Raw genomic sequence first — 288358 nt, 5'->3', positions numbered from 1 at the left:
AACTCGTTCAAGCCATTCAAGCGGAAGTTGTCCACAACACCTTGCAATTTCAAAGACTCGGTATCGATGTTGACCTCTTTGTGTGGGATCTTGAGTGGAGCGAGTGGTGGAATACCCTTACTAGGGAAACCGCATGGCATCTGATCACGAATGTCCACAAGAATTTGTTCGGCTGTGGTGGAGAGGGAGCGATCAGCTGAAATGTGAAACAGATTGTGGATAAGTTAAATGGGAAAGCGTAATAAGAAATTTCAAAGCGAATATTATAAAGGAATATTTTGAGGAAATCTGAATGCCACAGCGTAGGTGTGAGTTCTTGTTGCCGAAAAGTTCTTTCGATTCCCAGTCATCCTTGAAAAATCTTCCGATGAAAAATGCTTAATAAATGCCGTCGGGCTAAATGTATAAGTGTTGTTTTACCTGTATGTTCATATATGCAATTTCTAATTTCCCAAAACGAACGCATTCAACCCTCAACTTACCAAGTAAATTAGTGTCTTGTCCGGCTGTCGCGAAGGCCACAATGGCCAAGAAAATGATTGCGGTTTTCATTGTAAATACGAACTGCTCGTGCTGCTAACAGTTGCCTAACTACTCTCTCTCTTGGCGTGGTAATGGCTTTTTATAGAACCAACCAAATATTAAAAGTTACCAATATCAAATAATCAGTCATAAAACTCAAACCAATACAAACGAAGCCAATAAAATCAGAATAAAATCATAACATACATTCACATTGCAAAGCTTTTTTTTATGATTTTGTGAAAAAGTTAGTGCGGCTCTTGTCCCACAGTTTATTATCCCAAACGATTGAAACAATTTCCTTTATTCTTGTTGAGTAAGAAATTTAGATTGATATATGGATGTACTTCAAGTGAAGTGGATAAGGGCTTTGTTTTTTGTGTTTTTTTATGTGTGACATTTGGTTTATTTTTTTTTAATTTTTATTTATTTATTTTTTTTTAATTTTTATTTATTTATTTTTTTTAATTTTTATTTATTTATTTTTTTTAATTTTTATTTATTTATTTTTTTTATATTCTAACTTGACTCCTGAACTTCAGGGGCCGTTCAAGTATTACGTAAGCAGATTTATTACAATTATTTACCCCCCCATCCCCCTTGTCAGCAAAAGTAAGCAAAGCTTTTACCCTCTCCCCCCATGCTTACGTAAACATTTTTCTATTAAAAATGTATTTTTTTATATTATAATTATAATGTTATAATTATAATTTTAAAAATAAGAAAATAGATTTAGAATAGAGATTAGATTTTACCGATGCAGTATTCAACATAGAGTAAGGGACAAAAATATTATAATCTTACGAACATAACAAGCTTATTTAAAATTTTTGGTACACATATTAAATTCAAATTGACAGTCTTCAGTCCATGAAACCCGAATCCATGATTCTAAGTTTTCGATGACATTGGATTGCTTCGATTGCTGCTCCGTGTTGTGAGTCTGCTCACTTTCATCCGATTTTGGAATGTCTACGTCGTTCTCATCGAGCCATTCAACATCATGGTGCTCTAAATTTTAAATAATGCACATCAGTTCATTAGCACGACGAGCAGCGACTCTTACAGGTCTAACATTCCTATCAGTGTGCGTGTTTACTTTTTTATGGATCTTCTCGATGTGACGATTTAGTGACTTGATGGAAGCATGATAAAGACCACACGTTTTGCATGTTCGACTTCATAGCCTCAATTTTACCATGACAAAAATAATCGTAGGACATTTGCAGGAAATCTTTGAGTGAAGCACTTAAGCGTAGAGCTAAATTGACTGGAAGATCAAGAAATTGCTCTCCTTCATCCAAAACCAAGTCATCAACTGTTTGTTTTACTTTTATAGGTGGTGGAAGAAACCTATTACCTAGTAATCTGAATAGGCCACTTCTTGGACGACAGCATTCTGTATTTCTACATTTCACAATTTGAAGCAAGTATTGGCTTTCACGCAGATGTTCTGAATACCATTTAATGTCTGGAAAATCAGGAACATCTTGTTGACCTGCCCCAACATATTTTGCAGTAATTCCCATTGAACTCCATACTTCAGCAAATACATTTCCTGCAAATTCGAAATAAGATCTTTCTAAATTTTCATCAATTGTAACCCCACGTTCATCCAAATGAGACCCAAAATGGTCATGAGGCAATATTAAACCAGCCAGTTCCCGACTAAGAGGAGCCATTCTGCGCTCTACTCTGTTGTATGCACTTCTTCCAGGAGCATTGGTAGCTAAAAACAATGCATCGAGATCATATCGCTTAAAGTGTTGTATAGCAAACCCTATGACTTTTTCATAACGCGGATTTTCATCTGGCCCTCCATCAACCGTCATGATTACCACTGGTTTTACTAGTCCATGGTCAGTTTTAGCTAATGGTCGAAACTCTTCAAGTTCGAGAAGCGTCTCGAAATCCTGAGCATGAGTATTAGCAGTAGATGAACTATGCTTTTCACTTAGAATAGCGATGTATGTTGGTCCAGAATATCCAACGGCTTCCGGTTGTCCTAGCATACTGGAAGTGATTTTGATAACAGCATAAACAGATGGTATTAATTTATGACGCTCAGCGATTACCTAATCGTGGTCAGATAATTTGATTCTATATTCCATGTGCATTAGAAGAGGTGCTTGCTTATTTGCCGCAGTTACGCCAATAGGGACTCGAGCTTTATCATCTTGGGTGTCTAGGGTGTCTGTCTGTTCCGGATAAAGAAATCATTTCATCGCCTAGGGCCTGCAATCCCGGATTCGATAGTCTCGCTCGGTCGCCAGCTTGATTTCTTGATTTAACGTATTACCGGTTTCTCGGAGACTCTATTATTATCGGACCCCGTCAAAATTTTTGGCTATATCACCCGATTATAAAAAACGAAAAGTCCAAATAAAAAAAAAATTGTTGTCACAACAGCCAGATTCACCTGACTCATTATGTACGGCTACCAGTACGTGTACTGCAGTATACTGCAGTGTCGACAACCTGGCTCACTATAAACGTACCCTAAAGCGAGTGCCTAAACGTATGCGTGTATATTTGCGGGAATCCCCGAAAATGCGTTTCGTTTTCAAGCATAGACAATGTGAGGGTTGCCATTCGTGTAAAAAAGTAAATAACTACCGATGACGTAATCATCATCTAGACTCCCCTACCCCCCATGTCATCCAAAATAAGCAAAACAAAGACACCCCTACCCCCGCATAGTGCTTGCGTAATACTTGAAGGCCCCTCACTGCACAAAAGTCGATTTAAATGGAATCGCAAAAACTCTTGCCCTGTTCGTGAAATATGCTCATTTCGTATTTCTTTCCACCAATCATTCAAATTTTATGACACAAAGAACCGATTTTCAGTGCAGATATATGTATCTGAGTATACGAGTGAGTCAACCAGTCTCTGAGTATTGAAACAGGGAGCATCACTGCTCAAAATAATATTTTATTTTCTAACATAATCTTCAGCTCGATACAGTCTTCCTTCAGCTGCATAATCTTCCTTCTGCTCCTACGTTTATCCAATATTTCGATGACCTCAAAACTATACGCTTTCTGAACCTAGATCTCACGGTGCCAAGCCATTTTCTCATGCATAGGAACCTAATTCATATAATTGCCGTAGCGACAGCGAAGTTGTATACCAGCGCGCTGTCATGGTGGAAGATAACTTATTTTTCTGGGCATTTTACTTCAAAACAGAGTGGAGTCGATCCAACCGCTCAACATAATATGCGTCGGTGATCGTTTTGCCTTGAAGTTGTTGTTGGAAATGTCTCCCTTGGCCTTCGTCGGCTGCCAATCCCCATGAAAAGTCGAAAGTCTCAGCTATTTCTTGGTCTCTATTGGGCTGTAATCGCACCTTCACTAGCCGATCATCTAATATCATTCAGTGTATTGGACTATTATTGGGTATGGTGACCCCACTTACTGAGCTGATACGATCGCACCAAAATGGAATAAACCAGTCATAGGCGACTAAATTGAATGGTAAAAAGTTCCCATAACACTTTTTAAGCTTTTGTTTGATTTGTGTGAGGGTTTTTAGTATTCCAGAGGCATACGTAACCATTTTCTCCATTTTCGCAACAAGAATATAAGTGGACCAGACATAAAATTTACAAACTAAATGGATCCGGCCGCCGTAGCGACATGGGTTGATGCGTGACTACCATTCGGAATCTCAGTGCATCAAACACCAAAATTATGGAACAAGTGTTTCTTCTAATAGCGGCCGCAAAATGGGCAGGTTAAGTTCCATAAGCAGATAGCAGTATAAGATTTATTTTTCTCGACTTCCTGAATAGTTGGTTCCTTTTAATTTCACCTTAGCTCAAAGGACTCTGCCTACCTAAAATTCTACTAATGGTAAAATGCAGCAAGAAAAATTACACAGGTCTACAAAATTTATTTTTTTATTTAACTTCTGGTTTATTTGCTACGCGTCTGAAGCAATTATACTCGTACAATTTAAAAATAATATATTATTAAAAAAATTTTAATAAAAATTTTAAACCATATTTGAAAATAGAATTACCTGGAAGCAGCTACCAAGAGGTGACACACGTTGTATACCGGTTCACTGCCCGATGCTCCTCAACCAAGAAAACTGCTTACGCCCGATACCTCTTCTTCCTTCGATCTTGCCCTGCGATATGAGCTGTAGCAGTTCATATTTCGGATTTTGCAGAATATGATCCAGATGCGATGTTCTTCTACATTTCTATTAGCTATCTAGTACCATTCCAGTCACCGTGAACACTTCGCAGCACTTCTTCATTAGATGATAATATAAATTCTGAATGGCTTGGATTTTCATCGACGTTCAAATGCTCTTCCGTAGTCTATGAAACATAAAAAGACATACTTTTGCATATTTCTTCAATTTTCAACAAGCACCTGGATACAAAATAAGACGTCTCTAGTGCCCATTTTCCCACGGAAACCAAATTGCGTTTGTCCCATTGTTTCTCCGCATTTGTTGTGTAGAACTTTAAGAAATATTTTTAGGGCGCGACTCATTAGACTTGTCAATCTATATTCATGGCAGTGCTGCAGTACTAAATTTTTTTGGAAGGGAGATGAGCGTTAATTTCAGTCAGTCTGTAGTTGTAAATTCTCATCATCTATAAGTTTCAAGTTATTTAGAAGGCATAAAAATGTCGTCTACTCGTTACATGGAGAAAATGTGCAACAAATCAGGCGAAGAATTATCAAAAATCAACGCGAACTTGCACTTACACTAAAATTTAATAGGCTATAAAACTGCGTGCCCAATTTGTTTTTTTTTTTTTTCTGATTGAAAAGATTGAACCTTTGAATTATTTGATATTTGTTGTAGAATGAACTACGCTTTTATAAAAAAATAACTGCAGTAAATAAACAAACAGGTGACATTGACAAGGTGCTTTTATAATTTTGTTGATAAATTCACTCGTATTTAGATCAAAGGCTTTTTGTCATTTCTGAAAGGTGCAGTAATAAATTTTTCTAGTCTAATTTACAAAAAAATAATAAAACTCTTTAAGATGGTTAACGTGATTTACCTGATTTGTTATAGGCATTTCTAACACGAGTTTCAAAAACAAAGCCATAAATTTTCGGCAAGAAATAGTGTGAACAGCACGTGCATGACGACTGCTTTTCATAACATCCACCAAGAATAATTTACTATTTCTAAGCGTTGGATGAAGAGGAAGCATTATTATTTCCACTAATCTAAAAATAAAAATATTGTAAATATTAAAATACAAAGTTAAAATAAGCAATGCTTCTGTGCTCGGGAACTCAGACGACTGATTCAACTGACAAGATTAGCATTAATTTATAATTGCTGGGTTTGTCACGTGTGACGCTAAGAGAAGTCGCTTGGTTACAAGAAAATAAATAGAATATACGATTTTTGCACGCATGCAGATCTGCCTTAAAGATTGAAGTGGTTCAAATGTAGATGTATGCATAGAAAAGAGGAGAAGGATTTTAGAACCTTATAATTTTCATTTATTCTATGATTTCTTTAGATTTTGCATATGCACATACATGCAAATATATTTTACAAGGAGCATGCAAGGCAAACTGCTTACAGTATATTTTACCCAAATACAGCCCGCGCAGCAATATATTTACTGCGGTATTTATCCCTCGTCTCGGACCAGTGGATGGGCCACGAAGGTTGTGTGCTTTCACACCTTTGTACAATTTGAATTTTCGTTGTTTTATTTCAATTTAAAATCCGATACCTCTAAATTGATCACCCTTTTTATATATAATTATTTACTTTACAGCCGTGCGATATGAGGTATTACAAATCATAACCAATTCATTATTTTTATTTTATTCCATAAACGGCTTTTATTCACCATATTTTGCGACAGTTATTGCTCAAGTGAAACAGCTGCATCCTTATCGGGCGATTTCATAATTGCCAAACGAATTAAATACCAAATCTTCTTGCCGAACAACAGACGATAAACCTGTGTCTCTAATGTGTGCGCTGTCAGCCAGCTTATAATACTTTTATACTTATTAAATTGTATTAACACCTGCTGTTCGAGCAGATTATTAAGCCGATTTGTTATGGGCTTAGAATTTATGACACCTTGCAATTGGAAACTTACGCTCTCTAAGCTCAAAGTCATTTGTAGGTCATGAATGCGCAATGAGCCAAAGATTATAGCCAAATCATAACGGAACAAGCCATTTAAGCGCAAATTTTCGAAGCCAATATTGAAGTCACCCTGTGCCTTGAAGTCTGAACGTAAACCCAAGATATTGCGCAGATCAAGCAAGTCGCTAAGCTTAGGTTTTCTTACAGCGGTAATGTTGGAGAAATTGAAGAATCGATTCTACGTCTTAGCTATAAATTATCGAGGTTGTCGATTTTCATTTTATTCAGATTAAAGATTTGTGGGTCCTCAAAGTAGTTGCAGAATCTGAAAGTTGAAGGAGGCGAGCTTTTACATATACATTTACATATAGTTGTTAAGAGCTTACGTAAAGAAGACATTTTTGTAGACAATTGTGAGGTTTTCTTTTTTAAGGGGCGCTAAAGGTGGTACACCATATTGCGGCCAACTCAAAGTCATTTGTTGTAGTATTTCTTCCATTGCTTTTCGTAACTTCGTGCCGGTCGCAAAGGCAGGAAATGAAATGAACATGAAATGCTTTACTTGCTTTGTAAAATAAAAAATGTAAATAAAATATTGCAAATATGTCCCATTGTAAAATTATGAGAGCGCCACATAATGAGAAGTTTTGCCTACTTATTTATTAATTTTTTTAATTTCAATCTTTTTTTAATTAAAAATATACTTGATTCTATACCAAACACCTGGGCTGAAATCACTCTGATATGGGTTCCCGGTCACAGGAACATACGGGGTAATGAGATAGCGGATGAGCTAGCAAGAAAAGGCTCGATACTAGAAATAGCAAAGGCGGTGGCAGTCTCCACCCCACTCAACACATTAAAAGCATCCATTGCTTCACATTATCATGCTTTAGCCGAAATAAGATGGAAGCAACTAACTACATGTATTACAACAAAAAACACATGACCGTCACACAAAATGACGAATGATCTGTTTGGATGCTCTCGGCCAAACATCTCATGCATCACTGCAACCCTTACAGGTCATTGGAAAGTAGGAGATCATGCAGCTAGACGCAATCTATCCTTCAATCCTATCTGCAGGAGCTGTCAAGCGGAAGAAGCAAGTCTTTTCCACTAATGTCCAGGGCTAGCTAGGGCACGACTCCGCACCTTTGGTAAGCCTTTCCTGCAGCAAATTAATGAGATCTCAGACATCGAGGTAAAGAATTTGCTGCTATAGTTGGACCTCACTAAATGGATTTGACTTAGAACAACAAAAAAACACATTATTATACGAGGACGGTGGTAGTAAAACAGTGCTGGTCACTAATTAGGATTATTTCAGTGGAAATACTCAACCACTTCAACAACAACCAAACACCATTTTAAATCAAGTTTCAAACTTTTGCAAAATTTAAAGAAATCTGCATTAAAATTTCAATCATAATTTCTAAAAAATATTTCATATGCGATTTTTTAGCTCATTGAATTATGATATAAAATTGTGTCAGTTTAAAGTGGCTCAAAAATCGCTTTGATTTTTAACAATTTTATTTTATTTATTTTATTTTTAAAATTTTTTATTTTATTCATTTTTAAATTGTTTAAAATTTTGATGAAAATTTGTCGAATTTTTATAAATCTTGTATAAAGTTTGAAAGTTTTAATTATATGATTTTTGTTTATAAAAAATACTTAAAATAAAATAAAAAAAATCAAAACTTGTCAGTATGAAAATTACGAAAATTTCGATTTGTTGTTCTTAAAGATCGATCAGTTTCACGTCTTTTCAGGTAGTGAATCAGCTGCATATTCTTAAAATCTTTAACATTTTTATTTTTTTTAGTTTTACTTAATATAAGCCTACTTTTTAAAATCATTATGCGCTCTATGTTCATCATCAATTCCTAGAGTTCCAAGTTGGTACATAGGTCCTCCGCTCTATATTAGTTAGAGAATATTTTCAAGTTTAAAATACCTTTTCTATAAAAGTCACTGTCCAATTTGTATTTCATGTCATCTCGAAAATCCTTGGAACCAATTCCGGTAAGCCATAAAAGAGAGATGAGTAGCACAACCTGAAAGGCCATTTTTGTTTTGTTATTTTTTCAGATTTATTTTTGAATTTTTTTTTATAGCGCTCAGCATTTGCAAATAAGGCTTTACAACTTACTACTACTTGCATTTCAGAAAAAATTATGTTTTATATAGGCATAGAATATCTTCAATGTGCTTACATAGGTAGCTGGAGGACACTAAGTATTTGTAAAAAAAATTTAATTAAATAAATTATTTTTGTAAAATTTAAGTCTTTCTATTCACAATATTCCACAAATAGTCTCCATACTATCATCAAAATCAGTTTACCTTTAATGGCGAGTGTGTAATCATTTTATTTATAATATTTGAGCTTATCAGCCATTGAAAAATACAGGTAATGAATCTATATTTTTATGTGAGTGGCATTCCAGAGGCCTTGATTTAAATTATCATGACATTGACTCTTGTAAATATGACAGTTTCAAGAACCTTAATTGCATACAAATGCTTGGAAATATACCATCCATTATATGTAATCGAATTGTAAAAGAAAAATATTTTTTACTAAAACTTTGTTTTTCCCTATAACTACTTCGCTAATTTTTTGCGTCTTCGGGGCAGCGACTTCATCACTGCATTTGAATTCAGTGCCAGTTTATATGTAAGCCCATGTTTCGTTCCAAATTTGCTGTTTGCTGAAGATAGTGTCGCTAGAGGTGCCATTTATTTGTAGGATGAGGGTTAGAGAACTTTTGGCGTATCCAATTTTTTGTATGTACAGGGTTGCCCATATTCGACGGACCCGACGGATTTCGACGACTCTTTGGGCCCATTCCAATCGACGAGGCTTGTCCGCAGGCAAAAACCTTCAAAATCTTCAATCTTCAAAATCCTCAATTGAATCTTATACGGGAATAAATACAAATCAATGAGGCTAATTCGTTGCAAAGTGTTCCGAGCAATGCCCAACTGCTGAGAACGGCGATTTTGGGATGTCTTTGGCAACGCCTTGGTCGGTTTTGATCTGGCCTCTTTGGATTAGAAAGAGCATCACCAGTCGAAAACCTTTCGTACAAACTTTTAATGGTGTTCTTAGAAGGCGCACTTTTCACATTATTTAATTTTTTATACGCACGTTGAGTTTTCACAATTGACTTCTTTTGTTGAATGTAAATTTCAACAATTTGGGAGCGTTCGCGTGGCGTGTACTGTTCCATGGTAAAAATCTGCTTGGACTGACGCTTCCAACGCGGTATGTCATTAAGCGATCTGACGTCTCTGTCAAAAGATATAGGGTTGCCAGATGGGTCCGTCGAATATTGGCAACCCTATATGTATAAGTAAATAGCTGCGTATAAGTAAATATCTTTTTTTTTTTTTGCTAGAGAAGATACAAATAACAATAAGAAACGTGATTTATATGCACAATACTCCAGTGCAATCGCCAATATGATACCCATATTTTATAAAATATAATCTCAATAAAATAAAAGCCTTTGACCACAGTTGCATCGCTTTATGACGTTGTTTTTAAAATTCCAAGTGCACGTATTGCCGATATTTTTATGCCGTTCATTGAAATGAAGGGTCTACGTTAGAAATTTGTCAAAATAACGGTAACGTTTGAAAAAAATTTTCTAATGGAATAATTAGCTGGGTAGAGTAGTGGGTAGGCTCAACAAAAGCTGAAATGAACTCTCTTGGTCTTACGTGGAACGAACTGGGATTTAAGTATAGCTCAAATCCGTGTCCGTTGGCAAAAAGACGTGGTTGAGACGCCCTTTGTTAAAGGAAAGGAAAAAAAATGGAAATAATAATTAGAGTATTAAAATCTGAACATAGCAATAAGCTACCGTAGAAGATGTTGATGATTAGCCGAGGAGAAGATGGTGTTTTGAACCCGCTTCCAAAAAAAATTCAACAATATTTTCTAAGAACCTGCATGAGCAGGTTGGTTGCTCTTGAATACTTCCCGCTTGATTTCGCTCGAATTTCATTCGAACTCCGTTTCAATTTCCAAGTATGTGCTTGAAAGTCTAACACGCTTCCTGCCCGGGGAAATCGTTCCATATTTTATGCCAATCTAGCGTTAATCTGTTACTATTGGGTAATCGAAAAAGTCTTTTCGTATTTCTAATCAAACTTCAACTCATTTTTTTTTATATTTATAATGAACTTTAGTAAACCAAATATGTACCATTTTGGTCCACCACCTTTTGCCATTTTTCTTCTAGAGACATTATTCCATCAGTGTAAAACTTTTGTGGTTTTTCGGCGAAAAACTGCGACAAGTAATTTTCACAGGCTTCTCTTGAAGCCAACTTTATTCCATTAAGGGAGTTCTGCATTGACTGAAACAAATGGTAGTCCGATGGTGCAAGGTCAGGGCTATATGGTGGATGCATCAAAACTTCCCAGCCAAGCTCTCCCAGTTTTTCCCGAGTCATCAAAGATGTTTGTGGCCTAGCGTTATCCTGATGGAAGATGACGCCCTTTCCGCTGATCAGTTCTGCCCCTTTTTTTCGATTGCTTGCTTCAATCTCATCAGTTGTTGACAGTAAAGTGTAGAATCAATCGTTCGAGCAGGCTGGAGCAGCTCATAGTGGATGATTCCTTTCCAATCCCTTTCGAGGCGTCAATCCTGGCTTTGCGACCATTTGTTGAGCTTGACCACTCTTGCACCATGATCTTTTTCGCACATTATTGTCGTATTTGATCCACTTTTCGTCTCCTGTTACCATTCGCTTCAGAAATGGTTCGATTTCATTTCGTTTCAGCAAAGAATCACAGATGTTAATTCGGTCCATTAAATTTTTCACAGATAATTCATGTGGTACCCAAACATCGAGCTTCTTTTAAATGGTTCAAAACCTTTTGATGATGAATGTTTAGTGCCTTGGCTATAACTTTTTTTCAACTTCTCCGAATTTAATTTTTTTTTGGTTAAATGAAGCTTACAATGTCACCTTTTTAACACCATATGATATGACACAATGTGATTGGTAGCACTGGAGATAGATGACTCCAACGACATCTATTGACAAAATACGAAAAGACTTTTTCGACTACCCAATATTAATCCTAATGACTGCATTCCCAGTTAGCCGCCCGAATACCACAACACCCTTAACTTCTTTTATGTTTTTATTCTTATTTGAAACGTGTTTTTATATATTTTAATAATAAATCAAATGTTTATGATTCTATTGACATAGTTAAGAGAAGTCATTTTAAATAAACACACAAAAGGAGAAAATAATCGAGTCGCTGCAATATTGGCTCTTGGTTCGTATTCGTTATTCGAATGTTGATTGATGATTGATTGATAGCTTAATCTAACGCAGGAGTTTGTAGTTCAACTGAGGATAATCTCGATGCACTTGAAAATAATTTATGAAGTCCAGCGAGGAATAGCCGTTATTATTACGTTTCTATTTTATGGTACGTTCACCTTTGCCCACCCCTTGTAACCAAGGAAACAGGTATATATGGAATATCGATATTTTTTCGCTATATAAGGCGGTGTTTCAGTCATTTAACAGTTACACATCAAAAAATAGTTTGGTGTAGAACAGTTATTTTTCGAGAAATATAAAATGCGCGCAACTGTCTTCATTTTGTTCGGCCTTTTAGCTTTTGCTGCCGCCAACCAGGCAACAGACTTGGACGAAGATGAGTGGGATATATCGTTGGAAGAAGGTGGGTGCACAGTACATTGTAAAAGTATTTTTTTGTTACCCTTTATAATGTGATATTTTTCTTCACTAACTCAAGCTCAAGGTCGTGGTTTGATACTCAACTCACAAGCCAAAAAGGCTTTAAAGAACTTTATGGCGCAGCTTCCCTGCGGTTGGCCCGATCTTGGCATTCCCCCACTAGCACCCTACACAAATGCTGATCTAACCTTGCATTTGACCAAATCTGTGGTCGAGTAAGTGGCTGCCGTTTGTCTGTAAACCTTAATACTAATAGCACATTTTTTGTTCTTCCACTTAAAGGACTATAACTCAACTCCTTCGTTTTCGTTTTGATGGTCTTGACCAAATGGATATAAAAAAATTGAAAGTTAGCTATACATTCAGCAAAAAAGTAAAATTCCACTTCATCTTCAAGGAGCTGAAGGCCACAGCTCAAGCTTACAACACGGACACATTAATCGATCTATTGAATGAATTGGGTTTGTCAGTGCGATATGAGGGTTCTGGATCATTGGAATTCGCCTTGAAGAATCTGGCCATTGAGGGACAGTTCAAATATAAGATGCCATTCTTTTTGGGCTCGATCAAAATTTACAAGTTCCAAGCGACTGTCTCTCTGGGCAGCGTAACCTCCAATATTGGCGGCCTTTTGGGTAATGGAAACCTAAATAGCTACCTCAATGAACAGATCGAAACCATCATCCCCAACTACATCAATAACAATCAGAAAGAGATAAGCGAGAAAATTGAGTCGAACTTTGTGCCACGCGTTAACGCCTACTTGAAGGGACACAAAATCTGGTGGTTGTTTGGTCAAATGACAGGATCGAACAATAAATGCGACCCAACCCCAGCGCCATGGTTGGCAGTGCAGCAAAATAAGACCGATGTGGAAAACTAAGAAAATCGTAATATATAAAATAAAAATCATTGTTTGAAAAATACTCAAAAGTGTTGTAAATTAATTGGTTTTGGGTTGTATGCTTCAAGTTATTATTATTAAAAACGGTGAAGTACTGACCATGAGTTGAATGATCTTTTATCGGCTGTCTTTTCTTGAGTGCTAAAATTTCAAGTGTGAGGTTATGAAGTATGGGTTGAGTGATCTTTTATCGCCTGTCTTTTCTTGAGTGCTAAATTTTCAATTCTTGTTTTTCAAATTTCAATATTTCAAAGCTTTGAAGGTTCACAAATTAGTATCACCCTTTGAGTCATAGAATCCGTCTCGTTCCGTCCGAATCTGTTGCGTCTTTATTCCGAAATTTATTCATAAACTACATGTATATAGAGCCAGCCTTCACGCGTGCAGCTGCATGTCGCGATGTGTCACGCAAAAATTACGTTTGTGTTCACTCAAGTTGTCACAGTGACCACTTGCAAACTAAACTAATTCGAAAAAAATCATACTAGCAAAGTAAATAAATTAGAAACTAATATCATCGGAAATCATTCACCTATTTTAACAAATAACCATAAATCACATTTTACCACTTAATCAGCCAAATCTGATAACAAATCAAACTCGTACGAAAAATCCGACGCTTGCGCCGGGTTATGTTCGTGTCACTAATCGGAACGTATAAAAGTTAAGGTTACAACTGTGCAGGAATCAGTTGCTCGGTTGTTAACTTGCAGATCTAAAGGTTAGCTAACCACTCTTCAGAAAAGTTTCAAAATGAAGTGCTTATTGTTATTGGCATTCGTAGCCGTCGCCTTTGCCGGCTCCATACAACTGCCACAGTACGGGATTTCGCCAATCGATAATGATAGTGAAATTGAAGTCATCTACGAGAACGAAGATGGAAACGTAGAAAGTAAGTTGGCTATTCTAAATTATTTTGTCTCAAAAGTTCCTAATGCAATACTTGCTTCTTGCCGGCACAGTTGCTCCTCGTTTTATTGTATCGTGGCAAGCACGCCGCGCCATTCGTAAACTGCAGAAGCAAATGCCTTGCGGTTTCCCAAGTTACGGAATTCCACCGCTAGCGCCTTTGAAAAAGAGAGAAGCTTCCGTTCATTTGAAATATGACATGTTGGAGTAAGTAGAGGAAAATAATAAAGTGGAATTTTATTTATTTTTGTAACTTTCACTACCATCTAGAACCACTGATCTGTTTACCCGTTTGCGCGTAGATGGCTTGGATGATTTCAAAATCAATAAATTCAAGCTGAACATGATTATCTCGAAAATTACTTTCGATTTCACCTTCCCAAGCATAACTGTATCCGCTGCTGCATTTGAAACCGACACTATTATTGATGCATTGCAGAAACTTGGAATCTCCGTGCAATACGAAGGTGATGGTTCATTGGGTTTCGGTTTGAAAAATTTGCGTGTTGCTGGTACACTAAGATACAAAATACCCATCTTGTGGGGATCCATCAAAATCCTCTCATTGAAAACCACTGTTTCATTGGATAGTTGCGAGTCTGACATCACCGGTATCTTAGGCGATGGCAAACTAAATGATCTGATTAATCGTAAACTGGAAAGTGTGGTCGTATCGAGCATAAACGATAATCAGGCATCGATTTCCGAGACTATTGAGAGCAACGTAGTAACACGTGTGAACAAGTTGCTTAAGGGCAAAGACTTCTGGACTATATTGGATTTGATTATAAATAAAGATGAGAGTGAAGATGACCCAATTACCACAACATGTGAACCGCCAGAGGATCCTTGGGCTTAAAGGAAACTACATATTTGTGTATAATTTGAAGGATATTAATTTTGTATAAATATTGTCTTAATAAAAGTTAATACAATGATAAGGAGATGAACTGAATGAGTGGATTCCGTGCTATTTTTTAAGAGTGTTGAAACTCATGTTGTTCATGAAAATAGCTCACTTTTTTATCAGAATTTTTAGAAAAATTTCGAGTATGCAGTTTTATGTCCATCGAATTTTCACAATTGTTTTTTTGTTGAAATTTTGACAATTGTTCTTAACTTCTCTAACGCTTCTGATTGAAGTTGGAGGGTCTCTCAAAAAAATTTCATTAACTTAACACAAAAGCAAGTAAAAACAAAAATAAAAGCAAACGAAATGCTTCTCTCAGCTGTCGATAAAGTGTTTTTAAATATCTATTTTCGGCATCTTACTGAGTTGTTACACACGCGTTTTTCATCAGTCAGTCATAAAGGGATCGTAAGAGTGATTTGTTGAGCAAATATTCAAATCGTACATAAATTATAAAGAACGCAAAAAGGTCTGGAAAACGGACATCGTTTGAAGTGACTCAGTTCGCCTATTATAATTATAGAAGAGGAAGATGAGTGCAATGAAATGTTTTATTAACCCGACAAACTGTTTAAAACATAATAAATCGTGCAAATAATTAAAATAGGCTGGAGCCAAAATCTGCAAGTTGAAGACTAGGGAGAATATCTGAGCGCGCCGAACTTGTTTTGTTATGAAATGTAGCCACAAATCCATAGATTCCAAAAAGAAACCTTGCTGCTGAGCTTAGAAATGATGATGGGGTCGATTTTCTCATAAAACCGCCAAGTTTTGCAAAAGCGCAAATATATTTCACGAGTTTCTCGAAATAAGCCTTTCCTCTCAGCACAGCATATTAAGAAGCGATTATCTTTCGCTATGATGTGCGTACCTCATCCGGATAGCTACTGGAATGATATTATATTCCGCGATGAGACTGTATTAAAGCGATGGATCCTGTAGAGTGTGAAGGCAGTCATTAAAAGTATTGGAAAGGCAAAATATAATACCGTCAGTGAGATTTAGCAAACTTTCAGTCATGGTGTGGGGTTGTACATCCAATAAGGGAATGGATGATTTGGTGTTTATAGAAGATAAAATGGTTACGCGATAATATTTGAATATTCTGCAAAGCCATTTGCAAATCGTGCAATAAAATTTTGTTTCATTTCAGCAAACCTCAGTTCAAATTCTACCAACATAAAGCTCTTATGCTCAGAATGTGGTTACTTTTTATTGCAGTAAAGTATTGGAGCCCAAAGCCCGAATATTAATCCAGTTATTTTAAAAGAATGGCACATGATACCCCAGGTCCATGATGTTGAAAAATTTATTAATTTTATGAGAAGTAGACTACAAAGTGTGGAGGCTGGTTCCATGTGTAGAAGTCCACGCAAGTGTGGAAAGTTACTCATCGCCATTCACTTGGGAGTGGCCAGGACGATGCGGTACCAGCTGGTGGTAGCAGAGGAAGAGGAAGGCCTGCTTTGAGTTGCAAAGATCAGGTGGAGAAGAACTTGACTTGGTGCTTCCAACTGGCGCCGGTTAGCACGAGAAAGAAACGACTGGCGCGCTTTGTTAAACTCGAAGAAGTTTTATTTTCTACTATTGGCTATAAATTATTGATATTAGCCAAACCAAAGATTGAAAGAAAACCTTGAAAAAAAATATATTTTTTTTAAGTATTATATCTATTAATTACGCTAGATTAGCAGATGCCAAAACACTTCCTTGATAAGCTGTTTATGTGAAACGTTTTCACAAAAAAAATTATTGAAATCAGCTCAAAGTTGTGTAGTTCCCACTCATCGAGCTTATTTTGTGAACTTCCTTATGTAAATAATGCCAAAAGGCCTTCTGACTCAATTTCAGTTTCTAAGCAATCAAATAAGTGCTCGCGTGCCAGTCTGATTTCTTGATTTCCATAATTTTATCGATACTTTCTAGAGTAGTGTGAATATCGATTCTGCAAGAACGTTATTTATGGCAGATCCCCCTCTTCCCAGTTCGTCTGCTTTTTCGTTTCCATCAATGTTCCGAAGTCTTCGATTTACACTCAACGTCGTAAGGCTATTTCTGCTTTTTTCCACCAGTTTAGAGGTTGTTGTAGCCAAATCCAGCGCCTGGATTGCTGCTTGTCTATCCGAAAGAATAGAAAGATATTGCTCTTAACAGAGAAGTCTGCGAGTAGTAGTCTATAAGCTGACAATACTTCCGCCTGAAAGACACTGCAAGTATTAGGAAGTGGCACTAATTTTTCAATTCGAAGTCTATGAGAATATATACCAGCCCCAACACCACAGTTCATTTTTGAACCATCTGTGCAGACCATGGTGTCGAAGTTGTTAAGTTAAAGCCCCTTACTTCATTCCTTCGGAGATGGAAAGACAGCGGCAAAATTCCTGTTGAAAGTCACCGTAGGCACGATGTTATCAGTCCTCTCCGAGGTGAACTGAGTTTGTCGCAATAGTAGACTGGCATGGCCGTAAGTTTTTCTTTCCAGCAACCTGGTTCATTTAACCTAAATGCACTCATGGTAGCCATCTTCTCGACATGGAGATCTACCGGAATAACGTGTGTCAGTTGCATTATGAGCTTCCTTAGGACATGTTATAATTGGACAATCCGTTACTGCACAGACTGACCTCTATATTCTGCCACGTAATTTGATATTGTAATCTCTTCCAAAGGCTTCCCACCAAACTACTACCGATCCGTATGATGAAATTGGTCGTATAACCGTATATTCTGGTACAATTTTTTACTCTGGTATAAGTAAATTTTGCCCGTTAAAATGTTCTACAAAAATATGTTTCGCAATATTTTACATAGAACTGCTGAGCACATCACACATCTAAAATGTAAAGATCACGTAGTTTCCTATGCCGATTTACCATAAAAATGCCCAAAAGGTGAAAAGTTTGATCCCCTCAAAAAAACCTTTAGTAAACTTTCAAATCGCCGAAGACCTATATTTTTTTACCCCCTTTACCGTTGCGCGAGCCTGGTTAGTTTGGGAAAAGTTTGATTTTGTCGTACAGTGTAAGCTTTTCGCATACCCCCAAGAGCGCTTTCTCAAAGCTTTTAGGTACTTTTTCATACATTTTTCGCTCTATATTTCAACAGTCCTCTTGTTCAGCCGTAATCATTTGGTTTTTACCATATTTATCAGCTACTGTTCCTTTCAGAGCCGATTTAAAATTGATAAAAATCTGATAGTCCAAATTTTATTGGCTCGATTACCTCTTATAGCCGCATTATCGCAAATTTTTTGTGTACTTTCAACAAAAGATTAGGCTTCAAACAGGCAGGTGTTCCAGTTGTGGTATGCAGTTAAGAGTAAAATTGCGCGTTTGCTTTATAAAGGGAAAGTGAAACTGTAGCTCAGTTGTTTAATAGTTTTTGTTAACAATGTACAGCTTTTGGTTCCTTCTCTGCGCTTTGTTGCTTTTACAGACCGCACATGGTCAGCTGGCTAGTGAATCGGAGGAGTTGGAAATCGAAGGACGCACCAACTTCGATGATTATCTGCGTGAAGTAATGGAGTTTCTGCGCTTGCAAATGCCTTGTGGCTATGCGCCAGCAGGAATTCCCCCACTAGTGCCTTTGTATGCCCCCTATAGAGAGGTAGAATGGATTACCAGCAAATCGGAGTAAGTTGATGAATAGAAGTTCAATTTCATCTTTTTTTCACTTTTCCTTAAATTTCATCCCCTCCAGGATTCGCGGCAACGTTACCGAGCTCACTGTCACCGGCCTCGATGAATTTGATATACGTGAACTCCATTACAACAACTTACTTCGCAGAGTGCGTTACGATTTGAATTTCCCAGAGATTCTCTTCACTGGTGACTATAAAACTGATATTATCACCAAGCTTTTCGGTCCCAAAGTGCACGTTTATGGTGATGGCGAACTGCATTTGACTTTGAAGAATTTGCGTATCTATGGTAGCTTCATAGTGCGCCCTAAGGCCTCGGGCACAATGAAATTGACGAAATTCAAAGCAACAACGGAACTTGGGGGTGTGGAATCCGAATTGACTGGAATTATGAATAGCCCGACGATGGCGAAATTCTTCAATGCTTGGATTGAAGAGTTCATAAATCAGACATTTAACGACAGTGAGAAGGAAGTTGACGCGGCTCTGCAACGTTGGTTCGTGCCACTGGCAACTAAAGCGCTGGATGAAGTGTCAGTGATTGGTTTAGTTGCCTTAATGTTGGGCGTTATTGAGGGTACACTACCGCAGGAGACTTTGTGTTAAAGAAGAATTGGAAATACTTGTTTTGAGAGTGAAAATAAAGTATTATTAAATATCTTTGTTATCATGATTGTTGTTTGTAATAGACTAATAGAATCGAGATAGGAATGGGTAACAAATGTATTATGCCAAAATGGTTATGATATTTATAAAAACACAATTCTATATAATATTTTACTAAAGAGTTTTTAATATTGGTCGGAACGTTGGTTTGGAAATGTTCCTGTGTAACTCAAAAGAAGTTTTGACAAATTCAGACGATCAAGTGGCTTCACTCCTTCTGCAAAACTTAATTGTGTAATAGTGTGGGATATTTGTATGCAGAATTTGCCACGATGTACATTCAGAGATTCCCACTTCTTCGGAACGGCCTATGATTGTTATTAGTGCTTTAAGCGCCATTTAAATACCCATAAAACAATTTTTGCGCAAACGATCATATCTCAGAAATGGTAAGTCATATTCATTAAGTCTTCTCTGCCATAGAAGAAAGGTGAAGTAAGGTTCTTTAGAGTAAAGACGAAACTCCGATTATATAAAAACTGTATTTTTTGGATACGACGTCGAATTTGACATCATCGTTGACCTCATCAACATCGTGTGGCGGCGATGTAACATAGTAACATTTATTTTTCCACATACTGTCCAATATTCCTCTCATCGTCATAATTATCCACTTCTCCTTTCAGTACCTCACCGTCAAATATTTACTTTGATTTTTTTTTAGCATTTTCTGAACTAGTAAGAAATTGTCTATAAAATATCAGCAATCAATTTATTATGTAATTTGAACTGTTTTCATGTCGTACCCGTAAAACGGTTGATCTCGTTCGACTGCCTATTACGGCGAATAAAATAGAATTTTTAATATAATAGTCTCGATCTTGATTTCGCTCTTCCTAGATATCTTTTTTTATCTAAGCTGGAATCCAATCGTAAACTTAATAAATGAAAAAACAAAAATTCATTTTCATTAAGGACCCGGATCAGCCTATTGGATATTTAAATTCTCAGAACAGATGATTTTTAATAATTTCCAAATATTGCTCGTTCGAGAACTTAAATGAAGTTTGGCATTACTAGGCTATGAAAAGACTTAGGGCTGCGTTTATTTTAAATACATAATTGTTATATTTCTGTTGAATATTGTATACTATCTACATATCATATGAGTAGGGATGCCAAGATTAATAAAATGAAGATTATTAATCGAGTAAGTTTTTTCAAAAAGTGGTTTAATCGAATCGAATTTATTGTTCCAAATAACCGAATCACTAATCGATTAATAATGAGATGCAGATGAGTGGCGGACTTTTTCTGACTCTGAACCAAATCAGTTCTTTGCGGGCGTGAGCTGTTATAAAAAATTATTTGCAAATGTTCAGTAGCACTTAAATTAAAAAGAAGCTTTGCTAAATCAGTTTGAGTGGCGCCTAGGAATAATTGAATACTTATTTTTATTAGTGGTGTCAATTATGCTCTACACACGGTTTACAAAAATACATTTGTAGAGCCTACTGATGTTGCTTCAATAAAGCAATCGAATGTGAAAATGGTAGAGAAGAGACACTCATCTGCACGCACAAATCTTTTCATGATCTTAATAAATAGTTGCTTTATTCGATTAACTCTTGGTTTTTTTCGATGCGGCCAGTGCTGTAGCTTTAAGAAAAAAGAAAGGGTTCTCTTATCCCTTAATGATGATACCTTTCCTAAAGAAGAGCTAAAGAGGCAGAGTTCCCACGACAGCCGATTCTACGTTACCGGCCGGCCGACCCGGATTTATACCCGGCCAAGAACTGTCACTTCAATGGGGAATGTTTATGCTGCTATAACAAGGATTGCTACAATCAGGATTTAGACTGAAGCGAAACACTCTTGAAGCATATGATAGAGTATGAATGTTTTTTATCGAAAACTTTAGCTGCTTTCACAGAAATACTCGCACTTGATTGGTACATCAGAAAGTCTTTTTTTTCTGAAACTGAAACAGATGAATTTATTACTTTCTGGTTTGTTTTCTTTAGTTTGCTGAATGGATATTTTTTACGTCAGAATCCCGAATATAATTTAAGAACTAAAAGAAAAAATCAGGTTCCCTATTGGTAAAATTGCTCCAACACTATGCTAAAATTACATAGAGATTTGGTCTAAAGAACCACCGAGGCTGATATTATGGCGAAATGCCATCTAGAACAACGTCACCATATAGCCAATTATAAGAAATCTCTGTCTGCACTCCTTTTTACATACAATTTTTTATTCCTCTTCACATTAAGCGAGTTGCCTAAATGGGTTACTATACACTAAGTAATATACTAATATTCATGTTACAAAAAAAAATTCTAATACTCATTTTTTATGTACATATAAATATAATGAACTCTATTAATTGCTGCATTTCTAATTTCAGGTGAGTGTTTAAACCGACCCATTTATAATCGAGCATAAGGCGGTATGTATTTGCTAACCATATATTTTTCCGTATGAAACTGCATTGCACAATCTTCGTACATTGGATCACCCACAAAGTGTAGCTTCGTCGGAAATTTACGCGAATTATGAGTTTATCTAATACTCGTAACTGTCAAGAATTGAGTCATTATGTTTCAAAAACATATGGCACATATTTTATCACTTAATAGAAGGAAGTTATAACCGAAAGGCTTTGAAGAAGAAATTTCTCTTTTAAAACTGCAGCAGCTTGCACAGATTCGTTTTGGCTCATTTCGTATGAAATTTATGGACCAATATGGGCAACAACTGCGCCGACAACAATGTAGGTACATCCACAGATGGCTCTATTTGGAGGGTTAATATGCCGCTAAAATAAAAGTAGTATACTGTTTGTTATGTGTGAATGTGCGTATGCAACAAAAAAAAAATATGAAGAAAATTTAATACATAAAAGACAGCTCGAAAAAAGGTTTGCCCAGTTGAGTGTGTTAGCCTCGCTTTGAAATGATGAAAATGTTCTGTGGTTTATGACTGTTGTGAAACTACTTGGAAGTCATACTCGTATAGTGTATTTGATCTTATTTATGATTGACTAAAAGGGAAGAGCACGAAGGTGATTATTAATCTAAATGGAGGAATGGCTAGTTTCCATAGTTGGCTAGATTCCATATCCAGCGATCTGAGTATTTTGGACATGGTCTTAAATTTTACTGAGAATTGTTTATTAGTATTATTGATTAAGTATTTATAGGCTTCAACTGAGTTTGCAGCCCTGAAAATTTTATTATGGAGTCTTTTCAATACAAATATATTCGATTCTTTTTAATATTTTTTAAGATAAAATATACTTAAAATTATTTGAAAAACAAAAACAAAATATTATAACGTAAAAAAAATATTAAAAAATAAAAAAAAACAGTTTTTTATGATTTATGAAAAACAGCACCCTCAGATTTTTTTTTAGTTTTTCATTAATAGCTCTATACTTAGTAAGCCCTGAACGTTTCATAAAGGAATTCCCATAACTTTTCAAATTACATGAATTGAATACTAAAGTCATTTTACGCTTCGACCTCACGGTATTTTATGTTCACTTTTCCCTAGTATCTCATCCAAACCCAGCTCTCTCATCCAAGATGGAGCTGGATTGTGCTGAACGTTTGTGATTTTCTTCCACCTTATCTAATACTTCTTTTCGCTTTGGCATCACATTCGAGAAGAAGGTGTATTAGAATTTCTGAGCCTTGGTTGCAGAAACGACAAGTGTCAGTGCCAAGCCTATACAGATGGCTGCCCAATGCCCGTGACCATTCTTGGTTGGTGCTCAGGGAGGGTTATGAGCTGCCTGAACCTTTTTTGATTACACAACACAAATTTCAAATTAAGGATTTCAAAATACTAAATTTAAGTTATTATTTAAGATACCATCTCTCTTTTCGAAAGAAAATTTCAATCAACGCTAGCTTATGAATTCGTTGCACACTTACCCGCATCCATCCGCATTGCTGTCAGTTACTATCGCAAATGCAACCGCCGCGATAACTTCGCTCGACTGCCATTGTCATTGTACCAGTCGCTAAGCAGCTTCCGTTGTCGGCATTAATGTCATCACCAAACGAACCTTATACAGACCACAAATCAGCAAACTGGCAGAAGCCAAGAGTCTGCAGCACAGCAACAAAGCAGTTACATCGAACTGGCTAGGCGGCACTGAAAATCTACGAGTGCATGATTGAACTGACTGACCACATGCTGAGCGCACGGTGCAGCACTTTCGCTTATACTCTTTATTTGGTTTTCTTTGTTCCTTCGAGCACGCTGCCAACCCGGTGCGTTTGGGCTCGAATTGCAGGCTGTTGCAGTAAGTGCAAATACTGCAGCAACAACAAATATTGTGATTGTTGTGTGTGTCAAATCCTTGGACATCCCGCTGGCAGCTTAGATGATTGCTTCTACTTCTTCGTTTGGATATATTTGGTGGTCGGTCGGTTCGTATGGCTTGCGCTTTGACGTCTGTTTTGTTAGACATTTGTTTCGTATATAAATCGGATTAGATCGCTGTTTTAATTATGATTTATTGTGAAAAGGCATGTGCGTATGAACAATGTTTGGAAAAAGTCGGTTAATATTTTTGCATACATTTAGTGTCATTAGAAGTAGATTTATACATGATCCACTCTGACTGATCTTTGTGACTTTAATGTCAGAGTGTTTAATTATCCCTTTTTCTGATTGATGTGTCTTTAGTTTGATTTCATTTATTGAATAAACCAGCTAAATATCTATTAAAGTAGATTCGTATTACAATCCCATTTGAATATCGAATAAAAAATATTCGAAAATTGTTTTTATGGAGAAAAGGCATAAGACTGCCAGCAAAAAGCAAAAATTCGCGTTGATATTTGAGCCACTTAAAACTTCCACTTTATTATACAAAAATTCAATGATCGATAAAACTCCATACTCTAGAAACTCTGATTAAAAATAGTGAAATTTTGATGGGAGTCTGTTTAAGGTTGGATTTAAATCACTAAAAATACGCGTATTGATTAGAATATGAAACATTTATCTGGAGGCCTTGCCACTAATTTGCAATTGAGAGAATTTGACGAGCACAGAAAGCTTCCTTAAATATGCGCTCAAGTCGGAATTAAAGGAGCAATTGATTATTCATTTCTATGTTCATACACTTTCACATCGCCATTTCATCTTAAATTCAGTGAGATCCCGAGAATAGGACTCAGTTCGACTCGTTTGACTTTTCGGTGCCAAAGAAGAAATTTTTTGAATTTCTAAACTCTTTCTTTTTTAATTTATTTTTTTAAATATCATTAGTATTTTAAGCTCATATTAGCTTTAAGTGGTTTGTAGAAACTATTATTATGTTTTAGACTTGAAATAAATGAAAGGGACATATTTGCTTTCACATCATTCCATTCCATTTATTATATAGCTTTGTCCACAGCGTCTGGCTCTAGGCATCAAACCTACTCAGTTAATTTCTTTCATTTTCAGCTCCTTCTGCAATTTTTTACTTGTTCTACGGCTCTTGCGTAAAACTTCAAAGTGAATCTCAATGGCATACGTGTGACCTACTTGCAATTCATCCACCTGTCAACACGAGACAGATAAGTCGCCATTATGCCCATGATGTGTCTACTACGAGCTTAAGTTGTTTATGCCAAGCTTGTTTGTATGTATGTGTGTAAGGATGTTCCATTAGAGGCTTATTTGTCACAAATTCCCGCATATGCTGCATTATGAGCAAAGTGCCTTAAAAGCAGCATAACATAACGGGAATGTGAATACGAAGGATGTTTGAAGAAAAGCCCTAGTTGAGCGCCGTCCACTTTGTGACTAGCTGCGAAGTAACTGGTACGGAATTTATGAGAAGTGTGCTAACTGTCTTAATACCGATTTTCTTCCATATAACTAAATTAAGAGCATGAGTGCCTTTCAACTAGTCTTACAAGACGGTTGCCACTATTTATTAGTAATTGAATGTGGACTAGTACTGTACCAAAATGGGTTAATTCTTTGTTTATACAACCGACTTTACTACAAGTTTACTATACTGCAGGTAGAGTGGGCTGTCAACTAGAGATGTAGGCGTATAAATCAGCCATTTAGGCTGATAGCGTCTGTCACCGCTATTCATTAACGACCTCGTTAATAGCTTGGCAATTTAAGCAAAAGAGCTTCTGTGGCGTTGAATGGAAATGAAGTTTAGTGATTTCGTAGTAAATATTTGCTGACCATGTTTTTTGCTGCTGAAGGCATTAGCATGTGAATATGCTATAGAGGAGAAAAGAGAAATGAAAGTAAAAGTGAAAGTGAATTCACCACTGCGAGTGAGATTGAAAAAGCACGCAAAGAACTGCAAGTAGAAGGTAATAGCAGTTGGTGGTACTCGTAGATGTCTTTAGCCACAGATAGAAAGTTTAAAAAGTGTCGGGTGTTTCTTTTAGCTGCATGAAAAATATCGATATCGTTCATAGAACGAAGTGTTGAAATAGGCGCCGAGATGCCGATTCGTAGTCATTCTCAACTTGTTCACCTTATCCTTCGGCTACGTGGAAAATTTTACGTATGGATCTTCGCGAAATGGCATGGAATTATCCACTAGATTATAATAAAGAAAAAGTTCATTCCAACAATATTTCTGTTTTGTATTATATTTTAAAGTTCTCAAACTCATATCTAACCCGATACTATTTGCAACACATTTTATCCCTCGCATCCTTTTCCATAGTTATATCTTGTTTGTTAGACCCAAACATTCCTTCTTCTTTCTCTACCGTTGCCACTCTTCTCCGCACAATTTTCGTGGTTTCTGAGATGCACGGCTTCTCAAATTTTGACTGTTTATAGGTTTATAGGCTTATCCAATGCAGTTCCCTTATATGCGCTTTTACTTTTTGGCATCTGTCTGCAATTTTCCACTTGAATAGATACATATTTACTCACAGTTTCGTAATTTTCATTATCGTTTCTACTACTTAAGTGCAGTAATTTCCTTTCTGCTGTTTTTCTTCCCCGATTTGTGCTTTTGCAGTCATCACATAAGCCTTTACCAGGTTGCTGCTGCGTTTCTAATTTTTCTCCCCATCAATGTTTTCAAATCAATTACCCAGGATTGTACGTTCGCGCTCTACTTTGCGTGTGCTGCTAGGCATCAGTCGTCTTTTTCAAAAGTAACTTATCCTTCCTTTGGGTTAGCAAAGGAATTTTCCAGTTGGCTTGGCAAGCACAATCACATTAGGACTGGCTGTACCATTTCTATTTACTTGTGAAAGGTCGCGCAAATTAAAAAATCGTTTAGCTTTACTGGCAGTTGGAAGTTATCAGAATGGCGAATTGCGCACTTTAAGTGATCTTTGCATGATAACCTTGACTTGCATTTTCCCTCATCTGCTGGATTCTCATACGAAATGTGCGTTTGCGATTTTGCTGCGGCTCACAAATATTTATTCCTCACGGCTTTGCTTACGTATACTATTTACGTGCAATTATATGGATTTGTATCTTTTACCTTTCATTTTGAAGTTTTAAAATATTTTTGATTTATATCCAAACCAGCGCTAATTCTATTCATGTGCAAAATTTTCTTTTTCAATCTTCTTTTCATTTTCAGTGTCTTGCCCCTACTTAAGCACGTAATTCTCATGTTTATCCCTTGTTTTACTTCTAGCTCAGTTATTGAAATCATATTTTTTTGAATTATTACTTCGCGCTTGTTAAATTATTGCGAAATGTCCTTTTCTCAGCGAAAGGTCCTTGCGGTTTGTAGCAGCATTGACTTTGTGTCTGGATGTCCTTATACCTCACCAGACACCCCAATTGTTGTTGCATTGTGTCACAATGTCAAATTGCATAAATCAAGTGCGTCATAAATGAGTTTTGGAATTTACTGCGGTATGATTTTTTTCTAAGACTTTGTTTTTATATTTCCCAAGAAAATTTTTTAAATTTCAATTATGGTTGATTTTCAATGCGTCTTTGTGAAATTCCTATTTTAAATTTATTTTAAATTTGGGTTTTTCTTGTTTGGAAATCATATGCGAATTTTTATTGAAATCTATATGTATGGGTGTTTTTACTGCATGGGAATTATCGATATCGTTAACTATGGAGTGACAGGTGAGAATCCCAAACTGTGTTGTAAGATTTGGAAAGTCGTCATGAATCGTTTAACGCCAGAGCAACGCTTCCAAATTGTGGAAATTTGCTTTGAAAGAAAAATAAATAAATCTGTTCCCGAAGTTCATAGAGCGAAGTGTTAAAGAAGACGCCGAAATGTCGATTCGTTGTCGTTCTGAACTTGTTGGCCTTTGTCCTACGACTACGTGGAAAACTTTACTTAACGATATTGATTTGCATGCCTATAAGATACAGCTGGTACAATAATTGAAGCCAAATGACCCTCGTTTGCGTCGCAGTTTTGCTGATTGCGCTCATTTAGAATTATTATTCAGATTTATTGGAAAAAGTATTCAAAAATTGGACTGATCGAATTATCATACCAGATAATAATAAAAAAAAATCATTCCAGCAATATTTCTGTCTTGTATTATCGTTTTAAGTTCTCATTTTCACCACAAGACAAGCATTGGCAATTTGTGCATTACCTCATCTTTTATAATTCCGATTTGGAATTTCAATTTATATGAGGGGTGCTATACGCCTTTCCAATACCTGCTACCACTTTACGCCATAAGTACGGTATATAGTAGATAGATAGATTCTTTATGAGGTTTGCATTTCGATATCATGGTCTTTTGTGCCCAAGTACGGTAATATACAATCTATGCATTCGGGCCAAGTTTTAGTTCCCGAGCTTAATTGGCATTCCAGCTTGGTTTTTGGTTTTCGAATTTCGGTCTATACGTCAAATGCCACGCCCCTTTATATTGCCGTTAGCATTTGGTAAAGGAAGTTATTTTCTCCAAATCAGTGCATACGAGCCTTCAATGAAATCGGGCAAACGATGGTACACTCAAAAAAGGTATTTAAATATTTTAGTGTAACACATTTATGACAAGGCATCATAACGAATCAGAAAGAATTAAAGTAAAACTTATTAGGTTTTATAAAAATAAAAATAGGATCTCAAAGATGAAATTATACTGAAAGAAAAATAAATTTAAAAAATTTTAAAATGAAATTCTACGAAAAAAATTAAGAGAAAAATGGAAAATAGAATAATAATAATAAAAAACAGGAATTAAAAACATGTATGCACTAAAAAAAAATCTTTAAAAAGCATTTAAAATAAAAAAGCAAAAAACTCTTGTCAGAAGTGGGATTCGAACCCACGCCCTCAGAGAGGACCAGAACGCTCCATACACAACCCGTATCGCTACAGGTAAGTTATTACACTTGAGTCTGGCGCCTTAGACCGCTCGGCCATCCTGACATGTGAATAAATTGTTACAAATGTGTAAGCAGATATATTGCTCTGTCGTACCCAAATTGAGATTTAGACAAAAACTAAATGAAATTAGTTAAAAAAACAAAAACGTGCTGACTACGTTTGCGTGTAAATACATTATGAAAATAGTAATAGTACGTATGTAAATTTATAAAAAATCAATGTAAAAATATTGTAAATTAATCGCAAATAACTGTTACTTTTACTTCAAGGATTATGAAAAAGCGCTGTCAAAACTTTTAAGTTAAAAAAAGGCTTGTCTTTCAATTTATCTAACTAAGGCGCCAGTTTACGTACATTTGATAAAGAGTTTTCTTCTCATATTTGCGGTGTATCAAAACATATCGAAACCATGTTGAACAGGTATTAGTCAACTAGAGCAAAAACAACAATTTCGGGTATTTTATAGTTTCTTTTGGTCTTTATGTCAGGTTTGTAATGATAAAACATTTTTGAAGTTTGGCAAACTAAGTTACAAAAAAATTAATTGTTATAGTAAAACTACATTTTTGATTTAATAAATTAATACAAAATAAAAAGTAAAAAAATAAAAGAGTTGGTGCCTAACCTGAGATGCGAACCCGCAACTTCCGCACTGAAAACGTGTAGTATTTACACACTGAGCTACGAGCAAGAGTAAAAATAATTCTTTTTAGTACACATGCAGCTATTTTTCATACTGGGCACGTATTTCTTTTTTTTACTTGGGTATTAAGTTTTTTAACTGCGCTAATAAAATTGAAATGAGTAAGATTTTATTTCTCATTTATTTAGAAAAGGTGAAAATTTAAGCCTTTTATTAAAAATAGATGAGTAACTGCAGAATTATTTATTTTTTGGTTTTTAAATGTTGCAAAATTAATTGAAAATATTTTGGTTTTGTGGATTTTCTGTGTTCTTCGAGAATTTTTGTTTGTGAATAAAAGACTAAAATCATTTCATGAAAATAGAGAAAAATTTAGAAATTTGTGCCAATCAAGGAGCTAAGCATTAAGCACATTGATGTAAATCAAATCAAAACTCTGACAACCAACACTTCAAACACCACTTCTCTCATTCGTAGTAAAACATTTTTTATTCAAACGCATTCAACCAGAGATGATTGCTGCCATTTAAATCCATTTTCCTCTACTCAAACACACTCAAAGCAATGACCTGCGGAACACAGGGATACAAGAGATAATTTTCAGAAAACAAAATTGAACAAAAATGCCATAAATGTTGCAAAAAAAGAAGAAAAGTGTGAATTAAAGTAATTTAGTAGCACAAAAATGCATCCAATCAGTTGGACGTTTTGAAGGCACCCGAATAATGACGATCTAATGACTGTGATATGTATGTGCAGCGAGGGTTCATTTTTTTGTTTTTTTTTTGCTTCGCTATAAGCTTTGGCGATTGCGGTGGTGGTGGAATTTATGTTTCTGCATAGAATCGTGTAATTCATGCGTTTGATGCAATCGGTGTATTGATTGATTGAACCAAGCGCGATGTGGGGTGGATAAGTGGATATACCATATATATATATTTGTATGTATGGGCGGTTGGTGGTGACTTCGCTAACCTAAAAGGTTAGAATTTAACTAATACTCGTAAATAGGCACCACTAATGGAACTTGCAAATGTAAAAATGTCGCGTGCCATTCAACAAATGTGACCGACGCTGAACGAACAAAAAGCCGTACGACGAGTGTAACACACATACTTATGTATGTTTGCGTGATTTGAATTGGGCGCTAATGATTTTACGCAATTTCTGCAAAATGATTTAACTTTTTTCGCTTGAGTTGTTTTGCTCATTTGCTTTTGTTGGGTTTTAGCTTCTGCTTAACGAACTGATTTATGTGTTCATTTTCATTTAAACTTTTTGTGTTATTAGCGGCGAGCATGAAAATCAATTCGTTTTTTGTTTATCACAAAAATCGCAATCATTAATCATTTATTGGCAATTATTTCACAGATTAAATAAGCATTTGAAATACTTAAACTAAGCAGCTACGGCAAATACTTATTTTAAATAATTTAAACACATTTCGTATATAGTAGGATATTAAAAATATTTGTTTAAAATATCTGCACTTATGCTTATGACAAATGGATTTAATGAAACCATATTAAAAGTGTCGCTTTGTAATAATATTAAGATGATTTGTTACAATTGAGTTTTTGCATTTAAAAGCGCGACCAGCATTGTGTAAAGCGGAAAAGTGAGCAATGAACGAAAAAACTTATTGTTCAATATTTAATTCGATTGGCCTGGGCTCGAAAACTGGTGTCGGCAAGAAACCTAAAATAATAGAAACAGTTTTTTGTATAGCGGTTGCTCTTCTGCAGATTATGACAAACTTACGAGTGGGTTCCTCTAGGAAAAACTTCTTCAGTTATTTGCTTCAACAATCTTGGCGCAAAATTAATCATCCGGTTAAGAAGGGTTGCCCACAAGGCGGTGTACTCTCTCCCCTACTTTGGTGCTTCGTGGTGGACTCTCTTCTTCACTTGTAGTTATATGCAATAAAATGCAGGTAACTCTAAATAAGATTGAGTATTGGTGCGAATTGCATGGTCTTTCGGGGAATCCTACAAAAAGTACCTTAGTGCTTTTCATTAGGAAACGCAATATGGAAGGCCTGTTACTACCCACATTGAAAGGGGTAACACTACCACTGTCTTCTGAGGTTAAATATTTAGGAGTAATCTTAGATAGTAAGCACGTCGAGCAGAAGGTCTCTCGAACACTAAAAGTCTTCTGGCAGTGTAAGAGAACCTTTGACAAGACATGGGGTCTAAGACCGGCGATAGTACACTGGCTGTACATCACCCTGATTAGACCCATTATTATATACGCTTCTGTAGTATGGTGGAAAGCCACAATGGTTAATTCCAGAGTAAAACCCCTAAAGAGGCTACAGAGAAGTGTGTGCTTGGGTGTCAAAGGTGCCATGAGTACGACATCTGGTGATTCCCTTTATGCCTATGGATTGACAACTTCATGAGGTCTACCCACAGAGGTCGTTGGTCTGAGTTGAATTCGCGCAGAGTAGCTAATTGCTTTGTGAAAGAACAAACAGGAAAACAGCGACCTTTCTCCTAAAACGCAGCAGAAAAGACCTGAGAGTACTGGTGGATGTAATCACAGGGCACAACGCCTGTGGTCAGCATATGGCTACCATGGGAGTCGTAGACAGCCCGATATGCCTATCGTGTATTGAGAATGACGACACTGCAGAGCATTTTCTCTGTAGCTGTCCTGCATTTTGCAGAATCAGACTTAGGATACTGGGTTGCGATACACTGAGTATGGACAAAGTTCATACTCTTCCTCTTCCGGATGTCTTAAAATTCATCAATGAATCCCAGAGATTTGTGGAAGAGTGACCTCAAACTAATTTATCCGTCTTACCATCCGCTTTTTATCTTTCCTACCTTAATTCTTTTTACTGATATCTATCCGGGTGCAGTACAATGGTCTACTGACTGAGTGCTTGGAATTGTCCAACCCCCCACAAATCCAATCTAATCTAATCATCCGAATTTGTTTGTGAATAAATTTTTTTCTACAGAAAAAAAAAAATATAGAATCTATAAAAAAAAATTATTTTGAGTGATGGAAAACTTTATTTTGACCTTTACGCACTCCATTGCTCGTCTATTTGTATACTGCCACTATCTAGTTCACAAGTGTCAAATATGATTTATTTATTTATTTTTATTTATAATTTTGCGCCACCTTGTATATAAAATCAATCAAATATATCTGAAATAAATTTTAACCCGATAACCCAATTATTCCGTCGCTTATTTACTTATAAATACAAAATTGTTAAGACCCTATTGAAAACCTCTTTAACTAAATACAAATGTACTTAATTGGTAAAAAATTCAATCAAATTTTCTTTCGAATTGTTCCTCTTCAATCCAATTCAGGGAGTTGCTGCCTCTATTTGCTCTTCAGTTACTCAACTTAAATGTATTTAGGGAATTCCGCTTCAATCTATACTCGACTAATCAATTGGAAAGTCTTTTACTTCTCAATTGGCACTATGAGGTATTGATTTCATCCTTTTATTATTTCATGAAATGCGATTTCCGCATTTGTTTCTTTAAAAAGGGTTTAAATGTGCGCGCGTCCATTTGCAATATTGACTGATTAGAAATTTGACAGCTGTCAATCAGTGTGAACGTAAAATTTCTCATGCCGTCATATGAGCGATAACTTAAAATAAATAATTGGCTTTAATTTGCTTCTCAAGAATGTTTTGGTTATGCATATCTGGTTACTTATGTGACTGAAAAGAAATTATGATTTGTACATAAATATGCGGTTGCAGTTTCGGTAAGGCAAATTTTGTTTGACTAAGGAAAGGGAGGCACACAATTTTTTTTACAATTTATAGGTATTTTCGTTTTCGAAAGGTGATTGATTAATTGGAAAGAAATATTTTTTAACACACCACGTATTTGCAAATGAATGAAGATTCATTAATTAATTCGAATTTAATCTTTTTTAAGTCAAAGCAACGTAACAGGCGTCCCTCAGGCTTTTTTTCTTGGTTCTCTATGTCTGTCAAAGATGTGTTTTTCGTGTGCGAATATGTTAATGTTCATGAATACCCAGAATTTTTTGTTTATTCTGAATAAAAAGTTGGAATTATGATGTATATTTTTCAATTTCTAAAATTTTTGTGATTTTTTACAAAGTTTGAAGCTTTGATTTATATGGTTTTTCTTGAAGAATGCACTAACTTTTATAAAGGCATAAAAAAAAAATCGTTAAAAATCAAGCAAAGTGCTTCGTTTGTTTTTGTATTAAAAAAACATATTCACAATGTTTTTCATGCTAAAAATTTTATCACTATTTTGTATAAAAATATAGTTTTTGGTATGAAAATTCGTATATATCGAAGTTGCAAATTTTGCCAAAAATGTATGAATTTCTCAAAAATCATGAAATTCCCATCATAATTCCAGATTCCACTCAAAATTTGGAAATTTTTTTCAGCTATTTCTATTTTAAAGTACATTTAATTCTAGGGCAACAAAATGCGATTTTGAAATTACTGCGTCTTCTTCGCTTCAAGCGTTGTATGGAAGAATATGTGCAAGACCGTCAGCAAAAGAACAAAAAATATTGAACATCAGCGGGAGTTTTAAGCAACTTCAAGCTCGCTTTTTGTTGCACTAGAATTAAGTGAGCTATAAAATTACGTCTCAGAAAAAAATTTAAAAATTTTGGTTAAAAGATTCGAAATTTTGTTTGCAATTTGTTGCATTTTTTTAAGTTGCATAAGGTTAGAAACTTTGAAATGTGCCGCTTTTGCTGTTGTTGAACTTAATTTTTGTGCAAAATAAAATAAAAAGAGATGGAATATTTTTGTTTAAACATTGAATGCGTTTTTTATTTATTTTATATGGGGAGACACTTACATATGTATGTATGTAGTTATGTACGTATGTCTATTTTTAAGTTTTTCTCACTTTTTAGAAATAAAGTATTGTAATAAAACCTATAAATATTCAGTTATTTTACATATTCATATTTATGAGGAATTTTATTTTTTTTTTTTTGCGGCCACATCCGAGTACAATTTAGTCATGCATTTGCAGCCCGTTTTCTAAGAACTCCATTTCCCCATTTCACTCAAAACAATTTGCAATAACTAATATTTACACTCTAAGGTCCCAAGGCGGGAAAGATGGCGAAATATGTATGTCTGTATGTACCAGTAAATCTTTTGGTGAATTATTTCATAAACTATTCTTTTATATGTACAGTAAATGCGTATGTATATAAAAATATTCTACATGCTGTTGCACAACCTTTTCTGTCCCACAACTACATATGCATGTACAACCACATATGTATGTATGTTTGTGGCATGTATCGGTACCCCTTCCATGTCCTATCTATCAACTCTAGCCGTTATCCCTTTGACATTTTTGTCAAATGTTTTCACCTTTGTTGCTGTGCTGTTTGCCGATCGTGACATTTATGTTGCTTTCAAGTTTTAGCGAAGGGACCCCTTTCTTTTGTATCTACTTGCTCTACATGCTCTCGTTTCTCCTTTCATTGTTCTATTAAAAATTGCCGCTTTGAAAACTGGCTTTACAAAATCTGGCCTTCTTCTTCGTTTTTCTTTAAGATTTTTTTTTGTTGTATTATCCGGTTTAAATGTTTATTGCGCTGTTTAATTAGCTGTGTTTGTTTATTTTGCTTTATTTATCTACTTTTGCTTTGTCATTGGCAATATTTATTGTAGTAATTTCGAATCGTACGAATTCAAGATTTTCCAACGCTTTTACATTCATTGTTGGTATATTTTATTTGGCTTTCCCATTTATACTAAAGGGTTATTATGTCTGATGTATGTAGTTGGCATAAGGGCGTATGTAAGTGTGTTTGTAAGTGGCGCTTATCCTTTGCCACATCTGCGTAAAATATGCTAATGCTACCTACTCAAATTTTATTATCCTTTAATGATGTGACCTTTGCTCTGGAGACTTAAGTGCTTCAAGTGGCCTAGATTTTATCACTTCGTATACGAACTTAATTTTCTTTTGATTATATATTTCTTATTGCTACTTTAGACACAACGAAACACCTCACTGCTCACTGATAGTATCAATTCGTTTTGCTTCCGCCTATAACGCATTGATTTATTCTGTCAACAATGGTTGTGGTGAGATAGCGTGCGTGAAGAGAACACCATGGGGGAGTTGCAGAAATGTTGTTGTTGTTGTCTGTGTATGTTTATGAATTGAATGCATGTAGATGACTGTGATGAGATATCAACGTACATACATACATATATCCAGTATGACAAAGAGATTAGATTGAAATTTCTTTAGAGATAATAGGCGCCTTTGATTCGCCACTCTATGCTCCTTATCTCTGTGCTCTGCTCACTTGCTGAAAAATTTGCATGTGAAAGCAACAACAAAGTTATCGAGTAAGACGCATCGCTAGCGAGTATGGTTATACCTCATAAAACTAATATAATAATAGGTTCACTTATAATACGTTCACATATGCATTAATTACCAATAAATCCACGAAATTAATCTACCCGTTCACATATGGCAGACTACCTGCAAAATTGACAATCAGCTGTCAATACTGCCTTGAAATGTTTTTCTTCATAGAAAATATTTTCGTTTTTGGTTTGTTTAATTATTTTTAACAATATGAATAAAAAACAAAGAGGAGGAATAGCTAATTTATTAATTAACTGCGCAATTTGCTGCTAATAATAAACAGTTGGAGGAAATCCATATGCGACGTTTACTGAGGTTGCAAAAAATTATGGCAGCAATGCGCATTCGAAATTCGATATTGCATTTTCTAATGAGTAATAAGAGGAAAAAACGTTTATGGACACACGCTTTTTTCTGTAAAATTAATGCCTAATTATAATATTTAACAAACATTTTATTAGAATTATGTTTACATACCTGTTTTCTTTGCCGGCATCCATTTTATTTAGTTTTTACTTTGACTTTTTTTTACATTTGTAATTATTATTACATTTAATTACAATTAATTTATTATTAAAAAACACAGGGTTGTACGTCAAAAAGTATCGGTATTATCTAGGATTATTTTATAATCTCAGATTTTGGGATAGAAATTTTGTATGGGAAAACAAATCTTATATGTGAACGCATTATTAAACGATTATCTACTTTTTCGAGCTTAACTCAAAATCCTTAATTAAAAAGTGAGATTTCCCATACAAAATTTCTAACCCAAAATCTGAGATTATAAAATAATTTCAGATAATAAATATAATGTTTCCTGTGCAGCCCTGTGTTTTCTGCGTTATCGATAATTAATGTAATTTTTAATTAATAATGTGTTTTTATTAATACCAGTTGTTTAATATATTCGCCACTTGCTAACGCTTGGCGAATCGAAGAGGCCTAATAGTAATATATATTCCGCCACCCACGGCATTTTTTTCTTTTTATTCTTCTGATCATGCAAATACCATATTAAAAATTTAAAATTAAAAAAAAAAATTTAATTTAATTTTAAATAAAAAAAATTAATTTCTCAAAAAACACAACATTATTCATTCCCGCTTGTTGCCTTAACAAAAGAGTGTCTAATCCTTATACGCTTCAGTTAATTATTAAAAAAAATATTTTTAAATAATAATTTTTTAGAAAAAAAAACCAAATCCTGTACAACGTATTAATCTCCGCTTTTCTTTTGCTTCCCATGCATACAAATATCATACAAGCAAACGCAGTCATAAATGTGTACATGTGTATGTATGCCAACACAGCTGCCCCATTTCTTTCCCTCTTGAGAAAGAACGAATACCAAAAACATCGTGCCATTTATGAAAATGTATTATCCTGTGACATGTAGCTGTCATGTTTGAGCAAACAATCGCCAAGAAATAAGTATGGGAGCGAATGCGACGCACACAAGCCGGAATTAGTTTGCTTCCAAACACTGATTTGCATTCTTAATCGCATAAGAATGCATGCCAGAGCGATGGCGGCCTGTTTGCCTGCCACAGCATCACAACTACAATTTTCGTGTTATTTCTTTATATAATATTTCAAAGCGTATGCTCCTTATTGGTTTTGCGGTTTTTCATATATTTTCCCTACCTTTTTCCTGCAATTGCGTGCTCTTTCTTTGTTCTTTTATGTTTTTTGGATATTTGGGTATACGAATGTGTCTAATCCCGAAATGTGCTTGGCGGCAATGATCTGATTATCCCTCATGTCATCTGCTGTCTTCTGTAATCAGCGTCAGTTATGCTCGAGTAAATATTTTCAATCATTGCACAGCTTTTCTTTCTTTGGGACTTTCGGAATGCTGCGCGTTTTGAAGTTCATGCGGCACAAAAAAATATTATTACTTTTTATTTTTTTCTTACGAAAAAACATCTTTTTTATGCGTATGTTGGGCGTTATGTAATTGTTGCTCTATGACGTTGAAATGGATATTCACAAGATGCTCCAAAAGTTATTCTTTTTTTCTGGTGCTTCCCAATTTGGGTCTTTTCCCATTGCAAGTAATTGATCTCTTTTTTTATCTCAAAAGAAACAAAATACCTAAATCGTTGAATGTTTGAATTGGCGCTATTGTTTTTTCCCAAAGACTAGATTCCAATTGTTTCTTTCTTGTCTAGCGTAGCTGTAAAGATTTTGTGTTATTTGACGGGCAACCTCTTAAAGAATCTCTTAGATCATATCGCATCCTCTTTTAATGTGACTGTTATCTAGTTTATAGCCATGAATGAAATTGTCATCAAATAGCGATCAATCAAAAACGATCTTATAATTTTCAATGGCAACGTAACAAAATTCAAGATGCCTCAAGTTCTTGCTGTTGCCTGCACTCATTTTCCACAGCAGCGTTAAGATAATATTTTTTTTCACCTACGAGTAATACTCTCGCTTGAAGTGTTTAACGTTCCCAAGTGTTTTGCACTGTCATTTGCGGTCATTAATCATACTGGTGTCCTGCGCTCTGTTATAATTATGCCACTGGCTACAATGCACTATTTCATTATTCCTTTTTTTTGGCATTTATTCTTTATGATTAGCAAAAATTTTGTGCATAAAACCACAAAAGCCTCAAATTCCGGTTCTTGCCGTGTCATGATATCCTGCGGGATCACACGCCACATTCGGCAATTCTGTCGGTCACTGAGTCAAATGGCTGGTGTGTTGTAATTTTTATTAATGATCATAATTTTTATTAATTGCTTGACGAGACAAACGCCGCTCTCTTTTCGCTTCCGAATTTCGCATTGTATCTTGGATATTTTTTTATGACTAAATACTGCACACATTTTTTAATTGAGGGTAATGCGACTTCGTTTGTATGTCTTATGGGAAAAGAGAAATTGAAAATTAATATGCAGTTCAATTTTTAATAAAATGTTTTTTTTTTCGGAATTTGTTGCAAGATCACATTTATTAAATAAAAAATGAAAAAATAAAGGATAACCACATAAATTGTTTTAGTCTCAATGTGAGAAACTCAGAAAGCAGAATTCTTGGGGCAAACTGCTGCGCAATGGTACGCCTGAGCAATTATAATATGTAGCTGGCGCCGTCTTTTCTAGCATCAGGTTAAAGATGTCACACGACAGGAAGTCACTCTGTCTGAAATCTCGTTTGGTATCAGTTTTGTAAGGATACCCAATTCAGACATTGCGTACTATCGAATGCGGCTTTAAAATCGATGGTTTGTATCGATTCCCTTTCATGCGACTTCCACTTTTCGAAGACTTGGCGTTTTGTGAATATCTCACCAATTCGTTCATCCGACCATATTTTGGATAAGAGTCGAAGCGTGCTGCTCCGTCGGCTCCGACACTCATTTTAACAGACCGTCGACTCCCGCGCCAATTGGGGTTAGAGATCTTCGCATTCTCTGTAATATGCGCTGTAGTCAATATTCCGCAAGTTTGAGAAGTGTTCTTTCCATTACTTAAGTATGTTCTGGACGTCAGCCACCAAATCGCTGTTGTTCCAGGACACATATTTAATTCTAAATTCTCAAGAACATAGTTAACAGGCTACTTCCTGGATAGCGGAGAAGTTGCTAATCCTTCCGTCACTTGGTCTGATCAAGCAATGCCCATGGCTGCCCATTTTCTTCGTGTGTTGACAGTGACTAATATGACTAAATATGACTTATTTTAGATAAGCCTTCATCATTAAATATCCGCTAAAAAATTTACGCATTTCTTTACTTTGATTCATTTCTGAAAGAAATGGCTTCATAGATTTACAGTTAGTATTGCAAAATAAGTAGCTAAATGAATGCTATATTGATGTCATAGTCTCCGAATTCCTGTGTTAAAATCAACGTACTCTTCTTGAGGGGGACAAATCCAGCTGCAATTTTTACTACAGGAAGCCTAGGGTGGTCCTCCATTTCCTTAATTTCCAATCAACGCATGAGGACATCAGGAATAAGTTTCTGTTGATATTCAATTGTTATTTCTTTTAACTCTTTATGAACGTGGAGTATTGGAACGAATTGCCATGTTAATTACTACCCCTCCTGAAAATTTGAAATTAATTTTAAAAGGTCGAGCCAAGAAGCACCAGGAGATTTGGTGGCTCCTAAAACACTCAGGCTAAAAAGCCCATTGTGTTTAAAGCTCTGGAAAGAGGGTAGATAGTCAAGGAGGGAAGGAGAAAAGTATCAGAGAAAGAGATAGAAAAAATAGAGACAGAGATAGAATTGATAGATTGTTTAGCAAATCTGTAAATATCCTCCAGTTTTAGAGAACGAATATTACTCATTCTCACGACATCGGAACCCAAAACTCGTAGCCGTGCTCTAGCAAAGGCAGGACACTCACAGAGAAAGTGCTCAGTGCTGTCCGCCTCCTCCAAGCACGACAGGCACATTGGACTACCCCTCCTACTATTGAATTAAATATAAAGTTGCGTAAGCAGACATGAAGTATCACTCAGGAAGAAAAATAAATAGGTTAATATAAAGGGGTAGGTGCGAAGGAATTATCGGGATCTCCATCGCTCACTCAGTGAGCGTTTCGACGGATGAGAGGAAGTAAGCTCTTAGTCGACCTCAATCAGATAGTCGCTCAGTCAGCATTTTCGAAACACAGTACTTAAAAAAAAAGCAACCAATTTTACCTATGAAAAACTTGTTCGTTTAAAATCCCCAATTATTTTTATGCCATTTTATTTGAACACAACACCATTTTATTTTTAGACTATCAGAAAGGAAAACAAAGTTACTTTTATTACCCATTTACTCTTTTACATATGTACATCTGTACATAGATGCCCTGCTTTACAAAACTCATCACTTTCAATTTTTCCATTTTGTTCTCAATTAGGGCAGTGTTATTTAGCAACTCATTGTATCTTCTATTATGTTTGTGTGTAGCTCTGTTGCTACTTATGAAGGAAGAAAAACCCACTTTTCGGACAATAGCCCAACTTTCGATTTCACAGCAGCCAAACCAAACACTTTTCTTGCCTTTTCCATGCTGCTATGCCATACTTTTCAAAGGACGCATTCAACCACCTAGCAAAATGTACGGCAGGCAAATTAATCGCACTTTCCTTGCAATGAGTGCAACAAAAAATTACAAAATATGCCTTCATTTAAAAGAATAAATTTCACTTTCTTAGGGCGCACAGCAATAAATTGCAATTTATTGAAAGCACAGTTTACCCTTACCTATATATGTATGTATGGGTGTGTTGATTTTGCGAAATACGTGTATAAGTATCCAGATCTAGCCTTTTACGGCTTCGAAGCCACAAGCAATGAGAAGACTGAAGAAATGAAAAACAAACATTGTTGAGCGATTTTCATTTAAAATGCAATACTTCGCATGAGCTGCTCTTATGATTATATATGTGTGTGTAAAAAGTGCATATGTATGTGTATGTATATTTTACTTAAATTTGGGTCAACCGAAGTATTCTGTATGCCAGTGGCTAGATAAAGTGTTTACGGCTGAAGGACTTTCACAAGGCCATTCAACGTAAATTGAAAGAATTGCATAAAGGTGTTTTGAAATTTGTGCTTTGATATATTTTGTTTCGTTTTTATAAAAGCATGCTTTGGCGATGTAATTAATCTATTGATGAAAAGTAAAACGAAATTGAGAAGATGTTGCTTTGAAAGTTGAACCACAAAAACGAACAGTATCGTAAGGGAGTTATCTGATTTTATATTTTATAAGCGAAAAAATACGAAGAAAGAAAGAGAACTGTGTCCAGCAAAGTTGAGGAAGCGGGCAATTAAAATGTTTGAAAATGTTGGAGGCAAATCAAATGCTGCTAGTCTTAAAAAAATTGTGTGTGATCACTAAATTTTAACAAAAATTTTCTGTGTATTACCAGCTGGCTGAGAGCCGGTATTTTCTTTGCAAGGATATTTTTACGCACATCCTCTGGTCCTTTGGGTCAGAGCTTAGCTTGTTACCAAATTTCAGAGTCACTATAAATTGAGTCTGGCTACAGCAAAGTGCAACTGGTTTCTAGGTGCAAGATGCTGACCCTCCGAAGCGCATACCTAAGAATAGTAACTCGTAGTTTCTATCTTCGTTGCAGTGATCAGTAGTTTGCTCTCTGCCACTGTGTTTGGGTGTACGGCTGTTGGCAACTTGCTGGCGTATAGTGGGTTATCCCTTTACCTTTAACTGTTAACTTTGCAGAGTTGTCAAAGTTTCTCTTCTGCTGCGGCTAGACCCTAAATTTACATACTTAATAGGCTGATGTTCTCTAGGGTGGCGTGGGAAGGGAAAGATCGCTTATTCACCACCTTTGTGGGACGAAATGTTTTAAGCCAGTTTTGGTCTAAAAAACAAGTCATAGGCGACATTGCAAAAAAGTAAGTAAATATCTCGCGATCCGTTAGTGTTTTAACGATGGAAATACAGACAAGAATTTAGCTCGACAAAAGGCGAAATGCTGATAAGGATTAGAGCAATCTAATCTGTTTTTCACAAATTATCTGATATTAACAGTATAACTAATTCTTTCTGGTCGCCCGGGATCAGAATCGGCCCGATTCCACCTAAGCAATTTTGCACTAATTGTACACTAATTTCTTTCTCGAGTTAAGTTGTCCAATTAGAAATTCAAAGTGAATCTAACAGCTTCATCACTTGGTCTTTTCAGTACTAGCAGATACTCTCAGAGCTGGACATGAGCTAGCCAGCGAAGCTGCTTGAAATTTATTCGCTTCATGGCTATGTCATTACCACTTATTCACTTGCGGTATAGGCTGTCGTTAAGGGTACGTGAAAAATTCCATGCCATATATCTTCAGCAGAATCTTTCATGTGTGCTTTGTCCTTCAATGACACTTCTCCAGATATTGGCATAGCCCAAGTTTCTGCGTTGCGTACCTTATAAAGTCTGGTTTCTGTTCGTTGGGAGAGCACTTCACTGCCTAATTGCCTATGCAGTTCGAGGGAGCTCGTGCTCAGTGGTTTGTTAATGTCGATATTATTAATGGCGTTTTTCCTGGTTTCCAAATAAGCAAAGTTATTTATTAGCACTTTAAAGCTATAGCTGTGAGCAGCGAATAAAGAGGTGAAAAGTGATAATTTCATTGGATCCTCTCACCTTCAAATGTTGAAAATCACTGTTCGTATACTTAATACTGGCCTCGGGCCACGAGTGCTCGTAATGGTCGTCGCTACGGTGGTAAATTGAAGAATTGGCCAACTATGGCCGACTTATTCTAAACAAAAATTCACAAATCGGATTTGATTCGAGTACTTTACCCAATATTGATGGACCTAAAGAAGTATATCTATTCCCGTATAACAAATATTCGGCAAGTGCTGAACAAAAATTACGACAGACTGCATGCTTCTTAAGACAGATTCGAAATTTGCTGTCTTTTTATGCAGTATTGCAATCTTCTTAATTTTTTATGTCAAAAAATAAATCACTTTAAATTTTGTAAACGACAAACACAAGCGAAAATTATTCTTCCCAATTGCACAAATAATCTCCAGGTAGAATCAGCTGACAGGCTACCGGAAGGGCTGCACAAAAATTACCAACATTCGATTTACGCTCACAATCAACTAAGCAGGATTAGGGAAACACATGACTGGCCGCGCAAAATACAAAATACAAAATAAATAAATTTCTGCCGATTTGTAAACTGTCGCAAGCTGAAAAGCAGACTAATCCTTTACTTGATTGCGAAATTAAAAATAACAAAAAAGAGTTAAGAAAAAGCAACAGAGCAACACATTTGTGAATTTGTCAAAATGTCGGCTCGCGAAGGATGCTTCCGGCAGCAGATCTGTTTCAATCAAAACAAATTCGCATAGCATTTGACAACAGTTTAGTAAACATACAATAAAATTCTGCAAAGCGCAAGGAAAATCCAATTTTGTAGAGAGAAACACTGCAGCAGCAGCGTCTTGAGGCCCAGCGGCAGCCTGTGTGCCAACGAAAGGCTGACAGGCGTGTAACAGCGCTGTTGTAGGCAGGCAGCCAAGCAACCAGGACGAGTTTACCCTGCGTAAATGTAAGTGAATTAAAATAAAAACAAAATGCGTCAGCACATCAGCCGCCACAGACATACCCTAAATACAATATTCACTTTATTTTCAATCTTTGTGTTTCATGCAAACGCTTAAATGAATTTTGGCTGATTACCAGCGCAGCAAGCAGACGCCGTCGAAGAAAAGCAATAACAGCAAACAGTAAAAATCGCACACAAAACAAAATGCGCACAATTACAAGATGAAGCAAAACGCACTTAAAGTGTTTAACTCCTTTAAGTGCGCCTGCTAGGATATGTTGACGCTGTGTGCAATATGGGGCAATCAGCCTAAAGGCAAACATTGCCGCCCCGCTACCCACTGCTACATGTCACAAGAGCGTCGCATGCAAGTAATTCAACCCTTGCACCGCATTGTGCCGATATCCTTCCGGTTTTTGCGGTACCAAATGCCATCAACACTTGTGTACCAATTTTCGTTCCAGCGTACAGATCGGATTTAGTGCATGTAGATATGTGTATATGTGTGTATGTCGGGCATGTATGTAGGCATTTGTGTCCAAGTGTCAATACTGCAACAGCACCGACACCGACGGCGACAGTATCAGAGCCTCTTAAGTGCTAATCGCCATTTGGTGCACAGTTGGCGGTCGATTTGTGTGCCAAAGTGAAAGGATTAAATATCCTTTTTTCGTTCAATTGTGTTGCTGTGCAAATTATTTGTTTGCTTTTTTCTTCTATAGAGCGAAATATGCGCGCAGACTGTTTCCTGTCGATTCTTCCTTGCGGGCATATGCAGACAGGTACATACATACGCGTGTGCTGGTACATTTGTAAATATGTATTTGTATGGTTTTTACCCATAGCTCATGTGCAATTCTTATTTGCCCGACTTTCTGCATGCTTGCATCCTTTTTATTCTCACTTTGTTCATATATCCTTCTTGATCCTTATTCATTATGCATTTTTTGCTCTTGGCTGCATTTCGTTTGCACTTTGGTACCTTGATTTTTCGGGCGTTTGTGTTCACATGTCCTGCCTACCTTTCAACATGAAAGCGATTTTTTTTGCTGTTAATTTTTGCATAATTCAGTGTGACAAGCTTGAGAAATAACAGCGTGATTTTTCGAGCAAATTTTACGTCGTCAGCTTTTTCTTTCCTTTACATTTACCTTTTCCTTTTACTTTGCATAAATCATTATGTGAATAAATTTTCACAATAACGGTTCATGTTTTAAAATAAAATAAAATAAATATGCAGATATACATCAATACAAAGTAAACAATTAGTAACTTTAATAGTAAAGCTGGTTGGTACCTTCTTTCAAAAGACATATCGACTTGGTAATGTCTTTCCCCGCCCTCATCTGACTCAGAGCTCAATTGCTGAGTAAAATAGTACCGATTTTGATGTAAAAAATACCTGAGTATTCAGTTAGATAAATATCACTTGCTGCAACATGCACCCGTCCTTCTGGAATCTTTTGCATTCCATATGAAAAAAGCTCATGTAATCTTAATTTTGATCTCCTCTTAAGAACGACAGAACTGATAAATTAAGATGGCGGGCCTTTAATTGAAAATGGTGTAAGCGATGTTTAAAAAATACGACGGTTGAAATAAAATGGTAAATTCTTCCATTTTAGTACTGCCGGACAAGTTTTACTGCCATGTGTAGTTTCTTCGAATTTCGTAATTCTTCCCTCAATACTCTGTTCAAAAGCATTAGTTGTGTTCAGCAACAAGCTCTTGTGGTAGTTCCACCTCTTTTTAACAGCTAACAATATATGCGCACTTGTATTCTTATAATGAATTCACTTTTTCCTTTTCTTTTCACTTTTTCTTTTTCCAATATGCGCATATTTTTCGTGCTAATTTCTTGGTTAGGTTGAAGCGGTTGTCCTGTGGTACACACTCAGGCTCATAGCCCATGGTGATGCCACGTGGGGAACTTGTCCTATCACCCTAAAACCAGTGTGTGCTTTTAAACCTTTTTAGAAAAACCCTTATTTCTGCAGAACTTAGCTTCTAATTCAATAAAAAATTGTCTAACTAGGATGGAAGCAAAGAAGTTGCAATCTCTTCCTCCTCCTCATCTAGAAAACTTCTACAAAAGTAATGTGTTTACATACATAGTCCTTTGGGCGTGCCTGCCTATTAGGCAGTGCCACGTTATGACTGAAATCAGTGTGCTAAGATTGTGTTAATTTTGGCTTAGCAGAGATTCTGTGCGTTTAGCATTGAGAGTCGGCCACAATTGTTGGGCGATTCTACAGGTGGTTTCATTAAGTCTTGTTTCGCTCGCTGTTCTTGCGATTTCCTCAGAGATACGTAGCTTACATATTTGTCAGGGTATGCCTATGTCATTGTTTATGTACTCATTGGTCAATTTGGTGCCGTGTCGCTCTAGTTAATTGGGCAGTAACCCATGTTACCTTTAGGTGAAATGACTGAGCCATCTGGTCAAGAGATGTGCGGTATTTATTGGTTGCCTTGGCCGGTTGTCGTCTATTTTGTGAGAGATTTTATGGCCACCCATTGTCGCGTCTTTCATTATTGCCATCAGTTCAGCCTGAAAGACACCAGAGTAGTCGGGCGTCGAAAACTGAAGGAGATTCCCAGATGTTCGGAATATACACCTCCGCTCACCTTGCCCTCAAGCTTTAAGCCATCTGTGTATACATGGATGGACTCGTCCCATCTTACATCGTTCCCTTGATGGTAGGAGGGTCGTGAACGTTGTAGTGCTAAATTCTACTTTTTTATAAAAATTAGTTCGTTGCATAACAAAACCCTTATAAACCACATTTTATAAAAGATTCACAAGAAGTTAACAAATCTCAAAAAACTGCTATCAAAATGTCAAATTTTTTAAGCAAAATCTTTAGAAAACTACTGGACACCCACTTTAGTATAATAGTATGTAAGTTTGAAGTCCCTCGCGATGATTTTTTAATTTTTTGCATACGTTGTTGAACATATTCTTCCATATAAAATATTTCGGGACATGTACTTTATATGGAAGAAAATTCTTAATTCTCAATTTGGAGTTTCTTTTCCCTGCCTATTATTGAAAAAATATTGCTAACTTCTACAGAAACTGGAAACTTTGGATGGGGGAAAATACGGGAAATAATATTATTATTATTAAATAATTTTGCAATAGAACGATTTCAAGCCTACAAAAGAATGTTTAGATCTCCGGGGCTTCCCTTGATGAATAACAAAATCAATCAGCTCTCGTGATGACTGGTTTATTGTATGGCGCAGAATCTTTGGCGACAGCAATAAAACAGCTACTGAAGTGCTCAAGGAGAAGCCAATATCGAATAACGTCGCTTACTTTTTCCTGGTGGTGGCAGAAACTCCAACAGGAGAAAGTAATGACTGGCGCGATTTTTGTAATTAAGTTAGGCTGTTGTAGCGAAAATCAAAAAATAAAAGAACAAGAATTTTGCCACCCACCTCACCCCATCCCACCCCATCCTCACCCCATCCCACCCTCAAGTACTGATAGTCTGATATTGGACTTATTGGACTAAAGGCACACTGTCTAAGGATGGAAAATCAAACCAGTTTTGAAAGATAATGACGACGATGGAAAAAACATTTGTTTTAGCAATCAAATAGAAAAATGTTCCTTCCTCAAATCAATATTTCCCAGCTGTTGCAGACTTCACTTCTAACACAACAACGACACTTAAAATTTGTTTGTCATAATTGAAGTAGAAAACATGTTTTTTTGTGTTTTTGTAATTTTCTTAAATAAATACTTTGTATGTTTGAAGTAGATTGCAACTGCAATAACATGTGTCAACGGCAACAATGAAAATGATATCCAGTGGCGATCATAATGCACAGAGCGCACAACAATGCGCCACAGGAGCAGCATGCACGGACAACTGGACAAACACAAGGGCATGCCATCGCACATACATACATACATTTCGCACATTCGTACAACTGGTCATTGCCACTGCCAGTGCGGCGCCTTCACTTTTGCACAATGACAAGCAAATTTTTGAGGTGACCAACATAACACGTTGGCCACTGACTGTCCGTCTGTCCGCTCGTGCAACTGGTCGATATGTTGCATAAATGCAGGATAAGTACGGATTGGTTTACGTTGGTGCAGACAGCAGGCGAAGAGGGATTTGGAATGTAAGGGGTAAGGCACAGCATGTGGAAAGGCGCAAAATTATTGTAGCATGCAGCGTGCGACGTGCAAATGAAGTCAATTTCCAGTGGCATGTGCCACACCAGCAACCAACGACAGCAGCCACCACAAAAAGTTGACACTTCATACTTAATGGTGCAACATTCAGCAACCGAAATGGCCATGTGCAGCTGGGCGGCTACCAACCGATGCCGGCTGTCATAAGTGAAAAATGATGCATGTCCTGTGCACTGTACACGAGCAATAAAGGCAACAACAACAGCAACTAGAGAAGGTGCGCTGACACTGCATGTGTGACACGTTTCAAGGGGCAAGATGCAGCATGCAAGTGTTGCCATTTGTTTTTTTGTTTTTGTGCGTTTTAATGCGTTTTCTAAACTATTGCAATTTTCACCTAATAGCACCAACATTAGTTAGAATGCCTTCGTCCTTAGTGTAGAAACTTGAAAGTCATTAAAATTAAATGCAGGTAATAAGTGACAGTTGTAGAGCTTTAAGTGAATGGAATTCATTTAAATTTCACTCACACAAAATATGCCTGTGTGAGTATTACGTTTCAAGGGGATGGTATTCGATGTCTGTGTTTTTTTGTTTTGTTCATTCACTTCTTGCTGGAATTCTAATGTAAATGCCATGATGACTCCCGTACTGGCAGCCCGATATTAGATCTATGAACTCTGTCTATAAATGGAGCGGAAACTTAGTGGGGTGGGACTGCGATGGTCAAGTAACACTTGAGCGATTCCGATTGTGAAAATCAAAAATATACCACTGTGGGCAAAAAGTAGGGTGAATTTGGTTGTAAAATGAAAAATCTTTATTTATTCTTGTAAATCAATTTCATCCCCTTCAAAATAATCCCCTCTCGCTGAATTACACTTATGCCAACGGTTTTTCCAATCCCCGAAACATGCCAAATAGTCCATTTCCGGTATAGCCATCAGCACCTTCTTCGATTCAGCTTTTATCTCCTCAATCGACTCGAAACGCGTTCCCCGGAGTGGTCTCTTGAGTTTTGGGAATAGCCAGAAGTCACACGGAGCCAAATCAGGCGAATACGGTGGTTGCGGAACGATATGCGTGGCATTTTTGGAATGTTGGAATTGTCACGAAGAACGAGTGCAGTGTGAGATGGTGCATTATCGCGATGCAAAAACCAAGAGTTGTTGGCCCATAATTCTGGTCTTTTTAGACGAATTGATTCACGTAAACGAAGCATAATGCTCAAATAATATTCCTTATTAACAGTTTGGCCAGGCGGAAGGAATTCATAGTGCACCACACCACGAAAATCGAAAAAAACTGTCATCATGACCTTTATTTTTGAACGACTTTGACGTGCTCTTTTCGGTCTGGCCTCGCCATTAGCACCATATTCGCTTGATTGGTCGGTTGTTTCAGGGCCGTAAGCATAAATCCAAGTCTCATCTCCCGTAATGATGCATTTGAGCTTGTCCTGATAGTCTGAAAGCATTGTTTCACAGAGAGTTTTGAGAGTTTTCGGTACCAAACGAGATTTGAATTTTCGTAGGCCCAAATGGTCTTTCAAAATGGTTTTCGCAGATCCTTCTGATATTCCGATCATATCAGTAAGGTCTTTAACAACGACGATTTTTGAGCACTAACTCCTTCACTTTATTGACGTGTTGGTCATCTGTTGACGTCGATGGTCGTTCGGAGCGCTCCAAGTCATCAACACGTTCTCGACTCTCTTTGAAGTCTTTGTACCACTTATAAACATTTTTCTGCGACATGGTCGAATCACCAAATGCCTTCTGCAACATGCTAAATGTTTCCGCAGCCGAAACTTCATTCCGCAAACAAAATTTGATGGCACTTCTCTGCTCAATCAAATCAGACATTGTAAAAATCGAAAAATGCACTCTTGGTCGTTTGGTAAACACAAGCGTAAATATATTACTGATAATGACATTCACATGAAAGTTGGCCCAGATGTTATTAACAGTGCTGCCACCTCATGAAGAAAATAACTAGAGCGAAATTTGAATCCCGCGAAGTTTGACAAATAAATTCACCTTACTTTTTGCCCACAGTAGTACATACAAACGTATATATTTCATTTGAAAAAACATTTTCAACATTTAATAAATTTCAAAATTACAATTTTTTTTAACCATTCAGTGTACTTATTACCATACTCAAACCTACTAATAAAAGAATTTTCAGAAAAATAGAAGACCATGTCCAATTGGATCGCTTAGAATTAAGCCGTTTTTTTTGAATTTGGGTATTATTTAGACCCACATCATTAGAATTTTTATTAGTTAAATAAAAAATGTTAGGCAAGAGTTGAAATTAGTAGTAGAGCTAAAAAACTTGGCGTTGCAGTTCTCAAATATTGGCTAGACACCTGTGGTCACTGCCGCTACTATTTTTAAGAGAAACTCATCTGACCTTATTAAAGGTCTCGTCTTTAATTATGAAAACAAGTTTTCCTGTGAGGATCTAGTAGGAAAATGTACTCTGATCTGGATATAAATTCCACTGCCATTTTACCGAGTCATCTAAACTAAAACTAAGCGATAGGATGGATAATGGGGGCTAAATTCAAAGGTACTGATTAAACGTAGGCCTACCTCTACTTTGCCTTAAAGATACTTACACAGCAAAGCTTTCTTTTAAATTTATTCTGTCAATTAGCTGCCATGGAATCCCTACAATTCAATAGCACCTCTCCGAAGTGAGCAATCGAATGTACGAGTGCCTTGAATTAACTAGCGACGTGGCCTCTACGAACATTTTTGGGCTCCTGCTAATAAGCGCCGGAACCTGCTTCGGGGATGAGCTAGCAAAGATAGGCGCGGAACTGCTCTTGCACAACTCTGATTCAATTGCAGTCATCTCACTTTTTTTATCAGCGTGAGCTTAAGCTTAATTTAGTAAAAAGACCAAATGTCAAATTGGTCAAGAGACTTACCAGAAAAATCTGCCTAAAAATCAATAAAAATGGGGTCAAGCCACCAATTTATCTCGATCGTATCGGCTTATGGTCACTGGTTGGCGTAATTAAGTGGGGCACTGATTAATTGAGATATGTGGATCTACGTCTGTCCGAGTCTAAGTTCAGGAAGTGTAAGAAGAAGAATGTCCGCGTAGCGCATAAGTAAAAAAATTCTTGATTAGTCTGGTGATAAAAGGAAACAGAGTAAGAAAATACCAACAAATCAATCAATTAAGAAAAAAACTTTGTTCGAAGGGATTGAAGAAAATTTTATATTATATAATTAAAATGGAAGTGAGGTGAATTATTTACTATAGGTGCATCATTTTAGCTTTGCGGCCATATAGTTTAAAGTTATATTAGTTTAAAATTTCTGTAAAAAGTACAGAAATATAAAAAGGAGACTAAAAAAGAGACTACACATTTTTGTGCATATTTGTTTATTCTAAATATATTATTATATATTATATATTCTAGATATATTTTTTGGTGTATGTTTTTTTTTTTCTTTTACATGAAGAATAACCAATGGGCAGCATTGGCCACGCGTCCCGAAACATCTCCCTGCTGATCCGAAATTCAAAATTTCTTTTTCCAAGGAAACATTTTTTTCATATCTATCTCTAGCTTTGCCGGAAAAAGATTACATAGATTAAAAAAAATTAATTCGTTAGATAAAAATAATTTCCTGAGAAAAATAAAATTTGCCGTGGGGAGAACTCTCAGGAGGATTTCACGTTAGGCTGACAGTTTTGAGGTCTGTGCCTCAAAGGGTCATGTTTGCAAAGTGATCCAACCAACAACTAGCTATACTACCAAAGGTCTAATAGAAACGGCTGGCGCTGCTAAGATTTGATTGTTTGAAATAAAGCTTATTGTAGATCCTTACTTTTACCCCGCTTAAAGAAAGTTAAGGTAAACCTCCTTGCTACCCTACGCTGTATGTATCTTATTATATACTCTTATTATTATTTATTAAAATTCATGTTTGTTTACATTTTACTTTTTAAAGTTAGAAAATATTCCCTTGAAATTAAAAGCAAATATTTGACAGATGTTGATGTTGTGCTTCATTTTTTTACCTACATATGTATGTTGATCTATTAATTGAAAGTATCTGAGGACACGCATAAGCTCCGTCTAATCCTGACACAGGCCAATGGGGTGCAGCTCTGATCAGTCCATTCTGCTGCTATCTAATGAAAATATCAAAACAAAACACCAAATAAACAAAAGAAAAAATGGAAAACTAACCAAAACACGCTGCTGTCGAATGTCAAATGACGACGTGCAGAGTAAGAGCGCATTCAGCTTTGAATGACGCTCCGCTTACTTACTACTTGCGCCCAAAATGAGTTGAAACGTGTTGAGCATCGATAATTTTTCATGCGCTGTACCGGCCACTCGCAAATCAGCTCTCATTTGAAGCGTTCGGGAAGTGGAGTTGATTGTAAGCTGACAGGCTGCTCTGTGGCCAAGCAGCGTACAGACAGACTATTAAGTAAACAAACTGCTGACAGACCACTGCAGCGGGACATCCAGAAGACAAAAAGCAAAAACACACACCCATACACAAACACTCATAGGCTACTGGCCTGTCGATAAAGCTTCCGCGCCGCTAATGAGGCTGCATTCACTTTGTGCGATTGCTTTAAACAATACTCTGGTTGTAGTTATACTTTGCATGCACACAAACACCCGCCTGCCAACACGTATATGTGACGCTGCATCCTGCAGCCGGACAAATGTGCTTGTCCAGCTGAATAATTTATAAAAATTGTGCTGCCGTATAAAAAACGAATCGCGCATTGCAATGAAACCAAAATAAACAACCGGCCTTTATTTTGCTCTACTGGAGTTTTTGGTAAATTTGCTGGTGGTGGTGGTGTTGTTGTATCGTTTGTGAGTAATGATGGTGCTATTGCTGACGACTATTTGACTGAGTGAGTAACTGTCAGTCGTCGTTTGTTTTCGCGTCACCGAACTCTACCGCCACCTGGCATGGGGGGTTGTTTCACGCAGGACATTCAAGGCAGCCCCTGAAGCAGTTTACAAGACAGGATATGTACGTGAATTGGGATGGATAGTCGCTGCGTCGCTGCACATTTGCGCTCATTAATTACGAAATCACATGTTGTTGTTGGTAATAGTATAGGTTATGCCTTCAAAGATTTTTGTTTTAATTGAAATGCAAAGCCAAAAAAACATCAATTAAACAGGAAATTAAATAATTGAAGTGAAAGCGCATGTGTGCAAGGATTGCAAGGATTGTAAAGTGCAAACGAAAGGGTAAAGATTTACGTTTAGCTTTTTTTTTTTTATATGTTTTTTTGTATACTGCAAGAGGACAATGATGTGTATTTTTTATGATTTCATTTACGTTTGGATTTGCATGAACTGAATGGTGTTGTTATTTGGTATCAAACTGGGTTGGTCACATTTAAATTAGTCTGCTTGTTTATTTAAAAATTTCAGTGAATGTTTAAATAAAGGCTTTGTTAACTCTTTAGTCAAAAGTAAAAGAAAACAAACAAAAAACCGATTGAGAAATAAATGATTGAATTAGGCTTTTCGTTTAAAGAAAAAAATTCCGAATGAGTTTCTAATATACACTTATGAACAAAACAATAGTTCGTCCCCTGTTTTCGTTTTTCTAATTTTCATTAATTTAAATTTCAAGAAAAAAATTTGGTACGGACTTTAATTATTAATATTATAAATTCATAATTATTTTTATTATTTATTCATCGGACGAGCTTCGCCTCCAAAATAGAAATCCTTTGGTTTTCGCATAGTATAACCAATCAATCTCCATTTACGCTTGCGAGTCTCAATTTCAACTGGCCTTTGCCTAATTCGGGTGAGGTTATCGGGCCACCTTATGGGCAGGATGGTTCTATAGCAGCGGTTTATGAAGGATTTGTTTGGGTTTCAGAACAATTGTATTTCAGAAGCTATAGGTTGTTGGCCTGGGGTCTCAATCCACACCATCTGTAATTTAGCTGGATGGAGCAGCATTTCCAATACAGCCGCTTACTACCAGTCAGACGCTATTTGCAGCCGCCCAGTAAGGAACATTTAAAGGCGGCATTTCCTCGCCTTGTCTGTGTTGTTTTTTTGTTTTTGTAGCATTTAATTGGAAGAGTGCAGAGTCCACTGCTCATCACGCAGTTTTATAGCTCATTACGTAAACGAAAGTTCAAGCTTGAAGTGGTTCGAAATTCTCGTTTATGTTTGATAATTTTTTACCTGGCAATGTTGCGCATTTTTACCATAAATAAATTTCTGCTTTTGTTACATTTAATTTCTGAAAAGTTTGACATTTTGGTGAAAATCTGTTCCCAATTTTTGTTTTTGTTTTTTGGAACTCGCTTTTATTTATTTTCTCTTTGTCGTGTTCATGACATTTCGTTCTAGCAATCTGACGCAATTTACATAAAAAAAATATGTTTCACCGATATAAAAAAAAGCATAAATGTAACTATTTTTGTAAAACAAGCAAGGAAGGCTTACTTTTTTCATTAACAGGATAATTACAGAAAACTATAATTTAGAGTAGTGTTCGAATAAAAAAAATAATTATTTATTTATTTACAAAAACATTATCTTATAAGGAAAAAATATTGCAATTAGCAGTGTAACTCTCACTTTTTTTATTTTGAAAAATTAAAAAAATAAAAAAACGCGCTTTCTTCCGTGACAATGTTTGCGATGAAACATTGCCGTGACCAGGATTCGAACCTGGGTTACTACGGCCACAACGTAGGGTCCTAACCACTAGACGATCACGGCTACTGAAAGCGTGCCAAATTATTCGGTTACAACGTAATATTGACCAAACCACCACTGCATGACCAAAATTACTTAAAATATGAATCAATTCACTTCAAATAACAAGCAAGGCTGAATAAACGAAAGTGAATGCAAAGAAAATGTGCGATGGAAGCAACAAAAAAATATTTCATTCAAAAATTTGGCTGTTATCTGTAAATATGTATGTACATATACATACGTACATATATGTAATAGAAAGCAAATTCAAAAAATATTTTATGAAATGTGGGAAATAAAAAAAAACAAGTCTTTTTACTAAACAAAGGAGAATCAATAAGGCCATGGAAATATCTGTATGAGCTTTCTAATATTAAATGTTTGCTTACCTATAAATAGCGATCGGTATGTACATATGTATGTACGTGTGTGTCAAAATATCTATTTTAAATTTTCGGTCAATGTGTTACATTTTTACAGACGCGGTCACAAGAATAGCAAACTTACATTTTTACATCTTTTTTTTTTCTTTTATAAAAAATAAGCTGTACTTTAAAAAAAGGATATAACTTAAAGCTTACCACGTTTTAAAACTTAAACACCAATTCAAAAAATATTCATAAAAATTTCTAAGTGTTAAATCGGATTTTTTGAAAAATTCTAAGTACGCAAATTTATAACCCATTTAGTTTTAGTATAATTTTTTACAAATTTTAAATGGGTCAATTAAAGAAAATGCGCAGCACCGTCAACAAAAGAAAAATTATCAAAAATCAATGCCGCTTTAAACTTGAAATCGGCCAGGCTATAAAACTGCGTACCCAGAATTTTTCTGAAAATTGTTTGAAATTTTGAAGAATAGTTGTTAGTTTTTTGTTTTAATGTTGTATAAAAAGGTGAAACTTTCAGTTATATGTTTTTGTTGTGACATAACCTATACTTTTACAACAAAATACTAAAAATAAATAAATGGTCAACCACTTGTCAAAATATCGCTGTACTATTATTGTGACCACGCCTGTATGTGCATACATATTTCAAAGATTTCTCAAAAGCGCAACAATTTTTTTAGTCTCCATTGCACCGCATAAACATAATTTATTTTGTCTTAATATTAATATTAATAGAAAGATAAGTTATACATATTACATTTTATAAGAAAACTGAAATTCTAATTACTTCTGTTTTTTTAATAAAAAACGCGCTTTCTTCCGTGACAATGTTTGCGGTGAAACATTGCCGTGACCAGGATTCGAACCTGGGTTACTACGGCCACAACGTAGGGTCCTAACCACTAGACGATCACGGCTACCGAAAGCTTGGCGACGTTGCCATTTTTGCGCCATCAAATAACAGGAAATAGCATCAGATGTGTAATGCATAAATGCAATAAAGTGAAAGTAAAGAAAATGAAAAATATTTTGTTTTTAGATATATTTGAAGTAAAATGAAAAATGTATAATTTTTTTTATTAACAATAGAATTTATAGTTAACTATAAAATGCAATAAGCTTATAACTATGGCTACTGTGGCCTTAAGCTAAATTTACTCTGAGTTGTTGAGCATTCCACAACAATGCCTTGATAAAAATGAAACAAATGTTATATTGTACCCACTACAAGTGTGTGGAAATACAGGGTACCTGCATTGGACCAATGTTCTAAAAGCACTGTTTTTTGTTTGTGTTATATTATATGGATTTTGGTGTACATATCAGTGAGTAGAACATCGAAGTTTTTAGGCTCTTGCCATTTTAGTTATTCTTGAGGAGTTTTAATGAAACGTGCTGCAAATCGGTATAATTCAATGCTGAGGAGATTCTCAAGCGTAAGCCATTATTTTCTTTTGAAAGCATTCGCTACTTGGTTACATACAAATATTGCTGAAAGAGCTTCATAGGATATTTCGGCAGTACGAAATAGAGCGCTTTACGCTTTTAAAGCGCTTCAAGATATTGAAAAGTTACCTCCAAAGTGAATGTTATGTATTTTAAAACAAATTTCGGCTACTGCCGGGCTTTTTATGCGTAATTTTGCGAAGAAAGAATCCCAAGAAACTGCAATATTGACATCTCAGCAGCTTAAAAATAGTTGCACTACATAGAGACTTTCGCATATCCGATGGCAAAGTTCAATGAACTTAACAACTGAAAATAAATTTCCTACGCTTTGTTATGGCTCCTTTATATGGTCCTTGGTCCAGTTGGAAACTATAGGCGATTTCGCTAATTCAGCTATCTGATATCCGTACATGCAAATCGAATCAGAAAATGTTGGTAAGGTAAGAGGCATTCTCTTGTTAAGGACTTTTTTGATTTCTGCCACCTTCATAACTTCTGTAAAGAAAATTAAAATTTTTTTAACTGCAACCTTCATAACTTCTGTGAAAAAACTTAAAATTTGTTTAACTCCATTGTTGCAGAAGCTCGTAGCGCTTAATCTGAAAAGCATATAATTCAAAGTTTCAGACTTTATAAAATTATTGATGGAAATTTTAATCTATTTAGTCAGAGTTGTTAGAAAAATTCTGGGTATGCAGAACATTCGTTGTATGGAAAAAATTAATAATACTGTAAATAAACCGAATTGTCTAAAATAAATGTCAATTTTCAGCCACTTTAAACTTGAAATTGGATGAGCTATAAAAATTCGTACTCGAAATTTTTCTAATAATTGTTACTAAAAAGTTTGTAATTTGATAAATGGTTGTTGATACTTTTTTTAATTTTGTATGAAGTGTGACATTTTGAGTTATATGGTCTTTCTTGTAACATAACCTATATTTTTACAAAAAATATTAAAAATAAATAAATAATCAAAAACTTAACAAAATGTCATTGCACTATTATGGTGATCACGTCTGTAATTTATTTTATTTTAATATTTAAATGAATATTTATATAAAGAAAGCTAAGTTATATGTATACCCGTACATATATTTTATATTTTATAAGAATATTGAAATTCCCAATTAATTTCTTGTTTTAATAAAAAAACACGCTTTCTTCCGTGACAATGTTTGCGGTGAAACATTGCCGTGACCAGGATTCGAACCTGGGTTACTACGGCCACAACGTAGGGTCCTAACCACTAGACGATCACGGCTATTGAAAGCTTGACACTGTTGCCGATTTTACGCCTTCAAATAACAGGAAATAGCATCAGAGGTGTAATAGGTAAACACAATAAAGTGAAAGTAAAGAAAATAAAAAATAGTTTTTTATGAAAATTTTAAGTAAAATGAAATATTTTAAAATTTGAGCCTAAGCATTACTCTTAGATATGGAGACTTCGGCTTGCCCGCTGACAAGATTCAATGAACGCCGAAACTGAAAATTAATTATCATATTTTCCGTTATAGTGTCCCGTAGCTGGAAACTGTCGGCACTACAGAGACTTGCGAACTAATTTTTCTCATTAGGCATCACGTTGATTAAACGGATATGTGCGAATTCTTGTTTCAATCAGAACTTTTTAGTACAGTATCTATGCAGAAAACAAACATGAATTTTTCCCATGCTATTCCTACATAATTTTACCCAAAAACTGCCATATTTACTTTATTCATGAGTTCTAAAATTATTTCTACAATTTCTATTGTACCTCGAATAGTGTGCGCATTTTCACCATAACCTCAAATAGCCTCATAAACATCAGGAATTTATTTGACATTTATGATGCAAAATTGTCAAACGCGTATTAAGCACTGCTCAAAGCATTTCAGAGAATAATTAGAAAGGACTTAGCAGAGAGTGAAAGCAAAAGGGGGAGTTTTGCCCAAAGTAACTGATCCTTTCATAATACGCTTGCTCGCCGCACCGCATCTGTTTTGTTGCTCTTCTTTGTTATTAACATTCACCGTTGAAATATAAATTAAAAAGGATTTTTTATTTACGAATTTTCAACGGTCGTTCTTAGGCCGGACAATTTCATACTAGCCGAAGCGCTCAGCCGAGTTGTGCAGGGAGCTGAGAGTTTGTTAGAGATGTGTGTATGTGTGAGGATGAAAGTTACATGGAATTATGATTTTCAGCTTTGAGATTCGTTGAAACGCGTATTTACCTATAATTGCAAAAGGTATGAATGGGAGACGCGTGTTATCCTCGTTGTGCACTGTTAGAGCACGTTTGCTTTGTTTTTTTTCTAATGTGGGACGTGGTTTTTTTTTGTTTTTTTTTCAGCGCACAAGTTTGTTGTTCGAAAGGTTATCAACGCACATGTAAATTCTTCTTAGAGAAATTAATTTCATTTTGTTCTGGAGGGTTTTCGCAAATTTTAACAAATTAGTAAGTGATTTTGTAATCGGAGTTTAATTTTTTAACCAAACAGTAATCAAATTGATATTACCTAAAAAAAAATTTGGTACTAAAGTAATGATAAAAAGATCTGTTATAAAAATATATGAATTATTTGCTGTAAGGGTGTCATATTTCGAAAAAAATTGTAAGTACCCTCATGAGCTTAAAATTGGTGTGCGATATTTTGACCAGCTTTAGCTATTTCACGTTTGTTCTTTAGTGCCTATTAATTTTTTGTATAAAATTTTAACTCATTATACAACAAAAACCAGATAAGTATTTTTTTCAAACTTTGTACAAAAATTCTTCAAAATTATCACTGAAATTTCAAACTACGAAATACAGCTAATTTTTGATAATTTTTTTCGCTATTGGGTCTAACCACTTTCCTTCATATAGCAAAATTGTGGAACGTACTTTCAAGGAAAATGCCGTACACCTTTTGTAATGTCCATGAGTGGAAGTGTGCAGAAGTCACGGTGACACCGATCGTGGTACCGCTACTTTGCACTCAACGAGTTTGACAATATCGGCTGATTTACATGACGCCACACTGGTGAAATTGGTAGTCAGTGTGACCAGATTACCATTTTCGTAACTTGATTTAGCATTCCCTTTGTTCTCTAGCGTGGGAGCTTGAGTTCTTGCTTCGTGACATTTTTCTAGCCTCTTTTAATTAAAATGTTTTGTTTGTAATTATGTACGATGTAAATGTTTCATCAAATTATAAAATAATTCACTCCGTTCTAATTGGCTTTACTTTTTTTATTATCTGGTCACATTGTCGACGATAGCGATTATTGCTGGTGTTGGTATTATTTTTGTGTGACATTTCTTCTATTTATTTACATTTTCTTCAAAAAAAACGGACAAAAACTACTTTTTTAATATATTTGAGGCTACCTAACAAGATAAAGTACTCGTTTTTCGAAAAAGTCGTTATGGTTTCTTCAGTTTTATCCGGTATTGTTTGTTTTTTGTTTTTACGATGAATACAACTCTATGGTTAGTTATGGTTGTTGTAAGCATAAATATTTGCCATATATGCACGAGGAGTGCTGCTGAAGTGACAGTTGAGAACAGTTGACAGAAAAAGATGCAATATTTTTGCGTAACTTCAAAATACCAAAAAAATGAGATTTGCTTTTTCAAAACAAGAGCCAACAAATGTTCAATAACACTAAAATCTTCTCATCATAATCTTTATGCATGAGGGGTATTTTTTAGCCAATTACAAATTTTTTTTAACTTACAGTTTTGGTAGTTTTAAGCTAAAAAAAAATACAAAAAATTCGCATTTTCGGCATAAAAAGCACTAAATTTATTGCGAAGAGCAAACGGTTGGTCACACTGCGCAACTGCACCAATGTGACGTCACGTACTCTCTGATGGGCGCAACCTTGTTTCTATCATTCTCGTGCGGAACTGACTACAAGCTCTTCTTTTATTAATATAGATGAGAAAATGTTTTACTTTTGCTCATAGGAGACATTGGAAATTTAAAACTTTTGAGTTGTTTTTCTCGACATTTAGGTTTATTCGTTTAGGACACTTTTGCAACACGTAGCTGTAAATCCCCGTTCGTTACTCACTTTCTACAACTGCAGATTTTTTACATACACTGCCACTACAGACACTGCCAAGCGTATCCTTTTTTCATCTGGCTTCTTCGATTTGTCACTTAAATAGTTGCAGAGTGTCGCGCACAAAAAGTCAAGGTGCAAATTGTTCTGCACCCAATCGCACGTGCGCCCCTTGTGGCACATGCGGCATAGCTGTCGTTTGCATGGCTCTTGTACTGCTGAACGTTGCATTGTACCACTTGTGCAGGATAATTGCTTTGCATGTCCTGCATAATTGAAATGTTGCAAGTTGCGTGCAATTCCACAACTGTACAATTTCCACGTCATTTTTCATTTCTTCTCCGTTTTTTTGTTTTTTTTTTCGTTTCGTTGCATTTATAACGAATTTTTTTCTTTTCAAATTTTGCATTTTAATTGAATGCTTGTGCCAGCCGGCCATCAAATAACATCATTTGCGTTTGAGTCACTGACTGGTCAGTGCAGCGCATGCGCAACCACTTAACGCTTTATTAACGCGCTTCGCCGCACATGCCAGAAAAACAAGTAGCCAGCCCACCGCGGTGGGACAAGAGGGGAGGGTTTATGCACGCGAAAAGTGACGTAATGATTTTTGTGACAGACATATTTACATACATACATGTGTCCTGTGGTGTATCCTATGTTCATCAATGTGTGTGTATACAAATGTTCGTGAACAGCGCCAGTTTATTAAGCCCTTCAAGTGCATAGCGCAGCTTTATAGCGTCAACGGTGCTGTTCGGCGGCTCAAAATTGCTGGTCATTTTGGTCGCTTAAGTGGTTTGCGCTTTTGAGTGTTGCAACGGTCAAATGTGCAATAATTTCGTGCGCTGCTCTAATTGCAATATAGTCAACCAGTTTTGCATAACTACATATGTATGTATGTATGTACGTGAAGTCTAAAATGTTTCCAGTACAGTTGAACTAAAAAGTAGAGAAATTTTAAAACTTGCGAACAAGTCACAGTCAAACTTGAATACTCCAGACTCAAAATATAAGAAGTATTATATATAAAATTGCTTTCTGTACTCCGTCATGGGGTAGATACTGAGGATGCTGCTTCTAACTTTACACATTAAAATTATGAGTAATTTAGTAAAATATACCTCAATATCGATTTCCTCCGGTTAAAACTTTATCTGACGTAATATAATTTTTTGTGTCAATGAACGTAAATAATACCGACAGGGTGAACATAATTTCCAGTGGCGCACATTTAGGCTCTTCATTCTCCATTTTTCATAACAATCCATTCTAAAAACTTTTGATCCAAAGATGTGTCACTTGAGTCTAGTAAAAACCAGACATTAAAAAAAATATTCTGTATTTCCTTTCCCTAAAATTCAGTGGCAAGTTTCCCTATTCTCTTGGGGCTTTAACTAAATTTCACCTTATGGATGGTCTGAAAATTCGTCAGTTCGCAGGTTCTTAACTTTGAATACAAAATATGATCTCAAGTATGTTCAGCCACAACACTCTCTTTTTGAGAAATTTTGGAATTTAGTATTTTCCTTTTAATACTAGATATTATCAGTTCCATTTTCTGGGTTGAAGCTATCGGTAAAGAAATGTTTCAGTAAATCACCCAATGGAGTATTTGCATCTCTTCAGTGTTCACTTGTCACTGACGTAGAGAGACATCAGTCAAGATTTGGAGAGAGAATACATCATTTTTTATATGAATCAGAACACCCAAGACTATCATCAAGAAAACAAAAATTTGAGCCACTGGAAACTTCCTTCTTATTATACCATAATTCAATGTGCAGTAAAAATGCTCTTGAAGTTCTGATGGTAATTTGGTGATTTTTTTTAATTTTTACACGGTTTGAAACTTGGATTTTTACGGTTTTAAAATAATAAAACGAACTATATTATCATAGAAAAAATATTTAAATTAGCCGAGAAACAAATAAATTGTCAAAACTTGTCAATATGAACTTGTGCTATAGTTTTTTAACGCTGATTAACGATGATTCTGTTATTAAATGCGCTTTTGAATGTTAAAAATATTGCCTTTTGATTAACAAAGAAAACTTTCATTTATTGCACTCTCAACCTCTTAAACATAGTCAACTTACCGTATGAAATCGGCAACGATTGGTATCAAATAAGTTCATTTGAAAAATTTTGTTTTATATAATTTTTTTTTTTTTTGAAAATTTGCAAATCATTTTCTCTCGCTCCCTCGCCTCTTCCATTTAACGTAAGGTCGTAACTTAAGAATCTAAAATCTACAGGTTCTAATATTTCTTAAAAAAATTCAATATTGACTAATCGGCTACAAAGCTTGCATATATCGAGTTGGCGAAAAATTTTAATTATAGAAATCAGGTCTAGACTAGATTATACTAGACTCCTTATAAGGTTTGCACTTCGACCTCATGGCATTTTGTGCCCTCTACTCATCACAGTTCCTCTTCCACTCCCACAGTTCTAGGCTCATTCAGCCTTATAAATTCTAGGATCTAATTATAATCACAAAGAATTTAGTTCATCAACAGTAAGCAAATAAAATATTAAATATTTTGCTTAAACAATTTACGTTTTCCTAGAAACAAATTCCAAAGTGGCACAACAGCAAGAAAAGCAAAGCCTGTTCTCTTTGCTGCTCTTCCTTTGCACACAAATTTTAATGTTTTATAATTATTTACCATAGCAACTATTAACATAAACTATGCCACAAACGAATACTTTTACTTTTACAAGTTTTGTGAATTGAGTTGAATCGAGTTTGTGTTGTGTTTGTTGGAGTAAAAATATTTGGCGGTCAAGGTTCTACCGAGATTTGAACTCGGATCGCTGGATTCAAAGTCCAGAGTGCTAACCATTACACCATAGAACCGATTGTCATTCCTTCTGCTAAAATCGGAACATATTGACACTCAGCGCTGGTTATCAGTGGTGTCTTAGATGTTTAAACTGAATTGATAAGTTTGTGTCAAATTATTGAAAATATTTATTTATATATCTTTGGTTGACCAGAAATATCGATAAGTATTTATAACAAAAAACGCAATAACAGAAACAATTTTTTTAATAGAGTTTTTAAATTTTTATTTGTTAAATTATAAAATAAGCCTATTTAGGCTTACCCCCATTTACAAAATATATTTTTATTATACAATATTTATTTTTTCGTCATAATTAGCTTTAAAAATTCAAGTCTTATAACTAAACGGAGAAGCAATAGCTACGAAGCACAACGAACTTTTATCTGACAATAAAATCAAAAGGAGAAATAAGTTAATTATTTTTGTGTTTGCATATATATACAGCTGTCCACAAAAAAATAGGAGTGCCGATATGAAAAATATAAGTGAGTGCACAATTTTTTTTATCGCTAACGCAAGTGACGCCGATTCATAACGGTACACCTAACGGGTCACTAGTATTGAAATGTGAATCGAAATTTATTATTGCTTTCCCTATTTTAAAACTGTAATACATTTTGTTGTAGAAGGTTGTTATTGCGCTACACAAAATATTGTAATAGGAGTGCGAACTTTGTTTCTTAAAATATCGATAAACTAGCAAACATATTTACAAAAATCGAAAAGAAAGAAGGTTACTAGTAATTTCGAAGAATTATTGTTAATATTTGGGTTGATTTATTTTGTCTTAGTGGATAGAGGAAAGCATTGTACGGAAGAGAAGCGAGCTTTAATCGAAAGTCTCAAGAACAGCGGAAAAACAAAATATATTAGAAGAAGTTATGCTACCACTAAAATGGATATTTCAACAGGATAATGATCCTAAGCACACGAGTAAGTCAGCGAAAGAATGGTTCAGAGTCAATGGGATTGAGCTTATGCGCTGGCCTGCTCAGTCTCCCGACCTCAACCCAATAGAAAATCTATGGACCGATATTAACAAATGTGTTGATGAACAAAAACCCACCAATTCGAAAGATTCATGGAAGGTGGTAAAAGAGGCATGGGAAGGAATCCCAATTAAGCGTTGTCAGGATATCATCGACTCAATGCCACGAAGGTGCGAAGCAGTGTTAAGAAATCGAGGATATACCACGAAGTATTAATGTCTTTAAATAGTTTCGAAGAGCTTTAAGACCATTTAGTGTTAAAAGTTTAGAGAAACTAAGTATTATACAAATCACTCCTATTTTTATGTGGAAGCAATTTTTTATATATCTTTACCTGAATTAAATTTTAAGTTTATGTATACGTTTAATTGAAATGTTTTAACTACGAATAGATGTACATATATAGCTCATGTGATTAATGTCACGGTAAAAGTTTTGAAATAAAACCATTTTATTCTAAAAAAATGAACTTTGAATATTTTTCATGTCGGCGCTCCTATTATTTTGTGGACAGCTGTATATGTATGTATGAATACATTTTACTATCTAATTACACATACTTCAAATACAAAGTTGTTTATTTTAATTTATCGCTACCAGTCGTGTTTAAATTTTGTGTAATAAAAGGGTAATTGAGAAAATGATTGGCAATATATTGAAATAATATTTGTTGAAATGCCATCAACACGAGGTAGTTGATAGTAAATTTATATTTAGTGTACTCATATTAGGGATGTAAACGTTCGAGATTTTAATGACCGTGTTATGTAATCGCGTAATCCCAAAATACCGATTATAATTTTGGTGAAGTTTAGTGTTATAAGGCCTAATCACTATTAATTCATACCCCTAAGATTTCTTCTCATAGACACCCCGTTGCAAGATTATAAACACATCACTATTTTTATTTAAAAGCGTGCTTCATATGACAACAAAAACCGTATAATGCAGTGTTTGAAATATTGTAAAGGATTTTCAAGTTATAAAAAAAAATTTCTAAATTTCATCAAAACCTTCAACTTTTTAACTAGAATTTTTAGAATTCTGGATAGGCCAATTGAATTTCATTTTAATTGTGAGGTTGTGTCTCGCCTTTTCTTCCATACAAAGTACGTGCTTGGATTTTTTTTATGAAACAGAAATCCCAGGGTGAGGTAATAGTAGCGAGGGCTTATGTAATATTTTAAATTGTAATACAATAAAATAATCTTCAGCCTAACTTAGTTGAGTATCCGTAGTTTTCGGCTGCTACTTTTTCACACTTTAAAAGCACAATTCTCCGCCACAAACTCAGCTGTTTAATAAAGAAAAGCGTTGCAAACGCTTAAAGCTCAACCCTCACTGCAAATAAAGATTTTTTTTCTTACATGGGGGGATTTTTGTAATGAAAATTTTACTAATTGTATCTAATGCAAAAAAAGTATTCTCAATCGCGGGTTTTAATCAACAAGCCTCAGGACTTTCGAAATTCAAAAAAGGCCGCAATCCCGGAATCTCGGGGTTCTTGGATTGGCATTCTGGCTCGTATATATATTTTAATATTACTTTTTAGAGAAAACACTACTGTAGCAACAAAAAATGCTGAATTAAAAAAAAAATATTTTTATTTCACAAGTTTTTTAAGTATAAGAGACAAACTCTCTAGTGGAGTTATTCGCTTATGGCATGCAGAAACTGCTTGCAAAGTATCTAAAATGTGATTTTCGGAAATTCGGGAAATTTAACTAATTTTATGTAGATAATCAAATTAAATAGCACTTGAAAGCTTTACGAACTTATTGTCAGGAACAGAGTAGGGACAGGACTTTTGTGTGCCAGTTTAGACACAGAAACAATATTGTACTGTCTTGTCTACGTCAAACCAGGCAGGACAAATAGGATTGATATATTTTTCGATCACATTGAAGTGTTCAAGCCTTGAAAAATTACCTGTCAGCAGCTATAGCTCTATGCGTTGTTCATTGCCAGCAAATAGCAACATATCTTTATTTTCTAAAACTGAGCAGTTCAATCCATTTACAACCTCAGCTAGCGAGTCATACTCCCAATTTATAACATTGATCAATTTATAGCCAAATAAATTATAGAAGTTTAATATAGGTTTTCTTCTTTTTAAGCCCTTTTTGGGAGAATATAAATAAGTTTTAAAAAATTATGCCACAGACATGCAAAATACCTATGAAATGAGACTTTCAGCTATTAGTCCATAGAGGTCGCTAGCTGTCAGCTGTCAACAATGTTCAGTTCATTGTTTGTTTCGTTTCATACAACAATGCATTTTTGTCGCTCTTAAAAATGTCGAATTTCGTGCCTTCAAACTTCTGTTATCAATTGAAGAAAAATGCTCTAAGTAGAGCACAGTGCTTCAGGTGGTTTGAAAAATTCCGAAGTGGTGATTTTAGCGTGGAGAACGAAGATGATGGCCAAACGCAAGAAATGATGGCAAAGCAGTTGGGAGGACCCAAGAGACCATTTTCAATCGTTTGAATGCATGGGCATGATTTTAAAGGTCGGAAGATGGGTGCCACATGAACTGACAATGTGACAATACACCGCCACATGGAACAAGAGCGACCCGGGAATTGGTGGAGACGTACGATTGGGAACCGCTGGTGCATACGGCTTACTCAACATACCTGGCCCCTTCCGATTATCATTTGTTTGCATCGATGGGCCACGCACTTTCCGGGCAGCGCTTCAATTCTCACGAAGAAGCCAAAAAATGGCTCGATGATTCGTTTGCGGCCAAAGACAGCCAATTTTTTTGGCGCGTCATCCACAAATTGCCTGAGAGATAGGAAAATGTGTCGCTAGCGATGGCTATTATTTTGAAGATTCAATTTGTAACCATTTTTTGTTAATAAACGTTTGAAATTGAAAAAAAGTCATAGGTATATAAAAATAAGTTTTAAACTCCTAAATAAATACAAATGTATGTTAGGATAACGCATCTATCAATCTAATTTTATCATTATTTTGTAAACTCCTATGTTAAAATGATTTTGGTTAACTGGTTACGATCTAAGGAACAAGAGTTCACTACTGCTACACGTTTAGTTTTTTAATCTACGCGACTCTTATCTGTTTTAGCATAAGCACACAAACTTTCAAAGAGAGGGAAGTTATGTAGTCCGACTTACCGAGGTCCTTTTTTATACGTGCACTCGAAAGTTGGCAGTTTATAGCGATCATCTTGTTAAAGCTTTAGTATTTAGTCTTGACATTTAACTATGCCACGCTTTATATGTTAATTCCACAGAGTGTTGAAAACGCCAAAATCTGTAATCAAAATCCACGCTCTGTTCGCCAAACGTTCGAGAAGAAAGTGATCCCGAAGTTATGAGGTTCATTTCTGGTTAATTGGCTTCATACTGAAGGAAAATCGCCAGATTTTGAACTACAAAAATCTACAGCAGATCCATCTGCACTCTAAAAAAAATTAACTATTGGATGTTTCACAAACACGTAGTTTCAAAAGGTAGGTGTCTCGTGAAACATTAAATTTATTGGGTGGCAATTCGGAGGGCCTTGTCGTCTTGCGTGACGGCGATATTACCTTTGAATTGAGTTACATTTTTACGAATATGTCGTCCATGGAGGTGGTTGGGGCCTACCCAATACTTTTCGGCAGACACACACACAGATAATAGAAATGGATAAAAGAATTGTCATGACTCGAAAGTAATGCTGGGTATTTGGTGAGGTCAAATGGATAGTATGGGAATAATTAAGATAAGGAAAATCTGCTTATTGGCATGAGGCTAGATGCTGGTTGAGAAATTAGAAGAAAAAGAAATAAAAGAGAAGTTAAAATGCAAAGCCCTAAAAATTTTAAATTTATAGTGTCTCGACATCCTTTTAAAGTTATAAAGAAAATTTACCTAGCTTTTTTCAAGGCGCATTCATTAAAGGTGGTGGCACTAGACCAACAACAACGTTTTGTACATTAGAAATGTTACAACAAAAAAAAAAATAGAAACGAAAAAGAAAAGTACGAACTTTGTTGCACAGCTGACATGAACTTGGAGTTAGAGGCATACGACGATGGTGCGAATGGAACGGCTTCACGTCTTTTCATTTTATGCTGACCTCCAAATCTACACGGCGAAAGAAAAAAATCTGCTGGTTCACCAACATCACCTTTAATAGGTTCGCCTTGGCTAGTTTTATTGCTTTGGAAGAGTGCTGTCTCTGATCTAAATAGTGCGTGCTTTGAAATCTGCTCGCAAGGAAAGCATAATAAATGAAAGCAAGGTTCAAAAAAAAAAAAAAATTCCAGCGCATTAACTTTTACTGTATATGTATGTGTGAGTGAATAGTATGTGCTATGTATGGCGTGTGCACAACTCATTTCCCCCCAATGTTCAGGTGCACTTCAAAGGATATGGCATACACACAGCACCAACATCTATTGAGGCAATACAAGCGGCATAACAACAAACAAATAGCTTAGCCGTCAGGATAATTATACACTTAACCAAAGAACTGGCAGCAAACTAACCGACGGACGGACTTAGTCGCAAGTTGCCACTCGCGAGCTGCCGCACGTCCACGCAGCAAGTGAATACAGTTAATGTGATGTTGTTGCTGTCGTACGCCTTGTACGGCATTTTTCCGACTACGCGTGCCACCTTTGCAGCCACTTACACGCACGCGTACCTCCTCTATGCTCGCGCCACTGCGCCAACACAGTAGCATTTGTGTGCACATACTTACGGTAGGCACTGTGCGGTCAAAAACAAGCGAAAATAAAATATATTGAATCTAAAGGTAGCACAGAAAGCCAGCACTGCAGGTAGATTTGCTGGCAGTGGCTGTTGCGGAGGCTTGTTGCCGCGCCGCATTAAAATTAATGAAATAATTGTGTCTGCGTTGGTGCATTAAGGGGGGACCCTCATTTAGACGGTCGAAAAATGCATCATTTTTGGGAATTTTTTTCTCAGGTAAAATAACTTCAAACGTTTTGTAATTCATAAAGTACTTTAATAAATGTCTTGACTGTCTACAAAAATTTTCGGAGAAGAAAAAAAACATTTTAAGTATGGAAATATACACCTCGTCCATGGCACCTCATTCTATCTGTGTACATTCTAGCGCTCTGAATTTTTTTCTGAAATAAAAAAACCAAATTTTTTTTAAAACTTTAGGATAATACCTTCGATGTGACATTTTGATTTAAAAAAAAATGTCGAAATTGATATTTTTTACCCAGTTTTATGTTAAAAGTGATTTTTCATGCATAAAAATTGACTTTAAAATTACAAAAAAATATGAAAATCTTTTTTTTTAAAAAAACACTTAATGTCACATTGAAAACAATTTAATTATCTTTAAAATGAGCTATTGTAAAGCCTGATTGGTTCAATACAGCGTTCTCAATTGTGTACACAAAATCGAAAAATGATGTTTCGAGAAAAACGCGTTTAAAGTTTTGGATACAGGCGATCAGGCCATCCGTCGCGTCCTGTTAAAAATTTTGTCACTCCTTCAAAAATACAGATATCGACTTGAAATTTTGAAAGTATATTCTTAAATAGTTGTAGAATAGATTAAAATTATTTCCAAAAAATCGATTTTTTTGACCCGATAAATGAGGGTCCCCCCTTAACTACGAAATTCAAAAGTGTGTGTGCATATATTCGTATGCGTTTCTGTTTTCTGCGCCTTAATGCTATTGTAATTTCGTTGCTCTGCTGCCGTGTTGCTCTTTAATTTTATTTTGTTGCTATTTTTTAGTGAAATTACAGATTACCGTTCAGTCAGTGGGAACAGATAGCTTCGGTCAGTTTTGTAGCCGAAAGATAATTGTGGTGCGCGACATGTCCTTTCCACTTAGCTTGTCTGGTAATTTTCGTAGAATATTTAAAATAAACTCTGTTTCCTTTTGCGTTGTCAAATGACTCGAAAAAAGGACGCGACGTCAGGAAATGGGATATTTGTAGCATTTAAGCGCTTTCAGTGATAAATGAGTGCAATTATTCATTTATTTCGATGCTCAAATGAGCGCAACCAAACATGTGTCTCCCTCTTGCAGCACATTTATTTCTAGCTAATCATTCTTGAATTTAAAATGCGAAGAAATTTATTCCCTCAACAGCCAAAAAGTAACATCCTTTCTCTTTATTGATTACCTTTCTGTTCTCTTCTTTTCAGGTAAGTTCTCTCATCCGCTGGATTTTTCATTGATTAATGGCTGTCAAATGTGTTAATAGGTGAGCCAGATATATCCCCATAAACATAGCTACATACATACACAAATGTGAATCTTTGGTCCTAAGTGAAAATGCAATAATTTTTCAGGTATCGCTAGGCGCGAAATGCTGAAAAATGTTCTGCAGCTATTCAGCTCTACTTACACTCGTATATAAGCAGCTAATAGCTCTGAACATCCCGCAATATCACACCTATGAATTAGACTTATGAAATATGTTCTTAGATTTATAAGCAATGGAAGCTATAAAAGGGAAAGTGTTCGATCTATGGTAATATATTTTAAATAAGTCCGAAAAAAATTACATTTTGGAGTGAAAATAATGCGCACTTGCTAATATAAATAAAGACTACAGCTGGTGATTTGCCCTTCTCAGAAAACTCTTATTTGCAATTTGTTGTAATCCTTTAAAAAAGAGTATGAAAACATCTCCAGTTGTTAAAATTAAGACCAACATTAACTCCATGCAACATTTCACCTCTCAATACAAAGTTACAATTTTTAATCTTATTCCACCAATCAAAGTCTGAAGCAAAAGCGCAACAAATTCCCAAAAAATTATGGCAGCATTTCACTCATTCACTTATGAGAAGACAATTTGAGCAAATTTTCCAGACCAACACAATGCCATACAAAGAAAAGTACTTTCGCACCACATCTTAAATGGAAAACATAAAAATATGTCGCATTCAAGAGCGTGAAAGGGTTTAACTACCTTTTGTTTATATGATTGCACAGCACCGCTAATAATTATGTCATGCAATTTCGCGCCACACTCATATTCCTTTCACGCATGATTGGCGCAAATTGCACAGGATGCTGTCATTGCATATATTTTTTCACAACTCACTGCTTAGCAATTCGGAATTTTTAGGCAAACTTTCTCAGCCTTTCTACTAATTCGATTTGCGAAATAAATTTTCATTTCACTCGGCGCTTTTGTGCGCAAATATGAATTATGAATTAGTGTGCGCGCACGGAAGGAAGGCTTTGGAAGGAGATTTGGGTGTAATCAAATGAGAAGCAGCAAGAATGTCTGTGCGCACGGGAATCTACGAATTTCATGCTGCTGAGAAATATTGTGCGGCTTTAAGGAAAATAATTTCAATAAAATGCGATGGCAAACTTCGAAATATTCCCGAACGCTGCGATACGTCTGCATGAGCAATTACCTGAGCGAACGTTGCGAACTCTTACAAAATGAAATTGAAATTTTAATTAGAGGCAAGAAGCATTTTTCGTGCAAATATTGCATTCAAATTTAATAATTTCGAAATGAGTTTGCTTTTCTTAAGCAAGATGGTTTTTGTTTGTGTGCGGTTATTTTTATTGTTCAAATCTGTTGCAACCCCTACTCCTTGTAGGGACTTCGCTTTGGGAGGAATCTTCCGTGTTTACATAAATTTTACCGACCATAAAGCAAATAGGTATGTAGACGCATTTGTAAATAAGATTCCTTATTTGCTTGTGGTTTAAGCGAAATTTCAACAAAAACTGTGCAAAAGGAAATTCATAAATGTTTAATCAGATATCCCGCAAAGTTTGTATTTATTGCGGTCGAAAATTGGAATGGAAGGTAAAACGCTTAGAGATGGTAAAAGTGTAATAAAGCAAAAAAATTATTCTTATTTTTATTTTTATTTTATAAAAGCCTACATTACCATAAAATTATTCTATAAACTAAAACTAATGCAGCGCTTGCTTCAGAAGCTTTCGGCTGAGATAAAATTGAAGTAGTGATTTAACGGTGAAGTGAAGTAAATTATTGTAAATTAAATTAAATTAAAGTGAAGTTAAGCTAAGATAAGTTAATTTAAGTCAAGTTAAGTTAAATCAAGTTAAGTTAAGTTAAGTTAAGTCAAGTTGAGTTATGCAAAGTAAAGTTAAGTTAGTTGAGATACGATTAAGTTAAGTCAAGTTGAGTTATGCCAAGTAAAGTAAAGTTAGGTTAGTTGAGATACGATTAAGTTAAGTCAAGTCAAATTAAGCTAAGTTATGTAAGTCAAGTCAAGTTGAGTTCATTAGTTGATTAAATTAGGTGAGGTTAAGCCAAATTAAGTGAGGTTAAGTCAAGTTAAGCGAGGTTAAGTCAAGTTGAGTGAGGTTAAATTAAATTAAGCTGAGTTAGTTCAATTTCAGTTAGGCCAAGTATGGTTAAGTTAAGTTAAATGAGATAATTTATGTCATTTTAAGCTTTGCTAAGTTAAGTTAAGCTATAACAAACTGATTCAAGAAAAGTAAATACATAATAAAGTGTATTGCAAGAGTAACGCCTAGTTGTCAGTAGTGAATAATTCCTAGACGGTACCTTTCTGAGGTACGAAAGCAAACTCGGAGCTGTGTTTACCGGCTATTGGATGATCGGAGCCCATACGCGGAAAAGCTAGGTTTACAATTTAATCGCTATGGCGGAAGCGGTTCCCACACAAGGAGACTGTTGAACACTTTCTCTGTAAATATCTGGGCTTGGCAGCTGGGCGATCAAGGTCACTAGGTGATCCTACCTTGTTTTTATGTCATCTTTGATATTTGCTACGTAGACCAAGGATACTTACAATGTGAAGTCCAAAATAAACAAGGCTGAGCTAAAATAGCAACGACAGGAGTTTTGTTCTGATAACTTCGAGCTTATTTATCCAAAATGGTCCCCTCTGGCCTCGATGCATTGTATGGCGTGATGGAAAAACTTTTCGAAAGAGTGTTTCAGGTCATTGCCCCGAATGTCCTTCAGGATGTCAGTACAAGCCTTTTGGATGGACTCTACGGATGCAAAACGTTTTCCATTTATGGCCAAATGCAATTTTCCGAATAGGTAGAGGGAGTCATATCATGCGAATATGATTAGTGATTGATGGTTAAAATGCGGTTTCTAGTCAAAAAATCAGTCACAAGAGTGGATCGATGAGATGGTGCATTATCATGCAATAAGCACCAGCTTCCTCCTTCGCGATATTCAGGGTGAATCGGACGAATGCGATGCAACAAACGCTTCAAAACGCCAAGATAGAAAATTCCATTGAAGGTTTCGCCCATTGGCACGGATTCCTTGTGAACAATTCCCTTGGAATCGTAAAAAACAAATAAGCATCGACTTGATTTTTCACTTCTCCAAACGCGATTTTTTTTGAGCTGGCTCGTCCGGGGCCTTCCAATCGGCACTTTGACGCTTAGTTCCAGGTTCATGTTTCAACACCACGTCTCTTCACCAGTTACAGTGTTGTAAAGGAAGTTCTCGTCTTTTCTCGCCTCTTTAATGAAGCCTTTCGAATGTTGAATTCTGAGCAATTTTTGGTCCTCAGTTAACTTGTGCGGAATGAAACGTGCGCAGACCTTTCGTGAGCCCAAATGATCAGTTAAAATGGGATAAATCGATGTTTTGGAGATTTAAACTCCAATTCCATGATTTTTAACGATGATTTCGGTCGGATAAATTTACGAACGATTTCTCTGAAACGTACAGTCGCTTTAGACGCAATAACATCGCTTCCACTTAACCGAATGTCACCAAGTTTTGACTGGAAGTCAGCTACGAATGTAACTTTCAACGCACTAACTCATTAAAAAGATGGCGCCACCGAAAATATTTTTATGACGCCAGTCTTGTTTCTTTTGGACTTCACCTTGCACACGACAAAAAACTGCGTTCAAATTATTAAAACTCACTATGGAAATGGTCGATCTTTAAGAACAGTGAGTGGTAAAATTTGTGATATTTCAACGTTCTCTACAATTAGGTATTCGTGAATCGAATTTTACATAAGAATTTGCATTTGCATCCTTAGAAAATTCAATTAGCACAAGAATTGAAGCCAGCAGATCATTTTCAATGCGGAAATTTCGTGAAATGGTTCTTTGCTGAACTCAATGCGATAATCTCTAAGCGAGTCCTTAGAAATTTCAATTCCCGTATGACAGCCGGTAGACGTGTTAATGGTAGACATTTATGCCGTTTTTCGCATACAATTATTAAAAGCCGTATTTGGAATAAAAGTAGTGAAACTTGAGTGAATCTAAATTTGTATAGTATATGTTTTATTGAAAAACATATCTAAGCGCATTTTTTGAAAGACCCTTTAGTTAAAAATGAAGCAAATTCAAAGTTCGAAACCTAAGGTTAGCAGGCATGAAATTCATTTAGGCGCATCTGTGAAAGGTGTTTAGCAAAAACTACCCCAAATCATCAACTTTCATTACTTTTACCTCATTTTCAATCTTCGAACCACCTTTTCTTCGGCCTTCTAACAATGTTTCGCTTTCTTTGCCTTAAAAATTAATTGTGACACTTTGACATGTGTTTTTTGGCAACTTTATTACACGTATGCCTTACAATAACAACAACAAGCGACAAATATTAATTGCATACTATTCTAAGACGCACAGCCATACTTTTATATGTATTGGTCTAACTACGTGCATACATACCTACTCGTACCTCCGGGAAATGAAAATGTGTTGAATTCGCAACGCCTGCCAATTGATCGCAATTGCGAAGGAAATTTATGCGGTCATGTTTTAATTTTCGCAAAGAATTCATAAATGAAAAAACATATGTACATATGTATCTTGTTGTCAGCAGAAAAACGAGAAGGTTATTGGGAGCAAAAATTATGAATTAACAAAGAACGGAGAACGGAGAAAGAATGCAATATTTTTCGAATTTGTGAAATACTCATAAAGTGGGCATGATTTGTGAGCTGTTGTTGTTGTAGTTTATGGGCTGTATTTCTGGCAAATCTGTACACAACGACTGAGCCACTGGAGATTTGTTTAGCTGAAAATATGTGATTTTTGAATTCAGAAATATTTCATAAATTTTGTTTTGCCAGAGGAATCTAATTTTCATAGTAGATTGAATTTCTGGGTCGATAAATTTGTACAAATAAATACAATTGAAATGATTTGTGTGAAGCTGCTAAAGAACTAGAAATGTTTGTAGATAATATCCTAAGAAGCTGCAATCAACTAATGTTAAATCATAAATTCGTATTCTGAATTTTTTATTTCATAAAACCTCATAATATATTCTGTAATCCTCTTGAGGATGCCAGCTCAACGTTTCCATAATAAATAAAATAATAAGCAACAAAATCAGTTTTTCGTTATACACTGTTATTTATGATATATGTACACATAACATTTCTGGCATCTCACCAAATGCGAAAAAACAATGATGTCGCCGCTGTTGTATACAATTTGTCATATGTCCTGCGGCACACCGCACAAACCAGCGACGGAGGTAGGTAAGTTCAATACAAGTGAGCGAGTCACATAAACTGCCTATCTGTCTGTGTGGCGATTCAAATTCCGAAAACTTCCAACGAAACAGCAAATCGGCAATCAGCCAAATTGGCATTCGCTGCAAATCGGCAGAGATAACCGCAGGAAAAAGTAATCAATTTACTTCATGTCTGCTGAGTTCATGTCCGCCAGCAACATCCGAAATTGACTTTATTGATTTAAAATTACGGCAGCGAAAGTTTGCAGTAGTCAAATGTGTATGTACGAGTAATATGTAGATGTAGTGCAGAAATCACAGCAGATAACAAAATTGTGGTGATTTTCAACAGCTGCCAATTAAAGATGAAATCTCAAGTCAGATATCTGCTGCACTTTGGATGTGTGTGTGTGTGTTTTAAAAATACGAGTTTACGTGTACAGAAATTAAGAGATTCAAGGCTTTTAAACAGATCGGCGTTAACGCAAACAGAAGTAATTAATTTGAATTATTTAATTTTGAAAATTTAATTTGAAATTTGAGGGTCTTTATTTGACTGCACGCATATAAATACATTCATTGAAACGATTTCCGTGCAATACATAAACAAATACTATTACTTACATATGTATTAGGGCTGTCAATCCCGAAATTTCGACATGGTTTAGGTGCCGAAAATCCAGATGTTGTAGGCAATAGTTGTAATTTCTTACGTAGCACATGAAATAGAGGCAGAAAAATACCTTTTATAGCAAAAAAAGCAACATTAACTTAGACTTTTGTCCGATCCTCAAATAATCATCCGTACTCATAAAAAAGTAGATATATTCAAAAATATGTAAAAAATTTTCACATGAAATCTTGAAAATTGACGAAGTTATACCTAATACAATAAGTGCAGGTAGTGAATTACAACGGCCAATAAAAACTTTAAACGCATTTTTCTCTAAACGTCTTTTCTGAACACGGTGGCCTCGATTTCTAGAATACTTATGAACCGATTTAAATTTTTTTTTTTTAATTTATGTACATGTATTGGCTACACTCGCACATAGCCGTTTTTAAAAATTCCAAAAATTAATATATTTTCAACCCATTCGAAAACCAAAAAAAAGGGTAAACACACAAACTAATTTTTCAAACCAGCACCATTTTCTCAAAAAAAAAAATAAATAAATAAACAAAAAAAACCGCCTCGTACGACGATAGCCATGTTTGGTTTTTTGTTTTCAGATGATTTTTCACCGCTGTATCGTGGCCACCAGGGTGCATCAGTTTTTTATGACGTCATTGCATTCATATTAATAACAATTTTAATTTTTAATATTTTTTAATAAAAATTTATGTCAGTATAGTTGAAATTGTCCGATCCTCAAATAATATTCCCTACTTATGAAAAAAAATTCATGAAAATCACTTAATTTTCACGCGTTCACAGTGGTGTTCCCCCCTAATTACATTTTGTTCTCCGACCTTAATTTACATCCTTAATACAATATTTTGTTTTAGTAAAGAAAACCCTATAGTTGAGGCTTAAGTGATTAGGTCACTGTAAAAATTTCAAAAAATCTATGGATTATTAATGAAAAGCGTTCTAGAACCTGAAAAATTACATATTCACAGGACTGAAGCAGGAGAAATGTGTAAATACTTTTATTTTGAATTGTGACGAAGACGCTTTACGTACTTTACGTACCGTACTGAAAACTTTTAACTGATTTTTCACGAAACAACATTTTTGAGGTCGGCAGGACTCATAACTTGAATAAATAATGGCCGATTGACTTGAAAATACCTAAAAGTATGGATGAATTTTTTATATATAATATATTACATATAATTTTTTATGAATAATTATCGAATCTTTTTTTTTCAAAATTTTTAACTTTTTTTAGAAATATGCAAAAATCGATATATCAGAAATTTCTTATGTACTTCTATAGCTAGTCACATATATAAATGATAAAAGAAGAGTTTTTCACTCTGAAATAAAACTTGCACTTGCAGTAGGTCCAGCTGACCGCCGTTCAAAAAACAATGAAGAAGAAAAAAATAGTATATCTTCTCCACTGCTGTGGCTAACCCTTTAAGCAACTCAGCGCAACTATTAAACTGTAACAAATTTGAATCACAGCACCGAACGCTGGGTATGGCTAGGCTATAGTAAAATATCTAAATATTATCTAAATTCATGGAATAATTATTTTTCATAACTTTTTCAAAATAGTATTCAAAATCTCGAATAATATTTACTCATTCACTCAATCGCTTAGTCATAGTGAAACCTACGTATTTACGCACATCAAAATCTGTGAAATTGACAGCAACAAGCGACTAATTAATATTAATGTAAACTTATGAATTGTTTCTTGCGAATCCAAAAAAGGCGTCTGGTTGAGCGACTAAAGATGAGCTAATGAAGATGACGTCAATTGTGATTGATATGTACACCAGGGGCGCAATCATTCCAAAAAAAATTGCACCGGCGAAATAAGCAATAATGACAATCGACCTCTGACTCGGACTCTGACTATGCAATTAAACAGATTCTCTCCACGGGTCCATAGGTGTATATAAATAAATTAAATCGAATGTTTTCACAAAGCTTTTTATTTACCCAGCGCTGTAGGCATTGTTTTTGTTTATTTGATTCATTCATTTTGTAGCGGCATAAATTTTATAAACAATTCTTGAGGACAAGTGCATGTTTTTCTTGTAAATATTTAATTTAGAGAAGTGTATCCTTGAATAGTGAGTTCACGTCAAAAAATATAAAAAATAGACTAAAAAAATTTAGTATGAAAACGAAATTTGCCATTGTATTTCAACGATGGCGTCTACGAATTTTATTTTGGTTCCAAAGAGCAACGCCTCGCACAGTTGATGGTGTTTGCTTACACTAAATGTTGTTTATTTTCCTTATACACCAATGAAATTGGTAAATAATATAAATTTCCGTTTTACTAAAAGCAGCCAAAGTTGCCGAAAACTTTCAATAAGGTGAATATGAATAATCGCTGTAATTGTACTGAAAATTTTGATCGTTTTTATTGTTCATTTTTTTAGGATATTAAATAGTTTTTTCCTTTTTCTTAAAAAGTTATTTATTTCCATTGTCAAAAAATAAATTATTATACAATATTAATATATAATAAAATTATTATAGTTTTGATATTTCTTCAGATATTTTTTATTATTTCGAGGTTAAAATATTCTTAAAAAAATCTTTTTGGAAAATTGTTGGGAAAAATTTGTTTTTTTAAGCACCACGCTTCAGAGTTTAATTGTTAAAACAATGCTCAGTAATCCCAGAAAATGTTATGGTGGCGTTCCCATAAGTTTTCGAGTTATATTCAAATACAAATAGCGAGCCCTAGCGCTTCGCTGAAGCACTGCTTTGTATTGATTTTTCACTGGTTTCAAAAAAGCCAAAAAAAAAAACAAATTATTACCAAAAATTTAAACCTAAAAAAGTAAATTTCATCCTGAAGGTCCTATGTTTCTTAAAGAATGGACAATTTTTTTTTTTTAATTATATTTTATCCTGGAGGCCCTATGTTCCATTCGAAACAGAAGGAATTGATGATGATATTTTATCCTACAAAATTAAAGAAAAAAATATAGAAATGTTAAAAAGAACCAAAGATATAATGGGTTATTCAATAGGTGCGCTTCAACTTTTTTCCGATAGGGAGGGCGAACGACGCAATATTTTTTATTTTTCGCTTGTCATTTGTAAACTTCATTAGTATACATTTCATCATGGAACCCTACACACTTGAACAACGATTGCAAATCGTGCAAATTTTTTATGAAAATAATCGTTCTGTTGCTGCTACTTTAAGAGCATTACGGCCATTTTACGATGTAAGTTCAGATTGTGAGCTCAGAGCCAATATTGACCGCGAAATTGCTGGAATTTCGGCCGATTTATGCAAAAGAGTGGTCGAAAATTGGGTTCAACGATTGGACTTCGTAAAACGTGCACGCGGTGGTCATGCAATTTTTTTTAAAGCATATTTTATCCCACAAAAGTAAAAAATTGAAAAAAAAAAATTATAAAAATATTAAAATTTTTAAAAAGAACCGAAAATGTGCGAGTACGTACGCTAGCTAGCGCTTCATTAAAGCAATATTTTGAAATACTTTTTCACTGGTTTCAAAAAGAAAGAAAATATATTAAACAAAATTTTTACAAAAAAATTGAATTAGGAAAGATCTAAATTTTAATATATTTCACTTTAAAAAGCTCTATTCAGAAATTTTCAACATTGAATAAATCTCAAAAATTTTTAATTTTTTTTTTTAATAATTTCAACTTACTTCTTATTGTACTGAAGCCTACAAATACACCAATAAGACTGCCCCAAATAGTTTTAGCACTTGACATAGAATCGTTCCTACTTGTAGAAGTATCTGTACTCGTTCTTTAAAGTTTCACGTACATGCCTTACCGATTAAATGCCGATAGCTTTCTTTCATTCAAAGTTACAAAAATTTGTTGGGAACTTTCACCAACACTTTTCTGTTGATAAAAAACAATCAATCAACAATAAAATAAAAATCTGAAATTTAATTCAAAAATTCAATTACCCAATACAGCCAATATTCTGCAATACATTCTCCATTTTCAACTGATTCAGCTGCAAAATAGTTAAAGTAACACGCGCCTAAAAACCGGCTACAATTTACTGTCAAAATGTCACCGCAAACATTACAACGAAATGCACTTGGGAAGAAGCACAAACTATGAAAATATGTCAAAAATTTACAACAAAAAATGTGTCAGGCATTTGCAAGCAGATTTTAATAGCACCACGCACGAATATACATTTTCACAAACATTTACACATCCGATAAGAGCTCTCTTCTAAATGCATTGATACGATTTTTTGTGAGTTACGAATTTTACGTTCGACAAAAATGCATTAAATTGAAAAGGCTTAGTGGAAATGTCAGTGGTTTCCCGGTAGATAAAATACATATATATTTACATATACATGCACACTCACTTATATATGTGTGTACGTATGGCGCTGACTCTTTCGCTGCCAATCTATTTCACAATGTTTTGCCACTAAAAGCCACAAGCGTATAAAAATATATACTCAGGTGGCATTTCCACATTCAACTTCAAGGCTCAACTTGCCAGTGGTTTGCTTGGTGGGCATACATGCAGAGATTTCGACCGAAATTAAATTGATGGCTTGAAATTTTAGTAGGAGTTTATATGTGCATATGTCAGGTGGAGATTAAAAAGGTTTTTTTTCAGTTAGTAATTATGAATTAATACCTTAAAAAATGAGCTAATTTATAGAGGCCAATTTTTAAAAGAAATTATTTCCAAAGTTTCTGAGTCTTTTCGTATCACTTAAATTCTCCGTTTTCTTTCTTTTCTGTTCATTTATCTCAAATGAAGTTCAAATCTATAATCCGGCTCATTATACGAGTGACTCATTTACCATTGAAACCAATCTTCATCATCATCATCGTTTTCTGTATCTCCCATTGGAGCATAGGGCTTGAAATCAATACTAAGTCCAAAGCATCCATTTAGAAAACGAGGCTTTCTTTTGGATCTCAAGACTAAAATTAGTGTTCCCCAGATAAAACAGCATACAGAACCGCAAGTTCTTTATATCTGAGGCATAAAATATTATTTTTATTCTTTATTGAGAAAAGGAAATTTGGTTTTTATTTTATTCAATTCTGAAGCACATTTGTTATATGAATTACAATATTTCGTAATTGAGTTTACGATATTTTACAGAAAGTTTTACTATTTAATTCCTTGTGATGCCAGTAGTTATTTAAACAAAAACAGGAATCTCGAAGAGAACGTATTACATATGTATGTAGTCAATGCTGTACATTCAGTTTGGACAGATTCAATGTTTTCGTGTATGAAATTACTACCCACATCATGGCGTTCTCACCACCAAACTGCGATGAAAAATATATGAGCTTTTGCTCTCGAATGTCTACACACTCGAATGGGTACACACATCCATTTAAGAGATCTGGACCATTAAAACTAAATTTTTCTTGTTTTTAAAAATTTCCTGAGAGATAATTTTTATTTTTATTTACTTTTCATGCATTATAGGAATCGTTTACCGAAACCCAGTTAGTTGTGAGATTTCACTGGGCAATCGTGTTAGGATTACCTCCCTGGCGCACAGTGCGGCCGATTCCCAAAAAGCTGGCCAAAAGTCGAAAAAAAAAGTTTCTAGATAGAGTTTTTTTGTCTTTGGGTTGGCTTCAGTAATGAAAACCGTTCATAGCAACGTCCTGTACCCTAAGTATCCTCTGTATTTTCAGTCGCAACGTGGCCTTCGTTTGAGCATCGTATTACTGTCGATGAATAGTGAAAGTTGTACACATTTGAAAGATTTTGTAATGGAGCAAATTGAACAAAACCAAATGGAATCATCTTCGGAAGGTTAGTAAAATACGAGAAATCTTTAGTACATATCAATACCTCGACACAAAATTTTTAGCTGCAGCAATACGTAGATACATTTTTTGCAATTTTTTTTATAAAATTTGAGTTTTCAAACTGTATAGTAATACAACGCCGTCATATGCTGCTTTGAAACCTATTAAAGGTTACTCAAAAAAGTAATGGTTACTGAATAAAACAAGATTCAGCTGCTACCACTTGCTACCTTGCGACCCCGAAAACATATAAATTTACATGCATCTTGATTATGTTCTTGAATATACGCTATTTCACGTGAGGGGGTGGCCAATAGGGGTGGAAGGGGGTGGATTTTCAAAATTTTAAGATCAAATTCGTAATCAGCGACCCCGACAACCCCCGAGTAAGAAATTTTGAATCAATTACTTAATTTTTTGAGTTTTGGCCAGCTTTTCGGGAATCGGCCGCACTGTGTGGCGTGTCGAAAAACGATTAAAAGTAGTGAAACTGTTTGAAGTTGGATAATCAAATTTCAATATAAAAAACACAATGATCCAAGTATATTTGGCATTGTCGTACATTTTTACGAAAATTGGTTAATTTGTAGGCAAACAATTTTTTTCTTTTTAATTTCGAAAAATTGAATGAGGCTCAAAATTAAAATATTTTGTATTTCAAACACAAACAAAATTTCTTTGCAAGTTTTTGGTTCAGAAATATATTTTTATTGAATTTTTGTTTTTTTGGTTTTTTTGTTCAGTGAAAGACCAAATTATATTATTGAGTGGGAATTATTTTCGTTCTTGTTATAATATTTTGGGCTAATAAAATTAGTCTGCAATTTATTATGAACAAAATTAATAAAGTGTATACTAATACATCAAATTTCTCATGATACAAATTTTCTTTTTTTTTGTATGCATTTTTTCCACTTTACTTTCTGCTAATTAAACAGTTCTCAAAGCTATTTCAACAAGTGTTAAAAGTTGCATATTTTTTATGGTGATTAGTGCTTCATTAGCATAAAACGTTTCATACATACATACACACTTTAAAAGTATGTACATATGTAGGCATTTATTTATCTGGTCAATGCTCGAAAAGCAGATCAAAGAAATATTAAATAAAATAAAATTAAACTTAAAAAGGAAACCTGGCAGTGATGTTTATTGACGGCAAGCGAAGTAGAAGTAAAATGGCAGCAGCTGAGAATTTTACAAATATAAAGAAAGAAAACTACGATGGGGTCCCCCTCTGGCGAAAGAAACAACAACAACGGATACAAAAGTTCGACTATACTGTGTCGCACTAAAAATAAATAATAAAGTATTGGCAACGGCTTTTCGTAAATGGGCAAATTTTATAAGAAATAATACACAATTTGTAAAGAATTTTACCCTCTCTTAGGAGGAAACGGCATACAAAAACACAAGATTTTTACAACTAAGTTGGGAAATATATATTCAGCGATTATATTCCCGTAGGACATCTAGAGGGTTATTACCTCTCGCTCATGTGGAACTTTTTGCCTTAAAAAAAGAAAAAAAAAAAACATGAAACGTTGCGGTAAAAAATTTTTATAAAATTTTGATGCATACAGGGACGAACATAATTAAGTGTATGATGACTATTTTTTAATAATTAGCATATAATGTTTTTCGTAAATTTTCTTTTTTATTTTGTGTTTTTTTTTTAATTTTATTTATTCCTTAGCCAAAACCATATAAATCGAACTTTACATATATTCGTAATATTTTACATGTGAATTTTGAACTGTTTAATCCGAATTTCAAGAAAATACTTAGGTATGCGGTAATAAAGCTAATGAAATTTTAGAAAAATAAGTGCAATTTTTAAGCGCTTATAGAATAGCGTAGATTTTAGAATTTTTTTTTTGGTTGATGTCTCTGGGGTTTTTTTATATAACAGGTGCCATTTATAAAAACTGGAGTTAATTTTTTTTTTTTTTGCAATAGTCTTGCGCATTTTCTCTCACAAAAATTCATTTTCAATAAAGAGCAAGAAGGTGTCAGAATTTGTTTCCTTAAGTCCAGCGATTTTTAAATTTTTCATTTTTGTTTGAATTTTTCTAAGTTTTCCATAAACTTTCAAGGTTTGATTTATATGGTTTTGGTTCATAATTTGCTCAGTAAGCAGCTTTCTAGTGCCCTCCTGAAAAATTGGCTCCCTTAGCAAGACACTGCTAACTCTAGAAATTTTGAGTGAAAATGGAGGAAAAGTAAAATTTGTAGAAAAACTTTTCGTTTTGAAAAGAGTGCTCTTGTTCGGAATGCCCAGGACCAGTACGACTTCAAAAACCCCCTGGCATACCGCTTTAATCAGGATATCACAAAGCATATTTTTGTGGCAATGCACGGATTTGACAGTATTCAGAAAGAAAAAAAATCGTACTGGGAAAATATTGTAAGTGCTAGTTATATAAATATATTAAATAATCATAAAATCCAGCTCAAATTTAGGCTTCGGACTACTGTAGTGTTTTCCAAGGGGAGTTAGCCACATTTAAGGAAGCGGTTGATTGGTTGTAATTACTGTAAAGGGCGTGAATATCTACTCCTACAACTCAGCGGCAATTAGGGCCTTCGGCTCGTTGTGTGTGCATTCAAAATTAGTCGGAGAACGTCTGACTTCTTTCTTGATTGCATACGAATACTTCGATGTTAGGCTCATTTGGGTTCACGGTCGCAGCAACCGCATAGAGGAAAACTGCTGGGCTGATGAGCTGGCTGGATAGAGGACTCTGAAGGCGGTTTCATCACAAAACGAGAGGGTTGGGGCTCCCTTGAGAACTTGTGGTCCTAGCAGCTCAGCGAGCGCTACGGCTAGTACGCAAACGTGCGAAGTTGCGAGATCCTTCTGACCACGGGCACCAGATGGGGGGCGCTCAAGAGAACTTCTAAGGCTAACAAAGGCTACCGCAGCTCTCGACTCGGACATCGGAAATGACTTGGATTTAAATACCATACACCCGGTGAAATTCATTAGTAGCTTAAAGTGGTTAATACAAATGTAATTAGCCACTGTTGGTCGTCATCCTCTAATCCAAAAGCCCTTCTTCCTTTTTTTACCTGTTTGGTTCTTTTCCTTCTGTTTCTGATTTTATGATTTCGGACGCCGTTTCGTCCTCAGATGGTCTACACTATAACGCATTTCAAGTCGAAACCCTGCATAGGAGATACTATTACGTGGTCCCTTTGCCATATCCCTTTGACGAAATTTTGCTATTTTGAAAAATATGAGTTTTATTGTACAGTGAATTTTATTATACCGAAAAGTAAAAAAGAAAAATTTTATACCAAAAACTTACACACTCAATTTCCATTCAAATCAATGCAATGAACATCGAGCGTTGCTTGTTCATGAATGAAATGTTTGGAGGTGCAGCACCAACTTTCAGGTAAAACTCAGCGAGTGAAAAAAGCGAAAAGATTTTCCTCTTACAATGATGCCGTCTTCCGTTCGACAAGATCAGCAGTGCAGCCATGATAATGGATTTCATGTAATTGCAGTCATTAAAAGTGTATACGAATCAAATAATGTCGGTGCTGTTGGCTGTTTTCGCTGGTTCAAAAGCTTTTAATGCATTCCGGCTGTTCACTTAGTATTAGCGGTCTTTGGCGTAAGGTGAACATTTTCCGGCCTCGGCGTACATAGCAAAAACAAAAACAAAAACAAATACAACATTTATTTTGACTACAACATCAATGCGCGTATAACAAACAAAAATGAGTATAACAACAAATACGAAAATGTTTAATGCAAGTGTAATATATATTTATGTATGTATGGGTGTACGTGTACTTGTATATATTAATATTCATCTGAGTACATGAACTTTCGAGTAGCTAATATGTTTTCAATGCTTGTTGAATGTTTTTGCTTTGTTCAGGTTTTCGACTTTTTTCACTTGCAATACAAATTGAAAATTATTCAAGTTTATTCACTTTGCACACCTTAGCCTGTTGCATTGGCGGAAGCAGAGTTTACGATGCAGTTTATTTATGCCCGTATCTACGGCTGAAACATAAAAAGCAAAAGTAAACGGCGAACTGATAAATAAGCAAACTACCTTTGAGCTAACCAATTCGTAGGAAGTAATTGCTTATGCTACATGCATACATATATATCTCCTTACATACATACATATGCACACATACAAATTACGTAACTTTCTTCTGTTACTTCATGTGAAGGGTAGGCACTTGCTAAGCCTGATGAGCGGAAATAAATGTTTTTTTAGTTGACTCAAAGAAATCACAAGCAAACTAAACTCTCGAATCGAATCGAACTCGAATCGAGCGAGCTGGGCATGCGAAATGGGAACACCGGTGCGACTAAGGAAAGTGTTTGCATACAGGTGGTTGAGAACGAAACATAATATTTTTCAGGCAAAATACACTTAAGGCAAACTTTTTCCTGTTCTTCGCAACAGTTCCGCAGCAGACTTTAGTTCACGCAGTCTATTACTATAAACTTCTTCTATGACCACGAAAGAGTGGTGTCTTGTTGTTGTTGTTTTAACAGTAATAGAAGCCCTGTTAGTGTAGGGTATATCACCGGCCGTCTTCGTCTAGCTCATCTAACGGTAGGCCCAGAAAACTAGCTGTTTCGACAGGTGGGATTCAGAGGGAGAGGGGTGTTAGATAAGGGAGTTTGATGAGGCATGTGAAAAGGTGGTTAGTGTCGTGCGGGGTATCTTCACACGCCGGACATATGTTTGGTATGTCGGGGTCAATTCTGGATAAGTAGAAGTTTAACCTGCTACAGTATCCAGAACGTAGTTGTGCCAGTGTTACACGTGTCTCACGGGTTAGCTGGAGCTCTTCATCTACTATAGGTGGTGGTTGGACTCCGATTACGGCATTCACAGGACGGGAGCTTAAGAAGGTGGTGACGGTCTCTCGGTGACTGCCGTTTATTGACTGTCTAAACACTGTCTGGTCCAGTAGATTTCTGTCAGTTTTGCCCTGGATCTCGTCGGCGTAGTTTAAAAGGTGTCTCCTGACGTGCCTAGGAGGGGGCTCTGGCTCAAGCAGGTGTCTGCAAGGGTGAAACCTGCGGTAGCACCCTAGCAGGAACTGCTTGCTGAGCAGTTTGTTGTGCTCCATTACAGGGAGCATTTGTGCATCATTGTGAAGGTGTTGAATAGGGAATAACAGGAGGCAACCGGTCGCTGTCCGAATGGCAGTATTTTGGCATGTTTGTAGCTTTAGCCACAGCGTGTCACTAGTTCCAGGCGACTAGACAAGCGCAGCATAGTTTAGAACTGGCCGAGCAATTGCCTTAAATGTCGATAGCAACAATTCTTTGTCTTTGCCCCAAGTGCTGCCGGCAAGCGATTTCAGGACCTTATTGCGATTTTGGATTTTAGTGGTAATTGCGGTTGTGTGCGCTGAGAAAGAGATCAAAGAGTGGTGTCTTCGAAGTGGCCGCTTTAGTTTATTGAATAGCTATGATTCTCATGAAGCTACGTCATATGTGGATAGTGCTTGCGGAACCCAATTTCCTTATAGCGATAGATTTTTTAACCAACTGGCCACGACCAACGAATGCAGTACGAGAAGTGCCTCAGCGCCTCGAGTTGCTTCCTCACTAATGGTACCTTTTTTCGTGAACAGTTCTCTGATGTTGGGTTGTGGGTTATGGATACATTTTTTATGCATGAAATTTTGCCAAAAATGCTTCGTGAAGTGACGTCATACGAGTATGCATCCAAGAGTGCGTCCAGCAGAGAGGGGTGACGTCACACTGGTGCAATTGAGTGAGAGGAAATCTGAAACTGGGAACGAGAATGTAAGAAGTAGAAGAAAACAAAAACACACCAATAAACCGCGATAGACTGACGTCGCACATAGAGCGATTCTGTCAAATTCACTGAGTGCGGAACTGCAGTACGAGGTGGGCGCCATCTTTGTACTCTATGCATCGTAGTATGAATCGGAGCTTACGCAACAGCTGCAATTCGCGTCGGTATTCTCTATCCGTAGCAAGGTTTTTGTGTGGCTAGATATGTTTATTTCTCGATAAATAAATCAAATAAAAATAAAATATTTATTAGTAGATACAGAATAAATTTTACAAACGGTCAATGACCTAAAAAAACTTTTCGAAGTAAATTAGAGAAAACTATTAACCTTCGCTCAACAGAATAAACTGGGCAATCGATAGCTTTTCCCCCTTTCAAATCTCCAGGTATCGATGGCATCATGACAGTAATACTTCAGAAGACTAAAACCTTGGTGGTTCCCGTTCTCCATAAGCTCTTTTTGGCGTGTATCTCGCTAAACCACGTCCCTGCAAGCTGGAAGAAAACCAAAGTGGTCTTTATTCCTAAAGTAGGAAGGAGGGGCCACGTCTTGGCCAAGGATTTCAGACCCATAAGTCTTACCTACTTTATTCTCAAGGTGTTCGAAAGAGTGATCGACTATCACATTCGAGAGCACTTGGATACCAGACTTTCTCCAACCCAACACTCTTACCTGAAAGGAAAATCTACGGAGACAGCCTTACATGAGGTACTAGGGACTGTTGAGAAATCTCTGGAGGGAAAACAATTTACTTAAGCGGCCTTTGTAGACATAGAGGGCTCCTTTAATAATATTACGGCTGAATCAATTGTCACTGGTCTAAATAGGCTGGAGGAGGCTGGAGGAGGCTGGAGGTAGAAAGACCTATCTACCTCTGGATCTCGTCCCTGCTTGGCTGTAGGGATATAAATGCTGTGTTAGGAGGGGCTAGAATCACTAGGGTTGAGGGTTGTGCTAGGTCTATCTTTCCGAGCAGGCAAGACTGGAAGGAGAGGAGAGTCGGCACGGATATAGGTACCTTTGTTTTACCTGAAGGATCCAAAATGGAATCTGGAGTGGGAGCGGGGGCTTTCTCTAAATCAGCCAGCATTTCGGTCTCCTTTAAACTGCTGGAAACGAGCAGCGTTTTTCAAGCAGAGGTCTTCGCGATCCTGCAGGCATGCAAAATGCTTCAAGATCGCTGTTGGGAGGGAGACATTAATATTTTTTCCGATAGCCAAGCTGTGATCAAGGCACTGTCGTCGCCGTATTGCAGCTCTCTTCTGGTGAACTTCTGTAAGGAGGAACTCAAACACCGCGATCGAAACATCTCCCTTATATGGGTTCCTGGGCACAGGAATATAGAGAGAAATAAAATGGCTGACGAGCTTGCCAGGAAGGGGTCGACAGAACCGGTCTCAGCTGTCCCCCTCTCAGATATCGGTGTCCCTTTGTCCGTTGTTAAAGGGAAACTACACAATTTCTTTTTAGGAAAAGCACAAGACAGATGTAGGTCTGTCATCAATCGCTATTTCAAAAGCACTATGGCCTCAATACGATAAAAACAGAACGCTTAAGGTGATGGAATTCCGTACAACCCCTGTGGGGATCTTACAGAAAAGGAGACAGTTGCACATTTTCTCTGCAAATGTCCGGCTCTGGCGGCTAGGCGCTTGAGATTCATTAGCATGCCCTTTGGGGATGGCTTGAAGAAATTCTCCAGCCTAGATCCCTTTTCTCTCCTCCACTACATCAACAGCACTGGATGGCTGTAGAAGGTTTTCTCTTCCCAATAATTTTCCTTTGCACAGGTAATGGTCCACATTATGGTATCAAAACGGCACGTAAGTGCTACTTGAAGTGTGCCTGGGGCACTCTTGTCATTTTACCTACCTACCTACCATTAACCTTCGTAGATTTTATTAAAGTACAAGTAGTACAGCTAGCTTTTTCAAAAAAGTGTTAAATATATTTTATTCGAATTGCGGTATGTTTGGAATGACTGGCAGCCTCGAACGTTCATGACCCTTAGAATGCATATCCCATAAGTAGGCTTCAGTGCAAATCGCTATGCGGCGCTAATGGCTTGACAACCTAGTTTTCGAATTCTAAAATATATGAACATTTAGTTTTCCCAATCCTTTTTACTTTTTAGGACGCTTGCTTCTTAGTGTAACCATTGATTAACAGTTATCTGGAGCAATCGGCCAACCAACTCAGCCCATCCATTTGGCTCTTCTTCTTATACTCCGTGCTATCGCTCGTTTAATTTTAAAGCGCGGGGCAGAGGTCAAATGCGTTTATTTATAAATTGTGTTTATTCAGTTATATTTGATTTCTGTGTGATAATTGTATTGACTTTTAATTTTATTTTTTCGCACTTGTTTATTGTGCTGCGTCCATAGTTTTTTCCGCTTACCATATTTTATTGCGCTAATAAATGCCGAAGCAATCAGTATTTTTATTTTTATATTTTTTTTTGCTCCACAGTTTTTCACATTTACGCATTCATTAACTCCCTTAGCCACGCATTTATTGTCATTTGCATTCGATGATTGAAAGATTGCAGAATTTTTTGCATTGAATCGTGTTTTTGAATTGTGCTTTTCTTGCAACTCTTTATTGATTCAATAAAAATGTCAATTTAATTAAAACCACTGCAAAGGTTATCGGTCCCAGCAAAAAAAAAAAAGAAATAAAAAAATTAAAAAATAATAAATGCATAAGTGGTGGAAGCATAAGAAATTGCACTTAATCGAGTGAGTTAAAGTGCAAATATTTGTGAGTTTAAGCAATTGACTGCTGCGGTGAGATTTGGGTTGTGCGCGTATGCTGATTGCAGCTAACCGCATTTTGAATTTTTTAATTTTATCTGAAGCCATGACTTTTAAATAAATCTCTCAGAATTCTTAGCCCATTTATGTGCTGTCTCTGTTCTTGTGTGACTGACCAAACGTACGAGTATTCCATAAAAAGCAACTCAACGCCGCCAAAGTTTGTGATAGTAAATTTTTCGTTTTATCTTCTGGCCCACTTTCTATTTTTCTACCACGCATTATAATATTTCTAAGCGCTTACAATATGTCAACAAAAATAAAAAAGATGCATTTAATTGCGTTTTTAATTGTTTATTGCGCACCTGACTGACTACCTTAGAAAATTTGCATAATTTAATTACTAATATACTTTTTTCTCTCCCCTTACTCTTACTCATTTCAGGTAAGTTCGTGCTTCATTATGGTACTGACATCACTTATGGCTTAACGGCGACATACATACATACACACATACATATGTACATGGAGTGCATGACTTCAGCGGGCGTGCCAGCGAGTTTGTTGTAACTAAAAATGGGTTAACTACAAAGTTGATTGCTTATTCTTAGCTTAGTCATAATTCATAGTTTACCTGTTATGGTACTCAACACCTCGTAGAAAGCGTCATTGATTGTGCTGAGCTTTGGTTTGACTATTTTTTGTCACACTTATCATATATTTGTATATTTTTATTTATAGCGGTGCCGCAAACAGAAGATGAATGTTCCTTTCCGTGCGCAGATAATTGCAAATTTATTCACGATTTTTGTGGAAGTTATTTGCAAAAAAGCTTGAAGCAGTAAATTTTAGTCATAGGTTGACCGCAAATGGATAATTAATTTTATTTTAGCTGTAATTGCTCATAATGACTGGGTGTGTGGAGAAAATGATATCTATTATGCATACAAATAGAGAAATAAGTTTTTGAAGAAAAAATCGTTATTTTTGCTTTTGGAGTAGATTTCAAATTGAACCCTATTTTTCTCTTTAGTTTAGTTATAGTGAATGTCGTTCTGCAGAAAGAAGGAAAAACTTAAACAAAAAGGCTCTCCGTAAAAATTATTCCGCATACATCTATTTTTCTTGAATCAAACCACTTCGTTTGCCTAGAAAAGCTTAGTATGTGAACATTTACTCTTTCATAGACCCCCACCACACATCAAAAGAAGGACTGAGAGATAAGAGGAGATGCATTCACGTCAGGGTTTCTATTTCGCCTCACTAGCGAAAGCCACTATTAAAGGATGTCTGTTGATAATCCTTATAACATGTAGCTTTCCTCAAGTGCCACCTTGATCAAAAAGTTCCCGGAATATAATCACAAAATGCAAAATTCAAGTTTATTCCACAAAAATGATATTATCGCCTTCAAAGTACTACCCAACAATGCAACGAACTTATGCCAGCGTTTGATCTCGAAACATTGCCGGAACATTATTTTCGGTATAGCCATCGGAGCCGTCCTCGATTTTCGGGTAAAATTCAGTCTTGCAAATCATGTCTTTGGTGATATCAACGCGGTCCCTTTTTTGCAAGTTGTCCTTTGCAAATTCAAGTCGTTTGTGACCAACTTGGCAGTGTCCTGAACGAATCCTTAAGCAATGTTCAAGTCTTCCTCCAGCTCTCTGATGGTTAATTTGCGGTTATGGATCAACTTTTCTTTCACTTTATTGCTGTTATCATCAGTTTTCGAGGTCGACGGCCAGTTCTACTACTCTTCTGAAGCGTTCATGCCACTCTTCTTTAAGGTACTATTAGCGTAGCAGTTTTCCAAAGGTTTTCGCACCATTGAGTCCATTTTTAATGCAAAATTTAATATAAACTCGTTGTTGCAAATTCCAATCCATTTTTAAAAATGTAAAAACATTGAAAACACGTGCAGAGGTAGATTTAAGCAAGACGGTGTGATTTTTACAAATACCTCCCTCTGACTTCCTCCTCAGTCTGTGAAAGCGATGAGATTGAGAGTAATTTCTGTGATTAAATGGTTTGTGTGTGATTGAAATCTTTTATTTCAGCTCTAAAATGTAATCTTTCGTTAACTTGCCAACAATTCGTAAACATCCTTTAAATTCCTTTCCATTCACACAAGAGAAAAGTTTCAAATATCACTTGCTTCAATGACATCACACACATTTTTAATATACCCAGCCTTGAGTTCTCTAAAAAGCAAGAGAAGTGTATACTAATAAACTTGCAGAACATGGCATCTGAATGCATTTCGCACAATACATACATACGTACTTATGTCTTAATCATTTTCGTATATGTACAAGGTGGCGCAAAATTGATGATCCAATTTCGTTTTTGAAAAAAAAAAAACTTTTTGAATGATAAAAGCTTAATTTAACCTTTACGTGCGTGCTCCATTGCTTTGCATACTTCAGCTGTCTAATTCTCAAGTGAACAATCTGATTGTCAAAATTATAAATCTTCCAATGGGTTGATTAATTTCGGCCACCTTGTATGTGCGAATGCACTCGGTAAGTATTTTCGGTTGCACGGTGACCTAGTTAGTATTAAGTTTTGCCAAGTTGTGTGGGAACTTTCTGCAACTTATTTCATATCAGTTGACTTTTTTGATGCCCGTCCATTTGAGTCTACAGGAATATGTGCAGTTGGCGCTCTTAATGCCGGTTACATTTTACAATAAGCAAGCGCTCGTCTGCAAGTTCTCTTTTGTGTATGCTAATGGGATTTCGTACTTAAGTAAGTTGTTTCTTAATATTATAAATAACACCCACCTGAAGTATGAGCATCTGGACAAAATGACAAAGATAGTTGCTTTTGCCAAACAATTATTTGAATACTCGGGCAAAGATGAGAAAAAAGTACTTTTAGCATTTTATTCTATACACGGGAAAGCAATCAAAGAAATATGCTTTATTAACTTTAAATTAAGTGTGTAAACTATCAACACTTAGTTAGATCCCATTGAGATTAAAATATTAAGAAGAGAGATAAAATGCTTCCGTATGTGCTAAGAGTGCGTTTAGCGCAAGGATAGATACAAATATCAAGGCAATATCCAAAATGTAGTCATTTGTAATACTTGTAAAATATAAAAATAGGTAGCGATGGGCGAATTTTTCAACCAAAATCGGTACTTCAGTTGCAACTACCCAATCCACGCCTTGTGATGTTGACCACTAACATATGACCAATAAATAAATGGCGTCTTAATTTGGTGTCTTGCGAGTACGCAGTAGATGCAGGTTATAATGGGTACAACAAGATCTTCTCCAACAGAGGTACTCAACTTTATCCTGTACCGGATTCCTATTGATCTCCATCTGAATGGAGCGCCACGGTGCCACGCTTGTTTCGGCTTGGTCCCCTTGGGTATAGGTCGAATAAAAATAACACACTGATAGACAACGCTTCTCATTCTGGAGGGATTGAGAAGCGATCAGTTTGCTGGCATGGTAATAATCTAACTTTAAACGGGCGTATTTATTCCGAAAAATTTGGCGTCACAGTCAATACGCTTCGTAAATCTGGCGATCTTCTTCTAAGTGGAAATAAAATGAGTGTACGAAGCAAACAGGGTCTTCAGACATAAGGAAGTGAATAAAAAAAGCAGTTATACTATATTTTCTGATAACTAGGCAATACTATTAATAATATCTACAGTAACCAAATCCAAATACACTCTGTGTCTAAATCGTTAATCGCTCATATTAAAGGGTGGTTAAGTTTCAAGGGCCGGTGTTGATTTTGAATAATATACAATATTTTTAGGAAATTATTGTCATTTCTTGTTATTATGATAATATTGGTATGGCTCAATTATGTATGGAGCAAAATATCGGCCAAGTGGCCGCCGCGGCCTCGGCGGCACACCTCCATCCGATGGTCCAAGTTTTCGATGACGTTGAGACATAATTGAGGTTCTATGCCGTTAATGTGCCGAATTATCTCATGCTTTAGCTCTTGAATTGTTGCTGGCTTATCGACGTACACCTTTTCTTTCAAATAAATCCAAAGAAAGAAGTCCAACGGTGTTAAATAAGTTAGATTCGGGCCATAAAAAGTTCGTTATCATCTCACGATAGTGAACACTATTCACAGTAACTGCCTGACCGGCCTCATTTTGGAAAAAATACGGCCCAATGATGGCGTCGGCCCATAAACCGCACCAAACAGTCATTCTTTGTGGGTGCGTTGATTTTTCGGCAATCACTCTTGGATTATCATTCGCCAAAATGCGGTAATTCTGCTTATTGACGAATCCACTGAGGTGATTCGAAAATTGGTCATTCACTGTTGGCCGTTTTCATAATAAGCCTGAATAACTTTAACGCGTTGCTCGATTGTGCATCTTTCCATGGTTCAAATTGAGTTAATCTGAAATTGAAAAATGTCAAATGAAATGAATAAAAAACTTGACGGTTAGATGTGGTTCACATTCAACATCGGCCCTTGAAACTTAACCACCCTTTATTATTTGTGTACCCGGACATGGATCAAATCGTACCAGTTATACTGTCGTACTTTCGAATAATCCAAAGAGAAGCTGGACTGAAACTCTTTCTACGAGCGAAGATTAGACGTTCAGATATCCAATCGTGTATATAGTTTTGGACTTACTGGCCCCAAGGAAACCTGCGGCATGAATATTGTTTCATCCGAACAGAACTCTCCTGCAAAGTAAGGAGAAAACATTCTGTAACTATGTAGTTTTCAGACAAAGAACGCTCGGAGGGTGTGTGGTACAACAATAGACTCAGATTTGAGTGAATTGATTAATGCGACAAACTATGCATTCACGTGATTATTGACTCGGAAAATAATGTAACTAATCGAACTGCTGAATTAGAAATAATATTTCTGGAATATATGGAGCAGCTTAAGACGAATCTAGAGAAGGTGATATCAGTAGAGTAGCTGATTTGGATATCAGGATATCAGCACAAAATGAAGTGGTGAAAAATAGTCGTATTTTAATAATTAATGAATGAATTCCAATTATGCATATTGAGCGAAGAAAAATATGCCTTGAGTCATAAGAATTTCACTGCATCTTGGAAGTTTCTCTGATGTTTGGACAATTTTATACAGAATCAAAAACGAAAAATATTACACTTTGATATAATTAATCGTAAAGAATTCAATATATCTTTTCTAAGAAAAAAATTGGGTATTTTTAAAAGGTTAGTGAAAGAATTTTGACGCACATAAAATTTCCCATTATAAAGTCGCCATGAAAACCACTGATACAAAAAAGCAAGAAATAGCATAATACGAAGGCAGACCGCAAGCGAATTCCAAAGCAAATCTAAGCTTGCTTTACCGTCTTTTATACGTTGGAGGCAATCCACATTGTTATGAAATGACCACACACCACTCACAAATAAAAATGATACGCTGGGATAGTTACAAATGCCTGAGCATTTAAATTGATTTCTTCAGCATTTATGACGTCACAGTGCGCACACACACATATGTACTTACGCATAAAAAGACAAATCACTTGCGGGTAAAAACGAGACGTGCAACCCGAGGAAAAATAGGTAAAATCGTATTAGTAAAATTAAAAAAGAAAATGTAATTTCATAATAGAAATTTGAGACGTCATACAGTTGCTGGAAAACGGTAAAAAAATGAAAATAATAAAAGAAAAAGGTTTGACCAGTTTGAGTTGAGCCTGCGGGTGTTATTTGACACCCCAAAAATGCACTTGTAATAAGAAAAGAATAGGCAAGGCACCCTAGCATACTTTTACTTGCCACTTACACATCTATGCATGCATGTATGTACCTATGTTTGTATGTATGCGCGACATGAACTTTCATTTTCCAAACTTATCGCCGTCTTTTGTTCGGCTTTGCATGTTAATGCATTCCGGGCACACCTCCGTAGAAGAAATTAAAAGTAAATAAAAGCAAAAGCTGAAAAATTCCTTTTCAAACCACGCCGGTTTTTTCCATATCCCATGCAATTTCACAATCACCAAGGGTAGTCAGAGAAAGCTCCATAAAATATGCACCCTAATCTGTATGATGAATGTAGCTACTTTTCGCCGCTGTTATTATCAAAATGAATTGCAACTTAAGTCGCAACAAAAGCAACACTAACACTATTCCATTGCATTGCAATTTGAGTCGTCCAAAAATGCGACCCATTTATTTATGTGCATCGCTGCAAAAAAGTGGTGGAAAGTTCTTCAAAGCACAGCAGCGAAGTTACACCCCCACCGCCCATCAACTATAAAGGGGTTGTTTGCTGTTTACTAGCACTACACTCCCCTTCCCTGCCTCCCTTCTTCCCTTCCATTCCCACTCAACCCGCGTAGTTTTGATATGCTATGATGGCCTTAAAAGCCGCGATAAGATTTTAATTGACACCTCACCTCACCTCACGTCGCTTACCCTGTCAGAGTTCATTTATTTTGCACCCAAAATTGTCAAGCAGGCTAAGCAAAAAGTCAATAAGCACTTGCATGAGCATTCTCTGGGGGATTTAGCGTTAAGGGTGTGCTGCCTGAGCTTTTACCGAGCAATTCAACGCCCTTTTGCGCCCACTATCCACCTTCCCTCGCTCCTTACTTCCATCCTGTGCCAATAATCGTAATTTGTTGCATGAAATGCAATTAATTTAGTCACCAAATGCCGGACATGCGACGTAATTACGAGCAGTGGCAGTGTTTAAGCATTTTGTGAGGGGCCGCGCTTGACCATCACTTGTTTTTGTTTTGGTAATTTCACACCCTTCCGTTGGTTCGTTGCTGTTTATGGCAATTTGATGCCACATTTTGTTTTTATTTGTACGCTTGCGGTTCCGTTAGAGTTGCAATAATTTCCAATTTGTAAATCAATGACTTGGTCATAAATAAAAGTGCTGGTGGTAGTGAAAAAACGGCACATGTTACGGCAATTGAGCTGCCAAATGAGTGGCACAGGGGAAATCGTGCAGTTTATTAGGTTGCTGTGTTCTCAAAGAGGCTGCAATTAGGACGAATTGAAAGGATTTGTATTTATAAATTCTCTATGTGGGAAATGTTAAGCTTTAATTGAAAATATGGAAAGTGAAATGCGATAAAAAATCAAAAGAAAAAATAAATAAAGTAAAGTAAAATAAAATAAAATAAAATAAAATAAAATAAAATAAGATAAATATAAAATCAAATGCAAAAAATAAAAATAAAACCAAAACAAGTAAGAAATTCAATAGAACTAAACAAAAATGAAAAAAATAATAAAATAATATGAAATAAAAGTAAATTCTTTTAAATAAAAAAAGAAAAACAAATGATAAAATAAACAATTGAAAGAAACTAAATAAATTGAAATAAAAGAAAATAAATAATTAAATTAAATTTAATTAAATTAAATAAAAATAAATAATAAAAATAAATAAAATAAGATAAAAGCAAAATCAAATAAACAAAAAATTAAATAACAACAAATACAAAAATTAAATTAAATTGAGCTAAAATTTAAAAAATAATATAAAATAAAGTAACTTGAAGTGCTTTTAAGTAAAAATTAAGTAAACAAAAAAAATTATAATAACAAAATAAAAACACCAAATAAAGTGATATAAAAAAGTAAAGGAAACTAAATAAATTGAAATAAATTAAATCAAATAAACAAAAAATAACATAAGATATAGAAAGAAGTTAAAAGAGACCAAATAAAGGAAAAAAATAAAGCAAATAAAATAAAACAAATAAAATAAAACAAATAAAATAAAATAAAATAACTAAATAAAATAAAATAAAATAATAAAGAGCAAAAATGTGTTAGAATAAAAAAATGAAATAAAAAAGAAAAGTTTATAATTGGTATTAAACAAACAATCATACAATTTTTTTAATTTTCAAACAATTTATTTTAAAAATTTATGTTAACAGCAAGGCAATAGCCTACAAACCAAAATTAATTAAATCAATAAACCAAATTGTTTATATGGGCATATGTAGGTACATTAATTCTGTCTTTCACCAAATGTATGTACATACTTTTTTATGATAAATAACCCATTAAAAATAATTAAATATTCCGACTGAAAAGTTGTGCAAAATTTTAATTACACTTTGTAGCTTCAAGTTAATGAATATGGCATAACAGCATTTATGTTCACCGAACTGGATTAACCCGTGAATGCCTGCGGATACCGCCATGAACCAATCAGTACTTTAGAGAGCAGTTGAATTATTGCTTGATTTTATTACGCGATTACTTCTTTTTACGACTCCTAGAGTTTCATCGGTCATGTATCGTATATAGGTTCTGTTGAATTCTAAATGCAACTCTGCAAACCAATCCTGCTCTCTTTTACGAACAATTGTACTTCACTTACATGGAACTTTGTACTTGTACAATTATACATTAGATAGTAGGCGATGCCAAAAGAACTTTGTACTTATAATACGCTAGATAGTAGGCGATGACAAAAAATGTAAAAACGGCAGTTAGAATAAAAACGTGAATTACATTGACACGATTTTTTCTTTCTCTGCGCGGAAATACTGCTTCAGGTTCATATCTCAATTAGAATAGAAAAACAACTCGGTCATTCAAGGGTTAAACATTTAAATACTATACAAAGTCGACTAAAAAATTAGGAACATAGGATTTAGATCGAAATGTTTCTGTGGTTTCAATTTGCTTTGCTTTTGGTTCAATTTTTTTTGTATTACTGTAAGTTGTGGATTTAAAACTGTATTTCTTAAATATCGTGTTGGTTTAATCGAAAATTTCATAAAAATTTTATTCGAAGTGTTATTTTGTCAGTATTGTAAAACAAATAAAAAACTTAATTTAAAATACAATTTTTAGATAAAAATTAAATTGTAAGTACACCGCATTTTTATTTATTCAAATTTTTTAATTTATTTTTTCACACTTCTACATTTCCTCCATATTTTTGTGACCTCATCTCATTTATATGATCCATGGCTGTAATTTAAAATTCATCTATAAATGCTTCTCCCCAAACATCGAACCAAAATGCAATAATTTCGTATTCGCGAAAAGTAAAGCAAATCAAAAATCAAATAAAATTATCGTTCCTTCCCTGTGGTGAAATTAATTTTGCATATTAAAAAGTACGTTTTATTGCACACTCAAAATTTTTCGAATCGGCCAGTACTACTCGTACTTTAAAGTCAGCCGCAAATGTTTTTATTTATTATTCAGTACCGCACGCATTTTTTCGATGTGTAAAAATGTATCTGATAAATGCCCAAAAGGGCTACTTCACATTTGCGTCATACGAAAATTGTATTTGCCAATATAAAATTCAATTTTTTTTTTTACATTTTGCCTACGCGGCACAAGCGGTCATCATTAATAGCAGGAATTTATTCGTAGGGATTTGTATGCATTGAAATCTCCGGCCGTGGAAAGCCAGCCGGTGATGATTGGTTGGGCTGCGCGGCGAATGGCTGAGTCACCCGAGGCACCTGTGTGAGCCAACATGAATGTTTTGTTTTCTTTTCGAATTTATTTGCAACATTTGCTCACTTCCAAATTTCCATTGACTTGCACTCTAATTTTAGTCGCTTACGCTTGCGGCAATTTGCATTTGACACCATTCGTAAAAATCACAGATACGCACAATTCAGCCATTTACGGTCGATTTGGTTAATTTCGCTCGGTCGAGGCGACTCATTAGCACTGTACGGTGGCCAAAGTTGCTGACTGCGGAGTTCGTGTTGGTGGCAACACATTGGCTGTCAACAGCCAACAGCAAACAGCCATTGGTGTATTTTTGCCGCACTTCAACAAAGTGTGTTGCACAATTTTTAATGGACAACAAAAATTCATTTTTCCGGGTCTAGTTGGCCATAGGGGCTATAAAAATGTTTGCGACACACTACAAATGCAAATGCAATTGAAGATACAGTGAATGTGTATGTATGTATGTACATGTGTGCAACCACATACCTCATGCCACTTGTCTACACCTTGTCTGCCGCATCTGAATGCATGTGGGTTGATATCCGAAGATTGATGACGTTTTGTCACATGGGAGTCGGACGCTCGAAGTCGCCAAAAAGAAAAGTGGCGAAGAATGCAAGTATGAGTTTTTGAAAGAGAGGATTGCACAAATTTATAATTATTACAAATACATTTGTATATGTGGATATGTATATATGTGTGCATGTACACTGGCGAGAATAAGTGGACGCGTGGTGACTTTGTTTTAAATATTTGCAATGTTTTTCGGCTTAAATAATTTTTTTTTTTTTTTTGTTTGTTTTTTTAATTTTTTTTTTAATTTTGTTCAAGCTTCAACCAAAATCATATGAATCATTCTTTATACAGATTTTTTTTATTAAGCTTGATTTGATATTCTGCCTATACTTATAACTCATAGAAGGCCTTTTACTAATAGAAAACCTTATCTAAATTTCAACTTTTAAATTTTAATTTTTAAAAAATTTATGGATATGCAAAATATGGCCAATGAAATTTAAGTAAAGTAAGTGCAAGATTTAAGCGGCTGAAAACTCGCGTTGATTTTTAATAATTGTTTTTCAGTTTTATGAATTTCTTGTAGAAGAAAATGCGCAAGACCGCTTGGAAAAAAAAAAAAAATAGTTACAGTTTTTATAAACCACACTACTTTTATACGAAAAACCAACCACATCAGCAAATTCTCGATTTTTTAGCCACTTACAACTTGCACTTATTTCTGCGTACACACAAATTTTCTAAAAAGTAGAATTAAACATTTTTAAATTTAGATGATGATTTTTTAATTTTTCCAAATTTTGTATAAGGTTTGAAAGTGTGATTCATATGATTTTGGTTAAGGCATGTGCAAAATTAAAAAAAGAAGCGTGAAACATTTCAAGTCAAAAGACATTGTAAAGAAATACAGGGTGGGCCAAATAAGACCTACTAATGATTAAAGACTACTGCCTAGCAGTATGCGCAGTTGCTCCATCCTGTTGAAACCACAAATTAGGATGCTGCTCTGTCATTGGCCGCAAAAAGTTTTCAATCAATTTTCTGTAAGAAGCTCCTGAAATCGATTCCGGCGTTAAATCCTCATTTTCGAAGAAATATGGGCCAATAACTCTAGAGGCCATAACACCGCACCAAACAGTACATTTAGATGGGTGCAACTGATGTTGGTGTTGGTTGCCCTTGGATTTTCAAAGCCTCACAATCTACAGTTTTGTTTGTTGACATAACCATTTAAAGGGAAATGCGCTTCATCCGACATCAAAACATTATTTAAAAAATCAATTTGTGTGGCTAATTGTGTAAGAATAGAAAAACTCGATAATTTTAACGCGTTGTGTTGTACTGTAGGGTTCCATAATAAATTTCCAACAATTCATTTACATATAACCTATGATACAAAAAGAGAAAAATAAATATGTCAAAAAATAAAAAAGTTATTTGTGCTTAACATTAGTAGATCTTATTTGGCTCACCCTGTATAAAAAAAAATCACCACGCATCCAATTATGCTCGCCAGTGTAGATGTGTAGCACAAATTATTACTTTTAAAGAAGAATTCTTGTATCAACGCAATGTTGCCGTGCATTTTTCACAATCGTTGCTCAATGTTTTTTCGCTGCTAAAAATATGCATTGCTTTAACGATTGCAGATTTTTTCTAAAAATTGCTTCCCTCCAAAAGAAAAGTTCGCAAGCTATTTTTGACGCAAAATGCTGCACACACATGTTGCACATGCACACATGATAAAATATGTTTTTCAAAAAAGAAAAGTAAATTTCAATTTTTGAAGCTTGTACTCCCTATACACAGATGCACATATTTTTTAGCATTCGAAAAAAAAAATCTTAAAACAAACATGTTTCCAAAATAACAGTGTAACACATTTACATACCTATTTATGTAACTATGTACATATGGCCATATGCCCATATAAGTGTATGCGCCTAACCAGACATCCTGTAGTCAAACCCACTAGTTCAGAGTTACTTACTACCAAATTCACTTTACAGCTGAAAAAAGAACTTCGCCGAATAAAAATGTCTTTTTAAAAAAAATAAAAAAGTTTTTAAACCAGTTGCTTGCATTTCCGAAACTTTGTCATTTTCTTGATAGTATTATATGGCAATTAAAATAAAATTATAAAAAAAAGAAATTATTATTATTTTCCCAATTGTGAGCACACGCAGCAGCTTTGTGCCAGTTAACGAATTAATTCATAATGAACAAAAAAACAGCTGATTTTGCTTCTATCAACATTTAAATTCGTCTAGTCTTTATTTCGTTTATCCTTAACGCTTAAATCATTCTTATTTAACAGCAAAATATTTCTTTGCATTAGTCGGTCTCTCATTAGTCGGTCAACTGGTTCCATTCTAACCACTCTAGAACTAGTATGACTTCTTCCCACATGTACCTGCTCTGGAACCAAAGTATTTGCTCAGTAGTTTTGCTTTTCATGGCAAGGTATTTACATACTTTGGCATATATGCGTTCATACATTTTGCATATGCATACATTCAAACAGCTTGTCTGAATGCATATTTGGTTTCTGCATTTTGCTATGCGTGTTGATTTTACATTTACTCTTAATTCTATTTATTTTTTTTTGTAACTTTTTCATAAGAAGGTATTTATTCACTATTTATGAATTGCAATATTCTGTACAAATATAAATATTTTACATGTTTGCGTAACAGACGGAAGATAAATATGGACGTGCATACTTTTGTGTAATTTTAACGTAGTACGTATAGAAAATATTTGATTTTTCAATGAGAAAATATTTTTGAAATATTGATTTTTTTTTGCTGATAAAAGAAAAAAGCAACGCAACCACTGCTCACCTGAAAAACGACTGATTGCAAGAACGCACGTGTAACATAAGCCAGCACAATTCTGCTGACAAAATCCGTGCGGCGGAACAACCAATCTCGAAATTTTTCTTAAGACGGCCGAACCTTGTGTTCCATCATTCTTAGGGATATCTGCTGTGAAATGCGAAGCGCTCGTATACTTTTGTTACATAGAGTCTGACTTCCAACTGACTACATTGGTCTTTAATAATTCAATAGTACTGATCTTTTCCGCGAATGAGAATCCAGATCAAAAGTCGAGTTAGGCGCTGCTAAATGTTGAATTTATTTTGAACTACAAGAAGTACTTGGAAGGCCACTTTGTCGTATTTAGTTTAACATCTATTTCTAAATGCGAAAGTTAACCAAACTGCCTTGCTTTTAGAATGTAACAGGTAATTTTTTAGCTATTATCTATTTAAACAGTTGGTTTAAACAGCTGACGCACGTATCGTGTTTTGTTTCACTGTCAATCATCTTCAGTTTGGTCTATAATGTAACCATGAATCGTCGTACAAACGAACAACGCTTGCAAATCATTGAATTTTATTATAAAAATGCGTGTTCTGTTAAGAAAGTTTATCGCGCGCTTCTTACATTTTCTGGTCAGTTTAATCGACCCACTGAAGCGGCTATTCGAGCTATTGTGACTAAATTTAGAACCAAATTTACATTATTGGACATCAAACCACCGCCACCAACACGCTTACGTACAGTGCGAACTGAAGAAAATATCGCAGCTGTATCGGCCAGTGTTAATGATGGCCATCAATTATCGATTCGTCGCCGTTCGAAGCAATTGGGCCTCTGTTACTCAACAACGTGGAAAATGCGGTGCAGAATTGAAGCCGAACGACCTACCGCAACGCAGAATTTTTGGTGAATGGGCTCTTGAAAGTTGGCCGAAGATCCACTTTTTTATCGAAAAATTGTGTTCAGCGACGAAGCTCATTTTTGGATCAATGGGTACGTAAATAAGCAGAATTGTCGATTTTGAAGTGAAAATCAGCCAGAAGAATTGAAAGAGCTAAAAAAGTATCCAGAAAAGGTCACATTGGACTTGTTGAGAGGCGAGTTCGGTGAACATTTTATTTCACGTTCGGGACCTGTCAATTGTCGTGCGATATAACGCCTTTAGATTACTTTTTGTGGGGCTATGTTAAAGCTCATGTCTATTCAGCCAAGCCTGCTTCAATTAACGCATTGGAAGACATTTCGCATTTATATGTGAGATACCGGCCGAAACATTGGAAAGAGTATGCCAAAATAGGACTAAGCGGATGGACCTTTTGAAGCGCAGTCGCGGTCAACATTTGCATGAAATAATCTTCAAACATTAAATTATAAAAATTTCATGCATTTTTCTGAATTTTACGTGTGTTTTTTTTTTTGAGAAACTTTCCTATAGCTTTTAAAAAATTACCATAAAAATACATAAAGATTCTTTTGAAACCGTCTTCTTTGAGGTAAATAATTTAGCTTCAAATCTTTTGAGAAATCTATCTCCTAACCTGGATCATTGGGACCGAAATAGAATCAGGAAGGTTTTGCATTGCTGTCCGAATGAATGCAAACGCTTCAGCTCTGAAAGTATTCGATGCGGTACCAGCTGGTGGTAGGGAAAGGAAGGCACCAACTGCGTTGGAAAGATCAGGTGGAGAATACCTTGGCTTCACTTGGTGTGTCCAACTGCCCCCGGTTAGCGCGAGAAAGAAATTACTGGTGTGCTTTGTTAAACTCGGCCAAAATCGCATAAGGGGTTGTCGCGTCAATTAAGAGGAAGAAAAAGAAGGTGTGGCATACTCTTACATTTCGTGTCGTAGAAACAACAGAATATATTTCGCTAGTTCAATATTCAGTGATAGGTAATAAGAAAAATTTGCATTTGCAATTTGGATTAAATTCGTGGTATTCAAACATATAGAATTGACTGTCGTCAAGCAACTTTTGCTGGAGTGCTAATGGTACATAGTATCTATTGAGCCTGGCAGACAACTGCTGGAAGCTCTTCTGCCTTCTAGACACACTAATATTCACCTTAGTTTAAAACGGAGGTTCAGCGAACCTCCACCTCTTGGTACCACAGTCTATCAACTGGCATTGAACGGCATATGCTGAGGGTTAATTAAAAACTTGCTAAGATGTTGTCCAATCTAAACAGCACGTTTTCTGCTGATGCGAACACTTTATGAACTCATCGATTTAAGCTATACTAAGTTTTCTTGACCGGTTATCATCCACTCTACACATAACCGAAAAATCAATTAACATCTCCGAAGATATCCGTTCATTTAGCTTGATTTCTTGAATACTATCCCCAATAAACGATTCCATTAAATTAAAATTTTAAAATGTAAGTTATGGATCTATAAAATTCACATGCCTCTTGGTCTCTAGTGCTTTTTAACTACCTGATAAAAAATGCGGTATAAGTTTTGAGATGTCTGAAATACCGAGCCAATTGTTTTAAAGGAGTCTCCCACACGAGTCACCCAAGGTTTTATTAAATTCCTAACCAAACCAATCGCAATGAGTTTTTAATTAAATTTTTCATTATTAAATGAGCAATGAAGAATAACACTGGGATGGGTGAACGATTACGCAGCACAACCAGATTGGTGACAGCATCAAGGCTATGATGCGTAAATGTCAAAAATATCTGAAATTGCGGCTTATTTCTTCTCTAGGCATAGTCTGTACAAAAGAACGAGCTCCGTTGAAAGTGAAAGGCGGCGCAGCTGCGATTTCACACTCAGCCGCACCCACTTGCCATTGTTGGCGTACAGAGGGTATTCCACACAAGCATAGACAAAGGAGAGAGTCATTGAGTCCTTTCGTTTTAATTACATACCGAATTGCGTCTGAAGTGTCAAAAATGACACTGAAAGTGTGCGCGTCTGTCGTGATAAAAATCAAGCAGGCTGTGGAATATCCTTTCATTAATGCAACAAATATTGTAAATGTATTATGCGATTGTCCTTACTACAAATACGTTGAAGCTGTAGGTTGAAATGCTATGCTTTTGGAGCGGAAACGTCATTTGGTGCATCAAACTTATTAACTCGCAAGCACTTGCGTGTGTTTGTCTCTGCACAAGTGAAAAAATTATTAGGCTTTCAGCTGTTGCATTGTTGCGAAGTGGAAATTCGCGTTTGAATGATTTCGCTGCAAGAAAGAGGAAATGTGGTGTGGGGAGTATCGTTGAATAGCGACTTTTATTTGTAGATGTTTCACTGAAATTAACCTTGTTGGGCGTACAGATGTAGTAAAAAGTATTCGCACATGCATTATTAAATTTCTGTAAATTGTATTTTATTAAATAAATAACTTAAGTTTCTCATTGAAAAAAAGTGTTAATGCCATTTCAAATATTATTAAAAAAAATATTTTGTTTGCAATTGAAATCCAAAATGTCCATATACTTTTTTAACCTCGCTCCCTGTGTGGCATTGAGCACAAAAGCTTCATGCTCTTGAGGAAAATTTGTGCAATTTTAGTGTATGATTCTTTCAAAGCCTTCAATATTTGGATTTACCCTTCGCTATGCGAATTTTTATGTAAGTAAAAGACCTGTATTTGCTTTTTAGTTTTTCATCATCACCAATTCCGTTTGTCCGGAACGATATATAGGGCATCAGGTTCCAGTTGTAGAACTATTTCCATATAACACAAATTCTGCACCTCCAAATCCGACGTGCATGCTGCCGTAGCAAGTGGATTTCCCACATTTTTGTGGGTACTGCTAAGCGCCTCTATTTCGCGTGTGTTTACATTCATGTTTTTAAATCTGTAGCTCGAAAAATGGGGAGTACATCCATAAGTTACAAGCCTAAGAAAGATCTGATGTGCTCCACGGGTAAGATGACCAGATACTCAGTAGCAGTAAGCCTCTTCTAACCTGAAGAACAGACACCTTTTGCAGTCAGTCGCTCCAATACCGGCGCTCCGAACTTAGGGAGGCTTTTAAATTGTATGTGTAGAAGTATCCCCTCCTAAAGCTTCCCTTCTCGTTACCTCTGACCACGCCTCCTATGCGAGTTGGATACGTCGTCTTCGGCTGTAGTTGCTCAGGCTGCCAGGGTGTACCACCTGGATGTGAGAGTAGGAATTGAGGTTATAGAATACTGATAGAATGCTTCCCCCTTACTTCCCCCTTACTCCCCAAGTTTTTAAACATTTTTTTTAAATTTAGCTTGTGTGTGTTGATGCTCTATACTGTTCCATGGAGAAGTGTTGCTTACTATATGGCTTCATGCAGGTGTGGCAGATTGCACTTGTAAGAGAGCTGTTCCCAATTAGTTTTTATTTTTATTTTTTACAAAATTAAAAATTTTCTAGTTTTCTGCGCAACGACAACCTTGCCTAGGGTATGAAAATGGATGGAACCCCACCTTCCAACAGACTAGACGAAATGTAGGCAGACCACCAACCATGAGTTGGAAATGAGCACTTAGAATAACACTTGGAATGAATTTAGAGCTCTCGCACAAAACCATGTTCGTTGTCGAAGAGGAGTTGTCGACGCCCTATGCTCCACCTAGAAGTTAGAGGGTCCCATATTTATACATATTCTAGAGTTATGCATATATAAATATATAATTTTGCCCTTTTTTAATTTTGAAGCCCAGTGCAAGGTAAAATATTCGTTTCTCAATTTAACGCCCTCAGTTTCATATAAATTCTTTACTTTCCTTTTTTTAAATTCCTCTACGTCTTTTCTCTCCACAAAATGAGTCGACCTTTTATACCATCTTTATCCGATTTGCTGCCATCTATTTGATTTGGTTATTTAAAAATCCCTTTCACATTTCAAAGCTCACTCACGACATCAGTCAGCTAATCAATTCTGACGTTTGGTTGGCTCCAATAATATTTGCCAACCAGCAACCTGACACAATTTCCCTACACACATTTATACATACCACAAACTCACACACATACCTACCTTCATTTATCTTACATAAGTTTAGTAGTGCAAGTGCAATGGCCAATTTTTCCTTTTTACAGGATACCAACGCGCTTCTAATAGAGTCATTACTGCAATGCGCCGCTCCGTCGCTGGCACCGCGATGACATAATCTCTACAATAATGCTTACCACAGACATACGTTCATACCTATAAAGAATATTGACTACTTAGTTTCCATGGCAAAAGTTAGATTAGCTCAAAAAACAAATAGGTTATGGGGGAATGTATTGCATGTAAACTTATACATAGGCAAAAGCAGGTAATGCACAGTGAGAGTTATTGGCTATTACTTTTCAACTTGTTATAGAAGCATTTTTTACGACTTCTGCACCTTATGTATGTATGCATGCGCATAAAATACTTGCCAAACCATATGCAAAAACAATCGCAATATTGAGTGTCGCATGTCGCATGTTGCATGTTGCAAGAACTCTACCAATCACCTACTTTTCCAGCAAGGTAATCAAAACATCGAGGGAATTTTCCTGTAAGTTGTGGTTGGGGGGAATTTTTTTGCAACCCGATCGAACAACGAACATGTTGGTTATGTTAAGGCTTAATAACAGTTGGGCAGAGTGTTAATGTACATGCTATTAACATTTTATAAACGTTGCATCAGAGAATGTTAATGGAATGAGAAGGCGCAAATGTTACTGTCAAGAATTTTTAGTACAATTGAGATTTTAAAGGTTTGCAGTAAGGAATTTTAGAACACCGACTTCAATTTTATTACAATTTTTTTATTTTCTTTTAATGTTTTTTTAATGCAATCGAAAAAAAAATTTTTTTTGTGTCATAAATTTTATGTACGCTCATTATTACAAAAATAAGAAAATATTAAAAAATTTAAATTAATTTAATTGAGGTGAAAGATGTGTGGTGTTTTCAATTTTTGTGTGATCAAAACTCAGTTTGGTGTCGATAAAGTCGGTGTTCTAAAATCCCTTACTACAAACCTTTCAAATCTCAATTGTACTAAAAATTCTTAACAGTAACATTTACGCCTTCTCATTCTTATAGCATTCTCTGGTTTGCCGTTTGATTTTCAATGTGAGAAGAAAATTAGGGAAATATTAAATTGCTAACAAGTAAATTCTAATCATCGCTATTTTAATATTCTATATGTTTATGTAATTCATTGTGCTAATAATAAATATTTTCCTTACATGTGGCCTCACATCAGTTCGCCATTGATTGCATGACTGCACTCCGCACGTGTTTTTTTTTTTTGTTTTTTGTCAAGTCATTTCATATTAATCTCAAATCCACTCAGTGAAGCCACGTCAACTTTCAGCTAATGCGCCATGCAAATTTTATTTTTTAATTCTGTAGTGACGGCGATTTGCGAATAGATGATGTAAATCTATTTTTAGATGCGAGCTACTCATTTTTCTTACTGTACAAATACAAAAAATAAAAATATTATCAATAAATCGTGTTTTCTTTTAATGAAAAATACTTTATATAAAATTTTACAGCTGTATTCGAAGACATATGGAATTTTTTATCAATAGCTCATCATCAAAAGCTAATGAAATAATTCGTATGTATTTTATTCTTCTTCTTCTTAATTGGCGCTATAACCGCTTACGCGATTTTGGCCGAGTTTAACAAAGCGCGCCAGTCGTTTCTTTCTCGTGCTAACCGGCGCCAGTTGGACACACCAAGTGAAGCCAAGTCCTTCTCCACCTGATCTTTCCAACGCAGTGGAGGCCGCCCTCTTCCTCTGCTACCACCAGCTGGTACCGCATCGAATACTTTCAAAGCCGGAGCGTTTGTATCCATTCGGACGACATGACCCAGCCGACGTAGCCGCTGGATCTTTATTCGCTGCGCTATGTCTATGTCGTCGTAAAGCTCATACAGCTCATCGTTCCATCGTCTGCGATATTCGCCGTTGCCAACGTGCAAAGGTCCAAAAATCTTACGCAGAATCTTTCTCTCGAACACTCCAAGCGTCGCTTCATCGGATGTTGTCATCGTCCAAGCTTCTGCGCCATACGTCAGGACGGGCATGATGAGAGTCTTGTAGAGTGTTAGTTTTGTTCGTCGAGAGAGGACTTTACTACTCAGTTGCCTACTTAGTCCAAAGTAGCACTTGTTGGCAAGAGAGATTCTACGTTGGATTTCAAGGCTGACATTGTTATCGGTGTTAATGCTGGTTCCTAAATAGACGAAGTCTTTTACAACCTCGAAATTATAACTGTCTACAGTGACGTGGGTGCCGATACGCGAGTGCGCCGACTGTTTGTTTGAAGACAGGAGGTACTTCGTTTTGTCCTCGTTCACCACCAAACCCATTCGCTTTGCCTCTTTATCCAGTTTGGAGAAGGCAGAACTAACAGCGCGGTTGTTAAGGCCGATGATGTCAATATCATCGGCATACGCCAACAATTGTACGCTCTTATAAAAAATTGTGCCTGAGCGATTAAGTTCTGCGGCTCGTACGATGCTCTCCAACATCAGGTTAAAGAAGTCACACGACAGCGAGTCACCCTGTCTGAAACATCGTTTGGTATCAAACGGCTCGGAGAGGTCCTTCCCAATTCTGACGGCGCTACTGGTGTTGAGCAACGTCATCTTATATAGCCGTATTAGTTTTGCGGGGATACCAAATTCAGACATCGCGGCATACAGGTTACTCCTTTCCGTACTGTCGAATGCAGCTTTGAAATCGACGAAAAGGTGGTGTGTGTCGATTCTCCTTTCATGGGTCTTTTCCAAGATTTGGCGTATTGAGAATATTTGGTCGATGGTAGACTTTCCAGGTCTGAAGCCACACTGATAAGGTCCAGTCAGTTGGTTGACGGTGGGCTTCAGCCTTTCACACAATACGCTCGCTAGAACCTTATAGGCGATATTTAGAAGACTAATCCCGCGGTAATTTGCACAAATTGCAGGATCGCCCTTCTTATGGATTGGGCAGAGCACACTTAAATTCCAATCGGCAGGCATGCTTTCATCCGACCATATTTTGCATAGAAGCTGATGCATGCACCTTACCAGCTCCTCGCCGCCATGTTTGAATAGCTCACCCGGTAGTCCGTCGGCGCCCGCGGCTTTGTTGTTTTTTAGTCGCATTATCGCTATTCTCACCTCGTCATGATCGGGTAGCGGAACGACAATTCCGTCGTCAACGATTGGGGTATCGGGATCTTCACTTTCTCGGTGACATGCGCAGCTGTCACTGTTCAATAGGTTCGAGAAGTGTTCCCTCCATAATTTAAGATTGCTCTGTACGTCAGTCACCAGATCGCCGTCTTTGTTCTTACAGGAAAACGCCCCGGTCTTGAAACCTTCTGTAAGCCGCCGAACTTTCTGGTAGAATTTTCGGGCGTTGTTCCTGTTGGCCAGCATCTCAAGCTCTTCGCACTCACGTATTTCGGCCTCTCCTTTCTTCTTTCGGATAATACGTCTCTCTTCCTTTTTCAGCTCTCTGTAGCGATCCCACATGGCTCGCGTTGCGCCCGATCGCAGCGTGGCTCTATAGGCGGCATCCTTTCTTTCTGCGGCAGCATGACATTCCTCGTCGTACCAATTGTTTTTTCGGGCTCGCCGGAATCCGATTTCTTCTTCGGCGGCGGTACGTAGAGAACGAGAAATGTTGCTCCATTGTTCGTGGATGCCGGTTTGTTGGGCAGTGCTCTCCGAGAGCAGGAGTGAGAGTCGAGTGGCGAATCTTCTGGCTGTCTGTTGTGATTGCAGCTTTTCGATGTCGAACATTCTTTGCGTAGGTAGATACACGTTGTATTTTATTAGTATTTTATTTTATTATTAATTTTCAAAAAACCTATAAACGCGTATACCTTAGCACCCCTCTTTCGACATACATACATGTGTACACACATATTTTGTTCACTCATATATATTTTTTTTTATTTAATACCACGACTATGACCTCAGCTTCCCTTCACTTGACTTCTCACGCCGATTGCTGACTCACACCGCTTTCTTTGCCTAATTGCCTGGCTCAATGCGTAAGCGCATGCTTACCACATTTGCTGATACATTTCAAAAAGCTTTACGACAAGTCGGCTCGCTTAAAGTACCAGCAGCTAACATATAAGCATTTATATAATGTATATCATACAAATATAGACTAATTTAATTTTGCCGGTATCTGGCCTCTGTTACACTAACCAAAAAGAAAGATGTATTTCGTAACATGAAACCTACCTTCATGAACAACAATAAACAAAATCTTTCACATAATCAACACTGACGTGTAACTGCAAAGGCATGCAATGTATGTACATACGTATATATTTACGCAGTTGAAAATTATGAATTTTTGTTTTCCCAATTGGCAAGTGCTCTGTTATCTGTGGCAGCTCTCTACTTAGCTGTTGTTGGTTTTATGATTTTGCGATTTACGAAATTTAACAAAGTTAAAAATCCCTGATCATTTAACCCATTAGACGCCAACATTCCTTTTACCTAATTAGCAATAGTAAACAAACACTATTTACAGCGTTCAGTAGCAGGTTAACAGCATTCTGCTCTCGCCTCTGTTACTAACATTTTGTTTACCTTTGCTGGCCGTTGAATGGGTTGCACTGTTGCTATTTTGCTGTAAACAAACTAGTTCGTTTGCGTACTCGGCCGCTCGTTGATTATCGGTCGCTTGCATATTCAGTCACATGTTATTGCTTTTGCCGGTTAAACACTGTTGTTGAAGCAGAATTTCCCTCAGTTTTAGTTTGACTGCGCGTTGAATTGGTTTAGTGTGTAATATTCGATGTGTATTGTGTTATTTTATATGCGCAATGTGAATTTATGTACGCGATCTGTTATTCGCTAAACCGGAAATGCACACGCATTAAACGATTTATTTGCGTTGTTAAAAGTGCATAAAAACGCAATAATGTGGGTGATAGAATTAAGAAAAATTGTTCAAGAAAAGTGAATGACGAAACATTTCTGTTTGTAAAAATTTTTAGAAACATTAGAAAAAAATTAAAAATTTCAACAACCATAAACAAATAAAATGTGCAAAAATTATAAAACGAATATTTACACCACATTTCCGCTGCAATCAATAGAAACCTCGACTATCTATTCATATACTGGATTTCATCATAACATTGATTATGTCACACAAAATTTCGCATGGCATTAGTGATTTGCACATAACGTCGGAAACTGTTAAATAAATTTATTCAAAAATATTTATTATACAACTCATCAATGTTTGCAGGTGACTAAAGCGCCTCAAAAGCTGCCGAAAAGCAAAAGTTAAAAGTGTTACGCATGATCAAATGTCTTAGTCACATATTAATAAATATTTACACATGCAAATTATTTTGCGACGCTGAAATTAAATTTTACACAATGCATGCGAAACCTGAAAAGTCACGAAAATCAGATAAAATGACAAAGGTTGTCATTGGCGGCCACACGCATATAAATTCTTAAACAAAAATTTTTAGTGCCGAAAAATGTGTCAGAAAAAATTGTAAATCAAAGCGCTAATAAGCTTTTCAACTTGTAAATTAAGTGTTTAAAAATTGTGCATTCGCAAAAGTAAATTTGTGTTGAAAACTTTGTATCGGCACCGGCTCTCATTCAAGCGAATTCAATTGGAGTATTCAGTTATTTTCACTGGTTTTTTGAATCAACAAATCACAGCAACAAAATGCTGGCCGTCAAGAATTTCTTCTTACCCGAGCGGCCCGCAACAGCTAAGCCGCCTGAAACGCCACAGCGTTTCTCACGCATGCCTGAAGCTTTTCTACGCTCCATACGACGCCGTTCGCTGCGTGTAAAGCGCGCCAAAAGTTTGGTTGTACCCGATCGCGAGAAGCGGAAATCAGGTGAGGTAGCGTGTTGTTTTTCAGAGTGTAGGGTTGAGTGGAGTGCGAAGGGGAGCCGCTTCTAAAAATATATCTAGTCGTAATAAGAAAACGTATCTAATAATTAAGGTTAGATTGTGAAACTTTAAGTGAATTTTTTAGTATTCGATTTGCGTGAATATTAGATCTTTGAGCTTGGTAACATGAAATTCCAATAACACTTCTAGGATAGTCCATATTTATGTTTATAATATTAATTAGCTACGATAAAAAAAAGGTATGAAATGTTTATGAGCTTATGGAGCTTTAATTTTAAACACTTACAAACGCTTTGCGAAAAACATTTCCATAAGTGTGTTCCCTTTGGAATTTGGAATAAAAACTGCAGAGGGTTTTGCTTTTGATTCTAAATTTATCCTAATAGTCTCTGGATTAGGCATTTGGAAAATTTTTGAAGCTTTCGTACATTTTATGGAGCTTTTGTAAATTTTTATAAATTTGAATTTTTTTCATAAATTTCTAGATTTATCTTAAGAAAAATGTAAAATCTTTGAGTATGGCAGCCTTAATGCCAAACTTTTAAGCTAATCTAAATTTGGATGCAAAAATGTTATTAAAGTAGTCGATGGCGAAATGAAAGGTTGCTGCGAAAAATATCTTAAAAAACCCAGCATGTCACGTCTAGAACGAAGAGATCGCCGTATTAGAGAGAGAGAGATGAAAATACGTAGAACAAAAAGACCCCATTAAACAGACTAACAAACAGTTAGATAAAATTAAGATTTAAAAAGTTACTATTAGACTTAAATTTACTCATACGCGATTCATTAAATAAAATCAGGTATTAATAAAACGGTAATTAGTTGTGAAAGTTTTAAAACTATCGTGAGTTTCTGGAGCTTTCACATACAAAAGCTCGAAGATTTCAATTTACGAATTAAAATTTTTCGTATTAATTTTCGCCAAATCTGGGATAGCAATTTAAAACTTTTCCATAACCTTCTTAAACGTCATACAAGCCACCCATTGCCTTAATAATATCCAGTTTGGTTGCAAATTTTTGAAAAAAAAAACATTCGAAATTCCTGAAAATTAAGCTTTTATCAACTACTGGCCCAAATCTACCTACAAGTCACAAATTGTCAGTTAATTTATGTTGGTTGCCACAAATTGTGACATTAATTTTACAACATTTATGACTTCGACAAAACAAAAAAAAAGAAATAAAAAAAGATACAATTAAGTAAGAACATTTTGGCTTCGCGCTTAATTGGCGAATTACACATTTTCCATTTTTTCTGTTGTAAATTATTGAAATTCGCACAAGTGCGGCGGGCCGCTTGCATGTAGCCACTGGTTGGACAACAATTGCTTAAATAGCCATCCATTAAATAGCAACAACAATAAGAGGCAATACTTTTCACACATTGGTGTTAACTGCTGGCCATAAAATAGTCGCATGCGCTAGACACTCGACGAACGGCGCCGATCGCCTATTTGATTTTACATGAAGGCGCATAGGAAGAGCGGGGCTGTTGGGGATCTACCTACAAACAGGCATAAATGTAAATTTTAGTTTTTCTCTTCAATGTTAATAATGTTATTGTTTTAATTTTTTCAGCTTTTTTTAGCTAATTTTTATTATTTAATAGTGTTGGCCTGTTAATTTTTTGTCTCGCAACTTTTGTTTTTTATTTTTGGTTTTTCTTATTTATGCCTCAGCACTTGGCCTGCTTTTCATGTCTATGGCTCGTACGTAACACAATAATTACCGTTAATGCTTACCTAATTGCTTTTATTGCAATTTGTTGGGTTTTTGCTTTAATGACTGTAGGTTTGCTTAACCAGCAACTCGAGGAAATGCAAGCATCCATAAACTTTGGTAACGATTTTCCGCTTTACTGCAGTTCACTGCTTGCCATTGCGGCGGTGGAATGGTTAAAAAGCCAGTTGGTTGGAGGCAAGCATTGATTTTACCTACCAATTCAATTCGATACTTGTCTGCAGCCGCTAGCAAATTTGTTGCTATTTTTGCTATTGAAAAAGCTATTAAAACTTGGCAGTCATATCTGTTTTAGTGGTTATTCGAATGCTGTTTTCTTTTAGTGTTTTTTTTTAATATCCATTGCCACTTTTACTTATTTGTGTTTGTGCTTTTCTTTCGTTGTTGTTTTTTGACTACTGTTTTGCGTCGGTTTCCTTTTTGCTGTTTGTATATTTTGATGTATTTTTAATGCCTCTTCAACTGTGTGATCGACTCTGCTGCTTTTTAAGTATTACTTTTTCAGTGTTTTGAAATTCAAGCTGATTCGGAGGTGTGATAGGCCGATGAAATTGTTTTTTTTTTTGCCTGTTTAAACTACAATAAAAACTTTCAAGATCATCTTCCTTGTTTTATTAACACACTTTTATTAGGACGGGTTGTATGTATGTATGTATGTATGTATGTATGTATGTAACGGAATCTTTGAGCTTAATTTTCACTGGCTTCTAAGCATCTGATCGACTTGAAATTTTGCACACCTATCAAGGACCGATGACAATGCAATAATTTGATAAAAATTTTCCATTATCCTTATTGGGATTGCCAGGATTGTTATTTTCTTTTTTTACCTCTGGGCAAAAAGTAAGGTGAATTTGGTTGTAAAATGAAAAATCGTCATTTATTCTTGTAAATCAATTTCATCCCCTTCAAAATAATGCCCTCTCGATGAAATACACTTATGCCAACGAGTTTGACTGACTGTAACGGAATCTTTGAGCTTAATTTTCACTGGCTTCTAAAAATCTGATCGGCTCGGAACACACAACATAGATGACTAGATGGGAAACTCTTTTTCTCGTGAGAGCGCTGAAAAATGTGCATTTTTTATAATATAACATTTGCCAATATTGCCATACAGGTAGAAACATGAATTGGGTATTTTTTTATACAAAAATTGGGAATTTTTAGTTACCACACCACCATTGAGGTTAGTATATATTTAGTGTGCGGTTGTGTAATAGTATATTACTCGTAAACACCTACATATACTAAAAATAAAAAAATAGTTAAAAAAAAAACTAAAAAACACGCTTTTATTGCTAATCGAACTAAAAAGTAGAAAATAAAATATAGCTTAAAAAAACTAAAAAACACGCTTTTATTGCTAATCGAACTAAAAAGTAGAAAATAAAATATAGCTTAAAAAAACTAAAAAACACGCTTTTATTGCTAATCGAACTAAAAAGTAGAAAATAAATTTTAATGACAAAGGGGCCTATAATGAAGTAATAGCAAATCGAAGGATCAGTCATAGTCAACTACCTCAGAACAGAATTATAACAAAAATTAAGATACAAATAGAATAATTCAAATTAGAGTTAAAAGCGTGGGATGCATTTTGCTTCACTTTCATAACCCTCTGTACATAGGTAGTTGCCAATAGAATGATTGTAATATTTACTATATCAAGCATCCCACGCTTTTAACTCTAATTTGAATTATTCTATTTGTATCTTAATTTTTGTTATAATTCTGTTCTGAGGTAGTTGACTATGACTGATCCTTCGATTTGCTATTACTTCATTATAGGCCCCTTTGTCATTAAAATTTATTTTCTACTTTTTAGTTCGATTAGCAATAAAAGCGTGTTTTTTAGTTTTTTTAAGCTATATTTTATTACTGTTTTTTGTTTTTTTTTTGTAACAAACTCGTATCTGTTTCAAACGAACATCGGTGGATAAACACTTTTATGACGAGATATTTATGATTTCGAAATATTTATAAGTCCTGCATCGTTGACTTTTGAGAGTTGAAGATATGCGCTTATTTTTTGGAGATTCACACATAAATTTCCAAATTCCATAAAGGGTTTTCCAATAAGAGGTGTTATTTTGATAAAAGATCAATGGTCTCGTTGCTTTTGTGGCCAGTAGCGCCGTCTTGTTGAAAAAAACGGTGTCCATATCAATACCATCCGATTCCGGCCATAAAAAATCTTTGATTATCTGTCGATAGTGCAATCCATTCACCGTAACTGTTGCTCCAGCTTCATTTTTGAAAAAGTCAGATCCAATTACTCCGCCGGACCATAAACCGCACCAAACAGTCACACGTTGAGAATAGAAAGGCTTTTCAACAATAACTCTTGAATTTTCTGAGCCCCAGATCCGTCAATTTTGCCTGTTGACGAAGCCACCGCGGTGGAAATGGGTCTCATCACTCAACATGATTTTTCGATGGAATTCCGCATCATTATCATGCATTTCAACGACCCAATCAGCAAAGACACGACGTTGTTGATGATCGGCCGGCTTCAGTTCTTGTGTTAACTGGACTTCATAAGCCTTAAGACCCAAATTTTTATGCAAAATACGGTGTAATGACGTTTGTGGAATGCCAAATTCCGAAGAACGACGAGGAATGGACACACCTGGGTGTTCTTCAACACTTTCGGCTACAACAGCAATATTTTCGACTTTCGGCTGTTCTTGAGCGACGTGCACGGGTTTGATACTTCACATCACTAACTTGTCCCAACAGCTCGAATTTTTTCACCAATTTCTCTATTGCGGTCCGACAAGGTGCTTCACGATGGCCCAAAAATGTTCGAGCTTTACGAACCGTCTCTGTCAAATTTTCACCATTTTTTTAGTGAATTTTAATAATTTCAATGCGTTATTTAAGCGTGCCAGAAAAATTTACACTTATTTTAGTTAGTTATTTATTTATTTTTTTTTTTTTTTGAAGAAATGGTTCTTTCATTTAACTAGTAAATCCGATTTACTTATGTCTCGTTCCTTATCATGTCAACTAAATTTGCTAAGAATTTCATACAGTTAATTAACTCTTCCTTTCGTTCTATTTCAATTTGCTCACTTGATTAAGAATTACGAACTTTCCACAACACATCTTCGCACATATTTCAATTACGAGCTTTGCATTTCCACTTTTCTGCTATAATAAAAATAACCTAACTCTGTCATATGCGTCAAAATTGCAATTGACATCGATTAAGAATGGCACATACGGCAACAAAAACATATTCAAATTGGAGTAAATCACGTCAAGAAACGAAAAACAGAAAATATGAATGTAAAATAAAGAGTAGCTAAGAGTTCTCCAATACACAGGTTACATTCTAGCATACATAAGTATGTGCTGACTTTTCTCTAACACTGTACGCCAAAATTGTCTGAGAAAAAATACTCTTACCGACAGACGAGCAGCAGCTAAATATCATAGTTGTCAGTTGTTGCAGCGGTGACAGTTGTCAACAACATTTTTGCTAGATTAATAAAAAAAATATTTACACACTTACATACGTACGTACATGTGCCCGCATGTAAGCGCATTACAAATTTATGCGTAAATGAAAAAATGGGAAAAACAGTAAAATCAGATTAAATGTTGGGAATTCGCACACATCTTCAAACCACACAACGATCGCTCACACATTTGCACATTCTTATGTTCTATATTCGTGCACACACACACACACATTCAACTAGTTTTGCTACTGCAAATATGACATGACAAATTGAAATTCGTTGTATTAATGCGACGTGGAATTTATGTATTTAGTGACTCTAATGTTTTGGAATTTATGATGGGAATTGCGTTTGGACGAAAATAGGTCGAATAAATGCGACAACCTTGCCAACAACAAATAGTTGTTGTACTGTCACAGTACATGCTAAATATTGTTCTCCTCGTTTAAGTTTGTACGTGTTGCATATTTCAATGAATAAACAATGCGGATTATGGGAAAATAGGGCTGCTTTTTGGTATGCAAAATGAGAGGCGAACTCATTTCCTGAATGCATACAAATTTGCAGAACAAACATAAGAAGATGTGTGGTGAGGACTCGTAGTAAGGTGGATAAAATTCATTCTAAAATACAAGTTACAAAAAAATGCAATTTGAAATATGTAACTGAATCTAATTTAAAACCCCAATGCATATATTACAACTATAAATGGAAATCACACCTTGCTTACTCTAACGCCTATATCTTAAAATCTCAGGGCAACATTAAAAGTTTATGGAGTCTATCCCTAAATGGCATTTGGCGGATGTGTCCTATTGAGTATATAAAATTGGACATTTTTCATGGGAAACTGCATTAACAAATCAAAAATCCGTTCAGCATTTTCGATTCAACAGCGTTCGATTTCATAAGAATATAAACATTTATTTCTTTCCAATGCGACCAAACTCAAATATAAGGCAACAATCAGTTTCATTGCGTTTTTCGTCCTCAAACACTATTCAAGACAACCGTAAACGAGTGATTCGCATAATTCAAACGGAGCCGTGTTAGTCTCAATGAAAGTCGGCCATCAACTGTTGTTGTTCCAGAAAACATGTTGAAGAAAACTTAGAAGATGTGGCCAATATCAGACCGTTAACCGGCTCTCAACGAATTTGAAAGTATTAGCTGGTGGAGCGACGTAACCAGGGTCATGACAGCGGCTTGTATGCGCTGAGATTGTGTTGGTGATATACGAAGAAAATCAACACAGTCTTCGCTTATGCTGCTTCGTTGTCGCCTGAACAACGACTGATTGGACGAGTGTATGAATACGTGTGAAAAGAGCGGCTAGAATCTGTGCCGAATCCCGGTGACGTGGCAGCTGAATTACTCACTTACTTTAATTTTTCACCATAGCTGAAGGTCAAACCGGGTAATCTATCATTCTTCGATTTTGTATGATAATTTAGTTATGAAGAATTTTTGTAGAGGTTGGATACCTCATAATTTGAACGAAGCTCGAAAAGGCCCTTGTGTAATGGAGCAAACAAACTTTCAAAAAATTCATTCGCACTGCTCATCAAAATGCATATACAGTGCGTTAAATAACTATGGAACAGAGGCTTAGGTACTGACGCGGTTTGTTTTATTTGTTTCTTCCTGAATTTGAATTTTTTATGGAAGTGTGGTTCATTTTCACAATGGATCAGCAACGGCCTAAGTGAATTGGTCTAAGTGAGTTGGTTTAGAGACCGACTGCCACTTCTTTTACCTAGTTCATTCTCCCATAAAAACCACATAAATCCAAGTTTCAAATTTTGTGCAATTTAAAAAAGATCAAAAAAATCAAAATTTCATCATAATCAAACATTTTTAATTTTACTAGAATTATAATTTTATAAATTACTTCATTTCAAAAAATTCTAAGGCTATATAACTGGGCACTCGAGTTTTTCCTAATAATTCTGATTAAAAGTATACAATTTTGAAGAATTTTTTTTAAATTTGCACGAAGTTTTACTGTCAATATGCTTAAGAAGCGATTTATGAATACAAATCAGGTGTATGCTCCTCGAGTTAGTCATTTAGAACTTATACCCGTATAAGTGTTTAGCTTAGAGAGTGAGATGCCAGTTGCTATTGAGAAGTCTTTAACTTTCAGATACTCGTTTACTGTTTTATTTATTAGAGCTCAGTGGCTCAGTGTGTTGGAAGATCTATTGATGAGGAAGTGACGGAGAAACAAATCATCTGTAATCTCAATATCCTTTTCGAATAGCAAAAGTAAAGTAAATATTACACTTTCTAGTAGTTTTTTATAATTTTTAATTATTTCTGTCTAACTTTCACACTCAATATACCAAAAAAGCACTAGCGAACACGTAACAGTTAATAAAAAAATCTGCATAAAGCGACGCAATACGATCTTAGTGTTATGTGTATATGCACATACAATGTAAACATATAATTAAGTGATTACTCACAGCCGAAATTCATAAATCTCCAAGCATCTGCTTGTTTTTTGCCTAAGTCACTAGCAAATATTTTGCAGCCGCAGCGATTTCATGCAGCAAAAGTCAGCTCAGGTCATGCTAGCGTGTTATATGGAAAATGTTTGTTGTTGTTGTAGTACACTGTAATTAAAAAAAATTACTTATCATCATTAATGTGCGAAAAGGTATTATAATAACAGTAATTTTCTGCATACAGTTGAAAAGTAAAAGTTCAGGCAACTTTCAAACGCGCAAGGGAACACAACCACACTCAGCGCGCTGGACAGGGCGGATATTTTTTTCTTTCTAATTTTACCACGCAAATTATTGCCTTTTCACCAAAATTGCGACTTATTATTTTTGCGTTGCAGTGCAGCGTTGTGAGTGGGCAAGTTATATACTCGCATATACATACATACATATATAAATATGGGTACATATACCCACAAAAAGTACAAAAATACACTCGCTTTTGTTGCATTATGAGATTGGCCACTATTGTTTGGCTTCACAACGGCGCAGCTAAATAAACTAATTTATTTTCCTACAACTAATATTGCAGATATATGTAAATAATTATATGTGCACACGTGTGTGTGTGTATTTGTGTACATTTTACCGTACTTTTGGCGAAAGTACTATACGTACATTCGAGCGTTTCCGCCTTATTGATTCTCCTGGTCAGCTCGTCAAAGCAAAGTTTTGTCTTTCATCTATGACTACCACAAATGTAATGCCATACTAACTGTATAGATATACAAACATATGTATGTAAGTGCATATATAGTTTCATATGCATAATAATTTTAATAATAGCTTACGTTATGTTGCAGCAACTTTTACCGAAAAGCACAAAGTGTTGAAATGGGGAGATATTGCAGCTCCGAGCTCGTGCTCCGGTTTCTTTTTTCAACGTGCGCTGGCTTTCCAATGAAAATCACAGAAATCGCCACAATCAGTCAGTTATGACATTTGAGACAACTTATTAAAAACTCTACAAAACCATAAATGCTCGTTAATTGGCAAACGAACTCAGCAATTGCCGAAATAATTATTATTTCCTAACAAACTCCTCAGCAGTGTCGGCACTCTTTAGTGTCTCATATTTTAAAGAAAATTAATTGTTCACTCGTTTTTCGCTTTAATGTACATATGTATAATACTATATGTATGTGTGTATGGGCAGAAATACTAAACTCTGGTTCGCTAACGCCATCTGAAATTTGTCAAGTTTTGTTTATATAAATTAGTATTAAAAAAAAAATTTTTAACACAATTTTGTTTGTCTTATTTAAATGTTTTTGCGCACAATTTTTAGTTACACTTTTCATATTGCAAAAATTCGTGTAATATCTTATTTTTTTTATTACTCTTTTATTAGTTTTGTGAAATATTTTTCTGATATTAACTAAACTTTTTTCTGTGTGTTTCTATGTTCACAATAAAGCGGTTTAGACTATTTATTTTTGTTTTTTTTCTAAATAATTTTCTTTGTATTTTTTCACGCGAACATAGTTCAAACTACAAAAAAACTTTAACTTAAAGTTTCAAACTTTGTTCAAAATTCACAAAAATAAAAAAAAATTTCATAAAAATTCAAATTTTGTAGTTAGAATTTTTAGAAAAATTTTGGGTATGCAATTTTGTTGCTTTTTTAATTTTGGTAAAATATTGTTATTGTGAACGTTGATTTTTAATAATTTTTTTTTGTTGACGGAAATGCAACGAAAATGTCAGAAATCAACGTGGTTTTTCAACCACTTCAAACTTACGCTTTATTATACCAAAATGTAATGGGCCCTAAATATAATATAAAACTGGATACCCGAAATTTTTCCAAAAAAGCTGGTTAAAAAGTGTGAAACTTTTATAAACATTTGTTTGCATTTTATGGTTTTAATTGTAGTATAAACAATATTTTTATAAAAAAAAAAATGTATACAAAATAAATAGGTAGTGTAAATTTTGCAAACAGTGACACGTACATATAAACGCACTCTTAATTTAGCTTTACTACCTTCTCTCTCTTTTCTCAATGCATTGCTCAAAACAACTTCTAACTCATATCGTTTGCATGTAAAATTTAAGTTTCATTGTTGTTGTTGTTGTACTTAAATAGTTATTTTATAAATATAAAAATAAAAAAAAGAAATATTCGTTTAAGCACATCTGAATAAGGAAGCCCAAAAAATTGAAGTGAATAAAAAATAACATTTTTTTGTCTTAAATTCATGATTGGTTTTTTTTTATACAATTCTAGTACAAAATTATTTTAATAATATGCTTTTTAAGATTTGTATCAAAATACAAGAGGTAAAATATCTTAATGATTCTGATAATGAAAGGTCCAAATCAACCTGTACCATAAGGAGGGCTATTCAAGTCGAGAAATTGGACGATGAATCGGGAGATCAGAGGCAATGGTGCGCTCTTTAAAAAAAAAGTCAAAAATTATGGTGTTAGAAATCCTACGAAAGGCAACAAAAAACTGACTAACCGCCAAGTAGACCAAATTTATAAGGAAGCCATGAAAAGTTTTTTAAATACGATTTGAATAAAAGAGAAGCTGGGTCTTCCAGTGACAACCAGGCACATCTCCCACATTTTACGCAACACAGAATAAGTAAAATTGAAAAAAAAACCGGTGTGCAAGCCTGTGCTGAAAATGCATCACAGACAATCGGGTATAGACTTCGCTCAAAAAAAAATTCAGTGGGAAAATAAGTGGTGCAATATTGTGTTCTTCGATGAAAAAAGTTCAATTTAGATGGCCTAGACTCAAGTTCGTTATGGGTACAATTTGCGCAATAACAACGGCAGTATGCCAAAGAGAAACTTTGGTGGTGGCAACGTTATGGAATGAGCGGCTTTTTCATCAAGAGGAAAGGCAAATATTTGCTGTGTATCGAGCAAAATGAATCGTAAAACATACACGGATTTATTGATGAATACAGCATTTTCCAACAGCATTAGATAAGACTTATTCATACTTCCTTTAAAAATTTCTTTTGTCACATTTAGAATGAGATCCTCCTAAAGATATACGCTAAATCCATTATTATTCAAACATATATTTCTCGCAGTGTATTTGGAACATGGCGATCAGTTCGCTAACAATATTTTCTTTTATATGTATTAGCAAGGTTTTTTTTATCATGCAAAAACTAGTTTACCGCGCACTCTTAGTATCGTCTGTCTAAGGCTACCCTATGCTTGATCTTTCGAACTGCAACACATTTGCCTTCACTCTATGTTATTCTAGTCACATTAAGCAACTGCTGAGACGTGTATTCAGTCTTATCTCTCTTAGATTTAAACATTTTGCGCTTCGAGGTTATCATTTTCCCTCTCACATTAGCAGCAGTAAACTTTTATTGCATTTTAAGTGTTTTTAATTATATTTATTTAATGTAATGCAGCTTAATTGCTTTAATTGAATTTATTTCTAGAAAAACATATTTTCTATCACTTGCAACAAGTGTTAGAAAACAAAACCGGCACGTTAATTTCCGTACATTTAATGTCACCTGCACATGGATATTTTTATTAATACAAGGTGGCGCAAAATTTGTACTAATTACCTCTTTACTAAATAAAAAAAATATTTAGAAGGATGGAAATCTTTATTTCGACCTTCGTCGTACGACGCCATTTCCAAAAATGGTTAATCTTGCGATGGGGTGATTAATTTTGCGCCACCCTGTACCTACTTAGTTACATTTATGTCCCATTTGCATTTTTGCCTGCTCAGTGCTCTAAATAACTATACTTTTCTGTATTTACTGCAAATATTTTTCTTGCAATCTCTTTTTCTCTCGCTCCATTGCAAAAAAAGTCCACTCACCTTGAATTTTTCTAGCCAAATGGGTTTTTTTACGTGCAACCGCTCATAAATCATCGCCTCAAAGCCGAGTGTACAGCCAACTACGTAAACATATAAGCGATATTTATTTAGCAATTTATTATTATTTTTATGAGATAATTTTGCGCAAAAAAACCTTTCTTATCTACAGCTGAAACACTTAGCCACTTTCAAAGCATTTGCATCAGAATTTTTCTACTAAAATTGCTTTCTTTGTTATAAAAGTATTTGTTGCAAAATAGGGGCGAGTAGAGGCTGGTTAATCTACTGATTTCAATTGTCACTGCCCGCTATCTTATCAAGTATTTTTTATCGAAGCTGAGTGCAGTAATGAAATTGCAAATCTCAATGTTTGTTTTATATAAACGCAATTTATCACGTGTGAGGCGGGCGATAATAATCTATATTTTTTGTTGAATTCCTAAGTCAATTTAATGTCATTAATGCTGATGTGTCGGGGAAATACGCAATGTTTTCTAGATACCCGCGGATTTCATCGCATTTTAGAGAAAGGAAGTGATAAGGAAGTTTAAATGTTTGTAAAATGATCCTATTAAATTTATTTAAAATGAAGTGCGCTACATAGATTGTCGCAAATGGTAAGTGTAGAGGCACCATAAAATTCATAGTCACAGAATATTTTACGCTGACTCGAAACTGCGTTTTCCCCAGATTTTTCAGAGAGCTAAGAGGTTATTGAACTCCTTAGATTTATCAAGGGTCGAATACCCCAATACTGATAAATATTGTCTAGCTTCAAGTTCTGCAGAGTTTGTGCTCTTTCAAACGATCTTCAGGATCGCTAAAAGCCGGCTTATATCCCCCACTAACCGCTGTTTTTATAAAGCAAAAGACAGTAGGTATATTGACTCGCGCAGCTGGCTCAGCCCAAAGCACAATATTTTCTAACTCCCCAGTATGGAAGAAATGGTGGTGCATCTTCTCTGTAGCTACTTCAACAGTGTGTGTGACTAGAATGAGGTGCTTGGGCAAACCTTACTTTGATAGTTGAATAGATCTGAGCAGCCTTAGCTAGATTTAAAGGAAAGGAAGAGAAGGTTGTCCAACATTTTACTCATTTTGTTCATTCAGTGGCCCAGGAAGTCGGAAATTGCATTTATATTCAAAAAATTTCCCTTGTTCATATATTATAGAATATTTTCCATTGCTTTTGTTTTTTTAATTAACATACCATTTTTATAAATATTTGCCGTAAATAAATCTTTGTTGACTCAGTAGCTTTTGTTTGTGTTGGCACAAAGGTTTTATTCGCAAAACGCAAAATAATTTATTAATACCTGTTTCGTCGTTAATTTGCACGTTTCAGAAAAATTTCAACCGGTCGCTGACACATTTGCAGATTGTAAAAAATTTGTCATATGACATCATTACTGCATTTATGTGCAAAAATAATTAGCAGAATTGATTGTCAAGATTAAATAAAAATGGAGTTAAAAACAGTAAAATGAAAGAATGAAATGAACAGGCTTGAAAAATTAAAAAGTGTAGGGCTTGACGTCCTGAATCAATTTTGTGTATTTAAGGGGGGAGTCGCCTTTGAGATAACTATAGGCATTTTAAGATTTTTTCCATAAAAATGAATTTCTTTTTATAATAAATGTAAATGGAGCTGTTGATTCTAGGGTATTCTGCAAGCCAATCTCTTTGAAATAATTCACACAAAATGTAAAGCCCATTTGCCAAGCCTGTGTAAACTGTAGATCAGCGCTTGAAATCATAGCTTGACTGTTGTCGTAGAATTACAAAACAAATAGGGCACACAGTTTTATAGACCTTTAAATTTTAGTATAAATAAAAAGGCGGCCGCCGTAGCCGTGCGTGCCTACCGTTGGGAATTCAGAGAGAGAACGTAGGTTCGAATCTCGGTGAAAGGCCAAAATGAAGAAAAAGTTTTTTTTTAATAGCGGTCGCTCCTCGGCAGGCAATGGCAAAGCTCCGAGGGTATTTCTGCCATGAAAAAACTCCTCATAAAAAATATCTGCTGTTCGGAATCGGCTTGAAACTGTAGGTCCCTCTGTTTGTGGAACAACATCAAGACGCACGCCACAAATAGGAGGAAGAGCTCGGCCAAACACCCAAAAAGTGTGTTCGCGCCAATTATATATATCATATATATCTATATAAATAAAAATGCTAGTTGATTTTTGATAAATTTTTTCATGAGGCTGATGCGCATTTTCTTCACATAAAGCAAAATGTCGTGCATTCAGCGTTTGATCCAGCTCTTGAAACATTTCTGGAACTCTATTTTCGGTGTAGCCATCAGAACCGTCCATTACTTCCTTTCGGCTATTAAACACGTGAATGGTCAAGTGAATTCGATGGCTGTTGGACGGATAAGTATGGCACTGTGCGGCGGTGCTTTATAAAAAAAAATTAAAAAAAAAACAGCACTCAAATCTGTTCATTTAGAGCTTACCTGGCGGTTGTTCTGGGAACTTTTTGATCAAGGTGGTATGAAGAAAAGGCGCAGCATTCTGATAAAAAATCTGTATTTTGAGAAAATTTTGATGAAGATTTGTCGAATTTTTATAAATCGTATACAAAATTTTAACTATATTTCTATGAAAAATGGATTTAAATAAAATATGAATTAAAATAAAAAAGAATTGAAATAAAAAATGTATTAAATAAAAGTAAAGGGTGTTTTTTTAGAGGTTAGGTTTTCAAGTTGGCACTACTTTTTTCGTAGATGGTCTTTTTGACAGCTGTCACTTGATTTATGCTCAGTTTGGTTTGCCATTTCACAATGAATAAACTTACACCTGAACAACGTTTGCAAATCGTGCAAATTTATTACGAAAATAATGGTTCGGTTCGCGCGGCGCATCGAAGAAAATTTTGTTCAGCGATGAAGCTCACTTTTGGTTGAATGGGTATGTCAATAAGCAAAATTGTCGCATTTGGAGTGAACATAATCCACAAGCCATTGCAGAGACGCCGTTACATCCTCAAAAAGTCACTGTTTGGTGTGCTCTATGGGCAGAGGGAATCATTGGTCCATATTTCTTTAAAAATGAAGCCGGCCATAATGTTACAGTCAATGGAGAGCGCTATAGAGCCATGATTAATGACTTTTTCGTGCCTGAATTGGACGATGTTGATGTGGACGATCTTTGGTTCCAACAAGACGGCGCTACATGCCATACAGCCAACGCAACAATCGATTTATTGAAGGAAACTTTTGGTGAGCGCATTATCTCGCGCCGTGGACCTGTGGCGTGGCCTCCAAGATCGTGCGATATAACACCGCTGGACTATTTCTTGTGGGGCTATGTGAAGTCGCTTGTCTACGCAGAAAAGCCCGAGACGATTGACGTCTTGGAAGAGAATATTCGGCGCGTTATTGCTGACATACGGTCCCAATTGCTGCAAAAAGTGGTCGAAAATTGGGCCTCTCGGCTGGAATTTATTCGAGCCAGCCGCGGCGGCCACTTGCCCGAAATCATTTTTAAAACATTATGGCAAACCCTTATCTTTATAATAAAGCTAAATTCTTGGCCATAACATTAAATTATATACGTTTTATTTCATCTTGAAAACCTAACCTCTAAAAAAAACACCCTTTATAAAAAAATAGTAAAATCTTTTAAATATGTGGTGGTGCTATAATTGTCCAACGGTGTATACTATAATGGAGCATGTATGATGTCTGACCTGACCATTTTTTCACAGCATTTTGTCAATTTTGCTATTTAACGCACTGAGTAGAGAAGCATTTTCTTGAATTATCGTCAAGCAATTCGATTACATAAATATTTTGTCACATTTTTTGGTTTCTGATTACTGCTTTGAGAAGGGTAGGGCCTCTACAAGGCTTCTCCACATTACGCGATTAGTTGCTTGTACATCCGAGGCTACTTATATTGGTTACTATAATAAGTATATAGGTAAGTATTTTAACAAAGTACTATAGGTGATTCGCTTGCTATTCACATATTTAGAGAACTAAAATTGGATCACGCTACTGCCACAGCTACAGCTTCAGTAAACAATTACATTTCTTTCAAAAGAATAATGGCATCGAAGTCACGCCACATTGGTAATTAAAAACCACACATTCGCAGATAATTGATCTGTGAGCTTTGACAATAAACTCCAGTATTTGAAAATTCGTGCTAAGGCTAACTGCATACGAATAGAAATGTCATATAATCAATGATAGAAAGGCACGTCGTATGAAAAGCCTTTAATTTATCGCACTTGAAATGAAGTCTTTTACCATGTCGTTTTGCTCTGCGTTCTCGCATCTTCTCTGGCCCGATTCCGTTCTAAAAATCACGATGCCCGTTGATTAGGTTATTATCACTGCCAGATGGAAGAATTCTCTTGTCAGTTCGTTCATTTTTGATCTGGCTTCCGACAAGATTGACTCATTTTTTCTTCTACAGCGAATATATTTTAATGTCCCATGCAGATATTTTCGTAATTATGCTGTTGTTGTTGCTTAGGTGTTGCTTAGGGAATGTTTACCCATACATTTATGGGGAGCGCTGCTGGAGTGACCGTCATTGGCCGCATATAAATACGGGTCGTTCCGGTAAAGTAGAGCTGACTGCCGTGGAAATGATGCTGTCTTTATTGTTGGTTTTAACAGGACAGTTCACCGTGCTAATGATCCGATAAAGAGAACTCTTATTGAATGTAACTTTTTCTCAATTTTTTTAGATTTAGATTTTTCTTTTACTACATCTGTACCTTTAAAACTCAAGAATAATTTTTTGAGTACCTTTTATTTAATATTAATTTAGTACTCAAATATCAAATGCTTTAGACATAAATAAATAATAAAATAGGTACCATCCAAGCATCTGCTCAAACTTCTGCCTCCACAGCAAACACTTCGTCTGTTCACAGCCTAAGAGAGCTCTACTGTTGTGAAATTTTTATGCAAACAAAAGCAAACCAGAAAATCAGGTATAGCGCAAAAAATAATAAAAAAAAAATTGTTACGCTTCAAGCAATCAATCTAGTCATTATTACTTCATAAAGGATTCATTTTTCGCCTTTAAAATCAGTTTTTATTTTATTTTTATTCACTTTTCAGGTAACTATTAGAACGAAATTGTCGTTAGCGCTATATATCAATGTACTTCGCAAGTAAAAACTTTATATGTATTAAATTTCCAAAAAAAATGTTTGCTATCCCAAACTGCGTACAATTATAAAATTATAAACGTTTTTCAAACTGCTACAATTCGCCGATTTCTGTTTCATTAGTTTTTATTTGAAGAAAAAATTGCGTCTTTTTCGCTTGTTTCGCATTTGTTAACCAAGATCAATTATAAGTATTAAAAAACGTGTACAATATACACTTCCATACACATGCGTGTGTGTGTGTGTGTGTATCACTTTATCGCTGCCGGAATAATTGCTGGCAAATGTTGAAAATCCATTTAAACGCTCAACAAACATTTCAACAGACTTGTTTATTATTTCATTTTCCAAGCCATTCACACTCTTTTATGCTTGTGATTTTTTTTTATCTTTTCGATTGTACAAAAATAATTATAATTTCATACTCATGTATGCGCGAAGGAAAAAAAGTGACGGGCTGGCTATATCATAGATGATGAGATCATTACATTTTGTACGTTAGCAAATTTATATAATTTTTTTTATTATTTTTGTATTTTTTTATAATTTTTTTGTAATTTGCTGGTAATATTTAAACAATTTTTTTTGTACACCACTGCTGTGAAATTGTGCATCTGACCCGCAGAAAAACCTCAAAGAGATGATATACATATATAAGTAACCTAAAAAACAACAAAAACTATAACAAATTAATGTGCGTCACGTAGCTCCATAAAGTGATTAATTTTTCAAATAAAATTTTAAATACACAAAATATTTTAGTCTTTTTTTTAGTACCCCCAAATCGTGCGCAATGGATGTGTTCGTTAGCTGTTCATGCCTGCTCAAGTAGGTATGTACGAGTAGGTGTGTACATTTATAATATTTAATGCAGTATCATATTTCCTCATTATTCATACGAGTTTATGGAGCGTTTCTTGAACCATCACAGTTGTCATATGACCGCTCGTTGATGCGCTCGCTTTCCATTGGTAACGTAGAAGAACCTATAAGGCAGCTAGTTACGGTTCTTTAATGATATATCTATGAATGTGCCCCATGCATGGGGTTGAAAGAATTACTATGATTATTATTGGTTGTTATCACACCGGCTTTGGGGCATAGTGCCGCAACAAATTTTTGCCAATGTTGTCTACTTCTCGCTTTCGTCTTAATTTGAGTCCATCAGAGAGATTCGTCAATTTCTAAAAGTTCCTCATTAAGGCCACCTCGCCAAGATCCTTTAGGGATTCTCCTCTGGCGCGATCTTTCTGGGATCCAGCCCATCGCCACTCTAACTTTGTCGTTCGCTGACTTGCCCAGAGTATGACCAATCCATTTCCATTTTCGCTGTCGTATGTCGTGCCATGTTTCGTATATTGGAGGAATATTTGAAAATTTGTTTTTTTGTTTTTTGTATTTCATCACCCTGTATACTTTAACTCTCAAAATAACCTCAAAATGGCAAGAAAATGCAGAGGTATTGAAAAGCTCTACCAGTTGGTAGCATTGCGCATGCCCTTCTTTTTTTCTTTAATGAAAGAACCAACCATGCTCGGTAGCTACTCTTCAATCGTCTAAGACATTCTTAAAAAATACCGAACGTTAATTTTAGTTCTTTCAAACCTTTTCACCAAAATTTCTTACTGTTCCTGTTTTCAACTAAATTTTAAACCTTTGTGTTTCCAGACCGTCAAAACACACGACCACATAATTTTTCCAATGCATGGGTTTTTTGCACCCATAAATTTAATTTTTTTTTTTAATTTCATTCGGTATTCCCCTCGCTTTATAACCATCATAATTCATCCATGAACTTTTCATGCTTTCTAAATCGCCAGTCATTCCATACAAAATTAATGAAGTTGTCGCAAAAATGTTCTGCACACATTTTTTAGAAATAATTTCTATGCATAATTTTTCTATCAGTCTATCTTTTCACAGCCGTATGCAATTCATATATTCATTAGCTGTACATGATATCCATTGTAACGTAGAAAGGTGCCAACCGTAGAGCATGACTTGCACTTTTACGCATTTTTTGTGTTCCTTTATTGACGATCACTTTCTGAACAGTTCTTTTTAATGATCCACATTTCTTTAGTGGCCTTTTTTAACGCTTTTGATGACTTCATTTTAACACTATCATTATTTTAATTTTTCCTGCTTTGTTACTCAAGACTTGCCGCATCACTTTCGGGCGTATCGCAATATCCAAATTGTTGTCATGTTGACTCTCAAGATCATTAAATGCTTTCCACTGTGTAAGATGTTACTGTCTTTCATGTTTGTTTTGCTTGTTTGACATATGAAATTTCTGCATTGGTGGCTTATAAGTACTTTTGATCAAAATAAACAGATAAAGGTTGTAAGCTGCATGCGATTGTACATCTTAACCTTTTTGAGAATTTTTTGATTGATTGCTTATATGTAACCGAGGGTGTTACTGTTACTTTTATGCCTAAAGAAGCGCTAACTGTATGCTGTAGGCTGTAGATGAATGAATGTAAAAGGAGTTCTGAAAGCTAAGTTAAAACTTCCATACTTCTTAATCAACTTAATATATATTTTCGTAGCTAGTCCGAGCATTCGACTTCAATTATAAGGAGCTGGAAATCGAAGTGTTTGCTCTAAAATATTTTATTTTTGAGGTAGACAACTTCATTTGAAATTTAATTTGTGCTAATGGAAATATGCATTCAGGAACTTCGTTCTTTGTTGTCATTCGAAATTGCAAAATACAAAGTAATTGATTCTGTAGTCACAAGCGTTAAGCGAGCGAGTAGTAGCATTGCAGAGCAGAAGAGATCCGGTTTGCCGGGACAGTTAATCTGATTAAAATTGTATCGTGACAGACGGTTGCTTCGCGAATTAGAGAACAGCTGATTTATTTATTGGATAGTTTTGTCAGCAAAATATGGGCCGCAGGCAAGAAATACGGGTATTAGCTGCCGCGATACTAAGCAAAATTATTTATTAAAAAAAAAATCTTAAATTGCAATTTCTCAAATCGCTCCGAAATATCAAAACAATTAATATAATTTCGAACGTTTTAGTACAAAACTAGCATTGAATCCATACTATCTCAGGAATGAGAACGAAACGAGAAATTTGGAAAATTGTAAATTTGATATAATATATTACAATCTATAGAGTTGTAATTCATATTATATTAATTTGGGAGAAAATAAATCCATTATTTCTTCTGCTTTAAATTTTTGCGCAAATTCTTTAAACTATTTCATGGTCGAACTTTAACTCCTGAGTGATGCTAAGATTGCTGTGATTTTATCGACATTTTCTTTAACATCAAAAATGCCTGAACGGAAGCGACGTATTTAGTTGTTACAGTATCGGCACCATAAACACCATTCACTATCCCAGTTTGCATTTTCGCATTTTCACCTTTACCAAAGAAAAGCTTTAAAATCTACCAAATTTTCTCTTTGTTGACTTCCATTGCTGGCACCCTGTAACTCACTACTGAATGGACAGAAAAGAGCAAAAGATTTTTTACTGTGAAATGCCACCTTGACAACAAGCATAAACTTTAAATTGTTTTATCGATACCTTACGAGATATTGAACACTACCGAGCTTATATTCAGAGTCTCACCTCTTTTCCAAAATTTGTTTAAAATCCTATTTCAGTTTCTGATATCATTCTTGTACATTTAAAATAAAATTGTGTGCTGCTGTAGGTTTAGTTGATATTATTCGCGCCTATCTTGAGCAAAAAACTTTAACTGAAATTGAAATTGCAGTTAAAAGTAAGAGGGGTGATGTTATATTATCTTAAGCCATATGCTTATATGTTGTAGGCGTCAACAGAGTTATAGTTCGCAGTTGTATTAAAATCACACAAAATGTTTCCTGCAATACCTAAAGAGTGAGTGATGATTTTGCATATCATTTTGGCTCAACCTAAAATTTACAGGCAATTTGTTATTTCCATTTATGGCATAACAGCAATTGACATGAAACATATAGACATATCATTTTATAAGAGTATACATGACAATTTTTACCTATTCTGGAGATGTTTTTAAAATCAACAAAAATTATACATAAATAACTCATCAAAAGTGACCGTGAAAACGAGTGTGCGGGCGTTTTAAAAAATTGTATGTGAAAAGTAGAAAAATGAATTAATTTTAATGACACATCTGAATTGCATTTATAAAAAATATTGTAGTTCATAAATAAAAGTGGTGAGATAAAAATTTGAAATATTATTATTTGTGTATGGGAATCTTGATACTCGTAAAAGGGAAATCTCCTTTTTGGGAATCAGTTTTTAATAGCATTTTATTATTAACATATCAAATCCGAGCGTATTTTTGTAGCTTTTCGAGGGTACCGTAAAGTATTAATAAATGTCACTGAATATCTTGTCGCTTTCGATAATATAGGAGACTCCTTAATTGAATCAGTTTCTTACATAAAAAATAAAAAAAAAAATCATTTTAAAATTTTCTTCAGCAAAATGTTTCTTAAAACCGACAAATTTTGGGCGAAAACAAATTTTGCACGCTAAATTGCCCACCATTCATGCAACAATTACGGTAATTTCTAACGGTGCTGTGCACGCGTAAAGCGTCGTTTAGATCAACCACGCCCTTTTGGCAACAAGCTGCCCACACTGCACCATTTGAGTGGCGTAACCAGCAATAAGGAACCAAAACTAAACGGTAGCCAACCAGATTGGCGCCGCTTGAATGCCTAACAGGCCAAGAAGTGGCTAAGATAGACAGACACGCCTGTTAAACAACGCTCTGCTATGCGAGATCTGAATAATTGTATGTTTGTATGCAGATGCTGTGGAGCAGATTCATGTGCAATTTGCAACGCCACAGCCCGCGAAAAAAGTAGCTGGCGCTTTAGGAAAGCCTGGTCTGCCAGATCTGCCATTTTAAGGCGACTGGCTTTATGCGCTGGCGCAGGCATTGCGTTTGGTAGATAAGACACCTTGTCTGACAGCTATTTGCGCAAGCGGCTGCGGACGCTGACCGGTGATTTATCTCGTGCGGCGCAACGCCTTTCCCAAGTTCGATTTGCGCCCCAAGCGTGTGCCGCCGCTGAGAAAACTCATAACAAACTTAATTTCTTTGTGCGCCACCTAGGCGCTTATGTCAAGTAGCTGCAACTAGCGCTCGCCAATAGGCTATCAACCTCCGACTAAACACCAGCAAACAAAAGCAAATTGCTGTGCGTCTCGTCTGCGCATCGTAGCCGGTTCAATTAGCTAAAGAGGCGTGCAAATTACAAAAAAAAAATTATAAAAATAGAAAAGGCAGCGACAGTTAGTAGTTGCACACTTGGTTGCGGCGCGTCGCCCAAATCATTGACGACAGTGAAAGATTCACGCTGCGATGTGTACAAATTGACGTTGATCAGCGTTGATCGCGGCGATCGGCAAGTTGCAGCGACCAAACATTAGACGCAGCGCAAACAGGTAGGCAATACAGAAGCCAAGCGCGCCGGCTGTCTGTCCGCTTATCATGGCTTTGCTGCCGTACTTGCGAGAAATATACGCTCGTTATACATAGTTATTTAGGTTTTCTTCCACGCCGCGCTCTTTGTGGTCGATGGTTTTAAAAATAGCCTCTTGCCATTTACTATAGAAATTGAAAATGCCAATCGGTTGTATGATACTTGCACTGCAGCATTCTGTTTGCCTTCCTTATTAGTCAAAATGTTTTTTTTTTTTCTTTTTCTTCGCTGTTTTGTAAGAAAAAGTTATTCTTAGACAAAGAATGCGGATTCTTTTGGCACGTGGAAAGTGATCGATGTTTGGGAATGGGAAAGTATTTGTTTTCTAACCATACAGGTGCACTTGTGTGCTAATATGGGGAAAGTTATTTTGAGCTTAATGTTTACGAGATAAATTGTAGTAATTCTGCTTTTTTCAGTTTCAAAAGAATTGTGCATTGCGACTAATAACAGGTGCACCAGCACATTTTACTTTTGCCTTTGAAGGTATTTTTAGAATTTAATAGAATTGATTAGATTGATTTTATTTGCAGAAATTCTTTAAATTAATTGTTTGAATTTAGTATTCCTCCGTTGCTTGGCAAATATTCGCATTTTTTCTAGAGAAATATAATAGAAATTGGCTCACAGGTGCTGTTTGTCACGCCACATTTCAGCGAATTTGAGAGCACTTGTAAAGTAACAAAGTTGTCGGTGGAGAGTCCTAACATCAAAGATGTACATAAAATAGTAAAAAATTCTATATATATTTATTACATAAAAATTTAAAATAATGTTGTGTTATTGTATGAAAATGAATTTTTAACTAATAAAAATGCTGGTTTCCTTTAAAGTGAAAATAGGGCGCTTCATATTTTGCATCCCACTGTGCGCCCATTCACTGAAACTTGGTGAAATGTGAGTACTTCTGACAGAGTCTTTGTAGATTTTCGGTATGGAAATTATGAATTATTTCAGTTATTTCGGCCTTTCACATAAATACAATGATTATTTATGAAATCAAAGAGGCTGGTAACACTGGTTTACAAATTTGGGATGTTTTTTGGCGCAACGGATGCCACTATTCAATTCCCATGTAGAAACGATCCATGGTACGGGGCGAATGCTCAAATTCAGCGGAACTTAAAAACTTCTTTAATAAAAGAGGAAATAAAAAAAATTAACCAGCAAATACCGAAATCGGCTTCAATCACAGCCACATAAACTGGCCTCTACTCTCATGCCACCAATGCGTGCCATTTTAAGGTTGAAAAGGAAAACACTGATCCAGCGCTACCACCGAGCTAAGAGCTAATCATAAAACGATTAATTTGTTTTCTAGAGAGGATATTTCACAAAAAATATGCATTTAATACTTAAATCATGTCACTTTTTAAATGAATTCAAATATTTGTAAAAGGTCTTCTGGGAATTATAAGTACAGGCAGGATATAAAATTATAAAAAAAGTTTAATTAAAAAATCTTTATTAAAAACACAAAAAAAACGAACAAAAAAATTATAATCGCTATATAACTAATTCCGAAAATCGAGTTAATTTTTTTAAGGAAAAATTACCGTTATTATTGTGAAACTGGGAAATTTTCTTAGCAAACCACTCTGTATAATTTTTTTCGAATGCATTATTATTTACAATTTCGTCGCCTATGTGAACTGGTTCTAATGTTCTGTGGAATCATGGTTAGGCGCTTACTGATTGCCTGTGCGTTGACGGCTTTCGCTGCCATCATAACCTGACTTATGTATAACTCAAATAAGGCATCATAAATAGGTAGCTATTATATTTTACTAAATACATATTTCCTCAATTCTATTCCAATAATACCTTTACAAGAACAACAATCGAAATTTTCCAATTCCCTTTTCACCTGATTATATAAGCTTAAAAAAACTGTTCACTACTATGTACTTCTTCCGCCACAAAAGGTCACCCGCAGCCATATGAATGTTTCCGCTGCCAAGTGGAACATTGGAAAATACATATATAAGTACGTAATGACAACAACAAAAACAAATTACATACACTTTTTCCAAAGCCTTTGGTCACTTGGCGTGAATGCATAACGACGCACACTCGCTTACTACTTGGATGCATGTGTAGGTATGTATGTATGTGTGAATCCACATATTCATTCGAGCACTAATCAGCCTATGTGCACTTGCCACATTCAACTTAAATTGTAATTTTTTGCCGCATTTGAGTCGTCAACCGAACCAGCGAACGCCGACAAAAGGGCTTAGCGAAGGTCGTGAATGGGAGTCTAACAAAAGCCTTTGTATGCCATTAGTTGTTGATGTGGAAAGACCCGGTAGCGGAATAAACTCGTTCCGGATGAATTTGTGTTGGATTTGAAATCGTTTTTATAAAAATACTCAACACACATTTTTGTTCACTTCACGGGCCTAGGGGGCGTGTTGGCACCAAAAGAGGAGCTCTTTATAACATTTTGATCAAACTCACTAGGCAAATGAGAGCTTCTTCATTTTAATAATTTCAAAGTTAAGCTGTTTAAAAAACAAACCATCTAAGCTAATAGATAATATTAATCGGGTTTTAAAGCAAAATAAAAGTATACTAAATATCAGATGCCTTTCTAAAAAAATATAAAAAAAACCTGTTTTTAATCGCTTGCGTGCTTTTTCCCGCTCAGTAAATTAACTTTCTTTAACTAAAAACTTTTCTCACATCTCAAAGTCTGTTTAGCACAACAAAGGAGTAAATCCGTTAGATAGCGCGGAAGTCGAGGTATTTGGAAAATTCGCATTTATGCCTCTTTTTGCCCGATTTGCAAAATTTATTTTACATAAATGGAAATAAAGAACTTTTCAATTGACAAATATTTTTACAGCTATAAGAATATCTCGATCATAATTTGTCAGCTTAACCCTTTTGCATTACCGCTCGAAATGCGCGATGTACTCAAACTACCTCGGGATTAGATTTAATGGTTGCCATGAAATTTATTTTTTCAGTTCAGCAGTTCAGTTTTTAACTACTGGAAAGGGATATAGACAAGGATGATACATTATCTGGTTTGCTATTTAGCTAAGGTGAGACAGATTCTGAGGACGATGAAGAATTCGCAGCAAGTGGCTGATAAAATAAGGAAAGTTTAGTGCAAAGATATTACAGTGGGGTTATTTTCGACAAGAAAGGCTTTTGTATTTGTAATATTTTTAAAATTTCTGACTAGGAGCGATAATATGTGCAGAGAGTTGCTTTTTATAGTAGTTTTTCAGTTCTTCTTAAAAATATTATCTAAAAGTAATTAAAAAAATATATTTTGAAAATATTGCTTTTCTGTAATAAGACTTGTTATTATTTTACTCGTCTTAACTCGTAGCCGTCGATTGTTCACATATACACCCCGTTGAAAAATTATAACCCATCACTGTTTTTTTCTGTAAAATATAGTTTGTACTACAACGAAAACCATATGACGCAAACTTTCAAACTTTATAGAAAATTAAAAAAAAAATTTCAAAATTTCATAAACACTCAACTTTTTATTGAAAATTTGCAGAATTTGTCTGTGTATGCAGTTTTATAGCCCATTAAGTTTTAGTATAACAAAACGCAAGTTTCAAGTGACTGCAAAATACTGTTGATTTTTGGCAAATTTTTTCGCTGTGGTCTCAAACCTTTTCTTCCATACAAGGAAGAATTTTTGGGTGGAGAGTACCCACAAATAAATTTATGTAGAACTATAAGTTAAGGGTTTTTAGGATTAAAATCTTCTTTTTATTCAATATTTATTTTCTCTACAGTTATTTTTAAATATCTAAAGTAAAAACAAAGCATGTCATAGCAACACACTTTCAAGCCATTCCCAGTTCCATGTGATTTCTATTGAGATCATGTCGGCGTATCTTCTAATCGCTCTTTTGATTTTATGTAGAAAGTGGCGTATATTAAAAACATATGTATGTGTGTATGTTCGGAAAAGGCATTTTATAATTATGATTTTATTTTTAAATTTAAATTTTGCGCATTTTGTGTATAATTTTTTTTAAAGGTGTACGAGTACATTTATTTTTAGCTTCCACTTGTTGTATTCGCATGGTTCTTTTTTAGTAAATTTTATTTCGATTGTATTCTATGTTGATGTATGCATGGACTTGTATGTTGAATTGTGCTCACACATACATACATATATTTGTAGTAAAAGTTTTGTTTTGGCTTTGCAGCGGAAGTTTTCATTTTCATGCCCACAGCACCACGCACACATGCTTACATACGCATATATGTACATATTTACATATGCACGTGATTACTTCTCTATTTCTGCTATTTTACGTATTTTTATGTTAATTTTTTTTTTTATCATACACCACAACGCCTGCAATTGTCCCTTTCAATTTTTTTGTTTACAATTCACTTATTGTTGTTGTTTCAGCCAACTCCCAACCCATTGTCATTCTAATAACTCATGTAACCCAACAGAGGAAATAAGTGGGCAAGTTATACTCGCATGAGGCGCAGTAGGCAGATTCTATGAATGACTGATAGTCTATGGGCGCTCAACTCAAATTGTGTAGATGTATTCGTTGCTCGCTCATGTGCTGAAATTGTCAGTAGCTGCAGCTCATAACGAACAGTTTTTCAACTCCAAAAAGTTTCCAGTTTGCGCACACAGTCACTTCATTGGTGCGTCAACGTCATTGCATTTTATTCTCATACACTAATGCATATATATGTGCATATGTGTGTGGGTGCATGCATACGTTTGCTTCAGTGGTGACGCCAACCAATTTTTGATAACACTCCATTTATAATTTTAACCTTTTTGTGCAACATTTTTCCATAAACTAATTTTTTCCTGTCAGTAGTGTGATTTGCATTTTAATATTTTCCCGAATAAGCAACTCATTTCCCACAACCTAAAGCCACCAGTACTCATTCATAGAAAAATATTCAAAATTTACTTTCAACAGCTTGAAAAAAAAACTCACATCCACGAACGCATCGAGACTCGTTTTTGAGTGATTTATTTATTTTTATTATTTTTGATATTCAGAAGTAGGCGTTATTTATATAGGGTGTCTCAGTCGGCGTATTTATTTGAAATCAGTAGAAAATATTTTTTTCTTCATTAAAAGCCTAAACTAGAAGATTGAGTGATTTTCAAGCTACAAAACACGACTGCTTGTGGTCATATTCAAGTTGAAGTTACCTCAATAAGCTTCACAAAGAAAAAAATCAGAAGCTAGTCCGACACTAGTCGGAAACTAGTCAGAAACTGGTTTCGCACCGGTGCGCTATTAGGCATTCGCTTGCCAAAAAGTCAACCAGAATTCCATAGTCTCCACCGCATATCCTGTATTTTTTGATTCACCATTATCAATTCATCGTTTTAATTTTATCATAAAAAAAACTTTTTTTTCCCCTGATTACCAGCGATTCAGGTAACACTAACCCTTAGGAATATATTTTCTGTCGAATCTGTCAGCTCTTTAGGGTCCTTTGTTGTTTCTATGTTCTCTATCTGAAATATTGTTATTTTAACAGGAAGCTGGCTTCCTAATGAGGTGAGGCACATAATAAACTTTTCCCTATCCCTTAGTCCATTATCCAGCTCTGAAATATGAATTTGTGAATGGTTGTAAAGACTTGCCTCTTAGTAAATCAAAAGTCGCTTGCTGTTTCTATTTCGTCAAATCACTGTTGAACCACAGAAGTAAGCGTATTCGTATTGATTTTTTGCTGTTTTTATTCCCATTAACGTTCTTCTAATAGGACTATTAATTAGTTCGTGCGGTTTTTTTTCGAAATTTGAAACTTTATTGACGTAAAATGGTTACAAATTTAATATTTAAAGTATTGTCCATCGCTTACTACTACTTTTTCCCATCTTTCTGGCAATTCACGGATTCCCTTTGTGAAAAATTCGGTCGGTTTTGCCGCAATCCACGAATCGATCCATTTTTTGACTTCATCGTAATTACGGAAGTGCTGGTCAGCCAGGCCATGTTGCATCGATCGGAAGAGATAGTAATCGGATGGCGCAAGGTCTGGACTATACAGCGGGTGGGGTAGGACATCCCATTTGAGCGTTTCTAAGTATGTTTTGACCACTTGTGCAACATGTGGCCGAGCATTGTCATGTTGCAAAATAACTTTGTCGTGTCTATCGGCGTATTGCGGCCGTTTTTCTCGCAGTGCTCGGCTCAAACGCATCAATTGTCGTCGGTAGACATCCCCCGTAATCGTTTCATTCGGTTTCAGTAGCTCATAATACACAACACCCAGCTGGTCCCACCAGATACACAGCATAACCTTCAGGCCATGAATATTCTGCGCCGACGTCGATGTTGAAGCATGGCCAGGGTATCCATACGTTGCCCGACGTTTTGGATTGTCGTAATGGACCCACTTTTCATCGCCAGTCACAATTCGATGCAAAAAACCCTTTCTTTTGTGCCGTTGAAGCAGTTGTTCGCATGCCATAAAACGGCGTTCAACGTCTCTTGGCTTCAATTCATACGGCACCCAATGGCCTACCTTTCGGATCATTCTCATGGCTTTTAAACGTTTGGAAATGGTTGATTGATCAACTCCCAAAGTTTTTGCAACCTCTTCTTGCGTTTGAGCCGGATCTTGATCGAGCAATTCCTCCAATTCGGTATCCATGAACTTTGGCGGCGCACCCTCGTGTTCTTCGTCTTCCAAGCCAAAATCACCACTTTTAAAGCGTGCAAACCACTTCTGGCACGTTCGCTCAGCTAGCGCATGCTCACCATAAACTTCCACCAAGATACGATGACTTTCGGCTGCTTTTTTCTTCATATTAAAATAATGAAGAAGAATTCCCCGCAAAAACACATTATTTGGCACGAAATTCGACATTTTCAAGTGTGGTAAAAATATTGTTGTTTACGCTTCAAATAAAAAACTTATACTGACGTTTGTGCCTTACGACAGTAGCTCTCCAATGAATGTTTGGAAATGTGGATCGATGGAATAATAATCAAGTTACGCCATCTGTTGTAAAACCGCACGAACTAATTAATAGACCTATTATGTTGACACTTCACAAAATAATCACTATATTCTATTACAACAGCCCTTATTGAAAAACTCTGTACTACTGTGTAAGCGTGCATGCACACAAAAGTCACGCATTTATTTTTTTGTTTTTGGCAATTTTAATTATTTAATTTAATTTTTGCTTCCAAACACGGTTGGTCAGGTGTTTATGCCTTTAATGGCTACTTAGCTAGGCAATGTTTGCGTTTATTTCGCCCTTTGCATATTTTATAGGTTTAACCTAATTTTGTGTAGAATTTTTAATAAGCTTCACTTGAACTTAATGAGTAATAAAGCTTAATGGACTTAAAGCCTACAATCCAAATATGTTTAGACTGTCGCTGAAACCGTTGGCAATTCTTTTTATTATATTTTTTTAGTTAATTATTTGCCTCAAATTGATCAGCTTTTTTTGATAAAAAAAGTGTGTTGCGTGAAAAAGAATTCGATGCATGGGAATAGTTTTTATAAACTGCTCATTTTACTTTTGTGGTATTACCGGGAAAAAAACTGCTATATTGCGGTCACAGTAGTGATTCTACAACTGCGAAATTTTGCGATTATAGCAAGTAAAGTCAGACAAATCTTAAAAGAAATTTATAGTCAAGTTCTATCCACAACCTTTAGGTAAATAAATGTGTATGTGGACGAGCAAGTATGTAAATGAGGCCCATCTAGAGACGTCGGAAGTTTACTCAGCCGACTAGTGAACGCTACATGCCACAAAGCTAATATACAAAAGCCGTTGCAATATTTAAGGGCAGCAAATATTAACAAGTTTGCTCCAAGGAATCCCCGACTTGTTTTCTATGTATGAAGAAAATGCGCAGCACCGTCAGCGGAAAAAATTCACAAAAATCAAGGAAATTTTGAATTTAATGGGCCTTAAACCGACGTACGCAATTTTTATTTTTTTTTTTATTCTGATTAAAGACTTTGAAATTTTGATACGTTTACCGAATTTTTATAAATGTTGCGGAAAGTTAAAAACTTTGATTTATATGATATTTATTGTAGAGTGAACTTTTTTTTTATAAAAAATTATCTTAAAAAAATATAGCTAATATTATAAAAAGATAAAGTGAGCTAATTATGTGAGCATAAGTGTTCACTGTTTTTGTTGATGTTGTATATTTATGTAACCGAATATTTATTAAAAAAACATAATAAGGAACTAGAATGAAATATCGAATTAAATAATAATTCTTTCTCTTTACTTGCAGGTATGTTCGTTGACTTTTTTGTGACTATTTTAATAGTTGAAATTGAAGTGGCAAAGAGGTTATATTCCTAGGATGTACCTGTAAGATGTAAGTCTGAAATTAATTGAAATTTGATTTAAAATAAACGTGAAATTCAGTAATCGACCTGTCTACTTTAAGGCACTGTAGAAAGAAACCTACCATCATTCGGATATTTATGCCACATATCCACATAAGCACTTGGAATATAGGGCTACATTTGGCCCCGAAAAAGGCACACTCACAATGGCAGACTCACTTTTATTTGTGACTTTAATTCTTGCATCATTAATTGTCATCAGCTACACCAGCTCTAACTGATTCTTAAAAGCCTTGAATGTGACAAAAAATAAGCCTAACAACAAACAAGTGGGCGTTTTTAATGCACACTCAGTGGAAGGCGTAGGATGCTTTTGGTGAATCCAATTTTTAGCTGAGAGGCGAGCATTATGGAGCTCAGCCTCAGCATACATACATACACACAAACTACATATACTCATCTCCACTGTGTGTGACTCAGCAACTGGCTGACTTGGCAGAAGTCGCACTTAATTGCTAATTAACAGGCGCAGCCATTCTGGTATGGGTGTCACAAACACAAAATACATACAAATTTTTTTTTTATACTATAGAATAAACAACTCTTTTAAGGCGCACCTAAAGTCGGTCGAAGTTTAGCCAAATAAAAAAAATGCCCAAACAAGGATGTGCAATAATCATTTTAATTGTTCTTGACGCAGCTGCTTCCGCTTCTATTAACTGTAATATGAGTAGCAATTTGTAATTTGATAAGCTGCCTCAACACTTTTCTGCTACTCCCAATTAAATAAGAAACATGTTGTGTGAATATGTAAAGTGCTTAAGTGCTTACCAAAGGTCACCGAAAGCGCTCCCTGCACAGCTTGGGCTCGGGCGCTCCCATTTTTTTCTGTCAAGGCCATGGGCGCCCACTTTTAATATCGCAAACTTGCTACGTTACTTAAATTGCTTTACATGCATATTTATTGCAGCACTCACAAGTCCTTGGCCTTTCGACCTTTCAACAGTTTGGCAGGAAAACGAGCAAAATTCGCTTGGAATGCGCAAGTACGAGCAGTCAAGCTTAACCCACATTCTGCGCCAATTTTCGCTACAATTTGCCACACATTAGCAGTCGAAATTCGAGCTAACAAATAAATGAAAATTTATTATGTTGTACTTTGTAATGTAATATAGGGTTTTCTAATAAGGGCGCGCCGATATTGAAATGGAATAAAACAAGCTGTTCATGAGGTATTCACACTTTGTTTTCATTTGAGAGTCTCAGTGTGCCACTACGTATGAAAACCAACTCTTTTCTCAAAGGGTCCAATTATCAGTAACCGTATGAATTTGAGCAATGGCATAAGTTATGTGGAATTTGAGCGCATAGTGACTGAATTATACAGTAGCTCAGACAAACATCAAAGTGTCCCTAATAGAAACCCCTATACCATTTCTCTGACTGCACTGCAAGTAGTTGTGAACCATTTGTGCCAACCAAAAGACTTTGCAAAAAATTACTAAAAATAAATGGTTGGTAGTTACTTCGTTGGCTCTATCCTGTCACGCAATTTCGCCATAAACATGTTTGTTTTTGTTTTATAAATAAAATTACAATAAACAAGAGGTAACTGTTGGCACCACACACTAACTGTTGCCATTTGTTGTTGCTTTGCATGTTGACAAGACGCAAAAATGTTTTGCATACAGAAGTCAGTCAATATTTGGCACGCATTTCACAAATGGCGACATGGACGTCATCACTTACAAGCGAGCAAACTACCATGCAAACATACGAAAGAGTATTTATTAAGTGCAAATACACATACATACACACATTTGTATGCATAACTGTCAGTTGTTTTTAGTTAGCAGTAGTGACAGGTTTCAGCCGTGACTGCTGGTGACGAAGTAGGTGTCAAAACCTGCAGAGTTGGTGGTTTTTTTATGTTTTATTATGCTATGCTATGTTCATCTATGTTATGTTATGTTGAAAGTGATTGAGTATTAGCGAGGTTGAAGTAAGAATGGGTGGGAAATGGTTTTATGCTTTTTTATGTTTATTTTTGTTATGTTATGCATTATTATGCTATGTTATGTTATGTTGTGTTCTGTTGTGTTATGTTATGCCTCGGAATATTCGCGAGGTTGAAGTAGGAATGGGTGAGAAATGGTTTTACAAATAATTTTTTAATATACAAAAAGTTTTAAATTTTTTTCGCTTAACGAAAATTTAATAAGAACGAAAATATTAAAAATTTAATAAAAACAAAAACGTCGAGCATTTATAGAGAAAATGCGCAATACCATAGGAGAAAAAACTTAATAGATATCACCGAGAGTTTCGGATCACTTCGAGCTTGCACATTTTTATTTACTGAAATTTAATGCGCTTTAAAACTATACACCTATGTTTTTTAATTCCGATTAAAAAGTTGGATAGCTTGATGAACATTTTTCGAACATTTTTTTATAAATCTTGTACAAAGTTTTAAAATTTGATTTACATACATTTTTACAAAAAATTATTAAAATTAAAAAAACAAAAGAAAAGTAGCCAAAGTTGATAAAAATATTGTTTGTTTATTATATAATTTATATTAGTAAAAAATAATTTTTACTCACGAGCATTCTCAAAATAAAATTAATTATTGAGGCAAACTGTTTATAGCAAACACACATACATACTTAATCATAAATATGTATTTTAAAAATATGTCCATACATTTCAAAAACGAAAACAAAATTCTATAAATTATATGTAAAACATTCCTAAGCTAATTACTCAAGCATTTCACCTGAGTGTGGCCTCTGCTTTCTGCACAATCGTTGGGAAATTTCTCTCATGCAAATGAATTTTAAAATAAGAAAAATAGACTACTCGATAATACTAGAAAAGTAAACAAATTAGAGGGGGCGATTTCGTACCACTCAACTCGCTCAACTGCGCATTTAGTGTAAGGCAAGAAACCTAATCAAGATAAGAAACATGAAAATACGCCAAGAATGTTAGAAAGAAATAGTAGAAAAGAAGTTAAGAATTGTACTAATTTATTAGATAAGAAGCGCATAAGATAAATTATGCGATCATTTTAAAATATGCAAAATAAATTTCAATAGCTACAAGTGAGATATTTATTTACTCAGCGGACATCTCACGCCATTTAGGACATGACTGATAGAAAACGTTCTTCAAAATAAAATACTCTCCAAAGATGTGAGCAAAAGCGAAATAAAAAATAGTAAGCGTTAAAACGCTAAGATACGTGAGAAACACGGCTATCAGTTATGTAGATCTACTCACTCGCGTCACCTATAAAGTCTACCATCAATTGTTTGAATATATAGAAGAAGAATATATAGTAAAAGTAAAGTGTAATTCTTAACGCTCATTTGCATACTAAACGATCATAAATTTTCAGTTAGTACTTAGTAGCTGGCCGTGAAATTTTGAGGATTCTTCAATTTTGGGGAGACCTTCAGTTTCGGCGGCTGGAGAACATAAATATTTATTTTATACCCCACTGTCATAGTTTAGTGCCTTTGTGCGTGACATGAAGATAGCACTTCCGAGTTCGGTTCCCACGTGGAATTTAAATATCAAAAAATTTCTTCCAATAGCACTCGCTTCAACAATTTGTGAATTGTGAAGAAAAGTTTCTGGAATTTTTAATTTTTTTATTAATTTTATGAAAAAAAATAATGAGCATTAAAAAAGAAAAACAAAAAGGAACATAGTTAAGACTGCTAAAAATTTTGATGTGCTATCATTTGTCGCGGGCTTTGTATACACATTCCCAGTAGCCTATTATTATTAGTAGACTTTGACTTCTGCCATATTCAGGCACAAAATCTCAAAAAATAGACGAACTTTGGCCGAACATTTCGTTACATTTTTTTGTTAAAAAATTGTATAAAAATCTAGTTTTTGTAACATATTTTGGAATACTGGAATCAAAGCCCCAATATTTTTTTAATTGCTTTGAAATATCATCTGGTTCTCATCAAGTGTGTTTACTGGGCAATCGTTCAGCGCTGCATGTCGACTCTGTACCGAGATATGGTGACATATAGAAACTGTCGATAGGCTATTGGTTTACATAACAATATAAGATTATTCAACCAGGAGTATCAAATAATTAGTAAAGAGTGTTTTTTGAGAGCTTGAGAACTTAAAATAATAGAAATGATAACACAAAACAGAAATAATGTAGGAATAAATATATTTTTTTTTACTCTTTCCAATAAATCTGAATAATAAATCTAAATGAGTCCAATCAGCAAAAATGTGACGTTAACAATGGTCATTTGATTTCAATTCTTGCACGAGCTGTAATTTATAGGCACGTAAGCCAAGATCCTTACGTAAAATTTTGCACTTGTCGAAGGACAAAGGCCAACGAGTTGAGAACCACTACGAATTGACCTTTGGGGGTCTTCTTCAACACTTCGCTTTATGAACTTCAGAAACAGATTTATTTATTTTTTCAAACTAAATGTCCGCAAAAATGTCAAAACAGTTTGCCATTCTCAGCTTTTAGCTGTCCTAACTTTTTTGTAATTTTAACAAGCATAAGTATGGATTATGCGCTGAAATTACGTACATTTTTTACTTTTTTATTAAAAAAAGATGCTAGTTTTTTAAACAAGTATTGCTTAATAAATTGCATACTTTAAAATCTTCGTTTCAGTTTCGGTTCAGCTTCGGCTGAAATTGGCTAAAGTTCGGTTCCGTTCGGTTTGGGCTTAAAACTCAATGTTCAACCGTACAACAAATATAATTATTAGTAGAATTTTGAGAGTGAGTAATTTTGAAAGAGTCCAAATTTTTCACATGAAATTAATTCAATTTAATTAGCGAACGATCCATCTTCGTTTAGTTCTTCAATTGCTGCATGTCTAGTTTCATATTAGTGGGCATATATTTCTGATCATTGTCTTGTAAATCTGTAAACTGAAAACAAAACTTATATCATAAATTATTAAATGTTGTATCTAATTGGATCTGCGTTCAATACGTGATTATGTAGATCGCTTTGAGTAGGTGTGATCGCTTCTTTCTTATAATACCTCCTATTTCAGTACTCTGAAACCTTTTTTCACATTATGAGTAGAGCAGCATTCATTTTGTCCAATAATATATTCAAAGGCGAACTGGTTTCTGGCAACTTTATGGCCACTACTTTATTGTCTTCATTCTATTCAAGATCAATTCGTCTTACAGTGCATAGAAAAAATACTGCTTGCTTGTTGCTTCGCTGCCCTCTTCAGATGGCCTCGCTCAATGTTAGATAAGTGAATTAATTTAAATTTTATACACTTTACATCACACCATTATTTATTTACTACATACATACACACACTGCGTATGTGTGGGTCACTATTTTAGAATGCCAATACGTTTTTCTCTTTATTTCTTGTTGCCTCGTTTGCATTCTTTCAAACATTCTAGCATTATTTATAAATCGGTTGGGTTTCCACACTGCAAGAGAAAGAAAGCATTAAAAGTCTGTTACAACTTTCATGACTGTGATTGAAAATTTTCGCTTTGTTTTGATTTTTTTATTTATTATTATTATTTTATTTTTTATTTTTGTTACTTTCTGTACTAAAGCATTCGTGCATCTGTCCGTTGGTCTGGGGAAATTTAGCTAATCGTGCACGCTGTGGAATTTCATCTCTCACTAAATTTAATTAATTCAAACGACCATTTAACATATCATTCACTCGTTCGTTCGTTCGTTCATTTGTTCGTTTGTTGGTTCCCTCGCTAACTAACTAATTCAATGAATTAAATAAAGAGGAATTTTTAGCACTTAGCGGTCTGTGCGTGTGCATGTGTGTATGTACGCCCATCTATTATATTCTCTTATCGCAGCACGAACATTTGTTTTGCCGGATGTTTTTATTGTCTGTGACGTGATTTTTCGCACTCACACGCCACTCTGCTATGTTCCCTACTTTGGCAGCCAATTCGGTGTGTTGTGAAATGCTTAGATGATTTTTAATTTATTTTGGTTCGCAAAAAAATTCTGCGCATATATCAAAATAAATCAGTATCTGTGGATCTTTGAAAAAATCTTTGGGAATCAAGAAATCTAGCAACGCCTGCTAATCCCATTTTTCCTTCATCATATCGGAATGCTGTTTGCTCTGTATAAATAAACTGTTTGATTTCTGTTAGAGATTGAACATTTTCGGCATACAGATAATAAATACAAATAAACAGCGATTGAAAGTCGCTTTATTGGTTAGTTTTACTTTTCACATTTAACTTTTCAAATTAACATTTTTTAACGCTTTCAGTCCCATAAGTAAATTATTTGTTAAAATTGACAATTTTTGAGCAAAAATATATATTTTAACGAGCGTAAAAAATTACTAGTTTTTTACTTTTAATTTTACAATTAAAATTAAATACTATTTTACTTACTTAATACCATTTTAAATGACCAATACGACAAGCTGCGATGTGTTCAGATGCCTCTTCGAAGTCAAAGTAGTGTTGTAGCGAGTTGCACTGTGTGCTTATTATTTCATTTGCATACTATATAGCTCTGCAATTCTTATCTGGGCTATGAAATTATTAAGTAAAAGCACACATTGCTTGTTTATTATACAAAAAGTTCTTACCAATAGCATTCCTTAGCTTCCCAACTAAGTTAATCCTTTAACAAGCTTCCTACGACAGACAGTTAGAATCCCGAGCCATCGAGTTAAAATCTTATATTAAATAAATGGCAGTAAGCCGCACCATAAACTATCGTTTAATTAGTCTGCCCTAACATCTTTAATCTTTACCACAAAGATGGGCTTACCATAAAGATGATAGAAGGGGAACTTCGGCTACTACGTCACCGGGTACCCGGCGGTCGAATCCTGCTCGTTCATTTCACTCGTATCCACACACTCGTCCAATCAGTTGTTGTTCAGACGGCAACGAAACAGCCTAGGTGGAGACCGTGTTGATTTTTTTCGTATATCACCAACACAATATCAATTTTTTCGTAAGGAAACCGCTCCCATGATCCCGTTTACGTCAGCCAATCAACTGGTTCTCTCAAATTCGCTTAGAGTAGGTTAACGGTCTGATCTTGGCCACACCTTCTGAATTATTTTCACCATGGGCTTCATGTGGGAAATTAATAATCTGAAAATTTTTAATTTAGTAGCTCAGATACTATTCAAAAATCTATCGAGATCAGATAAATTTATTTTGGAGCTTCAGCATTCAATAAACTTCAGCATTGAACCATAAGAAGTCACCACGAAACTTTAAATTTAACTCTTCACTTTTCTCCGCAAACGTTAAATATTCTATCAAGGCTCAGTGCGCTGAATTTATGAGAGCTCAAAGTTTGACGAGTGTGCATTAAAAATTCTTAAGTCGGACTTTAATTGCCTAAATTTAGGAGATGCAAAACCAGCTCGAATACGGAAGATATTATTTCGCTTAAACATTCGTAGCACACAGTTCTCCATGAAATCATTTTCGTTCTCTTATTTTATCCAGTCCATTATTTGACGAATTTAATGCTTCAATTCTATTCACTTCTTTTTATATCTTCTTTATTATCTCCCTTTTGTTTTTACTGCTGCTTACCACTCATACATACGCATAAAATTTATTATTCCGTCAATTCAGCAATCATTTCACAAGTATTGCCTAGCAGCCTTTAATTTTTTTAGTACCTCACTTCTTTGCCATGCAAAACTTGTTGGCAAATACGCAGTTAAATGTGCGTGCGCAGCTTTGGTCGATTTTGTATGGTTCAATGACTGCGCATGCGCATGGATTACATGCGTAAGCCACTACATTTACCTACGCTGTTGATGCCTCTGTATATCGACATTTTACTCTTTATTTTGAAAATAATTTATTATGCCTTATAAAACGGTAGTTAAAGTTCAATAAATCATATTCAAGATTTGTTTTTGGGTTTCTAAAAGAAATAAAACATAGGTATTTGTGAGCATACATATAAAACTAATGAAGGGCTAATTAGCATCAGTTGCTTTTTGATTTACATTCTGTATTTGAGTACGTAGTATATATCTTATTGATCGGCAACAGTAGATCTTATAAAAAAAATTATAATTAATTTACTAATGTTTTTGGCATTTCTAGAATATTTAGACTTTCTAGAATCGGCTTTCACAACAGCCTGGCAGTTCGCACCTTTTGCCTTTCATAGTCTATTTTAAAGTTCATTATATTAGGCGCTTTGGTACCCTCGAAACTACATTACAAACATATCAATGATGAAATATGCTACAGCAAATACCGTTAACATTCGTACCATGTGGCCAGAAATTCAGCAACCAAACTCCATTGTACGAGTGTGGGTAAATTCGAAATCAAGCCGTGTGGCTGCTGACTACTGGCCGCAGTTTGTTTATGTGACATTGTTCCGTTCCTGTGGCACACCCATAAATAAGAAAGTAATAGCCTTATAAGAGTCTATTATTTCTGCGTCTTATTCTGCTGTCCCTTCTATCTTTCTACTATTCGTCTGCGTATTTCAATGGCTTGCATTGCGTAAAACACTCCACCTTAGACGCAGAATGCTTCTGTACATACACGCTCTGTATCTTTTACATATGTACTCCTGTACATACATACACGCATTGAATAACCAGTGGCCCAGGAAGACAATAGTCGTCATAAGTTTATTATTTGGCATTTCTCGAGCAAGAATGTAGCATTTTAAATGTGAAGAAAAGGAAGCTGTTGTTAGAAATAATTATAAGTATGATAGATATAAATATATTAAAAAAAGTAAAACGTCACCTATAATATTATAAGAAAGAGAGAGCAAAGGAAGCAAGAAACGGCGAAAAGCAGCACTGGTCATTTTCAGATCGTCACGTACTTAAAAAGCGCTTAATTTCGGATGGCAAAAATAAAGAAAAATAAATACTCTTCATTTATGTCAGTGGGGTGAAAAACAAATAAGTACTGTAGATGGAATACTATGCCGCAGTGGTTTCGTAACTGTTCGTCTCACGAATTAACTTATTATATGTGTATCTATAAAATCATTTAATAAAATATTAACTGCAATAACCTTCTCGATTCTTGTCCGGAAACGATAGCATGCCCTAATCAAGTCCTTCTTATTCATACTGACCACAACGGTAATAATTGCTGGCTTCAGAGAAGAAATGGTGCTATGAGGATGTTTTTTAGATTCCCCCCTGAGGAGGTGGGCAGCCATAAGTTCGGTATTGTGTCGTCATGGAAATTTTCAGCCATCCAATCTTGTGTCGCGATCGCTTTATGTGAAGGAGCAGAGAATTGCAAAAAGATGTATGGGTGTCATCGCATACGCTATCAATTCAGGGTTTCACTAATGTCTGTAGAACCTCGATATATGCAGAAGAATTCACTCGAAATTATTGAGTAAAGAAGTGTGGTGGCGCTTAAGTAGTTTTTTTTTTTACTTTTTTTTGTGGGAATGGTGTTGCAAAAAATCAATTCTGTAAAAGTAGGTGGTCACATTAAAAAAAGTTTGGGAACCTTTGCGATGTGCGATTATTTTTATTATTCTTCTTCTCTCTTCTTCTTAATTGGCGCTATAACCGCTTACGCGATTTTTATTATTCATCCACTTAAATTTTTTAGTAATATTTTGAAGAGATGGGGGTTTCAAATGGAAAGACAAAAACTTATAGAAAATTTTAAATTGTTTAATGTCTTTTACTTGTTCAAGGCACTCTCTTGGAGTGTTAGAGTTCACAAAATAGTCCAGCGGCATTGGAGACCAATGTGCTACTCCACAACAACAACAACCAGAGTGCGGGTGTACTTGTGGAGATATTTACATCATCAAATTGTTTCTTCATTAAATCGATAATCGTAAGGGCCTGAAACTACAACCCTTCCAAAGCATGTTTCGGTACTTTTTGGGAGTAAAAAATGGTTTTGTAGCTCGTGGCGGAATTGATGGTGCGCATCCATTTTTTTCGAGAAATATATTCCGATTTTACCTCAATGGCCACAAACTGCGCCAATGCTTGCATCTGGAGTTTAAGAGTCACCAAGCCATAGGTGTTGCTCCAAATGGAAACATTTATTTATTCGCTCTCCCTCTCAATCTCTGTAAACTAGACTTAAGATGAAGCGTTCGGCGAAATTTTGTTTTTAATAAATGTTGGAAATTAATTTTCAGAATTTCCACAGGCTGCTTGGGTTTATGTGTTTTTGTGCATTATTATACGCTTTTTTTAACGTCGAGTCCATGTGTGCTCCAAAGCCGACTTCCAAGAATGAATTGTAGTTATTAAAAATATGTGTATTATAATGTGTAGTATGTATTAGTATTTTTTTTTTAATTAATATATTTTTTTATATATTTTTTTTATTTTTTTGTTTTGTACTCTCTTTTTTAATAAACACAGACACAGCTGTAACATAAATCTTTTACACATCAAAAAACACTAAATTAAAAAAAATTTTAAATTTCCCGCTGTTGAAAAAAATTTCTTAAAGAACACTTTTTGAATAAATTCAACTAATCGTGTATTTTAATCCTTATTTTTACTGCTTTGGGAATATTGTATCACTTTTCTCTGATTCCAAGTAATATTCTTTTTCTTTAGCTTCCTGAAATGCCAATCTTATTTAGACCAGTTCCAGAAATTTGCAATTCTCTCCAACTCACAACCCCACAACAAACTCTTATCAAAAATCAAAGGTTGGCATTCAATTTCCTACTGTTAAAAAGCGTACGATTGCTACGCAAATAAAATACGATTCTTCAATCATGCGCATTTGTCTGTGTGTGTATGCCGTTCAAGCAGCTCGCATGCCACTTTGGTGAGAATGAATAAATTTCAGCTACTTCTTAGCTGCAGCGCACTCTTCACACCGAATTACTGCAGTGCAGCAGCTAACATTTATTTTTTCGCCTTCTACTCCACTAGCCGCCCGCCTGTTTTATAGCATCGCTTCCTGCTTTCCAACACTGCTGCTACTGACAGTGCAAAATACAGTGCATTCCCTACAGAAAATGGTTAATATTTAATTCAAATCCCAAACTACTGTGAATGTTTGCTATTGGGCGCGTGAATGTATGCAAGGCATGGCATGTGCGTGTGTGTGCATCGCTCTGCCTGCGCAATGCGTTGTGTCGAGTAGCTCTGCTAAGGCAATGGAGCTGCCTGCTAAGGCGCAACTATGTAGCTAAAGTGGCCGAAAAACAAAGATTGCATAAAATTGTGTGGCCAAAGATGCATCTGCAAACATATACATGCACATATATACGAGTATATGTGTGCACATCGGAGTGCATGTCTGCTTGTGTACTCGTGCCAGCGGGAAAGGAATACCACTTTACCTTTACAGCTGTGCGCGGGCAGCTGTGTTGGCTGCTCTTACGAAGTTGCATGCAAAAATTCAAGATTTGGCAATAGTGGCCAAGTCAGTTTGGCTGTTTTTATTCTATTTCTTTCAAATAATTTTTATTTTGTTTTCGTTTTTCTGGTCATGTAGTACTTTTCTCGTTTTCTTCGTTGCGAATATGGGCAATTTATTTTCTTTTATGGCCACAAAGGTAATCGCATATAAATAAAATTTAAATTGAGGGACTATGTAGAATCTGATTTATTTTCTTTTTTTAAACTTAGATTAGTTAGGCTACACGAACTGCTCTTAAAAGAAAAATTCGCTCGTTGGCCCTGAAGGCCTATTGTGTCGCCGAAGAAAAATTTTCTTAGTCATATTCCAACATTTGCTATTTATGGAACAACATCAAGACGCACACCACAAATACGAGCAGGAGATCGGCCAAACACCCAAAAAGAGTTTAAGCGCCAAAAATGTGTATATATGTATATACTCGTATATACATATATGTAGCGAAAGTGGCCGTATGTACATATATTCCAACTTTTGCTTGAACCATCACGATATTTTGACGACCGCTATCACCCGATACTGCAGAAATATGTTTTGTCCAAATCCTCCAAGAAGTGGTTACGCTGAAATGTGGAGCCTTAATAGGCACCTTTTCCTGTCAATAAAGCTCCGAAGCTATCTGCCATGAGTCCAATGTCCAGTAGCCTTCCAGTATATTCGTTTTTGAGAGCCTCAGTAAATTCTCCGTTCTTCATTCACCATTCAAATGCGGTGAGTGTGCCTATGAAAATTAGTCGACCTATTGCTAATAGCTGCTCTAGCAGGCTTCTCAATTTGAGTAAACTAGAAGCTCAGTGTCACTTTTATACTTGAGCCCAAATCCTGTCTCAAACTTTTTCTTCGCACTTTCTCGCCTGCTTCCTAATTTTTCGCAACATTACTATATCTCGGGTGCCTTGCTTTACTGGGAATCTACAGCATTCCTAAGTGAGCCCGACCCTAACGCGTGCAGAAAATTTTCTTCAACCCTACTCTAAGTTCTGGTATTGTGAGGGAAAGTATATACAATGTGGCGCAAAATTATTCACCCTATCGGGAAATGTGTATTTTTCGCAAGTCGCGTTGTTTTCGTCGCTTCACCTTCCTTTGGCATTCTTGTAGAAAAATAATTTTCTTGAAAAATATGTATTATATTTCTGTACTATTCTTGACCAGTAAAGTGCTGAGATTTCCAGTACAATTTTTATTTTTATTGTTATTTAAGCTTTTTTTCAAGTAAATCATATCTCAGTACCAACCAAAGGATTGGAATTAATTTTTGTATAGTTTTTTTAGGACTCACTGTAAATGTATTCTTTCTAATCTTTATTATTTTTTGAAAAGTGACGATTTTCTTGCCACGAAATGTTTAGTTCGCTATGAGATTTAACTTGCAACAAGCGAGTGTAAACTCTGTTTGTGCTTCAAAAAGTCAATGACTTATCACAAAAGCAAAAGAAATAAATTAAAAAAAAGACTAACAATACAACACAAAGCTGACAAGAAAATAGCAATCCAAACAACAACAAAAAACCAAAATCAGCCAAAGCTAGCCAACGCTACCAATCAAAACAGCCATCTAACCAATTCGACAGCTGAATAATCCACCGACCGACTGGCTGCCTTACCTTTGCAGGCATACCTACGTATGTACTTATATATACATATTTGTATCTTGTATACATAGGCAACAGCATAAGGTCACAAGCGGACTCGTGTTTGTTGTTTCTTTATTTTTTTATGTTTTTATTTTTGGTGTTTTTACAGTTGACAGATTTTTTCCACCCATGCACAATGTTTGTTTATTTTGTTTTTTGTTTTCCTTTTTGTTGTTTTATTTCAGTCTGCACTTTTTTGGAATACCCATTGCAGCAGCATCACGTTGCAGCTCCAAAAATTAAACACCTGTAGGAGTTTTTTCTGAATTGATTATTGTTTTGAGTTTCGCTTTATTTTTTCTCACTCGTATTATGCTGTCTCCGGCGTTGCGCGCTGCTCCCATGCATACATACATACTCACATATCTATGCATATGCTTTGTATGTATGTATGCATACTCTGCTCTAAAGCTTTTGTTATTGCATGTTGCACATGCTGCATAGCTGCCGCATGTTGATTGTGATAGCAGAAATGCGCATTTCGAAAAGGGCTTTAATTAAGAAACGTATGTGTGAGAGTAACTAAAAATGCATGCAAACTGAAATACAACTATCAATTTAAAAACTGGGAAATATGTATGTATGTGTGCGACTGTGCCACTCCTGTTCCTCGTCGTTGCTGGCGAGGTATTGAGCGCAGCAATAGACGCGAAGCCTGGAAGAGATATTTTATGGCATCCAATACGCATGCAGCAGCTGGAAGATCTAAACTATGCGGACGACATAGTGCTCCTCTTGACAGCCACAAAAAATCGCATGCAATAAAAACTACACACTTTAACATGCCAGGCAGAAGGCGTTGGCTTAAAAATAAATGTTGACAAAACGAGAGCTCTAAACATCAACATTTTCTGTGCATCTTTCAAGGTTCATGTCAAACCAATTAAAGAGGTGGACGAGTTCCCGTATTTGGGTAGCCTGTTAGCACCTGATGGAGGAGCAAAGAACGACAACGACGCGGATATACAATTTTTTCACTAATTACACATAAATAAAATTTTTAACTTTTTTTACTTCCAGCTTTAAGAATGAATTCCTGATTTTCGGGATTGACTGCGTATAATTTTACGTTCGCTTGAAGCTGAAAGTTTGAAGTTGAAACATTTTTTTTCAAACTTTTCACTTTTATTTCTCCCACTTACCACCAAATTACCGCTACAACCACCGTCCACTGCTTTCTCTCTCTCCCTACTCCCAACTTTTAGCAATATACGGCCTTCGGAAAGCAAACAAAACATGCAATACAAAAATCGTAAAAATAATACAATAATAATACGTATTTCATAACACAAAAGAAGAAATCTTAAAAATCATAAAATTTCACCGCATGAAAAGTGCAAGACAAAAGGAAAACCTTCACTTACAATACAATTGCAATTCAATCGCAGCTGACATTGAAGGCAAATAATTTCAAGCGACAATGTAAGTGTGTACAATTCCATATTTATATGTACTATACACATACACATGTGCACGTAAGTGTAAAATCTCTTAGCAAGAAAGAAAGGTGCAGCAGTCAAAGATACCAGCAAAGCCAAGTCACGTTTGAAGACTCCTTTTGCCGGCAGTTATGATGAGTTGGCAGGGAAAACCGCCGCTTGTGCAGCTATTGGTGTAATGTGTGTTGTGTGGAGGGGAGAGGGGAAGGGGGAGTGTCGCAAAACATGGAGTCACTATTGTCGCACACTTCATAAATATGTCAAAATTAATAGAGTGCAACAGCGCCTTTGACTTTGCATTTGTATGTGGGTATGTATGTATTTATGTGATTGCATGTGTGTTAGAAGGTCCGGGGTGCGCCTTTTCCAACTCCTCACATCATCAATATTTGATTGACTGCGCATTTCACTATGGTAAATCTACACACTTTCATACATGCATTCACTTGCACGTGCGTGTTAATGCGTTTATGCGGCTTGCGATTTTGGGATCTGTGTTACATTTAGTGCTGGGATTTCAAAATTTTCTTACTTTCTTTTTTTTCATAAAGTAAAAATGTCAAGGCTATTGATTATGTCAGAAAGAAATTCGTTGTGTTGATGTTTGATGCCGGCCATTTTGTGGAGCGCTTGATGCATTTTTTGCTTCTTTAGATGAAATGTGTATAGCAAAAATTAAAGGAGGGAAAAATTGGTATGTGCTCTCGTCGGAAAATATATTGAATCAGTTTTAGATTGTCATGCTAAAAATGTATGTTTCAGTCAACTCATATTTACAGTTATTATTTTTTTTAGTTTTTAAGCAAATATTTGGCAGCAGAAACCATTTTCACCAAATTAAACGAACTTAATAAAATATATTTCTAAAATCTATTGGTTTTTGCAAGGAATAAGTAATTTTTAAAGCTATCTGAACAATTTTTGCAGGCGAATTTTTACTATGCTTGCAATTTTTTTTAATAATTTTTGCATTGGGTATCCGTCTTCTCTTTGTAACTTTACTTTTATGCTCGAATTTAATTGAGCTAAAAGCAGCTCGAATGTTGCCTTAATGAGCAAGCATCAGAAATAGGTAAAAAAACATTTCCAACTTAGTACAAAAAAAATCTGGGATGAAAGAGTAAATTCGAAAATCAATAGAAGCAGAAAAATACGCCTTCAAGATAAATAAGATAGGAAGTACTTAAAAAAATATTTTTAGTAATATATTTTTTTGGAATTTTTTATTTTTTTATATTTTTTATATTTTTTTATATATATTTTTTAATATTTTTTTCCAAAGTTTTTGGGAATCATTTTTTTTCATTTTTGCAAATTTTAGCGAAACGTTAGCATACGTACTCGCATTTTAAGTCCATTTGCAAATTGATCGAAGCCTCGCTACGTGTGTTAATAAACAGGCACACAGTATTTTGAATATCACTCAAAGAATTATAGGAATCCCACTATGAGACTTTCAGAGTTCACTGTGAATAGAGTCAGCTATTAATCAAAAAAATTAGAAAAAAATGTAGGTGGAATTTGTTTAAAAAAATTTTTTGAAATTCACTCGTAAACATTTAGGGATCACTGAGCATAGTGTCAGCTATTGATAAAAAAGAAGAAAAAAATGTAGGTGGGATTTTTTTAAATTACAAAAATATGTATATATTTTTCAAAGTATTTTAAACAAAAAAAATATAAAAAAATTCTTAAAAAAAATATAATGAAAAGAATGATTTTTCCAAATATTTTAAACAAAAAAATAAAACAAATTTGTTCTTAATTTTTTTTTAAATATTGTTGTTATTATTTATGAAAGCAATATGATATATTATCCTAATCAATAGAGCACACCAGCTACAGGGTGGCTGATGAAAGCCGCTACCAAAAAAAAATTGAATAACTTTTTTTCTTTTTAAGTTATCTGTTCCATTTTTGTTTTAATTTGCAGATTGATCTTTAAAATTTATTAAAATGGATAACTGGGACACGCAAACAAGAATTTGGATAGTCCGCCGCTATCACGCACTGGAGTCCGTAGTTTTGGTACAGAGAGAGTACAGGCGGATGTTTGGCGGCGATCCCCCGAGCAGATGGACCATAATGAGACTGGTGAATAATTTTGCTGAGCAAGGAACAGTCGCAAGAAGGCCTTATCATCGAAACCCACCAGTTCGGACGGAGGAAACGATCGCTGCTGTAGCTGCAGCTATACAAAGCAATCCAAGGGTTTCAACAAGAAGCTTATCTGCTCAACTTGGTGTCAGCCGACAGTCTTTGCAAACAATAATGCACAAAGATTTAGACTTATTTCCCTACAAAATTCAAATGGTTAACAAACTGAATGCAGCAGACTTGCCGATTCGCTTGGAATTTTGCCAGAAGATCCTGCAAATGGTGGAAGAAGACCAAAACATGTTAAACTGCCTTTTCATGTCTGATGAGGCCCATTTCGATTTAAACGGCAATGTGAACAAACAAAATTGTCGAATATGGAGTACTTGTAACCCACAGATACTCCACGAGACGGAATTGCATCCTCTTCGCGTGACAGTGTGGTGTGCGGTTTCTTCACGCTGTATTGTCGGGCCTTATTTTTTTGAAGAAAATGGTCACACCGTTACGGTTACTGGAGACCGTTATTTGAAAATGCTGAAAGAATTTTTCTATCCAGAACTACGCCGAAAGAGAATTCCTTTCAACTCTGTGTGGTTTCAACAAGATGGGGCAACGTCTCACATAGCCCAGACTGTTATGACAGAGTTGCGACGAAAATTTCCCAATAAACTGATTTCAAGAAACTCCGAATTTCGTTGGCCCCCCAGGTCGCCTGACCTTACTGCACCTGACTTTTTCTTGTGGGGTTTATGTAAACAAGAAGTTTATAAAACAAAGACAACAAATTTAGATGAACTAAAACAATCCATTCGGGCAACAATTGCGGCTATTCCTGTCGCAACTCTCAAAGCAGCAATGAACAACTTTTTACTAAGATGCCGCTCTTGTGTCAACGAGCATGGGGGGCATTTAAATTCAATTATTTTTAAAACTAGTTAAGCTACATTTAATAGAATTTAATGACCTTCAACTTGAAAAAAAAAATAAATGAATTCCATACACTAAAAAAAAGTTATTTGAGTTTCTTAATGTAGCAAAATTCATCAGCCACTCTGTATTTAGGCTTACGATCCTTTAATTTTTAATTTTTTTTATACTACTTTACGGATACAAAAATATAATATTAACCTTTTAAGTTTGACAACGTTCATCTTTTATGAAGTTCAATATTTTAAACAGAATTTCTACGATAATGTTTTTTAGGAGTTCGGAAGGTTGTGTGGAGCCAAAGTGAGATTGTCTTTTCGTGCACAAAGCAGAAAAGTTATTAAAGGCATGTAGAATTTTAAATCTATTTCCTCAAAATGGGCAAGCGGAAAAAGGCGTAGATAAAATGAGATGTTCGTGTGCTAGTTTTGAGTTGCCAATTCTTAAGTGGATGAAGATGGGGGTTTGTGTTTTTGATAGTGTAGATGATTTTTTGATTAGATTAGGTAGATTATTTTTTTGTATTCTGGGTTGAAGGTAGCGTGCGAGTGGTGAAATGAATTCAGGTGTTGTGTTGGTTTTAGAAATATATATATATATAATTGGCGCGTACACCCTTTTTGGGTGTTTGGCCGAGCTCCTCCTCCTATTTGTGGTGTGCGTCTTGATGTTGTTCCACAAATGGAGGGATCTATAGTTTTAAGCCGACTCCGAACGGCAGACATTTTTATGAGGAGCTTTTTCATGGCAGAAATACACTGGGAGGTTTGCCATTGCCTGCCGAGGGGCGACCGTTATTAGAAAAATGTTTTTCCTAACTTTGGTGTTTTCACCGAGATTCGAACCTACGTTCTCTCTGTGAATTCCGAATGGTGGTACCGTACCAACTCATTCGGCTACGGCGGCCCTCGTTTTTTAAAATATATATACTAAGAATTTAAAAAGGAAGCAAATCAAAACTTTAAAAGTCTATGTCCAGAAATTTTCCACATGCAATAAATATCAAAATTATACAAAATGTTTTTTTAATTTTTTCAATTTTTGTCTTATTATGGCTTGAATCTACAAAAGAAAAAAGCATTATCAAAAAAATTTACGACAGTGTCTACCATACTTGGACCACACTTGATATGGACTTACTCTTGCTGCTCTCACAAATCACTAAAAACAATTTCCTTTGCATTTATGTGTGCAAATTTTTCTTTATATTTTCTATCACTCTTATTATATTTCACTTTGATAAGCGAATGAGGGCGAAAATGCTATTAACTGTCTGTGAAATAGAGCAGTAAATTCAAAAGGGCACAGAAGTTTATTTGACAGCCGCTAAAAGCACAACGAACTGAAATGAATTCCATTGAAATCACTAAATTGGCAGGTACATTGCTGGGAAATGACACTCTAAGATGTCAGTGAGTCAAAGAATTTGGCAGTCGAAGTGTGCTAAAAAAGTATTTAAGTTTACGTAAAGGCCAAGCGACAGCGAGTGGGCAAACGTTTATGGAAAGTAGGGCAAAAAAGATGATTGGATGGGTGATTAAACCTTTGAATGAGTTGTCTTTTTTGGTATGGGAATGCAACGAAGAAAATGGAAAATTATACACCGTAAAGCGAAAAGTAACGATCGTGGCCTGAATTAATTGAGACTTGCATATCTCTTTCTCTATCTATATATTTGCTTATCGTTTAATTAACAGATCTGAGTGCACTTTTCGTAAAAAAAAACTATTGAACAACATTCAGTCTCACTCCCTCAGCGAGGAATTCACTAAATCAGTCGGCATATTTTGCATTTACCCAGTTCAAAAGTTCCGCTCACCACATCAAACAAATTTTGTGCAAAAAACAAAAACACAAAACGCGCAGTACGTATGAAAACTATTTGTTTGCGGTTTCGGTGAAAAAATGTTGTTTATGCACGCAGCTCCACTCCCTCGCATACCAGTGACTCCCCATTTATTTTCAACTAATAAACGAGAAAATCACCTTCACTGTACTCGCACACACAAAAATTTCAAATATTTCACTTGCGTGCTGGGAAAATGCCGCGTTTTCATGTGCGTGCCACTGAGGTTCAAGGTTGCCATTTTCATTTTTTTCGCACAAAGGCACACGCCCGTAGGTATGTAAGTGTGTGTATTTGTAGAAAACCGCAAGTAAACAAACATGCACGTCAACTTTTCAAAATTGTTTGTGGGGGACAAAAAGTTTTTCTTTAAGTCCAACAACCGTGACGACAAACCCTTCTCCGCGCTCCGTTAATCTTCACAGTATCTCTAGCTGACAGCGGCTGCTGCGTGAAGGTCATCGCACACCAGCCTTTCGTTCACTCATGAAAAGTTGCAGACTCGACAAGGAGATGACTAGGTTCGCTGCCCCATACGGCACCATGTGCATGCTCGTACGTACTTACTTATGTTTGTATGTATGAAAATAAATAATTATGTACTGTGCACATTTATCTATCAAATGCGCCAACTTCCGCTGATTCATTGTGCGATATTCGTATTTCTTCTATTTTATATTTAATTCTTCCGCTTTTAGCTGTCGTATGACCTTCGTAAAATTTCTTGGCGTAGTCTGTAGAATAATTTGTTCACATATAATAGAATGCTGTATGTAGATATGTAGGTATGGTATGTATGAATTACAAGTGCGATACCATAGAACCATATCTCAAGGTCTCAAATAGTATGGAAGTTCTTGTGAAGGTTGAGACTAAGCCATTGCGTAAACCTAATCTGGGTCGGATGGCCGATATAAAGCTGAATAAATCCCAAAGTTATTAATTTTTTTTTTAATTTTTTCAGATTACATCTCCATCTACCCAAGCCTACAAATCAGCCAATTTTCAGAAAATTTACGACAATGTCCAAAATATGTGGGTCACTTGACATGAAATCGCTCCCATAAGAAATTAAAAAGAAATCTAATTTTTTTATAAGTTCTCCCTCTGCTAGGTAATTCTTATTTACATATTTATGTGGATATGAAGTAACAATAAAACCAAATGCCTAGGCGCTAGCAATTCTAAAAGCCATTGAGTGTCTAATAACTAATAAGGCAAGTTCGTAATTTGCACAGATAGTTTATCACATTGACTTCCAAACCATCTCCATAATTAGAGACTAATTAATAAGACACCCAAACAAACTGAAAGTTCTATGGATTCCCATCCACAACAGAACCCAAGGCAATCCATTAGCTAAATATAGATATTACCTCTTTACATCTCCTCTCCTTCCTTGTACCCTCGACTAGCAACATTTTAAAAGTAGTAGCAACAATCCTGTATAACTCGAGAAAAACGATTGGGCAGTGCTTAACTATCCATTCACCATATTGAAGCCTTTTTGCTGTAATTCTTTATTTCCGACTTCGCTTAACAAGCACCAAATCACATACAAATACCAAGTCATCGTATTTGTGCATCTAAGGCTCGAACACATAAACTAATCCCTCGAAGACCAACTCCTCGTACTCCCGTTCCTATATGCCGCGTAGGGGCCGATTAGCTTACAATCCAACTTCTGCCATTAGCCACAAAACGACAGTCCACATTTGGAGCTGCGTTATCTTAATTTCCTCTAAAAAGGGTTACCTTCTACAATGTGCCTGAATCAAAGTCCCCTTTTATTACTAGGTTCGTCAATATTAGGGATTTCCACTAATTATTTTAATTTTTTAAGATTATGTGCAAAACATGCCTTTTCAAAATTAAACCTATTTTTAAAGCTCCGTAGTCACGTTCACATCATTCTATGGTTAAAACGCCCATTTAGAGATAAAACTTATTTTACGTTGACTAAAACGAGGTAAAATAAAGTTTATTTTAAAACACAATCGCAATCGTGAAAACCTGCCTTTGCCGTCTTTTTAATTAATTTTTAATATTTCGTGCATTTAGCACGCCGTGTGTATGGCTTCGCAAGATATCTGTACATGAGTCTTTCTGCGCCGCCATGTAAAATATTGCCTTAAAACCGTTTTTCATTATCAGCAAACTTATTTTCAGAGGGCCACTAAATGCTAAAAATATGCATGAACAATATTTTTTTTTGTAATTTCTACCCATACAAACTGCTGCTTTGCACTCCCACTCTAGAAATGTTCAACCTTATCGCGAATTTTTTGCAAACAAAAGTTCAAAATTGGTTTTTCTTTTGTATTACTATTTATTGCTGTGTTGTTGTTTTCATGTTTACATGGAGCGTATGATAAGATTTGATATCTATTTTAAGATAAAAAAATTGGATGTCTAACTTGAGGCTTACAAGGACAACTATGTAAGTAGTTAATTGCTTTCAATGTGCTTGTACGTACGTTTACAAAAAACAAATTCTCTCAAGACTTTAGCGCAACTCCATGACAAGTGATCCGAGTGTTTTGGACATAATCGTGAATTGTTCTAAAAATCGGTTTATTTGTAGGCTTTAGCATAAGAAGTAGACTAAAAAAATTTAGGAAAGGAATTTATAATTTGTGAATTTATTAAATTCGTTCTTTTAAAATTTTTTTTTATAATTTTTAGGGATAAAAATACTTGAACAAAAATTTTTTTATTCAAAATAATTTTTTTTTTTTATTCAATTTTTTTTTTAATTAAATTTTTTTTTGCTCATATTTGGAGAAAACTATTTTTGTTATGCTTTTTTTCATTAATAGCTGAGACAATATAAAATACTGCCTAACAAAGCGCTACTAGCATACGTACTCTTGATGTAGCAGCAAATCGATCGAAGCATCGCTACGTACTATACATTAGTAAGCAGATAAGCAGTATTTTGCGTATTTGAATATCACTGGTAGTTATGGGAATCCCACTACGATACTTGAAGCACAGTTGCGGATTTTAATGAATAAATCTGAAGAGAGCGTTAAAAAAAACAATGTACATAAAAATAAGCAAAAAGATACAATAGTTTTTGAAAACAATTTTTTAAAAAGTTTTTTTTATCCTTAGAAATTTAAACCATATTAACAAAAACATTTCTCGAAAAATTAATTTTATCCTAAAAAATTTAAACACAATTTTTTCAAACGTGTAAAAATGCCCAGATTTTACTTTAAAAAACTCGACACCAAAATTTTCAATATTGAAAAAATTTAAAAATTATTAATTTTTTCACGAAACTTTTTCAGTTTACTGCTTCACTTTGAATACTCTATCACTAAAACCTACAAAGACACCAATTTTGAGAAATTTACGACTACGTTTATAATACCCAGATCACTTGTCATTAAAGGACCTCGACACAACACAACAAAGTGAAACCTCACAGACAGAGACATAAGAAAGCAAGCCTATAGCATGAAAGCTTTTTATAAATCTGGTAGACCTAGACGTGGGTAAATATGTAGAGCTGCTCCATTCCATGTACGCCTTTCTGGGCCACGCCGAAGTAATGCAGAAAGTAGTCCCGCGAAGGTAGTCTCCCCAGAAGTGGAGGAGTGATTGTTTTAGGGGTCATACAACTCAACGCAGTAGACGACGGTCGCTGTGGGTATAAAGGCATTTAAAAAAAAAAGAAAAACTAATAAGATCAAGCTCCCGCTCTTATAACTATCGCAGGAAATCCATTAACTTAGATAAGAGTTAATTTAAACATGGATCAAAACGTCAAGATCGGAAAGTCTCCTAGGGGTAATTGTGGTTCCCCTGCTTTGGCAGCCGGTAAATCGAATTTGGAGGTGCAAAATTCATATAACATTAACATGAGTTCATCTATAGCCGTAACCTCGAGGTCCTATGTTGCACCAGTGGGAGATAAAGGACACGATGATGACGTTGGTGGCTTGTCCTGCAGTCGCTCTCTAGGCAATTTTGGCAAATGAATGTTTGTGTTGCGGAAAGTTGTGTCTTAAATAAAATACGGAAAAGGCAAAAAACAAACAAAAAATCTGTAATTTTAGCTTTCACTTAAAACTATAAATGTCGTTAAATTCTTTGGCGAAAATTTTTTAGCTCCTTCCTTAACGATTACAACTTCAAAATGAAATGACTTGCAAATTGCATGCAGCATATGTATGATATTTCACAACCATCTATTCTAGTGCTTTCTTGCTGGAAAAGTCGTACTATAAACAAAAATTCAAACTTGAACGCATAAAACACAATAACACAATCTTTTATGAGAAACATAAAGTGCTCAGCATACACTCATTTTTAAAAAATTTTATAAGCTTTTTAATTGTAAAATTCTTTAAAAGAGTATTTTATTTTTGATTAATTTTTCAATTCCATTACAATATCCATTCCTTTGAAAGCCACAAGATTTTGGTTTTACTTCAAAATATGTAATTTATTGCGAACAATGAGCGATTAGCAATTTGTTTAAAAAGCACGAGGCTAGCAAAAAGTATTTAAAAATAAGTCTGCCAACATACAAGCGTACGTGCTTATATTTACTCACACCTATACATTCACAAGTTACGAACATTTTTGTTTACAAATTTATGTACGAGTATGTGTGCGTTTCTTTTGTGGAATTTATTGATAAGCGTCGCACTCGATTTAGCACTTAAAGTTATTTATTTCCTTTACACAAAAAAAAATTATAAAAAATACAAAAAATCACACCTGGGTATGCTATACGACGCAAGCCGTCATGCTGGCCTGTTTTTCACATCCACTTGTGTTTATTTGGATTTTGATAATTTTTTTTACATTTACTCGTAAGTTCCTTACATGTAATTTTTTTGTAACGCAAGTCTTCTGCTTTTGTCTGTCTCACGTTTATTTTTTATTCTTCTGTTTTTTTTTTGGAAAAATTTTATTTTAAGTGTGTATGGATTTACGTTTTATGAGTACAAGTACTCACATATATGAATATAAATATATACAGGCATATATATGTATGTATATCAATAAATAGCAAATAAAAGGCTTGCTTTTATCGTTTTTTATCAAACAAACAAATGGCTACAGTGCGTATAAAACACAATAAAGCGTTTATAAACTTGCGATACCTCCACGATACTGTTCAAGTATTATACATATGTTTGTACTTACATCCAAGCATACATAAGAACTTGTGCGTAATTGTAAATATATTTGCTCGTAGATGTACTTGCACTTATTGCCATTAAAAAGGGTATCAGTCTGACATGGAAATACACAGTAACCATACACAGATACGTACTCGTATACCACTAGTACACTTTCATATATGTATGTGTGTATGCTTAGATAAGAATTATTCCCCGTGCGAGTGCTTAGACTTTTGTGCGGTCCCACATGACTTTTTGCACGCTTCCCTTGTAATTTATGATCAAAATGATTGCTTGACTACTTTTAGAAATGACCACTAAAATTCGCATTTCGAATAATGTAAAAAATGTAGCAATAATTAAAAAAACGGAAAATTTCAAGTTTTAAAACAGTTTGAAAATTTGTTGAATTTTCTTAAACTTTGTACAAAATCAAACTTTACGTTATATAGTTTTGGTTTTAGTATAAATTATTATATTCTTATAAAAAAGTAAAGAAAAATTGAATAAAAAATAAATAAATAATAAAAACATTGGCATATGTCGCATTGCTATTATTGCGAACAGAGATGTATGTATGTATGTGTATATGTAAAAGAGCGAACAGGGACTAATTAAATTTCAATTAACAAAGCGACTGTTGTTGTTAATGAAGCAATTCATTAGTTCCTGCTAGTGCGGTGTGGGCACCGATCGTCATCGTCTAACTCATCTAAAGGTAGGCACAGGAAAAGTGCTGTTTTAACATCCAAGTTACTTTGCCATTGCCATGCGGTTGGTCCCAGCTCTCGGTTTCGATTACCACTGTTAGACCATTTCATTTAAAAAACCATTGCAGTGCATGAAAAAGCTTCTCATGTTTGCCGTTCTCCGGCGGCATTTGCAGGATAATATCAAAATTTAGACAGAAATCTTAAACTCGGTAAAAGCATCAGAAAATACCAAACACCACGAAATCGTCGAAAAATAACTGAAAAATTTTCATGAAGCATACTTTTCGAGCGCCTCTAAAAAACGTAACTCTGACAGAGCGGCTATTATTTTCAGCGAATTTCTGACAATAACTAAATGAATATCATCGAATAAGCAGCGTATCTACCTAATGATTTTTTCATCTTTCCAAATCTGAAATTACCACTTTAGTCAATAAAAGAAATAATAGAGAATTCACACCGAGAATTGAGGCTGATTCTGGAATCTACGCATGAAAGGATCCTTTCTTAATTGGATTATACCTTGGCATCAGTGCATCATTTCGCAGAAAGGAACACTACTTTGGGTGGTACCATAAAAAATAGGTAAATAAATAAATAAAAAATTGTCGCGTACACTTCTGTTAGGTTTTTGGCCGAACTCCACCTCCTATTTATGGTGTGCATCTTGATGTTGTTTCACAAATGGAGTGACCTACAGATTTAAGCCGACTCCGAACGACGAATGGGGGCGAGGGGCGACCGCTATTAGAAAAACACGTTTTGTATTATTTAGTGTTCCTGCGCGGAATTCGAACCTAAGCAGTCCCGAATGGTAGACGCGCACCAACTCAGTACTCAGTACCGGTACTTTTTAACAGAATGGTCACTTAACGTTCGTGGATGTGCAATGGGTGCAATTAGGGTAAAATACTTACCTCAGAAGCTAAATGTAGTTAACTAATCTTGGTACGTTGGTGATCGCATAGAAGGTACTAATGAGAATAAAAACATCAAAAGTAGTAGCCTTCATTTTCATTCATGCAATTCCAAATAAAATGTCACTGGTGGAAACCAATGTGCGAAATTGCAATCCGAAAACATGTATGAAGTTTCAGCCTACGTAAATAAAGTGGATTTAATAAATAGCTGTGAATTGAAAATATCCAGAGACACCGACGGTCGATCACATGACGGCTTAACTCAAATTCATTGAAAGATTTTTGAAGTAAATTAACGTCTCAAGCTATTAGTTATTTGCGCTGGACGTTCGCAGATGATAAAATTTCTGTATTAAAGAGGATATATTTCGAAAGAAGGAATAGATTTCTGTGTTTCAGCTTGCCAACTAGGGAACAGAGTAGTCAACTTAGATCAGATTTTTAAAATTTTTAAGTCTCAATTATATCTACAACTGCCTTTTGTTTCTAACAAAATCAGATCTGTATTTCTGTAGAAGATTTGCAGTAAAGAAATGATATGATTTTTGATTTTAAATTTATGTATGTATAATATCCCTTAACTTCGGCTGGAGCGTGGTACTAAAAAGTGTTTTATGTATTATCAATTTTTTGTATCATTTTGCCAATTTTTGTATCTTTTCCTCACTAACTAAGGTTTTCTCTTTTCTTTTTCAGGTATGTACTGGGAAACTTGAAATATTCTTCAGCACACCAAGAAACAACCCTTTTGTTCATACAAATGGGCTCTGCCTGTTGGCACTGATCTCTGCCAAGTGGTCAAGAAATTTTACCAATCAGAGGCAAAGGTATTCGTGAGCAATGAATGATATACATAAAGGCAGGCGTGGTTTCTACAAGAGAATATTAACTGCCTGTAGTCTGCCTACCTTTTTATGTATAAGATCTTATATTCCTTATATACATCTTACAATATATACATACATATACTGATGTATTTTCTAGGTGCATGCATCCATATTTTCTGCAACGTAAATGGATAATTCTACGAGTTCGCGTTCCTCGCAGAATAATTATTTTCAGTAAGGCTGCACAAACATGCGCTGAAAAACAAATTTCTTTCTTGTTCAAATGTCGAAAGTTTTTAACTGATACGTTTATGAAAAATACAAGTTTGCATTGCAAGCAGAGGATTGAAATCACAAGCCAACCCTCTTTTCGTACTTTTACATAATACATTTCTGTTCTACATAAACAAATATGCGACTTCTCATTGAGTGATCGTTAAGTTGCATTTACCACCCCTTAGCAGTTTCTTCCATGCAGCTTCACTTTTAATAACTTGGGCAGTTACTTCTTCTTCTGTGTTTTTTTTCTTCTCTGTAAATAAGGGTGAGGAGTGGTTTGCTCGAAGCATTGCCCATTATTAGGTAATACATTTTTCAAGTAGTAAGATCTGTGTAGCAGTAATTGTCAGCACCGTGTCAAGGCATGTGGAGCAGATACATGACGCACCCAGGTGCAAAAAAGCCTTTCAGGGTTATCTGTTTACCCTACATTTTCTTTAGTGCGCTGCGCATATTCTGCCCCAGACGCAAGCATGCGACTTTTTGCTTTTTTTATTTTCTATTTGAATTTAATTTCTCATATTTGCATTTTTCTATCATCTTGCCTCAGCCTCTTTCCCTTTTTGTTTGTGAATTATTTAAAATTTATGCAAATTGCGCCTTCATCAATGCCCCTACAATAGGGCCTGGGATGAATGTTTGGTAAATATGTAATTTAAATAAAAAAGGCATTACTGAAGCCTGTGATTTCTAACTCATTTCTTCCGTATTTCTGTTACTTAATTTTTCGTGTAACTTTATTTGGTTTAATTAGAGGGCCATAAGATATCCGAACTACCTTCCTTGAGAGAGTTAACAAAGTCGTTAATGGCGGGGTGTTTTTGTTTATATAGAAACGTTATTTTAAGTTTATTTGATTTATATGATTACACGACATTTGACTAGATAAATTTTAAAAAGGGTTGCACAGGGAAAGTGGCCCACTGCTCTTCCGTTAAGGCAAAGGATACTACATACGGAAGAGTAGTGAGCAAAACATTAACAAATCAGCAGATTTAGAACTCAGAACGGAGCACACATTTCTTAACTTTGCCTTTCCCTTTTTTTCCTCGCTTAGTGGAGTTAAGCACACAGCGAGCGGACACTCACAAAACAGCAATTTAAAACAAATTAAAATTAAATATCAATAAAAAATTTCCTTTTGTTTTAAAAATTGTATTAGTAAAAGAAAATAATTAATTCTTTTTGCTAATGCAAAGTGATAATAAACATTTCATAGCTTCGTAGTCACTGAAATAACTACAGTCAGAGCGACATTAAGTGGAAATCTCGATCTTCTAAGTCTGGTACTATTGTTGTTATTCTTTTAAAGTAGAAGGTATCCAAAAAAATTTGGAAAGTATTTCTACGCAAAAATTTTACAAATTCCCAAACACCCTTCTAGTCAAACTCCATACGAACTTCGTTCTTTAACATTAAACTACATAATACTTTGGAAACTGATTTGATTCTTTAGTTATTTAATTTTTTAATTTCAATCGTTTTTTTTTACAAAAATGCTCTATAACTAAGATCATAGTAACCCAAAGTAAAAATAATTTAGATGCGGAGGTTTAGAGCACATTAAATTTTCGTATAACAAAGTGCAAGTTTCAGGTCGCTTAAAATTTTCGTTGGTTTTTGATAATTTTTCGCCTGACAACATTTCGCGTTTTCTTCGCATTAAAAAAAATGTGAATTCGTTTGAAATTCCCACAGTCAACTTTCTCAATTACTTGCATGATTTTTCTTTCCCCTTGCTTTCTTGATTTCATAATATACATATACAGAAGCCAAATGCAATTGTTACAAAGCCATATGTGCCTACTACTCCCGCCCTCCGTCCACTGCTCTTTATTGCCTCGAGAAAACAATGCAATATTTGTACAATATTTTTCCGCTGCAATTAGCGTTTTTGTTGTTGCTTAAAATTAGGTAATAAATCAAGCTATTCAATGGCTTATTTCGATGCACTTGTACAAGACAGTTACGTATTGATATACCAACAACGACAACAACATATAAAATAAATAAACTTATTTTCAAAAGCAACAAAATATGGGCAATTTCCGAGCAGCCCAATACCCACCCGCGATTATTATTATTATTTTTTATTTTGTTCCAATTCTACCTCCCTCTTCTACACCACGGAGTCGCCAGAAGGTACCCTCATACATTTGTATGTAATTATGAGGGTTACTAGGTTAGGGTGTTTGCTATACTTGACGTTGAAAGCCAATGAGCTGTGTCGAAATATTGATTATTTTGTGTACTTTCGCTGTTCTTTATTGCATTTTTTTCCACAATCAATAAATTGCATTCCAAACGAAAATTAATTTAATGCAAGACACTTCATTAGCGATCGAGGCATTGTAACCGGTGAACGCAATTGTATCCAATTATTTATACTTTGATATTTACATACGTACATACATATGTATGTATGCAAGTGGAAAGTGGCACGAAGGTAATAATGGTGCGTAGTTAAAAAAGGGGTCCCGTAATAAGCAACCCTTATAATTTTTTTTTTGATGCTCTAATTTTATCTTTGTGAATATATTTTGTTATGACGTAGTAGGTTGCAAGATTATTCCTACTTATAGAATAGATTTCCTACCAGCTTAGAGAAGATTTTTAATATTTTTTGTGTTTTTTTGAGGCAAAATATTATGTGAAGAAAATTCAGGAATGCCGCCAACAAATCAGAAATTGCTAAAAATCAATGCGATTTTTGAGCCATTTCAAACTGGGACTTTATTAAACTAAAATTGTATCATCATCAATCTACATACTCGAAAAATGTTTCAAAAAATTTGGATAAAAAAGTTTGAAATTTGCATGAACATTTATATATTTATATATATTTTTATAAAAATAAATAGAAAATAAGTAAATAGCCAAAACTTTGCAATATGTCACCTTACTATTATTGTAAACGCAGGTGTAAGAGTGCCGGATAGCCTGTAATATAAGTTAAAAATTTTCAAAACGCAACCCGTAGCTCAGTATTCGGTATTCAGTGCTGAGCCTTATTTGTGGTTCAGGAGCGACACTCAACCACAAGCAACTTACCAAGCTACCGATAGACGTCGTATTATAAATTTGATTCAGAAACTATGATGGTCATGGATTAATTAATGATTGTTTTTTGTTATAGTTTTTCAAAAAAATTATACGTAATACATGAAATTAAATGTTTCCAATTCATGAATAAAACAAAAGTTATGAAATTTTATATTTGAAATACATACATATAGGATCGCTTAATACAGGTAAAATGGGATATTTTTCACATTTAATTTTACTACATCTATTCACATATATCATGTAAAAAGTTTCAACATAAGCTATCCATTTATATATGTATGTTTCAATTTTCTATGACTATAATACTAAAAAAAGGTATGACTACATTTTGCTCCGTCGAAACTTCGGCGTATGGGCGATCCTAGTATATTTTAATCTCGCTGTTATTCGTTTTTTTTTTCAATTTTTTATGCCACATCTCTTAAATACATAACATCAAGTTATATATTTTTATGCCTCTAAAGATTTATTCCAATTACGTTTTCTGTATTTATTAAGTCTCTTAAGTTTCACAAATTTTTCTCTCTAAAAGTCTAAAAATCTTAAAAATATACTTTGTCTCACAAGACTTCTTTCTTTTGTCGTTTTATTTACTTAGTCACCTTGTGGTGGCTCATACATGCATATGTTTGTGGCATGTTCGCATGAAATCCTCTGTGCCACTGCCCTTATTTCTTTTAATTTATATACATACATAATTTTTGTTTTTGTTTCTTGCTGCATTTGTATCAGAGCACACACATTTGTACGTGCCTCACGTTGCCATTTTAAAATACCTCATTTATCACATTCCCATGAGTCGCTGCTCATCGTCGTATAGGCGGCTTCTTGCGGCCACAAACAAAAAATATACTCCCCATATTTCCCATAAAGCACCCAATTCACATAAGGCCAACATATGTGCCATGAAATGCGTGCATATATTCGTAGTTTTGTTTTTAACTCATGAATCTTGTGTCTGTCGATTTGTTTAATTAGCGTTGCACTTGTCATGCATACATACATACGCACGTAGTGTTGTTGTGCACTCATTCATAATGGACTAATTCAGTCACTTGCTCAAATTGTCTATACGAAGGAAGGTCCCCTTTAATCATCATAAATGTTTATTTCTGCAAAACACATGCACACAAACACACGCACAGTTATTTGCATGCTTTTTTTCTTTATTTCTTGTTAGTATGCGTTTGTCGCTTAATTAATCCAAACGACAGTTTTACGAGTTTTATTCAGTAGCTTGAAACTACTTTGCAATTCTTTCATTCATCCTTGTTGGGACAAAAATGAGACTATTCCCGCGCCCAGCGGTTTACTTTAGCGGTCTATTAATACTTTGAAACGTATCGTTTGTCCTTCCCTCGCGACGCCAAAACACATGTGGCTACTTTTGCTTGAAAGTGAGAGCATTTTTCATGACAACTGAAGGCCTCTATTTCTTTTGTGACTTTTGTTTACTTTACTTACTACTTTTGCGATTTTTGAACGTCTTCTGTTTTTGATTTTGCCGCCAGCGGAATGCGATGAGTTCTTTAAATCTTCATAAGTCGACACAATTTTTCATTTTTATGCTCTATTAAACAGTTATACAGAAAGTGCAGTTTTTATTTTTTTATTTTAATTTGTGTGTCAATGAAAAACTTTTGCCCAAAATAACGCACGGTTGATTAGCTACGACCTTTGAGAGCTTCCTTTGTTTGTTTTTGTGCTTGGCTCTAAACGCCGGAAGTAGGGGCTGGGCTGTTTAGTGTGAGGGTGAACGAATATAATGTGGCCTAGGTTTTAATTTATGATAGAGCCATACCTTTTTGTATAAACGCACTCTGAGGTATGTATGTATGTACATATATACATTATGTATTGTACTTAAAAACACATTTCTGAGTATCAGTGAGCTTAGTAAAGGGGTTTTGGTATTAAGCTTCATAAAAAACACTCGAATTTTGATTAACTTTAGCAATTTCTGTGCCGCTAATAATACGAATATGCCATAAATAGGGGATTTGGATAAAATGTGATTTAAAACGCCCAATTTTTTCGTTATAAAAATTACGCAGTCACAAATATGGAAAAATTCACGTATCTTCCAATTTTCAGCCCTTCTAGGACTTTGTTTTATAATTTTCAGAATAGATTAAAAACGGTTTAAAAACATATATCAACTAAAATATAATGTAAAATTTGTAATATAATATAAACTTTTTAATCTTATCTGTATGAAATTTTTAATTCATGCATCTCAAATTCATCGCAATTTCCCTTTATCTAATCATGCCTGAAATAAATAATTTGCTATACCTACTAATGGGAATGCCATTTCCGGAATCTCGGTGTTATTCAGGTCCCGGGAATTCCGGGATTGAGGGATGTGGCAACCTTTTCAACTACGAGGGAGCAGATCGCCTTTGTTCCCACAACAGTCGGTTATACGTAACCGGGACGACCAGACTGGCTAAGGACTGTCACTTCAGCAGCATTTCGCGTATCTGTATCTGGAATGCTTATGCTGCTACAACAACAACCTATATTTTTTTAATCGATCAAATGTTAAAATTTGGGTTTTCTATTTTTCGGTCAAATTTAAAAACTAAAATTTGACATTTCTTTTGTAGGCTGAAGATAACGACTAAATTTCAGCTTACATTTTCATAACTTCATGTCTTAATTAAAAAATCTATTTTGGACGATTTTTCGTGTGTCCTTTTAACTTTTATTTTGTACTGGAAAAATACAAACGAATTTAACTTTTTTTATCGAAAATATAAAAATAACTATTATTTACTGACTGTTTCGAAAAAAATATTTATAAATACTCATACATCACTAAGTCGAACTGAGTGAGTTTTTGTTGTTTGAAAATTTTTACAAAAAACGGATCCTAGTGTAGAAGCTGTGAGTTTAACCATCTATGTATATGTCATATTTAGTATGCCACAATGCTTTCAGTTATTGAATTTTTACTCATGTAAAATCTATATATGTAGGTAGGTTGGGTGGTTGTCGTAACGACACACTTAGACCTTTCGCAGGTCCATTGTGATACCACTGGAGCTTATCCTTACCCTACGTGTTCCTTTTCAAACCATCCGGTAGCTTTAATAAACGAGCAGAGCTTCGTTAGTTTCTAAGATGCGCTGTGTTCGCTACATCGGTTAGAAATGCCGTGTCAAGAGTGCGCAGCCTCCTCATAGCTCAGCTTTCAATAAGTTTTCATATAAAAGTTCTTATAAGTTTTCACATAAAAGGTGTCTGACTGTTTCCTCTTCTTCTGTATTAAGACAGCTTTTACAGAAATCGAAGTACGGGAGTCCTAACCTTCTAGCGTGGCTGCCTATTAGACAATGAGCAGTTAATACCCCTATCATTTTTATAATAGCTGCTCTGTTAAATCTTAACAAGATTTTCGATCGTCCGCTGTTCCATTTCGGCCATGTCTGCCTACTAAGTTCGCATGTTGTAAGATTTTGCCAACTTGTATTTACCTTTTTCATGGTATCCCTATCTATAAGTAAGTTACAAGTGGCTATAGGCTATGGAGCGTTGTACCGGTTCGAGCAAGTTCATCTGCTTTGCAGCTCCCTGCTATATTCCTGTGGTCTGGCACCCAAATAAGGTGCACTTTGTGGCACTTAGATACATCATTTAGAAGTTTAAAACATTCTAAGACTGTTTTTGACGAGTGTATTTTAGATTCAAGTGCTTTTATTGCCGCTTAACTGTCCGAGTATATGAAGACTTCATTTGTGGATAATACTCGCGCTTTTATTATGTATGTATGTGTGTTCTAAATGTATGTAAAACATTTTCCAAATATTACCAACATCTGACCACAAATGTGGTTGTCCAAATATCTGTACTCTGCACCATTTGGCATATTTATTGTTACTTTGCTTCAAATTGCCTTCGTACTGAATTATGCTGAATTTCAAGCCTATAACTAATCGTGAAGTTAATTTAAAACGACTGCAATTTTAGAGCCGAACAACTAAAACTCAAATCGATCTAATAAAAATTTTCAAATTGGTTTGCCAATTATCTCTGCAGTGTTCTTTGCCCTTTCAATCACCACTGCAAGCCGTTTAAAATGCTTACCTTGTTTTTATATATTTTTTTCTTTATTATATCTATTTTTATATCCATTAATAGCCAAATCTATTGAGCCCTTAATTGCGGCCGTAATCAAAGACAATCAGCAAATATTACAATCACTGGCCTTCACTTTACTACTCTTCTATCCCCATACTACTTCCCTTTTACTAGATTCTCATTATTCTAGTTCGTGTTCGCTCTTTCTATTCTTCATAGCTTTAAAATTAGTTCCTGCTTTGCTAATGAAGTTATCAATTAATCATTAAAAGGGGTTGATCATCAATTAAACTGTATTAAAATTAGATAATTGCAGAACAGCAAACGCAATTAGTGGCGTGAAATGTGTCATTACGAGTAATTGCTTAGAAAAAACAGAGTATAGCCAGGTTATTTTTTATTGTGAGCAATTTTGCAACTGATGTCTAACAAACAATGAGACAGACGTTTTTTCTTTTTTATTTTTTTTATAAAATTTTGACATTAGTAAACTGTTAGAAAAGCACAAAGTAAAGGAGAGCATTATTTTAAAACTTATTTATATTTATCAAGAGTAAAATACAATTTTTGATGTTTATTAAATTTATATTATAATATAATAAAAAAGGTCTTAAGGTCGAAGTGACGCTTAGATGTCAGCAATGCTTAATTCGTAGTCGGTACCTTCTTTTTTGTCATCTTTGGCATTTGTCAAGTGGGCAGATGTACAATTTTACATGATAAAATACGCGTCTTTTGAAAACCCCTTTATTTACATAAAACTGCCAATGGACAATGAAATAAATTTACGAGAATTTGACCAGGTTTACCTATTTAACTTTCGTTTATTTACTTTCTATTAATTTTGTATAAAAGTCTAACTAATTATACAACAAAAACCAGAAAAATCGTTTTCTCAAACTTTGTGTAAAAATTATGAAAATTCTGCACATTTTCATCAAAATTTCAAACATTTCAATTTTTAAATAATTTTTGGTATGCAGTTTTATAGCCCCTTCAATTTTAGTACAATAAAATGCAAAGTGCAAAATACTGTTGATTTTTGACTATTTGTTGTTTTTTTTTCATTGCTGGCAGTGCTAGCCATTTCTTCCATATAAAAAATGTCAAACGTAATTTGTAGTGATTTCAGTGTAGATTTCTTTGCTGGAACAAATTCAGACATTTTTTTGTTTTTTTTTTTTCAATGTATTACATCTGTCAAATTCAGACACGGCCACATTTCTGCCGTGAAAAAGCTTCCTATAAAAGTGCTATGCCATTCTGAAACCAAATAAAACAGCCAGCCGTGATGGGCAGCATTCCAAGCATACAAAATATCTTCTAGGGCAGCGCCATTTCATTCAGCTGCGACCGATTTTCTATCGATCTATCTATCTAAGATGTCTCGCAATAAAACAAAGCAGTTTTTTTATTAAATTAAAATATAAATAAACGTGTTTTTTATAACTACAAAAAAAATATTTTATAAAGACCCAAAATATTTTCGATGACATTGAATTTCTAATATTTCTTAAGTATCACCTTAACAATTTTCTGCGCCTGCCTCTTTATATTTCCTTTGCACTTATGCTTTTTCACCCATTTAATAATCATTTTCTAAATAGTCTTCTTTTGCCTTTCAAATATTTTCTTATTTTCATCACAATAATCCCATTTACGCAATACGATTACGCGTTGTCCTGCTATGGTCCAATATTTCACCAGAGGTTTGGTATTTAAGCCTATTCTTATTGCTATGTGATTCTTGTTGTTATTATTATTATTTTTTTTTTGTTTGCTGCAAAAACTACTAAACAAAAGCAGATAATCCACATTATTTTGCAGCAGCTGCTAAAATTCTCCGTTCTCTTTTCGGATTGTTACTTTTTCTTATTGTTGGTTGGTTGCTTCCTGTTTGGTAGTTGCTTCCTTTGCAAAACTGGTCGCTCGGGCTATCCACCAACGCTGAGTTTGTCGTTGGTTGTTGTGCAGTTACAATTATAAAGGCAAAACAAGAAGAAAGGGCGTTTATCAGATTTTTTCTTATGGTCAAACTATTTACCTGAAGAAGCGGGCACAGTAACTGACTCTTGGGTAAAGAATCAGCTGAATATTATTCTGTGTAGGTTAGATGACTATTCGTTGAACGCTGAAAAATTGAAGGAAGTGGAAATTGCAGTTTACAGTTTAGTAATTTAGTTGAAAATTGAGTTATGCTAAAACTTTCTGAAGAAAGTTGGTATAAAATTGTATATAAGTAGTTTAGAACTCAAATTTGCAGCAGCATTTTTTCATTTTCCCATCTTGATAGTTTCATTACCTAAGAAATCTCTATGCATGTATAAGTAAATTTCCCCTTTTTTGTATGCAAATATTATACATTTTTTATACTATTTTTTATCTCAACTTATATTATTTCACCTTCGATGTGCCACATTTATTATTTCCATCGCATACATCTCCCTTGGTCATCAGTGCCGCTCGAGTTATTAACATGCACTTACATACAGACATACGAGTATAAATTTTATCACACGCAAATAACCGATAAGAATTGTATCGGTCGGCACGGTTTCGCATTTGTATATAAAGGGCCAAACAATTAGTTCTAATACTTTTCAAGCACGTTGATATACATACATACATACCTACATGAAGTAGGCGTAAATAATTGAAATTTAATTAACTAGAAAGTATTGTTCTTTTTTTGAAGCAGAAAATTACTGTAGCTAAAGCGGAAATTATGGTTACACAACCTGAAATAGAACGGAAATGTGCACGACAATTGATGGATAAAAAACATTTTTTATATTGTAGTGAGTTTTTATGAAGTAGTCAATTAAGTGACTTTCTGTGTAAGAAAAGTGGAAATTTTTAATTTTATATTTTTATTTATTTAAGTACAACATACACTCACAGATTATTTTTACAATGCTTGACCTTAAATTGTAACTATAGTTAGTAGTAAAAAAGTTGAAGTTGTAGAAGGATTAACGAAAAGATAAAAAATAGTAGTAAATGAGTTGTATTAAAAAGGGAATAGATGCCTATTAGAGGAGTTACATTAGTGTACTTAAATTCTTTATAACAGCTGGTCCTTCTTATTAATTCTCAAGCATCTTCATGGCATCTTTTCTGCTGAAAGCAGGATAGGGAAGATTCTGTCCTCTCCCTATTTTTTGTCCAAAAAAATACAGTTTTGGTAGATGTAGTTCTGATTAGGCCCAGTTGTGTGTTTGTTATATCTTTCAATGACCCTTTAATACCTCAATTGACAAGCGTATTTCCGAGCCACTCTATTTTATAATGTCTTCTGGCTTCATTTGTATCATTGAGTGATCATTTTACATTAACAAAGTCAAAAGATTTAACTCTAAATAAGTAAATGTAATGTTTAAAGTAAATAAGTAAATAAAGTAAATGGATGTTTAGTCGCGCTCTTTATGCTGAGTACAAATCAGGAAACTTAGTGATCGTTATACCATGCAACCGTACTTCTCAGTTAAAATTTTTCGCACTGTGTCATATTTCAATCTGGTATCCATCGAAGGTGGATTTTGTAGCGCTCAAATGACTAAGGAGTCGTTCAGAGCACGCATTATCACAATCCAAAGTTCCAATTGCTCTCTAGCTGCCCAAAAAGATAATACGACTGGGACACTAACTGCCTGTAAAACTTTCGTTTCACCTTTTACATGTTCTTAGTTTTTACAGTAGCCATCAGCATAAAATTAAGTACCAAATATTTAACAACAATGACCATTACTTTTACAACAACATTATATCTTTATAAATAGTAATAACAATCTACTTATATATACATTTTTATACGGTCATATAAGGTCACTTAGTACTCCTCATATTCAGTTATAAATGTTACTAATATTTACTCCAATAAAAACTAGAGCCGAAATATGCAAAATTTTCTGACATTCGGTGCTTAAATGGAATTGCTTCTAATCTTAATAATTACTTAGATTCAAACATTTGTCTGTAATATACACCAGCATAAAGGCGCATTTCTATGGCATACAAGTACAGCCCAAAACTTAGAAACATAATACAGAAAATCGTAAAAGTCAAATGCCGCCACTGACCGATAGAAACCACTGAGACAAAACGCTCGTAAAATAAAATTAAACGAGATGAAGCAAAAAAAGCCCAAAATCACTCCTTTGTTAAAAACAGAAAGACAAAAAAATAGAAATAGAAAAAAATAAAAGAAAAAATTCAATGATAAGGAAAGGAAGGAGGAAAGTATTGTGACAGACCCATTACGGCGCCGCATAGTAAAGGTGGCAGAGCAGTTGCAATATAACACGTGTCACGAGGGACATAATCATATACACATGCATACACCTGAGTTCAGAATATTAGGAGCACGATGAGTTTACTATTTAATTTTTTTTAATTTTTTTTTATATTTTTACACAAAAATATAATTTATACTATAACAAAAATGATGTAACCTAAAGTTTCAAATTGCAAATCAGTATCTTTGGAAAATATTTTAAATATGCAGTTTTATAGCCCATTGAATTTTGAAAAAGTAAAAGTTTCAAGTAGTTTAAACATCACACTGATTTGTGAGAGTTTTTTTCAGACGTGGTCTTGTGCATTTTCTCAATTTAACGCTTACTCCACATTTTTTTTATGTGGAAGAAACACACAACACCATCAGCAGAAAAAATTGTCAAAAATCAATGCGATTTTTGAACCACTTAAAATTTGTATTTATTATACCAAAATTCAATGATTTATAAATCTGCATACCCGTAATTTTTTTTAAAATTCTGAATAAAAATTTTTATAATTTCGATAAAAATTTTCCAAATTTTTTTAAAGTGTATGCAAATTTGCGAAACTGCTTTATACGGCTCTTGCTCTAGTATGAACCATACTTTTATAAAAATATTTTGAAATATACAAAATAAATAAATAAATAGTCAAAAATTATCAATATGCGGTGTGCACTTTCTTTTAACGTTGACTGTATGTATTATTTTAAGCAACTGAAGAGGCATGTGACACTTTGTTAGAAACTATAAAAATAAAAATATATGCTTGTACATTTAGAGGAGAATAAAGGTAGTTAGCTTAGACTGATGATATCGTTCAGCACACATGTATGTATGTATGACCTTTAAGGCGCCTGCCTGTATTTCAGCTCAACTGCCGAAAGGTGCAAAATTTGCTGTGCTGTGTGTATGGCTGCATACATGCATATGGGGTGCACGTCTTTTGACCAAATATAAATAAACAGCCCATTATCATTAAAATTTTACGACATTTTGTATCCAAACCTAATGCGGTTAGTTAATAGATAAACGTAAAAACTACTGCTGTGCCAGCAAAGGAATTCTTAGACGCGCACAGAGGTAATTTTTTTGTAATTTTTTAGTTTTTTTTTCTGGTACTGAAAGTGTTGTAGATGTGACAGCTGGAAAATGAGATAACACGCCAGCCGTAAATATTTGCCAATAATTTTCCATGCTGAATGCTTATGCCCTTACTACTACCACTGCGGTTCAATCATCATAAAAATCTATTATGTTGTTAGTGATAAAAAGGAAGAAACAATGTCAGAGCAGCTCCTACTAGTTTGAGAAGGAGATGGTAGCAATTAAAAAAACTTGTAAATGTGACTAGTCGCGTACGAATTTTATAGTTCAATTGTTTAAGATCATAAATATCAGCATATCAATAAAACTCAATTATATGTATGTGCATACATTAGGGTGCATCACCCTTCGCACAAAACAAACCAAACACTGTTTTTCCATTGGAATTATAAAACGTAAGTATCTCCAAAAATCGAGTTTTTTATAAATAGAATTGGTTTTTAAAACACGTTCTTCATGAGTGTTAGGAGTAAAACACGTATATACAAAACATGTGTCCGCCCTATCATGACATATACAGTCGAAACCCGTGCAGATACGACCACAACACAGCGAATCCTTACCACCACAGAAATACAAACGCCCAGAGCAGTTTGTGGGCGCACAAGACTTGACCATATCAGAAACGAAGAGATCCGTTCATTATGTGATGTTCAATACATTCTAAAATGGAGTCTAAGATGTCGGAAAGAGTGCCAAAACACGTAAAGAGAATGGGACCTGACCGTATAGCCAGAATCGCAATGGAGAATAAACCAATAGCCAATAGACCACCGAAACGACGGCATAGGTGCTAGACGTCTGAATCGCAAAATGAGTGAATTGTGATATGTGGTATTAAATTGTTTACCATAAAATTGTTTGTGATGCTTTCCATTTCAATTCAACCGGGCTATTCGGGTCATGTTCTTCGATTTCGATGAAACTTAAATATTTTGCTCTCTGGTCAAAATAATGAGACCCGTATCTTTTTGTTCGCCCGAAAAAAATTTTTTTCAAAAGTTATCGGCAATTTTGTTTTTCGGCTCAAACTCGATTTTTTTTAATTATATAAGAAAAAAAATTTTTTAAACGCCCATAACTTAGTCAAATATGAACCGATTTTAATAATTTTGGGTTCAAAATGATCGTAATTACTTACACAAGCGACTTCATGTAGAAACAATTGCAAAAAAGTAGTTGAAAATTTTTTATTTAGCAAAAAAGAAAAAAAATTGAAATTTTTTCGAAATTCAATATTTCAAAAAGTGTATTTTTGTTTTTTTATAACTTTTTCCAAATCAAGAGGACACCTCAAACTTCAATTAAGCTGAATGCCCAGTAGCTAAAATGAGTTGTTATTGAGTACCGAATTTTTGAGTAAAAAACCTTTTTCGCACTTTTTGTTTTTTGCAAAATAAAAAATTTTCAACTAATTTTTTGCAACTGTTTCTACATGAAATCACTTGTGTAAGTAATGACGATCATTTTGAACCCAGAATCATTCAAATCGGCTTATTTTTGACTAAGTTTGCGAAACAGGTTTTTTACTCAAAAATTCATTACTCAATAACAACTCATTTTAGCTACTGGGCATTCAGCTTAATTGAAGTTTGAGGTGTCTTCTTGATTTGGAAAAAGTTATAAAAAAACAAAAATACACTTTTTGAAATATTGAATTTCGAAAAAATTTCAATTTTTTTTTCTTTTTTGCTAAATAAAAAATTGTCAACTACTTTTTTGCAATTGTTTCTACATGAAGTCGCTCGTGTAAGTAATTACGATCATTTTGAACCCAAAATTATTAAAATCGGTTCATATTTGACTAAGTTATGGGCGTTTAAAAAAATTTTTTCTTATATAATTAAAAAAAATCGAGTTTGAGCCGAAAAACAAAATTGCCGATAACTTTTGAAAAAAATTTTTTTCGGGCGAACAAAAAGATACGGGTCTCATTATTTTGACCAGAGAGCAAAATATTTAAGTTTCATCGAAATCGAAGAACATGACCCGAATAGCCCGGTTGAATTGAAATGGAAAGCATCTTGTATAATTATAAGAATTGTGTATTTTAATGTATAAATTTCTAACATTAAGAAAAATTTCGTTGTAAATAAAAAGATATAATCTTAAATAAAGTGGAAGAAGAAGAAGAGATTTTTGACTTTAGATAAGTTGATGTTAGATTTTAACTGGAAGATAAGTTTCACTTCAAAATTTTTGCGCGCCGTGCCATTGATACAATTTTTAAATTTTTCATGCAGACCTTTTAAGCTTAAACTCTTCTATTGTCTGAGGTTATTTTTGGAAAAAGTATTTTGAAAAACTATACCTCGATTTTTGGAGGTACTTTCAAATCAGTCCAGCTCACGTAAATCTAAATATTTTTTTAAATATTTTGGCAAAAGTCGTAAAATATAATACATTTTGTAATTCCGGTGGGAAAATCTTTAACTTTTATGGTGAAGTAGTCTATCGTACATATGTATGTCCATTCATATATGTATACCTTCATCGTGATATGTACATGTGTGTGTAGGCACACTTACATATTCATGTGTATGCCACTATAAATAGTACTTTTCTATTATATGGATTTTGTTTACTTTACAAATTTTAGCTCTTATAGTTGTTTACTCAAGTCATGTTTATTATATTCTAAGCCTCCTTGACCCTTCCATTCAAAGCTGGGCCACCCAAGAAAAAACCGGAACAACACAAACTTAACCCAAAACTGGTTTGTTGGTTTGCTTTAGTTACATATGTACATACATACATACCTACATACATACATACATACATACGTATCCATAAAAATAATAGAAAAACAACAACATTTTCAAAACATACTTCCTCGCTTTATTTGTTTATTATTCTATTTTTATTTTTTTTTTATATTAGGTGTATGTTTATGCTACTTCCATGTTTTGTGACCTCCTTACGTAACCTTTTCTTGCACCTTCTGTCACTTTCTTTTGCCGAGCACAGCGCACAGCGCACAGCTCACTTTCACGCTTTTGTTCTTTAATTAGAAATTTCACAACAAACTTGTCAGCCTCTGTCGTTGGTCTTGCTTTTATTTATCACCTCTCGCAGTGAACTAGTTACAAATCTCACAGCATTCTTGGAATTTACATACAACAGAATAAATGCCATAATGCATATGGATATATGTAAATATATGTGGAAAACTCGCCGCACTGTTCGCTTGCATAATTAGTATGCCACCGTCCGTTTGAGCATTTGTCACTGCGTTCATTTTTCTTATACTTTTTTTTAATTTAAATTTTACATAAGCCATCATTAATATCTTTTTCAGCTAGTAAGCAGTATTTACCCTCTTTTACAACTCTCGCTTTTATTGCGTTTGACATGTGTTGTGCTCATCTGTCAGTTTGACATTTAAGCGCCAAATAGTTGTGACCCTTACGTCAGCGAGCGATATTTACATGTCTCGTATTTTCCTTAAGTAAAACCATATGTATGGATGTGTGCATGTATGTATGTAAGTGAGTAATTATGCTTGAAAGTAGCTTAAGATTTCAGTTCGCTAATAACCATTGGTAGATTTGACATTTCATTTGTCGTCTGTCAAAAGTTAATCCTATCTAAAAGACTTTCGCTCTATTCTTCGTCTTACAGCAATTTCAAGCATATAGAGCGCAATTAATATAAATTTACATACTTTAATACTTAACAAATGGTTTTAATCGTTCACTTATGGCTGGAATTGGGTTTCCTTAATTCTGTTACAGTATATTTCGATTGCTTACTTTCTTGGCTCTTTTGACGTGGTTTGTTTTTTATTTTCACTTTGCTAATGTGACAGTTGTCAAATTGGCTATTTGACGTTACATTCGTTGCGCTTAACATATTTAGCTCAACACATTGGAAGCCGCCATATACTGGGTCATTTAGTATATTCCTAGTCTGATGATTAGATAATACGAATTAATGAGTAAATCTACTTTTGTTCTTCAATACCTAAAATATTCCTTAGGCTGAAGATGTTTTTTCCAGCTATTCCACAGTTTATTAACTCCGCTTCAGAAGCGGTTTTCCGAAAGATCTTGAAAATACCCATATAAGGCAAATTTCAGCTCTTAATTTGATGAAAAATGAATTGAGCAGAAGTAAATGGAAAAAGTAGCACGGAAAGTGTAAAGATATGAAAGGAGGAAAAAGAAGGATTCTTGTGAGTTGATTTTAAAATAAGGAATAAAAAGAAATGATAAAAATAAATAAAATATGAAATTAAATGGGGAAAAAGATATGAAAGCAAAAAGCGAACTAATCGGGCAGGTTTCGTAATTTAGTTTCATTGAAAATTTCTGGCGATTGCAAATATGTTGTTGAATTTTCGAATTTCGATTCTCCAATAAAAATAATTTCGAACCATTTCATTTTGGTACTGGATGATCTCCTCGCGTAAATCAGAGTAATATTTTCGTAAATGCAACACAATCGCTTAACAGTTGAGCTGCATTTAGAAGTATTTCACATTAGTATTGGTTTGTTTTTTGTGAGGTGTGCTGAAGGGTCAAAGTTAAGCTTTTGTTAAACGCGCTGCATGGCAAGTGGCGCCGCCTTGTTAGAAGCAAATGTGGTCGATATTTAGCTGATTAATTTTTGGAAACAAAAATTTAGTCAGCTGAAATTCGGCAGCTTCTTCCTCACTTCGAATGCAATAAAGACCGTTGATGCCGCCAATGCTCTATGAACTCACGAACAGTAAAGTTCAAAGAAAATTTTCACAATTTGGTAGCATTGTTCTGGCGTTAAACAATTCATGATGACTTGCCAAACTTTACTGAACATAAATGTCAACACAGTTTGTCATTCTCGCCTGTCAAACCATAGTTATCGACATCGATTGCTCTCGTGCAGCTAAAAAAACATCCGATACCGAAATTCAAAGGATCATAAAAGTGTGAATTTTTTTTGTTTTTTTTTTCTTGGCTTTATGTGGTTTTTATGTGATAATGAACTATATTTGTATAAAAAATTATTAAAATTAATTAAGAAATAAATAAATAGTCAAAAATTATCAATAAGTTGCTGGGCTATAGTTATTAAACACACTGTACGAGTAGTATAGGATAATTGCATGCCTCAGACGGCATTGGTTCTAAACTCTAAATTTTAGTATTATTCATTGAAATTAACGGTAGAAAAATTTTAAATTAGATTAAAGTTTAGCTATAGACGGACTGCTGGCTGCATACATCGCACTTTAATAAACGTAAAATATAAATGGCAGACATAAATAGGACTCAATGCGTTAAATACATATCACTAATTTGCTGCAAACGCGTCATAATAAAAAAAGAATATGTCGACAAAAACGGCTTCAAAGTTTTCATTGTACTACCCGTAAGTAAAGACGCAGTTTTACCTATTAAGATACTGTTAATCGATATGGCCATGCATTTTTTACACATCATTAGTTATTAATTTTTTTTTAAACGAAAAAGTGCAATGGTGCATTTTAAATAAAGCCTAGTAGTCCGTCGAGGTTGTGTTTGGAGTTGGAGTTTAATATTCCATCCAAACAATATATTTTATTTTTATATTGTTATTATTTTGTTATAAAAATTCTCAGATTTACAATTTTTTTTACCAAATTGACGGAGATGCTCACTTTTTGCCTTCTGTATCTGACAATTACTTATCAACCAACCAAAATTTCAATTTCAACCCCATTAGCAAGTGGCTTCAACCAAAAATCTTGCAAAATATTAATTAGAATTTGCATATAAATTGCATTTGCTGAAAAAACCCGCGCTACGCTAATTTACCAGCAAATCTGGTGCATTGCCATATTTTTTTTTTAGCTCAAAGCAAATTTTGCAAACCCATTTGCCATTCATACTTGCTTCACAAACGAATTGTAAGAAAATAAATATTCCCCAGCAATGCATAAAATTCAATACAAATGCAAAGACATTTTCTTTTCACGTTTTATTTATATTTAATTTCATGCCGCTTAGTGAACTGGTTAAACGTGTTGCCAGCAACAAAGTACATACGGCGATTGGCAATTCTTCCCAATGTTGTAGAAAAATCAAGTGAGCTCTTCAAATACACATTAACAACACGTTCACAAGCCTTGGCGACAAGAACATCTCAAGGCTGCCAAACAAGGCGGCAATGTACCCGTACAAAATGGCAATAAATAAAGCATATACCGCTACAGTGAATATAAATATCAACAACAATCACGGAGGGTTTTTGGGCATACGAGTATCATATCTCTATGCTGACCCGTGCTTTTTTGCCTACGAACCACCTTTACACGAACAATGCCATATCTTGCCATTTTACTTCCTACTTAGCTGCCGCACATACTCGTACATATAGCCTTCCTACACGCATACATATCCACATATGTGTAAGTGCACTTTCGATTTCACTGCCATCCTCTTCACCCTTCTCCACATTGCCTTTTGTTTACTTGAACAACGCCTTGTGGTCTCTGCTGACCACCTCCTGTTTTCTGGAGTAGATTTCATACATAAATGATTTTGTGTTGTTGTCTCATTGCTTTGTCGTGATTTTTTCATTAATGTTTAAGCGTATTTTATGATTTTATTTTTTTCTTTTACGATCTTTTAACAACTCATAATACAGCAATTTTCACGTGTAGCTGTCGGTATCCAGTTACCAAAAACTTGTCTGCGTGTATTTTGTTGCCCTGCAAGATTAACCCTCTCACTTCGCGTAATCGCTGCCATATGAAGGTTAGCCGTCCTTTCAGATTTGCTGCCTTTCATGCCATACACATCTGCGAATACCTATGATAGTAACAAATTTTCTGGTCAGCTATTGTCCATGCAATGTTCGTCTTGTGTTATTTTAAGAGGAGGCCTTTTTGCATTCTTATGGGCATCACTCCCTACATAATTTACATAACAATCGAGTTGGCCGTTTCATTCGTTTCATTGCTGGTATCGAAAATATTTCCTTTGCTGTTGCTTTCTTTCTCTTTGAGATTAATTGTTTTTTGTTCTGTGTTGTTTGATTGCTGCTGATTTTTCTAATATTTTCTTAAGTGGCAGGCTTATGAAATTGATCGCACTTTATTAACCCTGAAGTGTGTGGAGAACTTGAAATCCACCGTTTATTTCATCTTTCCTTTGTTTGCATCTGTTTTTATTTCTGTTTAATGTAGGGCGAAGTGGCTAATTTGTTTTGGTGGTGATATTCTTTTGTGCCATAGCGACCACCCATTTTTTCTGAATTGAGTGAGAAGTTTTTTTAATGAAATATTTTTAGCTCGCATGCTCGGAGTATTCAGAGAGCAGCTCAAACGAATAAGAGGCAGCATTCCCGTTCAGTTTCTCAACCCAAAACTCACGAACCTCATTCATCACACCAAAACCCAAATGTTGCCAAATTGTTTCGCATATCAGACTAACTAGAAACTAACGCTAAAGCTCTTCAAGGCATATGAAAATCAAAATAAAATGTTCAGAAGGGGAGCTCATTGAGACTGTGAGTGAACGCAAGAATCAAACAATAGCATTTAATTTTGACTGATGGAACCTTTGAATGAAAACTTTGAGTCAAAAATAATACCCAGACCAGTGAACTCATGCAGGGTAGAGAGGCGAGGGCAGCCAATAAGTAGAAAATAGGGATAGGGGAACGAATACTGGCAAACATAAATGCTCAACCTATGCTTCTCCATCTCCTATCGGTCTAAAACACAAATTTTTGATCGTGAATCTTCTATAGGCACTTCTTCACGGTGGCGCAAAATGAATCACCCTATCAGAAGATTTATAATTATTGCAAATAACGTCGTACGAAAATCATATTTGACATTTGCCCCTGTTTAGAAGACAATCAATTAAGTACGTGAAGGTCAAAATAAAGATTTCCATCACTCAAAATATTTTTTTTATTTAGTAAAAAAGTTATTCAAAAACAAAATTGGTTGATTAGTATCTGCTAGCCTTGAGACTTCAGCGGAAGCTCTTAATCCTTTCTCGCCAAGTCACAGGGCTTGAGTCAATGTGATTGCAATCGAGGATCTTTATTGATGTCAACTGAGTCTCCTCGCGCGGTGGAACCACTTTTAGTCTGATCAGTATATGAAATTACTAGCAAAAGCTTAAGGTGACATTTTTGAGCAGTAAAAAGAAGACTGCTCCGCAAAACTGGGCCAATTATTTACATATAGCAGGTAAATATAGGTGCTTCCAGTACGTTACCGTGCGAAATCGAAATATTCTCGGAAACATCATCAAACTTATTTCTAGATTGTTTTTCAGAACAGTAGACTTACAATTTCAGCTGCGGCTTCCTTTTACTTCGAAATTTTATCTTATTCTCAATCTGAAGAGCAGAATTCGAGTTCATTGTTAAAACCAAAAAACAGCAACCCAATGATAAATAAAATTATTCAAATATTTCTTTTTTCATCTATACGAGTATAAGTAAATAACAAATCAAGAACTAGTTTCACTTAATGCCGCCAAATTTGCTGAGAAATGAATGATAAAAAAAATAAAAAAATTTAATATGTAAAAAACCTCCAAAACTCACGGCAAAGCAACCAGTTTAACCCACTTAGTAGCAAGAAAATAAAGCAGCTAAAGCATTAAGCAACGAATTTGCCACAGCCTGCCAAGTAAACTTATGGTTTGCTGCAACTCATTATTCAGCTTTATTCAGCTGGTTTTTCTGCTATTGATACTACCACCACCGCGATTGTTGCATGTCAATAAACTGCCTGGGTGCATCATTTGGCTGTGATGACATTGACAACTGCACGAAATCGTCGAATTGAAGGCGAGCGCTAATACACCCGCCCATTACAGATAGACAATTTAGCTAAGGCATTGCGCATGCGTCACCGTCTTTTGAGCAGTCGCGCATGCAAGTCTTTGTAATTTGTTGCGCTCCCAATGGTGACATAAAGCCGACGCTAACCTGCCTCGCGCGCTGCCCTTTTATGGACAAACACGCCACCGAACGCCTGCAAGCGCTGTTGACGCATTTGTCAAACTGGCACACGCTTGTCTTTTTATAGTATTTTCATAGGCTTAATAGTTTGAGTTTTATATGCTTTTATTTTCTGCTTTAGCAAGCATTTGTCTGCCCGTTTTGGTGATTTTATACAGATATATTTATAATAATTAGCATAATCGATTTCTTAGCACCCACCTACAGAGGACAGTTTGAAGCATTGACATTGACAGCAGCCTTGTGTGGGTAAGAACTTTTCTGACAGCTCGAACAATGTTAAGTTCATTTTGAGAATTTTCGCCACAAATTTTAAATTAAGTCTTTTTTGGGAAAAGTAATGCGGATATTTTGGCAAAAGCTTATACATTTTTTTCGCTGCATAAATAAATGATATATTATAAAAGGTGGTTAAGTTTCAAGGGCCGGTGTTGGTTTTGAATAAAATAAAATTTTTTTAGGAAATTATGGTCATTTATCTTTATTATGATAATATTGGTATGGCTCAATTACGTATGGAACAAAATATCGGCCAAATGGCCTCCATCCGATGGTCCAAATTTTCTATGGCGCTGAGGCATAATTGAGGTTCTATGCCGTTAATGTGCCGAATTATCTCATCCTTGAGCTCTTGAATTGTTGCTGGCTTATCGACGTACACCTTTTCTTTCAAATAACCCCAAAGAAAGAAATCCGACGGTGTCGTTGACGTTTAGGTGTGGTTCACATCCAACATCGGCCCTTGAAATTTAACCACTCTTTATATTTACATATCTATACTAATATTATAAAGAGGAAAACTTTGTTTGTTTGTTTGTTTGTTTGTAACGAATAGGCTCAAAAACTACTGGACCGATTTTAAAAATTCTTTCACCATTCGAAAACTACATTATCCAAGAGTAACATGGATTACATTTTATTTTGGAAAAAATAGGGTTCCGTAAGATATTTGGATTTTTCGGACACAAACTGAAAAAAATTTTATATATAAAATAAAGTCAACTTTTTAAGTGTGTGTTCGCTAACCGGCCGTGTCTGCACCGAATTAAACCAAACTTACACACATTGTTAAGGAGGTATTGAAGATGCTTTCCGTATAGTTTGGATACCTATTGGTGGATAGGGCTCGAGATATAGGTCAAAACGTGGACCCGGGTAACCTGGGGATGTGCCTGGGGATGTGTATGTACAATATGGGTATCAAATGGAAGCTGTTGGTGAATGCTTTAGTTCAGAGTATTTTTCATGCCGCTCCGTGACTAGGGTCTCGAGATAGAGACCAAAACGTGGACCCTAGAATGTGTTTGTACAATATGGATATCAAATGAAAGCTGTTCATAAGTGCTTTAATACGGGGTAATTTTCATACCTATTGATGACTAGGGTCTCGAAATATATGCCAAAACGTGGACCCGCCGTGTCTTTGCACCGAATTAAACCAAACTTATGCACATTGTTAAGTAAGTATTGAAAATGGGTTTCGTAAAGTTTGGTTGTAATTCGGAGCAGTGGCAACGGGTACAGCGTTCTTTTGAGCAAGCCATAATGTCGCTTACTTTTTTAACGCTTGGGGCGGAACTGAACTGTCAAATTGACAGTGTGAGTTACAATGTGTCAATATTTCTTTCTGATTTGGATTCCATAAGGAAAAAACGTAAGTGCAACATGTAAAAATTGTTTGTGAATTTTTTTGGAGTGGATTTTGGAACAGTGAATAATTTCTTACGAAATTTGAGAATTTAATGTGAAATCCGAATGAAATTATGTGTTCGTGGAAAAAACAATTTTTTTCGTTTTTTTTTTTTTGAAAAATATAAATGGATAATGGTTAAAAAAGCTCCAATGCTTAATAAAACATATAAATTGAAACGAAAAATTCATGAAATTTAAAAACAATCTTCTTTTTTCCTGATTTTCAATTTATGTTTTATATTTACTCAAAAACAAACAGAAAAACAAAAAATATTGTTTATGCCAAAGCGCTTGAATAAAGAATAAAGAAATAAATAATATGAGAACCATATATTTTCTGTTCTAAACCATATCTATTCTATTTTAGTGTGCCCAGCGAAGGGGGCCGGGTTTGCTAGTATTAAATAAAGCGCTGTTTTTACTAATATGACAAGTAGCCTCCTGTGTGCACATACCAAATACCAGATATGAAATTAACGTTTTTTAGTTCGAACAGTTGTTCTGATGGCTTACTTTAAATTTTAGGCAACAAAGTTTTCGTTCTTATTGAGGCTCTAAGCTATTCCACTGGTCAGCTATTAGTTAATAGCTTCAAAGTTGGCGAGGGGCTCTAATATTCACCTTTACTGGGTATACTGCTCCAAAACGCCTTGTTTAGTCAACCCATTAGCAATCGCTGTTCTTGGTACTTACACAGGTACCCAAATCATTTCGGTGCAATAGTGCAATGTAGGAGCCAAAGACAGATATTCCCATACTTGCCTTTCGACCGCTGCTAAATGTGGTACGCAGGAGCAACAATATATGCCAGCATATAAACATTTTATAACATTATGTGAAGAAATACGCCTCCTTGTGGAGTCCACTGAATAACTACATTCACAATTACTACATATGTACATATGTACCTATAATAATGGTGACATGAGACGTTTGCTTGACAGCATCAAGCAGCTGACACACTTGTGAATTTGTTACGCTCCTCGAAATGTCACACAGTGACGAATGGCAAATGGCAACAATATTGCAAAAAAAGATGAGCAAAAAATTAGTAAAGGAAAATGAAAAGGCAGAAAGTGGAAGACTGCAAGAAATGTGATTTTATTGAATGAAAAAATACAAAATATATTGTCTTTCAAGTAACTCGACAGCAGCAAGTTATACAAGTCAACGCCACGTCAATGTCGAAATAAGAGTTACAAATTTGCCGAAAAATTGAGACTGTAGCAATGCATTTAAATCACAAAAGTGTCCAGCCAGAAAGCAAACAATTGTTACAGAGAGCAGACAGTTGTTGCCCTGCTGCCAGGCTAACTGGCTTTGTGTGAGAAGGAATATGTGAGGATAATATGTCGTTTGAAGACTGCCTGCTTGCCTGCCTGGCTCGGCCGTCTAGCTGTCAATCAAAGGCATGATGGACGTGCACAAGAAATAACTATAACTACGCATGTGATTTTGTCAGAGTACAAACATGCGTACATACTTTCATACATATATATACATATATTTGTGAAGGAATGAACGGCAAGGACATACCCGTACAATAAAGGCTAATAATGATGCGCTATGATGAAGAGCAACCATAAGGGCAGAGCATACATTAGCGCACTGTACTCCAAGGATCTCACAATTGCAATTTGTAGCATTTGCCTGCCATATATACAAGAATGTCATTCATAGGTTTGTGTAAGTATCGAGGCTCGAGCCTCAGGCCTGCTTTATTGTAGTACCACGGCTACGCCTTACAAAACAAAGCCACTGCTAATTGCATATGTCGCAAAAACGGTAGCAGCACAACGAAAAGCAAACGATAGTAGGCAAAAGGAAGTCGGAAACAAGTTCCGTCTCAACTGCAATATGTTGGTGGGTAAAGTGAGTAAAGTGAGTAAAGGGAGGGAACGCCCAGCAAACCAGTCGCTGCTCTCCTCAAGTGCTTGGATGTTGGCTGGTTGACCTGAATGAGCGGCAGTATCACAAAAAAAGAACAATGAAATAAAAACTATCTTGCTGCTTGTGCTAAACATTAACTGCTGCTTGTTGTTGCAGACACAAACATACATATGTGTGCGTATGTATGTAGGTATGTATGAACTATGTTCTTCAGTGCCTATTTCCATAAAGCACGTTGACAATTGTCAGTTGTTCACTTTTTTCTTGCAGTTCGCTGAACTTGCGCTCTCAACTTGTACATATTTTTTGAAGTAGGAAGTAATATTTCAATTTTTTTTGCACATTTAAAGCTTTATAACTCTTGGACTTCCTAGAAAACTAAATGCTTTGACATTTAAACGACTATGAATGATTTTCATGCAAAGTTTTTTCTGGAAATAGTAATGTACATTTTTTCCTTGAATGGCGCAAACACTCATAAAATTATGTCGCTAACTTAGAGTGAAAAGTTGCTAAGTCCAGTTTTTCGAAAAACAGCTATTTTAAAGCAAGAAACAAGAAAAATAATAAAAGTTATCGTTTCCTTAAATATCAAACCATTTCTTCTTCATTTATCTAAAGCAACTTTGCTAAGTTCAAAATACTCAACGGAAATGTGATAAGTTCGAAGTATAAGAAATTTTGTATTAGAGCTTTTCGAAAATAGGTCGGTAGGTAGGTGAAATGCTGGAAATACCACTCTGGCAATCCTCAAATAGCACTAAATCACCGTTTTAATGCCATTATGAGACCTACAATAGGCAGATACCTACAGCCAACCAGTGTTGTTGCTCTATTGGAGAAAGTTGATAGGATTTCGGTTAGAGCCCTGTTCCAGGCTGTCGAAGAAAGGAGCACCCAGTGGCCTTAATCGTCTAGCTGCTTAAACCGGAGCATTTACAGAAAAAGTGCTCAACAGTCTCCTCCTCTGAAAGGTCCCCTCAGCTTCTGCAATGGGGTTTATCATTTTACCTATTTTACCTATATTTATTAATTTATCATTTATTCTTTTATTTATTTTGAAAAACTGTACTTACCCAATTTATTCTCAGTTTTCTCTGTTTTACGATTCAACTTTTGCTTATCTAAAACGGTGTCAAAGTGTCAGTTCTAACGCTTGTCATAAAATGTGCGAATTACTTATTTGAGAGTTTCCATGAGCCGACGTGGTATTTATACACACAGAAGTAAATATTTATTCACTAATTGCGATATCAGATTTATTATCAAAGCGCTAGTTCTGTCTAACAACATAAGCACTGCCAATTGAATGCTCATAAGATATTTTACTTTATTTTCTTTGGTTTTTCTTTTTCTTTTTTTCTTAGTTGACAGGCAGTGCTGTCAGCAATTTAATATTTTCGTTTGCTTGCAGCGCACACAAATCAGCATTTGCAATCAATTATTGAATAATAAACTTATTACCAATCGGTTATGCTTTGCATACTAATTGGCTAAATATTTTTGGGTAATTTGAATAAATTCTTAAATTATGTTTTACTCGGTTTTACCGTAACTACCGAAAACTCTGTGAATAAAAAAACAAGAGGAAATGGGTTTGGCCCGCATTGCTAAGAAACGAAACGTGTTGGTATGTGGGAATGATTTAGAAAATATAATATTAGAAATAAATTTAAAAAAAAATTGTTCACTTAGCAGCTGTCATTCAGATTTTCAGGTTTTAATTTATTTTTTCGCATTTTTTCTTCCAGACTCCTTTGTCAATAGTCAAGAATGGACGATCTCACGTTCAGTGCCCGATTTGCGTTTGGGCATTGTTGGTTCACTGAACTCAGGCAAATCAGCTTTAGTGCATCGTTATTTAACTGGTTCCTATATGCAAGAGGAGTCGCCTGAGGGCGGGCGCTTTAAGAAGGAAGTATTCATAGATGGCCAAAGTTATTTATTACTGATACGAGATGAGGGTGGACCACCAGAAATGCAGGTAAGTTTTTTATGTACAGAAAAAAAATGTATTTCGTAAAGATGCAATAGATAAAGTTCGATACTATACGAGGTTTGTTCAATAAAAGAGCACTTTTCAAATGTTAGCTACGTACATTTGGCGACGTTGGTACGTGTTCCCTATAATTAATCATGCGAATTTGTTTTCGAATAACTTTTTTACTAATAAAAAAATTATTTTGATTATATGATGGATAGGTTTGATTTTAATGTCTGAATCTAGTAAGTCTTTCGAACGTTTTCAATACGAAAGATGTGAGGCTAATTGCCCTATAGTCCATAGGGTAAAAGTGACTGCTTTTACGCGGTTTATGTATAAAAACAACCCTAGCTAATATCAAGCTTATAACGACGTAATTTAGGATTATATTACAGAAAACCCCAAAGTATTTTGGTTTTATAGCTCATCAGCAAACAAACTCCGAAGCAATGATTAAACGAATAGCTGCCATATAAGACAACCCCTTTAAGAATCCAAAGTTTTTAATAATAATAATAATAGTTCCTCTGAATAGCTCTGACATTTTCTTCGGTTATCTTTACTACACTGCCTTTATTCGAACTCTCGGACAGCAGAAACCCCATAGCAAATCCCCTTAAAATGCACAAGAATGCAAGAATCTATAACCCTGCCTGATCTTATCTCTGTTACTCTAAAAATCTTCAAGAGTTTCCCAAAGTAACAGAAATTTAACAACTTTAGAGCTTCAGAACAGTGTTTTGTCTCCTATTTCTGTCATTACCTTCAATTTTATCTCGAACTGACCAATCGAAGAAACCAACTTTGTTTAAGTGATATCTCAGGCTGCAGTGGCCTGTAAAGTGACGAGTTAAAAGTCTGGTTTTAGTCTACAACTGTAAATTATGTAGAAGTGTTTGTTGTTTGAGCTAAGTTTATAGTAAATAAAATATAATACGATTTTTTATGACTAAGAAAGGGCCAGAGTTTTATAAAAACAAATAATGTGCAATTTTTCTTTTTCTTGCTTTAAGACGCCATGAAAGTTTTGATATAAGGTTTTCTACCATTGGAGTTAATTAAATAGAAAAACTTTGTTCCATTTTCGATATTTGAAGCCTGTAGTTGTTTTAATGGTCATTAATCAAAGTCTTACAAAATCAGATATTCTCCTTATTCTCATTACCAAAACAACAAACCATCTCAATAAAGTAAAACGAGGATAAAAATTATTATATGTACATATAAACAAAAAAAAATATTTACAGGTTAGGAAAAATATCCGCACACACATTTTGCAGAGCAACTTTATTATAAGTACCTAGAAATTAGCAACATTTTAAGTTTGTGAGCCATTAAAATACTGAAAGTGTGGGTGGGTGGCTGGCGATGGCGTATGAGCAACGTCATAGTTTCAGTGCCTATTTAACACTATCACCTGGCCGGCAGCGAAGTTCTCGTATTAACCTTGAATTTATGGTTTTCATGAACTTTACCACACGTTTGGTTTTATCCGCTTTTCACTAATTTGCCACATACACCTGTATAATCGCTTCTTCTCTGATCTAATTTCACTCGCACTGTCTACTGCATTTAACATGGCCACTCTTGATGTCAGCGCGTAACTTTCACGATGTAACCTAAAAATAGTTATAACGCAATTTAAACTATTTTATTACTATGTACAATCTTGCGTTAATTTACGTCAGTTGTTACACGTTTTTCTTGGCTGTCAGCTTAAGCGCCACAAAGCATGCAATGATTTTCCGTAGCGTTTATTGCAAGCGTACAAACTTGAATATGGCAGCTTTTTAGGCTTGGTCACTTGGCCATATTACTTGGCATGCTATGTTTGGTCTACGCAAGTGAATATTAAAAATGTATTCGCAATACATATATACACTACTGCTCAAAATAATTGCAGCGCAACGAATTATCAAGTTGTAACTTTTTTTGGTTGTATTTAATTTTGTTGTTATGTTTTTATCAAAGTACAGCGCACTACAACAAAAATTTAACAAGTTGAAAAAAAAGCATTAAAATATTATATTATATTTAACTTTTTATTTAAAATTTTTTTTTACTGAGGGGTTGTGCATTTTCTTCCATATAAAAGGCGTCTGAGCATGGGCTTTATATGGAAGAAAATTGCCAACATCGTACGAAAGAAAAGTTCAAAAACGAATGCGATTTTTGAGCGTCTTCCATGCCTTGAAGTTGCGTAAAAATTTTGATTAAAAAAAAGCTGAAAATTTTGATGACAATTTCTTGAAACTTGTTAAGCTTTTATGAGTTTTATACAAAATTTAGAGCTTTGAGTTATATGGTTTTTGTTGTAGAATTTGTTTTGTTGTTGAATACTTTTATCAAACTTTTATAAAAAATAAAGAACAAAATTAGATACAAAAAGTCCTTTCAACTTGGTAGTTCTACGTGTTCCTATAATTTTGAACACAGGTGTATATAATGCATATATAAGTCCATATCTATGTATGTCCGGCGTAGTACTGCTACATTCTTCACCTTTACCTAACGACTTTGTGATTAATGGCGTCAGCTATTTCTGTACAACATTTCACATACGCATACTTTCAGGCGCACAAAGCTCTCTCGAGCTGTAAAACATTTTGCAAACATTGCAAAAGTGCGTGTAATCAACTTGGGGATTAAGTGTATCACTTAGTTATATAATTATATTATTAATACACTTAGAGGGTGTGTTCGTTGTGGGGAAGAAAGTTCAATTATTCTTACCCTTAAGTAGTTTATAAAAGTTTCAGTAATGCTATTTTCTGTGTGGGAAAAGCGCTATATCTTGCTGTCAAAGTTGCTAGGAAATTGTAGTTTATTCTAAGGAAACTAAGTCCATTCACAATTTAACTAATAATATTTATTTAATTTATTTATTTCTATGCGCAAAGAGATACGATTAGAGTGTGGGGCATTCAACTTAGTTTCTCTCTAAAAAAATATTCATATCTTTCAGAATATTTTGTCTTGTGAACATTTCACATTTTAATTCACTTAAATTTGTCTCGCTTTTACATCTCAGTTTCTTCCTCATTTACCTATTGTTTATGTATATCTTCATCAGCATCTCGCCCGCCTCAGTGTTGCCTTTAATTTTATTCAACTCCACTCGTTAAAGGTAAAAGTCAAAGCGAAGGATATGAAAATAGCTGCGAGTGAAAGCTTTTATAAATTTCTATTGTAAAACTGTTTGTGTATATGTGTGTATTACGTTTGCTTGCATTTCGCACACATATGTACTTACAAATATTATTGTTTAAGGATATTTTTATTTAATTTCTATTTGCCTTTGCACTTTTGTTGAATGCTTTTTAAGTCAACGAGCTTTATATTGACTTTCCCCTGGCTTTTATTTGCCACTGAATACTGTTTGCAATGAAACGGCTGCATATTCTATTTTTAAATTATTTTTAAACTTTCCTTTGAAACCTGCAAGCAAAGTGAAAAATATGAAGTGGAGAAAGAAGAATAGGGGCCTAAAGTAATTTTTTGTTTTTCATTTTTTACCTGAAAGACTGCAAACTTGAGCAGCAGAATAAGTCTTTAAGTGCTGTATAGATGCAGCATTTGAAAGTAAAACATTTTTTTACGATTAAAAAGTGCTTTCTTTGAGTCAACGCAGCAAACAAATTGAAGTATGTAACAACTGCTTTAAACAACTCAAATAACCATTTTATTAAATACTCAAATAACCATATGACCAATGACCATTCTATTTCGTTCGTAGGCGGCCGCTGTAGCCGAATGGGTTGGTGGTTACCATGGGTGGTTACCATTCGGAATTCACAGAGATAACGTTGGTTTAAATCTCGGTGAAACACCAAAATTAAGAACAACATTTTTCTAATAGCAGTCGCCCCTCGGCAGGCAATGGCAAACCTCCGAGTGTATTTCTGCCATGAAAAAGCTCCTCATACAAATATCTGCCGTTCGGAAACTGTTGGCCCCTCCATTTGTGGAACAACATCAAGACGCACACCTCAAATAGGAGGAGGAGCTCGGCCAAACACCCAGAAAAGGGGTGTTGTGAGTTTGAGTATTAACGCTGAACTCGATTCGATGGGTGAAGGTTCTATCTTTGACATAGACGCACAAAAAATAATCCAGTGGCGATCAGGTTTGCAAATTAACAACTGATTTCGTTAAATTGTGCGGTCGAGAAATTTGGTTTGGAATAAATTCATTCTTTCAGTGGATGTGTGGCATGTGGCACCGTACTGTTGAAGCCAGATGGCAGGGATTTCCATATCACCAATAATACGCCAAAACTCAGCGATAAAAGGTAAACACTCTCGATAGCATAATCCTTTGACCGGAACCTCATTTCTAGACAAATTTTCAAAAAAAATTATACAATCGCGTCTCTAGACCACAACTGCAATGTTTTCTTTTCAACACCCAGTTATTGGTTTGCACATTATGTACCGAACCAGTCGACCAAATCTCATTAGCGGTCTCAAAAGGAAGAACCTATCGCGAATTTTACGAAGTGTAACTTTTTCAGATCCACCATTTTCATAGTGGATTTTTTATTATTTTAAAGCGATTTTCCAATAAAATAGAATTCACTGTAACAATTGCCAAAGCTTCTACTTTGTACAACGTGGCGCAAAATCAATCATTCAATTTTGGTTTTTAATAACTTTTTTTATAATTAAAAAAATAAAAATGATTTTGAGTGATGGAAATTTTTATTTTGACCTACACGCGCTGCGCTGCTTCTCTGTTTGTATACCGTAGCTATATGATTCAGAAGTGTCAAATATGATTGACGTACGACCGCCACCTTGTATATGTATATCAAAAAATCGAATCCCAAAACTGTCGTGTATTATACCTTGCCCCTCATTGTAAAAAATCGCGTTGATTGTTTTTTTTTTCTTTTGGCGGTGTTACCACTTGTCTTCCAAATCAAAAGTTTGAAATTTTGATGGAAATTTGCCGAATTCTTACAAATTTTGTACAAAGTTTAAAGTTTGCTTTATATGGTTTTTGTTGTAGTATAAACTAAAGTTTCATAAAAAGTAACTGAAATTAAAAAGCAAATAAATAGGTAGTCAAAACTTCTCACGTTCTTTTGACGTTGATTGTATATTATTTTAAAAATCTAGTCTAATATTTAATTTAATTGGGTTAGAAAATGTTATATTTATATATCTACAAAAATAAAAAAAAGGAAATTATGCGTATAAAATTGTTCTCTCACTTTGCACTTAATTACTTCCTTAAACTACCAAACAACCAACTTGGGCACATTTTATTTGAAAACTTTGCACAGCTAACAAAACCACTACTTGTATTTTTTCCAATGGGTAGAACCACAATACATTCGCACATCATTAAGTTTTGCTGCTCTGCTGGGCACCATCACACACGGCAACTCACATGCACAAACACTTGACTACAAAACAACAAAAACTTTTCTGCTCTTTTCTTATTTATTTCTTTGTAGTGCCACTACACAAGCTACTACTTTTTTGTTTTTGCTCTGCTTGTATGTAAGTTAAAAGCAGTGAGGTAAAAATGCCAAAGCTTTAGCTGAGCACTCGTTATTTGCTACTATTCCGTGCTTGTTAACGTCAAAAAGCGTATTTAATATTATTTTCTACGGAGTCAAACAAGAGCTACTTCAAAATTTCAAAAGGAGTTTTAATGAACCCTCTCTATTGTATAAAAGTCAGAGCAGATTTTTACGCCGCATTGCATTTGGTAGTAGAAGCGCACAAATATGGGATTCCTGTCTCCATGAGGCAAACTCTCACACATGGCAGTTCTACTCACATCTCCGTTCACATTTTGCATCGTTTATCATTCCAAGACAGTTCAAATCGCTTTCGTGTTAACAAAACAAGACAAACGGTCGATACTTTTCCTTAGAGTGGAGAGTTCGAGGGTGTTAAGTCTAAGTAACAGAAAAATTTCAATTGCAAATGTCTTGAATATAGGTCAATTTTGTACTTTTTCTTATCTAAGAATATTGCATGCGAAGGAGTTCTCCTCATAGATGTATGCATTGTCTTATAATGCTGAGGGTATGTTTTGTTTTCTAAATCCGAGGGGAGTTTTCTATCCATACAAGCACTTACTGGCACATACTTCTTATGGGGGTGTCGACTGGAAAATGCGCGAGGAAAACAATAAAAACTTAAAGAATGCAGTAGGGCAGTGCTGGCGTTATTGTCTTTAGTTAAGGGTAGTAGAATATGTACATGGTAGGTAGGTAGGTAGGGTGGTTGTCGTAAGACGCACTTAGACCTTCGGCAGGTCCATTGTGATGCCACTGGAGCTTATCCTTACTCTACGTGTTCCCTTTCAAACCATCCGGTTGCTTTAATAAACGAGCAGAGCTTCGTTAGCTTTAGATGGGCTATATCCGCTACATCGGTTAAAAATGCTGTATCGAGGGTGCGCAGCCTTCTCCTAGCTAGGCTTTCACACTCACATAAAAGGTGTCTGACTGTTTCCTCTTCTTCTGTATTTAGACAGCTTCTACAGAAATCGAAGTAAGGTAGTCCTAACCTTCTAGCGTGGCTGCCTATTAAACAATGACCTGTTAAAACACCTATCATTTTTCTTATAGATTCCCTGTTGAATCTTAGCAAGATCTTCGATCGACCGCTGTTCCAGTTCGGCCATGTCTGTCTGCTTAGTTCGCAAGTTGTGAGGTTTTGCCAGATTGTATTTACCTTTTTGATGGTTTCCCTTTCTATAAGTAATTTACAGGTGGCTATAGGTATGGGTAGCAGTTCCTTATCCGGTTCGAGATCGAGCGTTGTACCGGCTCTTGCAAGTTCATCCGCCTTACAATTTCCTGGAATGTCTCTGTGGCCCGGTACCCAGATAAGGTGCACCTTGTAGCACTTAGATACGTCGTCTAGTAGTTTAAAACATTCTAGAACTGTTTTTGACGAGTGTGTTTTTGATTCCAGCGCTTTTATTGCTGCTTGACTGTCCGAGTAAATGAAGACTTCATTTGTGGATAATACTCTCGTTTTTATCTCTTTAAGCCCCTCTTTTATGGCAGTGACTTCCGCCTGAAATACACTGCAATGATCAGGTAAGCGGAATGATTGGCATACTCCGAGTTTGTCGGAGTAGACCCCTCCCCCTACTTTGTTATCCAGTTTTGAGCCATCTGTGTAGATGTTTACTTTATTTATCTTAACAATGAGCCCGTTATCCCATTCCTCTTTGGAAGGAAATACTGTGACGAAGGATTTATACAAATTGATGTCCTTGGTTCTACAGAAATCCGTTGTGTTGGGAATGCAGGGGAATTGTTTTAAAATTGAGGAGTGCCCTCTTTGGTTCGTTCTGAGTAGGCCGATTTCTCTTAGTCTGAGAGTTGCTTTGGCAGCTGTTTGCTTACCGTACTGTTCTATTGGTAAAATGTTAAGCATGATATTTAGTGCATCTGTGGGTGTGGTTCTGAGGGCTCCGCAAATGCAAAGACTGGCCATTCTTTGTACGTGTGCCATGGTTCTTTTGATGTACAATTTATCTAAAGCTGGCCACCATACTAATATGCCGTATGTTAGGATAGGTCTGACAATTGCCGTGTAAAGCCAATATACGATAGATGGGGAGAGACCCCAACTTAGTCCTATCAGCTGTTTACAAGAGTATAGTGCTATTGTCGCCCTTTTTACTCTATCTTCGACATTTGCCTTCCATGTTAGCTTTCGGTCCAGTATTAGACCTAAGTAGCGGGCCTCATCACTAAATGACAGTGCCGTTCCTCCTAGAGTCGGAGGAGTTATATTCGGTATTTTGTGTTTCCTGGTAAATAGGATTAGTTCAGTTTTATTGGGGTTGACACTTAGCCCATTTGCTTTTGACCAGTTTTCAACCATATTTAGTAAATCTTGCATGATTTCTATGAGTGTATTGGGGAATTTCCCCCTTACTACCATTGCAACATCGTCCGCATATGCTACTACGTGTTGTCCTCTCTCCTCTAGGCTCTTTAGCAATGAGTTTAGTGCCAGCACCCATAGGAGAGGGGACAGCACGCCGCCTTGAGGTGTTCCTCTGCTAACTTTTTTCTTGATCTCTGTGGCCCCTAGGGTTGCGATCACAAATCTGCTCAAGAGCATGTTTTTGATGAACTCAACCAGAGCTCCAGAGATCCCGAAATCCGTCAGTGCCTTTATTATGGTATCCGGTAGGATGTTGTTGAAAGCGCCCTCGATATCTAGGAAGGCTACCAGTGTGAATTCTTTGTTATACATTGACTTCTCGATTTCTGTAACAAGTGAGTTAAGTGCTGTTTCGGTTGATTTCCCTTTACAGTACGCATGTTGTGAGATGCTGAGCTTATTAGGGCTGATGTTAGCCCTAATGTGTTCTTCTAGAATTCTTTCTAATGTCTTTAGCAGAAAGGAGGATAGGCTTATTGGCCTGAAATCCTTAGGTGTTGTGTGTGAACTTTTTCCCGCTTTAGGGATAAAGACCACTTTTACCTCTTTCCATGTTGATGGGACACTTTTCAGTTTCAGAGCGGCCTTAAATATGGCCGTCACCCACTCCATGATGTAGTTGAGTGAATGTTGTATTTGGGCCGGGAATAATCCATCTGGGCCCGGTGATTTAAATGGTTTGAACGTGTTCACTGCCCAGGTTATCCTAGTTTCAGTGATTATTTCTTCAATGTCAGAATTTGATCTTTCCGTACCATTGTCGATTACTACGTTAGATGATTCGTTGCAGGGAAAGTGCGTGTCCACTAGCAACTTCAACGTTTCGTCACTCGAAGTAGTCCAACTCCTGTCCGGTTTTTGGAGGTATCCGATGGGATTGTGTTTTTTTGAGAGGATTTTGCGCAGTCTGGAGGCCTCTGTGGTTCCTTCGATTTCTCCACAGAACTTTCTCCAACCAGACCTTTTCGCTTTCCTAACTTCTTTTTTGTAAATTTTTAGTTTACTGTAGTAGCAGTCCCAGTCTTTACTCTCCCGTGTCGCTTTCGCTCTGTTAAACTGTTTTCTGCTGTCGTTTCTTAATGTAGACAGGTCTTCTGACCACCAGGGCGGCTTTTTCTTCCCCTTATACCTACTTAAAGGGCAAGCCTTGTTTAGCGCAGTTCTACAGACCTCCGTAAGGGTTTGTACGTGTTCGTTCAATGATTCTCTGTCTTCAATAGTAATATTTTGGGAATTTGGAAGTCTTTCCTTAAGTTCCCGTTTATATATATGCCAGTTGGTCTTTTTCAAGTTCCTATTGGCGGGTGGAGCCCGTGGGTTGTTTCCCCCAAATTTAATTTCTATGTAGCGATGATCGGAGTAAGAGTGTTCATTCAGAACCCTCCACTGCGTCATCTTTCCGTAAAGGGTTTGACTTGCCAGCGTAATATCAAGAACTTCTTGTCTATTACGCGTAATAAATGTAGGTTCGTTGCCTTTGTTACACACTAAAAGCTTACTACATATAATATAATTAAAGAGAGACTCACCTCGTTCGTTTGTATCCGAGCTCCCCCATATGGTATGGTGGGCATTGGCATCACCTCCTAGTACTAGTTTGCGGTTGTGAGCTTTACAGTCTTCCACAAGGCTTCTTATTAGCGGTGACGGCAGTGGACCTGTGTCGTCTCCGGCAAAATAGAACGAGGTTAGCCAGGTGTTGCTTCCGCTCACTTCCCAGCTAACCGTCGTAGTATCTGCGTTACTGAAATTATGAATCATAAAGATATTAAGATGTACTTTTGCCATTATGCATGCTCTTTTAGTACCTTCACAATTAGTCTTATATACTTTATAACCTGGTGTCCTCAAACCGCAGATTTCGCCATTCCGTACCCAGGGTTCCTGGATGAGGACTACATCCGGCTGATCTTCTGCCAGACGATCCAGGAGGGCATGGCAGGCTTCTTTACAATGGTGTAGGTTTATCTGAAGAAGATGCATTAGCTGTTAACGTTACGTCTGGGTCTTCTTTGCTTTCGCATAAACGTTCCCTTTCGGAATACTTACGCTGTTGTGTGGGATACTTACCCTCCCGTACGAAGTACAACCTCCCTAAGCCCATTTCTGAGCCTGAAGAGGCGTATTCTTCTTCGGTGGGCTGGTCGTCCTCGCTCATGGGCTCGATTTCACTCATGGGCTCCAGCTCCCTCATGGGCTTTTCGCTTTCTTTCGTGGCGAGGAACTCAATAGCATCCGTGTCGGTTTTGTAAATGTGGAGTTTCACCTTCACAAAACCGTACCGCAGTTGCCCGTCGCATTTCGCTAACGGTTCAATTGAGTTCTCCGTGAGGAGCAGGAGAGCCTGCATGGTGGCGCGCTTCTGCTCTTTCGATTCGTCCGCGCTGCTTTGGTTGGTGATGGTTTTGACGTATCTCCACTCCTGCGTTGGGATATCTGGATTGCAGACCCGGATGAGCTTCATAATCTCTACCGGGTCTTCGACGGTTGAAGGTAACCAAACCCTTGCTCGAGGCCTGGACGGAATATCCTTCCTGTCCACGACCACTAGCTTGGCATTTGGGTACACTTCTCCAACTTTGGAGATGGCCTCTTTGTACAGCTGAACCGATCTCTCATCGTCGCACGCTATTATTTTTATCTGGCCTTGGTGCCAGCCTAAGTCTTCGCACGCAGGCGGGGGGCCGGGGTTCTCCAGAATGACCTTCAGTGCCACTTTCGTTAGCTCGGCCTCTACCCATTTCCATTGGGCCTTGGGGATCATACCTTCAGGATGGTTCTGGTCCAGGACCCCTATGATAAAGCGGTCTTTTGCAACCTCCGCAAATGATTTTCTGGGCGTCACGCCCATTGGTTTGTGCCTTTTTGCACTCGGCTTATTCTCCTCCAAGGACCGCTGTCGTTTTGGAGCCGACTGTGTTGGTTTGAAGTCAGGGTTGAAATCAGGAATGATCGCTTTCGCTCTATCAATCGCCTCTTTCAACTCCTGAGACAATTCGCCTTCTTTTGGGTGAGTTTCGTGCACCCTCCTTAGGAGCCTGGCTGCATTTCTGCGATCCTGGTAGCTCGCTTTCGCTGGGTCTACCACCCTCACAAGCGGCCATCCTTCGGTACCGGAGCTAGCAGTAGCTGTGCTTCCGGTCGGGGCCGTTTTTGGGGGCTGAATCACAGTAGATTGCCGGGCTAGTGCACCCCTACTTGTGCTTGGACCTGTGTCCAGCTCTGGTTGTGTGGCAGCTGGCCTCGCTTTCGCTGAAGTTGTCGCTGTGTGCTTTGATCGACTTATTTGGCCGATGGATGGAGTTCTATGTGAGCTCGGTGCAACCGTTGCTCTTATTGTGGAACTGTTTGTTCCTGTCGGTCTTTTCGAAGGAGGACCGATCTCCTTTTTTTTAATTGTTTTTGAAACGTCTTGCATGTTTGGACCCACGAGTGTCGGAGAAAGGATGTCCGCCCGTGCATAGCTCCGAACTACACGGGTAAGGCTAGTTATTACGGAGGGCGCCAGGTATCCGTAAGCTCCGTTCGAGACTTGGTTATTTGTTAGAAGGGCCCCAAGCCTGACAGATTCTCGGCACGGGTCGCATCACACCTTAATCCAGCCCTTCACCCCCGACCACGTTAAGAGTACTTTGGGTAGAGCTGTACTATTGAGGAGTATCGAACCCAACCCATAGTATCCTTAACTTAGCTAAGTACCTCCTATAAATAGGAAAACTGTGGTACTTATTACCAGCTGGCACCCTCGGGGAGGGTTCAGTGGAGGATTTTCGCCAGCCAGAATATGTACATAAAGTTATAATAGTTTTTACGGCACAGGCTCGCAGTGACATTTTCTATAATGGCAATAGTAACGTGGAGATTAACAAAAGGTCTACTACGGCTGTTAGCTTTTATTGAATTGCACACATGATTGAATTTAGGTTAATGTACTGCAGGGAAAATTTGTTTCAATAGAAGAGTGTGAGTGTATTAAGTATTGGGAATTAATAAAGCAGAAAGAACTTTTAAAAGCTCAAAATATTAAATATTAAAGGGGAAAAAATCTATTTGAACGGTTGACTTTGTATGTACATAAGTAAAGTCGTATGACAAGAATCAACACGAGAAAAATTCTGAATTAAAAATTAATAAAAAAACGAAAAAGGGGAAAAAATTTAAATTGAAATAGGAGCTATCAACTTTTGCAGTTATCACTTTCTTCTCTGCATATTTCTACTAAACTCATACTTCTTTTTTTTAACAACAGTCAAAGATACAGTTTCTCTTGTACTTATCTGTCTGTAATAAATTACGGAAGTACGAGGGTTGCTATTTATATTTCTGGCCTTGGGCACTTCTAGTGCCCTCAGATGCAATCTCACGTTTCCATTGGAAAGTTTGTTAAAGCATGACATACACGCCTTCAAAAAGTGTTGATGTGTGAGCCAGTTTGCTGTTGTTTACAAAGGCTTTAAAAATTGAAGTCGGCAAAAAAAGAAATTAAACCGTGAACATCGTTCTATGACTATTTTTCTCAATTTTCGACATGGATTAACAAGACAAGTATGCATCCATGATTTAAAATAGTTATACGGCAAGCAAACACTATTCTTTAGCACAAAAAAAACTTAAACAATGAATATTCTGGCGGCCGCTGTTTGCTCACCGACGAATTCCGGTAAGTTCGCCCAATATCATTGGGCATTGATATGGCATCGTGTCAGATCCTACACAATTTAAAAAACTCGACTCGACAAATTTCTAAGAAAATTGGTCCAAACGAATGCAAAAGTGTATTGAGCATCATGGAGAATATTTGGAAAAATAATAAAACCTACCCGAATGGAGCTTAATTTTCACTGATGGGTCAAAAACTGATACTAACACCTCGTTTGCAGTTGTCAACTCGAAAGGAGAAACAATCACGGCCGGCTTCCGCCCTAGCTATGCCTCCGTTTATACAGCCGAAGCTGCAGCGATCCTTTATGGTATTACCTTCGCTGAAAACTCTTTACCGAAAGCACGGATAGCAAATCAGTAATTTACTTGATAATGATCGCAATGAACAAGACGCCCATCATCTCCTGTATCCGGAGCAAATTATTAAAAAATAGCGACCGCATAAAACTTATGTGGGTTCCAGGTCATGCAGGCATAAGAGGGAACAATCTAGCAGACTAACGGGCTAAACTCGCTGGGAAGGAACCACTAATAACTTTCGACTATATTTCGAAAAAATACGTATTCAAATTTATACAACAGAGGCACTATAATGCACAAATGGTCAATTGGGGATCCTCTTCCCATCATTATATCGTAAATAATCCAAACGGGATAAAACTAAACTACTCATTAAATTGCCGTTGCAAAGATATCAAATCATTTATCCGCCTTCGTCTAGGGCACACAATCGCCACACATTCATACGTTTTCAATGGTTCCAACCCTCCATGCTGCCAACACTGTCACTCACCATCTTTAACGGTCTACCACCTACTCGACGACTGCCCACATTTTGAACAAATCAGGAAAAGTATCTTCCGAAACCAAAGACCTTCTACACTGTTAAGAACTACTTCCTCAGAAAATATATCAAAAATATCAGAATTTCTAGTTAAATCAGGATTGAAAAAATTGATTTGATGTTTGCTCTTCTAACATAGTTACTATATTTTTACTATAGTTTTAATTAATTAAGTTTTCTAGACTCATTTTACATGTAAGTCCTTTAAGCTAACTTTCTTTTACTCTTACATCAGCGAGTCGGAGGTCCTGGCAACCAGTGCTCCGTTTTTACGTGTAAAAATAATTGTATTATTATTTCACGTCTCTGAATTAATAAATAAATAAATAAATAAAACCTAATGTTCATTATTCCATTGTTAGACTAGAATTATAAAAGCAACCCTCGTACTGTGCAGCTTGGTACAATTTCGTAAGATAAGCAATGTTGCTATTCACCTGCATCAACTTTAAAGTGCCTGTCTACCACCCCCTTTTTATCACTGTTCTATTCGAAACCATCTTCCAACCCACATTGAGCCATTCCACCTCCGCTTCTATGACCCATTTACCTCATTTATTATCTATTTTTCTATCTTTATTTGCTTTTCTCTTTAAGATGAATATCAAATAAAGTCTATTCGTCCATTGATTTCTTTGAGTTTTCGTAGTGTCAAACTTCAAGTGATGGATTAGCTTCCATGAAGCTTAAGCGGCAGTTGATGTGCATTAATTTTGTTTGTCTACAAAACGCAAGGGAAAATGGCATTATATGTTTGTATTGATTTTGTTATTCAACAGTAAAGACGCATTTGTAACGAAAAAATGTGTAATGAAAATTTCTGAAATTGCAATGGTCAAGCAAAGTGAAGGATTAGTAGTTCAATATTTAACTTGACTTTTTTTTAAATGATTTTTTAACATTTTCTTAATATATTACCCTTTTTATTTTTCTTTCTTCCATGTCTTTGAATGCAATTACACTGTGGTACAAAAAAAAAAGTTGCAAAAAAACTTTGGATCGGACATGGTGAGGGTTGTAGCTTATGAAAAACTGAAAAGAATGGTATAGGAGAAATTTCCAATACACCCCCAAAATCTCATTTTATGGCCATAAAACCGTTTTTCAGTAGGTTGATGTGAAGAATAACTCCTAACTTCGCCAATTTCCATCCGATTTCGAATTTGGTTTTTTAGTTCGAAAGAACAAAAACAAGCCTTTTTGACAGTGTGTTAACATTTTTTCTGAAATGACAACTGACGAGACTGTAGACGGAAGTATTTGGAATTTTTTTATTTTTTCTCTATTTTTTCAACTTTGACATAATTTTTACGATATTATCCGATATTGAGGATTTTTTTTAGTACCCTACTGTGTTAGTAAATTTAATTTTGCGTCAAATGAGCTATATTTGACTGTAATTGAATTAAAATTAGTAGAGTTGTGTGAGTTTTAAGATTTTATTTTTTTTTTACTGGTTTGGTATGTAGGTATAACTTACGCTAAATGGGAATAAGGGCGTGTTTTGATGCGTTATTATAGATACGTAATATTTATTGGAGTATATATGTATACATACGAGTACACTGTACTGCATACAACAGAACTGGTTAGAACTTACGAAAATATCTGACATATTATCACACATTTTTTTTTCAATGGAAATATGAAAAGGCTCCCAAGTGTACCTAAGATCACACTGTACATTGATTAATAAAAGAAGTTTGTTATTATAATTTAACCTTATTAATACGTCAAAGTTTTATTGTTTGTTTCATTGAAATTCAAGAGATATAAATCAAAACGTTGCCAGAAAAGTCGAATTTCTCAATATTCTCCGATTATGTGGCATCATCAGCCTTATCATAAACCAGATGATTGTTATTTTTGTAAAACTGACGTAAACGGTCATCATTATAAAACTCGAAAGCACATAAAGTATGCTGATGTTGCAACTGTTAAGAACACCGTAGTCTTGGACGATATGATTGACTCAACTGGAAGTCATGAACTGAAGGAAGTTCAACTCATTGCTGATGATGATCAAACTGATAACAATAAACCTGATGATGAAGAGTACTTTCCGTCTGGTTCTAAGTCTTCAGAACGACACATTGTATCAAATTCAGATTTTCAGGATCTTTCTCGTGATTTACATACTTCTATCGGGAAGACAATCTGAAACGCTCGCTTCTCGATTTAAACAACGGAATTTAGTTGATGACGACTTCAGATGAATGATGATGATCGAATTTCTTACAGAGAAGTATTCAAAACTGATGAAGAAATGACAAATGTACCGTACCATACTAAACTCCAAAGGGCCGTTTCCAATGCATTTTTAAGTTTGGAACCAGTGCCGTTGTGTACTGCACCGTACCATACCGTACAGTGCTGCACTGCACAATACTCCAATAAATATTATGCGTTTATAATGACACTTGTTATTATTTTCATGCTTCGAAACGCATACCAAATCTCATAGTAAAAAAAAGAAAAAATCTTAAAACCCACACAACTCTATTAATTTTAATTCAATTACAGTCAAATATAGCTCATTCGACGCAAAATTAAATTTACTAACACAGTAGGGTACTAAAAAAAATCCTCAATATCGGATAATATCGTAAAAATTATGTCAAAGTCGAAAAAATAGAGAAAAAATAAAAAAATTCTAAATACTTCCGTCTACAGTCTCGTCAGTTGTCATTTCAGGAAAAATGTTAACACACTGTCAAAAAGGCTTGTTTTTGTTCTTTCGAACTAAAAAAACAAATTCGAAATCGGATGGAAATTGGCGAAGGTAGGAGTTATTCTTCACATCAACCTACTGAAAAACGGTTTTATGGCCATAAAATGAGATTTTGGGGGTGTATTGGAAATTTCTCCTATACCATTCTTTTCAGTTTTTCATAAGCTACAACCCTCACCATGTCCGATCCAAAGTTTTTTTGCAACTTTTTTTTTTGTACCACAGTGTTATCTTATAGCCTGCGCATAATTCCGAAACTATATAAAAATTTCAGTTAAAATAATGACTAAAAATCAAAACTGAACTGAAATAATTTGTTGATTTTGAAAACGTCAATGCGCTACATAAAATTAATACTATTTACTTGTGTCATAAACAGCGAAGACCACTTCGTACATATTATTAAAAAGCTTTCACTATTCACTATAAATTCATTCCGTGCTATTCCACACTTGCGTCATGCTGTTGGAAGCTTTCATTACACTAACACTTACTTTTTTTTGCTTAATCCTACTTTTCTTTGTATACGGCACTACCCCAAACTCTTCCACTTTTAATATTTTCACAAATCAAAAAAGCTTTGAGACTTGCCTGCTGTTTGTTTATCTGAAAAACTTTGTACTGCATTGTTTTGTTACATAAGTAGTAAGCTTGTCATAGAACGTCAAGATACATTTGAAAAGATAATTCATCCGTACATATATACGTAGAATAGCGCAGTAAGCAATTATTACGCGATGTTAGTTAGATCCCATTCAATGATAAAGCCACAAATAAAATAATAGAAACCAAAAGCAAACGATTGCCATTATTATTCAGAGAAACCTCTAATAAATAAACTGATCATGAAATAAAATCCTTTGTTTTGTCGATAAGCTATCGACAGCTCTCACCCCTTACCCTCTTCAACTATACATTTAGAATTTAGATGTATTTAGTAGTACATATTTCTTACAGAGGCTAATATTAGGGCATCGAAAGTCGGTGTTTCCCGCGTCCTGTAATATCGGGCTTAAGCTTCCGGGATCCAGAGATTTGTATATCATTTTTTTTTTTAAAGAAAGCTAATTTTTTAAATCTTTAAATTGTTTTAGTACAGTGCTATCTTCATGATACGGAGACATACATAATCCTAACAGTGGTACAAACCAGACTGACATATTTTTTCTTCTAAGACTAAGTTTTTTTGTCATAATCTTGCTCTATCCAGACGTAGGTTTACTATTTTAGGTAGACAATTTTTTAATGAATTAGAAGATCTGAGTTCTGCAGAACGTTTTTGTTCATATTCATTCATAGTAACAGTTTACTATTGTGATAGCTGGTATAACAGATGAACATGAAATTAGTATTGGCATAGGGTCTTCTAAAATATTACTAAGAAAATTAGCTTATTTCAGATTCTATTCCACCTTCCTACTTTGGAAAGCATCATATTTATCTGGAAAACAACTTCCCGTTCTTTCCAGGTTTCGTCTGGTGTTCAAAGTAGTATTCTCGACCCACTTCTCTTTATTTATTTATTTTTTTTTATATTATATAAGTTCGTTTTTTCACTTTTCGAAATTTCTGAAACGCTGATCTTAAAATTTGCTCTACAATATAAAAAAATTTAAATTTTTGTTAAAATTGACTGACAAATGCTTTCAAGTAGTTTTTTTCAAGAAAAGCATATATATAAGAAAAGCATAATATATATAATATATATTAGGCCGGGTCGATTTGTGGGGAGGCAAAAAAATCGCCCATTGCTCTGTGAAAATCATATTCTAGGGATGAAAATAACAACTTTGCCGAAGGAACCATACCTCTAAAACGAATTCTGATGTCCCCTAATTTGGGTCGAACTTTTTAGTTTATTTTCTCATGTAAAGGCCAGAAATGGTGATATTTTGAAATGATTGTATGGGGAACCCCCCAGGGGAGTTCCAGGGCGTGCAGGGGGTGTGCCACTGGCATGGGTGGATCGGCCGTCCAAAGTTAGTGCGGGTCGGTCATACATTTGGACTCGATTGGAGCACCCTAAATGGGTCAAAGTGGGATTTTTCGTTCGACCCAAATTGGGGGACATCAGAATTCGTTTTAGAGGTATGGTTCCTTCGGCAAAGTTTCTTATTTTGATCCCTAGAATACGATTTTCACAAAGCAATGAGCGATTTTTAAATCGGCTCGCCCTACTATATATTATACCTACCATAATTCGAGGTCCAAACTGAAACTCTGACCCAATTGCTCAATAGTTCCGATTATCGACGTAACATTGGGATGGTGCGGATTCAATTTTTCAGTTGGATGACTGGATGAATGCTTTACCGCAAACAATCCCAGATTCCTGGGATGAAGCTTCTAAAGCCCCGAAATCCCGAAATTTACGATGTCGCCCCGCATTAACGCTTTATTAAAAACCCTTTTACGTATTTTCATAATACAAAAAAAAAGAGACATCAATGAATAAAATCTGCACTTTGTGCGAAAATAAACAGGTTGCTTTGTTTGTTTTTCAATAGAAACAGATTCTCAAGATACAGATCTACATACACACAAGTGTATTCACTCATACATTAAATTCGATAAATAAGTGCACACACTACATATTATTATGTGCATACGTACTTATGTAAGTGACATTTCGCCGACTCACAATCAGCTATAGTTTGTGCAAATACGAGTATTTGCGAATAAAGAAAAAGGGCAACGTATGTACATTCGTAGATGACACAACAAAGCTGTAGGTACCCGCATGACATCCATACGAGCAAAACAATGCAAAGCTTCATATTACTTTTCAATGCACAAAATCTAACCTGCACTTACGGTACTACCAAATCCGATTAGATTTGCTCTAATATTTACATGCATACTCACAAACATTTTATTTACTCGTACTTACAAAATAAGCTTTCATCTGTTACATGCTCGCAAAAGCGACTACAACAAACGTTTGCTTATGTAGGGTGGTTCCGCTAGCATTCGGAATAAAAGTTTATTTGGCTGTAAATAAAATAAGTATAAAGCGATGTTGACTGCACCGCTGTCGCCAGCGAACTGGGACCAGTTTCTAGTGGAAGAGGAAGGTCCAACGATAATTTTCCCCCACCAGCCGATTCGGTTGATCGCTTGGCAGACGCTCCGCGCGGGAAGGCTCACTACTTTTCAATCAAACCCTGTAATTTCATTGAAATGACTTAAACATCTGGATTTACAATAGACCATTCTGCAATCCACTTTTTCAGTACAATTTCGTAAGTGTCGGCATTTATCTCACCCACCAATGCCATCTTCGGCGCCCTACAAAAATAGTCTAATGGAGTTAAATCGCAACTTCTAGGGTGGCAACACCGTTTCGGCTGCTTGTTCAATTTTCGATATTAGATTTTTATAGGGTTTTGTAAATTCCTAACCCTAAGCTAAATTTCTAACACTTCTCGGATATTATTTTAGCGGTTTAAGTCAAACAAATGTAAAGTTCAAATTCCAATGATGGTTGGACCACCCTGAAGTGTATTTTTCTACTTTTTTCCTTTCTCTTTACGTACTATTTCTACACATGCATATACATGTCAAATGGCCATTGTGCTGTCACTATGCGGAATACGAGTGACACCGCCACTAACCGGCTGCCTTTTTGCTGCCTTTGTGTGTGTGTTGTTGGGAAAGCAAATATTTATGCATTGTCTAGTTAGTTGTTTCAAAAGGTTGAATTCTAGATACTCCTAAATTGAATTATTAGCTGTTAGTTTGCTGAAACAACTGCAAATATACCTTTGTTTATATGTGTGTGTAACTTTTTCGTACTCGAAATACACTGGAGGTCTGCCACAGCCGGCCTAGCGGCGTCCGCTATCAGCGCTTTTTTCTTTTATTATCATCAGATATTTTTTATGCAGTAAAAAAAATGAAAGTGGTATCTTTTTAAGTTATAACGATTTTCCTTATGAAAAAGAGCGATATATCTTAAAATAAAAAATTCTACTAAAATTAATTGGAAATCTTAAAAAAATAGTACAGAGTTTGTATAAAGTATTTTTAGTTGATCCTGCCATAGTATTGCTAGGACTCTTATTATTATTACGAGTATTATTTTTAGGAGATTTAGCACTGCGACCTAAAAGATCTATTGCGCTCGCTTCATGGATTGAGAGTCTTTCTCTAAGCCCAAATTCCTCAATAAATTTTTGGTATTTGTCCTATTTAATTGAGTTTTACTTATCCTTCTGGTAGAATATGCTTACCCAAGTGTTTGTTTCGGTTATGCATCAGTGCTGGACACGATGCCAGCATGTGTTTGGCTACCATTTTGACGCGGGGTGTATATCTTCTACTCAGTATAATATTATCTTCTACCAGCTTTTACAAGGAAAAATGCGCATATTTGAGCTTTAATCTGTGTTTCATTTTCTTATACTGTACTTTACCTATTTCAACTCAAATAACATTCATAGAGGGCACAAGTAGTGAGAGTGAAATCAGCAGCAGCTTGAACCGTTGACACGACCTATGTACTATTACAAATTTAAGTCAGACTGAGCTAATAAATACCAGAGCAGTTAGCAAATACCAAACCAAGGTGGACAAACAAACACACGAGTACCTGTTCGATGTAAATAGATCGATTTTCTTTCAAGCATAGGAGCAGTAAACGTAAACCACATTTTGAGGTATTTATCTCATCCCTCTAAATGTCAAGCGAAAAAGCGTACAATGCACATAAATTCGCATATACTCGTACTGACCTGACCCCTGCTCAAGTGGGTGTTTGCTTGCAAAGCGTCAAAGTGTGAACTCGCATTACAAAAGAACAACTGTCACAGCAACACTAAACACATTCAAATGCATAAAAACAGCCAGTTTAAAGTGAACAAACCGCAGCAAATGAGACAGTCTGGGTTAAATATTCATTAAAACGCGGCGGAGGCCGACTTCTGGGGTGGGAGCCTTTTTAGTGCGTTTTTTATGTTTTGTTCGCTAGTCTGCAAATGCCGGTCAGTCAACTGTATTGCTGTAGCCATTGACGACCATATGACACGCTTCACATGCTACCTACAGAATTACACAACTTAGTGCATTTACACGCCGAAGCATGCAGACCGAACGAAAGACCAACCGCGAGCCTACCGCATGAACGGATCGATGGCAAATCAATTGCGGCATTTTAGGCGCTCAAGTAGACGCTTCACTGGTGGTATGCAAGCGATGTGAGTGCCTTAGGCAGTGAAATACCTTTTGTGTAGTTGTGTGGATATGTGAGTGTATGTATATTTGTGTGGCTGCGGTTTTGCAACTCAGCTTCGGTTATTGCTCTCGATTTGTTCTTGCAACCCTTAATTATTTGCGGCTGATGCGTTGCTGGCCAAATTCGAGTGTTTTATCATTGTTTCTCAGTGATTTTTATTTTTTTTTGTTATTTAAATGCGCTTTAAAGCGCTGAATTGTAAAATCGCACAATCAGATCCTGCAATGCCAGCAGGCGATTAGCGATTTTTTTCTTTCGATTCCTTTATGGAGGCGCGAATATTTGGTAAGCGAAAGTGACATGCAAAGGGGATTGGGTGCGGCGGAACACAGTGTGCCACTTCACCATTCACTTTTCGTGACCTTTTTATTATTTCCTTTAAGCCATTCTGCAAATATTGTATATAAAATCGTTGAGCTTTGTATTTGCGTACTTTCGAAGCACCAATACAACGGCAACTATAAATTCTACTCCATATTTTTTTCATGCACAAAGCCAGCACATCGCTTTTGTTTGTGCAATTTTTCAATATGTCAATATTTGTCAACCTCGAGGTGGTATATAGAAAAATGTGCATAAAAGTAATACAGCGCGCGCAAAATTTCTGTCCAACCAACCGCACTCAGCGCCGCAGGCAGTATTGCAATTTTCCTTCCGCACACAGCCGCACATGCGAACGCACAGCTACAAGCTTTATTTATGTAATTTTCGCATATAAAAAGCGATAGTTACTGGGATTATAGTTTTAATCCCGCTTTTCACAATTTTCTATTACTTATGCGTTTGAAATATGTTTACAGTAAGAATTTTCTTCCAACCGTTGGATTGAGTCTGGCACGCGTTGCATGGTTTTTTTATTGTATTTTACTTTTACCCCCTTTACTATTTGCACAGCATTTTACTCTTTTTCAACTTTGGTCTTGGTGATGCACATATTTATTTTCGCCACTGCGATTTTCCCCGCTTAGGTGGTCACCGTAGCCGAGTAGATTTGTGCGTGACTAGGATTCGTTTGGTGCCGGGTGCGATGCCCACTCTGAAGCATTATAAGATTAAAAAAATGTATTTCGTTAGCGCTCACTTCTCTATAGACAATGGCAAAATACTCAGTACACTTCCGTTAGAAAAATTCTTCTCATACTCGTCAAAAGCAACCACCTCAGGTGCGCCATAACTGTGCATGCCGCCATGTGTAGGGCAACATGAATACGCGCACCACATCTCGAAGCAGAGCCTCGGCCAAATACCTCTCAAAGGATGTGTGCGCCAATTATATGTAAGTAAATGTACGAGTATATAATTTTACCGTTCGCACGCTTTTTACTGCTACACTACGCGCAAATGTAATATGTTATTGGTTGAATCTGCAAAGCCTTTAATGCCTTTGGCTTTCAGTAGATTTTCATAATTTTACAATATTTGAAATGTCAGTTCATGCGTTAAATTCTATTTGAAAGGTAAATATTAAATGAGAAATTTATGGTAGGTTTAAAAATTCAATTTGCAACTATGAGTTATTGTATATACATACATATGTATGTAGGTATGTATGTGCCTGCATTGGTGTATTTATATTGTAAAGGAATTATGCATTTACATGAAAAATTGCTGAAACCGTCGAGAAAAGGTTCAAATTACAATAATTACAACGAAATTAATGTAAAAATTAATCTAGCGTTAAAATGCAATTGATATGAAAATTAATAGAATGGCGGCATTAAATTATAAATTTTTTTTAAATATTTTTTTAGAAAATTACTAGCTGTTACCCGCGGCTTCGCTCGCGTTGAAGCCCTTAAATAAATATCAAAGGTCATTACATTTCAATAGGACTGAATCAATGTGATTTAGTATTTAAAAATTACTGCATACAATGAGTTTCAAAAACCTAAAATATGCTTTATTTAATTACAACAACAAATGTTAAAATATAATTCACTGTAACAAAAATAAATAATTTTAAATTCTTATAATTCAAAAAGATATAATGGAGAGTATTAATCTAGGATATTTTTGTAGACTATATTATAAGTTTTTCCGTCTTTTGCAAATAACACTTCGTTCAATAATGTGTGTGACTAATTAATTAAAAACATTTTTTTGCCAAAATTCGTTTTTATTCATCAACATAGTCCTGGTATGTGTAAATTTCGGGCATTAGACTCTCGCGAACATGCTACATATAGTTGACCGTGAGAGAAGCATGGCTTTTCTAAATGCACTCCCGCTACCTGCAATGTCTGCCCTTGTGCTTTGTGTATGGTAACAGCAAAGCTAAGCTTGACGGGAAACTGAACCCTTTTGAATTGGAATGGAAGGTCAGTGGGAATAATTGGAATGCGAGGTATGATAACACTTTTCCCCTTACCCATACCTATTAAAATAGTAGCACCAAGTATATTTTGCCCCAATTTTGTTATCCGAAGCCTTGTTCCATTACATAGCAGAGGAGCATTTAGATTTCGCACAAGCATCACTGGTACATTCAATTTTAATTGAATTTTATGTGACAGTTCAAGTGAGTTTAAAAATTCCATAGGATATGAAGTACTTAGTTCCGTATCCATAATTGTATCCATTGACAAATATTCCTTCATTTCTCCTTGCACCTCTTTTAAAATGTCAGTGTTGATCCTAGAAACTACTTCATTTTTGGCGTTAATATTGCTCTTGCGCACAACCACTGATCACAACTCAAATTTTGTTGCAATTCCGGAAAAACATGAGCGATGAGATCCACATCATTTTGAAGATGAACTCTCATATTCGTTTTCAGGCTGAGTTTTTCAACTTTCGACCGTAGACTTTAATACATGCTTGAATTTAATCTGCTGGTGTCCCTCTCTGAATGACTGGGAGGGTTTGTCGGAAATCACCAGCCAATAAAACTACCATTCCTCCCATTATATCTGAACTATCTCGCAAGTCCTGGAGAGTCCGGTTTAAAGCTTCCATAGCCTTCTTGTGAGACATTGTACTTTCATTCCCCACTAAAAGCTTACATTGTCGCAGCATCCTACCTCGCGAACTATTTTTACTGAAATTACAGATGGGTGAATCTTCCTATTCATCACCCATAAAATAAACTTGCAAAAATTTATGCTAATAATTTTTTTCCGGAAATAGTGATCCAATTTGATTATATATCTGCCCTTGTACAGTAAAAGTTGGTGAAAATCCGCGCATTCTTATCACTTTATCAACTCCAAAAGATGTCATTTGAAAGCAAGAGTTATACTTTCTTATTTTGTTTAAGAATTACTTTGACTTATTTGTAACATTTAACAATAAAGTTTTTAAAGGCTCTTCTGGTTCACCAAGTACTGGAAGTGAAACTTTACCACTGGAACAACACATTCCAGTGGTTTGTTCTTTCCACTTGAAAGCATCGCAATACTGACATTTTTTATTCATTATGCCTATAACAATTAAAGGATGATTATGATATTCAATTGAAGGATCATATTGAGATCCAGTACCATTAAATACAGACCACTCCTTAGTTATAAAATTTCTACGGCGCGTGCTCTGCATTTCTGCATTATGAATTCTTCTCACCTGCGATTGCTCTGGGGTTTCTATTGCTCTTCTAGCTGCCTGCAGCTCAGCTTGTCTTTCTGAGCGAACTTGTGCTTGAAAATGCGTTTTAGTTGCTCTCAAAATCCTTTGTCGCTGTGATGTTGTTGTTTTCTCAGCTCTGCGTGAATCGAAGACTCTTGATTTCGTGCAACTTTTGCCGCACGGAGCCGCGACGAATTTTTGGATAGATCAGATTTCCGTTTCCGAGGCATTTTTAAAGAAGAACAGAGTAAGAATTAGTGGTAAGATTGAAAATAATCAAGTGACATCTAACCTCAAAAATCAAAATTTTATATATTTTATATAAAAATATAAAAATAACAGAAGAAAACCAAATATCAGATCAATCTGTCATCAAGAAAAGGGTAAAATTCCAATTACAAATTTGACCCAAACAAACAAATAAATAAACTGGGCAAGCTAAATACTCGTAAAATTGTTTAATAAAAAAACAATAAATATAGAAAAATTTCAAACAGCTGAAATTTTGAGATTTTTTGACAAACAATTTTTTTATCATTCAAAAAAAAAAATTTAATAAGAAGTATCCTATGTTACTTCTAAGACCTCCAAAAGCATGTGTACAAAGTTTCATAATAATCGGTTAAGTGGTTTTGGCGTGAAAGCGTAACAAACAAACTTACATTCACTTTTATAATATTAGTAGGGATTTGATGAATTCGTATAACAACAACGAAAAACGAGCATTGTGGTCTATTTCCAGCGACTCACTGTAGCTAAAGTTACTGTTTATTTGTAGTTCAACGTCGCATTTATAGCTTTCCTCTAACGGTATATAAAATTAATGATAAAAAAATAGCCAAAAAATAATCGTCAATAATGTAACAAATTTTATGTGACTCATGGAGTTAATCGATTGGGCAACTGAAAAAAGTTATAAAATTAAATTCAGTGTTTAAATTTTTAAGTTTTTTATTACAGGAAAAGTTATTTTACAGATTTTCCATAAAAATAAAAGTTGACAGTTCTGTTATAATGTATGATTTGTGATTAATTACTCAGCAACATAAATAATGGCTTCTGCAGCAGCTATATGTGAGGACTCGTCATTTTGATTTGTTATGCAATTTTTATAGTGATCATGTTTAGCATGGCAAATGAAGTTAAACAGATCCATCATACCTTCACTTTTAGCATACATACGAGTATAATGGAAACTGATCTATATTTTTCCAACTTTTCGGTCTACCTGCTACAGATTTCTTTATATTAATGGCATTAAATGCCGCATCTTCATTGTAGTCACTTTTAAATTGTATTACTTCAATTCTGACAAAACAACACCAAAAACGTTACCGGTATCATTTACGCTTACAAGCAGTCTTCATAACCGACCTTTTTTAATACGGCAGTCTCCAGCAGCTGGTATGAAAGCCAGCCGTTCGCTAATTTTAAGGTCAAGTGAACTTGACAAAAATATGTAAAATCTTATCTAACCCGTAGATAGATTACTTCGTCATATTTGAAAATTAGGCCCTCAAGTGAGGTTTGATATTTATGTATTATAAATTAAATAAGGTGTTGTAATAAAAGTGAATTATACATTAATATTTAATAAAATTATATGTAAAAGTAATATAATTTTATTTTTTTTTAATAAAGTAAATCTTTGCGAACACTTTTTAGAAGCGCATCAATTGTGTTATTCCTTAAAAATTATGAAGGAAAATTATATTTTAGGCTCAAAAATAATATTATATTCGAAAAATTATAAATACTTCACAAGTACTTTAGCCATAGATCTGAAAGGTCTAACTCATTTTTAGAACGGAGTTAGTTTCGTTAGAATAACAGGAAATGTTATGTTAACAGTGAGCACCGCTTAGCAAATGTAAAAATTTTGTACAAGATGCATTCAGGCGCAGCCGGAGTCGTGGATAGATATGCCTTAATTCTACATGAAAATTAATTTTTCCTTTATTTTTAACATAAATAAATATGTACATTTATGTTTTTTATAATAAATGAAAAAAATAATTTCATTATTTGCAAATAGAAACCCCATGAAAACAAATCAAAAACACGTAACTTGCAGCAGACCCTCTTCACATTGCATACAGCTCTGATGACCAACTATAGTCAATAAGCCCCAGATGTAAACATAACCCAACCGAAACTAAGCAGAGCTCTTAACTGAAGTGAAATTCCTGGTGGTGATTTGACTCAAATCATTTTGTTTTTATAAAAATTATTTAAACTGTTTTAGTGGCCTCCAAAAATTTTCTTTTTGTGATTTTATTTTATGAGCTCAAGGTCAAAATATATATTACCATAATTCATTAGACAACAAATGTCATATAAATGTAAGTTTCGTGAAAATTTATAAAAATTTGATCAATTTTCAGCAAAATTTAAAATTAAAAATTGCTCAATGGTTGGAACTTAATTTTACTTAAGTGTCATAAGATGTAGGATAGCATTGAGCCTTAAATTAATAGCCGCTCCCTTCAGCTAAACAGATCAGACCAGATCACTCCATTTCGAGTTGAATACGAAATCTAAATTCTATCATTCCTGATTGTATAAAATTAAAAAAATCCATCCATATGTTTTATGTCGAAAAAATTACGTGGACCTTTCCAATCTCCCACAGTGTGTAAGAGTATTAAATCAGCCTTCTGCTTGAACTTATTTTCCCGCAATAAAAGAGTATGTATGTGTGTATGTATACAATGCAGGCGAAAGTATTTAATTCTCATATAAATCACAATTTTATTTGCACTAAAAATGCACAGTTTATAAATGAGATTCCAAAGTGTAACTTCGTACAACCATACAAACACAAAAGTGAAAGAAATATAGCAAACAACCACTTTCGCAAAAACAACGACGGCAAGGAAAGCAAAATCAACCACAAGTGTGCTGTGGAAGTCAGCAGAAATAAAAAGCACAAAACGACAAATGAAGCGGCAAGCGGAAAACGCAACGGCTTGGATCCGAGCGACGCACTCTCAGCAAGCAAGAGGGCGACGCTAGCTGAATGCGTGGAAACTGAAACCACCCAACCGCCTACCCATCGCTAAACAGAGTGCGAGTATTCATGCCTGCGCTGTGGAATTGCTACAAAGAAGGCGATGCAGAATAAGAATAGCCTGCGGGAAGCGCGCGTTGCGTTTCTGGTGGCCATTTAATTTTTATAGCAATTGCTACACCTTGAACAATGCAGCGAGAAATGGGTGCTCTTCCATTCTCATACAAATGCAAGTATGCGGCAATAAGATGTAACTAAATGTGTGATTTATATGACCGACAGGAAGGATGCAGGAAATGGCAGCTAACTGAAGGAGGTGCGGGAATGTGCCGAAGCATAGAAAATATATTGTCACAGAGTGTTTGCTTTCAAGATTGCAGTGCAGCCATAGGGGAGGGGAGTATGTGTGTGATGCATACAACCCATTGCCAAGTTGCACATGGGGTTTGCAGTTTGAGTAATACTTAACGACTGACTAACGATCGTTGCTGTGCAGAGTAAGAGATGATGATTGAAGTGATATTCGTCTGAAGTGCACGTGCCACCGACGCTAACCAAGCAGACGAAGGTGCGGCACACGTCCTGCAACATGAATGTGAGAAAAAACACAAATAGTCTCTGTGTATAATAACTGTGCATTACCGTACCAGGCTTTACACCTTCCATCTACACTCCTGCTCTGAAGTTTCCAGCTTAAGTGAACTATTGTCAAAGGCTAAGTTCTGATGTTACCCTCCTTCGTGCCACTTGCGTGAAACATTGGCGCCTGCCAGATTGCCATTGCAGACTGCTATTTATTATTTATTTCTTGTTTTTCTGGTGATGCAACACTCTTACGACTGTCACTATCGCTTTGCGTCTATTATTTATCTTGCACGCGATAGAAAGAAGTGCTGTAGCGCTGCAGTGATTTGCAAAAGCCGCACAACCACCAACTCCACCACCGATTCATCTGCAAGCGCCTGCAGGGTAACACGCGCAGCTCTCTGCGCTCTAAACCAAAACAACACCCGACAAATTGCTTAATAATGTCTTGTATCAACAGCAGCAGTGGCAGTGGCAGTGGCAGTGTCAAGTAAATAACAGTACAAGCAGCAAACTGCAGTCTACTTCTAGTGCTACTGTGCGAAATCATACAATATCCTCATTTATAGCCATTGCGACGCCAACAAAGACTCACTCACTCAAACGTCTATTTGAGCGCGCTCGTATGTGTTTGTGTGTGTGTGCGTTGGATGCTATTCAAGGCTGCATTCAAGGTTGTCGTTGGCAAGTGGCAGAGTGACAGCGGAATATATTTGACATTTTCTGCATTGCGCCTTTATCATGGGCACTCCATCAAATCTCAAGTGTAGTATCCGAAACAGAAAAAAAATTATCTTCAGCATCTGAAAAATGTCTAGGAATATATATACCAGGAGAAAAATTTTCTGCTTAACTAGAAACTGATGGGAAACGGATGCGGAATGTCACAGTTGCAAAAGTCAATAATGGCGCCAGCAAGAAAAGCTTAAGCTTTTAATATACTTCGATTATAAGCAAACTATTTTAATAAATAGACTTCCAAATAGAAAATGTGTCTAAGCAAACTTTAATTTAGTGCTTTTAGAAAAAAACATCATCATCATAAAAAAGCTGTATGCTGGCACTTTCTGCCATGTGAAACGAAAAATTTTGTATAAAATTGTATTTTAAAATTAAGTGGCAACCACATTCAAAAACATTTCTCGAATAAAAGTGCAAGTAATTAATTAACCTCTTCAGGGATATCGGCACATATGTGTACGTTTAGGTTTTTTGAAATCTTTCCATTCATAGATGAACTCTACTCTAAATGGTCACATATGTGGGCATTATTTTTTTTTTTTTTTGGAAAAATTACTATTTTCTATTTTTTCTTATCTTACTGAATTGTTATAAATCTAAGCTGAATAACTCGTAACAAAATGAAAAATAAAATTAACGTTTTTTCACTTTAAAACATTCGTCCCTGAAGAGGTTAAAGCTTTCTAAAACACCAAAACTTTTAATACCAATATTGTAATGAATATACTTTGTATACCTTGTCCGAGGCCGCCAAGACCCACACTTTTGCCTATACTCGTATCTCCAGAATTGATTGCGATATGGTCATGTAGTTTTATTCAGTTCTATTTTCTGCAGGGTTTAAACATAAACACATACGTAGATTCACAAATACGCGCTTACATATATAAGTATACATGTATATGTGAATTATTTCCTAATTCGAATGTTGTAAGCAGCTGCTGAATTTTGCTCCGCGATGTCTTAGGAAATGTCAACTGCTTTTTAAATTCTACATTATATCCGAATAGTTCTGAAATCTTCCTTTACTGGCTGAAATACCTAATAGTGCTGCTTACCCTTCGATACGTAAATGCACTTCGCACACAACAAAGAACAATAACTAAAGTCTCGGCAATTAGTTGCTTGGAATAAATAGTACGGGTACTTGAGAAACTATGCACTACTTACCCTGCCTGAGCACCACCGCAATTTCCATTTATTCGCATGCGCCATACGTTTGTTAAGATCTTTGATAGACACGTAAATCTCCGAGAGTAAGAGGTTTAGCGAATTTTATTTCCTTGAGATTTTGCTGTGCTTACCACAAACTATGTGCTGTAGTTCAAGCACTTGCCAAAGCACCAGCAGAGTGTGAATAGCTGCCTGCCACATATTTGCGTGTATGCCTACCAATGTATTATTGAATACCGCAGCAGGAAGTTGTTGAAACCACGCTTGTACTTATAGTATTTCAAGCACATGCTTGTTAAGGTCAGTTTACCTACGTGTACGTAAATATGTATGTGTGTATGTGTTACATATGTTAATGTTACCTTTTGATGTATTTAAGTAAACACAAAGTAGCTTTAAGTGTGGCTTATTTGACATGTTGTATTATCACTTCAGCTTAATGGAGGCAGGAACTTATTTGCCTCCTTTGCTTAGTGCATAGAAAGCGGTATACTCAGACTTTGAAATAAATAATAAAAATAATCATTAAAAATAATCGTTTGCATTTATTTCAAGGCATGATTGAAGAGTAATAAACAATTTTTTAACATAAATAAAAAAACAAAATGGCGGACATATGAGGGATCTCGCACTACTTCTCGTTGCGCGCCAGTAAAACGGCGTGTAAGATTGCGGTCGTAGTTTTCACCTGAAACACAAAAGAAAGAAATTGTCTTATTCAGAAGGCTTTCCCGCATATAATAGACTACTCTTATATAAAAATATGAAAAAATGAACACACAATTAATTATTGAAAAAAGTGCTTTTTTCGATATTTTTTTTTTAAAAGGTGTTAAATAACATTAAAAAATGATTTTTTTTTGTAGTTTGTTTGTTAATTAGTTGCGCATTTGAATTATCTTTATATAGATTATCGGTTTGAAACGATAACTTTCGTCGTTTTTTTTAAATCTTACACGCCATTTTCAAAAACTTGGTCTTGAGAAAACGAGTTTCAAAGTTTTCAGTTAGACAGTATAGACAGTATACTCACACGAGGGACGGTAACTCCGAAGTCACTTTGAATTCCGCTATAAAATTTTGAGAGCATATTCTCCTATAATATATCTATCGATTGCAGTAAAAAAATCGATTTTTTGAAGCCCCCTTTCAGTATAAAGAGGGAAATGCATAACACTGTCAACAAAAATAATTATCAAAAATCAATGCGAATTTTGAGCAACTTTAAACTAGCACAATATAATACCAAAATTGAATGAGCTGAAGAACTGCTGAATTCAATTTTTGATTGCTTACGGTGCTATGCTTTTTCTTCCATATAAAAAAATTTAGTGTACATACAGGCGCGATACCACAGCAAAAAAAATTATCAAAAATCAACGCAATGTTCAAGTCACTTGAAACTTGCACTTTATTGTACTGAAATTCAATGGGCTATAAAACTGCATATTCAAAAAAAATCTAAAAATGCTTTTTAAAAAGTTGAAAGTTTTCGTGAAATTTCGAAAAAATTTTAAAGTTTGGCACAAACTTTGGAACTTTGCTTTATATGGGTTGTTTTGTTATATGAACCATATATTTATAACAAATATTTTTGTGTTTATAGTTTTTCAACGGCGTGTATATGCAGAGAAATCGTAGGGGTACCGAATTAATAGCGGTTAAGCAAGTATTATCGGGATTTTCAGTGTGGACGGGGAGAAACATATTGTTTCTAAGGGAGTCTTATGAAATGTATGAATATCTTAAATAAATTCCAAAAACTCATACTACTCAGTCAAAACTGTCTTATTAAAATCTAAGGCTCCGTATTTATCTATTGAAAAAATATATAAATTCCTTAAAACTAAAAATGCATTTGTTCATATGAATGCAGCGCTTAGTTTTTAAGTATTCCCTACTAAGCTCCTTATATGAATTGGAATTGAATTGAAAGCGTTTAAGAAAGCGTCCAAAGTCATTTGGAAAAAATATATAAATATGGGTTTATCGGATTTTAATGGTGAAAACAAAAAAGTGAATCTGAATCGGTATCAACTGCGCAGCAAATTCACTTTTCCTGTTACTGTTCTGCATAATAAGCGTACAAGCCATCACCACCGTGAACCACACCAACCACCCACAGTAGGTCTTGCGCGCTTTCCGCTGACAGAGTTTTGTGCCATACATGTTTCCGCTTCGCCAATGTAACTGCCTAAACAACATTAAAATCAAAAACAAAAACAAAAACAATGAAAGAAAACAAAATTATTTCGTGCCAACATTTTATAGCTTGCATACATATACACAAGCAGACAAACATGCATGCCATATCATCAGTCATTTGCGTGTCGCCAGCGCGTCGCTCGAGGACATCATTACCATCCACAGAGGCCCATAACCGGCACCACCACCAGCGCCCCAGCGCCAACAATTGTCTGACAACGATGTGTGTGTATGTGTGTGTTGTGCCACCACCAACAACACGTCCTCTCTACACGCCATTTCATCATACTTTTTCTTTGCCGCCGTCGCCAACATAACCATTCATATTTGTACATAGACGTCGTCGCCGTCTGGCGTTTCGACATATACAAAAAGTGGATTTCCCCCGGCAACTACAACAATATCACACACCCGCGCTTGTTCTCGCCCATCGTTAATATACACAACTGAGCTGTGCCAGCAATTTTTCCTATTTTATTTGCCTACAAATGCACACAATAACAATAAAAACAACAGGAATAGAAAATCACAAACGAACACAAACACAAACGTAGGCTGAAGTTGAAGCTGATGCTGACTCCGAAGCTTTTCCGCAACCGTGTGTGTTTGTTTGCTTCAAATGTATGAATCCTGTAGAAAATGCTGTTGCCGGCTGACTGCTTGCCTGCCTTCCTGGTTCGCTGGCTGGCTGGTTGGCGAGTTAGTGTTGTGGTAGCTGGCGAGAAGGACGGTAGCAAAATTAAGCTTAGCGTGTAAAGCTGTGTTACAAAATTTTCTTTGTGTTGTATTACTTGCTTCGTCGAAGGCATATTTTAAGGCGCCAAATGGCTTGATTATTAACAGTTGTGAAATCTTAGCATCTTGTGACTCTTTCAGTATTTTCTCTTGAAAAGGGTAAGCAAATATTAATATTTTAACAAAATTAACCGAATTTGTGGAAAATCAGGCGCTGCTCTGCTACCAGAGTAGCTTTCCAACACAAACTACATGCACTCAAATGCATATATTTCGTATGTATGTATAAGTAATTTTATTAACTGAGCATTGCGCTCAGAGAGCAACTATTTGTTACTCCGGTAGTGGGTTGAAACTCTCCAAAAAAACACCCTCAAAACCTTTAAAAAGCGTATACAGGTTGCAGGCTGAATTTGCCACCTTTTCGCATACCTTTGAGCGGCTTGCATTTTGAGGCTGATAATATTTTATAATCCTGCGCAGTGTGCAGTGGCGTCTACCCCAAATGCAATAGGCAGTGGAGCGGGCAGCTTCAGCAGCTTCTACAATTGCAACAACACTAACAACTTCAGCACCATCAACAGCAACTGACATGGACGCTCTCTGCATTGCACGCAACAAAGCAATAACAACAATCAGTAATTTGCTACTTCAATGCCCTGCATGCTGCATGCGGGCGAAGCGTATAGTCAGACAAACGCAAACATTCATGGCACTTTCTACTACATATGTAATATATGTATATGTGTACTCGCACGTATATGTATGCAAATGTGCGCTTTCCTAGCCTCATATGTGCCTATGTATTTGTATATGCTTTTCTGGCTCTTATACATACACATGTATACACATGTGTGCGTGTGAGTTTTTCTAAAGATTTTTTAAAAGTTCATTATCCTGTGCCTTGACTTGTTTCCTAGCTGTTTGCTGGCGCGCCTTCATTTCATTATCAGAAAAAAACCAAAAATTTCAATTTTATGCACTCGCAAACAAAATCGAATGCAAAGTGCTGTGAGCGATTGATAAAAAAATATGTTCTCGAAGCCAAGTTGCTGCTTGCCCCCAAAACTATGCTACGCAGTGCTTGCCTCCACTTCATTTTATATGCATGCAAAGCGCGCGTCAAGTGCTCTGTGCGCGTTGTTTGTTAGCTTCCAAGTGTGTGTGTGTGCACTTCTTTCAAAAATACACCCAAGTCTATGAATTTAAAGTTTAAACAAATTTCACTTCGAGCTGCAAGCACTGCTGTCCAACAATCTTTCCCAAAGTACCCCTTCGTCGATTTCATACCACGCTTTTAGAATTTTTACACTTCTTTATGCTTTCCGCCTACTTTTCAAAGCTTTTGTTTATTCAAGCACTACATTGTCGCCGTCAACACTTCTAAGCTCGCTTGCATACGTGTGTATGCATGTGTGAACGAGCATATGCATTTTCTTTATTTGTATTGTTTGTGCTTGCGTTAGTATGTATACTTGTGCGTTATTTGTTTTGTTATAGCTGGCCGGTACCTTGGTTACTTAACCTTTACTTAAGGCATAGCAAAGTCAAGGGCTTGCATATGCAAGTATTTTACGCGATTTGCGAGCAAATTTCTTTTCGAATGCATATTCATTTTTTATGAGAAGCATTATTTTCCCCCTTAAGTTTGAAAACTTTGTTTTTGGTTGTTTAATGCTTTAGCATTCAGGCTTTGTTTTTATTTATTGGCTCATATATTCGCAGACGCTTTTCTTGCATATTTTTTCTTTCGGAGTCTACTGGCTGGCGGTGGAGTTCATCAGATTGAGGGCATTCATATATTTGAATGTTTTGTTTTATATTTTTGATTGCTTTTTTTATTCCCTACAATGCACCAATTACTAAATTCAACCCTCTTTCTCTATTCTTACAGTTTGCCGCTTGGGTTGATGCCGTGATTTTCGTCTTTAGTCTTGAGAACGAGAGCAGTTTCAATACAATCTACAATTATTATAATAAAATGGCGCATTTTCGCAATGGTCAAGATATACCAATGATTTTAGTTGGCACACAAGGTAAGTGTTTTGATTTTTAACATTGAAGTGGGCATGACTTTTTACCCTTAAATTTTATTACAATTGATATTTGAAAATGTTTTTCAATACATAAATCACTTCTGAAATTGAAGTTTAATTGCATATTGATGAATAGATGTTAGTTCAGGCGTTCATTTATTGTTTGAGAAGCTCTTTTACCACAGAAAAAATAATGAATAAATTGATTTTAAGTATACTTTTTTATTTAAAGTGAAAATGATTTAATTAGTAATAGCACAAAAGACAATAGATAAATCTATACACGCGTTTAATAACCTCTTGCGAAAAAAATCGAGTTTTTGGTCATCTAGGAAACATTTCATCTGCACAAGAATCTATAGATTTTATAGAATGTTCTAGTTTTTCATTTTATCATCATAGTTTCGTAGGGGAAAACGAGATATCCATATAAAGGATGTGTTTTTTTCGTGTTTTTTTTTTCTTAGGTTTAATACCATAACAATCCTTCCACCACGGCTAAATTCTATCCTGGGACCACAAAAGTATAGCATCTGGGTAGAGCCGCGTTTATGTCCGAAGGCACCACAGGCTTCATAAGCCAGCATGAGAGTCCAGGTTCCTCTCATGCTGGCTTATGAAGGCTATAAGCCGTCGATAGTCCCAATCACTGTCTGCAAATTTGGTTCTAAAGTAGAGGAGGCGTGAAGAGTGTTATACTAACCCACTACTATCTTGTCTTCTGTGCGATATTGTAGTGAGTGTTTGACTCAAAAGTCTGATGTCACTTCCGAAAGTGACGCCTAGAAGTCAGTAGAGAATAATTCCTAGATGGGACCTTGCTTTAAGCCATCTTTGACATTAGTCAAGTAGATATATGTACAATTTTATGCAATGGAATAACGCATTAAAATTTTTGAAATGCATTTTGAAAATGGTACATCTTTAAGAACAACATATCTCAAAATTCGTAATTTTTTTTTCGTAAAAATAATCGCCCGAATGAGTCGACAATTCAAAGGTTAGTGAAACAATTTCAAAAAAGTGGTTCTGTCGTGGATATAAAAAGGACCGAAAAACTGCACGTTTTGATGAGAATATTGCTGCTGTAGCGCAGAGTGTTGCTGAACCAACTCCAACATCGATATTTGGATGTTCCTAACAATTAGGCATTAATTAATCAACTCTTTGGCGGATTTGACTTGTAGACGTGCCCATGGTGGGCATTTAAATAATGTAATTTTTCAATTTTTTACATGTTTTATTTTAATGCAACATTTAGGCGCGTGTTTTGAACAATTTTCTACTTTATTTCATAGAGAGGCAGTTCAACTATTTTTTAAATTCTATTTTTATAAAACAACATACATTTTTTTCCAAAAAAAATTCATTGGGAAATTTCAAGTAAATACGCAACATTTTCGCAACTGAAATACGCAATATTTTCGCAGGGCACATAACAATATTTTCGTAATATTTTCATATAATGAGAAGACATTTTTTTCGAGTAAAACCAACAACATGAGATATTTATTTCACCTTCACCACACCACACACCATGAAAAAAATAGTTAGGTAGAACCGTTCATAAATAGTATATAAAAAATTATTTTGAAATTTTTGTGTGAGAAAGATTTCCAATTTATGACCCGTAGCGCATATGCACAAATGCCAAATCAAATACAAAACGGAAGAAAAGCATGACATTGTTTAATTCGTTGGTCTCAGTCGAAACTGGTTAGGTTCCTTGTAACTGTTATTGAAACATCCATTCTATGGAGTAAGGAAGTGGCAAAAGTATTTGCCGGTACTCGCGGCTACACTTTCAATTATTTGCACAATTTTATATACCCATTCACATCAAAATAAAATTTAAGACTAAAATCTAAATATTAGTATGTTTTTATCTGAATCTTAGGCGCTTTACGGCATAGAAGAATTAATATTTTATAAACGTTTTTTTTAATTTATAGTTTATTTGAATAAAAAAAAACGAAAGCAAACAATAGAAATGAGTAGAGAACGGCCCTACTTCGTCTTCGACCATATTCGGCCACAAAATTTCAGTTCAGTTTCGGTACTGCTTCGGCCAAAAAAAAAGCCGAACTTTAGCCGAGCATTTCTTTAATTTTTTTTTGTTGAAAAATTGTATAAAGTTTTAGTTGTATAACATTTTTTGAAAACTGGGATTAAGGGCCCCAGTTTTTAAATTGCTTTTAAATGCCGTGAGTTTCTAGCAGGCAATTGTTCAGCGCTGCAAGTCAGTCATTGTTGGAATGAATTTTTTTTATTATGAACTGGTAGATGATTTTATGTCATTTAATTTTGGAATATGATATCCGGCATATCGTCCCCTTTCTGTGTTAACCTCTTACCTACAAAATCATAATTTTCAGTAAATCGATAAAAATGTTTAGAGTTACTTAACTTCTATGAAAAGTTATAACTTATTTGATACGATACTTATAGTAGATACGAGGTTTTTGAATTCGAAAATGTAGATACGAGATAAATCGAAACGCTCTGAAAAAATTATATAATCATTATGAACATTGTATGTTTTGTTTTACGTAACAGGAGCGCTAAGGAGTGTTTTTCACTAAAAATCTCCATTTCGAAAAAAATGAAGTTACGAGGTTAACACAGAAAGGGGACGATATGTCCGCCGCGGCCACGAGTTACAGAGTCCATAGAATCAGTCTAAATCTTTCTGGCGTTAAACGATTAATGATGACTTGCCGAACCTTACTGAACAGAAAGAAACAGTTTGCCATTCTCACCTGTCCCACGCTATTTATCGGCATCGATAGTTCTCATATAGCTAAAAAACACCCGATATAACTTTTTGTTTTTGTTGTTTATGTACTTTTTTACTATTTTACAATGTTAATAAAAATACTGGATTTAAAAAAAATGTTGTTTGTTTAGGTGCAGACGGCTGAAATTATAATCGATCGGCCGTTCTCTAGGAATGAGAGTGGGGAGTGATGAGAAGATTGAGTCTAAATGGTTTGCATGCGTCAAAAATGATAAAAGTGCCTCTCAGCGTAGAAAATTATAAAAACACCAACTATTGCCAAGTTTTGATTCTTTATTTATTTACTTTTTAATTTCAATTTTTTTTTTTATAAAAATATAGTTTATTCTGTAATGATTAAAAATTAATAAAAGTTGTAAACTTTGCGCAATATTTAGAAAAGTTAAACAAATGTTCATCAAAGTTCCAAGTTTTTTAATCAGTATTTAAAAAAAAATCTAGGTACGCAGTTGTGTAGTCCATTAAATTTTAGTTTATTAAACTGCAAATTTGAAGTCGCTCAAAATTCCCCTTAATTTTTGATCTTTTTTTCTCTGACGATGTTTCGCATTTTGTTCTTATACAAAAAAAGAAAGTGTGTGGTAGTTCACGGAACCCGCACGATTGAAGTGAAACTTCTTTTATCAACAAATCAATAATTTAACTATTATTTCAATATAATGCATGCAGAAGTCATGGAAAGCATGGAATGGAATTTTATTAAACAGAATTATTTATTTATTTTAATATAAAAAGAAATGAATTTATTGTACTCAATTACATTTGGTTCTCGGCATTGTCATTATCATTATTGGATTCGTTTTCCAAAAATGAAACAAGGGCTTTATGGTAACTGAAATACGTAAAAAATGATCTACATTCTAATCTATCAAGGTATCGATGAAATACTGCATCAATGGTAGTTCCGCATCTTGTTGTTGGTACTACAAATTATCACTTATCGTACAACCGGAGGATTCACTGTCACGGTGTTCAACAGTAGCTCTTAATTTTTTACGCTCCAAATACTCACGTTGCCGTTCAGCACCTGTTTTCGGTTTCCGTTTTTGTTGATTTGATGCCATATTTAACAGAAATCAATCAACAAAACAAAATATGTTTGTAAGATTTGCTCAAAACTACACACACACTCTATGACGCGTCTCGCGTTACTAATAATATTGTGTTTGGGATAACTGTCAACTGTTTCCACCGAAATGCGTTCGCAAAGTGTATGGTCTTTGGTATGGTAAACAGATTTATGATACATTATTTTGCGGCGACAGCACAGCGCGATAGCCCAGCGGCTAGCAATGTGGGCTTCCGATCCGAAATCCTTGGTTCGAATCACAAGAAAATTTTTTTTTTTTTTTTTTTTTATACATTTATTTCAATTTGTTTTATGATATGTTTATGAGCAGATTTTTTTCATGGCAGAAATACACTCGGAGGTTTGCCATTGCCTGCCGAGGGGCGACCGCTATTAGAAAAATGTTTTCATTAATTTTGTTTCACCGAGATTCGAACCAACGACCTCTCTGTGAATTCCGAATGGTGATCACGCACCAACCCACTCGGCTACGGCGGCCATCAATCAAATGTCATATTTACAAATTACATTCGATAAGACGACACGCCACGCCAGTCTTTTAACAGATGGCGCTGGCATAGCGTGAGTTTTACGTAGTTTAGCGTAGTTTTACTCCTCACAGCGTTTCATCCACGCCACGCTTTTAACAGATGGCGCTGGCGTAGCGTCACATATCGATGAAACGCTATGGTTTTACTCCTCACAGCGTTTCATCCTTCGAGACAAAAGAAGTTTCACTTCAAAAATGTTGAGCATTCGTTGTATTAATTCAGAAATTACTAAGCATTTCCATTCTTACTGATGTACTTTTAAATTTTCAGATGCCATTAGTGAGCGAAATCCCCGTGTGATCGATGATTCGCGCGCGAGAAAGTTGGCAAATGATCTGAAACGTTGTTCATATTACGAAACGTGTGCGACATATGGACTCAATGTAGAACGCGTTTTCCAAGATGGTAAGTTTTTTAGTTCGAGATAGATTTTAGTTTCTCTTTGGACACTTTTCTATGTACTTTTCCGCAAACGTTTTACCATTTCACATTCTAACACCTATCACATGCATTTATTAATATCCAATAATTTTCCCCTCCTCCACAGCTTGTCAAAAGATCCTCCAGCAGCGCATTCCCCTACCTCCCACCGTGAATTCCCGACCCACAACGCCGCAAGGCACACGCCTCGGCATCGCCTCCTATCATCACAATTCCAACAATCATGGCGGCGCCAATGCGAATGGCTTCTCGGCCTCCACCTCGTCGGTGCAGGGCGCCGTCTCCACTAGCAATCTGACGCTGCCGCACCGCCATCACGCGCTGTCCACATCGTCACATCACATACCGATGCGCATGAGCGCCGATTTTGTGCACAGCGAACAGCAACAGCACAGCTTGCCACCCAATCAGAAAGCGTGGCAGCAGCAACAACAAAAAGAACAGCAGCAACGTGATCGTGAACTCTCGATGCTCACGAATGAGAATAATAACATCACCAAATTTACACCGACACATCACCAGCAGCAACAGCAGCTCCAGCAACAACAGCAGTACTCTCAACAACAATCAAATCACCAAGCAGCTGAAAGTTTACCACCCTTGAGTTTGGTGCCGTTACGTGAGAATAAGGATAATGGCAGTGGTGGTGGTGGTAGCGGCGGCGGCGGCGGTGGTAAGGATCTGCCGACACCCACATCCACGCCCACTACAAGTCGCAAAAGTCGACGGCGTTCAAATCTCTTCATACCCTCCTCCTCCAAGAAGGGCGAGAAAGATTTGAAGAATGGCGAATTGGGTAGCGGACGATCCATACCAATCAAGCAGGGCTACCTCTATAAGCGCTCCAGCAAATCGCTTAACAAGGAGTGGAAAAAGAAATATGTGACGCTCTGCGATGATGGACGCCTTACATATCACCCTTCGCTACACGATTATATGGACGACGTGCATGGCAAGGAAATACCGTTGCAATATGTAACAGTGAAAGTGCCGGGCCAAAAGCCACGCGGTTCGAAATCGATCATCACCAATAGCGCACTTACAACATCAATGCACGCGAATGGACGCAGCCACGGACAGAATGGACTAAGCGAGGGCATTGGCTGTCTGTCGATTGTGAAGGACAATAAAGAGAAGAAGATGACCGAAAAGGTGCTGCTCACCGCTTTCGACACGCTGCGTGAGCCAGTGAAATCGAACTCTTCGCAACAGACCAGTGGCGATGAGGGCATCGCTATGTCCAACTCCAACTCACAGACATTCATTGCTGGCAGTGATAGCCAGCAACAGCAGCAACAACGCGAACTACTGGCCGTCAATGCGGCCAACAAATTGGAATCTCAAACGCCCAATGTTAAGAAACGTCATCGACGCATGAAAAGCAGCAGCGTCAAGTCGAATGAAGTGGACGATTCGGATATTTATGAGTTCTTCATTGTATCGCTGGATTCGAAACAATGGCACTTTGAGGCGGCAAGTTCCGAGGATCGTGACGAATGGGTAGCTGCTATTGAGCAGGAGATCTTCAAAAGTCTACAGGGTATTGAGAGCACGAAAACCAAACCGGCGACCACTAGTGAGCTGGCCTCAATGGTGGCGATACGCACACGAGTGCCGGGTAATGGCTATTGCGTCGACTGTGATGCGCCGAGTAAGTTAAAACATAAGAAAACAAATCTTTTTTTTTTTTTCATAGCAATAATTATTTTAAAAGCTCTAGCATTATTGCATTAACGCAATTTATTGAAATTCAAAATTTTACAGATCCCGAGTGGGCCAGCTTAAATCTGGGTGTGCTCATGTGCATCGAATGCTCGGGCATTCATCGCAACTTGGGCTCACACATTTCCAAAGTCCGTTCGCTGGGCTTGGATGATTGGCCGTAAGTATTTTGTTTAGGAAAAATGAAGCGCGAAATTTAATAAATTTGTATTCTTTATCCGCCAGGGCTGGTCATCTCAGTGTAATGTTGGCCATAGGCAATAGTTTGGCCAATTCGGTGTGGGAGGCAAACACGCGTCAACGTAGCAAACCAAAGCCGAATTCAACGCGTGAAGAGAAGGAAGCGTGGATACGTAGCAAATATGAGGCTAAAGAATTTTTAGCACAGTGCAATGCGTATACAAATACAACGCCGGGACAGCAATTAATTGAAGCGGTGATCAGGTAAGCGGGAAAAAATAAAAAAATATCAAGTCAAACTTTTCATATAATGTTCATAAAACTAAACCACTTGATATAGAATTACACCACACTTACATATTTACATATATAAATCTAATCTACTGAATTGCACCTTATAACGCATGCCATAATCTCCCAAAATCATACCAAAAGCACAATAAAGCATCACATCACATGCAAAAGCCAATCACATGACGCTAATAACACTACAACTACAAGAAGCATTGCAAAACAAGCAATGATAAGCCACCACATCTTCTCTGTGGAGTTTTGACAAAGCAAATTAAGTCAACTTTTCAGTTCCTACCTGTTTGCCATAGCATTTAGTTGAGGGGTTCTAATGCAATATTATTAATAATGAAACTTTACTTGTTTTAAACCTCCTTATCCGCGAAAAAAAAGCATATGAATTCAACAAATGCGAACAATTTTATATGAAAGAAGATGCTCAACATCTCAGCGAAAAAAAAGATTGTCAAAAATCAACGAAATTTTTCGCCACTTCAAACTTACTCTTTATTACACTACACTTCAATCGGCTATAAAACTGCATACACAAAATTTTTCGTTAGCGTCCGCTGAAGCCGGTTGTGGTGGACTTATCGACCGAAATCCTCGGACAAATATGTAGGGAAAAATCTCGCCTGCAAATTGACGAAGAGGTTCAGCCTAGAATCTTGTGGAAGAATCATGCCTAAATACGTATAATCAGGCACCACATTAATAATGAGTTTTACAAAAAAAATGATATTTAATCATTAGTTTGAGATTTTAAAATTTGCAATTAAAAATAAATTTTGTTTTGTATTATTCAGAAAATGTCAAATATATAGATTCTAAATAAGAAGATGGAAATTTTAATTCTTTTTTTGGGAATTTATAAATTTTTTGTGGATTTTATACAAAATTCGGAGCATTGAATTATTTGGTTTTTGTTGTAGAATGCATTACAGTCTAATAAAAACAAAAAAAGAATTAAATATCAAAAATCACATACGGGAATATCACATAACCTGATATGCCATCATATGATCTTTAATCATAGTGACATCATGTGGCCATACTGGATGTAACGAGGTGATGCGCAATCACATGATTAAAGATCATTGTGAGCCGCGTCATACAAGAAATATATTACATCACGTGATATGACACCATTCAAATCACACAAACAATTCACAGAAACACACAATACACAAACCACCTGACTGAGCGACTACTAAAGAACAGCATTGAACACAAATCACATCTTCTTATAAAATAGAAACTAAGCAATTTCTTACTTTAATATCATCCTTCCTTTTCCTCAAATTTCAGATCGGACATTAAATCGATCGTCTTGATACTCGCCACCGCTAATAGTGAAGTGACCAATGCCAATGTGAGTCCACGTGATGTGCGAACACCATTGCTGTTGGCCTGCGCCATCGGAAATTTGGCCATAGCGCAACTGCTCATTTGGGTAAGTCATCTGCCAACTATTTAATTTTAACCTGCATAATAAATATTGATTTGGCATTTCACACTTTTCCCCCTCATCCACACAGAATGGTGCCAACATCAAGCATGCCGACCATGAAGGACGCACCTGCCTGGCATATGCGCGCGCCGCACAATCACTGGCCACCGCCAAATCACTAAAGGCCGCCGCAGCAGCAGCAGCCGCCGCCAACGCTGCTAATGGCTGCAATACGAACACGAACTCGAGCACCGCAAGCAATACGAGTTCCTGCTCCTCAACCGCATCCACCACAGCGACGACCACAACGACCAGCAATGCGACGAATAGCGCTGCAGCTAGTGGTGCAGCGGCAGCAGCAGCAGCAACCACAAACGGTGGCATACCGGCGCCGCAATATAGTGTAGAGGAGACCACAGCACTGGTAGAGCTGTTAACAAGCTTGGGTTGCCCAGAATCGGCGCCGCTGACGGCGAGTGGCACGCTACCGCGACGACGCGACACACTCGGCACGCCCTATGAGAAGACCGTATCGGGTGTCATATAAAGGACTAGTACGGTGATGATTGGGAGTGGGAAAGCAGCGCATATTGTGCGCTCGCGATTAGTGCTAAGTTTTTAGTCTAAGTTAAATGCTGTTCAACAGTTGAGGTATTTGAGTAGGAGTAGGAGTAGGAGTAGGAGGACGAGAAGTGCAAGTGAAAGTGCAGTAATGGCTGAAAACAGGCCAAATTATACATACACACGTGTAGTTGTTGTAAAATAGTTATCTTATATCTATTATATATTTATGTACGTCTGTCCAAAGTTAGGACTCAGTGAAGTATGAATAATTTTCAGCATGCACATAGAAAGTGTCGTCGATGTGGAGCTATAAAACGATATTTTTTAAAAATATGTTTAATTATATTGAACTTTTAATTAGCAGGAAATAATATTGGTTAGTTTTTATTTCACATTTTAAAGCTGTATGTTTGAATAAAACCAAAAAATCTGTATGTACATTAACTGAACGAAATAAAAATGAGAAATCCACGTATTTCTCAATGGATAAGCTTTTGAGCTCAGCAAGCTTTCAGTTGTTAAATTATTTTACTGCAATGCTGTTAATACTAGATTTAATAATTGGTCTAATGAAGATGAGGAAAATGTATAGTAAGTTTGTAAGCCTGTATTTTTTTTTCCTTTTTTATTTGTTTACACACATAAGTATATGTTTTCCGTATGTGCTATGCTGTAAAATGCTGTAGACTTTAGTATCCCATACTCGCGCAGAGTGCGTAATGTTTAGCGAACTTAGAGAAGTAGGCATAAACTTAGAAGAATGTTTTAAGCAATGCAGACCCCTAAGCGGCAAGCAATTGCTGCACCTCAGTTTATTTTTAAACACATATATATATATACGTTAGACCTTAATAATATGTATGTATGCCCAAGCATAAGCCGACAGGCGGTTTTAATTAGCAAATTACGTGTGTGGAAAATATTTGAAAAGCTAAGAAATGCAAAAATCGCTTTTATTTAAGTTTATTTATGTTACCATTATTTATTTTTTAATTTCTACCAAAATATAGTTGAAAATGGCAATCGTTAACATGGCGTTGAAGTATAAATATTAAACAATTTAAATTTTTTGCGGCGGGTGTTCAAATAAATTTTAAATAAAAATATAAATGAAGTAATGAATAAGTAAAAGCAGCACCACGAAAAAGTCAAAATAATCAAAAAATCTCTAAAAACTCGAAATTTCTCGTCTCTTTAAAGTGTCTCGCAAGTCGAAGTGTCGGCCATTGGTCAAACTACAGCTACAAAATTATTACTAATATTACTAAAGTGTCTCGCAATTTTTGCAAGCTTTAAGCGCTTTATTTTTATAAAGGAACTTACTTTCTTTGCTTCAATGATGGTTAAAGAAATAATGCAAATATTTTAAAAAATCATCAAATTCATTCAAATATGAAGTTCTTCAAAACTAAACAATATCTTTCAACAAAAGGAAAAATCCGCTTCAAAAATTGGAGACAATTCACAAATCTTTATTGTAAAATAGAATTTATTTCGCGCACTGGTAAAGCGTTTTACGGTAGGTAGGAAGGTAGAGGAAAGTGGCAGTCGGTCTTTAAACCAACTGACTTACCAACTCAAACTATCTGCTACTCCTCGTTAAACCACTTTGTTTTGAGTACAAACTTATTGAACTGGCTTATATCCCTAAGGTCATCAGAGATGAGCTAAAGTATGTTAACCTAGTGGCATGCCACGCAGGACAACGACAAAGAAGATGTCTGACAGACTCATTCCCATGGCAGCCGTATCTACGTTACCACAATGACTCGGGTTTTTCCCAACCAAGGGCTGCCGCCCCAGTAAACTAGCCCCTGTGTGAACTAGTGAACCGTTTATGTCTTGCAGACTCTTCCTCCTCCTCATTCTTACAGCTGTGATCAAATCAACCAACATAGAGGTGTTGTGGTAATCGAACTATTTCGTTTTGTTTATCTAAACTCTAAGTTTCAAATATTTTAGAAATCTTTCAAGTGCATGCATACACTTTTACCTAAAAACAATTTGAAACATTAACGTTCAAACTTCTCTTTTAAGAAGCTCAATGCAAAGCTTTAGTTTTTTTCGCTTTTATGCGCTTAAAAAATGTTGAACACTCGCCGTCGTTTAGGAGAAAAATTACTTAAAATCGCAATCTCACTAACGTAAAGTATTGCTTCGTAATTAATGTATTTTCGATTTTTAATTGAACCACTAAATTTTTAAAATTTGCTTTTGTTTCGGCAAGTAAATATGGCATAAGTTTACCTAAAAAGTTAAGTAAATAAAAGATAAGAAAATCTGAAACTAATGTCTTCGTCCGTTCAACGTTTAATTATATTTACTTTTGCCTTTATGTAACAAACAAACTTCTATGCAAAAAAATGTACACAAACAAAAATCAGGAAAAAATTATTTAAAAATCTTGATTAACGAAAATCAGCGCCTAAAAAACACAAAATACTTATCTTAAGCCGCTACTTTCCAAACTGTAATTGGATTGTGTTTCTTTCTAAATCAAGTTGGTATCTTTTATAACTTATGCACTACTTAATTTAAGTGCTACTTTTCTTTAAAAGTGTTTCTTTATTTGTTTACATTTATTTTATGTGATGTTATAACGCCTGGTTTGCTCCACTGTTTTACAATATTCTAGAATTATTTTATTTAATGTGTATGTTATTTTTTAAAACACCAACGAGTACGCTTCATGTTTATAAAAAATTCTCACTCATAGCTTTTTCTGGAATATAAAATTTAATAACTCATTAGTTGACTTGTGTTATCTGAAAAATTTAATATATTAAAATATTATTTAAATCACACGTATTATTTTTGTTTTATTGTAAATGTCTTTTTTATAAAAATTTAAACGTGTACGGTATTGAATTTAGACGAACCTCTAAAAATCGCTGTCTTGAAAAGTTCAAAAAAAAAGATTGTAACCACCACTCCACGTTAGAGTCCGCTGAGGTCAGTTGTGTTTGTGGTGGGCTTATCGGCTGAGAATCTATTGATCATGGAATTGATTTCCGCAGCGTATATTATTAATATTTCCCTTTAGCTCCTATGGAAGCTAAGGGCGTCGTATAGAAAACATAAAAATGCTAGAAAATATTTTTATCGCAACTCAGGCAAATATGTAAGAAAAATTCGCGACTGCAAATTGCCGAAAGATTCAGCCTAAAAACTTTTGAAAGAGTCGGACCAAAATACTTTATAATCAGGGATCGTAATAATTATCAGTTTTACCACAAATATCTTTATTTAATCTCTACTTAGAGATTGTGAAAACTGCGATTAATAATAATAATAAATTTTTAGATGAGTTTTTAATTCAGAAAATATAATCATAAATATATCGAGTTAAATTTTTTTGATCAAAAATAAAACTTATTTTTCGAGTTATTTAGTAGATCTGAAATAATGATAATTTTAGGAGTTGACTATTTTTTTGATCAGAACTAATCATAAGTTTTTGAGTTTAAAATTTTTCATCAAAAATATAAGTCTTATTTTTTTTATCGGAAATACAACTCATTTCTTGAGCGTTATTTTCTGCCAGAAATAAAAATAAACCTTTAAGTTGCTTTTTTGCTCGAAATTGGCTTTTGATTTTAGAATCCGAATCTGCTTGGAACGATGTGGGGAATAATCTGCCCTATTATATCTACATTAGAGATGTACGATATTTGGATGCTTTTTAATTTTTTTCTTTAAAAATTTGGAAACGATGATTATTTTTGGTCGATTAAGTTTAAATAATGGCACGGGTCGAAAAAATAAATAAATAAATAGGTTAGGTTAGGTTGACCTGGCTGGCTGAAAGCCATCACATAGACCTATTGATCCTTAGTGTTACCAGATGGAGCTAGACCCTTACGTTTCTGCGTTTTTTGCGCATCTAAGTAAACTTTGGAGCTCTATCCCCGAGAGGTTTTCTAACTTCTCATATTGTAAAGCCTAAGCATTTTAATCTGGCTAGCTAATGCAGGACAGGAATATGGAAGGTGTTATAGCGTTTCCCTCTCTTCTGGTTTATTGCAAAATCTGCAGCTATCATTTTTTGTAATTCTTCTATGCGAGCGCCGCTAGCAAATTGTGGCCTGTCAGCATACCTACGATAGTTCTGCTTTCTTTTCTAGACAGAGCTATTACGAATCGGACGTATTTATCTGCACTCTGTGTACACATGATTTTCGCGGTTCTGCAAGTGGCTAGATTATTCCACCTCCCATCTACCCATATTTTCATGTCCGCAGCGATGTCTTTGTATACCGTATTTAAAGGTTTCAGTATGACGTTTTCTTGTTCGAATTTTCTGTAAACAGCGCTTTTGGCAATCTCATCTACAATTTCGTTTCCTGCAATGCCCTTATGTCCGGGTACCCAATAGATATGCAACCGTCTATATGCGGCTAATCTCTCTATGGCTTCCCTGCTTTTTAGAACATTTTTAGATGAAATTTCATATAAGTTTATTGCCTTTATCGCAGCTTGGCTGTCAATATTTATTTTGGAGTTGCTTGATGTGTTTGCGATTGCTATTTCTGCAGCCTTTCCTACCGCAAAGACTTCTGCTTGAAAAATACTACAGTGGTCAGGAAGCTTAAATGGCTGCCTGATGCCTAGCTCTGCGCAATAGATCCCTGCCCCTACTCCGGCTACCATTCTCGAGCCATCGGTAAATATATTAAGAGTACTTGGGTTAGGTTTCATTCCTTTTTTCCACCCCTCTTCTTCTATTGCTGTTCGGAATTTCTTCACCCAATTGCATATCGCAGTCATATAGGTCGTTTGGACCCTATAACTAATGCCTATTGAGCTATGTCCGAATGTTTTACAGATAAATTCGCCTGTCGCGCTAAGTTTTACGGCGGATTTAGCTGCAAGGCATTCCGCCGCATTATCAATCGGTGACAAGTTGAGTATTCTTTCAAGCGATGCCGTTGGAGTAGTTCTCAATGCACCTGTTGTGCAAAGTGCAAATAAATAAATAAAAAAGCTACATTTTTGTCCATATTTTAAGTTGTTCCCTGGTTATTTGTGCGTATTAATTTTCTCTTTTGTTTGAGTTTATTTTTTTCCGCAGAAAAGCTGATATTTTAAGTTTTTTAGCTGAAACAGAACGCAGTATGGCAAAACCCTGTACCAGCTTAAACTTGAGCCATATTTTACTTGAATTTGCAAACAAAAATTGTCTACTCCCTCACAGCCATGGCAACCATCAAGCAAAGGATGCGCGTTTGCCTCATAAAATTATGAAATGAATAAAAGCTTAAGAAGAAGACCGGAATGGCTGAATAACGAATTCAATAAAATTAATGTTAAGCTTGTTAGTTATGGATGTATGTTTGATGAGAAAACACTAAAGTTGACATATAAGGTATGCAATCTTATAACTACAATCATATTTGTAAAATGAAAAAAATATAAGAAATACGAGTATTTTATTGCAGAATGGAATATGAATATCTCAACTTTCTCATTTTCAATTTATTTTTGAAACTTTGTTTTTTTTCGGATGAGCGTTAAAATGTTAAATATAATAATAATCATTAACCTAAATGAAATGGTGAAGAAATTAAAATTGAGCATTTTTGAAGAAACCACGCTTATTTGACTAAGCTTATAAAGACAAAACCGCAAATCGCATGCGAAAACTAATTAAGTAAAAGTAATTTAATAAATATTAAGGTATAATAATGCAGTAGAACGCATAGAAATGGCGACAGGAAAGCCTCAACTTTCCTCACTTTGAAATGGAAGGGAGATAGTTGTATGTAAACACATAATCTACAAGAGAGCTGTGTATATTATAGAAGTGCTCAGTAAACTATTCATATTTATTCTAGCCATGGGAAAAAACTGAGCAATATTCCCTAGACGGCGTGATACTCTACGCATCTTCTTTTCGCCAAGCGTTAGCAAATGGGGAATAGATGAAGCTACTGCTATAAATGAACATATATTGGCAACGCTGGAGCTGCCTAAAATTGCATTTTCTTGCAAAATGATGAGTTATACCAGTTTTATGAGGTATAACCAAGGCGAATTGAATACTGACTAAAACAGTCACTCTATTTTTCGCGATTTTGACAAGTCTAACGTCAGGCTCCTTTCCAATACATACCAAACGAACAAAACAAACAAAAGGAGGAGGAATTACATGTTTAGGGAAAATTCAGTGAATGGCTTGGGAATATTGGGGTTTGTGAGATTCAAACTAAACAAACTAATGAAAACGGTTTGCCGCGTGCTAAATTGTGAAAACACAAAAGAAAGCCTCCAAATACCGTTTTTTTGCGTTTGTATGCGGATGACACCGTGGCAAAGTTTGTGTGTGTGTTTGTTTCTTGTGTTTGGTAATTTCTATTGCTTTTGTCTACACTTCCTCTTCACAAATTCCCCTTCCTTTGTTTGTTTATTCATGGAGCCTGACGACACAACGAATTCGGAAGGCGAAATCTTGTATCATCCTGGAGGTATAACCAAGCAGAGCCCAGAGATAGCGAGCAGAAAGGCGCAACGAAGGCGCCTATACATAACTTGGTACTATAATTTAAAAGATGCAAAGAATCTCGTAGTATGTAAATATCGAAAAGGAATCTTAAATTGTGTTACTATGACAGCTTAAGGCATTCCCGAAAATTCAAAAAAAAAAAATGTATATATGCAAAGAATTTGTGTTCTACTGCATTGTTATGCTATTTTTGATGAGATATGAAAATGAACAATAAGCAAAACAGTCGCTAAGTTGCGCCGTTTGAAATGATAATCACCGAAAATATGAAAATATCGAAAAAAGAATAGGAGTACACTTACATATATAACAGAAATATAAATATATACAAATATATGTAGGCGATTGTAGGCATATACACACACATGGGTACTTTTATGCCAAAATATATATATACATATATACACATACACATACACATAAAAAGCTATATGAATTTCGATAGCAAAGCAATGCTTTAGAACTTTCGAACTTTGCACTTGAAAATAAATAATTCCAACTTACCATTTAACACACATACATAAAGGGTGTTTTTTTTAGAGGTTAGGTTTTCAAGTTGGCACTACTTTTTTCGTAGATGGTATTTTTGACAGCTGTGACTTGATTTATGCTCAGTTTGGTTTGCCATTTCATAATGAATAGACTTACACCTGAACAACGTTTGCAAATCGTGCAAATTTATTACGAAAATAATCGTTCGGTTCGCGCGGTTCGAAACTAATGGTTTTTGTTCAGCGATGAAGCTCACTTTTGGTTGAATGGGTATGTCAATAAGCAAAATTGTCGCATTTGGAGTGAACATAATCCACAAGCCATTGCTGAGACGCCGTTACATCCTCAAAAAGTCACTGTTTGGTGTGCTCTATGGGCAGAGGGAATCATTGGTCCATATTTCTTTAAAAATGAAGCCGGCCATAATGTTACAGTCAATGGAGAGCGCTATAGAGCCATGATTAATGACTTTTTCGTGCCTGAATTGGACGATGTTGATGTGGACGACCTTTGGTTCCAACAAGACGGCGCTACATGCCATACAGCCAACGCAACAATCGATTTATTGAAGGAAACTTTTGGTGAGCGCATTATCTCGCGCCGTGGACCTGTGGCGTGGACTCCAAGATCGTGCGATGTAACACCGCTGGACTATTTCTTGTGGGGCTATGTGAAGTCGCTTGTCTACCCAGATAAGCCCGAGACGATTGACGTCTTGGAAGAGAATATTCGGCGCGTTATTGCTGACATACGGCCCCAATTGCTGCAAAAAGTGGTCGAAAATTGGGCCTCTCGCCTGGAATTTATTCGAGCCAGCCGCGGCGGCCACTTGCCCGAAATCATTTTTAAAACATAATGGCAAACCCTTATCTTTATAATAAAGCTAAATTCTTGGCCATAACATTAAATTACATACGTTTTATTTCATCTTGAAAACCTAACCTCTAAAAAAACACCCTTTACATAAGAGGGAATTCAATTGTACACTTAACAGAAACAAAAAAAATAAAACAAATTGTAGGCATAAAAAATGGCTTAACCATAAAAGCAAGACTTTAAATGCATAAATCGTATGTATCTGCATATGTATGCGTGTATTAAATTAAATTAAATAATTTGTTATAAAATAAATCGCATGAAAATGTTTGAGCCGTTTTGAGCAGCAATGCAACCATTTGGCTAAAAATCAGCTATAAATTAATTGAGTAAATTGGAAATTAGTAAATTTTGTACTGAATCGGGGATTTTTGCAATTGTTTTCCATTTATCGCCTAATACTAAGCAATTATGTACGTATGTATGTACTTGCAACTAAATTGTAGGAGCACTCATTGTATGCATACCACTTAGTGAACTCTAAGGGAACTTAGTTGCAATGCAAGGACATATTTAAATAACAATTATTGAACAGTATGAAAAATTCGCATTGAAATTTGCACATTCGCTAAAAGTATGTAATAAAAAAATAAAAATAACTAAAAACCCATGCGCGTTTTCTTTTTACTAAAAGTGTTTTATGTCAAACAAGTGAGTAGACAGCAGGCAATGGCAAATCTCCGAGTCTACGAGGTTTACGAGGTAAGTTGAATCTTCATATTTTGCGGGAGACTTTCGATTATTATTTTTTTTATGTTGGTACACTCGTCTCGAAGATATTTTTTTTAAAGGAGGTTGAAATTAAAATGTCAGAAACATCTCAAAGGTGCCGTCACACCAATGGTATGTAGGGCACGCTCCCACTAATACTATAACAGTCCTCCACCTCGGCTAATTCTACCCTGGGACCACAAAAGTATAACTTCTGGGTAGAGCCGCGTTTATGTCCGAAGACACAACAGGTACCTGAGTCCAGAATCCTCTCCTGTAGGCATATGAAGGCTATACACCGTCGATAGTTTTAATTACTCCCACTGTGTTTATAGGTGGTTCCAAAGTAAAGGAGACATCGGAAAACTTGCAGTAGTGTAATCTTAACTCATTACCGTCTTGTCTTCTGTGCGGTACTGTATTGAGTGTTTCACTCAAACATCTGTACTTGTTGTCGGTTCGTCAGAAACTGTCCGCTTCTCTGTTGCTGAAACGCTTTGCGTTCCCAATCAATATGGCGAAGTCCCATCATAATCTTACCTGCGAACGCTTGCGCTGACTCTCACTTACCGCTGGTTGCGCACATATCTCGTATGAGGGTGCTGCAGGACGGTTGATGGCCCAGGGCTTGCTCCAGGATAGCTCGTTCCTCTCTAAAGCGGTCCCAATAAAACATGGCGTGATCCGCGTTTTCTTCAGTATTCGGGCTGTTTGGACAGAAAGGGCTGTCTGCCAGCTTAAAACGGTGCAAGTATTCCTGAAAACAGCCATGTCCGCTGAGCAACTGCGAAAGGTGATAGTCGGTGTCTCCATGTTTTCTCATTAACCACTCATCAACACGTGGTATGTGTTTGTAGGTCCAACGTCCACTTTGTGACTCATCCCACCGCTGCTGCCATCAGCCTATTGTCAGCAGTCGCTCCGCTGCTTTTTCTCCTGGTGTGGGCCGCGCTCTTTGTCCGTTATAGAGCCGAAACATTTCATCTGCCAAGAGGAAGATATGTTCACGGCTTTAGCAATATATGTAGTTCAGTTTGTCTGTTAGAGGCATAAATAAGGCAAGTGTTTTGCGTGTTCGGCGATTTTCTGCTATCGAAAAAAATGGATCAAAGAAGTTGCATCAAATTTTGTATAAAAAATGGAATTAAGTGCTCAAAAACACCTGAAATGTTGACAGTGTCATACGGCGAGAATACTCTGAATCAAAAAAATGTTTAGAAGTGGTACAAGCTTTCCACTGGAGATCGAGAAGATGTGAATGACGACGCTCGCTCTGGACGCCCCAGCACATCAACAACCGATGAAAATGTTGTGAAAGTGAAGAAAATTCTTATGGAGAATCATCCAATCACAATTAGAGAAGTTGTTGAGGATGTCGTCATTCGGAAATTTTGGGCAGGAAGCGAGTGTCAGGTCAGAAATTGTTGAATGACGTCAACGATGATCCAGATTTGCTTAAAAGGGTCATAACTGGTGACGAATCATGGGTATATGGTTATGACATCGAAACCAAAGCCCATCATCCCAGTGGAAGAGTCTAGGAGAGCCAAGACCAAAAAAACCACGCCAAACTCAATCAAACGTCAAAGTTTTGCTCACTGTTTTCTTCGATTACCGTGGCTTAGTGCATCAGGAGTTCCTACCACGAGGTCGTACGGTAAATAAGGAATTATACCTTGAAGTTATGCGCCGTTTGCGTAAAGCAATGCGTAAAAAACGCCCGGAATTGTCGGAAAAAATGCATGGCTTTTGCATCATGATAATGCACCTGCCAATCATCTTTGCTTGTGAGAGGTTGTTTATCCAAAAACAACACCTTTAGCATACTCCTGCGACTTTTTCCTGTTCCCAAGATTGAAGAGACCCATGAAAGGACGGCGTTCTGCGACGATTGAGTAGATAAAAATCGAATCGCTGAGAGAGCTCAAGGACATACCAAAAAGCGCATATCAGAACTGCTTCGAGGATTGGAAAAAACGCTGGCACAAGTGTATTATATCTGAAGGGGACTGCTTTGAAGGAGATAAAATAGAAATTGTTGAATAAATAAATATTTTTTGAGAAAAATAAAAATTCGCCTTATCAATATTTTCCTTTTATATTTTGCTGTTGTTTTGCCTTCTACCTTTTTTGCAGATAAACCTTCCCCAATGATTATTAACTGTTTATTTATTTCGTATTATATGTCCGTATTTACATTTTCTAGAACACTTCATCAAACTGATAATAAATAGCTTGAATTTCGTTGTTCAAAGCGTGTTACACACAAAAAAAGTAAGTAAATTTTAACAAAATGCACGGGTGACGGAAAATAAAAGTACCATTGGAAATGCAAAACCACACCCTGTAAGAACTCGGTTGGTGTCCATGCTTCGGAAGGGCAGCTGGACTGTCTGACAAAATAACGGATGGCGCGTGCTGGAAATTTTACAGCATATGCTTAGGCTGATGATTGCAAATGATGTTTCATGATGAAGATTAATTTCACACTTAATTCGTATAAAAAATGTGTTTGTTTGATTCTAAATATAAAACCAAAGAGTTTAAAAATTTCGCTCCATTTATATAAAACTAAGTTTAAAATAACAAATGTTTATTAGAAGAAGCGTTTATTTTTTATATTTTTAAAGGTGTTACCATGTCGACATAGGGGATGTTTGCCGCATCGTCTAACTGATATAACAGTAGGCCCAGGAAACGATCTGTTTCGACTGGTTGGTTCGTTCCCATGACAGTAGGTTCTACATTACCGGAACGACCCGGATTTATATCCGGCCAAGGACTGTCACTTCAGCAGCATTCCCAATATATGTGTGGGGAATGTTTGTGCTGCTACAACAACAACAACTTGTTGGTTCCAGAGGGAGAGAGGTGCTAGGTGAGTGAGTTTGAGAGGACATGCGAATAGGTGGTTAGTGTCGTGCGATGTACCTCCTCATACCCGTCATATAAGGAGATTAGTGGGGATTGATTCCGGATAAGTAGGCCGTAATGGAGCTAAAGTTACGCGGGTCTCACGAGGCAGCTGAAGGACTTCGTCTGCAATTGGTGGTTAGACTCCGATACGGCATTCGGGGGTCGAGAGTTTAGGGAGGTGGTGTCCTCAATTGTACTTATTGTACTGTCCGATCCCGTAATTGCAGTCGTATTTGGTACTGGATCTCGTCGGTGTAGTCGAAGAAATATCTCCTGGCTCACCTGAAAGGTGGCTCAGACTCTAGCAAGTCTGCAGGGGTGATTGCTATGATAGCACCCGAGCAGAAATTACTTGCTTATCATTTTACTACGCTCCATGACCGGGAGCATGGAAGCCTCATTGTGAAGGTGCTGCAGGGGAGACATCAAAAGGCATCCCATGGAGGCCCTGGCAGTATTTTGACAGGTCGAGAGCTTTGTTCACTGCGAATCCCTACTACCAGGCGACCAGGGGGGCGCAGCGTAATTTAGTACCGACCGGCCAATGGATTCAAATGTCGCCAGCAACATTCATTTGCTTTTGCTCCAAGTGACAACCAAAAATTTGGGGTTATTAACGGTCAGTTCCCGCTAAGATAACCCGCCTCGTCAGAACAGCGGACAGACTAGTCACGCTAGCACGAACAGTCATACTGGAGGTCAACATCGCCAAGACGAAGGCTATGAGAATCAACCTCAATAAAGCAAGACATGTAACAGTTGACGGGAATTTGTCGAAAGCTTCTGCTACATCGGTTGCACTAACACGGCAAACGGCGGCGCAGATGAAGATGCCAACTGGAGGCTAACGCAAGGGCGGCGCTCGGGCGAATGCATACAGTATGGATGAGGTCGCAAATATCCAGGCGCACTAAACTGCGAATATCCAGCTCGTGTGTGAGGTCGGTATTGTTGTTATTACTGGTCCCTAACACCATCACACAGAGGCTACAATCTTTCGTCAACAAAAGCATACGCATCATCTGTAGAATATTCCTGCCGAACACCATCAATGGATGAGGAACCCATCCTATGGCAAATCAAACGCAGAATGTGGCGATAGATAGGTCACCACCATCAGATAGCATCACGAGAATGACATTTTGACCTCCTTCGTCCAAGTGGGTCTCCGAGGATTTAGTAGGGGAAAGCTGGAGATTTCTCGCACAGAAAAAGCGAGTAAAGCTGACGAGATTAACGTTCACTTTAGAGCACAAGTCATCAATGTCATTGCCGGAAGCCATTATCGAACAATCGTCAGCATAGGAGACCGGTGAATCGAGTTTAAATTTCTCTTAAAAATAAATTTTAAGGCGTAGTGAACCATTAATAACTCCCTCCGTAATGTTGATTACAAATAAAACAAAATCGTATTTCGTTGCTGTCGAGCTTTATTGCTATTGCTATTGTAATAAACCAATTTACAAATACAAGAAATTTTCAATTTATGAGAAATACATATGAACTAAGTGAATTAAAATCTGCAATATTTTGAAGACATATTTATGATCTAAAATATTTTAAGATAAAACATGTAAAGACAACAAATTAAAATTTTGTTAATTAATAATATTTTTTTAATTTGAAGATTAACGGCGTATAGATACAGTTAGAAGGTATGCATAAGTTTGGTTAAACCCGACGAGCAAGAATTTTTTATACTTTTATTTTCAAGTATTATTAAGGAGATTGAGGGGGCAGGCAAGGAAATCATTTGTATGTCTGTTTATATATATTTTAATAAGGGGCAAATTAAGGAATAAAAATTTGTTTGTTATTAAAACGCGTTGAGGAATTTTCAAGTTCACAAACCGAATATAAATCGAAGGGAAATTCATTAGTACGTTTAAAGTTATAAACTAATGCTGCCCTTTCATTTTTTAATATTAATGTAAATACTAAAAAACTAAAGTGCACAAAGATTTAGGTAATCTAAAACCGATAGTAATATGGAGTGAAAAGCTCAGTATAGGTGCAAGTTATGCGCACAAGAGGGATACGCCCTACAAGTGGCCGAAGTTTGACGGTGAGCTTTAAAGCTTTTGTGAAAGCAGCTACACCAACTTGCGGAGCTTTCATGGGAAGAGTTTTTTTTCATAATTTTTTTGTTATTTTTTTTATTATTTTTTTATTAATTTTTTTTTTATAATTTTTTTGTTTTTTATTAATTTGTTTTTGTTTCTTTGTTTAATGCAAAACAACGATAACGCAGGCAGATCAGCTGCCTTAAAAATGAGTACGGATTATGACTATGATTAACATAAGTTACAAAGTAATTATGATTTGAAATTAAGGTTCCGATATGATTTTTTTTTTTTTTGTAGTAAAAATAATTGGTACTTAAGTAAAATATTATGAAATTCGTGAAATATGAAAAGTAAATTGCAAGAAGTGCACAGGAATCAGCAGGGGCATTCGAAATAGAAAGGAGAGGGTACTTCACCGATTAAAAACTGGTTTGAATGAATGGGAACTTGGTTCTTAGGTTAATTATTTATTTTTGTTTTTAATCTTTTCTGAATGGTTACGGTTGATACTTATTTATCCATAATGAATAATTGCTTATTACTTTCAAAAGTGAGGGATTTAATAGAGATTTCTTCGTACGATTTCGGTTTCTTATAGAAATGTTTAAGATGTGAAAATGCCCATGCTGTGTCCTGCGTAATTCTTTCTTAATCCACTTTTATAAATCACAGAACGAATATTTAAGTATGTATGTACATCTGTGCAAAAACCGTTTTAAGCAGCCGTCAATTTTGGATTATTGCGCTTTTGTTGAAGGAAGGAGATAGTCACTTTTTAAAAACATAAGGAGTTTTTTTGAAATAAAATTTATGCGAAAATTCTTAGATAGTTTAACTTTTTTAATTTTTAGGATGCCGTACAAGGAAACTTAGAAAATGGAGTATTAAGTATCATTCAGCTTCAGCTTATTATGGAAAAATTCTATTGCAAACATTTTGGAGTATTGCATGGATTCGAAGTCCTCAAAATTAAATGTAATTAAAATTGAAATTTTTGGTGGCAAAAATAGATTTTTACTGCATTCTAAACTTTTTTTTTAATCTAAACAAAAAATGTGTATGTGAAAGATTTTTTAGTAAAGTTGAATTTCTCGGTATATCTAAAAAATACGCCAGCCTTAGCTAACTGATACGACTGAAAACGGCTTACTGACGGTTGCCCAAGAACAGTGTGCCATACAAACATACATACATGTTTTACTAGTGACTTTTTTAAACCCACAAAACTTACTGAAATAATGTAAAGCTCAACGTCATACAAAAGAAAACGTAAAATACATTCGATATTCGAACTGCCATCGTTACATATGTACATTTAAAGCATAGAGCACACATTGATAGTTGAGTGCATTTCCCATATGTAAATATTTAGCTGTATTTTTATACGAGTATGACACACTGTGCAATAGGAAAACTGTGTCACGAATTTTCTTTCGTATTGGGGGGTTACGACGTAGTTCAGTTATGCGTATACGAATGTAAATGTAAATGTCTTGCGACAAAACAATTGTGCTGATGCGCACACATACTCCTACATTTAGAGAAGAATTGGAGACCACACCGGATATGTGCGATAGTGCATTTTGAAAGACTGCAGCTATGCAAGCAAGCGGGATGCCTAAAGCTTGGCTATTGAAAAGCTTGGTGCAGCATTTACAATATCAAAAACATGGTTTGAATAAATTTAAACCTGCTTCACAAAATCGGGAAGGTCTCTATCCAATTGATTTTTTGTTTCTTTTTTTTTGTTTTTTGATTTTAGCAAATGATAAGCGACTTGCTCAGTTCACATATCAAATCGAATGCGAATGTAGACTATATATTTTGATAGATGATGTTTGAAAGTGTTTTGTGTTACATTGGAAATGGTTGTAGACAAACCTTTCGACGCAACAGCGCGCACACAAACATAACTACACAAATACATAAGCAACGAAAACGTTGGTTCGACGATAGCGCGGTCCTTACGGGTATATTTGCTGATATTCAGAGCATCGAGTACATCAGAGAGCAGTTACAAATATGGGATTGTACATGGAAACGATATTATGGGTTTTTGCATTTTTGAATTTTTGGACTTTTAGACTTTTATATCACTTTCGTTAAGAGAATGTAAAACATTAAAATTATTCAGCATATTTTTTGTGATAATATATTGAAATACTTTTTATGAAGAATTATGGACTAACTTGAAAAAGAATTTATGTTCGAGAAAATTTTAATCAAAAAAATAAGCTTCAAAGAAAATATTAATTTCTGCGTAAACTAATTCGAGAAACAATTATTAAATTTTAACAGAATTGTTATAAATTAAAAGTTTCTAAAATTTTGAAAAAAATAATATACTGAAAATATAAAACATTTTGTTGAAATTTGTAACGTAAGCAACTATTGCTAACTGCAAAAACTTTTGCAATAACTCAAGTGATTTTACGGTCAAAAAGATTAGTTTTGCATCCCTACTAATCACATTAAGAATGGTTCAAATGCCTTTTTTTATTATTTTCTGAAAATTCCCGAATTTTTGTACTTAAATTTTGTGACTGGATTCTGTAGTATTCTATATATATTCCTGTTTACTTTTGTTTTGGACTATTGTTTTAAATTTTTTGTAATACATAATTTTCGAAATGACTGCTCATCTAAAAGCTGACATTGTTGTAGCAGTCGTCAGCATAAACTCTCTGAATCGCCTATTTGTCACGCCATCATCTTCGCAAATTATATTTTTCCCCAACGTCGAGCTTTATGCCCAACGCAACCACCCATGTTACCATGATTTGTTTAAATGCTGCTTTTGATGCCGTTGCCAGAAACCATTGATTTCTTCCCATACTTCAACATCAACGTCACACCTTCAACATACGGTAAAAGTTGTCAACGTCATCGTCACCATTATCATCGCCTTCACCCACCTTCCTCTCCATCATCGCAGTCCTGATTTTTCAAATAAACTCGTTTAAGTTGTAGTTTTTACTTTTAAGGATTTTTCAAACTGCTCGTACGCGTCTACAGTTGCATTTTGAATTGTTGTTGTTGCTGCTACTATTACTGCCGCTGCCGCCTCTGTTGTTATTGCGTTGAATAAATTCACTCATCATTTACGTTTTGGAATTGTTTCTGTGTTGTTTGCTTGGTTTTGTTTGAATTGATTTGATATGATTTTTTCATTTTCATAGATATTTCTTCCTTCGTAAGCTCGTATTTTTCACCTGCTGTAATCATCATATCTTCATTTGCGTTTATGATCTCGTGTTCACACAGGCGCTCCACGCAGGCGTTGCTCCTGCAGCGTGTATGGGTTCATTTCTTGTTGGCCTTGAATTTCGCATAGAAATTAGATATCTGTTCGTAACGTACTGGTATAGCATCCAATATGCCCGTGAAGCTGAAATTCGTTTGATTGCGTTGTTTCTCATAAAGTGAATCGCCGGACAAGTAAGTGACAACATTTGTTTGAAATTCGGTAGATTTGGGATCAGAATGATTGGCAACGAGATGGTTACAAAATTGGGCTATCTGCAGGAAGACGCTAGCGTCGCGATCTGCAAACCAATTAATGTATGAATGTATTTTCGAAAATTTATTAGTATATCTTATTTAAACTTACCCAACTTCCTGGGTATTTTCAACAGCGATAGGGTCAAATTCTCATTATCGCGCTGGGCGCGTAAGTGACGATTTCCATGCTTAAACTCCTGTTCCAGCCAACGTATGACATTGCGCGCATTTTCACTGCGCTTTTTCAAATCGTCCAACTCATTCAAAACTAATTAAGGAAGAAAAGTAACTTTTAAAAATTTCAGAAATATAAACATACAATGAATTTGTTTTACCTGCATTTGGTATGAGCACAATAAATTTTTTGGTTTTCACCAAATTTTTCACAATGCCATTATACTCAGTCAAAGCTTTTGCATCGACAACCAAGAAGGGAGTCATGATGATATTCAAGGGGTTCTTCCGTAACTGCAACGGGTTGTTTATCAAAATTAGTTGAGGGTAAATGGTTTGGGAGCATTAAAGTAATGGGAATGAAAGGTGGATTGATTTCTCTGCTTGATTTGTATAGTATCGAAATTTAAAAAAATTTGCCAGAATGTTAAAAGAAATTTTTTTTGGATAATCTATTGCATCAGCACATCAGATCTTTTAGCATAAGTAATGAAGGTTTCAATTGTTATATTTGCCATTAGGCATTCGCTTGCTTGTTCCCTTGAGGACTTAATAAAAATTTTGTCCATTTTACTCAGAAAAAGACAAATTACACGAAAAATATCCTAAGACCATCTCAAACTCTGCCGTTCGCGATGTCTTTATATCTATGGATGCGAGTCTCTCCGTGTTAAATTTTGTTTATCTACATCTTCCCTAATTTGTCTTAATATGCATAGTTCACGAATATTAGCTTTATGTTAAGTAGTAATAGACAATAAGAACTTTGTTTGACTTTATAAGATAAATAAATAAACGTCTGATGGCATTTTGGACAAGTGGTGTGGCTTGCAATGTCTTTGTTAGTGTAATGTCCCACAGCTTTCGTGATTGGATTCATCAATTACGTAAGAAGTTAAAAATGAGAAATGAAATATTGCTCACACACTCACCTCTTCCTCAAGTGTCTCGACCTCGTTCTTCAGCCACAACTTGCCCATAATCTCGCATTTCTTCGACATTGCCTCTGAACGCTCTTCGTCGGCGCCACTACTCGATTGCATCAAAATTTTGTCACAAACAGCGCTATTTGTGGTCGTTGAGGCAGACGTGCCACCACCACCGCCGCCCCCGGCCCCCCCGGAATTACAGCTGGTCACCGATTTTTCAATATTCCGATTACGTAAGTAACCTTTGCGCGGCACTTTCTTACACTCCTCAACAGTATCTTTTTCTTCGTTGCTAGTATAACTCTTGCGTACGATCCCATTCTTGCGATCCGAGTAGCGACGAGTGCGTCCTTCGGCGCGCTTGCGTGTAGCATTTTTCATCGTGCGTCGCTCACGACGGCGCGAGGATGATTTCTTCTCCTCACGCTTCTTCTTCGCGTTCTCAGTAAAACGGCGTGTTTTTACGCAAAAGCGATAGTTGAATTTCTTTTGCTTACAAATAAAGAAACCGAAATCGACCATTTTGAAAATGCGCAAAATACACTCCTCTTCGGGTGTAACATGTTCGCGTATAGTTGTCTCCCAATCTAGAGTAAGTTGTGTGCCTTGGAATATGTCGAAATTTTTGAAAACGAAATCCTCAGCTAATGGAACATTGGCACGCACATCAAATAAGTCCCCGAGTTGGGTGCGTACATTGGGTGTAGTCAAAAACTCACGTTCGAAGTACACTTTGCGAGTGAAAATGTCGATGTTGCAATAATTTAACAACTTCATTATTTTGTGTATGAACTCCGGGTTGGAGTGATAGCAGCCGAAGAGTATTTCATGATTGATGCGTAGCCAATCGTAAAGGATTTTCAATGCACGCATAGTCGGCTCATGACGGGCAAACTCAACAATAATATTGGGATTTATTTTAGTGTACTTATTGCGATAAACTAATTTCTTTGGCGGCTCGCCGGGATTTAAATTCACATCGTCAACAGGCTGGCGTTTTTCGTTATATTCAGCGACTGGCGGCATTGATTCTTCATTGTCGGTATTCCTAAAGTTAAGTGAGCCGCTGCCATTCAACTGCAAAACTTCGAAGCTGCGCAGCAATTCCTCGCTATCGACTTCCTGTGAGTCAGTGCGTTGCTTTACAAGCTGTGCCTGCTGTTCATCGGGATAAATAATTTTCTCCTCTTCAATTACGATATCTTCATTATCGGAGAACGTCGGACCAACGCCTTCGTTCGAAGTGAGGCTTTCCTTGGAAGCGGCAGAGGATAAACGAGGTGCATTTTGCGCTTGCAGTTCTGATTTAGTAGTGCGCTTTGCAAAATCTAAACGAATGAATATTGAACATTAACCAATAAATTATATCATATTTCAATTGCTTTCATATTTAGTGTTGGACTTACCAGTTTCGTCTGCCTCCTCTCGGTCATCAGCTACTGGCTCAACTTCAATATCGCTGAAATCAGTATCGAAATTCGAGCTCAGATCGGTATAGTCCTCATCGTCTGTGCTAAAGTCCGTATCCATATCACTCTCGGTATCATAGCAGGAACTATCATCTGATTGTGCAATTTTGCGCCTACGCCGACGCAACTTCATACCTCTTTTCTTACTCTTGCAGGAAAGCGGGGTTTTTAGATCACTTTCTTTAGCCTCGTCGCTTGAACGCGTTGATATCGGATCAACATTCTTATCCGTCCCACCATCCATTTTGGCATGCTTATGGCTATCCTGAGTTTTGATGACATAGTCATCATTGGAGCGTTGACTCTCGCGAGAATCAGATGAGAACTCTTTTAAAGATGGTTTTGCGTTAGCTTTCTTCTCTTTCCGATCAGCTTCGCCGATGGTTACAAGCCAATTTTTATACTCGTTGCGCGACTTACGCACAACCATATTGAATTCCTCAAACTTATCGGCATACAGGCCATGGAATTCCTCATTCTCAACGGATTTGGCTAAGATTGTTTGCTCGAGATTCACAATACACGCATCCATTAGGTCAGAGCATACGGCCACTAGAAAAGCATTTAAAGAGTAAACCTTCTGCGAGTTTATCATCTTCAGTTTCGACAAGCAAAAGAAGAGTATTGAGACTATTTTGAAAATGCAGCCTTCTTCGATTGTGAACGCTTTCGAGCAGAGCACTTTACGCAGGTCCACCAGCACACAATGACAGAGTGAATTAAAATCGGGCACTTCTTTATCGAAGAAAAATATATCCACAATCAAATAGAAGCGTGCATAGAAATCTTGCAAACTGAATTCTATCTTCTCTGGATCCAATTTCTCCAAATACTCAGCATGTGCGACGAATAGCTTACAAACATTGTTTTCACTCAACTCGAATGGCACAATGCTAACCAATGAATACAAGTAATGATAAATGGAATCCAAATCATGGTTCTGGCCATAGTATAGGGTGCCAAGTTGGTTTTGCGACATACCAATAGCAGGGTTCAATTTAAACGCTTCGAAATAGTACTTAGCCGCCTGTTGTTTGGTGACTTTCAGGCGTGTATCAATGCGAAAATCCAAGAAATAGCGATGCAAGTCGCCTAAGCTTAAAAGAGCCGAATGTATGGTGTCCAAAGCAAATGAAACTGCTTCCAAACTCTTATCCACTGCATGTGCGGCACTAATGTCGCCACCGCCAACGTCGTCGTCCGACTGCTTGTGCTCGATTTCGCGCACGTAACCATCGCTAATTATGCTAAAATCGATCAAGTACTTCAAGTCTAGATCATAGATTTCCTCCATTTTGGCAGCCATACGTTTGTAGTTCGATATGCCAGCGCATAAAAAGCGCTCTACTTTTAACAGATTGTCCTGGGTGCCCGACTGTGTGATGTCCTTTAACTCTTTATGCCAATTTTTCTTCACGTAAGCAATGAATTCGTAATACCCCTTGCGCCACATAATTTCACGCGCTTTTTTGCCCACCGACTGATAATCCTTGAAAATGATTTTCTTGCAAAGCTGCACCAGCTGAGCACGCTTCTCTTCCAGGTCATGTTGAAATAGTTGGGAAATAGTGCTAATGTGTTTTTTCTCGTCGTCCAGTTGCTTGGCAATAATATACAGAGATCTATGATATAAACATGAAACGCATTGGTATAAAGATTTTGCTTCAAATTCTGGTATTTATTATCTAAGCTGTTCTAAAAAACTTTGTTTGACAAGCCGTTTGACGCTCTTTTGAAGAAAAATCAAACGTTTTGCATTTCGAAGTTTTATCAAACCATTTGTGTAGTCTGACAGTGAAAATAGTGGACGAACAGACACTTTTAATATAATTCATAGCAATACAAATATACATTACACATATTCATATTAATATATATTTCCTTTTTTGTTATTTTATGTGCAACTTCCCCCAACAATTTCTAAATTGTGCAGAGGCACTCACCGCTTACCGGAAGTAAACTAAAATTTTGTGTTTGAAGAGTTATGCTTCTGTGTATGGGGGAAATTCAATAAGCAAATTTGATGCACGATGCAGTGAATACAGAAGGCGGCGCCTTCCGAAAACATCTACTTTATTTTTGACGAATTTGACAATTGAGTGGCGTTGGTACAGAAAATAAACTTTTTTGTTCAAATGTGTGCGAGTGCAGATGTAAAAGTTGGCAAGATTTATTTTATAATGTTGGCTTTCCACTCATTTTCGACTATTCTTCCTCTTCTTTTTGTTTGTTCAATTTCTGCACTGACATCATGGCTGATGGCAAAGCGCTGTCATGTATTCTACCATTTTTGGTTTTGAAGTAGGTTTGAGAAGTCACTAGCGTAATGTGCTTCGGGCTTAAAATATAACAACAAAGCGCCACTCGCTACATTCTGTGTCGGAAAAATACCCATAATTCAGCGCATGGTTGCAACAGTTGTGTGTATGTAACGAAATTGAGCGCTAAATTTTCTCTCCCTCAGTAAAGCACCAAACTTGTCAGAAAAAGTACTACTTTACGACTAGTATATCCTGAATGAAATCGAACTAGTCCGAAAAAGACTACATTTGAACCAATTATAAAACGATTTATTCAGGCTTATTTTATTTGACTTTAAACTTTTATTTAACTTTCATTTGGGTATGTTGTAAGCCATTAAAGCGGGAACATATTCGAAACTATCAATTGAAACGGCCGCCGTAGCCTAATGGTTTGGTGAGTGACTACCATTCGGTAGTGCCCGGGTCGAATACCAAATAATAGAAAAGGGTTTTCTAATAATTTCCTCCATTTCTGCCACGAAAAAGCATCTGCCGTTCGGAGGCAGCATAAAACTCTTTTATATAGCTGAATAATATATATAAATTATATAATTAAATATATCGTCATTTTGTCAACAAAAATATATTTAATATTGTACTACTGGGAAGGATAAAAAAATGTTTATTTTAAATTTTTATTAAAAAATGTTTTTTTTTAACTTTGGGATATGTGAATTTTTAAATATTTATATCAATTCTTGGCAAAAGGCTAAATTTTTTAATATTTTTAATCATTCTTAATAAAAAGTTTTTTACTGTGTGTATTCATAAACTCTTTTTATTTTTTACCTTAAATAAATACCCTTGTTAATCGCAAATTAATTGTTTTGATAAATAATTTGAGAATTTTTGGTCTATTTTGGTATAATATGAGACTGGTATATTTCTGATCGAAATACACAGTTGACACCTGGCCGGGCATCGCCATGTAAAAAATACCAGTTGTTTTTATGGAACGAAGTCAGTTTCCTGACTAGTCGGATGCACTACTCATACTAGTTGCGAGAGAGTTTAAAACTAGTACATTTGACTACAGGGTTAATATGCATTTGCCATTCAGAGTCCACTTCGACGAAGCAGTTGAGCTGAAACACAGAGCAAACTGATAAGCGCAATATGAGGTCCAACGCATACACGCACATACATATGGATGTATTTAAGCTTATGTACCATAGATGTCTTGCAGGGAAAAACCTTACTACTCGTAGTATAGAAACATTCTAGTTCAGATGCTGCTGCTTAAGAGAAGAAATCATACTAGTTCCCCATTGACTAGAGTAATAGCAGTAGTAAAAGTTCAAGTGGTGTGCAAATTAGTTGCTTTATTTTGGACTAATTATTTATTGTACTGAAGACGTTTCATTTAATTTAAAAAAAAAACATATTCTTTATTTTAAATCGAATGGAATGGAATTTATTTTCATTTTAACTAGTCTAAAACTGGTTATTCTATTCATTTTGTACTAGAATTGTTTCTGTTTAGTATGAACTGGTAAGGAAGGTATGAACAGATAATTGACATTTCGCGAGACATCGCCATGTTAAAAATACCACTGGCTAACTTGGAAAAAAGAACACGAATGGTTGAGCTTAAAAGTGAACTGATAATATTCTCGCTCACATCGAGTACTATATTTTTCCCTGCAGAATCTATTAAAATTAGTGTTAAAAACACTAGAAATGCAGAGAATAAGAAATAATTCTGTTTTACTATCATACTTCGACTTGAGTTTACGAATATGATTTTTTGATCATAGCTTAGAATATGGCAGCAGAAGTTTAGAAAGGCCTATATATGTAGTCCCATTTTTACACGTGAAGCTATAATGATAAAGCTAAAGCGTCATAGCAACAACGCATTACCAATCGAAACAAAAAACGAGACAAGATATACCTATATAGTAGCATTAAACAAAAATGTGTAGAATTCATTTGGAATAAGAGAAATAATATAATGTAAGAAATGTAAAATATTATTAATACTAACAATAAATAAATAATAATAATAGCAATGTCATTATGAGACCATAAGGCATAAACTATTATCCGCCAAAAAATTTAAAAATTACTTTCCCACTTTTAACGTTGACTTCGTTTCTTGGCTTTGCGTGTACATAATGCTTATGAAGCAGTTCTTACCTATAGATCTCCTTCACTTCAGGCGTAAGTCCGTTACCGTTGCCACCACTGTTATGTGTGACATTCTTGTTGTAAATAATATCACCACCTCTTACAATGTCTGCACTGGGATTTCCAATAGCACTATTTCGGCCAAAGCCTCCAACACTATCGCCGGAGGCATTCGAGCCCCCGGAACTGAAACCCTGTTCCATTATTAAATTTAATTGTTATAAGATTTTGTTTGCCGTCACGTTTTTATTTTTCTCTTTAGTTTTACAGATGTAGTGACTTCCAGCGACTTATTTGCGAATTGGATTTTACCCGATAAAAAGCGTGTTATTGCTGTAAAATAAGAAAAATATATCGTTAACAAAATATATGAAATGAAATAAAAGATTATGTGTTGGGAAAAATATGTAGAAGCTCCATGAAGCAATAATTAAAGGTGATGTAAGTAGCCAATTTTCACCCTGTGTTAGCCATCTTGAAGCTACTTAATAAATCCGTGTTGTCCTCTTGGAAAAGCTACTTTTTATTTCAGAGCAAATTCTAAAGAAAAAGTACCCAAAAGCGTAGAAATTAAAATTTTTGCTGAAAAAGTTAGCAGGCAATATTGGTTTGCCTATTCCATTTTGCTTAGACTTTCGCATCTTTCAATTCTATTGAAAGTTCTGTGAAAATTACATTGATAAATAGCTGCTACATAGCCAAATTTAGGTAAGTCTTTTGTTGCAGATTATCAATCTGATTTTTTGTTAATAACTGCTTAAAATTTATATACACAGGTGTGAAAAAATTTGTACACAACGCAAAATTAATACTTCGTTGCTCCACCTTTTTGCTTTTCAACAGCTTGTAGCCGGCTTGGCATCGATTCCACTAACTTTTTGCAAACATCAGGGCTTATTTTATTCCATTCTTCCTGCAGAGCAATTTTCAAGAGTTGAATTGATGTACACTGCCTTTCCTGCATCCGGCGACCTAATTCATCCCACAAATGCTCAATGGCATTGAGGTCGGGACTTTGTGCAGGGGTTTTTATTACCTTTGGACAGTTATATAACAACCAGCTCTTGACGTCATATGAGGAATGTTTGGGATCGTTGTGGTGGTAGAATTGAAAACTACTTTCGATGCCTAGTTTTCTCACGCTTTCTTTCAAATTTTGTTTCAAAATTGTTAAATAAACGTGTTTATTCATTATTCCATCAATGAAATGCAATTTTCCAACTCCTGACGCCGCCATGCATCCCCAAACCATTACAGATCCACCACCGTGTTTAACCGTTTTTCTTAAATTCTTGCCTTCCAGCTCCTTGTTCGGTTTGCGCCACACTTTACCCCTTCTATCACATCCAAATAAATTAAATTTACTTTCGTCAGTAAATAATACCTAAAGAATGAATATTAAAATCATGAAATTGTTATTTTTCCCCCACTTACAGTGCTCCAAAAATCGAAATCCTTAGCCATATATTGGCGAGCAAAAACAAGCCGGTCATTTTGGTTTTTCTTGCTTATTAGGGGCTTCTTCCGCGCAACTCGACCGTGAAAATCATTTTTTCGAAGAAGTCTTCTTATTGTTTCGGGATTTACCTCCACCCCAGAAGCTTCTTTAACCATCGCAGTTAATTTTGGAGCAGAAATGAATGGATTTTTCTTCACTTCCCTTAGCACCATGCTGTCATCTTTGGAGGAAAGCTTCTTTGGACGGGTTCCACGATGCTTATTTGCAATGAAACCATTTTCATTGTATCTAGCAATAATATCGTGCACTGTTGACTTGCTTTTTTTTATCAATTTCGATATTGCTCGCTCAGATTTTCCGTCTAAGTGCAGTTGAACTACTATTTTGCGTTCCTCCAATGTAGACTGTTTACCATTACGCGGCATTTTGCAAAATACTTTTATAAACTCACCCAATGATAGACAAGGCAACAATGAACAATAACTTTTAATACAAGTATAGAAAATTTAGAAATAACGGTATGCATATTTGCAAAACATGGTTTGCCCGACTTTAAATGTGAGACAGAGAAGTGGCCTTTTTCAGTTTTTCATACATTAACATTTTATAAAGCAACTTGGAATATATTTTTTTTGTTGTTTTTAAATAAAACAATTTTTGTGAAAAAACAGAAAAAGGTAGAACGTGTTTTCTTTCATCAAAACATAGATATTATGTCTAGAAGTTTTCGTATGCATCTGCCCGACTTTGAATGTGAGTGACTGTATATAAATTTATCTTTTTTTAGCACAGATTTTATACTTCTAACTTTGCAGGTAATCTCGTTAAAAAATCAAATGTATGATTAGCGGACGTAACGAAATAAAAGTGGTTTTTCCTCGTTAAGAGTTTCCACTATTCTCAAGTTGTTTTATTTATTACTTCAGTGTAGGTTTACAAATGGCACATATAGATTCCAATCCGATGCATGGTCCAAATACATACATATATGACACCAACCCATGGGAATAGTTAAGTTAAAAATATAAATAATTAAGTACCACTTATAAAATAACATAAAATTATTCTATGGCTTACAACGACCTTTTTCAATTTTTTACTACATTTTCAGAAAGGGGATAAACTTATGCCCTTTTTTCCTTGCTTCCAAATTGCATCAATGGATTAAGTAGCATCCGAAATCAGTTGTCAAACTTTACTTAACCTTGTATAATTGAATCATGTAGAAGCTCGACAATTTTGACATTCACAAAACAGAGGCCACGAACTAAAAAATATTTGATTCATAAAATATTTAAAGTAGATTACCGATGCAAACCTTGTGAACTTAAAATTGTTTAGAAAAGAGGAACTGGAATATTTTATATGTAAATGGATACATAAAAATATTTCCGTTTTCCCATTCGAGTCGATAAGCGTCTGTGGTCGAGTCAACTCTAAAAATCGTATTTGGCTGAAATTAAAAAAAAAATAAAATTTATTCTAAGATTTAGAAAGGTGGCGCTGGGCTTTTCTAAATAAAAAAGGGTATTAATGGGGTTTTCAACCTGTTCTTAGATGTTTTTAAGAATTTCCTGTCAATTCGCCTGCGACGATTAGAAAAGGATCAGTTTTTTTGCTTATAAGTGAAAAGTTAAGTGTGCAAGTGCCAGTGCGAATTAATTCGATCTTGTGTGAGGTGCATAAAAATCTATTTGAGAAGCGAAAGAATTGAGTAGTGACAGTCGGTTCTACGTTACCGGATCGACCCGGATTTATATCCGGCCAAGGACTGTCACTCCAGCAGCATTCCCCGTATGTAGGTAGGGGGAATGTTTATGCTGCTACAACAGCAACAAAACTGACACCGTGTATGCGAAATCGACGGAAAACTTTGGGCACAACTTCAAAGAGACTTCAAAGCGGAATTTTGGAAAAAAGTAAATTAAAAAAAAATTTTTTTTTTTCCTTTGTCAAATAGCAGTAGTAAAAGGATGTGAATATTCACACTTTTTTGTGGTTGTGTTTTTCTTTTTACAGATCATCTTCAGCGATGAATGCCGATTGGAAGCGGTCACAAAAACAGCAAATTTTGTTCGAAGAGCCGGAGAACGATATTTTGAAGATTGTATGATTCCAAGGGTCAAACACCCCCACCCAGTGTTATGGTTTGGGGCTGTATAACCTCAGAGGGACCAGGAGGTGCTGGAAAACGTTTTGCTGCCATATTTAGAAACCGTGAAGCGTGTGAGACGAATACAACTTTATGCAAGATGGATCTCCATGTCACACATCCAGGATGAGCATTAATTGTCTGAATTCAATGGAAATAATGGTTTTGCCATGGCCTGGCAATTCACCAGAACTTAACCCCATCGAAAATTGTTGGGCATACCTCAAATCGGCAGTATATCAGCGGAATAATTCCACAATACAATAGCTTAACGAAAACATCGAAGATGTGTGGTATAATGACCAAAATCTTAATATGAAGATAACACAGTGCGTAATCAGTATGACTAACAAAATTGCGGCCGTCTTAACAGCAAAGAGAGGAGCTACGAAATATTAGTTTAAAATAAATATTTTTAATGCAAAAATGTCAAGAAGCTTTTAATAAAAACAAATATGTAAACTTTTTTAAATGCTTTAAAACCGTTTGCTTTTTAGTCGCTCTCAAAGCCATAGATATGTAATTTTTATCATCGGTCATAATTCAATGGCCAGGTACTGTATGTCGAAGTGTTGACTAACAGACTAGTTGGTAGCAGTTCTAGCTTTCTCACAGGCTTGATGAAATTTTTTCATAATTTTAGATGAATTTTCTCCGTTTAATTAATTAATTCGAACTTAAAACAGTAGCACCAATTTGTCTCTCCTTCGTTGCGACAAAGTTTCGAAACTTAATAAAGCTCAACCTCACCAATCAGTTATGTGGATATTCGAGTTCCGTTACATACATATGTTTATTTATGTATGTCATGTGTTCTGCGACTAGATACTAATTGGGTTCTTATCATCTAAACTTGGTATAACACATTTTTTAGTAGAGTAGTCTTTTTTTTCTTTTCTTTGATAGTATCTTGGGGCTTTTGCCAAAAACCGAAATCATATTGTTATTGTCATCGCAGCCTCTATAACTTCTGCATCCGTTACCGTCTATCCCCTAGCCTGATAGGATTCAAATTCATTCAGGGTATGAATCTAGCCCTTTCAAGATCCAGTAGATGTCTGCTTATGTACTTTTTATTTTATAAGTTATTTGTGGTGGCTGCTGTCTTCCTATTCTGAATCTGCAACGCGCTGACATACAAACACAGGTTTATGACGGCAAGGAGTTCTAACGCTACTTTCGTGATTAGAGGTGTTCTCGTTGATGTTGTTGTTGATTGTTGTAGCAGCATGAACATTCCCCATGCATGTACGGGTGACTACTGCTAGAGAGACAGTCCTTGGCCGTATATAAATCCGGGTCGTTCCGGTAACGAAGAACCCAAAGTCGTGGGAACGAGGTTTTTTCGTGACTATCTCTGCTGTAGAGTTCATTTACCATTTTTTAAATATCGTGACGATGACAAATGTTACCCATCATTTTGGTGACAAGAATTTGTAGAGAGCATATTAAAGTCTTACTTTTTATTTATCAGCACAAACTTTTGAAACTTGCAAATATTACTTTTTACTTTGACATTTCCGCGCATCTCATATTCATTTATCTTTCAATCTTTGCGCACAAATGTATCCTCGCGACCTTGAAATCCAAGCAAACTAACGATATTAGTCCAGCATAATATTAATTTGTTGGGTTACAATCTTTAAGAGCTATCCTATTAATTTTTCGTTTTTTTCATAATTGAAACTCCTTTTTATATTGGAAGACTGTTTATTACAATGAAAAATTGCGTCTCATATCCCCTTGTGCAACGCACACTCAAACAAGCCTACATACACATTCACAGTGAATAATCAATATGTAAGTTTTGCACATTCCATTTTATTTTAGAATATTTGTTTTTGCGATGACTCCTCGTTCCCTGCACTTGAAATTGCAAAATTCAGGAATTGGTAATTACCTTTGTGCGAACAAAAATGTCAGCTTTCTATTGACCAGCGTATTTTTCACTTAATTACTAGCTTTTCTAAAACACTTCAAAACTTTAATTTTATGTCGAAAATGGTAGATACTTTATTTTTTTCATCCACTTATGCAAAATTATTCACACAGCTGCTTCTGGTTGATTCTTTTATATTTCAATCTACATCACCTTTTGCCTTTCATCGCTTCATATGTAGGAATGGACCAAAATACCTTTGGTATCGATAAATTCTCCAAATATATGAAAAAGTTATCAGTAAAAAGTACCTAGAAAAATTTTCTATGTGAAAGCAACAACGGTATAACGATGTTCAAGCAAATTTATTTTATATTCTTAGCTCATAAGGGGCATGCTGAATGCAGTGCTCCCAAATATAAGTACGAATATTTTTTTATTACATTGGTTCATAGTTATTGCTAGATCAACCGCATACGGATTTTCGTAAAACCTACGAATATTGTTACTAATACACTCAAATTTGATTTTGAAATAGCTAATTTTGTATTGAATAATACCATAATTCTGAACTCACATGGGCCCTATGAAAAGAAATTTCTGACGGCCGCAGGAATTCATAAAAAATCGAATTTATAATTTTGTGTACTTTTACAATGTAAAGATACAAAATAGCAGTTAGATGAAGAGTAAGATAAATTTTCAGCCGTATTCCTACCCACGTACAAAGTTAGATGACAAGAGCGCATGGAAATTTGTACAAATATGCACCTTGTTACTTGTGCGTACGAAAATAGATTTACACGTTTTCATAAAAAAGTATCGATACTAAAATAGCATTGGCACATAACTATTTATGTTATATATATTTGTTTCGTTATGACATTTTCGGTCTCTTTCACGCACAATTTAAATATTTCCACAGAACACAGAGTTGCATTCCAATGATACAAGAAATGGAACGTTGCCAAATTATTGAACATTAATGAAATTAAATTACTAACTTATTTTGCGCAAAATATTAGGTTACCTTTTTTATTCAGCTGTAGTATACTACATTTTTTAACACGAACACTGGAGAAAAGATATAGTCAATATATTAATTAGTCAATGTTACTACCGAAAGATGTAGAAAATGTTAAAATAAAAACAGAAAATCAGTTCCCAGTTTATGGTTCCACTATACAGCTGGCACGAAGTATATAATACGTGCAAACCGTGGAAGTTCAATAGCACTTCTTGTCAGTGGGAAAATCCCTTAATTATCCTCATCATAAAAAAAAATCATCCAAATTCCAAAAAAGTTTGAAAACAAAATTTTCAATTATAAAAATTAGTCGTTTTGGTTGTTTTTTCATACTATAGCTTTTAAAGAAATTGAAAGCAACATTTTTATTTAAAAACTGCATTTCGAAAATGATATCAAAAGGCAAGCGTAATATAGATTTATAGAGCTTAACAAGACTTGCATTAGTAAGCAAGGTTAATATAATTAACAGCAAATAAATATCCATCTCGACATTTCACAATTTTTATCTCGTATTCAAATGAAGTGTAATTAAATATACGCAATACATCCTCTATTTTTAAATTGTAAACAAAAATCGGCATAGAGTTCCACCGAGCCCGTTTTTGGGCTTTTTCTAGCGACACGGTGCGTATTTTTACTGATACCCAACGTTTTTAAAGCGCACATACAGTAATTTCATTGTTACTACCAATTACATATATAATATGTATTCTGCACTCCATGATTCACTACTTACTTTCTATTTTTTTATTGTTGCCAAATTCTGATTCTTCAACTCTAGTTTTCGTACACTTTATATTCGGAATAGTGAAAAAAATAATTCAAATTAGATTATATAATATATTCAAACGAATCACATGGTGGTGGTGGCGTTGAAGATCGTTTCTGCGTATCCTCGAAGTCCCACATGACTCGCATCAGTTGCCTCATAGCTTCATCCCTCAGGTTACGATTGAGTTTTCGTAGCTTAGTTGCCATGAGAGAACAAAATATATCGCATTCATTGGTTCCGTAAGACTCCTTACATGTTTTGCTCGCTTTATGCTCCAATGTATCCTTTTCCACATTGGTGCTTATCTTAATTTTTTTAGGAACGTCATCCGATTCTATGCCATCAGAATTTTCACCTTCTACACATTCATTTTCTTCTTGCTGTATGTTTATCATCTTAACCTCCATGTTCTCGGAATCATCACTTTCACATGGTAACTGAAAATTAAAATTAGTGAAACGGTAAAATGGTAAAAATTCAATTAAAATTAAAAAAAAAAAAAAAAAATACCAGTCTAACGGTTAGACGCGATAGAAGTGAAACCTTCCGAAAAACAAACTGAGAGAGAATGAGACGAAAGCAGCATTAGGAACGGGATAATTATAGGTTCATTATAATATTGCTATAAAGTTCATATTTCATTTTCTTCATTTTATTATTATTCATCCTCAATGTTTTCAATTTCAACAAATGATACGAGTGGCTTATGATAGCTAAACTATGATACAAATGCTTTGGTTGCGATGTTGTCAACATATCTTTGAAATACCGCGTCAATTGTTGTTTTTGATCGTGTTGTCGATTCAGTGCGATTGTTACACATTTTTAAATTAAATGTTGTATTGAGAAAGTCAATTAAAGGAACCGCTGTGTCCAATGCAAAATTTACGTTAAAATCGCCACTTAAAATCATTGGAACCTTATCGTAATCTTTTCTAAGTATCCGCGATACTTCTGGTGTATACTTTATTAAATTTTCGTGAATGAATTCCGTGATGCTATTTATTGATTGATTCGGTGAAACATAAATTGCCACAATTAAAACTGTTTTTCCATTGCTCAATCTGGTTTCGCATGCACATATTTCTCCCACTTTAGAGAGCTGAACAGACAGTGATTCTAGTTGCTGTGCATTCAGATCTATTTGTGGAGTTACAATACGAGCACCGTCATTTTGATTGTGGTATATTGAAACACCGCCTGCAATTGCGGTAAATATTTAAAAATTAAAATATTTACGAATATAAAAATACGGACGCAATACAGCACACGCGGTTGCTATTACGAGTGCCGTAACACGTATATTACACAGACGTACTAACATACACACAAACATTCGTAGGACGCTTGGTCTAAGCAAGTATTAGGTAGTGTAGTATAGGTATACATAATGCCTTCTCGCTCACCGTGGCTCCGTAATACGCAGGCGCGCACACATACGTACTAGCATACATACAAACATACATACGTATGACGCTTGAACTAAACACCAGAGGAAGTAATAGACAGTGTAGTATACATACTACAATACTCACTATACTAGCGAGGCTCAGCAGTACGCAGCCACACACATATACGTATATCAACATATAACGCTTCGTAGCCAAGAGTGTCGTTTTTTCCTTTCATCGAGTCTCAAATCACTCCCAACGATTCTAAAGAAGTTTTCATTTCAACTCAGTTTTCACTAACTCACCGAATTTCCGTTACAATGTGTTTCGTTTTCTTTGCAATTATCGTATATAAAATGCATTGCTTTTAAGAAACGCCAATTTGAGAAAAACACACGTTTTCCTCCGGCTTCCCTGCCTTCCCTCATTTTTTTCAGCTCAGCCTTGCAATGGGTTCGCAGACTTTTCCACTTTCTTTCTATCTCAATTCTCTCGACACCCATGTTTTCAGCCACTTGACAAATATCTTTCTCTCTTATATTTTTTAGCCTATACTCTCTTGTAGATCTATCCCACAGAGATGGATGCTCTTTATATTGTTGAATGAGTTGATAAACAGCTTGGGGGCTCCATTTTCTTTTTAAATCACTGTGAGGGTACATAAAATATAGGGCATATTTCTCAGCATTTATGTATTTTTTTACTCACGTAGAAACAGACGTTTCTTCCAACTCATATTTTCCTATATCAGGATTCTCAGATCTGTTGAACCTTGGATGAATTGCAACATCTTCTAAGTCAGAATTTTCACATTGTTCTACAAGCTGAAATTTTTAAATTTAGATATACACATATAATATATATAGATGACTGAACACTATATGTTTATACTCACATAGTATTCATTACAACTAGTTTCCTCTCTGCAGTCCTCGTATAAGAACTGCATTGGGCTTAAAAAGCGCCAATGTGAAACATATAAATCGTCTATACTTTTACTATTACGCATTTTATTCAGTTCTGAATTGAACTGGTTGCGAAGACTTTTCCACTTCTTTTTAATATCCTCTTTTGGTACACCCATGGTTTTAGCTATCTCTTCGAGGGTCTCATCTCTTCTAGAATTCACCTTAAACTCTTCATCTGATTGATCCCACAACAATGGGTGAACTTCGTAATGCTGAATGAGTTCAATAATTTTTTCATCACTCCACTTGTCCACTTCACTGCAAAGGAAACAGAATATATTATAGTAAAACTCAGAAAGTTACATCGGTCTTCACATGCAATCAGTTTTTTACAATAAGCTGTAATTTTAATATTGATTTTATTGTTAATTCATTTACCTACGATTTAATTATGTAAGCTATCTTAAAGTCAATCATTGTAAAAGTAACCCATGGTTGTATGGTTGTCTTCAATAAATAAATAATATTTGTATCTTCACCTTTCGATCAATTGATTACGTTGGGATTTTGCTTCATAAATATCATCAATTACAGTTTCGTCCTCATTTGAATCTTCGATCTCCATGGTAAACTAGAAAAAAAAAATTAGTTCCGAAAAATGTGTTGAGATCAAAATTTTAACTGAAGAAAGTAGAGTTACTTACAGAACACAAAGGCTCTTGCGTACTGATTTCACTTTCGTCTCGGTTTCCATACAAAAATCTCAAATAGCCAAAGTAGCGCCATGGTGAAACGTACAAGTTACCAGCCTTTTTGCTGGCGGCAATTTTATTAAGCTCCGATTTGTAAATGGTGCGAAGGCTTTTCCACTTCTTTTCTATTACAGTTTTTTCTACACCCATAGACCCAGCTATTGCCAATAGGTCCTTTTCTTTCTTTCTCTTCAACCTATAGTCTCGTGAACTCTGATCCCATTGGGAAGGATGAGCTTTAAATAACTCAATTAGCTCAATTATATGTTTGACACTCCATTTGTTTCTCATTTTTCTGTGAATACGAATATACATTGAATGAATCCAATATATCAAAATATTTAAATATATGAAATATGCAAATCAATCTATAAACTATCGGTTAATAAGTATATGAAATATGACATCAAGTGCATACAATCTGATATTAGAATCAGACTGCAGAAATTAGATTCGATGGTATTACTACACCGAATAGAAGCTTTTAAAATGTGGTGCTATATAAAAATGATGGGAATAAGCTGGAATGAACAAATACCAAATGGCGGAGTGCTAAATAGGATGCAAACTTCAAGGAACATGCTAACGAACATAAAAATAAGTCGCTTATTTCAGACATATTGCAAAAGGCAACAAATACGACGTTTTGTAACCTCGTTCCCACGACAATCGGTTCTACGTTACCGGAACGACTCGGATTTATATCTGGCCAAGGACTGTCACTATAGCAGCATTCCTCGCACATGTGTGGGAAATGTTTATGCTGCTACAACAATTGCAAAATATGATACAAGGAAAATCGAAGAACAAATCGAACAACTTGGTTTGGCAACATCAAAGAGTGGACAGGCCTCAAGACAATTGGCGAACCTCAAAATACAAATTTAATTGCATCAATAATAATAATAAGACCTGACAACCGTACAGCTAAAATCAAAATAAGTTTTGAATGCAATAGTGAATATGCAACATTGTTTCGGCAACCAAGAAGAATTATTTAAGATGTTAAACAAATGACACGATTATATTTATTATATTTGGGCAAGGACTGTCACTCCAGTAGCATTCCCCGTGCACGTATGGCGAATGTTTATGCTATAACAACAACAATAACAAAGACTCAATTCAAACTTTGTATACTGGCGCACATTTTAGTGAAATTTTCGGCGATGAGTCTTTTTGCAATTCATACATTAACCCAAAAGTGGACGTTATGCCTCCACTTTTTCAAAACTTGACCCCAGTCGCATTTTTTCCTGGGTTCAACATTTGTGCCAAATTTGGGAAATTTTGCTTTACGATATCTCTCACATGATCAAGGCTAAATATTTTCTTTTTACTAAAAATTTTCTTTTCTACCAAATAATTTAATCATGTTTTTAGGAAAGTTATTACTTTAAAAACCTCTTCTCTCTCTTTGAATTTTCAGGTAAAATTATAAGATGCAGAAAACATTTCGTAGGACAATGTTGGCCCACCCGAACACAAATATTATACTTTATCAGTTACAGCCTGCTGAAGAAGCGTGACTGTAGAGGAATACACGGATCGAGTACTAAGAAAGGCATCTAAAGTTGTATTATATTTGAATTCGAACTGTTCCAGATTTGAATTATGAGCAAGTTATTCACAATTTTATCACCATTTTTAATGCATCCGAGTTTATTTGTTAGGACTGCTGTTTCCAGAAAACGTTCAACCACGTGAGAGCAAATCCGAATTTTTTTATTCACTTACACTTTTATAAACAAGGCAACGTTTTTTTATTTTACAGATACAATAGCTTCTTATTTTGAATTTTTTGAAAATTTTGAATACTACATAGTAAACAATTACCTCAAAAATTTATAGTTTTCCTCCACAGAATGCAATAAGTGACAAAAGATTGCCAGCAACTTAACAAAAATGGCTGACAATCAATATTGCCGACGACATTGCCAGATTGCTTACACTAAAAAAATTCCGAAGTCTATATAATAATAAGATCAATATATGTAATATACCACATGCCATATATTGGATATATGTATTTATATAAATAAAAATCATTCAAGTTGACGGAATTCACTTTATTTTTTATATATATTTATTTTATCCTCTCACGATATCGTGGCAAACTCAAAAGCCTATTGAAATTCAAGAATAATTTCTATCTTTTCGGGCCATAAGCGAAATTTTAGTCTTATTAATATAAGGACCTCAAATGGAACATATACATAAGTTATATGAAGGCAAACAAAAAAGTTTTTACAATACCAAGGTTTGTAACTTTGTAGTGCTTGCGACCTCGGTAACTTAATATTAGTTTTTAGGTAGTCGGTAAATTTTATACAAATAAAATACATGGAAATCGTTCCCACATATCGAATAATTTTAATATCATTACGGACCAATTTCACACATTTCAAATATTAACCTATGCAAGAAAAAGAACGCCTGGTGTCAGCATTAAAACAAAATAAAGTGTTGTGCAAGGCAATTTTCATAGAGATAACATTATTTTCCGTATAAAAACCTTACCATCTGCCCAACCGTATGATCGTATCCAAAAAAAATTTCAAAGAAACTTGGTACGCCTATTACCATTTGACCTAGGTAGTTTGGTATTAGCGAAATCGGTAACCAGTCGGTAACCAGACTCAATTGGCAATAACGGAAATTAAAAAAATAAGTATAATTTATTGCAAATAATGAACCCAGAAAGAAAAAGAAAAGTTTGGTTCGGACCGAATTTAGCCTTCTTGTTGCTGTTGTTGTTGTAATAATATAAACATTCACCATAAATGTTTGGGGAATGCTGTTGCAGTGAATGACTGTCCTTGGCCGGATATAGCTGTTTTTTGCGATGACTTAGAATCGACTGTCGTAGGAGCGCTGAATGTAGCCTTCCTTGGGTCCTGTTTTTGAGTGCTAGTTTAACTGCGGTGATTTTTTAAATGAAGTTTATATTTATATATACATATTATTATATTCAACATGTAATTTGTAGAATTAATAAATTTTTCTTGTTCAAGATTTTCGCTAAGTTGTCGAATATTAGGTGATATTTTTATAAAGCTTAAGCTGATGGCCTCGTTGCTACAGCTTAAATTATCTCTGAACTAATGCAAAGAACTAATAATAACAATATTTTGTTTTCGAGAAAATATATGACCATAAGTTTAACTGGAGAGCGGAGTGAGAATTGCATTGAAAAATTGGCCCTAAGTAGCGCAAAAATGAAATTTCCTGATGTTTATTGCCATTGCCAAAGTTAACTGCTCAAAAATGATGGTAGTGTTGTTAAGATCGTAGGTTCACTGGTTGAACGTTCTCTGGTGTGATTGCTATTTACTGACACACAGCTATTACAATGAGTTGTCAAATATCGTCCGTGTTCTATTACTATCAGCTGTCAGTCTCGTGCATCACTGAATTTTTGACACGAGTTGTTAGATTTCTTTTTTGCTTCCTTTCCTTCTTTGTTTCTACTCAAAATGGGTAAGTGCGGCTATTCCCGAATGTAAAAATTTTTCAAGAAAATCCTAAAACATCCTTGTGTTAAATGGTGAAAAACGATTTGAAAATGTGTTTAAATCGGAGATATGAGTTTAGCGAGTGAAATTGTACATTTATTTACTAGGCCGAAACCAAAGGTGGCCATAAAATGGTAATAAATGTTTGTTATCAAGTACTGCAGTTAATGTGATTATGTACGGATATTCTTGAAAAATTTTATGTTGGGATTATTCTGAAACAAATTGAACTGTAAACTAATGCATTAAATAACTTATTTAGGTATTAGCCGCGATAGTGCTCACAAGCGCCGCGCCACTGGTGGCAAACGCAAGTCGCTCCGTAAGAAGCGCAAGTTCGAATTAGGTCGTCCAGCAGCCAATACTAAGGTATGTAAAATCGTCAACTTGAGTTTTTGTAAAAAGACATTCGGAGTGTTGCAATAAGGAGGTATGTAGGAGGAGATGCAAATTCTTTCATAAGCATTACCAACTGCAATGCTTCCCATTGCCTACTCCTTTCGTTGTACTGATGAGTGAAATTTAAACTGTAAGCGCGTATAGTTCCTTTGGATCTTTACAGTTTTTTGATGAATCAATAATTATGTTCGGACTACTGACATACATCTTTACGCTTAATTAACTTTCATTTATATGACGATTAGCTAATGTGCTTAATGTTTTTCCTCAGCTCGGCGCCATTCGCGTCCACAAGGTGCGCACACGCGGTGGTAACTCCAAGTTGCGTTCTCTACGTCTGGAAAACGGTAACTTTGCATGGGCGTCTGAGGGTATTGCTCGCCGCACACGTATTGCCGATGTTGTTTACAATGCATCGAACAATGAATTGGTGCGTACCAAGACTTTGGTAAAGAACACCATCGTTGTCATTGATGCAACACCATTCCGTCAATGGTATGAATCCCACTATGTGCTGCCTTTGGGACGAAAACGTAATCCCAAGCATCAGAAAACTGAAGATGAGAATGACGTGCTGAACAAGAAGCGCAGTGAAAAAGTAATGAAAAAGTACTTGGAACGTCAAAAGTTCGCTAAAGTCGATCCTGCGCTTGAAGATCAATTCATCTCTGGACGTATCCTTGGTGAGTATTTTCTTTAATGATAAAGCCAGTAAGAGAGTCAAGTATAAAGTGATGTTAATTTCCTAAGCGATCCAACAAATTTATTGTATCAAACTTGTTCTAAGTGCGATTCAAGCCTGTTGGATGTGATTTCGCTTGTCATAGTTACTCTGATTTTACATGGACTTTTTTACTTTAAAACCTTTAAAACTGTTCATTTTTATTAACGTACTAATTTTTATTTGCAGCCTGCGTATCATCCCGCCCAGGACAATGCGGTCGTTGTGATGGTTACATTCTAGAGGGCAAAGAATTGGAATTCTACCTTAAGAAAATTAAGTCAAAGAAATAAACATCCGTAAAAAATCAAATGCATAGGGCTTGACTTTTTACATAAACTAAAAAAATTAAAAAACAGCGGTGCGTTTTTTTGTAACATTAGAATTAAGTATGAATTTGCTGTCATGGTACAAGAGAGAAAATCGTTCCATTTTAACTTTGTTTTGATTAAAAAACAAAATTTTCACATTTGCCCATATTACAACAAACAATCTAGCGTTCAATTGGAACTTTTTGGCCGTGGGGGATTTTCTATAATTTAGTTTGGGTTTTTACCTAAGCAATCAGTAGATATCGCAATAAGTTTTTTACGCAGCGTAAAAGAAGAACTGATGGTAATTTCCGCATACTTCACGTTTTTTTGTGGATTATGATACTTGCGGCATGAGAGCGATATGCATATGTATTTACCTACATTTGTGGTCAAAATAATACGAGTGCCGGCATGAAAAATATGCAATGATAAATTTTAAATCAAATAGTTTTATTTCAAACATTTTTGACACAAAATAAATCGCTTAATTTGCATTTACTCACGGGCCAGGACATATGCTCTTCTGCAAACTCTAGTTTTCAAGCGTTTCTTTGTCAGTATCTGTACTTTTCGTGGAGTACTTGCGAAACGCCTAGGCCAACTAAGGTCGTCACGGATTATCCGGATTGATGCAAATGGATTACTTGTCCAGTAACATATTAAATTGAGATCGGCTTTAGCGAATATTTGAGCATTCGTCCGCGTGTTTTAATCATATTTTTAAAAATCAAGGCATTTGTTACCATTTGAGTGAAAATCCTATGGTATCTTGAATTTCGTTGTATGTTTTTCCCTTCTTTCTAAGCCTTTTCATTGCTCACTTTTTCTCTACCCACTGGGACCAAATAACCAACACGTAAATTAGCAATAGTTTATTAAAATTGCTGGTAGGTTAGTTACTTTTCGAGTTTTATGTAAATTAAATTTATAAATTGAAAGTTATTTCCAAAACAAACAAGTACTGCTGCTCTAAAGTAACTGCCCCGACAATACAATTTTGCCCACAATTTTACTACTATCAGTCCGTTTGGTTTACCGCTATATAGTACAGTATCACTTACATTCTGTACAAAAAAGTTGTGTATTCATATAAATCTGGAATGCCGGCGCTCCTATTTAACGAAATCAGCAACATAATTCTAAAACATAAACTTGTAGACCACTGTGCTTACGCCGACGACGTTTTCCTACTATGCAAAGCGAAGGATGTTTCCGAATCCAATCAAATCCTTGAAGATGTTTTGAAAGAAATTGAGGACTGGACCATAACTTCAGGGGCAAAAATTTCGCTCGAAAAAACGAAAAGGCTAAACATATGCAAAAAGACCAAATGCGATTATCACACCCACTCAATAAAACTAAACCAACAACCAATCGAAAACGTCCAAGAACTCCGTATATTAGGACTCATATTCACAAAAAACTACTCTTGGAAGAAACATCTCCGAAAACTAAAGAAAGACCTGCAGCCCAGAATCAATTTACTATCTTACCTATCACACAAAGGGTATGTTCACATAAACACACTTATACATAAGCACTTATAAGCAATAATCATAAGCAAAATTGACTACGGTCTTTTCTTATATGGCTCCGCATCCAAAACTACACTTAATATCATAAAACCCATATACAACAAAGCTATCAGAAGCAGCCTATTTGCCTTCCGCACCACCCCAATAACAATCCTCCATATTGAATCTGGCTTGCCTACACTTGAAGAACGAATCCAAGAAATCAACTCTAAACTTATTCCAAAAACACTTTTCTTAAATACATCAATTATAAAAGATGACGTAAAAAAAGAAGCTACAACGTTACGTCTGCGCTACTCAAAATCATTAATGTTTCCCGCGGATATAACTTAGAAACAAAATTGGAAATTAAGCACTCACACATTGATACCACACTTCATACACATAAAAAAGACAACACCACCAATCCAATATTTAAGCAGCTTTTTCTCGAAAAAGTCAATACCCATAAAAATAACGGCGGGTCAATAGTCTTTACTGACGGATCTAGAACGGAAGACAATGTTGCATTCAGCGTAACATCCGAAGATGGCATATTTTTAAGTTTAAAAACCATGTTCCCTTACTCTTCTATATTCTCGGCAGAAGCAGCGGCAATACACGAAGCTATGGTGTTATCTATCCAGAAAAAGACGAAAACCATAATATGCTCCGACAGTTTGTCAGTCATTCAAGCGGCTAGTAATCCCACTTGCAACAAATGGGAAACTGTTAATCAAATAAGGGATTTGCTAATAAAAAACAGTAAATTACTAAAACTGCTGTGGGTCCCAGGACACACAGGTATCGAGGGAAACACATATGCCGATAATGCAGCGAAATTCGCTTGCAATGCCCCAATTATAACCAGCCCAAAAACAGAAAGACTCGATATAAAACGACATATAAATACATACATGCATAACATGCGGCAATCATTAAAAAACTACAAGCACGAACACTATTCCAATATTAATAAGAATGGAAACCCTCCACTCTACCCAAGAAATATACACGGATTTAAATGCCGAATTTTCTCCCGCCTTTGCCTAGGCCACACAACACAGACCCATAACATATCTTAAAAAAAGAAAATCACCCTATCTGTACAACCTGCAACTCAAACCAAACATTGGACCACATCCTCAACAAATGTCCAAATCACGCCACAGACGTCACAGAGCTGATGGCCTCTGCAGCCAATGCTCAAACATAATTCTAGTACTGGTCATACCAGTCACTAAATAATACGGATATACCACGGAGCACCGACTGCACATTTAATAATTTTGTTTTGGAGCCTTTGTATAGATTGAATGTTACTTTGGCTGGAGCAACCCCATAACTGTGCGCCGTAGGACCATACAGGCTTCAGAATTTGTTTGTATATAATCATTTTATTATTGGTGGATAGTGCTGATTCCTTTCCCATAAGCCAATACATATTTCTGTATTTTAATTCCATTTCTTCTTTCTTTTTCTTTACATGGGCTTTCCATCTTAGCTTGGCGTCTAGAGTCATGCCCAGATACTTTGCAGTATTTGAGTATGGAACCTGTCTACCATTTAAATATATTGGAACATATTTAATTTTGTTTTGGGTGAAATTTATATGCACAGACTTGCTTTCATTTAATTTAATATGCCATTTATTGGTCCAGTCATATATTTCATTTATGGCTAATTGTAATTGTGATGTCGATGTGTTTTCCGTGTTTCCTATCGAAAGAATAGCTGTATCGTCGGCAAAAGTAGCTGTTACGCAGTTTGAATTGCATGGCAGATCGCATGTAAAGAGCAAATACAATAAAGGGCCAAGTACGCTTCCCTGGGGCACCCCTGCTTTGATTGGTTTGAGACATGAATATGAATCTTCTTGTTTTACTCTGAAGTAGCGGTCGGATAAATACGAATGTAGGATGGTGGAGTACTGCTTGGGTAGCAACGCATTTATTTTCTTCTGTAGCCCATAGTGGCATACTTTGTCGAACGCCTTGGATATATCAAGAAATACCGCAGAGCAGGTTTTTCTTTCTTCGAAAGCATTTTCTATTATTCGCACTATCCTATGTACTTGATCGATAGTCGAATGCTTCGTGCGGAATCCAAATTGGTGCGTCGGTATAATTTTTTTGTTTTCTATTATTATGTTGATCCTTTTGATTAACAATTTTTCCACCATTTTCGATAGTATTGGAAGAAGGGAGATAGGCCTGTATGATGTTACATCGTGAGTATCTTTACCTGGCTTATTGAACATAACGACTTCCGCTGTTTTCCAATATATTGAAAAATATTTTAGCTTAAATGTGCTGTTGACGATATTCGTCAATACAGCAATAATATTGTTCGGGAGCTGTTTCAATATTTCAGCAGTAATGAGGTCGTAGCCTGGCGATTTTTTTATCTTTAGATGTGAAATTTCTTCTAATATTTCGTCTTGTGAAACCGGAGGGATCTCATTTATAGCATTGCTATCGCCGTCGTGATCCATATCATCAGCCATTACCGATCCATATGGTGTGAACGTCTCCTCGAGGTAGTTTGCGAATGTGTCTGCTTTTTGTTTATTTGTTTTGGCCCACTTATTGCCATGTATCTTGATGGGTGCGTTCTGAGATAACGGTTGTTTTAATTTTTTAGTACATTTCCACAGTGAATAATTTGTCTTCCGTTCATTTGTTAACTCTTGCAGGTATTTTGTGAATGAACTGTTTTTGTACGCTTTAATTTCGTCGCTAAGTGTTTTGGTTATTTTATTTAGCTGAGCTTTGTCAAGAGGTGATCTTGTTTGATGCCATCTTCTTCGTATTTTCCGTTTCTTCAATGCCATTTCCTTTATTTCTTTGGTATACTTGTGACCTGAAATGATTTTCCTTATAGTTGGTGTACTCTGCCAAGCTGCGCGTTGGATGTTATTTGTCAATCGAAGTACTTCGTCATCGAGTTGATCCTTTGTGCTGATTATCGGCAGGTGGTCATCTGGGCCTTCCAAAATGTGTTTAAAGTAATCCCAATCTGTAAGGTGGTTAGTCAGTTTGAATGGATGTTGTATTGTCGTTACATTTTCGTGCAGTGTTAGATAAATAGGAGAGTGATCTGATGACATATCCATGCCATTCTCAATGTTTACATAAGCGGTTGATACTTTTTTAGCGATGAAAAAATCAATTAAGTCCGGTGTTTTATGTGGATCTGTTGGCCAGTACGTTGGGCTGCTCGTCGATATAGCAATGCATCCTGTCTTCTTAAGTGCATCGTAAAGTTCTCTTCCTTTGGTTGTTGTGAGTCGCGATCCCCAGTGAGTATGCTTGGCATTGAAGTCGCCACCCATTATAAATCTATTATTGTGGCTGTTTATCAGTTCAATATATTGGGCGCATTTGATTGTATGTCGTGGAGGGCTATATACCGCGGAAATTGATATTTCAGTTTTGGCGTATATCGTAACAGTTGTTACCTGGAATTCTTCCGTGAATATTTTTTGGTCTTCGTGATGTTTCAAGTTTCTTTTGATTATAATTGCACTCCCTCCTCTTGCACGGTTGCTAGGGTGGATAGTGTGATAAACATTGTAATTTTTAATTTTTATTGATGACTCCTTTGTGAAGTGTGTCTCTGCAATCAAACATACATCCACTTTTTGAGAATCTAAAATAAATTCCAGCTCTTTTTGATGCTTTAAAAGCCCGTTTGCGTTCCAGAGCATTACTTTCAGGAAGTTTGGCATTATGACTTATTTTGCAGATATTTTTCGACGTTTTGCAGTCTTTTTTCGAGTACCAAATTGAATTCATGTTGTTTTGTTAGTTTCTCTAGGATCAGTTTCAAAATGTTATCTTCCTCAATTTTGTTAGCCTTCAATGTTT

At 35.6% G+C, this 288358-nt stretch overlaps 9 protein-coding genes and 6 non-coding genes across 18 annotated transcripts in view; 6 read left to right on the top strand and 9 right to left on the bottom strand.

The window, feature by feature from the left end:
* The window catches only part of LOC129249411 (uncharacterized), a 1189-nt gene extending 603 nt beyond the window's left edge, over positions 1-586 (bottom strand). The window contains exons 1-2 of the mRNA XM_054889215.1: positions 483-586; positions 1-196 (exon numbers count right to left, since the gene is read on the bottom strand). The exon at positions 1-196 is cut by the window's left edge and continues 603 nt beyond it. Of these exons, the coding sequence (XP_054745190.1) occupies positions 1-196; positions 483-552 (266 nt within the window). The 5' untranslated portion in view covers positions 553-586. The remainder of the gene's footprint in view (positions 197-482) is intronic.
* A 5799-nt stretch (positions 587-6385) lies between these two features.
* Positions 6386-7117, bottom strand: LOC129247258 (uncharacterized). Its single transcript, XM_054886310.1, has 2 exons — positions 7005-7117; positions 6386-6818 (listed from the first exon to the last, which is right to left on the bottom strand). The coding sequence occupies exons 1-2, from the start codon at positions 7115-7117 to the stop codon at positions 6386-6388; spliced, it is 546 nt and encodes a 181-aa protein (XP_054742285.1).
* Positions 7118-12181: 5064 nt separating this feature from the next.
* Positions 12182-13246, top strand: LOC129249410 (uncharacterized). Its single transcript, XM_054889214.1, has 3 exons — positions 12182-12342; positions 12418-12574; positions 12642-13246. The coding sequence occupies exons 1-3, from the start codon at positions 12240-12242 to the stop codon at positions 13240-13242; spliced, it is 861 nt and encodes a 286-aa protein (XP_054745189.1). The 5' UTR covers positions 12182-12239; the 3' UTR covers positions 13243-13246.
* Positions 13247-13968: 722 nt separating this feature from the next.
* LOC129249409 (uncharacterized) lies at positions 13969-15127 on the top strand. Its single transcript, XM_054889213.1, has 3 exons — positions 13969-14155; positions 14226-14379; positions 14443-15127. Exons 1-3 carry the CDS (start codon positions 14017-14019, stop codon positions 15029-15031), a joined length of 882 nt encoding a protein of 293 aa, XP_054745188.1. The 5' UTR covers positions 13969-14016; the 3' UTR covers positions 15032-15127.
* Positions 15128-18413: 3286 nt separating this feature from the next.
* LOC129249408 (uncharacterized) lies at positions 18414-19353 on the top strand. Its single transcript, XM_054889211.1, has 2 exons — positions 18414-18714; positions 18782-19353. The coding sequence occupies exons 1-2, from the start codon at positions 18473-18475 to the stop codon at positions 19326-19328; spliced, it is 789 nt and encodes a 262-aa protein (XP_054745186.1). The 5' UTR covers positions 18414-18472; the 3' UTR covers positions 19329-19353.
* Positions 19354-28573: 9220 nt separating this feature from the next.
* On the bottom strand, positions 28574-28698 carry Trnal-caa (transfer RNA leucine (anticodon CAA)). Its single transcript has 2 exons — positions 28661-28698; positions 28574-28618 (listed from the first exon to the last, which is right to left on the bottom strand). It is a non-coding gene; the product is annotated as a tRNA-Leu (tRNA).
* A 25860-nt stretch (positions 28699-54558) lies between these two features.
* Positions 54559-54630, bottom strand: Trnah-gug (transfer RNA histidin (anticodon GUG)). Its single transcript has one exon. It is a non-coding gene; the product is annotated as a tRNA-His (tRNA).
* A 1216-nt stretch (positions 54631-55846) lies between these two features.
* Trnah-gug (transfer RNA histidin (anticodon GUG)) lies at positions 55847-55918 on the bottom strand. The gene has a single exon. It is a non-coding gene; the product is annotated as a tRNA-His (tRNA).
* Positions 55919-57642: 1724 nt separating this feature from the next.
* Trnah-gug (transfer RNA histidin (anticodon GUG)) lies at positions 57643-57714 on the bottom strand. Its single transcript has one exon. It is a non-coding gene; the product is annotated as a tRNA-His (tRNA).
* Positions 57715-63281: 5567 nt separating this feature from the next.
* Trnaq-uug (transfer RNA glutamine (anticodon UUG)) lies at positions 63282-63353 on the bottom strand. The gene has a single exon. It is a non-coding gene; the product is annotated as a tRNA-Gln (tRNA).
* A 49865-nt stretch (positions 63354-113218) lies between these two features.
* Positions 113219-245272, top strand: LOC129249407 (centaurin-gamma-1A). Of its 3 annotated transcripts, XM_054889209.1 has the most exons (10): positions 113219-113411; positions 113743-114358; positions 198873-199105; positions 234408-234549; positions 239237-239371; positions 239514-241058; positions 241172-241289; positions 241355-241573; positions 242909-243053; positions 243139-245272. In XM_054889209.1, exons 2-10 carry the CDS (start codon positions 114181-114183, stop codon positions 243595-243597), a joined length of 3174 nt encoding a protein of 1057 aa, XP_054745184.1. In that variant the 5' UTR covers positions 113219-113411; positions 113743-114180; the 3' UTR covers positions 243598-245272. The 3 variants fall into 3 exon arrangements, with proteins under 3 accessions (XP_054745184.1, XP_054745183.1, XP_054745185.1); XM_054889208.1 differs by lacking the exon at positions 113219-113411 and having other exon boundaries at positions 113535-114358; XM_054889210.1 differs by lacking the exons at positions 113219-113411; positions 113743-114358 and adding an exon at positions 171758-171778.
* An 11312-nt stretch (positions 245273-256584) lies between these two features.
* Positions 256585-273388, bottom strand: LOC129249467 (nonsense-mediated mRNA decay factor SMG5). 2 transcript variants are annotated; one of them, XM_054889301.1, is made up of 7 exons: positions 273195-273388; positions 267693-268016; positions 263188-264872; positions 261785-263109; positions 261014-261146; positions 260788-260946; positions 256585-260722 (listed from the first exon to the last, which is right to left on the bottom strand). In XM_054889301.1, exons 2-7 carry the CDS (start codon positions 267884-267886, stop codon positions 260481-260483), a joined length of 3738 nt encoding a protein of 1245 aa, XP_054745276.1. In that variant the 5' UTR covers positions 267887-268016; positions 273195-273388; the 3' UTR covers positions 256585-260480. The 2 variants fall into 2 exon arrangements, with proteins under 2 accessions (XP_054745276.1, XP_054745277.1); XM_054889302.1 differs by lacking the exon at positions 273195-273388 and adding an exon at positions 272755-273026.
* A 1591-nt stretch (positions 273389-274979) lies between these two features.
* Positions 274980-279958, bottom strand: LOC129249095 (uncharacterized). Its single transcript, XM_054888726.1, has 7 exons — positions 279863-279958; positions 277979-278321; positions 277814-277905; positions 277262-277592; positions 277075-277190; positions 276672-277014; positions 274980-275412 (listed from the first exon to the last, which is right to left on the bottom strand). Exons 2-7 carry the CDS (start codon positions 278315-278317, stop codon positions 275035-275037), a joined length of 1599 nt encoding a protein of 532 aa, XP_054744701.1. The 5' UTR covers positions 278318-278321; positions 279863-279958; the 3' UTR covers positions 274980-275034.
* A 1525-nt stretch (positions 279959-281483) lies between these two features.
* Positions 281484-283019, top strand: LOC129248350 (40S ribosomal protein S8). Its single transcript, XM_054887871.1, has 4 exons — positions 281484-281506; positions 281804-281910; positions 282212-282623; positions 282851-283019. Exons 1-4 carry the CDS (start codon positions 281503-281505, stop codon positions 282952-282954), a joined length of 627 nt encoding a protein of 208 aa, XP_054743846.1. The 5' UTR covers positions 281484-281502; the 3' UTR covers positions 282955-283019.
* LOC129249634 (small nucleolar RNA R442) lies at positions 282733-282778 on the top strand. The gene has a single exon (XR_008582684.1). It is a non-coding gene; the product is annotated as a small nucleolar RNA R442 (small nucleolar RNA).
* Positions 283020-288358: the final 5339 nt, after the last annotated feature.

Source organism: Anastrepha obliqua, chromosome 5 (assembly GCF_027943255.1).
Source record: "Anastrepha obliqua isolate idAnaObli1 chromosome 5, idAnaObli1_1.0, whole genome shotgun sequence".
Taxonomy (NCBI): Eukaryota; Metazoa; Arthropoda; class Insecta; order Diptera; family Tephritidae; genus Anastrepha; species Anastrepha obliqua.
The sequence above is the reverse complement of the archived record's forward strand: the minus strand, read 5'-3'. Positions and strand labels throughout refer to the sequence as shown.

Coding starts and splice junctions, on each gene's coding strand:
- LOC129247258 (XM_054886310.1), bottom strand. CDS start 7,117: ATGGAAGAAATACTACAACAAATGACTTTGAGTTGGCCGCAATATGGT. Junction 6,819..7,004: donor TACAAAAATGTCTTCTTTAC/GTAAGCTCTTAA, acceptor TACCGCTGTAAG/AAAACCTAAGCTTAGCGACT.
- LOC129249410 (XM_054889214.1), top strand. CDS start 12,240: ATGCGCGCAACTGTCTTCATTTTGTTCGGCCTTTTAGCTTTTGCTGCC. Junction 12,343..12,417: donor GGATATATCGTTGGAAGAAG/GTGGGTGCACAG, acceptor CACTAACTCAAG/CTCAAGGTCGTGGTTTGATA. Junction 12,575..12,641: donor TTGACCAAATCTGTGGTCGA/GTAAGTGGCTGC, acceptor TTCCACTTAAAG/GACTATAACTCAACTCCTTC.
- LOC129249409 (XM_054889213.1), top strand. CDS start 14,017: ATGAAGTGCTTATTGTTATTGGCATTCGTAGCCGTCGCCTTTGCCGGC. Junction 14,156..14,225: donor CGAAGATGGAAACGTAGAAA/GTAAGTTGGCTA, acceptor TTGCCGGCACAG/TTGCTCCTCGTTTTATTGTA. Junction 14,380..14,442: donor TTGAAATATGACATGTTGGA/GTAAGTAGAGGA, acceptor ACTACCATCTAG/AACCACTGATCTGTTTACCC.
- LOC129249408 (XM_054889211.1), top strand. CDS start 18,473: ATGTACAGCTTTTGGTTCCTTCTCTGCGCTTTGTTGCTTTTACAGACC. Junction 18,715..18,781: donor TGGATTACCAGCAAATCGGA/GTAAGTTGATGA, acceptor CATCCCCTCCAG/GATTCGCGGCAACGTTACCG.
- LOC129249407 (XM_054889209.1), top strand. CDS start 114,181: ATGCTGGCCGTCAAGAATTTCTTCTTACCCGAGCGGCCCGCAACAGCT. Junction 234,550..239,236: donor GATTTTAGTTGGCACACAAG/GTAAGTGTTTTG, acceptor TTAAATTTTCAG/ATGCCATTAGTGAGCGAAAT. Junction 241,059..241,171: donor CGTCGACTGTGATGCGCCGA/GTAAGTTAAAAC, acceptor AAAATTTTACAG/ATCCCGAGTGGGCCAGCTTA.
- LOC129249467 (XM_054889301.1), bottom strand. CDS start 267,886: ATGGAACAGGGTTTCAGTTCCGGGGGCTCGAATGCCTCCGGCGATAGT. Junction 263,110..263,187: donor AGAGGAGGCAGACGAAACTG/GTAAGTCCAACA, acceptor TCATTCGTTTAG/ATTTTGCAAAGCGCACTACT. Junction 260,947..261,013: donor TGTGCTCATACCAAATGCAG/GTAAAACAAATT, acceptor TTCCTTAATTAG/TTTTGAATGAGTTGGACGAT.
- LOC129249095 (XM_054888726.1), bottom strand. CDS start 278,317: ATGAGAAACAAATGGAGTGTCAAACATATAATTGAGCTAATTGAGTTA. Junction 277,593..277,813: donor CGTAATCAATTGATCGAAAG/GTGAAGATACAA, acceptor TTTCCTTTGCAG/TGAAGTGGACAAGTGGAGTG. Junction 277,015..277,074: donor GAAGAAACGTCTGTTTCTAC/GTGAGTAAAAAA, acceptor GTACCCTCACAG/TGATTTAAAAAGAAAATGGA.
- LOC129248350 (XM_054887871.1), top strand. Junction 281,911..282,211: donor GTCCAGCAGCCAATACTAAG/GTATGTAAAATC, acceptor GTTTTTCCTCAG/CTCGGCGCCATTCGCGTCCA. Junction 282,624..282,850: donor CATCTCTGGACGTATCCTTG/GTGAGTATTTTC, acceptor TTTTATTTGCAG/CCTGCGTATCATCCCGCCCA.